Source organism: Mustela nivalis (assembly GCF_964662115.1).
Source record: "Mustela nivalis genome assembly, chromosome: 17".
Classification (NCBI taxonomy): Eukaryota; Metazoa; Chordata; class Mammalia; order Carnivora; family Mustelidae; genus Mustela; species Mustela nivalis.
In genome coordinates, this window is record NC_139036.1 from 26,582,609 (window position 1) to 26,870,966 (window position 288,358).

The window sequence follows — 288,358 nt, forward strand, 5'->3', positions numbered from 1 at the left end:
AAGATCAAAGTGCTGTCATCTTTTAATTTAATCCTTTTGTTGCATCAATGGTCTTAAGAGGGATGAGAGAGATCAAAATAAAAATGGAAACAAACTATATCTTTGTGGCTGTTGTGTTTTAGTCTTTTTTTCTCAATTTGGGCCACAAAATAGGTCAGCTCCATTACTGATCAGCCTTCCCACAAATATTTAAAACAAATTGAATTGCACACCCAATACCCATCACAATTACACCAGGCACAATAACTAAATTAGCAATTCAACAAAATAATTGGAAATGCGATTCTCTCTATTCCACCAGTCTCCCTCGAGGGTTTAGCCGATCTATGGGGGAAAACTCAGCTTTCCTAATTCTGCAGCTAATTAGAGACACACTTGTAAATGAAGTTGTTTGTCTTAAAGTTGAAATTCTCATCTGGGGGGTGGGGGAGAGGGAAGGAGAGAGGAGAAAGTCCTTCCACTCTGGAGCAAGTGTATAAACAGGTAGAGGGAGCAAACGCCTGGGTTCTAATTAGCAGCCGTATCCGCAATTAATAAAACACCGCTATTTACCATCACCTCTCTGCAAGGGAACAACTTCAGAAGAGCCAGTCTGGCTGGAGAGAGGCCAGCACTGGTGACGGGCCCTGGAGCCCTGTGTGCTGCGGGGAGTGGCGCGCCACCAGAACCACGGGGAGGGCCAGGACACAGGCTGCTCCTGCGCGGGCTCTTCTGTTTGGCCCAGGGAGCCCCGGGGCCTCTCCCAACAGGAAGCAGAGGGGAGGCTCCGGGGCCAAATAGACTGTCCCTCGCGGGCATCCGGCCATCCAGAGGTGGCAGTCTACCTTGGCCCACTTGTTCAGGCCACTCTTGGAGAAGCAATCTTGAGGTTTCAATTAGGCTGTCCTTGGCCTCTTTTTGCTCCTTCAGGAAGGGAAATCTCCATTTAATTATGTAACGGAGAACTAGGGCTTCCTTTTGTCTCCTCTTACCCTCCTTCAGGAAGATCAGGATGTGCCTCTAAAACGCACCCCCTCCACAGGGCTCCAAGGTCTTGAGGTCACGGTCATGGCGTTGGGGGGGCGCTCGGTCCCCAGGTGGCAGCTGGGAGCTCCTCTCCCATCACCAGCCCTGCCCCGTAAGTGCGCACACCTGGGCTGTGCACCCCGCTGGGAACAAAGGCCTGACCTTACCAGAAGGTCAGCCCACAAAACAGTGGGCCCAGGGCCTGGGGAAGCCTCGGTTCCCGAGATCCTCGGAGAACATCACAGCACCCAGGTGGGGGGGTGAGGCCAGGCAAGGAGCCTGCTAAAATGCTGATAAGTAAATTCAAAAGCACCTGCTCCTTACTGCTTATCTCTTCCAACAATGTGAACTCGGGAGTTATCACATTTAAAGTGTTCCGTATTAGCCTTACATTTAGCTCTTAAAACCAAGTGCAGTGCGCTACAACTTTAAAGGACACAAGAGTCAAACTGGAGAGTTGAAGGCAGCGGGGAGTCCATTCCTCGCCTGATCCCTCGGGAGGAGGGGTGAGGCCAGGCTAGCAGCCCAGGAAACCCCCTGCCACTCTGGGCACCCAGGCAGGAAGCCACTGCCCCTTTTTGTACCCCAGGTCACGGCCCAGCCACCCCAAAATCTCAAGCAGGCCCTTGTGCTCCTGTACCTGGTGGGCGAAGGGAGACACTGGGCAGCTCTGTCCCAGGGCTCGCTGGAGGGCTCGCTGCCCCATCTGTTGACGGCGGACTCCCATTTCAATGCTGGTGTTTGCTGTGACTTGCAAACGGTTGGGAGATAACTTGTCTAGACCTGAGCTCTTGGACGTAGTAAGCCATTAGCCACACTGCAAGGGCCCAAAGCTAATGACTAGTGTGTGCAGAATGATAGAGTTCCAGCCCCATCGTCCCAGAAAGTTCTACTGGGCAGCACTGGTTTAGATGTTCTGGACATAGCAAGGGCTAGAATAGGCTTCTCTTGGGCGCCGCAGAACCCCCACTGGAGAGTGGGACGCTGGGAGCTCCACGCTGCCCAGGCTGCGGAGGGGCAGAAATCACGGGGCAGCGGGTTTATTGCTTCGGGCTCCAGAATCAGCCACACGTGCCTACAAACACGCACCTGGTCGCTGGAGGCAGCCCTCTGGACCAGACTGCGGGGCCACGGGGAAGTGCCCTCCTGCCAGGCTGCGTTCTCACCCGGGGGAGCTAGAACCTTGGAAAGTGGTACCAAGCCTGGAAAGGAGCTGGGAGCCTGGCCTCCCGGGAGTGCCCGCCAGGATTAACAGAGCCGGTTCTGGAGGCGCTAAGGGCTTTGTCAGTCCCAAGCTGGAGCACGCAGAGCTCTCCAGCGCAGGGGAAGAGACGGGCACCCAGAGACTGGGTCACCCGCTCCCACAGCCCTTCGCTAAGCCTCCACCAGATCCTGGCACATGGTGCGAGGTCCAGGACGGCCACGTAAATGGACGTGAACATCTTTGCGCCTTTGCTGAACCCAAGTCTCCGCAGCTGCCTTTACTTGGATACAGCGGCAGGAGAGAAGCGCAGCTGAGCCTCATTTTGCTGAGTAGAGCTGGAGGTCCAAGGTTAACTGGCTTCCCCAAGGTCAAACCCTAGCAGGTTTCATTTCTAGGCCAGGATTCTTTCCACCTCACCTTCTGTTCCTATCTGGGCTTTACTGGGAATGCCACACACCCCACTCCTGGACTAAGCTGTGGCCCCAAGTTTATGCAGGAGCCGGTAAGCCGGGCCCCAGCTAAACCCAGCAGCCCCTATAGTGGGGAAGGACAGGCCAGGAGGAGGGGGAAGTAGGAGGAGGAGGAGGAGGAAGGGCCTCACCATTGACAGACGCCTGCCAGAGCGCCCCAGCTCATTTCCAATCCAGTCACAAACAGGAAGGTGGGGTGGGGGGCTGAGCAGGGACCCTTATGTGTTACTGTCACGGTGCCTGTTGGGGACCTTATATTCTTCCACCCTACCAGCGATGCGGGATTGTTGGTGGCTGGTTGGTTGCTGCTTTTAAGTTTTTAAATTTTCTCTCCCGAGAATTCAGTGTCTTTGACCTCGACAAATGAACGGAGAACCCTGAACCAACGGAAATAAAAGCAGCAAACTTCCCAGGAATATAAATTCTGGGGCAGCAGCACTCTGAGGCAGACACCCCCCCCCCTGCCCCCCAACACCCCCCCAACCGGGGGGGGGAGGGTGCAGGTGGAGCCCGAGGCTGGTGGGGGCACCCCCTCCGCGCTTCTGCCCCCCTCCTGTCCAGAGCAGGGGCGTGGCCGGGACAGCTGTGCGCAGGGGTGGGGGATACAAATCTGCAGGGCGACAGGGACATCCCCCCACACACACACCGCCTGGACTCAACAGAGAAGGAGCAATTATTTGAGGGATGTTAGGAAGAAAGGGAAAGTAAAGAAAGATGGAAAGAAAATGAGGTAGATGAGCTTTAAAACGACGACTAAGGCAAGCGCAATGTAATTAATTTCTCACACAAGGGCCCCCACTACCCAAGCACATACGTGCACTTAAAAGTAAAAACACAGACTGAGGTAGAAAACAAGGTTCATCGGCTTGAGATGAGGCTCGCTGCTTGGATTTGGGTGTAGTAAGCATGGGGACACAGGGCCGCAGAGGCAGGGCGTCGCAGAGGGGCGGCCCACAGCCCGGCCCTGACACGGCTGCGGGTCTACACCCGCGGCCCGCCAGCCTCCTGACCTTTGGCTTGTCTGCAAAGTTTGCTGAGACGGATGGCTGTGTCATTCTTGAGTCTGGCCCAGGAAGACTTGGATCTTGGCATCACCACTTTCCATGGACACAGTGACTGCTATGTCCCTGGGGAGCGGTTCCAAGGGTGATGATGAGTGTCACGTTTGGATTCATTCAGTGCCTCGAACTCAGCTCCCTCTGGGTGAAACGGTGAGAGGTGAAGAGGCAGTGATCGTGGGAGAGCTCTTAGCAAGTACAGGGGAACCAGGAAAACCAACCTCTGAGAGGAAACGATGCTTCTAAATTGGGTATGTGGAGTGTGGTGCCGGTTGGCTTCCAGAGGACTATCCCCAGTGTTCTGCTGGTTCTCAGGGTTTCCGAATGATACCCCTGGTGGCGACCCCTGGAGGCCCTGGCTACCCAGCAAGGACCATACAAGCAGCGAGGAGGAGTGCACAGCCACGGGAGGGGAGGGAAACCCACCTGAGGGATCCCCAGGATGAAGACCCCGAAAGCAGCAAGAGCCTAAAACTGTAGGGGAGAGTGGAGCAGATTATATTCCATCCAGTGGGCAAAAAAAGGCATGGGGGCCGAAGAGGGAGATGATGGTGTCACTTTCTGTTTCTCCATCTTTCATGGGAGCATCTTCAAACACATTACAGGCCGCAGCTCTTTAATCCCCAGAGGAGGATGCTGATTTGCAGTGTTCCCTGGGGGGCAAGAAAGAAACCCCGGGATCAGGCTCCTGGGCCAGTCTTCTCTCTGCCTCTCCACACCCTTTGCTGCAGAACCACAGGGCCTACGGCGAGGCAGCAGTGGGCAGGCTACTGAAATAAGCCTTCCGTAATAGGGATCAAGAGCCTTGCCAACCGTCGGACTCTTTCTTTCCCCTGATCCATTTTATTCCTAAAAATATATGCCAAAAAAAAAATTTTTTTTTTAAGATTTTATTTATTTGAGAGGGAGAGAGCAAGCATGCACACGAGTGGGGGAGATGCAGAGGGACAGGGAGCAGCAGACTCCCTGCTGAACAGGGGGCACCAAGGCCGGACTCAATTCCAGGACCCTGGCATCATTACCAGAGCTGAAGGCAGACGCTTAACTGACTGAGCCACCCAGGTGCCCTGAAAAATAATTATTTCAAAAGACCATAAAGGAGCTTTATGCACAAATGTTAGACAGTAACATTATTCATAATGGCAAATAGTTGTTAACAATTAAATGTTCAACTACAGGGGATCTGGCTAAGTGCTAAAGATACAGGCCCCAAATGGAATTCTTAATTAGCAATTAAATGACTTAAAAGGTATCTGTAAAACATGGAAATAATCTTTTACTGTATTATTTTTTAAAGATTTTTTGTAAGGTTATTTTTAAAAAGATTTTATTTATTTGAGATCACAAGTAGGCAGAGAGGCAGGCAGAGAAAGAGGGGGAAGTAGGCTCCCCACTGAGCAGCGAGCCCGATGCTTGATCCCAGATCATGACCTGAGCGAAAGGCAGAGGCTTAACCCACTGAGCCACCCAGGCGCCCCTAAAGATTTGTTTTAGAGAGAGAGAGTGCATGCAAGTAGGAGGAAAGCAGAGGGACAGGGAGAGAGAATTTCATGCAGACCCCCTGCTAAGCACGGAGACCAACATGGGACTCAGTCGCAGGATCCTGAGATCATGACCTGAGCTGAAATCTAGGATCAGGCGCTTAACCGACAGAACCAGCCAGGCGGCTCTGCACTAAGTAACCTCTACACTGAACGTGGGTCTCAAACTCGCAAACCTGAGCTCCACAGTCACATGCCCCTCTTTCACTAAACTATTAATATTAACATGCAGGATACCATGTACCTACCAGTGGTTTCCAACTGGGGGGGGGGGGTGTTAGGTGGAGGGGGAGGTGTGCCCACTTGAGTATTTTCTTTTTTCATTGTTTTTAAAAGACTGAGTAGAAAATTTCAAATAGTCTAAAGTAAAAACAAAGTCTCCCCCCCGCAGCTACCCCGGGGCGGGGTTGGGGGGAGAAGAGGCAGGGCCCCTCCACACCACAGCTGCACTGACAGGAAAGACGGCCCTGGAGTACTGAACTGTGAACACCGAGAGGTGGGTATTTCTGGGTGACAGGATATTGGCCAGGACTTCTTACCTGTCCCTTCTACTTTGCTGTAGTTAGTTGTTAGTATAAAATAATCTAAGGCAAGAAAGCAGCCTTCGTCTCTGTCATGAGGGGAGGGGCCCACTGCCTGTTTCCCAGCCCATGGTGGGTGGGGGGCGCTGCCAGGCCCCCGCTCCCCGCAGCGAGCGTTCTGGGAGCTCTCTGAGGTCGGTGGCTCCCAGGCTTCCTGTGTGCAGTAGTCAGCTGGGCAAAAAGAAAATAAGCAAACTCCACACAAAAGGGAGGAATGCTTCAGTCAACACTGAAAAAGGGCCCTGGATGGAAACTCGTGATAACAGTTCTCACCTCATTTGAGAATCAGCATTAGCTACCAAAATGTAAAGTATTAGTTTTATTAAAATGCAAATCAATCAACTAATCTGTCTTTCTAGTAACAGTTGAATTGCAGTATCCGTGTCAATTAAAATAGTTTCCAATTTATTCTTGGCTGGAAGGAGGCTGGTCTTCTGAATTTTAAAATGCAAGCCTCTCTTTACTGAAAATTCTGTTCTTTCTCATCTCTCCTGATTTTAATTCATTTTAATTAAACACGTTGGACTCCAAATATCTTGAAGTGCCTGTTTAAATCTTTTTCTTTATCAGGTCAAGAGTGACTGTGGCAAAGATTCGATCTCTTCAGGAAAGAGGTTAGCGGCAGGCTCACCGGAAGTCTCGTATTAGGTTACTTACTGCTGCTCTAATGTGCACGATTCAGGCTCCTCAGGCTAGGTGGACAGGATTGGATGTTCTCCATTTTAAAAAGTGATCATTTTGAAGGGAGTAAATGTGGGGCAACTCTATTCCTGTTGATTGATCTTTTGGGTAGCTGGAGATACACTGAAAATTAAACATTTCCCTGACAGTCAAGCCCAAGAGGTAAGTACCGAGACCAGAGAAACAAATCATCACATCCCAAGGTCCAATTAATGTGAAATGGAAAAACCTTCCTCCCCCATTCCGGCCCGTCCCGAGCTCAGCAGATGCTCTGACGCTCACACTACACCGTGAGGCCGATCACACGCAGGACTCGCTGCATCTGGAGCCCTGCCTCTAGGGCCGGCACATGGCCCCCACACACTGAGGCAGTCTGACAGGTGGGACTCCCGGGTACCCAAATCTGTCACTTGGTTCTGACATTTCAGAACAGTATCAGAACCTGACGTTAACAATAGTAACTAGTTCTGCACCACAACTGAACGCGGGTTTCTTCTCGAATTCCACAGCTCCATGTAAAGATGTGGGCAAAGGAGCCGGGGGCGGTCAACAGCGAGCGCCGGACTCACACATTGCTTATGCGAGATAATCTTCATTGCATACTGACCACAGCAGGCCAATAAATCCCCCTTATGGGGATTTAATTTCCAGCTTTTGACCTTTGCATGAAAAACAAGTGAATCATTTCCTCCTGCTGGATTTACACCAGAGCTCATCTCAATAAAGTGATTTAGGAATGGTGAGACTGGAAAAGGACTGTGGAAGAAATCTACAGGGGGAAGAGGAGGAAATGATAAAGAAGTCAGGGAGCTGTATTTGTGACACACAGGCGAATGCCTCCAAGTAACAGAGTCTCCTGGGCACAGTTCATCGGTTTCTGGGGATTCCCTGCTCCTCGGAGCAGTGAGCCATCGCCAAACATGACCTGCCCAGTAAGCGGCATCCTGGCTTCCACGAACTTTGTATCGTGAGAGGAGGCCATGTGACTGGAAAGAAAGTGAAAACCGTCCTCCACAAAGCTGTCCCTCCACCAGAGCTCTCAAGCCGACTGACTCCGTGCTAAGACATCATGTGCATGGCCATGGCCGTAACAACACGGTTTATTTGTGATGGTGAACGAGCGTGGGGCACGGGTCCCCCCAGCAAACTGAAGCACAGGGGACATGCACACTTGACTCCAGGCTTCCTGGGTCTTATTAGGCACGTGCTCTAAATCCCCCACATGCCCAGGACTTCCCAACTAGCCCAAAGTCATGGGCTGATGGCTTCCCGTGTTTGCGGCTGGCAAGCTGGTGCACGGTGTATCTGCCTGTCTGTGTGTCCGGTCCCTGCCTCGGGCCTGTAGCAAGAGTGGCGGGTGCGGTCAGTCCCTTTGGCCTTCGTCAGGAGGGTGGAGCTGCCCAAAAAGAGATCGATACAACTCAGTCCTAGAAGACAAACAAAACAAATTGGTAAATACACTGGTTCCCTTTTCAAGGTTCAGCAAGAACTGAGAAGCCAGGAAATGTCCCCTTGGTTTCTTCAATGGCCAACACGGCCTTGTAATTAAAAATGCATCCCACAACCCTTACTCACAAATACAAAGGAAGGTAAAACGCAGAAGCAGCCAATCAAATAGTAAAATATGTAAATAGTCCGGTGTGGCTGGATACCTGTCTCCAGGGAATGAGTTTTCTATAAGTTTGCCCTTTACAGACAGGCTCTTCAAGTAAGAAAACAAGATTGAATATTTTAATAGGATGTATGAGACTGCCGCACGACGAGGAGGATTCAATCAGACATGGGATGTAGGGGGATATGATTTAGTTTTCATACATTTTCTTGGACTTGGCAGTACTTGAAAAACAATGAAAATGACCTGGCAACAAGATTCCAATTACTATCACATGTGCAGCTGTTTGGTGGTGGAACTAAGGTTCTCCCCCACTCCCCTGGCCCCTTTTATCTATTTTCAATCTAATAAATAATTCGATTGGCTAGTTTATTTCTAGAGCTGGACTTCGAAATTCAGAAAATGATAGTATGCCAGCGTCTTGGGTCTTTGAAAATAAAGTCTCCTTTCCAACCTCTGTTTCTGCTGTCAAGTGACACATACACACACACACGCAACAACCCACCCAGCCCACGTTCTCTGTCAAGGCCTGGAAATATCAAAAGAGGTGGGCTGGGGTCTCTTCTGCCCTGGTCATGGGAGCACCCAAACACGGTCCCGCGCGCAGAGAGCGCAGATTCCCCCTGCGGAGATGTGAGGAGGGTGGCGAGCCACGGAGGAAACAGGGCCAGCCAAGGCAGGTGACCCACAGCTGCCCCTGCAGGAAGGTCGCACCACTAACCCCCACAGAGGGAGGCCAGGCACACACAGCTATGGTCGAGGGCCAGCCAGGGAATGACCCCACAAGAAAGCTGTTTTATACTTTCAAGAGCTCACCCTAAAAGACAGCCTGACATGCTGGCTAAGAGAATAGGCTTATAAAAGTGCCCTCATTACTCGAGAGCCATCTTCAGCAAATCTGACTTTCCAAACAGAACAAAACACCAAACCACCACCCTTCAAACAGCTATTTCGGGTTAACAAGGCTGCAACACAAAAACTTCTCAGTCTATGTATGAAGTCATCCTGCGAGGGTGGTATGTGGAAACAGAGGTACCATCTTGAGGAAGTCCAGCAATAAAAGAAGCATATTAAGACTTCTAGAAAAGGAAAAATCTTAAAGAAACCGCAGTTGCCCAGAATGCAGCCTGACCCTTTCCTGCTGGGGACCACAAAGCAGGCAAAGAAGTGCAGGTGCGCAAATAGCAGATTTCCAGGATGATCACAGAGATTTTACCCAAGAATTTGCCAGCAGCTGCCCCTGAGCTGTGGACCAGATCTGTGGCCCAGAGACAAGGGAGGCTTCCAAATCACCAGCTCCATCACCCGGAGGACAGCTGGGCCTAGCGCGAGCTTCCCGGGATCTCACGGTGGCCTATTTGCCCATAAGCACAAGTCTCTCTGGTCATTTCCACACACAATGAAACAGCACGGAGGGGAGAGCGGCCGGGACAAGAAGGACAGTCTGGCTTTAGGGCTGCGTGGGCTGGTGAGGGCCCCGCTCGCCAGCCCGGCCCCCGTCATTACTGCCACCAAGGGCCTCCACTCAGTGCCCGGCCCCGCGCCAGTTACCGGCCGCAGCAGGGTTCATGTGTCAGGAGCGCCGAGTGAAATGCTGAAACCCATGTTTTGATAGAACATCATTTCACACTCAGGTGGACAAAGCTGACAAACATATGCAGCTGTTCATGGCAAAGCAACCTGGAAGGCTGAGGGGTCTGGATCTTTTAAAACAGTTTGAGAGAGACACACACACACACACACACACACAAACACTAAGAGGAAGGGATGATTCCAATCTAAGACCTCCAATGTCACTGCAGCTCTGGGTCTTCCTCAGTGACCGGCTCTACCCCCACAGCATCTTCAACTCCCCTGCTCCCACCTAGCCCCCCCCATTCTAGCCTCACCATCGCTGGCCAAGAGTAAGGTGACAGCCTCCAGCTGATGTTCCCGTTCCCCCCTCGCCCTGCTGTTTCTTAGCCCCAACGGGACACCACACACCCCCCAAAATCACCTATAGGATGAAGACCCCCAGCACCAACTGGTCTGCTCTGTGCGGCTCCAGCACATGGTTCCCTGCAGAGGCTCTTTGCAGTGGCCTGTGGGGCGGGCAGGGGGACAACGCGGCCACAGCCCGGGCCCCGAATCTGTCTGCCCACCTCCTGCAAGAGTTCTACAACACCACTACAGCAGCCCCCTCACACACACGGTTTTTCTCAATAAATTTACTAGTCACAAAGGACATAATTATCAGAGTCTTGTGAATACTAACTTCTGGAATAAAACTCGCTCATTTCTTCTGTAAAGCACCCGATAGCGATGTTCGCGCCATCCTGACTTGATACCGATCATCGTTCATTTAAATAACATATAAACATACTCTTCTACTTGGCAATTTTACAGCTTTCTTTCCTTTCTTAAACTTGTATTTCCATTTGATTTCTCCCTACAGATTTTTGTCCTAATTGTTTTATGCTTGAAAGTCTTTTATTGATCACCCTATTACACTTCTTGGCCACAAAAAATAAGTATGCAAATTGAAACACTTTTTATGAAATTTCAGAAGTTAAAAATATTTTCATTTCTTGACACCGTAAGGCTTTAAGTAATTAAAAAAATACTTCTGGATTGTCATTATTACACAATTATTATCTGGATACAACAGACATATACAACAACAGTTAAATAAAATGTATTATAATTTTGGTGAAAATTTATTACGGTAACTGTATAAAACATTGCTGGAACTGCACGTCTTCATAATATGGACGGGGCCAGTCATGCACTCATGGTGAACAGTATTTATCTCCAGAATGAAAGAACGCTCAGCATCCAGGCTTTTCTGTTGGTTTTTGCAGACGCAAGTGCAGAGAAACTTCATCACATGGACAAGCAGACGGGGACAGGGAGTTTTGTGACAGCAACGTCCCCCAATTCTTTTGATTCCTTCTGAATTATCTGCCCCCCAACATCACATAGTGATCTACCACCAAAAACTGTTTTAATGATGTGCCAGCTGACAGCTCAATTAGGTTGTCTTGCAGCTTTGTCGGGAAATAAAGCCCTGGAACCCTTGGAGCCACAGGGCCTTGTCACCTGGTGCCGGTGCCCTCTGTTCTCAATTCCCGCCCGCCTCAGTGCTGTGAGGCACGCCCCCGCTCGGTGCCTGGGTGGGAACCCTTCAAGTCAGAGAGAGAGGGGCACGGCGGGTTGCTCAGTGGGTGGGGGGCGCTGTGAGAGGGGAGACTGGAGACCCCGGTCTAGGTGCCTTCTCCAGCCGCCCCACTCTTACCCTGAGTAGGGTAAGAGCACACAGCTGGGAACTGATTCCCAAAAAATGTGTATGTCCCTTCCCCTCGGGGAGTCTCTGCACACCCCAGCGTGAAGACTCAGGGCCCGAAGCACAGCGTCCCCTCCCCCAACACGCACACACGCATGTGACATGGTGTCAGTGCTGAGGGAAAGGGAAAGGCATTTTCACAGAAAAGGAGCCTGTCCACATCCTTTCCCCATCCCGAGGAAAACAAAACTAAAAAACAAACTGGGTGACAAAAAGGCACCAGGGGACAGAGGGCTGGACTGCCTTCTGCCACTCGGAACATCTCCCCCCGCACCATCCTTCCTAACCGGGATTTAGCCATGCAGAGAAGCTCAACTATCAATCCTTCAGGTTAACCTTGTCTCCATCTGATTTTCTAGGGTAAGTGTATAGTTTAATACTTGAGGTCCCCTTAAGGCTATGCATAATGAACTTAGTTTAAAAAAAAAAAAAAAGCGTAATTCCTGCTCCCTATCACTTCAAGAATCAAGATTTGAATCACTGAGCTGAAACACCTCCCCCCGGGTTACCCTTCCCCCACACTCCCGGCCTCACTGGCCAGTGGGAATGTCCACTGTGGAAAATGTATTAATGTCCGTATCATGCAGGAGAATAACCTACGGAGTAATTAACAAGACTTGGACCTAAGGTAGAAGGTCGATAGCAGGGGCCCTTCCTTGAATTAAAATTTAACTTACCCTTTATTGCAACCTACAAAAGCAAGTAATGAGCACTAACATTTTTATTTCTTTTAAACTGTCATTTAGGCTGTAGAGGGGATAATTACCTATCTCTAGTGTAGTAAGGTTTTATAACCCTTAGTGAGGCATTTTCTAATTTAATATTTTTACTATATTATCATAAAACCTGTTTCTGGAAAAAAAATGATCATGGATTAGCAGCCATTTTCCATAAAGACAGAATGTGTGTGTGTGTGTGTGTTAGAATTTGGCTTATTTATGACCTTATTTTTCTGAAGAGACTCAAAGTATGGCAGCAGAGGGGGTCACAGAGTGCAGTCACTGGGGCGGAGGGCGAGTTTGGAGCAGCCCAGTGAGGTGGGGACAGGCAGCGCCCAAGGGAGACTGCAGCCCCAAGTGTGTCCCCCCCCCCCCCCCCCCCCCCCCGCTCCTTTCAGTTCTTCCTGTGCTCCTCCCACTGACTGTGACAGAAGCAAGAGTCGTCCCTGCTGCTGTCGGGGCAGTCGGCGCAAAGCAGCCTATCACACCTGTACAGGATCTGTGCGGCCTTTCAACTCGCCAGGTCAGGGGCCTGCAGCACCCAGGGCCAGGAGGCGCACTATGTTGTCCCCAGACCCCAAAGCTGCGGAGCCAGCCCCGAGCTCTATCCACCTGTCCCCATGGCCAGAGGCAGGCAGAGAGCAAAGCACAGGGCACTCTCCGAGCTAGTGCTGCAGTCGGGGCTGTGAGCCGGGCCTCCGAACGGGCTGCTGGAGACCACAGTGCTGCTCTCCAGATTAGACTCACACACGTCATTTGACCTTGACTAATCTGAAATTGTTCGTTTGTTGCTTCATGGTGTGTGGGGGGGGGCTCTTCCTGCGTACCCAGACACATCCCAGAGTGCGTTGTGGCCCTTCCTCCTTGCACCGGCCCCGTCCTCACACAGCCCGTGCCCCCACCCCTCGCCTGGCACTGGCTCCCTGCGTGGCCATGGGAGAACCACAGGATGCAGGAGCACACAAGAGAGCTTCCTCCCACCTTGGAATCCGCACGAACCCAAATCCTTAGGGGTCAGTGCAGGAAGCACAGGAACAGCAACTCCCATGGACCGGCAGGGGCTCGGGTGACAGACACCTGCACTGGAGAGTCACTGGTGATGCTACCGCCGCCAGCCTTCCCTCACCTTTGTGTTCTGGGAAGAGCTGACCTCCTAGAGCCGCGGAGGCTGACAAACATGATGAAGGGGAGCCCCCACCTCACACCAGCCCCCTGAAGGCCCCACATGAGCCTCATCTGGTTCTGGGGCAGCCGGCAAGGCCCAAGTGAGAGGAGAAGCGCCTGCTGAACTGGCCTGACGCTGAGGCTCACCGGCCCTCCGGAGCCCAGACACAGACCCCATGGACCGCTCGTCCCGTAGCCACGCTTCAATGATTGGAGGCCCTCTGAGAACCAGATCTGTTCCGAACCAGATCTGTTCCTCACGAGGTGCAGAGAGCCCCTTCCTTCCCGCTGAGACAAAGCCGGGAGAGGCCCCAAAGCTCAGGTCCTTGCGCCCTCCCTGCCCAGCACAGCCCTGCTGGTCCAGAGTGGGCAGGATGGGGCTCCCTCCCCGCACTGCCCTCGGCGCACACTTCCCCTGCCCTCACAGGGCTTCGGCTCTCCCTGATGGGGACCCAACAAGACATCTTGCCAATTCTCGCTAGACACACACCACTGACCCCAAACAAAGGGACCCTCCGGAGCCTGACCCTCTGAACGCTTTGTGGTCAGCTCCTCAAAACATGAGACACAAGATGGTACCTTCCTTTAATCTTTCATTCCCTCTGCTTTCTCTGACCCAGAGCCATTCTACCCTGTATCAGTGACTTTACAGGTGAGACAAAGGTGCTTGAGAAATGCTTCTGTGACTTAGCAGGGGAAATATACCAATCCACATGGCAAGCAACTGCCCTGTGCTCTTTGGGGGCTGAGGCAGAGGGTAAACCCTAACCCGTCCCAGGAACAACATCAGAGGCAGGGACATGTGCTAGAACCTGTCTCCAAGACTGGACTGTTAGGGATGCAAGCCAAGGGAAGAGATACATGCAGCTCTTAGGACAACATAGAGGATATGACAGTGGAAAATTTAGGATTCCTGAAGGTAGCCAAGAGGTCAGCACTTAACTCTTACTTGCTCTCCTCCCAACATCCCCTGGCAACAATAAGTGGATCACAGGCTCCTTTCCTGAAATCTCATCACAATTCCATACCAACCCCGCCCCCACATACACGGCCCTCCCCTTGCACCCAAGAAATGAGGTAAAAAGGAAAGAAACCAGCCTTCTCTTACCTAGGACTTATTTCTTAACAGATCAAGTTAGAGCAAAGTAGACAGGACTCGAAGGATGCCCACATCCGTGGCTAATTACCTAATCTGGAGACAAGGCAAGTCTCTAAGCAGCTGCCCGAATCCGCCACGAGGTGGCAGTACACGACCCAGTTCTAAGGCCTCGGCCAGTGGCTTGGCTTCCAGCAAACTGCACCCGTAAATTACCTAGTGTGTCTGCTCTCATCACCATCTTCCCCGTGCTTGAAGGAGACTCTAGAAGGTCTGCTCCAATTCGCTCTTTTGGTCGGGTCAGAACTAGATCCTTCAAACCTCTGCAAATGCTTTTAGCTCTGCAGCTTTAAATTACAGATGGTGACATGTGGCCTCTGGCCTGTCTCCTAAAGATCAGACAGACTGGAGATTTATAAATGTTCAGAAAAGTGGGTTGAGGGCCCAAACAAAGGAACTGAAAGGCTCGGGAAAGTAAGGAAAGGGAAGAAGGCCAGGAGAGATGGCACGAGGGCCGAATCTACACAGGGTTCCTCGCTCAGACTCCTTCCTGGTTCCCAAGTCAGCTACACTCAACTTTGCTCAAACAAAGGAATACAAATACTTGAAACTTCTGTCATCCCTACCGCCAGCTTTAAGTCTTTCAAATTTTTCTAAAGAAAAATAATTTACCTTGGTGGACTAGCATTAAAAGGGTTGGTGGTGGCCAGGGATGGGAGACGACACTGGCACTGTAGACAAAAGGGATGTGGCCTCCCTTCCTGTGCATTAATATTCCATATTCCTGGGATGATTTCCACTTTCACAGTTTGACTGTTTTATAACAGATTTGATGCGAGAGAAGACAAATGGCCTCGCTCAGGAAAGACGACAAATCATCTCACCGCTTTTAGCAGGGTTTTCTCTTTATTTTTATTTATTTTTATTCTGTGGCTGGGCTGCAGAGCTCTCTGCCTTGCTGGAGATGTTTAATATTAACGTCAGGCCCCCGCGATCCCGGCAATAGAGTTGGCCGGTGTTGTGTTTACGGTTTTGTGACTGCTGGCTTCAGGAAGATGAAGCTCCTTGTTCAAACAGCAGCCCCTCTCACAGCTCCTGTTAAAAGCCCGGGGATGCTTCACTGCTTAGACGTGAATCACTTCCTCCAACCGCACTGAAGGGGAGACTGACACGCGAGTTACATTTGTGTCCCTATCAAGGCTGCTGCCCTGCGACCCAGTGCCTGGGGGGGCAGCATGTGCTTCATCTCTCAGCTCCAGTTGAAATCCTAATTTTGGGAGTCAGAACACATGGAAATTAGTGAAGATGTTTACTGGCAATCCACAGTTTCGGCAAGGGTTTCTATGACTCCTGGTGATCAGCAGGAGAACTTGTTTAACTAGAAAAGCCCCGTACAACTCCCAACAAAAAGAGTGTGACCAGGGAGCACACAAAGGCCAGGCGCCAACCCTGAAGGAGGGGTATAAGGTACCAGTGGGCCCTCAGGGCCAGGCTCCTAGCTGCTGACCCCCAAGTCCTGACACTCTCTGCCCTGGGGTGCAAGGATGTTGTGCTCTCCTTTGCTCCTCCTCCCTCTTTGTCTTTTTCATATTCCTCCTGGACGGGAGTGTAGACCATCTTCTAGCTTCTGTTCTCTGCCCTCCTCTCTGGCCTCTCCCACCGTCCCCTGGCAATCTCATCAATGCCCTCAGCTCTAACAAGCACCATGGCTGGGCTCTGACGCCCTCACCTAGGCACTGTGCCCTCTGGCCCTGTAAGGCTATGCTGGCTGTCACCTAAACCACCACCCATTAATAATGACAGCAAAGTCTTCATCATTCACTGTCCCACACTTAGGTGCTTAATGTCAGGTACCTCCGAGTTACAGGTATCCATACCCCATCTTCTGATTCAAAAATAAAATACACCCTGAGATGGAGCTCTGGCTTGAACAGTTTACTTGTATTAGTTGATAAAATGAAAGCAGATACCCTCCATCTGTCAATCTTTTTTAGGTTCTAGTAGGATCCTTCAAAGAATTACTTCTTCCTCTTCTTTGTAAATGGGAAATTTGGGTAAAAAAAAAAAAAAAAAAAAAAAAAAGGTTTGTCCCAGACATCTGCCACGTCAGCTTTCCCTAGGAGCAGTAACCAGGACCCTGCAGACGCCTCTGGGTGTCTGCAACAGGGCATCTCCCCCAAGCTGGGTCACCAGCCAGTCACCAAAGCCAGCAGTTTGATGACCTTGGCCAGCGAGAAGACTGGTTTTAGAAAGCCTAACTGCTAAGTGCAAAATGATAGTTTGTATCTCTGCCCCAGGCAGCTGGTGGGATCTGTTCTGTTGCATAGCTGTGCCTCCCCAGTAGGCCTGGGAGGTAGGCGAGGAGGCGGAGTGCTGCCAAGTGCGTGTAGGAGAAAATGTGTATCGATTTCTTCTTTCTTATAAAGGAGCACAAAGCGCTGAAGGCTGAAGAACAATCGTGCGTGAGTCTCTGCAGCATCTCACATTCCACGTGAGACAAAAGCCCAGCCCCCACCAGGGTGAGAAGCAGAAAGGGGAACCACAGGGAGCGGCAGTCTCCTGGGTGTCAGCGGCAGCCATGCTGTCCAGGTCCACTGCTGGGACTCCAAACACCTCAGGCTACTAAGCCTCCCCTGCCTCTGATCAAGTAATTTCCCTCACTGGGCTGATGCTGCCTCATCTATATTGGAGAAGAAAGAGCCTTCAGTCTTATTTACCTTTTAAGTGGAGGTGCCCAGAGGGTAAAAGAGTTAATGTTTATAAAGTGTTCTGCTCCCCAGAGGGAGACAATGGATAAAACACAAGGTGTGGTTATGGCTCATTCAAGACCTCATTTCCAGGGTAGTTAGTAATAGCTTCCCATTACAGATGCTGCTCATCCCAGCACCTTGAACTCAAACTACAATGAGGCAATGCCCTTTATCTAAATATCCTTTTCTGGTTTGACACTTACTATCCACACTAAAAATAACAAAGGTAACCAGGGACTGTTACACCTTGCTAATGCACGTCCAGAATTCATTCTACACTGTTTTCTTCTTAAACCACACGAATCCCGAATCCCGAGAGCAGTCCGAAAAACCAATCTAAGCTGTAACTGGTCATCGCAGAGCCCTGTCTACAGTCTCCTTGTTTCCGTAGTAACTAATAATTAGTAGGCAGGCCACCAGAAAACAGACCCAGTGTAGATCCCACAGCCAACATGGACAGGAGGAAACCTCCTATGGAATACAAAGTTCATGGTGTGTGTTCTTGGAAGTGATAGAAATTCAAGAGTGTTTGTGAAAGATCTTTTCCCAAGGTTCATCCTCCATAAAAATGACCTCAAAAACTCTCTACGTAAAGGGTTGGAAACAGGAAGTCCCAGAGCTAGACTCCTCATTTCTGGGGCTCTTCCAACATGCCCAAGGGCTAAGAACAAAATATGGAACTGGCGCTTGAGGGGTGCCGTGTTTCGGTTTGGAGAGGGAACCCATAGCTAACTAGGGGCACGACCAGGCAGCGAGCACAGTATGCGATCTGGACAGGTACACGGTGCTAGGGGAGCTGGGGAAAGGTTATTAGCGGAGTTGGAGGATTTGGAGATTTCGGTAAGAGAGGCAAAAACGTTTGTTCATTTGTCTTATAGGACTGTTTGCAAAAACAGTCTTACCAGCAAACTGTAAATAGACTTATAAGCTGAAAGCCTTTAAAGACATTTCAGACAGAAGACTTACAGCCAACTTTTTTCAGGTTTGCACAGAAATGGGTATGTTTGTGCTGAAGGCAAAGGGATGATACAGTATTTACCCATGTGTCAACATACATTTTCTTTATTTAGATTTTTGAACAGATTACATTTAAAATAGTCCTCAGAAACAAAAAAATTTTAAAGAACATTTTGTCCTCGAGACTCTCATGAACAAGGACTATTTTGGCTTCGTAAAGAAGGAGACAAAGTCACAGAGGAAACCCTCCTCTGCATCATGCCATCTGAGAGCCAGGGCAAAATTCTCTATCTTCGAGAGCCTGACATCAGCTGGACATTATACGGTTTTGCAAATAATACTCGTGCTACCAAATTGTTATACAATAAGGCAAGATAGAACTAGAATAAAAATAAATTATTCCAAATGTATGAGCATTAAACTCTGATACAAAGCCAAATATGGGATTACAGTAAACATATACACACTACTTTGACTTACAAGTTAAATGTTCTTTTTTTTCCCCCCTAAAGTTTACTTATTTAAGTGATCTCTACACCCAATGTGGGGCTCAAACTCATGACCTGGAGAATAAGAGTCACATGCTCTCTAACTGAGCCAGCCAGGGGCCCCATAAGTTTAGTGTTCTAGTGAGAAGAAAACCCCCATCAATGCTTCTGTGGGCTGTAATAAATAATAGCATTAATGGAGAACAAATAAAGTAGGGGTTCAGGGAAGTGTGAGCCCCCCAGCTCAGTATGAAATGGGGAATCTCCCAGGAAAGGCTGGTGTTGTCAAGGACTATGAACATCCCAACAGGCAGGGACCAAGGTGGGGAAGGGGTGAGGAGACAGCGGGTTAAGTAAGCAGAATGAAGAGAGGAGAGTACAAGGAGAGGCTGGGGGGTAGGTGTTGTGGGGCCAGCACAAGGGTGCATACTGAAACATGAGGAGGGGACAAAGGGAGCAAAGCCTTGAGGCGCAGGGTCGAGAGTACTGGTTCAATTCTATAGACAATGAGGACTAGCATGCTTGAAGCGGTGTTCTAGGAAGGTCTTACATGGCAAGACACACACACCTGATTAGATCAGACTGGGTGGTTAAGAGACTGTTGGTGCAACAGTCCAAGTGGGGAGTATAAAAAATAGTTTGACTCAAAAAGAGAGACAGTCAGTACAGACCATTGAACATATATTAACAGGCAAGCAAAATGGGAAAAAATCTTCAAAAAATATGAACCATAACACATAACCATAACAAAAAAATTCATACAAATTGCAAAGCAAAACTAAAACCCAAAAGAAAAATAATGAAATGATAAAGCAGAAATATGAATGATTAAAAAATACATGGACTCTTCAAGTTTACTATTGTATGAGAAAATAATCATTAGATACTTAGTTCAGTGCCTAACACAGCGTAGGTCAGTAAAGTGTCTGTCAGTTGTTATCAACTTACAAAAAAGTAAGTAACTTTTAGCACATCAAAACAGAAAATACTTTTGAAACATAACCCTCCATATTACTAAAGGTGTAATGACAAGCCTCAGCTGGCAAGGGAGCAGAGGCATGTAAATTAGTACAACTGATCGAGAATCATGAGAAAGTTACACCCCTGACCCGAGAACTGCCCTTCTAAGAATCTATTCTAAAGACACAGCAAGACTTAAAATATAGATTTCTGTACAAATATGTTCACTGCAGTATTACTTAAACAGAAACGACCTAAATGTCCAACAGTATTTCATAACTGGATATTATAAAGTTATTATAATAGCTTTAAAAAACTTAATGGTGTTAAAATGCTTATAACATAAAGTTAACCAGGAAAAGGGATTCAAACATATATATATATAAATAGATATAGACCTTTATAAAACACATACACACAAAAATTCTGCAAGAAAACAAAGTATTAACATTCAATCTCAACAGCACATAACAGATGAATTTTTCTTTGTCCTTTCGGTATTTTCTAAATTTCCTTCCATATGCATGTATTGTTTTTATTACAGGAAAAAAAAGAAGATACTGTCTCTAAGGGAAGGTGACAAGTACCCGAATATGGCAGAGGGAGAACTGTAAGGGCAAGCTACCTGAATACTCTAACTTGGGTTTCAAAGCTGCCTATAAAGTTTAGGGTCTTTGTAATCAGATGAACGGTGTAAGCATAAGAGCAGGTCCGGAAGTTCAGTGATTCATACTAAGATGTGAATGACTTGTTAGGCAACCCCCAGCCTTTTAAAAAGCTTCTCTATTTTAAAAGAAGAAAAGGAAAAGAAAAAATTGTTTTAATCCAAATGAGTCTTTCTTGCCCACCCCCAAAACAAATTTTTAATTAACAAAATGTTCTTATATGTATATTGAAGATGGGGAGAAGGAGTTTCCCTCTGGCACATCATTCTAGACATTTCTAAAAGCTTGCTGATGCTTTGGAAACAGCAGCAGGTTTGAATTCACATTCCCAAATGCACAGACCAGCTCCATTAGTTACTTGCTATTTAACTTGGGCCAGTTACTTAATTGCTCTATGCCTCAGTATGTTATTCTTTTTCTTTTTCTTTTTTTTTTTTTAAGATTTTATTTATTTATTTGACAGAGATCACAAGTAGGCAGAGAGGCAGGCAGAGAGAGGAGGAAGCAGGCTCCCTGCCAAGCAGAGAGTCCGATGCGGGGCTTGATCCCAGGACCCTGAGCTCATGACCTGAGCAGAAGGCAGAGGCTTAACCCACTGGAGCCCCCCGAGGCGCGCCTATGCCCTAGTATTCTTATCATAAAAGGAAGATAATATCAACCACTTCAGTGGTTTAAGGATTATGAAAAAGGTACATGAAGGGTACAGGATAGCAGACTTAGGGTGGATAACTCAGAGCAAAGGATGAAGGCACTTAGAAACAGAAATGGTCTACATATCATAGCAACCTTACGTTGGCTCAGTGATCATTGTGGGAAATGCAGGACCTAATCTAAATTAAGGTAAAAAACATTTAGCTATTGCCTACCCACTTGCAGGATATTTAGCTGTGATTAATACATTATTCTATGATACTGTATTTTAAAAGGCAGTAATAATAAAATGCCAGAACTTAAAAAAAGTAAAGTCCTTAAGAGAAATATTTACATCCACTTTAAAGAATGTGAAAGATCCTTTTGCGGGGGGGGGGGGGGGGAGATTCACAATCCGTTGAAGAAATGATAGGAATTTAACCGAAATGAGAACTTTAGTCAAGAAGCCCCATTTTGAGGAAAGATTTATCTGTTCAGCATCTACAGTCTCCTTCTAGAAGATGTGCTTTTATCACTCTACATCCTGCTTGGAACCAAGGCTTCAATTTAAGAATGCAAATTCACCAGAATTGTGTAAGACCGAACAGCAGCAAATCAGGAAAAACAGAAGAAACAATCACAGTTTCCAATCCAGTTTTAACACTCTGGCCCACGTCTCAGCTTTGAACTTGAGAATGTTTCCTTTGTCCTTTCTGACATTACTGGAGGAGGAGGAAGGCCCCATGCTTCCTATCTCTGTGCTGGACGCCATCTTTAATGATGATATATGGGGGTCCTTTCCCCTCAGCACTGCTGGGGGGTCAAACACGGGATGCCGCCCGCCTGAGTATCAACAAGCGAATTATAAACTGTGTCAATCCGAGTTAATGCAAAGCTGTAATCCTCTTTAACAAGAGATCAAATCACTGCTGTGAGTTATGTTCATTCTGTAATCTGATAAGGAAGAGAGGGAACCTCTAATAAAAGAGTAATGGGAGCCTTTAATGACGCCGGTAAAAGGCAGCACCAGTGAAAATATTGCTCTCCTTCCTGCTGATTAGATCAATGTTGCATATTTGCCCAGACTTGTTTCACCTGTCAGAATGACCTGTGTCTTTTTAGGAGATAAGAAGGCTCAGAGAAAGCATCTGTATCTTAACCATTCTAGCTTGCAAGTTTTTAAACCAACGACAAATGCTCTGTGGCGGGTACTTCTGGGATTATTAGCTGATGTGCTATTAGCTGATGTGCTCTCAAATGCCGAGCAACTACACCAGAATACTTCACCATGATGCGGTGCACACCTCTATTAAACAAAGGAGTAAAGGAGGCAAATGGAGTCGAAAACAGCCTAAGTTAACCTCTGGATTACCAACTGGGGGAAAATTTGATTATCATCAGGAGAGTGGCAGAATGTGCCCATATTTAGGGTGTAGACCCACACACAAAAATGGCAAGCCGAAGATAAATTGCCTGCACGAATTCTATTATACCAAGGCACCTCAAGAACAACATGGCAGTGATGTTGACAAAGCACTTTACAAGGCTGGATTACCTTTGTACATTTCCTTTCTAAAACTCCAGATGTAAAACAATAATGTATTTGGTGCTTAGTGGTTATCATTAAAGGATCCTCTCCTTGTTCTTTTTTAATGCTAGCAGCTTCAGAGAAGGAGTGGGAAAGTGTTTTTTTTGTTTTTGTTTTTTTTTAATAGTGGGGGTGAGGGGGAAATGGAGAGCCAATATGAAAATTCTTACTGTTTCTGTAGAGAAATTTCTTTAAGTTCTTTGCAAAGGAATGGGGTACCTATAAAGTGCTAATACTGCCAGCATTTTTGTAATAAGGAAAATGCAATAAGCTAGCCTCACAACGGATAGTCCAGGAACTGGGTTTCTAGAAGAGATGCAGTCTGAAGCAGTGGTGCATGGGTGGTGGACCACAGTTCTTGGGCTCGCGGCCGCAAGCTGTCGAGGACACCCTGACCCAGCCAAGAGCCAAAATGCTCTGGGGAGGAGCATGCCATGCCCACAGAGTGCACGGAGTCCCCACGTGGACTCCATTCCCAAATCTGAGGCTGCTGCCACCGGTTAGGAACTTATCTAGACCTGTCTCAGAGGTCTTAGAATTTGCTTCTCCTGTTTGTCACACCAGCATTTTCTCTCTGACCTACATCAACACAACAAATGAGGAAGAATTAACTTCTTTAAAGGTCTTGCCTCCAGGCACCTGCGTGCCTCCTCAGTGGGTTGGGCCTCTGCTTTCGGCTCAGGTACCGATCTCAGAGTCCTGACATAGAGCTCCGCATAGGGCTCTCTCCTCCATGGGGACCCTGCTTCCCCCTCTGCCTGTCTCTCTGCCTACTTGTGATCTCTCTCTCTCTCTGTGTCAAATAAATAAATAAAAAAAGAAAAAGAAAAAAAGAAAAAGAAAAAGTCTTGCCTCAGAGGGTCTTTCAAAAGTACAGGCAAAACCCCCCCAGATGATTATTTCTACAACCTCCAAATTTGGTTAAAACCATAATAAGAGATCACCTGAATTTTTACTTCAGACTCTCTCTGGTCTAAAAGTACCCCAGGGGAGTCACACCATGTAAAGTAAGCAATGTTTCTAAAATGTTGATGAGCTTAGATTAACTTCAACCATCAGACAAGTGAACAGCAATCCTGTTAACCACGCAAATATAACACTGACCTATTCTTGGAGGTAACGAGATGCTTAGAGGGATTCTCTCTCCAACAGACACCAAGCCTTTTCTTCCCTGATAACCCTGTCTCTGTAGTAGTATCACACGCTACTGTGCCCTCTTAGCAAAGATGACTCCAAAGGTCAAACAGTAGCCGCTCTGGAGCTGAGCTGCCCTGAGCCAAGAGTATCCAGGGCTTGGCCAAGTCAGTGATCATCTTTAGGCTCCTGGTAATCTCCTTCCTTGCATGCAAACATGTAACACATGGGCAAAGAAAGGGGGTTTCTTTAGTTTTCTCTCAATACTGGGAATGTTCAGCAGGTCTGCAGTAGAAACCACCCGCCCACCTCCTAATGGATGGAGTAAAGATCTACTGGCCCAGCACAAATCAAGTATCAGGGGTTCCATGAGACTGTCACTAACATAAGCAACCTGAAAGCACATAAAAGGCATTCAAATTAGTATCCAAAGTTTAGAAAGGCTCCCAAAAGGAAATGTGGTAAACATGGGAACACAAATTGGAAACTTTGCATTTAAAAGGTTTTTGGGTTTTTTTTAAAGAACAAAAACAAAAAAAGAGATGGCTTGAAGAAAATTCCTAGCATGAGAAAAGAGTATGTATCAGCAGAAATTAACTAAACAGATAATATACAGACCACATCACAGGAGAAACAAAATGAGGATGCCATCCCCCCTTTTTTTAAAAAAAAGATTTTATTTATTTATTTGACAGAGAGAAATCACAAGTAGATGGAGAGGCAGGCAGAGAGAGAGAGAGAGAGGGAAGCAGGCTCCCTGCTGAGCAGAGCCCGATGCAGGACTCGATCCCAGGACCCTGAGATCATGACCTGAGCCGAAGGCAGTGGCTTAACCCACTGAGCCACCCAGGCGCCCTGCCATCTCCCCCCCCTTTTTTAAAAGATTTTATTTATTTATTTGACAGACAGAGATCACAAGTAGGCAGAGAGGCAGGCAGAGAGAGAGAGAGAGAGAGAGGGAAGCAGGCTTCCTGCGGAGCAGAGAGCCCGATGCGGGGCTCGATCCCAGAACCCTGAGATCATGACCCGAGCCAAAGGCAGCAGCCCAAACCACTGAGCCACCCAGGCGCCCCCCTGCCATCCCCTTTTTAAAGATGATAGCACTTCTCTCTCCATTTAGGGTACTTTAATACCTCATGTTAAAGATCTCTTCTCTTCTCTCCCTTAATGAGAACTATGTTCCAGTTTAAATTCAATTTGACCAAGTACAAATTTTTTTTTTAGCTCCAATTGGATGATTTTAGCTCAAACTGGGGATTCAAGAACAAGTAAAGAGCACTCAGATTCTGTCCTGCTTCTCCTCCAAAAAACCTAAGCATTGGGGGAACTTAGGCATGTGTAGAACAATACACTGGAACCAAGGAACAAAGAGGAAGGGTTCTCTCTGCAGACCTGGCTAAGGTAGGAACCATAGGTGGAGCTACCTCTGGAAATAAGAAATCTAAAGTGCTAGAAAATGTATGTGTATTTTACCATGATTAAAAAAAAAAGGGGGGCAGAGGGATGCCTGGGTGGCTCAGTCGTTAAGCGGCTGCCTTTGGCTCAGGTCATGATTCTAGGGTCCTGGGATGGAGTCCCGTATCAGGCTCCCTGCTCAGTGGGAAGCCTGCTTCTCCCTCTCCCACTCCCCCTGCTTCTGTTCCCTCTCTCGCTGTGTCTCTCTCTGTCAAAAAAATAAATAAAATCTTTTAAAAAGGGCGGGGGGGGGGCAGAGGGTAATGGGAAGAGACACTAGCCGGGTACTAAAAAACCAGTTTTATCCATATGGCCCATAGGACGGAAACCATAAGGAAGAGAGATTTCATTCATTTACTTTAATACAGAAATAATCACCACCTTCCTATTTCCTCTGTGCATTATATATATAATTTTCAAACTGAAAACATCTTTTTTTTTCCTGTTGATAAAAAGCAGTTTAATTGTAGAAAAATTTGGAAGACTATGGAAATACAGAAGCTAGAAAGTAAATTGTATTTTCTACTCCCCTCCAGCCAGCAGTAAGTATGTGGAGTCTGATGTCCATTTTTTCAGAGCATCTTATTTTTTAATGTAACTACTACTACTTCTTTTTTTTTGACGTAACTTCTATGAATATATGGCGAAAGATTGGACCAAATTAGAAGCATAAAAAACAAAACACTGAGCCTCCCTCACCCCCTCCCTCATGTCATTCCTTCCCTACAAGTAAACATTGTAAATATTATGATGTGTGGTCTTCCCAGACATTTCCCTAACCACTGTAACATACACTTACATATGTGTATATATATGCCAGTTTAATCTCTACTGTCAAAACACAAGTTGATCATGTTACAAGCAACATTTCTTTTTCTAGTTAACAAAATAACCTGGAAATTTGACAGTATAATGCATTTTTTAAAAGATATCACTTTTTCCCCCCATCCTATACACCTATTTACTCAAAATGTGGATTATAATATGTATATGTTATATATAAAATACATATTATATGTATAATATATAATACTAAAAAATATTTCGTAGCTGAACATTATGTTAATACAGTGTCACTTCATCCTTTAACAGCTATTTATAATTTCAACGAATGATCTTACTGTGATTTATTTAACAGTTGCTTGTTGAAGTGTCATTAGGATTGTTTATTTCTCTCCATTATAAACCAGGTTGCAACAAAGATTCTTGTTTTGTTCTACATTTCCTATTTACTTATCTATTCATTTTGAAGTAGTTTTTTAAAATGTATTTTTGGGGGGGGGTACTGGGAGGGAGAGGCAGAGAGAGAGAATCCCTCAAGCAGACTCCCTGCTGAGAATGGACCCAGATGTGCCTATCAGTCTCATAACCCATGAGATCATATTTATTTCCTGAGGTCAATTCCTAGAAGTAGATTTTTCTGAGTCATCAGATAAGTATACATTTTTTAAAAAGATTTCATTATTTATTTGAGAGAGAGATCACAAGTAGGCAGAGAGAGAGGGGGAAGCAGGCTCCCTACTGAGCAGAGAGACTGATGTGGGGCTGGATCCCAGGACCCTGGGATCATGACCTGGGCCAAAGGCAGAGGCTTAACCCACTGAGGCACCCAGGCGCCCAAGTATACATTTAAAATCCTGATCACATTTCCAAATAGCCCTCCAAAATCATTTCACCAATTCCATTCCCAACAATGGTACATGGAAGTGTCTGTTTCCCCACACCATCAGCACAGGAGGTTACCAATCTTTTAATATTTTGTAATTTAATGAAATCTCATTTTAATTTGCATTTCTTTGATTAATGAGGTTGACAGACAGTCTTTGTTTTTTTAGCTATATGAGTTTTTTTTTATGATTTCTAAGTTTGATTGTTGACATATTTTGCCCATTATTTTTATTGGGATTCTTGAGACTTGTAAAAAGTCTTTACATAGTATTTTACATAGTAAAATGTCACATATTGAACTTTTTCTTGCCAGTCTGTCATTTACTTAACACTTTGTTTTCAATGTGATTTTCAGGTAGTCAGATCTATTAATATTTTTCCTTATGGCTGCAGGCCTTGGTGTCATGCTTACAAAGTTCTTGTCTATCTTAAAATCATAAAAACATTCTCTATTCATATATGCACACCAAGAATGACAAATCTGTAACCTAGCAAAACCAAAACTATTCATTTGAGGAAAAGTACTATGTACTAATAAGATATTTTAACTATGAAAGTTTCCAATTCCTCAGTGATATTTTGTGATATACAAAGTAGGAGACAAAATACACAGTAGCCGACTGTCACCAATTATGGAATTACCTAAAGAAAAACAAAAGAGGTCTATGACTGCCTCCTTCTGCCCTGAGAGTTTGGATACTAAAAGCAGAGAGAGCAAATGCCCAGTTCCTCCATCCACAGTTAATCTGGCTTACTCAGACTATGGAGCACAAGCAATAATGTGGATAAATGCCTCTTCTCCTTAAGAAACACAATGGGAATAGAGTGCACTGTGGAAAAACACATGCTTAGTTCTCCAGCTACAAGACTTTTATTAAATTCCTTTTTAAGTGGGCTAAACAAGCTGGAGAACAATGCTGATAATAAGCAATCAGTCTACAAGGGACAGCCTTCTCCCCCCGCAAACACTGAATGGCAGAAGGACTATTACCCAACAAACATTCCCAACCCCCTCTCCCTTGCCTGCTCCTCCACCTCAAGTAGCAAGGTAGCACAGTTCTAACAATTGAGACATAAAACATTTGGAGGGGATTCTGGGGAAGCTTTTACTTTTCTGATAAAAGAAAGCGGATATATCTGACACTACTTCTTTTCTCTACTTTCAGATATATCTGACACTACTTTCTTTTCCTACCATGAACATGTTTGAAGGCTAAAACTGCAGCCGCCATCTTGGGACCACAAGAGAAAGACTAAGAGAAGTTCGCCCTTTTATCATTGAGAAGGGGAAACCACTGCCAATAATTGCATGCTACCCCTAAAGTTTTTGTCAAAAAATAAACTCATTTGCTCATATCTCTGTAGATAGGTTTTAAGATTCTTGCAGACCAAGTCCAACATAATCCTAAATAATACAGTCAGTTTTAAATCATCTTTGGTTAGCATTTGGTAGCAACCCTCAGAGATTGTTAAGTGAATAAATAAGATTCAGGAAAACTAAGTGCCCCTGGGATATTAGGTGATTCAAGAATAATCCTAACAACAAAGGACAAAAAGTTGTAGATGCCACCAATAATATACTGGGTTTCACACTTTATGCCTGGGGTAATAATGTTTCCTTAATGGTTTGTCTTCATTTTTGAACATCTAGCTTTCCTTTCCTTTGATATAATCTTCCACGTTGTCCTGACAGGGACTGTAAGTTGCACTCAATTTACTCTGTAATTTCAAAAAAACACACTAGATCCAGAAATAAGTGGAAACAAACAAACAAAACCCCCCAGCTGGACAAAGGCAATCACTCACAAAGTGCAGGAGAGCATGTGAAGTCACAACGTTCTGAGTACAAATGTACTCAGAACCCTCCATCTGCTCTTTTGCACTCGAAGTACTAAACAAAAGCAAACAAAATAGAAGTAATCATATGTTCACCTCAACCTGCATATCTACTATTTTTTAGGCCAGGACAGAAAATCTGATGAAGTTTAGTAGCAGATGAAATACTCTCAAATAAAAAGAGTAAGTGAACTTTGAAATATAAAGCTGGCAAAACCCTTACATGCTTACCCTACGACCAGCAATTTCACCTGGTAAAAATTCATGTTTACAAATGTCTACCATAGCATTATTTACAATAATTAAAAATCATTTAAATGTCCAACAAGTAGTGAATGACTAAGCAATATAAAAATATTATAAAGTCATGTAAAATTTGAGTTGTTACTGACATTAAAATGCTTACACTATAAAAATATTTAAAGAAAAAATTCCCATAGAATGTAATTTTAATTATATTTTAAAGAAAAACGAGAACATTCTCAAAGGAAACTCATAAAGACTGAAAGGAGGCATGCCTGGCTGGCTCAGTCAGTGGAGCATGTGACCCCTACCCTCAGGGTCATGAGTTTGAACCCCACGTTGCGTGCAGAGCACATTAAAATAAATAAATAGGGGCGCCTGGGTGGCTCAGTGGGTTAAGCCGCTGCCTTTGGCTCAGGTCATGATCTCAGGGTCCCGGTATCGAGTCCCGCATCGGGCTCTCTGCTTGGCGGGGAGCCTGCTTCCCTTCCTCTCTCTCTGCCTGCCTCTCTGTCTACTTGTGATCTATCTCTGTCAAATAAATAAATAAATAAATCTTTAAAAATAAATAAATAAATAAATAAATAAATAAATAAATAAAATGTCTAGGAAAATTGGGGGGTAAAAGGACTGAAACTAAACAGTCAGAGATGCCTCAAGTGGCTCTCTCCTGCATGTGTGTATATTTAACACACATATACTTCCCAGCTCCCTACACTGACAGCGCCTAGGACAGTGAAACGCCATGACAATGAACACCCTTAGCACACAGATCTTGGCTTCTAAATACCACAATACACAAAAAGGAATCAGGGCTCCTTGGAGAAAGACTGACTCCAGGGCTGAAACAGGGAAATTATAAGACAAGCCTAGAATACCCTGTTGTGCCAGAAAGTAAGAACACACTCAAGGAATGGAGACATCCCAAAAGGACACAAGCCAGCTTGAAAGAGCTTCCATTTACACGGAACAATTTCAAATAAAAAATAATGACAGTAATAGGTTATAATTCACTGAATAAAGTAGGAAAGCAAAAGTTCACACTGATATAAAATGAATGGCAAATAAATGAAAGAGAAGGAAAGGGCTAAATAAGTAATAAAGAAATATTACAATGTAGTAGAATGCTAGAATGCTAGCTAATACAGAAGAAGTGAGTCTTTGAAAAATGGCTATTAATTGTAATATTACAAGGAGACATTTTCCCATACATTTCTGTCTTGTTTCAGTTTATAAAATGAGTATGTCCTCAACAGCAGCCTGAACAAACACAACATAACACACATCTCTAGAGTGACAATCTCTATAGAGACATTTTAAAAAAGAGAGCATATGCACAAAACCCCCCAGCCACATAAAGCATGCACATGCACTGTCCTGACCTACTTTTCCATATTAGAGAAAGGCCTAGATGCCTTGGCAGGTGGCTAAAGTTTAAAAACCAAACAGCAAAATGAACAAAAAACCACCAGAGGCAGCAATGATATTCACAGAAATTTTGGTTTGGTTCTACAGTAATTATGGGGTGAAGAAAAGTGACAAGGACCCTTACTATGATGTCAATGACAAATGGTTAACTGATAAGAAGAAATGGAGAGGGCGACAGGCTGTAGAACAGGTCAATATCAAGCTGTCATGGAGCCATTTGAGACACATAATTAATCTATTACTCACCTGGCATCATCATTCATTGTGGTATGGTCAATAGGTGCCATGAAGCTCAGTAGCTTGCTGAGGACATGAAACCTAAATAAAGCAGGAAACAAACAGGCAGTGACATTAGTAACTATTAACCCAGAAAACGAAACACATTCCATGAGTTAATAAAGTCCAGAACTGATCATAGGAACGCATGACTCCAGAGTGGAATGGAGAACAATTCATAAGCACACACTAATCACAAATGTATTTCCCTCTTTTCCCTTAATAATCTCCCTTAACAGAATAAAAGTCTTATAAAAGCACATTGTAAATGACAGTAGTTTGACACAGATCCATTTATACCATAGTCTCAAAAAAGAGTAGACACTCTTGTGCCCCTGAGCAATATACTAACCCTTAAACTTTATTCCAGATAGAAGAGAAGGAGGACTTGAGTACTCCATTTTCTTTCTAAGTACATCTTAATCATTTTTCTATGTCATTACTAGTAAGTAGTAAGCACAGTAGTGGTGCAACACCTGAATACAATGCCTCACATCACCATCACTCATTAGCACTGGTTCCCTGAGTCAGAAAAGGCTTCTAGAATTCCACATCATCTCTATTCACTAGATCCAGGCTCTCATTTCACCCATCTTTAAATGAAGGAGTACATCTGAGACATAACAAGTTTGATCCTTAGCTCTTCAAGTCATGGTGTTATGGAAATTTAAATTATCACTTCCATTTCCCACCAACAGAAAAAAAAGGGTATTTCTGCACAAAGTGCTTTGAGATCCCCTGATGAAAGGAGCTGAACAACCATATAACCTTATATGGACCAAATTCTACCCAAAGAGAATCCACAGGAGGTAGCCCTTCTGTTCATTATAACAGAAGAGGCTGTATGACAATACGCATATTATAAAATTCTAACTAAAAAAAATCTATTGGGGGTGGGAGTGCCTGGCTGGCTCAGTTAGTAGACTGTGTGACTCTTAATCTCCAGGTTGTAAGTTTCAGCCCCATGCTGAGGGTAGAGATTACTTAAAAAAATAAATAAAATATTTTTAAAAACCCACAAAATTCTACTTGGGCAGAACACTATCTGCAAACAAAAATATGATATTTTCACGTACATAATATTAGCTTTACAGTATTACAAACATTTTTACACATATCGAGTAATTTGATTCTCTATGGTACCACCCACAGCTAAGCCTCCCAAATTTCATCCTTTTTTTAACAAATGAATTTTAGAGTAATAGTGATGATATTTCCCCACATTACAAGAGTAATAGAAAAGGTATAAATTCATTATAGAAAATATGGAAAGAAACCAACAAAGCACACACACCAAATGTATAGTTCCTCTACTTAAAGAGAGCTGTTAACATTTTGCTTAGTTAGTCTGTCTTCATAGTAATCCTGTTATTTACAAATATCACACACACACACACAATTTTGTATTCTCTTTTTTTCACTTAGCAGCATTGTAAGTAATGTCCCATAACAATATCTGGATAGCTGTATACAATCCCAGGAGTGGAAATAGTATAATACATTTTTTTTTTAAAGATTTTATTTATTTATTTGTCAGAGAGAGAGAGAGCACAGGCAGAGTGGCAGGCAGAGTCAGAGGGAGATGCAGGCTCCCTGGGGCAAGGAGCCCGATGTGGGACTCGATCCCAGGACGCTGGGATCATGACCTGAGCCGAAGGCAGCTGCTTAACCAACTGAGCCACCCAGGCGTCCCAGTATAATACATTTTTGAACATTTATATTGCTTCCCATTCGTCACGTTTCGTAAGATGCAAAAACAAAAACTCTGTGCATACGTGTTTTTTTTAAATGTCTGCTACCTCCTAATTATAGAAAGTAATATACAATTCTTATAAAAAAATATTCAAACACAAAAATGTATAGAAAACTGACAAGGCTCCTCCAGTCCTATCCCCAGAAATAATCACTGTTAACTAAAACTGTTAAGTGTGGCTGTAGCATTTTCCATATATAAGACAAATATAAACTTAACACATTTTTCACATAAAAGGGAGGTTGTAATATACTTGATATTCTACATTATACACTTTTCCCCACTGAACCATATCACAGTTTATTCTTTTTCATAGTTGCAGAATATTCCACTGTTTCAATGTATTATAATTTATTTAATTTCCTATTAATGGGCATTTATATGGACTGCTCCCCCCCCTTTTTTTTAAAGATTTTTTTCTTTGCTTATTTGACAGAGAGAGAGAGATCACAAGTAGGCAGAGAGGCAGGCAGAGAGAGAGAGAGAGAGAGAGGAAGAAACAGGCTCCCTGCTGAGCAGAAAGCCTGATGTGGGGCTCAATCCCAGGACCCTGAGATCATGACCCGAGCTGAAGGCAGAGGCTTAACGCACTGAGCCACCCAGGTACCCAGAGCTTAGACTGCTCCCCTTTAAAATCAGTACCAAACAGTGTTAAGGTGAAGATTCTTATACATAAATTATTGCATATTTGTTTACATATATCTTCAGGATAAATTTTTTTAAATGTGAAATTGCTGGTGAATCCAAAGATAAACATATTAAAAATTGAAAGACTGAACCAAAATACCCTCTCAAAGGTTATGTTAATATATGAGAATATAAATAGTCACATAACCTTTTAATTTAAGTATAAAGCATAAGTATTATTAATAAATGCATTTTAATGTCTTGAGGCTTCACCAAACTTTGGTGCCCATCTGAAAAAAGGAACACTATTCTTGGCTGTATCCAAAGAGAGGTTTATAATCCACTCTCTGGACAAAGACTATGAGCTCTACTCCATAGATGTACTATCTGATTCAGTAGTCACTAGCCACATGCCGTTACGTACGTAGGCCCTTGAAACCATGGTTAGTCTGACTGCTGTGGATGGACCAAGTTAAGTGCACCAGATTTTGAAGATTGAAGATTCAAGATTTAAGAAAGAATGTAAAATATACCATTAATAATTTTAAAATAATAAATTATTGAAAAACTGGGTAATAATATTTGATATATTGGGTTAAATGAAGTATTTTTTAAAGACTATTTATTTATTTGAGTGAGCGAGCGAGAGAGAGATTATGAGCAGAGGGAAGGGCAGAGTTCTGGAAAAGCAGGCTTCTCACTGAGTAGGGAAGCCGATGAGAGCCGGATCCCATGACTCTGGGATCATGACCTGAGCCAAATGCACACGCTTAACTGACTGGGCCACCCAGGCGTCCCTAGGTGAAATATATTATTAAGTCCACCTGATTCCTTTTACTATGTGGCCACTAGAACATTTAACATTACATATGTAATGCATGTTTTTATTGGATGGTGCTATGTGGAATACCTTTACATTTTAATACAATATATTCAATAACTATTAACAGCATGACGAAAGACAGACTAAGAAGTAATCACATTAAAGACAATTTAGTAATGTGTACTTAATGCAATAGATTTCATCTAATCTCAGTGCTGCTGAGGATGGATGCATGTTTTAGTATTAAAACACCTTTTAACAACCATGCTAAGAAAAGATAAATGGCATTTTGCTGAAGAAGAACGGACAAACACAGTAAGACATCCTGTTACTAAAAGCCTAAATTTAATTCTTACATTATGAATTCTGACTAAATCATCATCAAATCTACTTAAATATAATGCTAAGTAAAAATAATCAATAGCGATAATAATTTCCCCAAACGCAAATATTCCTTTTCTAAAAATAAATTATTTTCTAGCATCCAACTAACAAGCTGCCATGCCCAGTCTGACCAGGCTGATGCCATTAACCTGTTATCATTTAAATGATCGTTCGTCTGTGCTATGACATTTCTGGAAATCTTCTCTTTCCAACTCTATGGCAAACAAAGAGCAGAACCTGCTCACTAGTGGAACCCAGTATCGGTGATGACAGCTGGCATATCTATCAGCTCTTCCTGAGGTCTCATTTAAGGATGTTATTTATAATAGTTTCATCTAGCTGGGCCACTTGTTTAATCCTTCAGGGCAGAACACTAATGTCTCCAATATGTCATTCTGGTGCCTGCAGAGGCCAGTAAGTCCTGCCCAGAGAGAAACGAACAGGCCACAGGTCAGAAGCATGGGCTCTGCAATCAGACCACTTAGCTCAAATCCAAATTTGTGACTTCCCAGCTCTGTGCAGGCTGTGTGAGCTGCTTCCCTTCTCAGAACACTTTACAGGAATCAGCTCACCTAATCTGATACCCCTCTGAGATGGGACTTTTAGGAATATACACGTTTCACAGGTTAGGAAACTGAAGCACAGAAGTAAACTAACTTGCCCAAGGTCCCCGGTGGGGTGGTGGGGGGCGGTAAGTAGCAGAGTCAGGTTTCAAACCTGGACAAGGAAGCTCCAGAGTGTGGTTTTTGTTCTCTCTGCACATAAACTGCTTAGCAGTGCCTAACAGTGAGTTTTATAAATGTGATCACTATTGCTATTAATAAAGACCACCTTCTCATTCTGACCACATTCCTCACATTCATCAAGGGGTGCCTTGGTGGCTCAGTTGTTAAGCATCTGCCTTTGGCTCAGGTCATGATCCCAGGGTCCCGGGATCAAGCCCTGCATCGGACTCCCTGTTCTGCAGGAAGCCTGCTTCTCCTTCTCCTACTTCCCCTGCTTGTGTTCCCTCTCTTGCTGTGTCTCTCTGTCAAATAAATTAATAAAATCTAAAAAATAAAATAAAACTTTTTTTAAAGTAGCCTCCAAGCCCAGTGTGGAGCCCCAAACTTGTTTTTGGTGGGGTGGCGCGGGGTGGGGTGGGGAGAGGGAGAATCCCAGGTCATCTCCACGCCCAGTGCAGAGCTGACATGGGGCTTGATCTCACGACCCTGAGATCAAGACTGGAGCCAAAATCAAGAGGTGAACACTCAACCGACTGAGCCACCCAGGAACCGCAGTCCCAAACTTTTTAACTCAACAACTAATTTGTAGTAATTTTAGACTTGTAGAACAACCACATAAATAATAGAGAGAGTTCATGAATACCCTTGCCCAGCTTCCTCTAGAATTAACAGTTTACATAAACACAGTGTGATTATCAAAATCAGGAAGTGAACCTAGGTATGATACTACCATCCAAATTACACAGCTCTCAAATTTCACCCATTTTTATCCTAGTGTCCTTTTTCTTTTCCAGGCTCCAATCTAGGACCCCAAACTGTACCTACTTGTGATGTCTCCTTCACTCTGTGACAGTTCTTCAGTCTTCCTTTGTTTTTCCATGACTCACTACAGTGTACAGAATAAAGCCCAAATTCTTAGCATGGCCATGACCTAGCACTCACCTACTCACACAGCCTTATCTACTGCCATTCCCCCCTATGCATTTTAAGTGTTTGCCAAAACAAATTAAATCACAGTTTCCAAAATGGCCACGTACACTCTCAAGTCTAGGTTTTTAAAACCATTATTCTCTGTGGCCTTTCACTGGGCTGACTCTTCTAGTCTGCTTAGTGTGGAATGTGGATGGTGTCTCAGACACAGGCTTCCTGAGCAGCCTGCGCTCCCCCAAGGGCACTCAGGTGACCGGGCCACCAGGAGAACCTCCACCACAGGGCCTCCCACACAGCATCTGCTTTGTGCCTGCTGCCCTCTCCTTTTTTTTTGTATTTTTAAGGAGAAAGAGAGCACGCATGGGTGAGCAGGAAGGGGGTTGCAGAGGGAGAGGTAGGGAGAATCTTAAGCACAATCCACACCCAGTGTGGAGACCAGTGTGGGGGTCTAATCTCACATCCCTGAGATCATGACCTAAGCCAAAATTAAGAGTCAGACACTTAACCAGCTGAGCCAGCCAAGCACCCCACTGCTACCCTCTCCTGAGGACACACTCCTGAAGGGCAAAATGGATCTTACATGGCACCCAATACAGTTCATTGAATTTCAGAAGGAATCTTATTTGGACTAAAAAAAATATATATATATATATTTATTTGAGAGAGAGAGAGAGAGAACAAGCAGGGAGGAGGGGCAGAGGGGGAGAATTCCAAGCAGAGTCCCCTCTGACCAGGGAGCCCAACTCGGGGCCCAAACCCGCAACCCAAGGGATCATGACCCCGGTGGAAATCAAGAGTGGGAAGCTCAATCGACTAAGCCACCCAGCTGCCCCTCTTTTTAAAATTTTAATTAACCATGCCTTACATTTTAATGTTTAGCTCCATTTAAACAGAATGTCTGTCTCTTGCTTGCCTGTTGTCAGAATAAGACTTTAAATGTCTTTGGATTTATAGGCATGTGTGACTCTAAATCACTTATCAAAATGCTATAATACCAGGTATATATACTCGCAGTGACCAAACCTCTAATGAACAGGTTAGTGAGGTTAGTTTAATAAATGCCTGGGTGGCTCAGTCAGTTGAACATCTGCCTTCAGCTCAGATCGTGATCCCAGGTTCCTAAAACCAAGTCCCATGTAAGGATTCCCTGCTCAGTGGGGAGTCTGTTTCTCTCTCCCTCTCCTGCTCCCCCTCTAGCTCTCTGTCAAATAAATAAATAAAATATTTTAGAAAATAATTTAATGTAAGAAAAAAACTTACTATTAAAACAAAATCCTGTTTTTTTTTTTTCCTTTCAACTTCATAAATAATAACCATGGTAAGTATGTTTTGATTTGGGAAAGAACAGACTCATGTTCTCCTAAGTAACTTGCCATGCTAGAGAAGTACTCCCTTTTCCAACATTCACCGAGCTTCTTACACTGCATTATGTTTAAGGGTATAGCCATTTCTCCATACCTGGTGAGCATGTTAAGTTTAATGACATAATCATCCAAAAACATCTTCTGGCTGACTAATAAAAGGCTGGAGTTATCTTAAAGAAGAAGGGAGCACAATTCTTGCCCTCAAGGGGCACACACATGTAGGTACCTGCCCCAATATAAAATTCCTAACAATAATGTAGAGAAGGGATTTTGTCCTCTCTCAATTCTTCTGAAGATAGTATATTTGCAACAGCAATACCAATAGGTAAACAAGAGAAACCAAGAAAATTAACACTTTCGAATGTTTACTATGTATCAGACATTTAATACATCATTTTAACCCTCAAACCAAATCTGTGAAGTAGGGATTATTATACTACTTAGTAAATGAGAAAAGTGAGTCACAGAGATAAAAGAACAACCAAAATGATACAGCCAGAGCCAGAATTTGAACCCAAGCCTCCCAGGATTCCAGGCTTCTCCCTCTAGAGAACATTTATCATCTCATAAAGCTACAATTTTGAAAGCACAGCACTAGGGAAAAATCTGTTCTCAACATTAAAGAGTAAGTTTGGCCCTAGAACCTATGCTCTTAACCATCCCACTAAAAACAAACCTGGATAAGTGTGAAGACATGGAAATTCCAAATATGAAAAAAGTTAAACAAATTATAACAACTTAGCCTGAGATTTAAGAAAGTGACTTTGAATAAAAAGATGGTGAAAAGTTGCTTTGCACTTCTGCAAAGTTAGAGAGAAATACCTATTTCCTGGTGAGTTTGTTAAAAACAAAAACAGATCAGTTAAAGTAGTTGTGAAATCTGATTCTCTGAAGTTACTTAAATATGAGACAGATCCACATCTGTCTAAAGGGAATTCAATGACAGGTAGTCTCTAATAAGGATGCAGAATTCGCTATCTGCCTAAACTGTCATAACACAATGAGTTGAAGATTTTTTTTTCCATGTGCACCTCAATTATAAGTAGTTTCTTTGACAGGAGGCTTTGTGCAAATGATACTACACAACAGACATAAAATAAAATATTACCTATCTGTATACCATACATATACAACATATACAGGACTGAAGGTTTTCTTATAGTCAGAATCTGTTTTCTCATAAAAATTCTATTTCTCTTGGACTGAGCCTGGCTGGCTCAGTCGGTAGAGTGTGTGACTATTGATCTGAGGGTTTAAGTTTAAGCCCCATGTTGGGTGAAGAGATTGCTTAAAAATAAAATCTTTAAAAAAATGTATTTCTCATTTCATTTAAGCACACTGTTAACATTCTCTGGAATCCTTCATTTATATATTCTTAGCATAGTGTATACATGTATGGCCTCATGAAAATGGACCAATATAATCCTATTCTAAACAAGCATCCAAAGTAAAACTGCTGTACTGTTCTGTAGAAATCACTTTTTAAAACTAAGACAATTTCAGGATGCCTGGGTGGCTCAGTCAGTTGGGCATGTGACTCTTGACTTCAGCTCAGGTGGTGGGCTCAGGGTCGTAAGCTCGAGCCCCACACCGAGCTCCAGGCTGGGCATAGAGTCTGCTTAGGGTTCTCTTTCTTTCCCTCTCCCCTCCCCACTCTTGCTTTCTCTCGCTCTAGAAAAAAAAAAAAAATCCAAAAAACAAAACAAAAAACTAAGACAATTTCAACTATCTTCTTTTCTTCTTATTTTTCTTTCAGGAAAATGCAGGTGTTATTTAACCCATCCCCTTACAACAGCAAAACAAAAAGGAACTGAACCAAAGCATTTCCATTTTAGAGTAAGAAAAATGGAGTCCCCAAAAAGCCACAGACACTGTTTTTGTTATTTTTCTGATCCTTAAAAACAGAATCATCAGAAGACATATAGAACTGACATAACAGCCAAAATGTAAGAGCTGTAACATGTTAAAATCTTTTCTAAAAAGTAACTCACCGGAGTTTCCTTCCTTTGCTGGCTTTCCTATCTACTTTCTTGTGGATTTTGCTTCGTAACTTCTGGATCGCAAGCCACTGCCTGGGAAATTCACAAACAATATTATGTATCATCACTAACAGAAATAGTAATACTTATTGACAAACTGGAATTTTTCTCACTGCAGAAAGAAATCATCAACCCACATCAAGTTCCTCAAGATAGTCTGGGGCCAAAGCGACTAATCAATTGAAGAGGATTTGTGCAATGAGAAAAAAAACAAATGGCAGCTGGGAAATTCTACAGCGAATTTGGTTAACAATGCTCCTTAGTATCTAGAGTTCCTGTGACAGGCACTAAATCTTGCAGTCCACAGGAAAAGCCAGCAAACTGAGTAGAGAGCTGTTTGCTTTCAATGTTTTATAGCTGTGCAGGATGTTCTATTACTAACACTACAACTGCTGTTCAGTTTGAATACAGGAATTCTTCAATTTTCCCTTTGTTAATACCAAGTGCTTTTTCTAGCACTTTCCAATGTTTGCTAATTTTTTTGTAATTACCCACCACTGACATTAGTTTTGCGGCCATTTTGTGTATTTAATTTTCATTTCATCTGTCGTATTTAAGAATGTGCTGCTGAGAGGTAAGGGTTCCTTCCCCCCAATACAGTCTCAATACGACTGTCGCACCTACAAAAAAAGTTGCCAGTAATTCTTTACTACCAAATACTGAGTCAGTCTTCAAATTTCCTGGATCATCTCACTTTTACAGTTAGTTTGTTTGAATCAGGATCCAAACAAGAGTCACATATTCTGCAGTCATTTCAGATGAAAAGGAATTAATTTTTCAAATAAAGGATATTGGCGAAGAAAAATCTTCATAAATTCCTCATATGAACAAATGTGGAAAAAAAAAAAAAAGAGAGAAACAGCAACAGTTAGTCATCTTACCTGATTTATACAACGAAAACTCAACATCAGAAAAAAATAATCTAGGGAAATCCAATTACTGTAATCTTAATATAATCTTAATTACCATAATCTATTTTATTGTAAAGTCAGATAAATGTACAATATAATCACCATGCAATTTGCTGTATCACATTAAATTTATAGTGAACAGCTCTCTATAGCATTCCAGAGATACACAAAATATCAACAATATCCTATCCTTAAACCCAAATAATGTTTTACTCAAAATTATTTCATCAACACAAATTTTTCATTGCGTTCTCAAAATGCTGCTTTGCCCAGAATCCCATTCTGGTACTTGCAGCTTTTGTTTCCTTTCACGCTTTTGCAAATTATGGCTCATGGCTATTTAAATGTACACTATTCATTAGGTAGCACTCTAAATGCCCTTTTTATTTTCCAACTACAGGATGAAGCATACACACGAGCCTTCCTTCACTACTTTACATTCTACCCTGACATCTGGGTAATGCTGCCACATTCCGTTTTTAATTGTGCTGAGGCTTTTACTGAAGGGGTGGAGGTCTAAATTAGGGCAGATTCGAACAAAGCAGATTCAACTATGAGCAAGGAACCTGTTGTGCACAGTGCCACATTCTGACAGCTGAGAGCACACATTTGGGTGGCTGCTTTTTATCCAGCGGTCAGAGACCGATATAGATACAATCACAGCCCAAATCAGGGAGCAAAGACCATAAGAAGGACTTTGAAAAACAAACCCTAAAACAAAGACATAGGTGTTTTATTATCTCTTATTCAACTGTTCTTAAGGCAAGGTATAGGATTTCCATCACCTTGTCTTGCTTAACTTTTTTTTTTAATGTTGCTTAACATTTACAATTACGGAGCCAATCGCTGCCTCTGAGGCAGAATTAAGGGGACTCAAAGGGAGAAACTATTATATAGGCTGCTTGTACAAACAGAAAGCCATATCTAAATTACCTTCCCATGGCCACTTGATCATTGGGATCCAAGGAGCTGGTTTTCCGTTCTATGAGTTCTCGAAGGAGCTAGGGGAAAAAGGAAAGCAACGGATTTATTTATCATCTCCCAGCACCAAGTGACTTTAAAAGGGCACTGTAGGAATTCTGAATGGCACCGTGACAGCTCTAAAACTACAATCAATAAGGGACAACCCAGTGGCAAGAGCATGACTGAATTCCCATTAACCCTTTCATATTTATATATCTTTAAAAAGGTGGCTACAGCAATAGCTGAGAACAGAAGTCCATTTGGAAGACTTATTGTACTGCAGTTCATTTCAAATGGATCAATGAGTGTGCAACAATCCCCTCATTGTTTTTATGATTAGTTTTGTCCATCTCATCGACACCAATGGAGAATCTTTAAAAAGTCAGGTGGGAAAGGCTGTATGGCAAAAAGGAAAATGCATCAGCTTCACCAGTAGGATAATGGTACATGGTTAACTTCTGACCTATAACCTCCAATAGTCAGGAAGGTCTTCCTCAGGCAAAAGCCTTTATTACATATAATTAAAAGTGCGAACTTCATTCTCTTGCTTTCCATGGCTGGTACTCCCCCAAGCTTACTATGAAGAGATTTAACCACATATGACACCAACACAGTCAAAGCCATGACAATTTTAAAAGGGATCCTGACAGAAGTCATATGTGTGGACTACAAATACAACACAGAGAACCAGTCTCTCATCCCATACAACGAACTCCATAGGCCCCCCTAAATGACTCTCCTACTCTCCTCTTAGTCCTGGGCAGTCCACTGCACACAACCAGAGTGTAAACCGGTACCTTTCACACAGACTTAAGAATTTGCATTGGGTCTTAAAGTCCTAGGTGAAGAGAAGTAATGTTGAGAAGTTAGGTATCAGGGGTGCCTGGTTGCCTCAGTTGGTAAAGCGTGTGACTCTTGATCTCAGGGTCGTGAGCTTGAGCTCCACAACAGGTGTGGAGCCTGCTTAAGAATAAAGAAAGGTTAAACATTAAAGGAGGAGAGTTTTAAATTGTGATAATAAAACTGGATACATCTCTCCCATACAAGTGCTGTGTGCAATAGCAACAGAGACTGAAATCCCAAAAGTCTGAGAGAAATATAAGGGGACACACTAAAATAATCCTGCTCATCATCTGTCAATTAAACAGGCTGGACTTTAAATTTTGTTTCTTAAAAAAAAAAAAAAAAAAAAAAAAAAAAAGTAATGATTCTGTAGGTGAGGCATAGTAGCAATACAGATATTTCACCACTTTAAACAGCTGACGTCTGTGGGAGGATAGATGAGGAGGAACAAATTTCTATGAAGGTAGTTCACTCTCTGATTTTCATTTGTTTATATAAGTAGGCACTGGAAGAAGTAAAACAAATTTATAGAAATGTTCATTTCCATAGAAGATGAATCTTTACTGCAAAAGGGAAAAGGATATTTCAATCACAATTAAAAACCCTCCTGTGAGGTTTCTTCATTTGCTTATTTTGGACATTATTACTACAGCAATTACGTTTAAAAATGCGGGGACCAGAGGCCACTGGTTTATTATCACTAGAAAACAGCAAGCTATTTCTCTACACTGTTTATCTGATTGATTCCCAACATCTTTCTGGCAGCCAATCTATCAGTTTATCTCTCCTACTTCATCACAGTCACTTCTGGCAGCTAAATACAAGATCCAAATCCAGTGTTACACAGACATACGACACAGTAAACCCGTGTAGCACTGCTACTCTGTAAACAGCTGCCCTGAAGGCTGAGCCAAAATGGGCTCCTGGTTCCTAGTCAATGTTCTGTCAGAAGCATGGCTGGGGGGGGGGGGGGTGACGGTGGTGGAAAGGAGGAGAGGTTGATAAGGAAAACAGAAGAAAGAGAAGAAAAAGAAGGGAAAGAAAATATGAAAAGGGACGGGAAATAATGAAGCAGCTACATCTCATTGCCCTTACCTGTTCCAGCCACAGAAGAGATTGGAACAACGGTTCCTGGCTTTCCTAATCGCCTCTGATCCCTTGAGACTGGGGCTGTCAGGACCATGGGGAGCAAGTGCTCACGGAAGTCTGCCCTAGCACAACAGGGGTGATCCTCGGCAAGAAAGCCCCATATGCCCTTCCCGAAGACTGGAGACTGAAGCCGCACAACTATGGTGGGTCTGTTACGTTTGCAGTGGTCCCTCCATTCAAACACTGAGTTGGTGCAGCATTTTCTCTCTGTACTTTCCATATTCTGGGCTTCATTTTCACTACCCAAGTGCCCTGCACAGCTACCCTTAGTCATTTGTAACAAGGAAGGTGGTTTTACTGGTCAATCTGGCCAAGTCTACTTTATTCAGTCCAGTGAGGCAGAAGATCCTGTTGCATGCAAGGTAGGAATAAGAAAGTGGCCAAAAGGGGCGGCACCTGGGTGGCTCAGTGGGTTAAAGCCTCTGCCTTCAGCTCAGGTCATGATCCCAGGGTCCTAGGATTGAGCCCTGCATTGGGATCTCCGCTCAGCAGGGAGCCTGCTTCCCTTCCTCTCTCTCTCTGCCTGCCTCTCTGCCTACTTGTGATCTCTGTCAAATACATAAATAAAATCTTTAAAAAAAAAAAAAAAAGGAAAGAAAGAAAGAAAGGAAAGTAGCCAAAAGGGATGCTTGGGTGGCTCAGTCAGTTCAGTATCTGCCTTCGGTTCAGTATCTGACCGAATGATCTCAGGATCCTGGAACTGAGTCCTACATTGGCCTCCCTGCTCAGCAGGGAGCCTGCTTCCCCCTCTGCCTCTGCCCCTCTACCCTGCTCCTGTGCTCTCTGACAAATAAGTAAAATCTTAAAAAAAAAAAAAAAAGTAGCCAGAAAATACAAGTAAACCAACTATTCCCATGGCTACTGCTATTTCCCACAGCTAACACAATCACTGGGTTTTAATTTAATTAGGAAAACTGCTTTCAAAAAAGTTACTAAAAAATTAAGCTCTAGGAATATTGCTGAAGAATTAATTTTGCTTCTCAGTTCAATTTTTATAGCTTAACTTTATGAATAAACTTTTCTATTAAATACAGGTTTCTGTTACAGTTAGTGGAGCTTTTTCAACAATAATGATGTAGTATTTCTAATTTTCTTTGTGACTCGGAAAATGGAGACATGCGTGAAATATTTTTGTTCTAGTCTGTTTTAATCCCAGGGTCAGCTCACAAAGGCTTGATTGTTTCTCTAGTTCCAGGGGAAAATCATAGATGTTAGGTTTCCAGGTCAGCCCACAAAAACCTACTTAACCCATAACAACATACATGAGGAATAGCGCTGATGGTACTGTTCAGCATCTAATCAGCATTTATAATACTTTGTCTAGAAATATGCACGCCAGAATCAGTTAAAAATGGCAGATTGAACACATTAGTTTATCTCTTCTCCCTTCTCAAGCCCTCTAAAAGACAGGAGAGAAATAAAACAAATGTATTAACCCATGAGAAAGAAGAGAAAGGGAGAGTTAATGAGAGCAGATTTTCATAAATTTTTCAAAGACAGTCAGGAGACGGAAGAGTAAAAAGCAGTTATCACCCAAGTGCCCAGAGGGAATAAAGGTGAGGGTGGAACTAATTAGGCCCACAGAATCCCTGTAGGAGGAGCTCTGGCAGTGGCAGTTACCACAAAGAGGGAGAAGTGGGAGGGGACAGCGCCACTGGGCCTTCTCCATTATCCCACAAGTGACTATACCCTTTCCCCCACCCCCTCACAGGGAGACAAGTTTTCTTCTCTGGAAAAACTGAGCCCCAGAAGCTCCAGAGAGATGGCTCTGAGGCACAGGAGGCTGGAATGAGGTAAAAGAAAAAGGTGCCATGCCAGTCCCTGGGAACTTCTGCCTGCTTCCCTTACCCTACAAACAGAATGCAAGCACCCTGACACAAAATCTCCCACGCAGGAGAGCAGAGAAGTATCTCTTGGAGAAACTGCATGGTTGATCCTTCCACTCCCCAGAAAATATCTCCAAGTTCTGACATTTGAAGACTATTCCAAACAAGATGTTAGTTCACAGAGCAATTATAGTTAAAGGAGCCAAAAAGCTCTGCTCAGGTTTCAGAGGTACTCTGAATTTCTTACTACTAAATATGAAGAGAGTTAAGGACCACTGGCATCTGCGGAAAGGCTCAAACAGACCAAAGCAGATAGGGAAGAGGGGACCCAAAAGAACAACAAAGGAAACAAAAGAAACCTAAGAAAAGAAAGAAAGAAGAATGGAAAAGAAGATATATTCCTGTAAGAACAGGAGGATGTAAGTAAAGAGTAAAACAAGAAATTAAATACAAAACAGAAAAAAATAAATTTCAATAAACTGGAAAAGAAATATACAAAACCCCTTCAGCTATAAAACAAAAAGGCAAAAGGATAACAGACCCTTGTTTATTTGTAAGAGAAGAAAAAAATCTACAGGACAATCCAGAATGTCAAACATCTGACTAAGAAAGGCTAGGAGGACATAATTAGAGAAACAGTAATGAAAATTTCCCAAATCGAAGGACAGGAATGAGCCTGAAAAAATCTAGTACAATGAATGAAAAAAAGTCCTTTCCCAAGACACATCAGCATGAAATGTGGAACACTGGAAGTACAGAGAAGATCCTAAATGCTTACAGAAAAAATAGGTCACATATAAAGAGGGTGACCGTATGTCCCAGTTTACCCCAGAGAGTCCTGGTTTACGCCTGCTGTCCTAGTATTCTTTTTCAGGCTAGTACCTCAAATGTCCCAGTTTTGGCAAGAGATTATATAGTCACCCTACATATTCAGAAATGAAAACTAAGTGGGACTAGACATTTCAGTAGCAATATCAAGTAGCAGAGGACCGCAGGGCAATGCCTTCAAAATTCTGAGGAAAAGGACTTTCGACTTCAAATTCCACACACAAAGGATTAACCAAGTATGCAAGTTACACGGAGACATTTCATGCGTGTAAAGAGACTCAATGGTTTACTCCTCACGTGCCCCTTCACAGGAAGATGTGCCTCAGTAACATGAGCGCGTGTGACAAGAAGGAGGAAGACATGAGACGTCAGAAAACAGGTCCAACTCAGGAAAGCAGCAAAAACAGGCCCTGAGACTACTGACAGCGGAGGCACAAAGAACAACTGTTCCAGAGAGGAAGAGTCTGGAGAGCCCTAGAAATGAGGTCTCTGGGTTGGAAAAGGTAGAGGGAGTGGGGAAATGATAGGTTAATTTATGCATTCAAGGCATTTGGTCTGTGTGGGGGAAAAACAGCAGGAGATATACAGAACACTAAGCGTATCTTGAAAAAGGCATTATTAGCTCTAGGAAAAAACAAGCATCTAAGGAAATATAATCATAGTACATTTACTTAGTCGTAATATCATAAAAACTGACTTTTCACAAAACTATGACAATAAGTACACCAGGGGTATGGAGAACGGGAAGCGTGGAGGCAGAAAGCCTAGGAAGGCCCACACCTCACCACTGAGAGGGAAGTCAAGAGATGATCTGATAAATGTTTGAACGTGATAAAACAGTAGTATAAACCTACTATTTAAAACCTAAATAAAGGGGCACCTGGTTAAAGCTTCTGTCTTCAGCTCAGGTCATGATCCCAGGGTCCTGGGATTGAGCCCCACACTGGGCTCTACTCAGCAGGGAGCCTGCTTCCCTTTCTCTCTCTCTGCCTGCCTCTCTGCCCACCTGTGATCCCTGTCTGTCAAATAAATTAAAAAAAAAATCTTAAAACCGAAATAAAGTATTGGAAGTTTTTGCCCTCCAAAGCTTCTCAGCAATGTAACGCTTTATCATACCTTGGATAATACGTGACCCAAGAAGAATATGTCAGGATTTATTTGGCAATGTCCAGACTATCCAGTAGTCCCCGCCTCAACCCTGGTTTTAGTTACCCACAGCCAATTGCGGTGCAGAAGCAGATGGTCCTCCTTCTGATGGGTCCTCAGAAGGTCCACAGGAGCCTGACGCTATGTCTTATGGCTACGTCATTGCCCTCACTACGTCTCATCACACAGGCATCTTATCATCTCACATCATCACAAGAAGGGCTAGTACAGTACAATAAGATAAAGACCACATTCACATTTTTATTATAGTATATTGTTACAAGTGTTCTATTTCATTATTAGCTATTGATTGTTGTTATTCTCTTATTCTGCATAATTTATAAATTAAGCTTTATTCACAGTATGTATGTGCAGGAAAAATGCGTATTTAGGGCATGGTACTATCCACCGTTTCAGTGATCCATTGAAAGTTTTGGATCATATAACCTGTGGATCGATGGAGAGGGACCACTATAGGTGTTCTGAAAAATTTTGCCAGTCTACAAATTCACACTGAGTAATTTTGTAATGTCCAAAGGTGAAAAAGACAGGAGGATCAAGGATATATTGATTAAAGCCCTTACATTGTCCTGCTCCTGAAAACAAACAAACAAAACATGGTAACACCCTAGAAATAACAACAACAACACTTATTTTGATTTGCTGCTGATAATGCCAAGCAATTGTTTACAACTTTATTGAGATATAATTCACTTACTATATTAATTCACCCATGCAAGAGGTATATAATTCAGTGTATTTTGGTCAATTCAGAGAGTTGTGCAATCACTACCACATTTAATCTTAGAACATTTTCATCCCACTAAAAGAAACCCCAAACCTATTAGCTATCATTCCCAGTAAGCCCGACCCACAAAATCCAATACAATTAGTGATTAAGCAATCACTAAACTTTCTATCTTTATGATATGCCCATTCCTGACATTTCATATAAAATGCAATCATACTATTTATGCTCTTTTATAACTAGCTTATTTCACTTAACATAAGTCCCAAGGTTTATTCATGTTATAGCATATATCAGTACTTCCTTCTTTTTTACAGCTGAATACTCCACTGCAGAGCTACACCATATTTTACCTATTCATTAATTGAGAGATATCAGAGTTGTTTCCACCTCATAGTTATTAAGAATAACGCTGCTATGGATATTCATGACAAGTTTTTGTACAGACAGGTGCTTTCATTTCTCTCAGGTAAATACGTGGGAGTGGAATTGCTAGGTTACATAGTAACTCTAGGTCTGACACCTTGAGGTACTGCCAGCCTGTTTTCCGAAGCAGGTACATCATTTTACATTCCCACCAGCAGTGCTGGACAGGTCTGATTTTTCTACATCCTCATCAGCACTTGTTATTGTCTGACTTTTTGATGACAGTCATCCCAGTGGGTATAAAGTATTATTTCACTGTGGTTCTGATTTTCATTTCTCTGATGGCTAATGAGGTTGAACATCCTCTTGTGCTTACTGGTCATTTGTATATCTTCTTTGGAGAAATGTCTACTCAGATAAGCCTTGGCCATTCTTTAATAAGGTTGCCTTTTTATTATTGAGCTGTAAGAGTTCTTTATGTATTCTAGATACGAGTCCCCACACTCTTTCTCTAATAAATAAAATCTTTTAAAAAAAAATTACCCTTCTTAAAAACCTATTCCAAGAGCTTGAATTTAAAAAAAAACAAAAACAGGGTGCCTCAGTTGGTTGAGTGTGTGACTTTTTTTTAATTTAAATCCAATTAATTATCATATAATGTATTATGGGTTTTAGAGGTAGAGGTCAGTGATTAATCAGTCTTATACAATACCCAATGTTCACTACATCACGTGCCCTCCTTAATGTCTATCACCCAGTTACCCCTCACTTCCAGCAACCCTCAGTTTGTTTCCTATGACTATGAGTCTCTTATAGTTTATTTCTGTTTTCATCTTGTCATCTTGTTTTATTTTTTCCTCTCTTCCCCTATGATCCTCAGTTTTGTTTCTTAAATTCCACATATCAGTGAGATCATGATAATAATCTTTCTCTGACTTATTTTGCTTAGCATAATACCCTCTAGTTCTATCTATGTTGTTGCAATGATAAGATTTCATTTTTAATGCCTGAATAGTATTCCACTCTATGTGTCTGTGTATGTATGGGTACACACACATATCACATCTTCTTTATGAGTATCTGACTCTTGATTTTGGCTCCAGGGGGTTATGGGATTGAGCCCTTTGTCAGGCTCTGCATTCAGTGGGGAGTCTGGTTGAGATTCTCTCTCTCTTCCTCTCTCCCCCCCACTCCATCCAATGCATGCTCCCTCTTTCTCTCTAAAATAAATAAATAAATCTTTAAAAGAAAAAACAAAAAAATCCAAATGAATTAAAAGATCTCATTCTTTTTTTTTTTTTAAGATTTTATTTATTTGACAGATGGCAATCACAAGTAGGTAGAAGCAGGCAGAGAGAGAGGAGGAAGCAGGCTCCCTGCTGAGCAGAGAGCCCAATGCAGAGCTTGATCCCAGGACCCTGAGATTATGACCTGAGCCAAAGGCAGAGGCTTTAACCCACTGAGCCACCCAGGGGCCCCTCAATCCGTCTTTGAAGGCCAGATCAAATGCCATCTCCTCCTCCCTGCAGCCTTCTCGAACTCCTCCAAACTGTTATTAATTTCTCTCTCTTCTTAATTCTTTCATACCTCTTCACCAACCATGTTGGTTTGTTTGTATTTCTGTCATCCCGTCTACCTGGCTGTAAGCATCCCGAAGGCAGGGTAGAGTCTGACTCAAATGCTCACCTCCCACAGAACTCTGCACTCTGCCTTGTACACAGCGCTTATTCAAAACCATTTCTAAAACGAGTTATGTAGCCAGCATTCTTCTAGATCTTGTGATCAGAGATGAACAGCATCTAGCTTCTGCAATGGCAAGTACAATAATTACAGGAAGAGAAATAGAAGAATGGAGAGAAATCAGGAGGTGTGAATAAAATTCAAGAAGCATCTTAACGCTGACGTTACAAATAACCCACATTTGGTTACTAAAATAAGAAAATGTATACCTGGAGGCTACCACTAAAAGTCAGCCTGACTCTGCCTCGCTGCCTTTGGTGTTTAAGGATTTGATTAGTTTTTCCACTTTCTGATTCAGTGCTACACCATGCCTCCACTCCAGAGTGAGAGCCAAGTAAGGCCTACAATTTCGAAGGGATGATAAATTCATTCACTGAATAAAGTAACATTGTTTTCTCAGCACAAGTTCTAAAATATTTCAAAGGCCGTAATATTTCACTAGGCTTGGCCATTTGGGTTAAAATTTATTAGTCAAAACAGAAAACTTTCTCATCAGATCCCATATATTCCATTAGGCATGATATATGTCTCCCAATGTCTAATTATTAACTGGGAGTGTAAGTAAATCACCATCAGTATTAGGTAGGCCCTGATGTGTGCAGACACGGTTAAGAATTAAGCATTCGAATACTAAAGAACTTCTTTTGACAATTTGCCTTTCCTTTTTCTTACAAATAAAAACAATTTTATAAGAATCAAGTGACAGCATTTAGCCATTCTTCCTAATCCATACTAAAGTAACAATGTACAGAGAGAGAGTTCTATTGTTCAGAATTTCCAACAGTCCCCATTTCCAGTATTCTGCCCCTCGATTGCCAGATGGATGTCCTGGTATGTGTCCTTTTTTTCCTTTATCCTTTGGGACCCCAGCTCAGTCACTGACCATTTCTGGGCATTCCTGGGCAATGTTTTTTTACATGGCATCAAACAATGTATCTTTTGTCTTGGAAGAATAAGGAGGAAGTCATTCAGAACTAGAGAAAATTTTACTGAAAGGATTCACAAGGAAGAAACCAGAAGGGTAGTACTAACTTGTGCTCTGTAATGATGTCCTGGAGGGATGAAAAGCCCAGTGAAACAAACCTTTCCCTGTCTTTCCGACATTCTCCTTCTAGCATTTAGACTCCAATAATTCTTCGGCCCCACCAGATCAATAACCCATTGATCCTGAGACCTTTGCAGCATCCTGCCTCTTCCCCTCATGTGCTTATTCCCTCCTTCCTCAGGTGGAAGTGACTCCACAGTCCATCAGGATAATCACTCCTGGTATACACTCTCAACTTCCTCGAAAGATGTAATATCCCTTTGTCAAACAGAGTCAGATCCCTTGGGGATTGATGGGTCTTGGAATTCAGAATTTTGAGCATTTTAGGAGGATAAGACAGTGTATAAAATACAAATGCCCCAGCAGAGTCTGGGATGGCACCCTAACGTCAAACACATGAATATTTCTGCAGCAAAATGTATGAACCATCCCCACTAGGTGAGATAAATAAAGCCTTACAGGTTTATAATAGCTTTGTGACCTTTTACATCAGATGCTGCCACCACAAAAGTTTGGCAAACTTAACCAAAACAAAGCAAAACACAAAACCATGAGTTTTCCTAACTTTTTAAACTTCAGAAACACGGTAAAGGGATTATGTGCCTGCACTCCCTTGGCAAAATCCCCAAGCATGTTAAATCTCAGTACCTGCATCCATGCGGCTGAACTGGCTGGAGAGAAAGACAAGACTGTGGGAACTGGTCTCCCCCATCGCAAGTCATCAGCATGAGCTCATATGGATCTTCGGTGCTACCTGACAATTCCCCGGCAGGTTTCCCCTGCACTCATTCTTCCCCTCTGTCAGGGGACTCTGCCATACCTCCTCCTTTCTCAAACCTCCAGCCCCTGCCACATCTTCTCACTCATGGCTTCCTAATTCATAAAGTATAAGAAAACAAAACAAAAAAAGCACCTAAATGATAATTTCCACATGCTTCCACGGTATCTACCTGTAAGAGTACCATATACTCTACCTTCTGTAAGAGTGCTTTATATATTCTAGATACCAGTCTCTTACCAGACATATGATTTGCAAATATGTTCTCCCACAAATATTTGTAGGTCTTTTCACTTTCCTGAAGGTACCTTTTGTAGGACCAAGATTTTTTATTTCAATGAAGTCCAATTTATCTATTTTTTTTCTTTTGTCACTTGCACTTTTGAAGTCCTAATCAAAGGTCATGGAAGATTCACTCCTATGTGTTCTTCTAAAAGTTTTATAGTTTTAGCTTTTACATTTAGGTATGTGATCCATTTTGAATTATTTTTTGTGTAGGTATGAGGGAGGGCATCAACTTCATTCTTCTACATGTGGATATCCATTTGTCCCAGCACTATTTGTTGAAAAGACAAAAGATGGTTCACTCCCTGTTGCATTGTTTTGGCACCCGTACCCAACTGACCATAATGTAAAGGTTTATTTCTGTATTCCACTGATCTATATACTTAACTTTATGCCAGTACTGTAACACCTTCATTACTGTAGATTTGTAGTAAGTTTTGAAATTAGGAAGTAGGAGTCTTCCAATTGTTCTTTTTCAAGATGGTTTTGGCTCTTCTGGGTCTCTTGCCTTTCCATATGAATTATCAGTTTATCAATTTCTATAAAGAGGCCATTGGGATTTTGATAGGGATTGTACTGAATGTGAAGATTAGTTTGGGGAGTACTGCCACCCTCAGAATATTAACTCCTCTACTCCATGAACATGGGATGACTTTCCATTTATTCAAGTCTTCTAAAATTTTTTTCAACAATGTTTAGTTTTTCATGTACAAATATTTCACCTCCTTGGTTAAATTTATTCCCAAGTATTTTATTCTTTTGGATACTATTATAAATAGAAGAGTTTTCCTTTTCAGATTGCTCACAGCTGGTGCACAGAAACACAATTGATTTTTTAGAGATATATTTTGCAATTTTGCTGAATTCATTTATTAGCTGATAGTTTTTTGGTGGCTTCTTTGGGATTTTCTATGTATAGGATATATATAGGATCCTGCCATCTGCACATAAGAGATAGCTTGGATGCCTTTATTTCTTTTTCTTGCCTAACTGTCTGTCTAGGACCTCTAGTACAATATTGAGTGTTAGTGGCAAGCATAGACTATTTGTTGTGTTCCTAATCTTAGAGGAAAGCATTCAGTCTTTCCTCTGAGTAGGTAAAAATGAATATTCATAGATGTTCTTTAGCAAGTAAAACAGTTCCCTTCTATTCACAATTTCCTGTTTGGTGGTGGTGTTTTTTGTTTTTTTAGCTGTGTGTTTTTATCACAAAAGGGTTAATTTTTTTTCCCCCTGCATCTATTAAGGTGATCATGTGGTTTTTGTCCTTATTCTATTGATATGGTGTATTAACATTAATTGATTTTTGATGTTAAACCCAACCTTGTGTTCCTGGGTTAAATCCAACTTGGTTATGGTACATAATCTTTTTTATATGTTGCTGGATTGAGTCAATAGTACTCTGTGGACTCTTGCATCTATATTTCTAAGAGACACTGGTCTGTAATTTTCTTTCCTTGGCTGCTTTTGTCTGGTTTGGGTATCAGGATGATACTATATTTCCTCCTTCTTGAAACACTTTTACATGGAACCTGGGAAATCACTCTTCCCTCACTCTCTTAACTTACTTTGCTTCTTCTCAGTCACCTTTGCTGGTTGCCCTTCATCTGCCCAACCTCTAAATGTCTGAATGTCCCAGGTCTCAGGGTTTGAATCAATTCTATTTTCTCTCGCTTCATTCTCTATGTAATCTCGTTCAGCCTCATGGTATTAAATATAATCTATATGCTGGTGGTTCTCAAATTTAGTCAAGCCCAGACCTTCCCATGAACCCCAAAATTACAGATAGAATTAACCTCTTCAAGAACTCCAACTGAATGTTTTTGAGGTAATCTAAAATTAATATAATAGATGATCAAAATAATTAAAGCCAAAACAGGTCCACAGAGGAAAAAAAAGCTTAATAAAACCAAAACTACATTCCAGATTTCGCCTCCAAATTAGCTTCTCTCATTGCTTTCCCCATCTCAGTAAATGGCAATTTCGTCCTTCCAATTGCTCAGGCCAAAAACCTTCAAGTCATCCTGGACTCCTCTCTTTCCACATCCCGTATTAAATCCAACAGCAAATCCTGTCGGTTCACCCTGAACAAAAATTCAGAATCCAACCACTTAGCACTCCCTGCAAACCACCCTAGTCCCAGCTACCTCCATCTCTTGACTGATTATCACTAGACTTTTAACTTGTTTTGTCTTTGGCACCTTACCCCCTACAGTTTATTCTCAACATGAGCCAGCAGAGAGATTCTTCTGAAATATTAGTCCAATCATGCAACTCCTCTATTCAAACCCCTTCAGTGGTTTCCCATTTCAGCCACAATAAAAGCCACAGTGCCGCAGTAGCTTACAAAGATCTAATATAGTACCTGGCCCTGCATTACCTCTCTTCTCTCTTCTCATATCACTCTTTCTTGCTACTCCACTCCAGAGACACTGGCCTCCTTGGATTTCCTACAGCGTCCCACTCTCCACTGTGCCTCAGAGGCTCTGCACTTGTCATTCCATTTGTCCCCAAGTCTCTTCCTCCAGGCACCTGCATGGCTGCAATATATTTCCTTCAGGTCTCTGCTCAAGAACAGCCTTATGCCCTGAATTTCCTACAAAAATAGCAACCATCCCATGCCTACCCTAGTATTTCCTTCACCCATACCCAGTTTTAGAATTTCTTATTATACAGTCACTATACATTTCCCTTTTCATCCCAGCTCTAAGCTAGAATGGAGGCTCACAACAACAAAACTTGCCTTTGTCGTAGCCCCTAACAGAGTTCCAAAAGAACTATGATGAGGAAAAGTTCTATACTTGCATTGTCCAGTAGTGTAGCCACTAGCACATGTGGCCACGTAGCACTTGAGATGTGGCCAGTATGACTGAGGAAGTGAATTTTTAACTGTAATCTATTTTAATTAACTTAAATTTAAATAGCTACACGTGGCTAGCAGCTACTGCATTAGATAGCACAGCACAGCCTAAAATAGCAGTTACTCAGACACAGCAGGCAGGCAAATATTTATTGAATGAATGATGCAAGGAAGATAGAAATCTGAAGGCTTTTTTTCTCCTTAACTTTCTGTTATAGAAAATTTCAGAAATACACAAAAGCAGGCCATAGCTAAATGAACCCTCCAATACCTATCACCAACATGAAGGCTCTGCTAGCCTGAAGTAAGTTTCAGTGGCTACTGGCATCTCAATCAAGCTTGTAACAATTACTACATTCTTAGAAAACAGGGATTTTATATTATCCAGAGTTTATATCAAACAACATCTCTTAGAGTCTTTTATTTAATTTTATTTTTTAAAGATTTCATTCTTTATTTGAGAGAGAGAGAGAGAGAGAGTATGTGCCCTCACACATAAGCTGGGGGAGGGATGGAGGGAGAAGGAGATAAGCAGACTCCCTCTGAGTGCAGAGCCCCAAGAGGGGCTCCATCCAAGGACGCTGAGATCATGATCTGGGCCAAAACCAAGAGTCGGACAGACGCTCAACTGGCCGAGCCACTCAGGCACCCCTCTTAAAGTCTTTCAGAAGTTATAGAAAATGACTTTGGGAATCAGATCAGGTATATGCTGGGAGAGAAACTGGTATGTTAATCAGTGCAGACACCAGACAACTACATGTATGTTTTTGTATCAAGGACCCAATTACTCTCTTTCACCATTTACTTTCTCCACACGAGTTTTTTTTTTTTTTTTTTAATTTTATTTATTTATTTGTCAGAGACAGAAGGAGAGAGAGCGAGGGAGCACAGGCAGACAGAGAGGCAGGCAGAAGCAGAGGGAGAAGCAGGCTCCCTGCCGAGCAAGGAACCCGGTGTGGGACTTGATCCCAGGACCCTGGGATCATGACCTGAGCCGAAGGCAGCCGCTTAACCAACTGAGCCACCCAGGCGTCCCTCTCCACACGAGTTTTAATGAAGTCACACTCTTAAGGAGAAGCTATGTGACCATACAAATTAAGAGAGAATCTCACTCCTTTTGGGATGACACAAATTCCTTGGGCAGGGATTCTGTCTTTATAAACCTAGCATCTGGTATAGTAAGTGTTAAATGAATGAAGTTCATAACTGCATAAAAGCGTCAGAGTGCAAACAGATATACTCACTGGACGTCCAATATCCTAAACAGATTTATTCTGAAAAGGAAATTTTCAAATGGATTTTCAAACATGTCAGATCAAAGGGCAGCTTAATATGCTGGAAAGAAAATCAAACCAGGAGCAAGAATTCTTGGATTTCCATGCCCCAACTCACTAAGTGGGGTGATCCTATACTAGTCATGTACTTGCTTTAGGCTCCAGTTCGCAAAAAGTCAGTCTGGCCTTGATGTTCTTCAAAGATGCTATCTAACCTCTCCTTTCTACGCCAAATCATTTTCCCTATCATTGACTTTAAAGGAGCATGATTTAATAAGAAGACATCATATTTACTTTAGGGAACAGGTAGCATTCCCCATTCCTGAGAAGTACCAAAATCTTCACACTGGGCCACTAAAATACTGCTGGAGTCCTGTGTTTGATTTATACTCAGCCGGCTGACATTGTGCTTATTAGTATAGAAAAGGCAATTTTGGCCACATATTTGCCTAGCATACTCCCAGGGTATCACCTGTGTTTGAAAAAGTTTCTTTAACATTTCTAAGCCAATTCTTATCTCTTTCCTAGCTGGCTCCATAAAATGTACTGCTTCAGGCTTTGTTCTGAGGTTTTACCTTTGTTAAATGAGGTAGTAGTACTGAAGTCATGCTCTGATGTTTTTTAAAGTGAGGAAACTGAAAGAAATGAGGGCCAGCCACGTGTACTTTCCCTTGACACGACTGTTGGATGAAATTTCTGGACCTTGCGTTTAAAATACGGCTTTGGGTCTCTTACCCCATGCAGTCTGCACAAGGGCAAGTCCATGCTAGCAGTCAAATGCCAATACTGATGCTGAAATTGGGTCTAAACATTGACACATTCTAGCACAGAAGCTAGAATATATCTCAAATAAAATTCTTACATGTGGTACACAAAATAATCTTGTAACTATTAAAACTGGAGTTTAATTGGTTATTGGTTTGTTTTTGTTGTTGTTTGTTTTTTAAGATTTATTTATCCGAAAGAGGGAGAGGGATAGAGAAAACACGGGGGAAGGGGCAGAGGAGAGGGAGAATCCCAAACAGACTCCCTGCCCAAGTGCGAAACCTAACACTTGGTCTCACGACACGGAGATCATGATTTGAGCCAAACTCAAGAGCGGGACACTCAACCAACTAAGATACCCAGATGCCCCAGATTGTTTTGTTGTTGTTGTTGTTTTTTAAAACCTCTACTATGCCTCAAGAAACCTAAACCTTATTTCTGCCATAATTTCAAACTTCAAGTTTATGTACTACATATCTATATCCTCTCTAAAATCATCATACAGGGCTACATGTAATAAGTTTTATCAAATTTTTAAGAAACAACCCACATCTCAAGTAACAGCAACAAAATAAAAATGAAATACTGCTTTGAACCAGAAGGTATCTGTTTTTTGACAACTAATTAAAAGGAACAGGTTCAAATCAAACTTTAAAATATATTATTAACCAACAACTGAACCACTGGAAAGATATATGCCAACAGTAAGGATACTTGCATTAACCACAGGAATGGCTCGAAACATCTTATTCACACTGAGATCTAAATGTATGCAATTAAAGCATCACATCAACTGTCCATATTAATCACTCACCAATTTAATTAGTAAACCACCTTGTCAGAAAGCTTGCCTCTTCCTTATTTCTTAACATTATCGACTTTTAATAGTTCACTGAATTAGTAATTACTTGTTTATGGCATTATCAAATGTCTAAGTCCAGCATGTGGCAAGGTCAGTTATAGCCATGCCCTGATGGCATGTGAAAGGAGAAATTTAACCCATCAAAGTGGTCATCGAAAGAGCAAAACCTATTATCCCTTTCTCTAGACTCTCCTGGTTAAATTCAAAGTGACAGGACAAACCAGATCAAAACTAAACAGAGCTAGATGCAACATACAAAATCCTAATGAACCCTTAGAAATCCAGGTATCGATTTGTCAATATCTAAGCTCAATTAGTCCTTTCAGAACAAAATACCTCATGAACTAACAAGAAACTAGTCCGAGGTCTGGGATATGAAAAGAATAAAAGCAGTCACTTTCTATTGCTCATTGCTAAGTGCAGTCGTATCTCAACCTGGAGATCTTGTAGGGATTAAATAAAGATGTATGTCAAGCACTGATCTACTAAGCCAAGGAGCTGGCACATAACTAGTGTTCAGTAAATGTTAGTCCTTCCTCAAATCTTTAAGAATGCAGGCTTTTCAAGTCAAAGATCAACTGATAGTTTAAAAAATCAAGTCGAAACAAAAGAAAAACCTTACACAGTCATACAGTTAACACAGCTCATAGAACTCAGCAAATAGGATAATGAAAATGAAAAACAGATACTGAAAACGTTTCTCAATGGCTCATCCTTTGTGGTCATTTACAACCTTCCTATTTTGTGAAATTGTTTTTAGGGATGAGCTTTGACAAGAAATAGGCCAAATGCAAACTAATTCCACTTGAGAGGGAAACTCAGAAATGCCTACAGCAGGTCAACAGTTTCTCTCATAAAATCTTCCCACTGGGTATACTTCAAGCTTTCAGCAATTCCAGTTTCCAAACAAACCAGTAGCACAACTATAAAGCTAATTTTTTTCATTAGAATTGTTAAGTAACAGGAGTTCAATAAATCATCTGCCTTCCAAGAAAAAAAAAATGACTAACACAAATAATATTTCTCCCGGTTCTAATAAAATGAAGCTTATTTACAAACTGAAAGATGTAATACCATAGTGAAGTCTTTTGAAGGCTCAAGAATGAAATATTGAAGAAATAAAGGTACAGAAAGAACAGGGCTTGGTCTAAAAAGTCTTGAGATCAAGTACTCGTGTTGCCATCTAGTATATGGCTTCCAGGAAGTTACTTAACTTCTCAGGGATGCAGTTTCTTGTAAAGTTCTTTTCAGCTCAAAAAATTATGATTACTTATGATATCTGATACCTCTCTCTATGTATATATATACACACATGTACATACCTATATATGTACCTTTATTAAATAATACATATATACTTTGAAAGTTACAGTAATTTAAGGCCCATTATGAAACAAAGGGAAAGAGAGAGGGGGAGGGAGAATGTGTGTGTATGTTGGGTATTGTGACCCTGAATATCATTCTCAGTAGTTAGGGCATTTACACAGCCTGAATTAACCAAGTAAGCCTTTAAACCCTTACAATGAAACATTAAAATTCAATGTGGCTATAATCTCTTCCTTACAAAACATGGACCCAAAGAGTCTGGCTTCAAGTATGGTTTAAAAAAAAAAATGGCGAAGTGTATTATATTCACCACCCAGCACTTCCATATGACCACATAAAAAAAACACAAATGAAAACTCACAGGCCCATTGTAATACATTGTACCACTTCTGAATGCAACACTTAGCTCAGGCTTACTACCCTGACAAATAAAGGAAAGCACTTTATGAAGCCAATTTAATTGGGAGGTGACAGAAAACATACAGCCATTTTCTTTAGCCTTATCATTGAATTGGCTTCAGCTCCAATCTCGGGCAAATCCCACTCAACAGAAGAAATTAACCAGGTCAGCAGAACAGGTGCTGCGCTGTGTCTGTCAAGGGCCTGGCATCACCACAATTACTTGCACACAATGAAGCAGTAATCTTTACAGATCATCTCTCCCAAGAAGTATATTGGGGAGGGAGAGGAAAACTGAAGGGAGGCGGAGGGGTGGGGGGATGCGGGGAGGGAGGGAGTGGGGAGAAGAAGAGGAATAGGAGGCAAAGAGAAAAGGCAAGAAAAGAAAATGAATGTGCAGCTGCCTCAAGGCTCAGCAGATGTCGGGATGTGATGTACGAGGCTAGGATAAGCTGTCGTAGCCCGCTGCCAAAGAGTGGTAAGTGATTAAAGCCTGCACAGTTCTAAGCACCATATTTAGAATCTGCGGGGTTTCAAGACTTGCACCCATTCCTTGCTGTGCTGCCAGATGTTGGCAACTGGTCCAGTTCCTACTGACTGTGCATGGATGGCAGCAGTTGGTACAGCAGCAAAGCAATCTGGAATGCTTCCGGAGCGGCTGTACATTAACAAGTGTCACCCATCATTCACCTTTACAGAAGGCTGAAACAACTCCAATTTGCTGCCACTTCCCTCTTGGGAAACAGCCAAGATAAAGTTGCGCCTGGCAGCCCCATTTGTTTCACTCAGGTGTTTCAGCTGCCTTGCTGACCTCTATTAGTTTAAGTTTTAATTTAGATTAACCCCAGCACCCCAATTAACCAGCAAGGGGAAAAGCTAAGATGTGACTAGTCATAACTCTGAAATCAAAATTTATCGAAGGTAAAATTATTAATTGGGATGAAGGGCCAATCAAGTAATGCTACTTCTTTTTAAACAGACCTCCAGGCAAAAAAAAAAAAAAGATAAAAAAAATAAAAAATCTTTCAGACTAAGGATTGCCAGTGGAAGCAACTTCTCCTCAGTAATTTCAGTTTAATTTTATAAAGCCTATTTAATTTATGATGCACTTTCCATCGAACAATGTACACTTCAATTAATGAAGACTGGAGCATTTCTGATTGTCTCCCATGATCTCACACAATTACACAGCATTAATATCCCATATCAGGTACTTCCTTAGACACCCTAGAACAAAATAGAGTTCCCTACTCTTCTGACAAATGGATATAATAAAGAAGAAATGGAAAAAAGAATCAGGACCTCTGACTAGGAATACCTGAGGACACACCAATCCTCTTTCCTATACCCTCTCATCATTACTTTTAAGGCTCACTTACGGCAATAATTTCATTGAACATTCCAGAATGAATAGAAAGATTATTTCTCTTCTTAGGGCAAAGACTCAAAGCTATCCCCTGTACACAATCACCTGTTCTATTGGCCTCACAGTGTAATTTTCCCATATTCTTTCCTCCATATACCAAATACATAATACAGTCATCATGGCTAAACCTTCAACAAGCAGTTGCAAATTCTTTGGCAAAAGTCAACACGCTAAAAATTCAGCTGAGAAAAAAAGAATATCTTGATAAATAATGGCTAAACAAAAGCTGGTGTGTCACTGCTGAATAGCATCCTTGATTCTCCAAAGCTAGAAAGGGTACATCCCAAAGCGCACTTCATTAAGTATGGCTTATCAGGAGACCCAGGATTACAGGAAATTATGTTAGTTCTCTAGAACAGCACAAATGTTTAGTCTACCTTTACAGTCACTAGCATCATTAAACAGAGCAGCATGGGGGCACCTGGGTGGCTCAGTGGGTTAAGCCTCTGCCTTGGGCTCAGGTCATGATCTCAGGGTCCTGGGATCTAGCCCCGCATCAGGCTCGCCGCTCAGCAGCGAGCCTGCTTCCCCCCCACCGCCCCCGCCTACTTGTGATCTTTGTCAAGTAAATAAATAAAATCTTAAAAAAAAAAAAAAAAAAGACAAAAGAGCAGCATGCCAGCAGAGAATAATGTCAGGGAAAGGGGGGGGGGACGACGACGACATTCGGAAAGAGATATCAAAACTGGGCCACATTTCAACCTCTACCAATTCTGTCTTCAAAACATTACATTATTGTTATAATCAATAGTAGCAGACAATCTCAATACATACTTAACTGATGTGAACAGACACGCATGCATGCATGCACGCGTGCACACGCACACACATCCCCCAAAGGCAAAACACTTAATAAGCAATAGAACCAGAAATGCAGTTCAAGGACTCTGGGAGTCCAACCCTTTAGCTCCACATCCCAATCTAATAGCAACAGGACAAGAAACCAAACAACTAACAAAAAATCCTCTATAAATATTAGCAAAAATGGTTGAGAAAAAATAAACCTCCCGACTCAAGGAAGTTGCAGCTTTTTTACAGATACTTCACACTCTGCAGTGACTAACAAAGTAGTTGCAGTAGTTTTTCATTTCAAAAGGAAAAATACAACATAGGAGCACAACAGGGGCAGCTGGCTGGCTCAGTTGGTAGAGCACAAGACTCTAGGTTGTGAATTCCAGTCCCACACAGGGTGTAGAGATTACTTAAAAAAAATAAACTCTTAAAAAAGAAAAACCAAAACAGACTCAGAATTACACAGTAAGTCGATCTTAAAGATAGCAGTTCTAACTCTCTGACTCTATCCTCCTTCCAAAGTAAGCCACCTTTTGGTCAGAGAGTTCTATGAGCTGTTTTGAAATGCTAAAACCTGATCTGTAACAAAAGAAAACAGTGTAAAAATCACACCTGGTGGTAAAAGTCATCGTCATCAAAGATTTCACCATCCAAGTCCTTCAGGTGGGCATTGGCAGGGGCTTGAGGAAGGACCTCCTAGAAGGAGTGAATCCAAAGAGTAATCAAAGTAATGTAGCCACCACAAATAATGTGTATAACAGTGTATAACAGGAAAGCAGCTTTCCTTAAGATATAAAGAGCTCTTACAACTAAAGAACAAAAATATTCCAATAAAAAAAGTGGACAAAGACATTAATTAGGCACTCAACATGAAAATAACAAAAAATCGTCAATAATCATATAAAAATGTTTAATCTCATTCTAACTAAATACATGAAAATTAAAATGAGAAGACTCCATTTTTCAGCTGGCAACACTCAGTACCAGAAAACAGAACTTGTGGAAACGGAAATTAATGCAACCTTTCTGGAGGCCCTCAGTAACATCTATCAGGATTTAATATGTGTATTCTCTTTGATTTGACATTTCCACTTTGAGAAATCTATCCATATGTTCACACAAATACATGTATTATAAATGCTCATGAATGTTTCCTATAGCACTGTTTCTAAGCTGGAGACAACATAAACAGCCACTGTTTCAATAAATTATAGTACACGCCTACAATGGAATACACCATAGCCTAGTACTGGGAAAAATGAGATAAAAAATCCCTATGTAATGATTTAGAAAAGTGTCCAGGAAAAATTAAATTTAAAAAATACTAAGATTTTATATAGTGTATTAATACTTTATATAAACACACAAATCATCCCATTTAGTTAGAAAAAAACAGAACCATGTTTCTATATATGCATATGTGTTATATCTATATATAGTTATATGAATAGAAAATGTCTTGTTACAGTTACAAATGAACACTGGTGTAATCGAAGAAGCAGAATTTTACTTTTCATTTTAAATTCTTCTGAACTTTGAAAAAAATTATTAAGTATATATTTCTATAAATAAATGTTTCTTTAAACAAAAGAATGTGCTCCAGATATGGATCCTTTTCTATAGTATCTAAAAGTCTGACATAAAATGCACACTTCCTTCCATACTGATACTGCTAGAGAAGCAGCTCTAAAATTGAATTTTTAAAAATTGGATTACGAATGGTTCCATTGCCAGGCTCACGTCAAACTCAAAAATAAGAGAAGACTACACATAAGTTAATAATAGCTCCATTTTAAAAGAATTTTCTCCTCCCACAAACTCTCAGTTTCTAGTCAATTTACAATCTAGTAAAGTAGTGCTTTTTCCCCTTTCTTATACCAAGGGTAATACCTACAAGCAGGTGATCAGACTTTTCAGCTAATGAACCTCACAGAAACTGCTCCCTGTAATCACCCAGCATCCCAGAGCTCTTACCGGTTGTCCCGGCAAACTCTCCGGGAGAGGCTGCGTTGCTGGTTCAGGTTTGCCAAGAACTCGGTAGATGGAGCGCTTGGTCTGTGTCCTTCGAAGTAATCTTTCTTTGTCCATCAGAATATGATCGATCTGAGTCAAGATTGAGCGTTCAAAGGCACCAAAACCCTGCAACAACATTAACCAGTGTAAGATAATGCAGAAAGTCTGTGCTGAAGGCAGCTACATTGGTTTCTCTATCTTTCTGTGTCAGCAAAGAAATAGACAACCCTCCTTTCAGAGGGACTTTGTGTTACAGACTGACTTTGTGAATGGCTGTAATGGAAAAAATAAAATTTAGTCTAAGGCGTTCCTATACCCAGAGATTAACTTTCACACCTTCCGTAACTGTTGAAAAATCCACTTCTTTCAGTATTTTGTATTCCCAAACATCTGAACACTTACAAGGTAATTTTCTAGAATAAAATATTCTTTAAAAAAAAAAAACAACTTTATTTATTTATTTATTTATTTATTTGAGAGAGAGCAGGCACGTGAGAGAGAGCACTCAAGCAGGGGGAGGGGGCAGAGGGAGAGAGAGAATCCCCAACAGACTCATGCTGAGTACAAAGTCTGACACGGGGCTAGATCTCACTACCCTGACTGATATCATGACCTGAGCTGAAATCAAGAGTTGGAGGCTTAACCAACAGAATCACCCAGGTGTCACCAAAATATTCCTTCTAATAAAATTAAAATCCCAGGACTGAATGGCAGGAGTTCAGTAAATTTTTCTGTAGAAATGACTGATTACTATTACATCATGACATTATCTGTATCAATGAGCTGTAGTTCCAATGTCTTTAAACTGCTTCAGGTTGGCACAAACTCTGTTACACCCATGTACACACACACACATACAAACACACACATACTTGCCTTCCCCAGTTTTCCAGAAGCCAGCTTGGTTTTATCATGCCACTTCTGAAGTGTGCGGTTCCTGTAGACTGTAAAGTCAGCAAAACGCTTTGCCATAAAGCTGGGATAGTCCTCCATTTCCAGCTTCCTCTTTGGTGGGGCCCTTCTCTGCTTCTTCTTCTCTTCTAATAGATCTTCATCTTCACTGGAAATCTCCTCCTCACTGTAAAATCAATAAGCACATTAAGTTCAATGTACACAAACACCACCCAAGTAAAAAGCTAGGCTCACATGAAGTTGAGAGTACTTAGGCCTTCTCTATTCTCCTTTTTTTTTTTTTTTTTAAAGATTTTTGAAATTTATTTAACAGAGAGACAGAGAGAGAGAGAGGAAACATAAGCCAGAGGAGTGAGACAGTGAGAAGCAGGCTCCTGCTGAGCAAGGAGCCCAAAGTGGGGGGCTCGATTTCAGCACCCTGGCATCATGACCTGAGCCGAAGGCAGATGCCTAACAACTGAGACAACCCAAACACCCCAGGCCTTCCTTATTCTGTCTACATTTTAAAAAACACCACAGATGGGAGGGAGGATGGCTTTTTTTGTTTGAAAAGAATGTTCGTGAGCTCAATCAAAAACTCATGTAACTTTTCAAATAAATATAAAAACTACTGGCTTAGAAATATTTTTTAAAAGGTAAGCAAACCGTAAAAATAAATGAGGTTGTAAAAACATTATTAGAAATGCATATGAACCAGGCCTATACTGTTACAAGATGGTCTTTAAAAATTAAACACATAATCATATTTTTATGACCTTAATCCCCAAATCAATAAAGGAAATGTGTCTCCCTGTAACCAATTGTTCAGGAAAGCAGAATAATATTAGTTGAATCAAAGGAAAAGAGCTGAATGTGAAGGAAACTCCAAGCAGTGGGCAAGAGGACGGGAACTACGCTGAAATAAAGGCAACTGTCCGGATCAAGTAATACAGCCTCTATCAAGCAAGCCACTTAGACTCACTGGACTACTGACCCCAACACACTGTAGATGCTCAATAAATGTGAGCTTACTATTGTCCCTCCAACTAAAAACAAATGGAGCAAAGGATAAGCCCAAAGGGAAAAAAGCAAGCAGGCACCATATACAGCAGGCTCAAAAAACAGGTGGGTGGGTAGGGGGGTTCTGTGGAAATCCTTCATCAAATGTGACAACTTCAGAAGAAGTAAACATGTTTATATATATTCCATGCCTTTCCGAAAATTTTCCATCCTTCAAAATAACTACTTCTTCCCTCACTGAAAAGGAGATGGCTGTGACCAGCAATTCCATGGTATTGGCACAAACTGCTGCATAAACATTAATTAAGAATTAAAATTAAAGGACACCTGGGTGGCTCAGTCAGTTAAGCCGTTGCCTTTGGCTCAGGTCATGACCCCAGGGTCTGAGGATCCAGTTCGGCATTGACCCACTTGCTCAGCAGGGTGCCTACTTCTCCCTCGTCCTGTGCTCTCTCTCTCTCCTCCCCCTACTGACAAATAAACACAATCTTTAAAAAAAAAAAAAAAAAAAAAAATTTAAATTAAGGGACGCCTGGGTGGCTTAGTAAGTTGAGTGCCTGCTTTCAGCTCAGGTCATGATCTCAGGGTCCTGGGATGGAGTCCCACATGTGGTTGCCTTCTCCCTCTCCTTCTGCACACCTCCCACTCGTACACTCACTTGCTCTCTTGCTCTCAAACAAAATCTTTTTAAAAAAGAATTAAAGGGCGCCTGGGTGGCTCAGGTGTTGGGCACCTGCCTTCTGCTCAGGTCATGACTCCAGAATCCTGGGATCAAGCCCTGCGTCAGGCTCCCAGCTGGATGGGAGGCCTGCATCTCCCTCTCCCATCCCCCTGCTTGTGTTCCTTCTCTCACTGTGTCTTTCTCTGTCAAATAAATAAATAAAATCATTATTTTTTTTAAAAGAATTAAAATTAAAAATGAGCTTTCATCTCCTAATTTCTTTTTTCTTTTAAAGACTTATTTATTTATTTGAGATGGGGAAGGGCAGAGGGAGGGGAAGATAGAGAGTCTGAAGCCAACTCCACGCTTAGTGCAAAGCCTGACACAGAACTTGATCTCACCACCCTGAGATCACAACCTGAGCCAAAGCCAGGAGTTGGACACTCAACCAACTGTACCACCCAGGCACTGCTCATCTCCTAATTTCAACAGTTCTAAAGAAAAGGCAAGCCTTTTGCAGAAGCCCACAAAGAAAAGCAGGCACAAGTAAATATAAAAAAGGAAAACCTAATTCTTAATTTGTATGCCATTCTGGCCACCAGGTAAATATAAGGTCTTTCTGTTACTACTAACAATAAGTATGATATCTGCCTGCAGAAGATTTGGCTTTCTTTTTCAAAAATGATGGGTAACTACCCAGATTAAAATAAGCAACACCACAGCTCCATTCCTTCCTTACCTTTCTGCTTTGGGCTTTGTCCCGTCTACTAAATATCTAGTGTCTGGGTACTGGAAAAGTAACTCTTCCTGAAGATCTGCCAATGACCTCAACAATGCTTTAAGGGCCTTGTGACCTGGGAAATGAAGCACAGAGAAGGAACAATAAATTATCTACAATTCTTCAAAGCAGGCAATGATTGTAACTCATGACTCCTGGGCAGTTCTGGCAGGGGTTGGGGGTAGGCAAAGGGCACCTGGGGCCTAAGAACTCTCTGAAACACAGAATTCCTGAAAGGAAATAATGCCAGTGCCCACTTCACAGGCTTGTTGTGAGGAACAAGTGAGGTAACATATGTAAAGTGTGTAGGAAAGGCTCTGCAATAAATTTTGAGTTCTTAAATTTAGCAAGATTGACCAACTTGTACCCTGCCTGTCATCATAACCAATAGTTTTTCCTTATGGTGTTAGCTTCTACAGGTAACCCACCGACCTCCTGGATTATCCCTCTATCAATCAACTCCTTAAGCAATCCCTCCTCTCCTGAAGAGCACAGCTCTGTCCTGGGATCCCTACTGTGATGTTGCTGCTGCCGTCATCGCCCTCCCTCAGGAGATCTCATTTGCCTCTGGTTTGAGCTGCCACCTCATACATACAATTTCTCCACACATTCTCCTATGAAAAGTTGTTGTTCACGTATGAAAACCCCCAAGTTAATGACTTCCTATTTGTGGTACTGAATTGTGTATTAAAACTCTGCGCATTGAGAGTATGTTCTTACCTGGTTCTCTAAAGAGCCAACAGCATGCATTTGTAATCAAGCGGATCAGGATTAAGTATAGTCTACTATGGCTAAGAACTTTCAGGATAAAAACTGGCCCTCTGAGAACTGAACTCTTACCTTCTTTATCAGCCTAATCCTGCTAAAGGGGCTAACTAGACACCGATAATCACTATTTATGCGTTGGTAGCACTCAGACGCCTCTCCTATTATCGAGCTTCCACATTTCCAGCAACTGCAAGAAAATCTTCACATGGATGCTCCATCACTCCTCCAAATACACCATGTCAGAAACAGAACTTTGTTCTTCCTACCTAATATTTCTCCCTTGTCTGATTTTCTCCGTTTAATGTGTTTTCATAGGTGATCACTGACATTTCGGTGCCCTTACTCTATATATTTAATCCATTGCTAAATCGGGTGATTTTCCATTCTTATTATCAGTAATGGCTGTCCATTCATCTCTGGCTATGCTTCTCTCACACCTTCCCCCTTTCCCTTAAATAACTGTAACCTTCTCACAAATGCCCCTACTTTCACTTAGCAAACCCTACATTCATTTTTACTTTATATTCCATAGGGACTTCAGCTCACACAAACTTCAGTCAGCGTTAACCATGGTTTTTAGTGCCTTTTCTAGAAAAGGTTGTATCTTAAGAAAGAGAGCCCATGTTTTCCAAAGTGAAACCACAAACCAATTTTGCATTTGCAAAGTAGTTTTCAAAATTCCCAAGACCTAACCTTGAAAATCTTACGCTAAGTAAGCAAGTCACAAAAGCACAAGTACCGTGTGATTCCACTTACATGAGGGACACAGAACAGGCACATTCACAGAAGCAGAAAGCTGAACAATGGCAGGGGGGGTGGATAGGAGAGGGGAATGGACACCTGTTCCTGTTCAATGGATACAGAGCTTCAGAATGAGATGATGAAAACGTTCTGGAGATGGACAGTGGGGATATTGGGACAGCCATGCAAATGTACTTAAAAATATTGAACTATATTTCTATAAGTGGCTAAGCTGGTCAACTTTATGTCATGCATATTTTAACACAATTGGAAAAAAAACAAAAACACAAACTTTAAGTGTTCCCAAAGCAGGGCATAATGAATAATTCTACCATCCCAGTTCATCTCTGTGCAGAAAAAAATCATCTGTAATGTTCAATCTTGAGCCTAGTCAAAAAGAACAGGAGAAAAAAAAAAAAAAAAAGGAATGTTATTCACCCTTTAAAAAGAAATTCTGACACAGGCTATAACACAGGGATGAACCTTGGAGACATTATGCTCAGTGCAATAAGCTAGTCATAAAAAGACAGGTACTATATCATTCCACTTATAGGAGGTACCTCGAGTAGTCAAATTCAGAGACAGAAAGTAGGATGGGGGTTAACAGGGCTTGGCAGAGAGGGTAATGGAGGCCTGTTTAACAGGTATAGAGTTCTACTCTTACAAGACAGAAAAGTTCTGGAGATTGGTAACACAACAGTGTGAATATACTTAACACTACTGAACTATACACTTAGAAATAGTTAGGGTAAATTTTTGAATCCCTATTATACACCTGAAACTAATGTAACACTGTATGTTAACTACATAGGATGAAAATTCAAAATAAATTTGAAAATGGAAAAAACGGTTAGGATAAATTTTATGTTAGGTCAATTTTAGGTTTCATGTTTCTTTTGCCGCAATAAAAAATTCAAAAGAAGAAAAGCAGATGCCCGTCCCTTACTTCCGGTAGATTCCATGTATCCTTGAGGTAAACCAGGAAATCAGGAACCATGTGGGGGGGGGGGGGTCACCAGTCTGCAAAGCAGTCTATAATGTTCACAGCTGCTTATCCCCAGCAAACAAGTCATAATGTGACTCACATGTGGCAGAACCAAGAACTGTGAAAACATACAACGAAAAGACTACTACTTTTAAGGGCCACTTTCAAGTAGCTATACAAGCCTTTTTTTTTGTTCAAGTCAGTTTAAAAAAATCCATTGCAGATATATTAGACAGCATATCAATCCAACAAGAAAGCAGAGAGCCAATATCAGTAAATCAAAGTGTGCCTTTCTGTTAATACTCTCTCATATGTTCTCATTTTATACACCCCTTCACCCAGTCAGAAAGTAGCCCTGAAGTATTTAAGCTCCATTCAGGGATAGCACCACCATGCATCAAAGTGTCAAGAGACCTACCAGAGATGAAATCTGCAATTCTGTGCTTCTAACCACACACACACACTCACACACACACAAAAAAAGGAAAGAAAAAGAAAAAGAAAAAAAAAATGTTTATCAAAGTAAAGTCACCAATGACCAACACTCAGACAGCTTCCTATAAAGAGATATAGAAGAAAGAACGCAATTCTCATTTCTTTGAGAAAAGGGACACATTTCCTTCCACTGAGATGTTATGTAAAATCTGAAGAGACCAGACAATGCTTTCCTGGATACAGCAAGCTTCCTCAGAGCCACATCTGACAAGAGTGAGGAAAGACTCCCCTGGAGACTCAGCTCCAACAGCGGATTCTTCTCAGCCAAAATACAAAACCAAACCAAACCCAACTTCTATTTATCATTCATATAGGACTGAGTTCTATTTGTTTAACCCTATGAAAAATGAAGAGAATGGAACCAACAGTTTCTAATTCACCGTTCATTTTTCTCCTAATTACTGTCAGTTACAAGTTGAAAAAACAGCAGAGAAGCATACACTCTCTTCTCTCTCCCTCTTGGCACGTGGCCACAAAACAAATGGAGACTGTCAAGGATATATATGTTTATTTTGTCCTACATGGTCCATTTCCAGAGGCCTTTCCCTTAAGAGGAGATTAAGAAGGACATATGCCTCACCATATTATCAAGATACAACCTCAGCATCCGGGCACTGGCTTTAGGAATAATTTTCCAAGTAGAGAATCAATGGAAAGATTGCTTTACTAGAGGTCAGGAGCCCTGTATTCTAACTGACACTATTACTAACTAGTCATTTTACTGAGCAGACCAATTTAATTTTTGAGTTGCAATATTCTCCTCTGTAAAATGTAGATAATCCTTTGCTTATTTCACAGAATTTAGGTGAAAAATAATAAACATGTTTTTTATATATTAAGGAATTTCATTAATTTTTAAATGCTGTGAGATATAGAAAGTACATCACAATCAAAAAAATCATCGTCTTTCACATGGTAAAAATCCCAGGCTCTGCTTGTACTGATCGACAGTGCTAGGACTGAACTAGTATTCATAGATTCCTGTATTAAGTATTCATTTACATGCTACCCATATGCAAGCATTCTATATATAAAATGTCACCAATCTAAAAACCATTTTCACCTAACAGCTTTATTTTTCTCCCTGATTCATCTTGGTTGTTCAACATAAACAAAATTGTAGGCAGAGAATAAGTTTGGACATAGGCACAGTTCATTAATTAGATTATAAACCAATAAGTATAACTTCTGGCAAGGGGATTGGAGGGGAACGCAGACAGTGAATTTATAACTAAAATAAAGCTTACCTTATCAGTTTTTAAATATCTATACAGTTTTTTTAAAAATAAACATGAAAACATACAATAGTTTATGTACAAGTATACATAAATTCCCACATTCCTATCATGCCAGATAAATACAATGAAGTAGAATGTATAGATTACAAGAGCATTTTTTTCTCCTTCAAAAGTAACTCTAGAACCAGAGCTAAACTATAGGTCAAAATGACACACGATATATTGGCCTGAGAACAATACTTTTCATTCAAATCCACACAAGCCTGCCACTTGCACTAGTCATCCCCGGCAATTAATCCCCCAAGAAAGACGTTTGATTAAATCTTTTCAAGCAAATCCTTTGCTTTGCTTTTGTTAGTTCACTTCTTGTCAACATCTATTAAAATATGCCTTTAATTCTCCCACAATCTTAAAAAACACCGATTCCACTGTCTTCAACTTTAATCAACTGTATGGCCGGCATTTTTCATTTCATAATAATGTGCTGCTTGGAATTCAAGAGGCAGGCTCAGCATCAATCATCTGGTAAGAATTTTTCCACTGCAATAAATATGCAAATGAGGAGAGCCAGTCAGTCGTATTTCAGGCCCGACTTGCTAGTGTTTTAAAAAAGACACAAATTTATTAATTGCCGGTGGCCAGAGGAATCCTATTACTTTGGGCATTGATTACAAAGCTGTGTGAGTGATTATTGTGCAACTCGCGGGCTACCCAGGCATGAGGAAAAATTATTAAAGCAAGGCAGAGATTATCAACTCAGAATAACAATAAGCCTTAACATTTAGGCCCTAACTTCTTCAACAAAGAATTACGTGAAGGCTCCACTGTATCATAATTCCGAATTCTGTCAGTATTACTGTTTGGGCTTGTTCTATATTCCCCAAGCAGAATGGTGTTACCAGTAAGAAAGAGTACTGCAGGTTACAAATTCCTGAACACCAACCATATGGATGAGTTGCTATCATCCCCAATGTGTGTCCAGCAAGCATCTGTATACATCTGTGTACGCATACACATATACGGGTGTGTGCTCCTGTGGACTCCCGGATTTGGATAAGTGAATGTGTTATTATGAGGACTGTGGTTTTACTGGAACAGGATAAAGAGTTCTGGCTCCGTGTGTTGGTTGGTTGGTTCCGCGGACTGAAAGCAGAATTTTTTTAATGGTACAATATAGCCACAAGGATAACTTTTCAAAGCAGAGCATGGGGACTGATATTCTAAAATCATGATGGCTAAGCCAAAAGCAGCCTTGGGTTTCCATACCTCAGGGGGCATCACAGTGAAAGGCATGCAGTCTACGGGGGAGTCCGTGGAGGAAACGGTTTGATAGGCTAATTCTGAATGCAAAGTGTTTTTGTGAGAAACATTCAACCCAAGACATATTAAATCAAGTAAGAAAGAGGACTCGGTGGACAAAACTTATTTTTTTCTCTTAAGAGAATGATGTGGGGAATTGGGGGAGTAAGTGGAAGTTGAAATAAGGGAGAGATGAAGAAGCATATGATAAAATATGTTGGGTGAGCCCTCTCACAGAAAGAAGCAAAAAGAAAAAAAAATCCTTACCATTTTACATTACTGCCACACTAAGTAACATGATAGATAGCGTGCATTTGAGTTCTGTGGAGGGACATCCCACTCAAGCTGTAATTTCTGACCAGGCATGAATTTATAAGAAAGGGAAAAGAACTGCAGAACTTCTTAGGTTTCCCTGAATACTCCCTCAAATACCTTGATGAAGTATGTCAATAAATCCTTAAAAAGCCCTATAGGACACAGCAATCTAACTGATCAATGTACTTCCCGAAATCCACTACAGTTCCCTTCCACTTCATAGGCCCCAGACAACCTCCATTGCTCCGAGGTACTTCCCTAAAAAAGGAAATGTATTTTTCCTCTTTGAACAGACAGAATAAGTGCTCAGAATATGAGGTGCTTAAAACCCAAGGTTATTTACAAGTAATTGTTTAAACTAATGAGAATTACCCAGGGAAAGAAGAGATACTTTCATTTTTATTTGATGTACTTTTGGCCAGTATGAATATTTTATAAGCATATTTTACTTTTATAATTTAAAATATTACTAAGGGGCGCCCAGGTGGCTCAGTCGTTAGGTGTCTGCTTTCAGCTCGGGTCATGATCCTAGGGTCCTGGGATGAAGCCCCACATTGGACTCCCTGCTCAGCGGGGAGCTTGCTTCTCCCTCTCCCACTCCCCCTGCTTGTGTTCCTGCTCTCACTGTCTCTCTCTCTCTCTCTCTCTGCCAAACAAATAAATAAAATCTTTAAAAAACAAACAAAAAAACCCCAGCTTTAAAAAGTAATAATAAAATATTACTAAAATTTAAAGTAAACTTTGAAGAAAACCTACTCAAAATAAAATTAGAACCACAATCCAAGTAACCCTTTCTGTTTCATATAAAACAGCCTGATCCTTTCTTATTAAAAAGCCTTTAGACAAACAGCCTCTTAGGCAATGAAACTACTCCTAACCTAAATATCCAAATTCTTTCTATAGAGTGGATCTGCAAAATGGGGATTCCCAGGCAGAATTGATCACTCCTTTTTCAGCATCATTCACATCACTGCTACAGCACTTGTCATACTGTACCACGTCTGATTTCGCTAGTTGTAAGCTACGTGAGAGCAGAGACCTCATCCTGTCACTCTGCCTTCCCATCACCTGTGCCCTAAAAGGCATTCTACAGATATATGTTTGTTCCAGAGAAATGATGCCTCTGCCACATGGCAGAACATCTAATTACACTATCATTTCCAAAGGTAAATGCTGACAACCAGACAAAATGTGAACTACATATTCACGAACTTCAACAAGTATGTATCCTCAACAGGCTAATTTTTGTTAACAAAAGCAAAGTAATCAAACTTAACTTTTTCCTGTAACTGTTAACATATATAGGCTACTCCTAAGAGTCTCAAAACCATGTTACCAGATTTAAGAACTTATAAACATTACAATGCACTCACATGAAGACACAATCATCATTACCACTTAGATGGATAAACTGAAGCTCAGAAAATAAGATCACTTTTGTGTTTCTTTTAGTATTAGTAAGACTAAGCATTATTGGAGTGCCTAAGTGGTTCAGTCGGTTGGGGAACTGCCTTCGGCTCGGGTCATCATCCCAGGGTCCTGGGATCAAGTCCCACATAGGGCTCCCTGCTCCTCCCTCTGTCTTCTCCTCCCTCTGTCTGCCCCTCCCCCTGCTTGTGCTCTCTCTCTCCCTGTCAAATAAATAAATAAAATAAAATAAAAAAATACAGCATTATGAAATGCTTACCCCAAATGAAAACACTTTGGGAGGTTGCTTTCATGTTAAAACACTTAAATATTTATGCCTTGGAAGTAGTTTACCTATCTCCACACCTTACTATGAGCTCCTTGAGATAACGGTTGTGAACAATTCACCTTGGTATGCCTGGTGTTGGCAAAAGGCAGGCTGCTGAATGAATAACTTAATAATTACGGCAACGTAATAATTTTCTTGGCATGCTCTTTTATGTGCATTTCAAATCTTTGAAGAAGTAACTGCAAGTATAGTATTGGTAATCATTTACATAACCCTTTTATGAAGGAGAAACACACACAGTAGCCATAGAGCTACAGCCTAAGAGAAGACCATACTATCACTATTAACAGCTAACATCATGAAGAACCCATGAAGTGGCAGGCCCGAGCCTAGGCACTTTATCTGTATTACATAAGTCATTTAAATCCTCTCAATTCCTCAGAAGTGGGTACTATTATACTGTACTTATACTAAGAAAAAAAACTGAACAGTACTACAAGCTTTAGAAAGAACTACATATTGTTCATTAATGTATTCTTAAACAGTCAGGTATCAAAACGATCTGGAAAGCAAAGTACAATGACATTTTCAATTATAAGAAATGACAAAACACAGGCGCCTGGGTGGCTCAGTCAGTTAAATGTCTGCCTTTGGCTCAGGTCACGATCCGAGGGTCCTAGGATCGAGTCCTACATCAGACTCCCAGCTCAACGGGGTGTCTGCTTCTCCCTTTCCCTCGGTTCCTCCCTCCTGCTCATGCTGGCTCACTCTCTCTCTCTCTCTCTCAAATGAATAAATAAAATCTTAAAAAAAAAAAAAAAAGGCAAAACTGCCCTCCCCCTCTAACACCACTACATGGTAAAAACAAAAACTAAAACAAAATACAGTAGTAGTCAGGCTCTGTTAGAGTGCTATGTGCAAATTTGGTTCCCACACCAGCAAAAATGAAGTGGGGAAAATAAAAGCCCAAATACATATGGACAGAAGGCAATCCTGGTAAGGCAAAATGAAGGTATATTTACTTAATGTGAAAAAAAGAATGGTAAGAAATGGATCAGCAGTCTCCAAAATTCAAACAGCCAAATACATCAGAACAGACGTTTGGCCTCACTTAAGGAAAAAAAGAAAAAGAAAAAGAAGCCTAAAACAATGTGATATTTTTCTGATATTACTTGATGCTGGCAAGAATGTGAGGAAAGGGGCACTTTCCATATACACTGATAAGAGTTTAATTAGCACAACATATCCAGAAAGCAATCTGGAAAATGTATCAAAGGTTTGCACATGCATACCACCTGACCCTACTATTCCATTTCTAGAAATTAATCTTAACAAAATAATCAGAGAAGAAAGCAAAGAGAAAGGTACAAAAAACATTACTTTTAGCATTGTTTATAACTGGTAAAAACTGCAAACGTCTTAAGTGCCCATTTACAGGGTACTGGTTAAATTAGTTTAGCCAGATAACTTTCTATGCAGCTATTGAAAAGGATTATTATAAATGGAACTTGTTCTGAATAAACTAAACTACAAAATAGTTTTGGGGACAACTGAAGTAATCAGAATATGGAGTAGATATATTATTAGGATCATTAGGAAGTATTAATTTGGCTAGGTGAGACAACAGTGTTATGTAAGAAATAATTCTCATTTTTTAAGAGCCACTTACATAAGTATTTAGAGGCAAACTGGCATGATGATTGTAATTTACTTTAAAATACTTTAAGAAAAAGAAAACTAAGTCAAGGGTTTTTTTTGTTTGTTTGTTTGTTTGTTTTAAAGAAAAGGTAGGGGTGCCTGGGTGGCTCATGTGTTAAGCCTCTGCCTTGGGCTCAGGTCATGATCCCGGGGTCCTGGGATCGAGCCCTGCATCGGGCTCTCTGTTCCGCAGGGAGCCTGCTTCCCCCCTCTCCTTTCTCTGCCTACCTCTCAGCCTCCTTGTGATCTCTGTCTGTCAAGTAAATAAATACATAAATCTTCAAATAATAATAATAATAATAATAATAATCCTGTAGAGTGGAGCCTGGGTGGCTCAGTTAAGCACCTGCCTTCAGCTCAGGTCATGATCCTGGGGTCCTGGGATTAAGCCCCACATTGGGCTCCCTGCTTGGCAGAAGGCCTGCTTCTCCCTCTCCCACTACCCCACTTGTGTTTCCTCTCTCCCCATGTCTCTATCAAGTGAATAAATGAAATGTTAAAAAAAAAAAAAAAAAAGAATTCTGTAGAATATTTAATGACATGGAAAAATATCCATAATCTTTGTTAAGTAGGAAAAAAAACAGACTGTAAAACAGAATATAGAATACGGTTCCATTTTAGTTCTAACTACACGCTCAATAGTGGGGAAAAAATCGGAAAAGATATATGCCATACAACAAAGTATTGAAAGTACTTAATTCGAGCTGCTGGGATTAGGGAAGATTACTTCTTTACATTTGTTTTGGCCATTTACCAGATTTTATTTAAGGAATATTATCATCATTATAATAAGAAAAAAGCCTATTGACAGGTTTCTCTATCATCTAAGAAAAAGCTGGGGCACCTGGGTGGCTCAGTCGTTAAGCATCTGCCTTCGGCTCAGGTCTTGATCCCAGGGTACTGGGATCAAGTCCCACATCGGATTCCCTGCTCGGCGGGGAGCCTGCTTCTCTCTCCCACTCCCCTGCTTGTGTTCCTTCTCTTGTTGTGTCTCCCTTTGTCAAATAATTAAAATCTTTTTTAAAAAAAAAAGGCTTATCTGCCTACAGGAGAAGGGAATAGATCAGCTGAGCTCCAGGGCCCTTCTAGCTCTCCTACTGAAAGGCAATATGGGGGAAAGATCTTAGAAAAACTGAAGGATACAATTACTACTCACTCTAAACCTGTTTTACATGAACTTCATCTCCATATTGCTCCTGCCTTTACTTCTTCAAGCTCTGGCAATTATTCCAACACCGTCAACTTTAAAAAGAAAAAAAGCAGGACACTTGGGTGACTCAGTAGAGTGCCTGACTCTTGATTTCAGCTCAGGTCATGATCTCAGAGTCCAAGATCTCAGAGATTGAGCCTGGGGTCGGTGGGCTCTGCACTAATGCGAGAGTCTGCTTGGGATCTTTTCTTGCCCTCTGCCCCTCCTCCCAGCTCAAAGGAGCACTCTCTCAAATAAATAAATAAATAAATAAATGTTAAAAAAAAAAAAAAAAACAAAAACCCAACAGACAAAAGAGTTAAAGTACATGCACAGTGGTTGCGTTGTATGGCCAAAAGCAGAGGTTATGTAGTGGGGCAGACCCCAGTAGCGACACTGACTTTGCCTCTAACGAACATGTGACCAACATGTGACCGTATGCAAGTTCCTTAAGCCTCTCCAAGGCTTCACGTCTCCATATGTACTGTGCCAGTATTAGCACCTATTTCACAGGCTGCTGTGGGGACTAAAAGAGACATTTGTGAACAACTTAACAGACAGTGCCTGGACAGAAGTGCATGAGGACCAAACAAGAGCTATTTTTATTAGTTCTAAGAATAAGGGCATCTGACATTGTACGTACCCATTGAAAATACTGAGATAGAAGTAAATTGATCATCCTGATTCTCAAATTATCACATTTGATTTCTTTTCAGTCATATTCTTTTACCATGTAAGTCTTACTGAGGACACCAGAAATGCTTTCTAATTAGAACTTAAGTTAGAATGTCTGTCTCTGCCCTTCCCCCTAACCCTCACTACATAACATTCATGTACCATCTTGAGAATGTAAGAATCTTTAAGACCGTCTACACAGCTTGTCTATACATAAAAATTTTCCTTGTATTTTGGGGGGCGGAACCTGGCTGGCTCAGTCAGTTGAGTGTGCAACTCTTGATTTTGGTCGTAAATTTAAACCCCACACCAGGCATAGAGATTCTTTACAAAATAATAATAAAAATTTTCCTTGTATGAATAGCTAGTTAGAAACTCTTCTCAAAATAGTAGCATTTTAGGTATTATCCAAAGGCTAATTTATCCAAATGCCTCAAGAAAAACAGCATGTGACAGATCTGAAACTAAACACCAAGCAAAACAAACAATATCATATGAAAGTTAATTAAAAATTACCAAAGAATTCAAACTAAAATCAAGTGCAATCCAAGTACAATAAACTTTCAAAGCAAATCATATGGAGAAACTTATTTGGGGTAAGACTATAAATACAACAATTATAATAATCAACAGAGAATTATGTCTTAAAGGTATCACGACATTCAGATTCTTTCTAAGATAATTCTTAAGCAAACGTATAGCTTATTTTTTTTCTCAGACTGGTCTTCCCATCCCCTCCCCTCATCAAACTTCCACCAAAACTTAGTGGAAAAAATATATTTAGTGGAAGAAAATATATACATATTAAAGTGTCTGGGAGAATACACCTCACATTGTTTTCTCTGAGAAGAAAGTACAGGGATTTGGGAAAGTGGGAAAATGTTTACTTCTTCCTTTACATACATCAATACTGTATTTATTTTTTTTACAGTGAATATTATATATACACATACTTATATAAAGATATATATGGATTTTATATACTTATATCTATCGTGGCAGAAGAACATAAGGGCAAATTAAGTCCCACAAAATCCCTAGGAAGTTTCGTAAATATCAGAGAAAAAAGTCTCCACTCTTGAAAATCCTTTGCAGCTTCTCATAGTATTTTTAAAGACAGACTAGCTACTATTAGGAAAAATGCATCAGGAATAGACAAGCATTAGCCATGGCTGAGACCAGAAAGGAGGAACCTGCTGAACCAGTGATCTGATTTCAGGTTTCCAAACATTTTACACCTTCTTACACACCTTGGCCTTAGACTCGGCTTCCAAAAGAAATGGTAACAGAACCCAAACACTCCGGGAAGGGATTCCATGAAAAAGCAACTAAAAATAGGAATATTGTGAAACAGCTTACTTGACATAAGCATAGGGGTATGTCTGTCTAAACCTCTGGGGTCATTTGGGTTCTGAAAGGCAATTTCATTTATCAATACAACTATTATTACAGAGAGGAAACAAATCTGCAAAATCAGAGTAAACAGAATTACAACTCAATGCCATTATGCCTCTCATATGCAGCCAAGTGCAATAACCCACAAAAACCAAACACATAAATTCTCTGTGTCTTCCAGGGGGATTTTCCCCTTTTAAACAAAGGATTTACTTTCTACTCTTCCACTGTGGCCCCCTCATTTGGATCACTTGTTCCTATTTTGGTCCAATGTATCCCTTAGGAGTTTCAATGAGTTGTGAATTAATTGTTATTCACGAGCAAAAAAGAAAAAAAGAAGAAAGAAAGAGAAAAAGCAGGATTAACTGCAATTGCCACTACAACTGCGAAGCGTGCATCTTGCACTTTCACCGTGTAAATAATGCACAGATCCTGCGGGAACATGCCAAACACCAGGATCCTTAATTAATGGAGCTCTTTAATGTGCAAATCAGGAACAAATTGCAAGTTCTGACTTGCATTGATTATGAAAACATTAATTGAATGAGCAAGACCCTATAAAAAAAAAGACAGAATCCTAAGTCTTCGAAGAGACCAAAAGAATACAAAGCTCTGGAAACCAGACGAGTCTGACCGATGTCTAAAATGCAAACCTACAACTGAGTACCGCTCACTAGCACACAATGAATTTAAAAACAAGAAACAGAAAACCAACAGTTTGATCAGAAAGCAATCACTATAAAAGCATCTAGTCCACCAATGTCTTGCACTAAGCAGAAAAATGAAGGCTTACTCAGGAAGCACACAGATGCTGCTTTAAGAGAAAAAAATCACTTTATATATATACACACTTATATGTATATAGGTATAACAAAACAATGCTGTCTCTTTAAAAAGAAATTCATCCTATATAAATTATAGCCATAAACTTTTCCTGCAGTGCAGCCTAATTAATTCTTGTTCTATACACAAAGGGAAATGCTGGGTGACAAATGGGTGTGAAGCCAGAAAGCTGCCAGGTCTGCAAAACATTTTCTACTTCAATTTATAAGCAATTTTGCAGTAAATCATCAACCAGAACCTGGAATCTCAGGAATCTCTGAGTGTCCAAACCACATTATATCACTTATCAAAGAGAGAAGGAAAAAGAGTTTAAAGACATCTCATTTTTCAGTTCTAACCCACATCAAAATCTAGAAGCTCTGTGCAATCTATTATTCTCTTCTGGGTAAGGTTTTAGTACCAAAGATATATTTTTCAAGCAAAAAATGACACTATAGGTTGATGTAGCCCATTCCTCCATCCCTAGAAGTACTGTATCATGTATCCATTACCATAAGAAATATTCCTAGACTTATCTGGGAATAAGCACACAACTATCCCCCCGTCACCCCCTCAATCCAAGCAAAATGTCCACAATCAAGCCAAGCTGTAGAGTTCAGTGGAACTATGGAAAAACAGGTGGGAAACACTCGAAGGAAAACAGAAACTTCCAGAACAAAGAGAACAGGGCTGTTGCCCCTCTGCAGTCAAACCTCTCATCCACCTCTAACCTCTGCCAGCCCCCGATGTGTTCTCTATCCCTGTTGTATCTTTTCCAAAATGGCAACATAAACTGCAAAGTATATAATCTTTGAAACTGGCATCTTTCACTTAGCATAAGACCACTGAAATTCATCCACGTTTTTGCATTTATCAAGTCTGCTCCTTTTTATTGCTGAATAAGGTACCACAATTTATTTATGTGCCTACTGGAGGGCATTTGGGCTGTTTCTATTTTTTGATGATGGTAAATAAAGCTGCTATAAACATGCATATACATCGCTTCTCGGCCTTTTGGCTAAGATCAAGTGAAACATGCATATACAAGTCTCTGTGTGCAGATATGCTTTCCTTTCTCTATGGTAAACATCTAAGTTGTTCTGCTGGACATCGGCAAATGTATGTTCAACTTCATAAAAAACTACTCAATTCTCATTCGAAGTGGCAGTACTCCTTTGCATTCCCACCAGTACTGTCTGCAAGTCTGATTGGCCTGCATCCTAGGTGTCACCTGGTGTTGTTAGGTGTTTGTTTTTAGTCATTCTAATAGGTATACAGTGGAATTTCATTGTGGTTTTAATCTTCATTTCCCTCAACACTAATGATTACATTAAATACCTTCTCATGTGCTTCTTTGCCAGTATTTACTTTTCTTGTGGAAGTTCCTGTTCAAATCTTTTGTCCCCCTTTTATTTTCAGTTTTGAGAGTTCTTCACATATTCTAGACATAAGTCCTTTGTTAGATGTGTCCGATTTGCAAATATTTTCTCTAGGTCTGTAACCTGTCTTTTCATTCCATGAACACATCTTTCACAGAGCAAAAGATTTGAATTCTGAGTTAGCCCAACCCTCAATTTGTTCTTTTATGGATCACACTTTTGATGTCATATCTAAAAACTCTTTGGCTAACCCAAGGTCATGAAGATTTTTCTCCCACGTTTTATTCGAAACACCTTATCGTTCTGCTTCACTTTTAATTCACTGATCTATTTTGTGTTAATTTTTGTACAGAGTATAAGCTACAGGTTGTAGTTCATTCTTTAACAAATAAATATGCTATTGTTGTAGCACCATTAGTTGAAACATCTAAGTTGTTCTGCTGGACATCAGCAAATATATGTTCCTTCCTTCCTTCCTTCACTGAACTGACTTTGTACCTTTATAAAAAGTCAGTTGTCTAGATTTGTGTCAGTCTATTTCTGATTCTATTCTATTTCACTGATTTAAGTAACTTTTAAAGGAATAAATCCACAAAGATGACAAAGTATAAGACAGATGACAGCAACTCAGTTTCTTAAGCTAAAAAGTCAATGATCTAGTTATTAGCATGCCTAGGGGCGTCTGGGTGGCTTAGGTGGTTGAGTGTCTTGACTCTTGGTTTTGTCTCAGGTCATTGGTCTTGGGGTCATGGGATGGAGGTCTGAGTCTAGCTCCATGCTCAGCACGGAGTCTGCTTGAGATTCTCTCTCTTCTTCTCCCTCCTCATCTGTCCCTCCTCTGGCTTGTATTCTCTCACACATGCTCACTCTCTCTCTCTCAGATAAACCTAAAAAAAAAAAAAAATCCCTAAAATTAAAAAAAATGACCACACCAGTGGTGCCTGAGTGGCTCAGTTGGTTAAGTGCCTGACTTCTGCTCAGATCCAGACCCCAGGGTCCTGGGATTGAGCCCCACTTCGGGCTCTCTGCTCAGTGGGAAGCCTGCTCCCCCCCCTCTCTCTGCCTGCCTCTCTGCCTACTTGTGATCTCTCTCTCTCTGTCAAATATATACATAAAATCTGGGAAAAAAAGAAAGAAAGAAAGAAAGAATGACCACACCAAATATTCATGTGGAGCAACTGGAACTCTTACACAAACCTGCTGGTAGGATTATAAAATGGTATAAACACTCTGGAAAACAGCTGAGCAGTTTCTTTAAAAGTTAAACATATACTGGGGTGTCTGGTTGGCTCAGTCAATATAGCATGCAATTCCTGATCTCAAGGTTGTGAGTTTGAGCCCCATACTGAGTGTAGAGATTACTTAAAAAACAGAAATAATTAAAAAAAAAAAAGTTAAACATACACTAACCATGTGACTCAGCCATTCCATTCTTAGGAGAAATGAAAGTATATGCATATAAAAACATGCAGGCAAATGTTCGCAACAACTTTGTGATAGCTGATGACTGGAACCAAAACAAACTGTGTATATCCATCTAATGAAACAGCACTCAGCAGTAACAGGCAATGAACTTCTGACATATGCAAAAACATGGATGAATCTCAAAATAATTATACTGAGTGAAAGACAGATTTTTAAAAAGTACAAACTGTAGGATTCCATTTATATAAAATTCTAGAAAACACAAACTAATCTAAAGTGACAAAAAACAGATTAATGGTTGCTTAGGGACAGGGAGGGATGGGAAGGAAAGATTATAAAGAAGCTGAAGAAACTTCTGGGGATGAGGAATATGTTCATTGTCTTCATTGTGATAACGGTTTCAAGGGTGTATACATGTCATATTGTACAAATGCTGACAGATTAAGCAAGCTGAGGATTAAGAACTGAACATTTCATTTAGCAAGGAGCCATGGGGGGGGGTACTTCTGTGACCTTAGTAAGCAGTTTGAGTTGAATGGTAGATACGGGCTTGACTGGAATGGATTCATGAGAAACCAGGAAAAAGGGATCTGAGATAATGAATACAGACAACTCTTTCTAGGGATGTGGCTTTAATGGGAAGCATGAGATGGTCCCATACACAGTTTCCTGTATGTCAATTATACCTCAATAAACCAGGTTTTAAAAAGCAGACAAATTAATAACTGACATAACAAACCTGAGCAGGTTGACTCTGGTGTTAGCAGTGAAGAAGAATGAGAAGCAGTCCCCCTATGGTCCATGAACAAAACCCCAGGAGATTCAGGAACTGGCAGTGCTGGGCACCTCTAGAAGAGGAGAGCAAGACAGGGCTAAAGCAGTCAGTATATCAGATCCTTTCCCACAGGCAGAAGCTGAGAGCTTTATTCGCTGAAGAGAGTTACACAGAGCGTCTCTAGATAAGGGGACACCAGAGAGTGGAGGGCAAAGGCCATAATATTAAAAACAGAGGAAATAAATTGAAGTCCAGAGATTGAATGCTCAGACCCCCAGCCTGCCCGCCTACTAGAATGCTGGCATTCCTCTAGCTACTATGATCCCATAAAGAGCAAAGAGCCAAACATACTGACATTGGGGTTCCCCAAATATGGCCCACACAGATCACTTCACAATGGGAAACACAGAAAAGAGCCCTATCTCAACATATAAAACTTCTAATCGACTTTTTGGTACCCTATTTTTTTTTAAAGTTTTATTTATTTAAGTAATCTCTACACCCAATGTGGGACTCAAACTTTTGACCCTGAGATTAAGAGTTGCAGGCTCTTCCAACAAGCAGCCAGGCACCCTAGTACCCTACTCTTAAAAGTCAAAAGAGATGGAAATGATTACCAAACATCTAAGAAAAACATCTTTCATGTTATACAGCGGTTAAAACTAGAGAAAAGAAAACAAAGAGGGAATGTGGTGCCTGGGTGGCTCAGTTGGAAAGCGTCTGCCTTCTGCATAGGTCATGATCTCAGGGTCCTGTGATCCAGCCCCACAGCTGGCTTCCTGCTCAGCGGGGAGTCTGCTTCTCCCCCTGCCTCTCCCACTGCTAATGTTCTCTCTCTCTCTCAAATAAATATAATCTTGGAAAAAAAATAAACTTAAAAAAAAAAAAAGCATGGGGGTCCCTTGGTGGCTCAGTGGGTTAAGCCTCTGCCTTCCACCCAGGTCTTGATCTCAGGGTCCTGGGATCCAGCCCTGCATCAGGTTCTCTGCTCAGCAGGGAGCCTGCTTCCTCCTGTCTCTCTGCCTGCTTCTCTGCTCACTTGTGATCTCTCTCTCTGTCAAATAAATAAATAAAATCTTAAAAAAAAAAAAAAAAGCATGGAGGGAACAAACTATGTAAGAAGAACACTTAAGAAAATATGTATAATGTATATCCTCAGAGAAATAATATTGAAATGATAGAAGAAATAAAAATGCCCGATGGAAGGATTGAAAATAAAGCTGAGGAAGTGTCTTAGAAAGTAGAACCAGGGCAGCTGTCTGGCTCAGTCAATGGAATGTGTGACTTGAGCCCCAAGTTGAGTATAGAAATTACTTAAAAATAAAATCTAAAAAAAAAAAAAGGTAGACTCATAAAAGAAAAGAAAGAGAGAATGGAAAATTGAAGAGGAAGAAAGAAGGGAATCAGAGGGACAGATTAACATCAAATGACATGTCTTCCAAAAAGAGAAAAAAAAAACAGAGGAAATCATGAACAAACTAATTTCAAGGAAATTTCCAGGACTAAAAGATGGGTGCCCAGGTAAAAAAGGTCTTGCAAGTATGCCACGCAGTGGCTAAAACAGATCTACACCAAGGTGCAGCATCATGAAATTTCAGAATTCCGCAAAGAGAAGTCCCTAGCTTCCAAAAGGGAAGGAAAAAACAGTAAGATCAGGAATCAGAATGGCTTCTGACTTATCAAGAGCAATTCTGGGAGCGCCTGGATGGTTCAGTTGGTTGGGTATCTGCCTTTGGCTACAGTCATGATCCCGGGGTTCTGGGATGGAGCCCTGTGTTGGGTTCCCTGCTCAGCGGGGAGTCTGCTTCTCCCTCCCCCCCCTGCTTGTTCTCTGTCAATTGAATAAATAAAAACTTAAAAAAAAAAAAAAGAGTAACTTCAGAGAGTGGAAGGCAAAGGAATATTTTATAGAATTCTATGCACAATTCTACATTATATAGAATTCTGTACAATCAATCATGATGACAGAATAAAGACATTTTCAGCAACCAAGGTCAAAACAGTTTACATCTCCTGCACCATTTTTCAGCAAACTACTAACGGATATACTGCTCCAAAATAAGGGAGTTAAGTCAAGAAAGATCCTGGAATAGGAGATGCACAGAAGTGAGAAGCTAAGGTAATCCCCAGGATGATGGAGGGAGATGCCAGCATCATAGCTGGGCACCAGAAAAGGTGAAGAGTCCAGATTAGAGCAGGTCAAAAGGCTCTGAAACAGACTTATTCAGGAAAATAAACCAGCAAAATATCTGACGCAACTGAAAATCTTGCAGGGAAATGTAGACAATTAGAGAAAAGTTTGGGCTTAAATAACTGCACAGAAAACAATACAAACAGAAATGTAACAATTATTAACTCTAGAAAACAAAATGATGTGTGGGAAAGGACAAATAATCATAGTATATATAGTACACGGTTCAGCTGGGAATGGTGTTTACATAGACATAATAATGTAAATACGGACTATTGATCTAACCAAATTATAATATACAACCAAGAAGGGATAGAAACTGTGTATGAGTGTAGGAGGAACAAGAGCTAAATCCTCCTTTTCATAATGAAGCACCAATAGATAATGCCCAAAACTGAAAAATGAAGTAGAAACAAAACTTGTTCATTAGCGATATGGAGAGAAATCCGTGGATTCCAAAAAAAACAACAAAACAATTAAAAATATAATTACTGCTTTAAGACACCTAGGTGGCACAGTCAGTTGAACGTCTGACTCCTGGATTCGGCTCAGAGATCCTGAGATCGAGCCCCAGGTCAGGCTCCACACTCAGTGCAGAGTCTGCTCAAGACTCCCTCTCCCTTTCCCTCTGCCCCCCTCCCCTCTGCACACTCTCCCTCTCTCCAACAAATCAATAAATCTTAAAGATATATATAAAATTGGGGTGCCTGGATGGCTCAGTGGGTTAAAGCCTCTGCCTTTGGCTCAGGTCATGATCCCAGGGTCCTGGGATCGAGCCACGAATCGGGCTCTCTGCTCAGCAGGGAGCCTGTTTCCTCCTCTCTCTGCCTGCCTCTCTGCCTACTTGTGATCTCTGTCTGTCAAATAAATAAATAAAATCTTAAAAAAAAAAAGATATATATAAAATTGTTGCTTTGGGACAGTAGGTTCTGGCAAGGGAGTAGTGGTACATAGGCAGTAGATATTGGTTTTCCTATAATGCTTTATAAAATGACTCTTTACATACATATAAAACTTGGGTAAAAATTTAAAAGAGGAAGGGGGCTGGCCCAGTTGGTAGAGTTGGTTGACTCTTGATCTTGGGGTCATGAGTTTGAGTCCCATGCTGGGTGCAGAGATTACTTAAAAAATAAGAATAAAAAAATACATAAAGTATTTAAAAAAAAAAAAAGTAAAAATTCCAAGGTAAACAGAAAAGCTAGTGGAGACAGAACAATTTTAGGAACTAGAATAAATATGAAACAAAACCAAAAATTTGTAAGTATATGTAATATACTTAAATACATTAATTATACAGAAAAGGAATATTCAGAAAACAAAGGGCCTCTCACAGATAAAATGATAACCCCCCCAAAAAAGAAAAACTGGAAATCAGAAAGACACAGAAAATCACAGAAAGATGGAAAATGCTAGACAAGAAACACCTAAGAGACACAACTTAATCCTAACCTAGGTTTAGTATCTAAAATAGAGCAGAGTAAACAGAGGGAAGGAAATTAATCAAAGAAATATTAGAAGAGATCTCCCCAAACTGAAGGAACCCAGTCTTAAGGCAAACAGGGCAGGTCCAGGAAGCACTCAGCACAATGAAGAAGGACCCATATCTAGACATCTTTTCAGGCAATTTGAGAAAACCAAAAGTAAAATTCCTAAACATTTCCAGAGAGCAACACAAGCCATCCACGAAGGAATGTAACTTAGAGGAGCAACTGCCTCCTCACTAAAAACACTGAGATAAAGAAAATAGAGCACGTGGTAGGTTGAATGGCCCTCCGAAGAAGTTCACGTCCTAACCCCCAGAACCTGTGCATATGCTACCTGGCATGGCGAAAGGGCTTTGTAGACGTGTGTTAAGGGTCTAGGTAAGATGAGTATCCTCAATTAGCCAGGTGGGCCCAATGTAGCCACGAGGTCCTTGTAAGGGGAAGGTAGTAGGGTCAGGGTCAGAAAGAGAGAGGGTGGAGGGATGACACTGATTTTGAAGATGGAGCAGAGCCATGAGCCAAGGAATGTGGGCAGTTCGTAGAAGTTGGGAATACCAAGAAAACATTCTCCCCTAGAGCCTCCAAAAGGAGCACAGCCCTGCTGATGCCCTGGTTTTAGGACTTACCAACTCCAGAACTGTAAAATAACAAATAAATAAATAATCATGTGCTGTCAGAAGCCATCAAGCTTATAGCAATTTGTTGCAACAGAAACAGCAAACTAGAATAGAGCAGTACGTTCGAATTCTGAGGGAAAGTCACCAGAAATCTAGAAATTTATACCCACTCAATTAAGAATATATCAACGAAAAATGAAGGCACAGTATTTTCAAATCTACAAGAACTCAAACAAGGGTGCCTGGGTGGCTCAGTCAATTAAGCATCTGCCTTCAGCTCAGGTCATGATCCCAGCATCCTGGGATCGAGCAGGCATCCAAGTTCCTTGCTCAGCTGGGAGTCTGCTTCTCCCTCTGCTTGTGCTCGCAAACTCTGAAACCCTAAAACTGCCTAAAACTCTGACAAACAAATAAAATATTTAAAGAAAAAAAAAGAACTCAAATAATTTACTCCCTACACATTTTTGGGCAACAAACTGACAAAGTAAACTGAGATTAAGGAAGACAAAAGAGCCCCAAAATAGCTCCAAGAGCAATGGAAAAAAAGAAAAGAAATTTCCAGGGGTACAACTGTGCACTAGTCCCAGGAAACAATCAATTCAAACTAGGAAAACACACTAGAAAAGATGGCATGATTTAAAGTTTGGGGGGGAAAAGATTGAGCTAAAACTGAGCTATGGAGTGGGGGAGGTAGGGGTAGGGATTAGAGACCTAAGGGGAAAATGACTGAATAGATTAGTAGTCTGAATGTGAAGCAAACAAAAATACAGCATGGTTTTAAGCAGCTGATGCAGGGGTCTTTTTTTTTTTTAATGATTTATTTATTTAGTTGAGAAAGACAGAGAGAGAGAGAGAGAGAGTGCATGCAAACATAAGCAGGGGGAGGGAGAGAGGGAAAAGCAGAGAATCTCAAGCAGACTCCCCGCTGAGCCCAGAGCCCAAGGTAGGGCTCATCCCAAGACCCTGAGATCTTCACCCAAGGCAAAACCAAGAGTCGGATGCTCAAGTGACTGCACCAACCAGTCGCCCCCGATGCAGGGTTATTAATAAAAGATCTACTGGAACCAGGAACTAGGAACTTGAACTACAGTAAGAACATTCTCCAGTGAGTGGCCCAGGAACCATGACTCTGAACACACAGGAAAGAAGTGTAACTCGCCAGTTCTTCCCTGCCTGGCTATTACACCTTATTTACATGGTAATAACACTATGCATGCAATTTATAGGTTTTCAACTTCAGGGGTGAAGGCAGGGGTAAAGCACTGGGCTCCTGGTCGGTAGTGGCAGGGCAGACTAAAACTGCAGCAGAAAGAAATGGGATGATTACCGTGTATGTTTTCCTCCAAATATCTGCTATCTCATCCCCTATTCCTCATTCATAATTTATGACCTTGGTTTCTATTTCGAAGAAAATAGAACTATCAAAAGAGTATTTTCAGGGGCACCTGGGTGGCTCAGTTGTTAAGTGTCTGCCTTCAACTCAGGTCATGATCCCAGGGTCCTGGGACTGAATCCCACATCAGGCTCCCTGCTCAGAGAGCCTGCTTTTCTTTCTCCCTCTGTGTGCTGCTCCCCCTGCTGTTCTCTCTCTCTCTGTCAAATAAATAAATATAATCTTAAAAAAAAAAAAAAAGTGTTTTCACAGACTCCTACCTATTGGTGTCTATTTGTAGACAACCTTCCCAACTGTCAATAACAGTTAAATTGTGCACACTGCTATCAAAGGCCACCCTTCTCGTGCACTGGTCCCATGTCCGTTTACCTACCCAAGGACATTGCTCCAGCAAATAAACCTTTCTTATCAACATATACAAAGCTTACTTCTCATGTCTCAAAATAATCAAAATGACCAAAACAATTCTGTCTCCACATCCTTCTCCATCTAATGCCACATCCCTCTGCTCCCCTTCAAAGCCACATCCCTACGAAGAACCATCTACACTCACTCTCTCAAATCCCTTTTTCCCATCCTCATGCAAACCCACTCCTGTCAGGCCTGTATCCCACTCCACAAAATTGCTCACCAAGGTCACAGCTGACCACCATGAAGCTAATAAATTCAATGGTCAATTCTCAGCTTACTTAGCCTGTCAGTAGCACTCTCATCTTTCAGACCAGAGACTAAATGAATCAAAAAACAGATATAAATAAACTACCTACAACTATAGAAATAAAACAGAAATAGAATGAGACTAACTGTAAGGCAAAGGGTTACTGCTGTCTTCTGGAATGCCTTGGTACTCTTACTATACTTCTGTACGATATTAATAAAGTGATTCACGCACAGGTTTTAAAGACATGAATAACAGTAATAAAGGAGAGTAGTATCTTATGCAGTGGTTAGGTTCTCAAGCTTGAGCATAAAGCAAAAATCAAGTTCTGACAAAACTTGAAAATCCCTAAAACTGCCTATCATCAGTTCAGTACTGTACTGTCTCTCCCCGAGTTGGACCCAGCAAGTTCCTCCCCTCAAACTCCAGAGCACACAGCTAGTTTCACCATTAAACACTGCTGCAAATGACTACAGGTAGGGACCATGCTGTAAGTTTAAACACCAGATCCACTCTGTCTATAGTTAAAAGTGGGTTAATTAAACGTCCACATAAAGAAGGAAGAACTGGAGAGTTAGATTTGTTTCCTCTGTGTTCAGAGTCATGGTTCCTGGGCCACTCAATGAAGAAGAATGTTCTTAGTGTAGTTCAAGTTCCTAGTTCCTAGTTCCTGGTTCCAGTAGATCTTTTATTAACATATAACACAGGATGACCCACACGGCTTTCCCATGAATACAGCAGTCGGGTAATCCCACTAGGGAACCACTACAAGACAAGCTCCTCCAAGTCAGGGTGGCTTCTTGCTTCTGTGGCCAAAGACAAGTCTAGTTCCTAAGAAACTCAAACCAATAACCCAAATTTTCTTTCTTTTTTTTCTTTTTCTTTTTTTTTTTTAATCAGATAGAGATCACAAGTAGGCAGAGAGGCAGAGAGAGGGGGCGGGGGGGGGGCAGGCTCCCTGCTGAGCAGAGAGCCTGATGCGGAGCTCGTTCCCAGGACCCTGGGATCATGACCTGAGCCGAAGGCAGAGGCTTTAACCCACTGAGCCACCAGGCACCCCCTAATAATCCAAATTTTCTGACTAGACTGGTTGCAGTTGTTTTCATGCTTCCACAGCTCTGTGACCAAGGACTTGTCTCTTCAAGGGTAACAAGCTGACATTCTCCTCCTGGTCCCACCACTCAGTTACTTTGGAAAAGCACTTGCTCTGTGATCCAGAGATGTAAGTGCCAATTAACAAGACTGGACAAATTAAGTAATAAGCAGCTCAACAGGGACCAAAAGTCCTCCTACACAAAACTCATTCTCTAATAAATATACAAAAACACAGCATATATTTTAATGCTAAATCAATAGGTATTATGTAAATTTCAAACAGAAAGTTATCATAAAATGACTGCCTTAGTTTCCCACCTACAGTTTAGGAAAAATAAGAGATCAATAATGCTCTGAGGTAGCAGAAGAGTAGGAAAACAACAGTCACAGATGAGAATTTCAATTGCTACAATTCTTTTAAGAACCAATTTGGCAATGTATTCCAAAAGTTTAAAGAAAAAGGGTGGGCACAATCCCTTTGTCCCAGCAATTGCATTTCCAGGAAATACAGATCTATGCTGTCCAATAGAGTATCCACTAGCCATATGTGGTTATTGAGCAGTCAAAATGTGGTTAGTCCAAACTGAGATGAGCTGTAAACATCAGCTATACTCTGGACTTCAAAGATTCAATATGAAAAAAAGATACGTAATATACCTCACTAATATTTGTACACTGACTAAATGTTAAAATATTTTTGATACATGGGGTTAAATAAAATATAAAATATACTAAAAGTTAATTTTATGTGTTTTCTTAGGCTTTTTCTTAATGTAGCTAATACAAAATTTTAAATTACATATGTGGTTTACATTATATTTCTATCGAAGGGCTACTTTTAGACAAACTGCACAAATATGTCTGTACAGAGATGTTAACAAGGTATGCTTTATGAAAGTGAAAAGCCAGAATAAACCTAAGCATCCATCAATACAGACTGGTTAAATAAACTGCAGTAAATCTATAAAATGAAATATTCTGTAGCCACTGAAAATGCTGACGTATATCTAAATAAACAGACATGAAATGAAATATTAAGTAGGAAAAATAAGCTTAAAAATAGTACATATTTATAATATTCCTCCCCACCCCTTTCTCTGTAACCACAGAGAAAGGTCTGAAAGATTATTCATCAAAATGACAACTGTGGTTACCTCTGGGCAGTAGCACTGCAGGTAATCCTTATCTTCTTCTTTATGCTTTTATGTATTTTCTGAATTTCTGAAGTAAGCATGACATAATTTTATAATTAAAATAGTAAAGATATTTTTAAAAATGAGACACTGGCTAAAACAAAAAGATTGATCTTATATCACTTTTGCTAGATGAAGTCTACAGTAATGAGGGTCTTTAATCCCACACAATGCTACACAAGGCGAAGCTTGCAAATACCTCTGTCCCAAGCTATACTTAAATTTATCCCAAGTAATTAAGAATGTTTCAGGGTTCGACATATCATTTGTGAAAACTCTGCCTTGAACCCATAAGGTATTAAATGAGAGAACACAGAAATAGATGTTCATGCATTTGTCACCTAAGGCAGCTAAATAATTTAAAAAGGAGAGAATTTCACTGATAATACTAGTTGTCTATGGGACTGGGAACTAACTGGTAGCAATTCCTGAGTAGCACAAGGGGAGGAAACAAAATTTTTTCCATATGAAAGTTTGGTATTTTTTGCATTTTGAGCCCAGTGAATCTACTGCCTACTCTAAAAATAAAGAGGGGTGCCTGGGTGGCTCAGTGGGTTAAGCCTCTGCCTTCAACTCAGGTCATGATCTCAGGGTACTGGGATCGAGCCCCACATCCGGCTCTCTGGTCGGCGTAGAGCCTGCCTCCCCGCTCTCTCTGCCTGCCTCTCTGCCTACTTGTGATCTCTCTGTCAAATAAATAAATAAAAGACTTTTTTAAATAAATTATTAATTAATTAGTTCAATTTTGGGACACCTGGGTAGCTCTCTAGGTTAGCGTCTGTCCTCAGCTCAGGTCATGATCCTAGGGTCCTGGGATTGAGCCCTGCATTGGGCTCCTTGCTCAGTGGGAGCCTGCTTCTCCCTCAGCCTTCCTTTCCCTCTGCCTGCTGCTCCCCCCTGCTTGTGCTCTCTGACAAATAAATAAATAAAATCTTTAATAAATAAATAAATAATAAATTGTTGTAAATAATACGAAACATTATCTATAAAAACTCCATGACTGCCCATGATTAACTCAAAATTTAAAAAGTTATTCTTTTTTTTTTTTTTTGAAGAATTTATTTATTTATCTGACAGACAGAGATCACAAGGAGGCAGAGGCAGGCAGAGAGAGAGGAAGGGAAGCAGGATCCCCGCTGAGCAGAGAGCCGAATTTGGGGCTCAATCCTAGGACTCTGGGATCGTGACCTGACTGGAAGGCAGAGGCTTCAACCCACTGAGCCACCCAGGTGCCCCAAAAGTTATTCTTAAGGAGCACCTGGGTGACTCAGTCAAGCGTCCAACTCTTGATTTCAGCTCAGGTCATGGATCTCAGGGTCATGAGATCAAGCCCCATATTGGGCTCCACGCTCAGCACAGAGTCAGCTTGAGATTCTCTCTCCCTGTGTCCCTCCCCCTGCTTGCACTCCCTCAAAATAAATAACCAAAAGAGAAAAGAAAAGAAAAACTTATTTTTAAGATGTCTACTGGTGCTAAGATCAAATTAGCATTAAAAACTGTAGTCTAGGGGTGCGTGGGTGGCTCAGTGGGTTGAGCCTCTGCCTTCGGCTCAGGTCATGATCCCAGGGTCCTGGGTATCAAGCCCCACATCTGGCTCTCTGCTCAGCAGGGAGTCTGCTCCCCACCCCCCCACTCTCTCTCTGCCTGCCTCTCTGCCTACTTGTGATCTCTGTCAAATAAATAAATAAAATCTTTTAAAAAAATAGTGTCTTTTTAGAAAAAAAAACCAAAAACTGTAGTCTATTCAAGTCAGAATTCTTGAAGGACTAGGAAAAGAGCCACAGAGGGAGGAGAGGGTGAATATGAACTAGAAATGGCAAGATGGAGGAGAGCAAATACAATGTAATTTATTAATAGTGGAATTTCTTTTTATACTCATAGGCAAGGAAAGACTCTCAACACTTCCTCTATATTTATATTACATTATATTATGTGCGTGGATTCTTTTGCTTATGGGAAATAGCAAAATGTCAACCATTGTTTCTATTAAAGGTCTTTAATGATACTGCATTTTAGACCTGTAATGAAACATGGTGCTCACTGCAGTTTGTAATGCATCTCATTAAATACATTAATAACATGCATTTCACTAAAAGGTCAACTTATTATGGCTGAAGTTTGGCTTTCCTTTAATCACTTCATTTAAAGCTATAGAGCAAACTCTGAAAAAGATAGTAGAGAGCACCTGCTACAGAAATGCTCTCTCAATTCTCCCATCCATTAAAATCAGTTATGCTTAAGAAATCACTGTTAATATTATTATGTGAAATAACAGCAATGTGATATTTTTCTTTTTCTTTTTTAAAGACTTACTTGAGAGCAAGTGAGCGAAAGAGATAGAGAACTTACATGCATGAGCGGGGGGAGGGGTAGCGGGAGACAGAGCTGATCCTAAGTATACTACCCTCTGAGCAGGGAGCCTGAGACCCTGCCATCGTGACCTGACCCGAAATCAAGAGCCAGACACTTAACCAAATAAGTCACCCAAGCGCCCCAGTATTGTGATTTTAAACACCCCCCCCTTTTAAAGATTTTATTCATTATTTGACAGAGAGAAACACAGCAAGAGAGGGAACACAAGCAGAGGGAGTAGGAGAGGGAGAAGCAGGCTTCCAGCTCAATCCAAGTACCCTGGGATCATGACCTGAGCCGAAGGCAGGCGCATAACAACTGAGCCACCCAGGTGGCCCTAAAAAACCCTTCTGGAGATACATGCTGATTTACTGATAAAATTACAGAATCTCTACTATGTGCTTCAAACTAATCCAGAAGTAGAGAGAGAGCTAGTATAAATACAGATGAAATAAGACTGGCCGGAGCTGACGACTGCTTCACTGGTAAAGGCACGTGGGTTCACTGCACAATTCTCCATGCTTTTATATATATGTTTGATATAGTCCATCATGACAATTTTTATATAACTCATGCTCCAGTTTTCTGAAGTAACTTCCCTTCTTCCTTATACACTACTGCCACCAACATAAAAGATCAGCTTCCTAGGCCCATAGAACTTAAAAAAAAAAAAGAAAGAAAAACAGAGAGGAAATGTAAGCCAAATGCCTTTGGCACAGAAAAATCCCCTAATTTTGCTAAGGTTACTTCATGACTTACCACTTAAACAACTACTAAAATATCAAAAAATGTCTTTGAAACTACTTAACACTTCAAGAGTTATAATTACCAACATGTAACACCAAGGTGAGGCGACTGAGGACTCAGTGCACATGCGCTGGGGAAGCCTACGTAGTTTCTCAAAAAGAGAGTTTAGGGTACTAATGTTAGAATGGCATGCTGCTCATCAGTGTACTGTGGTTAAACCCTGCCTCTTTAGAGGCTATTTTAGGACTATGAGAGTAAACAGCAGTGACAAGGAGAGAAGAGATCGAGAAAACACAAACCCAGAACAGGATCCCACAAGAAAGGAAACGGACATTGAGAGGATAAAAGGAGTCCAAAACCAGAAGAAATCAGAGAGGCATGAGAACCCAAACAGCATTTCTAGTGTCACCAAAGCCAAAGGCAAATATTTCAAGGAAAGACTGAATGCTTCAAGGAGGTAGAAGCTGGCTTTGGTGGCAAGTAAATTGTTGGGCTGGCAGAAAGAAAGGGCTACTTAAGATGGCTAAAGTCCCCGCCACAAAACCTGAGCTCGGACAGGAGAACAAAGACCCAAGCAGGAATCTGAAAACCCTCCCGCCCCGGGCTCCCGTGGACCAATGGGACCCTGACAAGCGGGAATCTAGACCCCCACCCCGGGTTCCAGTGGACCAATGGGACCCTGATGAGCAGGCAAAATATCCAAATAAGGAAAACTTGCCAGAAGACCCCTGAACTCCCTTGAGGCCCCTTAAAAGCCCCCTTCTCCCTGCCTTGGGCGAGACTTCCGCCACTCTGATTTCCAGAGTCACGGAACCTCGCCTGAGGGTGCCCACCTCCTCCCGGCGCAACTTTCCTGGCTCTCCCTCTCCTGAGGCCTGAAACTTCGCCGTAGAGTGTTTTTAATAAATCTTGCCTTGCACCCACTTTGCCTAGTGTTGTGTTTATCTCGCCGGAAAAACTTTACAGAAATCTCTGGTCATCTTTTCATAGTTATAAGACAAAAGCTGAATTATAAGCATTAAAGAATGTAATACTGCACTTCCCAGAACAAATGCTTAATTCAAGTTATACAAGAATCTGAATACTAATAAAAAGTCAAAAAACACTGAAGACAGTGGGGGTGATGGTCATTACACTGATGGCCATCACTCACATGGGTGATCATTACCAAATGCCTCTATCAACAGAAAAACACCCATGCCTAACATCTGTGGGGTGCCATGTGCCAGACACTGTGCTAATGCCTTACACTGACAGTTGTCCTTCAATCCTCACAACCATACTATCGCCCTCTTGCTCTGAAGTTAAGTAACCTGCCCAAAGTCACCTAAGTAAATCCACTACTGAGATAGAATCTAAAGCCAGGTGGTCTAACTTTAACTCCTTTAAGACCCAGCAGACTGGGGCGCCTGAGTGGCTCAGTTGGTTGGGCGTCTGCCTTCAGCTCAGGTCATGATCCCAGGGTCCTGGGATCAGCCCTATTGGGCTCTCTATCCAGCAGGGAGCCTGCTTCTCCCTGACCATCTCCCCTCTCATGTTCTCTCTCTCTCAAATAAATAAATAAAGTTTTTAAAACAAAACAAAACAAAGACCCAGCAAACTGACAAGAGACTTAATCAAAGACCGTAAGTTCCAGTGCGTGTTCTGGGGTCAGTACAAATTCTGGCTGGGTTCCATACCAGCCTTGTAACACAGTATAAATGGTGTATCCTGAGTAATGCAGCCCAGTTTTTCTTAAACTGTTTACCAACACAGGGAGATACACAACATATTATGTCATACTGTCATAAGAAGATTAAAAACAAACAAAAAATAGCCACTCTGGACAGCTGGCTGGTTCAACTGGTAGAGCATACAACTCCTGATCTTGGGATTATGAGTTCTGAGCCCCTGGCTGGGTGCAGAGATGACTTAAAACATTAGGGATGCCTGGATGGCGTAGTCAGTTGAGTGTTCAACTCTTGGGTTCCGCTCAGGTCATGATCTCAGAGTTGAGAGACTCGGCTTTGCATTCAGCGTAGAGTCTGCTTGGAACCCTCTCTCCCTCTCCCTCTGCCCTCCGCCCCATGCTTTCTCTCTCAAATACATAAATAAATCTTTAAAAGAAATATTAAAGAAAAAAAAAATTAACCACCCTTTAGGTGCGCAGAAATGCTACTTATTAGAATACTCTCCAATCTTAGAATATGTGACACTAAACAAACATGCTTTTCTTCTCTCTCCTCCACCCTGTCAGACAATAACAGACATCTGTCACAGTAACTGGAGTTTACCAGTGAGACAAAGAGAGAATTGGTTAAGTACCAACCCTCCCCACCCCCCCGCCCCACACACAGAATAAGAAGATCAGAACAATTGCAAAAAAAGTAAATAATACTAAAGTAGCTAAAGAAACTTGTACCCAAGAATATGTCTAACTGACATGGACTAACCCTTTAAAAAATAGTATTTTAAGGTGAATCAAAAAAAAAAAAAAAGGCAGTATTTTAAGATGAATCAAAAAAAGGAAAGAAAAGTATCAAGCAAGAAGAGAAGAAGAGTAATAACAAGATGGGAAAGGTCTCCTCATGAAATACTTCAGACATTTAACCTAGAGCAGTCTAGGTCTCACTCCAAAGCATACCAAGAATTAGGGTAGCAGGGCATTAAAAACAGCAGACAAATGGGATGCCTAGCTCAGTCAGTCAGTAGAGCATGCAACTCTTGATCTTGGCGTTGTGAGTTTGAGCCCCTAGTTGGGCAAAGAATTTACTTAAAAAAGAGTAAAAAAGAAAAAAAGGAAGGGAGGGAGGGAGGAAGGAAGGAAGGAAATAGCAGTTAAGTGCCCCAAAAATCTCAAAAATTTTGAAAACTCCCAACCATCATTTATTTAAGGTTAAGAAGGGAGAAAAACTAATGGAGGGGATATAAAAGATTTATGCTCACAATATCTGCAGAGTTCCTGACTTCAAGTACAGCAGGACATAAAATCTAAAGGCTGGACCCTAGGAAGCAATTCCTAATTAAAGCAGATATTCTGGGGCACCTGGCTGGCTGAGTCAGTAGGGCATGCGACTCCTGATCTCTGGACTGTGAGTCCAAGCCCCATGTGTGGCAGAGTCCATGTTTTTTTTTTTTTTTTAAAAAAAAAAAAAAAAAAAAAAAAAGCAGGTATTTTCCCACAAGAAAGGTTTGCAGAATCCCCTATCCAAGAAATCCTACATATTTACTTCGGAGTTTGAGGTGATTCTACCTGGAGGCAGATGTCCTCCTCAGATTCCTTTCAATTCTAACTCCACAATATAATAAAAACAAGTTTTGAGGCGCCTGAGTGGCTCATCTGGTTACACATCTGCCTTCGGCTCAGGTCATGATCCCAGAGTCCTGAGCTTGAGCCCTGCATCAGGCTCTCTGCTCAGCAAGGAGTTTGCTTCTGCCTCTACCTCTGCCACTCCCCTGCCCACCCACTAGGCTCCCCGCCACTTGTGCATGCTCTCTCTCTCTAATACATAAAATCTTTGAAAAAAAAAATTTTTTTTTAAAGAACAAATGAAAACACTTAGGTCTCCCCATGCAAATAAGGAATAGCAATTCTAACCACAGTGCACTAAGCCCAAATCTCCCTCTGCCCCCATCCTTTGGTGCCCTTGGACACACAGCACACAGCCCACAGAGGGCTAGGTGGTATGGAAGAAAGACTTCTCAACAGTAAGGCAGGAAAGCCAGAGCTTGGTCTGCTGTGCATGAGTGAGCTCTAGAACTTTGGGTAACTCATTCTCTCTGAGCCCTGGTTTTCTCATCTGTAAAATAAGGGGACTGCAAACCAAGCAATTTCTAAATCCCTCTTCTACAATTCTTGGGCTTTATAGCTCAGCAATTCTCTCCCTAAACTTTTTCCTCCCTCTGCAGTCATCACCTTCCCTCCCTCTCTGCAACCCAAAAAGAGATATAAATAAGAACATCTTAGCATGTTTTCTACAAACCCCCAAAAGCATCCTGTAAGCATGATACTACCAAAATGAACAGAATCAACCATTCTCCATTCTTTCTCTTTTGTTCTATACCAGCAGGTTTGCAAATAAGAATTCTCTGAGCATTAAAGAAGTAACTCAGAAAGCCAAAGGAAAGGGGAGGAGGAAAGTGAAGGCAGGTAAGAGAAAAGTGGAACAGGAGCACCTGGATGGCTCAATCAGTTGAACGTCTGACTCCTGACTTCTGCTCAGGTTATGATCTCAGCCTCCTGGGGTCAGGCTGGCATTGGGCTCCATGCACAGCAGGGAGTCTGCTTGCCTCTCCCCCTGCTCCTCCCCCCGCCCCATTCTCTCACTCTCAAATAAGTACATATATAAATTTTTTTAAAAAAAGAAAAGAAAGAAAACTGGAATAGACATGACTCAAGTACCCAACCAATTTCAATCAAAATTGTCCTCATTTGATAGGAGTTATATTGCTGAGTTTTTTTTTTTTAAAGGTAGAAACTATGCTGTACCACATTATCACTAAAATCAAATCTTCTCTTCTTCAACTCTGTGGTGCTACAAATACAATGTACATCAATGTATCCCAGTGGTTCTAAGTATCCCCAACTGGCATAAGTATTCTTACTATTTTTTAGTGCGCTGGCAAATTCTGGACCACCTTTGTCCTTGAAAATAGGGAAAACATCTGGTTGAGGAAGCTGATTGGTAGTCAACAGAGCTTTTTGTAGCTTGATCCTTCCTTCCAAGAGCTGGTCCCACAGTGCTGAGAATGGAAAAAGAATTTCATTCCTGTTACAAAATTTTCTTGGGCTGGGGACTTGGGGGGATAGGAAATCACACCAGTCTCTACAAAGCACAGCTTTATCACAGCTTCTTACTATGAAAATACTCGCCATTAGGAGAAATAAATTCACTATCTTGGAAGCCAATATTTGCTATACAAGACAGGGAATGCTTAAGTCCAAAGAGAAAAGAAAACTGTTTTCTCTTCAATATCCCACAGCTGCCAAAGTACTAGGACAGAACCAGCCAAGCAGCTCAGTGCAGAAATGACTGGCTAAGCACAAAAGAATGGAGCTTTAGGCCTCTAGGTAGGTGAGGCATTTCACAAATTAATTGGAAGGACACAGGATTGAGGGAACAGCCAAAACAAACAAGCAGGAGATCAAAAGCAGACACTCTGAAAAATAGGCCGACAGCAAAACCATGTACAAACCTATCTGGTTCTTCACAGCTCTTCCTTTCTCCACTTCCTCAGAAACTCTAACACCAGAGAACGTCATCACGACACCGTCGTCTTCACTATTCCTGTCTTCAGCTCTGTCTTCCTCACTCTCACCCACAGAGTCTTCCTCCCCATCCCCTTCTTCCATGCCACTTTCCTCCTCCTCTTCATCTTCCTCCTCCTCACTGCTACCAAGGTCATCCATTCCCTGGGTGAACTTTTCAAAGTCACTGATGCTCTGGACACTAAAACCCGGTGTTTTCCGAGCGCGGTTTTGGCTCTTCTTCCAGGCCAGACTACTATCCCTGTCATCATCACACTCTTCTTCCTCAGCAGCACTCATGGCATCCTCATTGGATCCCTCCAGACCCAGCCCCTCTGAATCTCCATCTCCAGATTCTTCCTCATCAGGTATCTCCTGGTCTAAACAAAAGAAGAAAGAAGGAAAAAAGATGGACATCACTTTGAGACAAACACTGGCCATATCTTTCACTTCAAATAAAGGACTACAGCATCCATCAAAAATAAAGTTTATTATTGTACTCAATTCAATTCAAATATTTATTATACATCTACTACCTCTAAAATGCTAAAGGGAAAACAAAGATGAACAAAACATGGGTTTCACCCTAATGAAAGGCTCTAGTGGGAAAAACAGTCCCTTCGAAACTGTAACACAGATAAGACTTGACAAAGTTTTGATAACCCAGAGAAGGGAGAAATTTTAAGTGTGGGGCAAGGGATTTAAAATTAAATTTAAAATTAAAATTAAGCACCTACTATGAGCCAGGTATAGATAAAAAGCTAAGAAATGACAAGTAGAATGTTAATACCTGGGGGGAGGGGTTCACAGCCTGGTGGGAGTGGTAGATATGCATGCCAACATTCATATCATTATTATCATTAGAGTGTCACTGGTACACAGTATATGGAAAAGGATACATCTAACTCTCCTGAAAAGGTGAGGAACTGGCTTCATGTGAAGGAGACATTATAATTTTATTGATTAAACATAAGCAAATGGGCGGCTAGGTGGCTCAGTCGTTAAGTGTCCGCCTTTGGCTTAGGTCATGATCCTAGCGTCCCGGGATCAAGCCCCACATCAGGCTCCCTGTTCACTGGGGAGTTTGCTTCTCCCTCTCCAGCTATCCCCTGCTTGTCTTCCCTCCTTCACTGTGTCTCTCTGTCAAATAAATAAATAAAATCTTTAAAAAAAATTTAAAAACATTTAAAAATAAATAAAAATAAGTAACAGCTTATGTGATAGGTCCTCAGTACTGCTTTAAAGAACTATATATAAACTCAAGACATACAGAGGGCTGTCAAAATATAAATAAAAAACCACAAGTGCAAAAACAGTAAGCAGAAATTAATCATTTAAGTTCTTTAAATGTGTGCCATTTCTCAGATTAAGGTATATTCATAGAATAGTAGTTAAGATTATAGATCTTGGAGTCAGAGTGCCTTATTTGAATCCTGGTTCTTCTGCTCACTAGCTGTATGATCTTGAGCAAGTTACATAACCAAACTGTCCCTTAATTTCCTTACCTGTAAAATGGGGATAAATACTACCAACTTTATAAACTACTGGAGTACCAAATGAAATGATACACATAATGATGACAGTAACAACATCCTTTGAAGCTTACTGTGTTCCAGTCTCTAAGCACTTAATGAGCTTACCACAATGCCTGACGTATGGTGAAAGGCCAATAAATATAACATTTGTCTCATGATTGGTCCCTTTATCACTCTCTAGACAAAGAATGTGAAATGAGCTTATCAGGAGCCCCCAGAACTATACCAAGGGCCAAATCAGGGGTATCAAGACCTGCATGATGGTTTCTTTTATACTTATCCATAGATTCTCAACATGGCACCTCTCTAAAGGGAAAAAAAAGATGGCATGCACTCAGTAATCACCACATCCAGTCCCTCCCTTATTCCCATTGAGAAACTTAACAATGTTTTAAAACTATAAGCTCATGTCCTCACATCCTCCTAAGGCTCTTGCAGGGAAGAGGGAAGGATTATGCTATTTTTACAATGGCAAAAAACGAGCTTCACCTATTATCATTATACAGTGACCCAATGCAAGACTAGAAAAACCAAAGGAAAGGGGTCAAAATCCATGAGTAGCATGTCCATCAGATGTAATTCTTTTTCAACACATAGCCCTCTCCAATATCTAATATGCATTGCCTTTCTCTCCATTTTAGGGTGAACCATTAGGCTAAACATAAGGATTACAGAAACTTAATAGCTCTGAACTTTAGATTGCTTATGACCTGAAATTAAGTACCTCTTAAGGTCCTTTGTGCTGCGAAAATCATGGTGTCTCCTAGGACAGTAAGTGGGGGTACACAGACTAGTCTTGCAGAGATCATCGAAAAAAAAAAAAAGCCAAACCCATAAAAAAACACAACTTTAACCTTAAAAAAGTAGGGAAGAAATAGGAAGTACCATGCAAATGTCTACTTACCAGATGAATCTGGCAGAGTCTGCTCCCAATGGTCCTTCTTCCAAGCTTTTCTAGAAGTGGCCCTGCCAGAATACCTTTTGTCTGTGTCCAAGAGGGAGGCTGATGCCAGTTTTCTAATGCTACCCACCGCCAGGAAATCACTTTCCCCATCTTCCCCTTCATCAAACCTGTCAATCACTCTGGCAGCAGTGGCTGTAGAGGAGGGGGAAAAGTAATCAGAATCTCCACGTTAGAAGGAACTTTAATGGTAACCCTATCCAACCCTTTTTTTTTTTTTTTTTTCCTATCCAACCCTTTTAACTCATACTCTACAAAATCCCAACCAACTTCCAGAAGGAGGAAACTCATTACCTCTCAAGATAAGACCACTACCTTACTGCTGTTCCTGAACAGAAAGCTGACCTCTGCACTAACTAGTAGGAAATATTTCTATGCCTTGGATCATAAAAACGAACCTAATTCCTCTTCCATTTGTGACAGTCGCTCAAATATGGTAAGTCCACCATCTCTCCTCACTCCATCCCATCCCTAAGGGAGTTTGCTTATCCTGGCTCAACAGCCCCAGCTCCTTCAACTGATATTCCTAAGACACGGTCCAGCACTCACATTTATCCTTCCTTATTCTTTCTTCCTCACACTTCTCTGATTCAGGTCTAAAGCGGGATTACTCCCAACTAGACCTTGAACACCAGCTTACAGAGCAGCAGTCTCATTTGTCAGCCCCTGAGCAAGTGTCTTGAGGCCTAAGGAGGCTTAAACAGCACCACGGAATCCCACTTCTTCCTTCAATCTCCAAGTAAGTTCTTAGGGGCAGGCCGACTTAAAAAACAGCTGAGACGCCCTTCTCATGTCTAACTCAATACCAGTAATGGCACTCTGAAAGATAACTTTACTTACAGCCAACTACTGGACCCTAAAGCCTCCAACAGCCCTTGAAGCCTGAGTCGCCGGGATGCTCCGCCCTCCCCAGCACCAAGTCTAGCCAGCGGGTCAGGAAGCAGCGGAAGCCCACCTCCCGGGCCCGGGGCAACCCTCCCGGGAGGCTGTTTTCCTCTGCGCCAGGGCCAGCCGAGTAGGCCAGGCGGCGAGGCCTAGCTGCCGGCCCCGCTCGCGCCGCCCGGGTCTGCCCTGGGCCGGACCCACAGCTCCGCACGTGGCCTTTTCCCAGTCAGGCCTCACCCTCCTCTGGGTCCGCCTCAGGATCCGCCTCGCGCGGGCGCGGGTTCAACAACTGTTCCAGCTGCAGCGCCAGCGGTCCCGCCATCGTCACCAGGTCTCGCTCCGCGCGGCGCTCGTCGGTGTGCGGCCCCGGCCTGGACGCTCTCTCCCCGCGGGGCCCTGTTGCCGGGAGACTAGCGCCCAGAACAGCCAGGGACCGCGCAAAACCCCGCTCTCGCTCGGGGCCGGCCACTTCCGGGAGGCGCGCGGGAGGGGGCGGAGCCTGCGTGTCACTACGGGCGTTGCTAGGAAGAAGGCGGAAGCGCGTGGAAGGCCGTAGGGACTGTCGCGGTCCCGGCGCGCGTGCGCGTGCGTGGAGGGGGTGTGTGGGGAGGTCCGGGAGCGCGCGAGGGCACGTGGCCTCTTTTGGCGCAGAACAGACGTTGCAGTGCGCGCGGCCCTTGTCCCCTTGCATAAAATATGCTTCAAGATTTGTCTGAGATTCGATTAGAAATAAAGTGTGGGGTGGCCGTGGCCTATGGTGGCTGATTTGAAAAAGAGAAGGGAGTAAACGATAAGATTCTTCAGCCTCAGGTGCGCTTTGGGGCACACAGAGACTGGGACCAAAACAGGTTGGGCATTTAAGGAGGAGTCTGGGGGCGAGGCACATGCCTGTGACCCCGTGGTGTTCAGGATTTAAGAAACCTACGTCAGGGATGTGCATGTGTAACTGTGCGGCAGACTGTTGGTGTCGTTATTAATAGGAATAATTAGAAGTCGCTCCAACTGTTGATAAATAAAGATCAATTCTGTGGTTTCTCCAAGTAGCCTTGTCTTAGGGAAAAGGGGGTGGTGGTGATTACTTCATACACTCATTACTGATATCTCTTCAAAGGTGAAGGCATACTTAGACACTTGAAACTGGTGCACAGATGCAGAAAACCTCAACGTCTACCGTTAGAGGGGCACAGGGAGACTCAGAATATAAAGACTTAATAGGATCAGTTTAATTACACCCAGCCACACGGAAAGATACAATCCCTTTATGAAGCATTCCTTAACTGCCCGCTGTGTGGCAGGCATTGCTAGATGAGATACAAAGATGAGTAAGTTAAATTCTCTCCTGAGAAAGTGATCAGCCCAGGGGGCCAGACAAACTTGTAAACACAAACAGCAATAAGGGGATGATAAGGGTGAGTTCAAAGTGGTCTATCCTTCCAATATCTGTTTGAGGTCACCTGTAGTAACCTAGAACCCCATAAACAGAAACTGCATCAAAAGAGTCCAGAAAATAGTGTTAAGGGTTCCGGGCCAGTTGGATCCCACAGCTGAACAGCCTAGGAACTCTCAGCTTACCAGCGCTTTCCTGCAGAATTTAAGAGAAGTGAGGGTCCCTGACTTTCACAGTTTTAATATGCCCTCAGGGTCAAGAGCAATGAGAGGCCATCACTTTAGTGAGGTTTGCTTCATGTCCCCTTCCTAGGTGGCTGCAAAGGGGAAGGAGAACCCATCATAGGGGAGACCCCCTCAAACATGAAAGGGAAAGAGGGGTGCTAGGACGGAAGCACCCTAAACAGGGGACTAAGGCAAAAGAAAACTGCTTTTTTTTGCCAGCAGTAAGAGAATTCAGGCTAGAAAACAGCTTTGTTTGTTTGTTTTTGTTAACACATCCCCTGTAATTGCAGTCTGGTGCCTGCAGTTTGGGGGGGGGGGTGGGCAGAGCAAAGCAGGCCCCTCAGGCTGCAACAGGAGCCTTAGCCTTGGGCTTCAAAGGACAAAATGTTTCTATCCGCATTTAGGAAACTACCTCCTCCAATCCTCTTCCCTTCCTATTTTGAACAATGGTACTTAGAATCCTTGCCTTGAGGGTAAAGAAAAGGAAGAAAATGGAAAGGGAGGCAAGATAGTTCAGAGACCACTTCTAAACCATCAAGTAAAGAGGACACTGGTGGATGATTCCGGGCAGAAAATGCCCAAGTTCTGCTTACCTACTCTCCCTTCTCTATCCTGGTCCCCACTGACTTGGGAAGCCTTTGGAGGAAGGAATCAAGGCTACTCTACTCCAGTCATACACATCCCAGGGCCCCCAAAATGCTCCTCCTGCTTTCTTACCCCATACTAAGGGTTGGGGGGAGGCAAGAGGAAAGAATTCTAAGACTTAATATGCAGCTGAGAGAAGTTGAGGCACAGGGCAGGGAAGCACCCTCCTAAATGCTCTCTCTATGAGGCCCTCCCTGCTTGCATTCTAGTGTGTTGAAGGAGGGGTTTCCTGTTGGGAAAGGGTCTGGAGATGGAGGGTGGACTACAAGAGAAGATATTTCAAAGACTGTGCCTCCTACAAGAAACTTAAGCAGATTTGATGACCAGAGGGATGGGAATAAATGGGAGCATTCTCCAAAAAAATAGTCCTCTCCAGAGCTGGTCAGAGGGTCTCCTGGTTCGCAGTTCTCTGCCTGCTACCTATGGGCTGCAAAGTGAGAGACAGATGTAGGAATAGCTGATGGGCAGGGGTGACATTAGATTACCCCTCACCCCCCACCACTGTCCCAATCAACTTGTCCTATGACCTGGTGTTTCAGGAGTTTAGGGAACTCAGGTTCTTGCCTGCCTCTCTTCTCAGACGCATCAATCCCCATGTCCCAGGTCACTGCCAATGTCTGTCTTGGCTCTCCATGCTTGTTCTCCCTGACCTTGACTGAAAGCAGCCCCCAGTCTCCTCCAGCCTGGGGAAATTGGGAGGGTGAGCTTCAACTCCCTAGCCCAGGGCAGGCTGGAACCCTGAGGGCAGATGGCAGAGGCACGGAGGTGGCAGCTTTAAGATGGCCGCAGGGAGAAAGCTAACTGCCAAGCCTAGCTGGAGAGGAGACTGCCCTTCTCGGAGGGAGGGGACAGTTTGTGCTCCCTGTGGCCCTTGAGCCTCTCTTGGGAGCTCTCAGACAGCCGGCTGCCCGCTGATGGTGCTGCACTTCTCTGCACCTTAGGGCTGGAGGTGGGCAGCGCTGCTCTGTTAGGAAGAATAGTCCCTGATATTTCTAGACCTCCTCCTCTCAGGCAGCTCCCAATCTGACTGCTAAACTTTGCCACCTGTTCAGGTATTTCTTTGGGTTCAACAGGGAAAGACTGTTACGCTGCCACGGAGTCAGCGAGAGGAAAGGAGTCCACACTGAGCGCCCAACTCAAAACGCTTCTTAACAAGTACCGGATTCCACAATAAAGCTGCTAAATAATTCAGCAGCCCTGATAGGAAAATGCAGCTTCCCGTGCGCATACGTTCAGTTAAATGAATGTCTTTAAAGGGGGTGGCTATAATGAATAAGTTGGCTGTGATTTAATGTATATACATGCTAAAAGGGCAAAAACACCTAATCCAGGGATTGCGTAAAAGCAGGTCAAGAATTGTGCTGCATGCAGAAGCTAGGAGTTTCAAAAGTCTCTCCGTATTTCATAAATTTGGATTTCTGAAAGAACACTGTCAGGTTCCTTCCTGATAGTCCTCCCCATTAGACAAACCATCATATGGATGTGGTGAAATATTGCTCATTTTAGAGCCTTCCCTGCAGGAAAGATACACTTGGTTGTGTCTTAACAAAATATGAAAACGACATTGGAAATCGCATACCATTTAATGTAAAACCTTCGATTTTTAAAACGAAATAAATAATCCAGACTGAAATCTAGAAATTCTGGTACTCTAATAGCATCTTATATTAAACACACACGTATTCCATAGTAGATAAATATTTAAATTCCTTCCATGTTTAATGAAGGCTTGGGAGAGATTGAAGTACTTTTCAGAACCTATTGGCAGCTCCCAGATGAAATTTGATTTCTATATTGGTTATTTTTTGCTCATCTTTCAGAGAAAGGTGGTATGTATCTTGTGCCAGGCAAAATAGTTTTCCCTTTGGGAAATTTCAAATGTAACAAACACTGTAAAACAACTCCTTCACCATCACCGTCAGTTCTCTGAAAGGATTAAAGTATTTAATTTCTAGCTGTACTGTACAACTATTTTACATTATCTTTTAAACCGTCAAATTAAAGAGCAGGATTATCTATGGGAAGTGAATTGAAACTGAAAAGGACCACCTCTAACTATATATTTACAGGTAACTGACTTTCACAAGTCCCACCTTCGGAATGTGCAGAATGGGGGATAGAGAGAGTGCATGAGATCTCATGCCTAATCATACTGGGAACACTCATTTTTAGCCCTGGATTTGATTTCTATTTCAAATTCTATATTAACTTATCAGCAAATCTCTCTTCAACTATATCAGTTAAAGCCACAGAATGCAAATTCGTAGTTAATAACAGCAGGAAGCCACGGAGAAAAGCGAGGCTGGCATTAGCAAGGGGATTCAGCCACAGCCAAGGTAAAAAGATATCCCAGGCCTGCCTCTCTTCCTCCTGGCTTCTGAGGGGCCATTCAGCTCCCCACCAGCCTCCCCTCTACTTGTTAAAACATCAAATAACACACCAATTATCTAAACATCAGATTTTCTATTTTTATTAAAAACTCACAAATTTATTCAACATGTTTTCTTTCATACAGTGAATGGTCTAATATGCACTGGAGGTCACACAAGCTTAGGTTTATCAGAACAATAAAAGACATATGAGAAATTTAATATATAAAGAAAAAAGTAGCAGCTGTTGACTGCATATTTGACCATAAAATTTAAATATTTTGGACTTTTATTTTAAAGACACAAAAATAAAACCTGTGTGGGTCTATATAAGTCATATTAACAATTCCATGAATGTTCAACAGGACTAAAAATTAGCAAAGATGTTTTTTTAAACCTTGTAACACTTTTTTTTTTTTTTAACACTTTCTCAGGTTGTGGTGCTAGGCACCTTTACAGTATTTGTGCTATAATTATTCTATTTGGCAAGTGTCTGAATATCATGTTTTCTCTTTGCCTGTGTAAACAACACCTTTTTACATACTAGCACAGTGAGCTGCGAGCCCTGCAAATCTGTCAGAACATCTACAGGAAAAGAAAATGAACAATTTTGGTTGATTGCTCAAAACATTTTGTTTTTGAACAAGAGGTTTCAAAACAGGATATATTAATAAAACACTGAACTCCTGAATTTAACATTATACGTAAACAGTTGACTGTTTTTAGTTCAATAGTCTTTTTTTTTTTTAACTTTTTTTTTTTTTTTTGTATGTGTGAAGGTAGAATACTTTCTTGTACAGTTGATGTTCAAGTCATTTTACTGAGAGGTCTGGCTGGAGACCATACTATCCAGGGTGTTTGTGTGTATCTGTGTGTGTGTAGAGCTTTGTGAAGGTAGAAGAGTTGATACTGAGGGCTTTACATTTAGAATTTTGCTATTTTGGCAAAAACAAAAAACCAAAAACCCAGATAGACAAAAAATATATATATATAGTCCCACCTGATGCACAGCAGGTCGGCGTTTCTGAAGCTATAAGAGTTTGTTGTCGCTGCTCCTGAACACTGAGACAACACTAGTGAGACATTTCCCGGAGCCAGAACCCTCCGGGCTAGCCCGGGAGTGCCCCGGGCTGCTCCACCTCCCTCAACCGGCTGTGCCTCTCCGCCTCCCTCCCTGCGGCTCCCGGCGTCACCACTGGCTGAGCGTCCCCGAGGTCGCCTAGGGTGTTCCTGTGCCGTCCTCCAGCCGGGCGTGCACACTTGGGGCGTCTGTCCCCACATCCGGGTCCAGGTGGAAGATGGGGAGAGGTCTGCATTTCCCTTCGGGAGCCCCAAATCTGTACCTCGCCATCCAGCGCATAGATCTCAGTTCTGCCTCCACGCGGTTTTGGATCCTGTTTCTTGTCCCCCTTTCCCATCCGGACTCCCCAGACGGAAAATGGTCCCCGAGGCTGAGGGAAGTGTGTGTGTGTGTGTGGGGGGGGGGGTGACTTGCTTTTTATGTTTTTTTTTCTTCTTTTTTCTATTTTTCTTAAATAAAGGTTCATTTCTGTACAACCACGAACTCCGCGGACTGTGCGAGATCCCGCTACCACACGGCCGCCTCGTTCATTTCGGGGGGGTGAGACAGGTGGTTCCCATAGCTCGCCCCGCCGTTGACCGACAGCGATGAGAAGGGCGGGCTGGGCCCGAAGACCTCCGCCGACATTGAGTGTAGAGGCCCGGGCAGGCTGGGCTCTGGGCTGGGCGAGTCCCCTGGGGGATGCGCCAGGATGTCAGTGAACCGTTGCGCTTCGCTCGACGGGTGGTGTCCGGGCAGCGGGTGCTCCAGGCCGCCCAGGGGTGTCCCGGAGGGCCCGGACGACGGCACGAAGGGCAGGTCCACTGGCGTCTGAGCTTGCGAGGACGGGGGACCTTGCGGGAAGAAGTCGTAGTTGCCCCCGGGCCCATAGTACTCGCTCTGGTAATCTGCGGAGCAGCAGGGAAGAGGATGTCAGGGCGGAGGAGGAACGAGGAGAAAGGCAATAGGGGGAACTCGCTGTTGGGGGGCTCCCCTGCGGGGCTGGCAGTAGGGAGGCTGCCTGGTGCAAACTTTGGAGCTGCTCCCTACCAGCCCACCCGCCTCCTTCACGGTCAGGAATTCAGCACTCGGTGCCGACTATCGACCCTTGATTTACTCCCCAGCCTTCTCCACCTCTCTCCCGCTCGGCACTTCTCTAAAGAAAACCGGGAGCGCCTCCCGCGCTGCCACCCGCTTCCAACGAAGCCAACCCCGGCTGGCCGCTCCCTGCCACTCGGCAGCACACTCACCTCCGTAGAAGGAGAAGGGCCCGTTGGGGATGAGCTCGCCTGGCTCCAGGCGGTCCACCAGCGGCCGCATCCGGCGCGGACTGCGGAAGAAGGCGTGGCGCCGGGCGCCCAGCGCGCTCAGCTGCTTCATCCTCCGTTCCTTGGAACGTCTGTTCTGGAACCAGACCTGAAGCACACACGCGGCCGGCGAGGTGAGGCCCCCGGAGACCCTCCCCTCCCCCCAACTTCGGGTGCGCGGCTGATCGTCCCGAACCCCTCCAACCGCTAGCAAGACTCTTGTCTCCCAAGTGTGTGCGTGTTGTGTGTTGTGTTGCGTTGTGTTGTGTGTGGGAGGGTGGGGGTGGGGGTTATGTCTCTGAGTGGGCCGCGCAAGACGGCCCCAGAGCCAATAATATACGGGATTCCCGACTGGGGACCTGGGCAAGCCTCCCTGCCCGACGTGAAGCAGTTGGAGTTGTTTCCAACAGTCACACTGTCACAGTTTCAGCTCCTGGGGGCTCTACACACATAGACAACCTCCCCAAATAGTGTTGGACACACACAGCTTCCCATTCACGGTCCCTGGCAGCTCCCTCCCCCGCATGATCGTGACAGAGAACTAAACAGTCTCCTGTTGACACTCGGTCTACCAATGACAGTGACACCAAAACCCACAATCTCCTTTTCACAGCCATGCAAATCTCCCAGTGCAAAATATACTTGTCCACAGCCTCTCACTGACAAGGACACAGACATGCAACCCTCCATTCACTGCAGGTTGGCACAGCCTCCCAGGGGCTACAAGGCCTCCCCTGGAAGGCAGCCTGCATATGTGTTCCCTGGCACACTCAGCCTCCAGGCACACCCAGCACATCCTTGCAGAGCCTCCGCAAGTGAACCACTCACCTCACTGTGGGCCGGATACTGAGGCCCAAATCACATGCAGCCCCAAGTCCTCACAACACAGTGGCACAGATGCCCAGATACCTACCTCGCCTCCGTATTCCACTCTAGACTGCCAGAGCCTGAGCTGACTCCAGCCCGGGGCCTCTCCCCTTTCAAACCAGGATGCCCCATCTCTCTCTGGAGAAGATGTCCATCTCTCTGCTCTGGGGCTTTTCTAACTTAAGTAAGAGACCCACAAAGTAGGTGGGGGACACAGAGGGAGATCTATGTTGTGGGGAAGTCAGTGGAACTGATTAATTCTGGCATGCTCAGAGACCTCTGGGCTCCTTCCAAAGGTGAGTGTTGCAGAAGAAAGGGTCCCAACTCCCTAGTGGCATCCAACGATGTCCCCTCCTCTGGCTTCAGGCTGAGCTCCCCATCCCTCCCCCTCTGCCAAGACCATCACCAGCTACAAACTGGGAAATGGAGGGAGCCTAGGGATTTCCAGATGCCCTCCGCAACGGGGCAGCACAGCACAGGACACCAGGGTAGGGATGTGTCTGGGCCTCTCCAGTCCTCCCCGCTCCAGCCTCCCAGGACTCACTCCCCTCCTTGAGGCTGGGTTTCCCCAGCTTGGCCTGGGTGCTGGCCTAGAGGAGCCATGTCGGTCTGGATGCTGGGTGGGACTGAGTGGGATGCCCACGCCCTGACCTGGATGACACGCATATTGAGGCCAGTCTCCTGAGCCAGCTGCTCCCGGATGTGGCGTGTGGGCTTGGGAGTAGCAGCAAAGGCCGCCTTCAGAGTTTCCAGTTGCTTTGCCTTGATGGTTGTGCGCGGCCCCCGTCGTTTGGCGCCCAGGTTCTGGTCGTCATTCTCATTACTGCCCCCTTCCTTGTCCGATACGTTGGCACTCTCCGAGTCCTTGGCATCATCCTGTGATGGGTCTTGGGAGTCTGGAGACAAACTGGGGTCACTGCCCGTGGTGGCTGAGGAGAGGGAAGGGACAGGTGAGCAGCGGCTTCACAGGGCCTTCTTCCCCCAGGACCCGCCCGCCCCTAACGAGCTGGGAATTGGGGCCTCACCCGAGTGGAGGCTGTTCTCTTTGGCGACACTGCTGTTGCTTAGGTAATCCTCTTTGCAGACAAATTTGTTCTCGTCGATGATGTAGAGCTCCTCGCCAGTGGAGAGTTGCTTGTTACACATCATGCAGGTGAAGCAGTTTAGGTGAAACACTTTGCTCCGTGCTCTCCGCACCAGGTCGCTAGGGGAGATGCCCTGCGCGCAGCCAGCGCATTTGGTACCGAAACATCTGCGGGATGGGAGAGGACCAGTTGGTGAGGGGCAAGGGGAGAACGGAGGCCAGGAAAAAGACGACAGAAAAGGAGAGAAAAAGAAAGTGGAGGAAGAAGAGGTGGAAGGGGAAAAATGAGGAGAGACAGCGGATGGAACCGTCAAGAAGGCAGGAGAGGGCGCGGGGCACCAGTGAAAAGTCAGACACATGGTTCGAATGAGAGAGCGAAGGGCCTGAGCTGCCCCCACCCCCGCCTCATGCCCAGGGTTGTCCCAGAGGAAAAGAGCGCCTTGGGAAGACGGTAAGGCGGCGATTGGAAGGGGAAGGGAGGCACTTATTTTCCTGTTAGATTCGGAGAACATTCAAAATCTAATCAGAGCTCCATGTAAACGCGTCCCGAGCGCCGCTTTTCTCTCCTAGCGTCACCTTTCACCGCAAAAGGACCCGCGCATACGCTGAGGGTTGGCAAGGTCCAGTCCCGCCGCGGGTAGAGAAACAGCCGCGGAGCGCGCCTCCCGCTGCCGCTGGGCCGCCACCACGTTCAAGCCGAAAGCCGGGCAGGTTGGCCACCGCGGGGCTCTAGATGCCGGGCTGCGCTTTACGGGAGCCAGGCCTCTGGGGCCCGCTGGCAGCTGGCACCGTTCGCTGTTCTCGGGTTCGGCTCCAGCCAGTATTGGGAACAACAGGCGCGGCCGGCCGAGGTTCAGAGGCTCAGCCCGCGCTTCCTCCCGGCGATATCAGCCTCACAGCGCTTTTCTCCATGGTTCCCCGCAATCAGAGACACGCTTCCTGGGGCAGCGCGTTCTGGGCCACTGAGCAAAGCGACCCGGATGGTTTCGCACCCTCACTCCCACTCCCAGTTTGATCGGTCACCAAAAACTCAGAGGAGAGCAGAGAGCAAGTCAACCGAGTAAACTGGGAGGTTTCAAACCAGTACAGAGGAATTAAAATTCGCATTTGCTCCTATTTCTTCTCGGTTGACTTTCGTGTTTGTGTGGATTTCGTGGCAAGACAGTGCGTTCGAGAGAACACATTAAAATGCTAAACGAAGGAAGGGCGTCTGGAGAAGTCTGCCGGCTCACAAGAGCCTGGCCTGGGTTTTCCCCGTTTTCGGCAGGGAGGTGGGGCAAGGGGATGGCGGGCAGTGCCTGGGAGAGCTCCTAGCGGAGCCTGCGCCACAAAGCCGAGGTTCGCGTAGGGCGGAGGCAGATACTCCCGCCAACCCAGCAGCCGGGAAGCGGAGGGAAAAGGTCTTCCCGGAGGCTGGAGTCCTGGGGCATTTCACAGGCGTGGTTCACTGTGCCCAGGCCGGCGCTTGGAGGCCAGTCGGGGTTTCAAGAACACCCTGGAATGTGCACCATAGGCGTTAGGGCAGAGTTTTTCCCTTTCGCCACCAAAGCGAGGGACTCAAAACACTCCAACGCAAAAGCCTCCGCGGTTCCCGCCAAGACCTTTTGGAGAGGAAAAGGCAATGGCATGGATCTAGCCCGGTAAAGACAGAGCTGGGGTTACAACGTCCTAGAGCTATGCTGCTTCCTTCTAAGCTTGGAGGGGCTTCTGGGCTTCTGGGATCAAGCGGACTCACACCCTTTCTCCCCAGGCACGTGCAGCTAAGCCGGGACCCACAATTTCCAAGACGCAAGCTGGGCCGCGTCCCCTGCGCACTGCGCGCCAGCTGGCGAACAGGCGGGTGCCCATGGGACTTGGCTGCCCTCTCCAAGGCTGCTCCTACCACGGTTGCTTCGGCCACGCTGACCTCTGATCCCAAGCTGGCCGGGAAGAGCCCACGGGGAGGGAGCAGCAGAGGCGCACCAGGGAAGTACTCACCGGAAAAAGTCGTTCTTGCAGTAGAGCTTGCCTTCCCGGGAGAAGCACTTCTCGGTCAGGTTGCATTTACATTCACAGCACTGGACGCACTTGACGTGCCAGGCCCTGTCCAGCACGTTCAAGAGGAAACGGTCCAGGATGGGCCTTTTGCAGCCGGCACAGTGCACCATGGTCTTTGGTTTGGTCGGGTGAAGCCGGGAGAGAGAAGAGCAGGTAGAGCCTAGGGGATGACTCCCGAAGACCTCAGCAAGAGCTCCTCAGCCCCTCCAAAAAGAGGAGACACACTGGGGGTGCAAGCCAAAACCCGCACCAGGAAATCAAAAGGGGGTGAAAATGAGGCTGATGGGGAGCAGAGGGCACCTCGGTGGACTGTGCAGCCTGGGAGTCCCAGGGCCCCGGGACACAGCAGCGCCGCCGCAGCTCCTGGGGCGAAGAAGAGTCTCGGCAGGCGAGAACGCAACTCTTCTGCCCAGAGCCCACGGAGGAGTGAAGGTCACCGAGATCGGCAACGGGAACCGAAATAAATAAAACGGAGTCGGAGAAAGAAGAGGAGGACGCAGCGAGCTCGGGTTGCAGGGAAAGCGCCGTGGAGTTCTCTTGGGCTTGAGGTAGAGCTGTCAGAAGTCAAAGTGCATCTGCTTTTGTCGGGGTGTGAGGGCGGGTGTGTGTGTGCCAGGCTGCCTACCACCGACCGGGATTTCCCCTCCTCTTTTTTTTTTTCTTCCTTCCTTCCTTTCTTTTCTTTCTTTCTTTCTTTTTTTTTTTTTTTTTTTTTAAAGAAAAGAACAAAACCAGTGGAGAAGCTCTGGATCCTACACTGCCGGCATCGGGCAGCGGGTCCGGGCGCGCAGGGCGCCCGCCACGGGCCTGGGGAAGAGGGAGGGGGTAGGCCAAGGGAGGAGGGAGGGAGGGAGGGAGGGGAAGGCAGGAGGAAGATCTCGTTGTTGATTGTTGTTGCTGCTTAAATTTCCCCCGTTTGGAGAAGTGTTTGTGTCAATCGTGAACGCAGAGGGACAACTCCAGGCGGACGCAGCCAGGTGCGCTTGCTTGCTCCCCACCTCCCCAGCCCCGTCACCTCGGCCCGTGGCCTGCCTGGCGGCCTCCGTGTTTTCAGGACGGCCCTCCCTGTTCCCGGACTCCTTCGGGGAGGTGAAACGGTCTGGCTCCTCACCGCGCCTGGCCGTGCATCGTGGCTCCAGTCACAACTCTCGGCCGCCTGTGCGCGCAGCCCCGCATCGCTCGGCCCGCGCTCCGGGGGCCTGCGTCCAACCCCACAGTCGCTGGACTTTCTTTTCCTTTTCCCCCTTTTGTCGCTGTGGTGGCAAATCTGGGTTTCCTTTCTAGCCTCTTTCCTTCCTTCCTTCCTTCCTTCCTTTTTTTTTTTTTTTTTTCCTTTTGCAGCGGGAGGAGTCGGGGGGAGGGGGAGTAGCTTGGAGAGCTTGGAAAAAACGTCCTGGTGCAGCAGCTACAGTTGTGTGCGGCTGGAACAGCTCAGCAAGGGCCGCTGCTGTCGCCGCCCAGGCCGCAGTTCGTTGCTGGCTGTCCCCGGACAAGCGTCCCTCTGTCCCTGGTCTCCTGGCCCAGTCCGCCGCCCTGGCGCGTCTCTCCCCAGCTCCAGCGGCTCGGTCACTGCTCCTGGCTGTTGGCTGAGCTCTGGAAGCCCCCTCGCCTTAATGCAGCGCCCGCCGACGTCACCGCAGCCTGCGACCAATCAGCGGCTCGCGGTCCCTCTGTAAACCATTCTGCATCCCCCGGCCGGGGAGAGTGCCGGGAGACCGCGTTTAGAGGATCAGTGGCGGCCGCATCCGCCGCCCCGCGCGGTGCGGGCGGCGGGCAGCGAGGTGCCCGAGCCCCTCCTGCTCCGGTAAGGCCTCGGTTTCGATGGGAAGGACTGAGAGCGCGCGGCAGTAAGGCGCAGGCGGAGGGCAGAGTACTGTTGGAAGGTGGGATTAATCCAAGGTGGAGCCTTGTTGAAGGTTCGGGTGCAGCTGGGTCCGGGAGCCCTTGTGAACTGTTTGACTTTGCAATTCAGCGGGTGTTGGTTTTTGTTTTTGTTTTTGTTTTCCCTTCTTCGTGCTTTCTTGGCCTAGAAGTTTGTCCCGAGCACAGCGCGCGTTTTAGCGGGAGTGGGGGAGGGAGAGCCACAGGATCTTCCTCCTCTGGTTCCTCGGTTCCTCCGTTCCTCCTCCCCCAGTCCATCCAAAGTCCACAGGGTCTCGGTCTCCCAGAGACCTGGGTGTCTGTTCCCGCAGCGCGGTCTTGGAAAGTTGATTCCGGCGCTTTCCTGATGGGGGCGGGGGAGACCGGAGGCGCGGCACCGGGGAGGGGGAAAGGAGTGGGTGGGGAAGCGCCACGGGTGAGGAGTTGCAACCCCGGCGAGAAGTTGTGAGAAAACTGTGATCCGGAGACACCTTTTACATACAAAAACAAACGACTAGGCGGGAAACCGCAGGGCATCAGTGGCGGCTGGCGGGTGGTGGTAGTGGCTGTTGGGAGCAGGGACGTCTGGGGCCCCACAGAAAGGCTGCAGTGGATTCGGCTGTGCAACGTACGGGCTGAGTGGGCTCGGCTTCTCCTCCTCCCCTGTTCCAGGTTCCGGGCTATCAACACCTTCCGGACACAAACCGCAGACCATACCCCCTTGTAGTTCTCTCCTCAGGGAGCTCTTACCTCCCTAATCCCAAATATAACGTCGGGACCACTGCCTGGAGGCAGATTATTCCAAAGGCGGAGTTCAGGTCCGGGTCCTGAGAATCCTCGTCTCCAAGAGTTACTCTGGTTTCCTGGATTAAAGCCAGTCAAATACCGAATTCCGTTTTGATAGCACCATTTCTGTGCTAAACCGGGATTTCTCTTGAGGTCTGAAGGTGGCAAGGCGGGCAGTCTTGTTTTGCTTTTTTTTTTTTTTTTGCTTGGGGGCGGGGAGTGTGTGCTAAGAAGGCGAATTCAACCTTAGTGTGGAAGAAAATAAGGTTGGGTGGCTAGCCAGGTCTAGCTGGTATTTTGGAATTGGCCTTCTGATCCCACTCATGGTGCGACACTCAGACATCCCACACAAGCGCCCGCGACTAAGTTGGGAAAAACGCACGCTGAAACGTAATTGCGATGAACTTGAGCCGGCGGGGGATCCAGCTCTCGGCAAACGGAATACCCTCTTCGGACGAACCGGGAAGCCGATACAGAAAATTTGGTTTACGCTCAACGGAAGTGGAGTTTTAGGGCTCTGCCAACGCCCCTTTACTGCCTTCAAGCTTCTGCCCGAACCACCCTGCAACCCCGAGGCCGCCAGCATCTTCCACCTTGCCTTCTACATCACCTTTTCATTGGAAGCCAAAGCCGAGGTCCCGCGTGCGCTTCTTTGGTGCTCCGCCCATCCTGACCTCTGGGTGCGGGGCCTCTAACATCTTCTTTGCACCCTCTCCAAAAACACCTGGGCTGGGGGTCCCCGCTGCGGGGCGGGCGGAGTGTTGAGACTAGCTATCTCTCTCTCTCTCATCAGCCCCCTCCGTGGGCCTCTCTGAGGGCTCCGCTCAGGTCAGGAGTAAGATGGGGAGGATGGTTCTCCAACCCAGCAGCCGACTTCGCGAGATCCGACTAGGTTTTTGTGCGCCTGCTGCTGACCGGAAGCTCTGAGGAGCGAGTCGATCCCTAGCCAGTACTCCAGCTCCCGCGGAGGCGCTAGGAGCTGCTTGGCTCGGGGGACCCCTTCCCCTCCTCGCGGAGCCCGAGGTGCTTCCCGAGCCCCCTGCGCTGAGTGAGACCCGCGCGGAGGGGCTGGTCCAGTCAAGTGGTCCCCATGCTCCCCCCCTCCGCCCCCAGCTGTCTTGGTTCTCGCCGCTAGCGCCCTCGACCCAACCGCCCCTTTCTGGAATCTAAAGCCGTCGGAGTCCCGAGTGGCTCAACCCCCGCCCCCGTCCCAGCTGGGCTCCTTCTCATGCAAAGCAGAGGGGCCGCGGGGGTGGAGGGCAGTTGTCGGGGACCTACCGGGCGACAGCTGGACCCGGCTGCGGGCCCTTCCTGAACCCAAGGCCCGCTGCCTTCTTTCCGGTGGACAGGAGGGGGCTGCTTCACCCGTTTGGGGGTGCTGTGATCTTGGGACCTCAACATGGTGGAAAGAGGACCCCTCCCTGCGAGCAGACCCACGCGGTAGGGGAATTGAGGACGAGAACGGGACGCCGGCTCTGGGGCATCAGGCTCTGCTTGCCCTGTGTCCAGATGGTTCAGTAAACCCGTCTGCGGGGACCAACCCCAGCGTCTACCAGGGAGTCCTGGAGCGCAGCTCTAGGCACGCCTCTTGGCTCGATTATAGGTTTCAAGTCCAGATTTAACGCCTCCACTGCGACAGCACACTCTATTAATGTTTTTTCCCCCCGTTTCCATTGAGTTTTTTATTTTAAAATGTATTTGGTTGCACAGTCATGGAGAGAAAACTGACGCCGCTTTCCAAATTAGCCACCTCTTCAGCTCCTTCAGCTCTCAGCTCTGCCTTTAAACCAATGGCTGCTGGGCAAAGAGCTCCAACCTTCCCTTCTCATCCTCAGTGCCACACTTAACTGCCAGAAGTACACCGAGCTTTCCTATGGAAGGACCTCCAAGCGGCACAGACCCACAGCCACACACACTTCCCCTAGGGCGAGTAAGCTCTAGGCGGAATGTTGTGAAGATCAATTTCCCAGCAGAGTCTGCTCTCTGTGGCCATGGAATCCTCTCCGCCTCACACCCAGGCTCTCTTGGAAAAGGCCCCAGAGGGGCCAGGAAATGTCTTTCACAATAGGAAATTTCCTTTCTAAGAATCGCCCTAAGGGTCCTGAGAGGCAGCACCCTGCTGGTGAACTGGGGGCAGAAGGGTTCTGCTAGCCCTCCCCAGATGCCCTGCTGTTGGGGGGAGGAGGGGATTGATGGCGCCCTCTCCTGCATCCGATTTCCTCCCGCGACCTCCGTAGTTCTCGGCCCCAGATCGCCTTGCTTCCTCATGTTGCCCAGTGGCTCGCGTGGCCCAAGGACCAGAGCTGGCCTGGCACCTTCAGCTGCTGTAGATGCGAGAGCGGCAACCGCCCGTGGCGGCTCCTCTGCTCACCCTGTGGGTTCCTATGCAGCCCGCCACCCCGAGAAAAGCACGGAGAGGCCGTGGAAGAAGGCGCTTGCGACAGAGCAGACTCTAGGCGGTTAACAACGCGGGGCTTCAGGCACCAGGGGGCTGCCAGCCTCGTGGGTGCAGGGAGAGGGAGGAGGGAGCGAGCGGGTCTTCTCGAGGGGTCCGATAGGCCACACAAACTCCCCACAGACTCCGTAGACTGATGCAGCAGAGGCGACGCAGTAAACTTTGGTCCTGGGCCCTAGGATCTGATCCTGCATCTTTCTCTCTCCTTTCCCTCTTGCTTTTGCTCCTGATTCAGGTTGCCATATTCTCACTCCATCACTCACTCCTGGAAATGACCTACTTGTGTGCACCACTTTACAGTTAATATCACTGCCTCCCCTGAATCACACTGCGGGGAGGGGGGTCAGTCTTACCCCCTTTTTTCCCCTGGAAAAGAAACCCAAGTTAGGGGGGTTGACCCGAGATCCCTGGGCCAGTGCAATGTGGAAGGTGAGAAATTTGGGGTGGGGGCTTGTCACCTTGCACCGCTGTGTACTTTGCCCCAGCAGTAGTTTCCAAGTTGGGGATGGGAGGGGGTGGGAGACTTCGAGGCCGCGAAAGGGCAGCATCCGGCTGGGGCTTCACGGTGTGCACAGCGTCTGGGTAAACAAGGCTGGCTTCCCACGGGACTGGGGGCGGGGGTGGACCCTGAGCTTGGAAAGGGGGGAAGGTCAAGCGTGGCGGTCTCAGATGCAAGGCAGTGCCGCAGCCCCGCAGAGCAGGGAGCGGTATGGGTAGACGCAGAAAGGAGAGGGTGAGTGGAAGAGGCAGGAGAGATAGAGAGAGAGGGAAGTAAGGGGAGAGGCACAGGGAAAGGGAATAAGGACAGAAAACCAGTGGGGAAAAAAGGAATGCCGAAAAGTAAGCAGGGCTGAAAGGAGGGAAGACGCATTGGGGAAAATGCGTGGAGGAGTAGAGGAGGAGAGCCCCAGAAAGACACCCAGCAATGTAAGAGCCGGCGGGGAGACACGCACAACCGGACACCCTGCAGGCACTGGGGGGACATCTGGCGGGACTGGAAGGTGCGCGCGCGTGTGTGACAGTTGCGTTTGTAGGCGGGAGAAAAGGAGACGGCGTGTTTGGTGGGCGACTCAGCGCCCGTGGAAAAGCGTGTGAGCGGCTCTGGGCAGGAATCCAACAAATAAATAAAACGTCTAAGACGGCGTGACAACAATGTGTATTTGGGTGCGTGCCCGTGTTCCTCCGTCTGAACACACACTCACACCCGGTAAGGAAGACAAACGGGGCTCGTGCCTCAGAGTAATTAATCCTCTCACTAATTGACTCTCGCCCCTTACCTAATGGTAGTGGTCACTGCAGATATCTGGAGAGATAGCAAAGATGTGGGGGAAAGACCCCCAAAACTAACCATGTTTGGGACTGAGATTTAAATTTTTTCTGGACTTGGCAGCTCTAAGCCCCCCTCCCCTTTGGGGGGGGGGCAGGATTCAATAGATATTGCTGCCTCACCAGCCTCTCCATGTTTGTATTCATTAAGATCTCCTGATCTTGCAGATGACCAGGAACTGTCCACGTACACACGGAAGTCTTTCATCAATCTCAGAGACTAGAAGCCACCCACTGCCCCTCTGTTGGATGTGCCCCACCTTCGGGCAACAGCAAAGTTCCCCCTTCCCCGCTGTTTCCCCAGGAGCCCAGCCCCTGCACCCCTTCCTCTCAGTCATGACTTAGCCTTCCTGGGGCCCGGATGTGTTCTGCAGCCCCTAATAGAGCAGGTGAAGTTGCAAATGGGCTGGGAAGCAGCCTTGGGTAGGTAGGAGGGAAAGCTTCAGAAGGGATGAGGCCACGGCAAGGATGGGAAGAAGCTTCTAGAAACAAACCCACTCATGCACAGGTGGAGAGATACAGAAGCACAGAAAAGAGCAGTGCACCTGGCAAGAGTGAGGCCTCCCGGGGACAGAGGAGGGAAAAAAAAAGTAGAGAGCATGCAATGTCAAGTGTGTGAGAGGGCAGACAGATGACCCGTCTCAGTGACCCTGAGGGGGCCAGTTCTGTGTGTTGTCATGGGGATGGAACCCTCCTATTTTCTCCCACAGCACCCTCAGTTCTCAGGACTGGAGAAAGAGGCAGGGAAGAGGGTGTTGGTCTTGGATCAACTCCCTGGTAGCTGAGCTGGCCAGAAAGGGCCCAAGGCCCACAGTTGGTTTGCTGATGCAGCTTCGAGGCTTGGGTTTGGGAGGTGAATGTCAACTGTCACCCCTTTGAGGTGGCAGCTCTGCTCTGTTGCCCTCCACTGAGGCTAAATAAATAATTGCTAAGATCCATAAACCACTTAGCCTAGGGAGAAGAAGGAGAAGGGAAGGGAAGCTCCCCAGGAAAAAAAAAAAAAAAAAAAGAAAGAAAATCCACTTCCCTCCCCCACTAAACACATTCTTAATTGTCCCTTGGGAACATTTGTACATTTGACCAAAGCAAATCCCCAAGCAGTAACAGCAAAATTCGTCATAGGGGCTGGCAGTCCTGAGAGAGCTAGGGGTTTGGGAAGGGGGAAGGCGGGGAGACATGGCAGGCATGTCTGAGAAGGTGAGAAACTTGGCTCTTCTCTCCCTGTCTCTGTCAGGCTGTAGAGAGAAAGTGAACAAGAGGAATAAAGTTCCAGAGTAAAGAAAGAGGACACATAAAAGGCAAATCCAAACTCGAAAGGAAAGAAAGTGAAGAAGAAAGAAAAAGGTGGGGAGAGATGGGGCCGCGGGAGACGTGCTAATAAAAAAGGGTGAAGGCGGCCCCAGGAGGCTGGGCCTCGTCCCAAACCATCGGTCTTCATTGTCTCCGTGTGTGCAAAGGCAACTCCGGCATAAGGAAAAGCCACTATTGAAGCCGCGGCTTTATTTTATATCCTATACATCAGGAGGGAGGCAAAGCTTTATTTTCGCCAAGAGACAGATATTTTATTTCTCTCTTACGGTTTTATGTGTGAGAGATGTCAGGTTACCACAATGGATGGCTAATGCATAGGCAAGAGGAGGCCGTGTTGGCATGCTGTGTGTCATGGGGTCTTGGGGGGGTGAGCGGGCCTGGGATTTAGGGCTGATGGGACACTCTGGGGGATTTCTGCTAAAACATCTCTCTTCATAAATCCAAAAGCATGGTCAGCTCAACAGGGAGAAGAAGGAGTTTTAGAGGGAAAAGAGTTGGGCTTAGAAATAAATGAACACACAAAGGAGCCGCTTCCCTTCCGACAGGCTGGGGCACCGGGGGGCAAGGTGGCCTGGTGGAAAAGCAAAGACCCACATCCAAACACACGCGCACCTTGGCGAGGAAGTGTTTTCCTACAGAACCCACTGTCATTGTGCTTTCTTTCCCCGATTTATATTTTTCTACCCTTTTCTTCCCTCTCTTCACCAGAAATCTTTTTTTTTTTCCCCATCTCCTTAGAGCCTTGGGGGGAAAGAGCTATTAATTTGCAAATCATCTGATCTGTGAAAGGATCAAGATGCCTGTTTTTCACTGCTAAATCCAATGTCTTGGGTGGACACACATATGCACACGCGAGCCCGTCATGCTGAGAATCCTGGGAGTGGAGGTGCCAGATTGGAGTCCGAGAAACATGCCCCACTCCCCGCTTTCTCCTGGGACCTATGGCTGAATTAAGCCTTAGATCCCAAACTGCACAGTGTTCATATTTTTGAACCCAGAGAGAAGGGGGAGATGAGGGGACAAAGAGAGAAAGGGAAGTGTGTTAATGGATGTGTGCCATTCAGGACTTGGACTAGTCTCCCTACTCCCAGCCCCCCAAACCCTTTCTTCCAAGAGTTCCAAGAGCTCTATTCATTCTCAGGTCCTCCTCTTCTAAGGTTGTGATTTCTTGGTCTGTAACCACTGTGGACCAAAGAGGTGATTATGCTCTTTTCCTCTTTTCAGAGGAGGAGAGGCAGCACTGGACCTCTAGACAATGAACACGGTGGCGGGGGGGGGGGGGGGGGTGACCACACATTGTCCATAGCTGGGGCCTCTGGGGAAGTCATTTAACCTTCCAGGGCCTCAGTTTCCTCATCCGCCTTGGGCTAAGCGATTGTTAAGGTCCCTTCCAGCTCCAACTGAATGAGATAATGTGTGAAAACATTTTGTAAACGCTAAAGCCGGACGAATGCCAGGGATTATTATTACGATTCTAATCAATCCTCCTTTCTCCACATGGATCTTGGCTGTTTAGCACCAGCTAGCAGGCTAAAGAGGGCTGAAAGCGAGAGAGCTTAGCGGAGATGGAAAAGCTCTGTGGCGTGGACAGAAAAAACAAAACAAAACAAAACAAAACACCCTGCATCTCCAGAAACATTCTGTGTCTGGGTGCCTCCCGGGGTGCCTGGTGGGAGGGGTGGGGAAGAAGAGGAGGCCTGACTCAGTATGACCCACTACAGTCTACGTGGAGGCTGAGAGTGTATTTTTTTCTCAGGCATCATTTGTCTCCAAGTGACTGACACAAGAACCTGATGTGAAGGCGATCTGTGATTGTTTTTTTTTTTTCCAGCAAGAAAGGAAAGAGCAAGGTGTAGCTGATTAGCAAGTTAATTATTTCAGTATCCCAAGGGTTCCGGTGTAGTGGTAAGTTGCCCAGCCCTGGTGTAATTTCACAGTCCGTGCATTTCCTGGTGAGCACCTGGGGCGCCCGGGTCTGTCTCTCTCTCTAACCACCAGCCTCCTGTCTTCTTGACACACCTGGGGAGATGGGCAGGGCTGAAGAGGAAGATGGCACAGTGCACACGTTTCGCCTGGGCCGCACGTGGGGGGCCAGCAAGAGAACACAGCGGAGGAATCCTCCACCGCCACTGGGTGACTGGGTGTTTAATTATCTGGCCTTTCCTTTTTTTTTTTTTTTTTTAAATCTTTTGTTTAATAAATATTAATGAAGCAGATTATCAGAAAGTGGAGGAGCTATGAGGTTATTTTCTCCACACTCAGTGCGCAGAGCCACCAGGCACGAGGGGGGCCCTTTTGCCTCTCCCTCCTCCGAGCCCTTGCCAATCTCTCCAGCAGTCAGGTTTGCTTTCTTAACTCTGCCCAATACTTGGTCTGCGAAGGCCTCCTCTAGTCTGACTTCAAGGTCTGATTTCCCCTTGCGGGAGAGGATTGTGTGGTCAAATGGACGATTCCCTCTGAGAGATAAGTTGGGGATATGAGCATGAGCCCCAGAACCAGCAGCTTTGGCCACTCTGCTCTCCAGGGCTGGAAGGGCCAGCCCCCTGCCGCTCCTCCTGAGGTGGACGGAGGGAGGGCTCTGCCGTTTACTTAAGACTGGTCCCATCTGCTCAGACTGGCCTTTCATAAGGGGAGGGATTTATGCAGTGTCCTTGTGCACAGACCTGGGATTTGCCCGAAAACCTCGGGCCTCCGAGAATATTGTTGAACGCTAAAATGTTCAGCCACGGAGATGATTTATGATTTGTCTGCATGGACAGGGTGTGTGTGTGTGTGTGTGTGTGTGTGTGTGTGTGTCTTTGTTGGGGAGAGGCACAAACATTGATGGGTGCTTTTCACCATTCCTACTTCTAAATCCAAACATTAGGAAACTTCTTTTTCTGTATTTAACTCAGGAAGCAGCCCACGACATCAGGCTCTGGAGAGCCAACTTCTTGACTTCAGTGATGTGAAGATGGTCTAATACGTTTTTGGTGCCGGCAAGCAGCTGTCCCCCAAGCAGGTTGGCTGATATCCCTGCTGGTGGAAAGGGGCCGGGGGCTTATGGAAACACAGCTCTGATGGTTGCTTCATTGTGGGTGGCAGAGGATTTGGGGAACAGGGCTGGGTGAATTGCTGTTTCAACTCCTTTGGGCTGTCTTTACCTTACAGGCCTTGGGGATCTCAGTAGGGGAGAAATGGGAGAAACTTAGAACACAGGAAGCAGGTATAGGGAGTTCCTTGGCTCAGTCTTGGTGCCACGCCAAAATGAAGCCTGGGGATGGTAAACAGAGATCCTACAGAGCCGTTTTGGATGTTCCACGTGGGATCTTGGCCCTGGTTCCTGGGAGATTGAGAAGACTTTAGCAAGCTGTGGGGACACCTACAAATTCCATTTATTCATCAGCTTTGGGAAGTAAATGCAACCTCTTTTCACTGCCTAATGGCTGGGAAGGCGCATTTTCGGCCTCCGTGAGCTTCATTTGGGGTTCTGCCATTTTCTTGCTCATGTTCCAAGTTTGGACTTCCCAGGTCTTGAGTTTTCTTTTCCCTCAGGCCATTCATAATTTAGCCAACAGCCTAGGCCAGGGGGCGGCACACATTTTGAAAGGAGAGCTTGGCAGGCCCCTAACTACATTGGAGTTGGTTCTCATTTGGGCTCAAGGGATGATAACAGCTTCCCCTTTAAAAAGAAGCATTTCTGTGACTCTTTTAATGAAGGGTTTACTACTAATTTGATAAGTTCAGTGCCCCTTTTCTCCCTCATTCTGAATGAATAACTTTGTCAGTCAACCCCGAGGGTCTGCAGAACCTATAAAAATGCTTCCTTTGGTCTCCCAATTTTAACACATTCTGGGGCTGGGGCTGCCTCAGACAGACCCAGACCGGGGAGGGGCAGAGACATTCCAGAGACCTGGGCTTAGAGTGTTATCTCTTCCCCTACCCCAAATCCTCACCCTCCATGTTATCTGTCTTTAAGTCACAGGCAGGGACCTCCTAGGGAAGTGCGAAGGGCGGGGTCTTAATCAGGTTTGGGGAAGCAGAGGGAATAAGTCGAGCTCAAAGAAAGATGGGGATGGTCAGAATGTTGGGGGACCCTCCTCTCTTATACTTCTTATGTGTTGTCTATGAAGGTCTGCAAATTATGTACTGGTTGCAGTCATCTGAAGTGTATAGGTCGGAATTTGCCAAATGCCACTTGGCGGAAACAGTGTTAAATAAAATTGTAAGAAATGCTACTGGGCCTTGCATGGGTTATTTAATCCTATCAATGATAAACAATATTAATGGGTAGCATCTCAGCTGGCACAATATCGTGTTTCATTTATATACACCGAGATATATTTAAGCATGAAAGATAGAGTTTTTGGATGCATGTATTTCTCAGCGATTACTTGAAGGAAGCAGTAGAAACACCTCTTCTCTCGCCATGTAAACCTGCCCTCTGCACCCACAGGCTGCCAGTCCTACATATTTCCAGGGCTGGCCGGCCACATACACACTGTCACAGGTGGGCCTCCACTGGTAGGTGTAAACATTGACGCTATAAGTGTAGGTCCAGGTTTATGCACATGTACACGACAACACACACACACACACCCGCATATTAGAGTGACACATTGGGTCTCCCACCCTTCTGTAAACGGATGCTGCTGTGAACATGCAGACCATCCCATGGGTGGATATTTACATTACACAGATATGATATTTACATGCACAGATACAAGTGTTCTCACACGCGAGCACCTCTGTACGGAGGCTCCTACCTGAGTGTGCATCTGTGTACGTGAGCACCTTTGTACACACGCCCTCCTACACCTGCGGTGTCCATCGACAAGCTCCATATGGCCACAGTGTCCCAGCTGCCTTGTTATTCTCAGAGGCTCCAGACCTGGGGGACAGTATTTGAATTGGGTGTTTGCCCTGTATGAGCCCTGAGGCCTCCAGAATGGAAGGCCAGAAGGAACAGGGTTAACATTGCCAGCCTGCCTGGCCTCTGATGAAAATAACATGAAACCCCAGGGGATGGGACAAGGGGTTGCGTAGCTGGTCTCTGCAGCTAGGGATGCCTCCAGAAGAAGATCAATCTTATATTTGCTCATTTAAATGTCAGGATACCTGAGTGGCTTCTGTGGTCCTGTTTCTGTTACCACTTGTCTGTGAGCTTAGGTAACCAGCTCTCTGGGCTTTACTTTCTGCCTCTGTAAAGTGAAGTATTGGCCCTGACCTGTGGTTCTCAGCCATGGTGGGTACACAGTAGAATCATCTGGGGAGCTTTTTAAAAAATACAGACACCTGGGATCCATCCCAGACCAATTAGATCAGACTCTCTTGGGGGGAGGGCGGTGCCCAGCATATTTTTTTTAAAAGCACCCCTGGTGATTCTATATTCAGCCAATGCTGAGACCCACTGGCCTAGATACTCTCCAAGGCCCTTCTAGCCCTAAAACTCTGTGCTCTGGAGGACCTTTTAATATATAAAGCACCATGCAGGACACCAGGGCACTCTGCTGAAAGTTCTGATTCACTGGCTTAAGATCCTACAAAGCCATTAAAATCACTCTTCTTTCCATTTAGGAAGAAGGAAATTAAAAAAAAAATTGTTTATTTATTTGAAAGACAGAGATCACAAATAGGCAGAGAGGCAGGCAGAGAGAGAGGAGGAAGCGTGCTCCCCGTTGAGCAGAGAGCCTGATGCGATGCGGGACTCGATCCCAGGAACCTGAGATCATGACCTGAGCCACAGGTAGACTTTAACCCACTGAGCCACCCAGGTACCCCAAGAAGGAAAATTTTTTTTTTTTTTTTAGATTTTATTTTATTATTATTATTTTTTTTTTGACAGAGATCACAAGGAGGCAGAGGCAGGCAGAGAGAGGGAGAGGAGGAAGCAGGTTACCCACTGAGCAGAGAGCCTGATGTGGAGCTTTATCCCAGGACCCTGGGATCATGACCTGAGCCAAAGGCATAGATTTAACCCACTGAGCCACCCAGGCGCCCCAAGAAGGAAAATTTTTGAGCAAACTACCTATCCTGGAAAAACTCACGTCCGCCTTTCCAGTTGTCTCTTTGTTTCCTTCTATCTTTGTTCTAATTCCCCATCTCTCACACCCTCACTCATCAAACATTAATTATATGCCATATATGCAAATACTATAAGCAGGCGCCTGATCACTGTGATAGAAACCTTGCTACCTGCCCATATTTTATGTCTAGTTTCCCACCCAACTTGGCAGGTGGCAGAGTATTTTTAGTAGGGTAGATGTTAAGGCACAGGCCCCCAGAGGGTTGGGGTGGGGGAATGTTTTCTCCCTCCCCCAGCTCTGAGTCTGGGAACAGCCGCCCCTCGGCCCATGCCCCAGTTCTAGAGGCTGGCGAGGTAGCTGAAGAAAGCCTTGAGCTTCGTGTCCTAGAAAGCTGCTGTCAGACTTGGGCCTTTGGGAATCCTACCTTAATATTCTCCAACAGCCGTTCACCAGACAGAGCCAGCCCCCCTTGAAAACACATCGGCTTGCAGCCCCACACCTGCCGAAGGAGGCTGAGCCCAGCTGGGGTGCCTTATCCACGTGGCAGGTGGAAGGCAGAGCTGGGCAGAATGGGCTGCCAGCCTGGGGGGCCCTTTTTCTGGTTGGGGGGTGATGACGAGAGTAGAGGCAGGGGTTCAGCCTTCCACCTGGGGTGGGGGTGGAGCAGGAGGGTTCATTCTAGACAGAGAGCCTCCATTTCTGCCTCCATGCTATCACTCCCCAGAGTTGATGTTTGGGGTGCCTGCCCCCAGAGAAAATCAGCCGTGGCTGGTTCGCTTTCCCACTCTTTCTCTCTCTTCAGCTCCACCAGCTGGCTGACAAGACAGGCTCGGCTGGGTTGATTTTCTCCTGAAGGTGTTTGGACGAGTTTTATTTATTTGTTTGTTTGTTTAAAGCTTTTATTTATTTGAGAGAGAGAGAGAGAGAGAGAGCAGGAGAAAGGGAGAGGGAGAAGCAGACTCCCCAAACAAGGAGCCTGCATGGGGCTCCATTCCGGGACCCTGGGATCATGACCTGAGCCGGAGGCAGATGCTTAACTGACAGGCCCTCAGGTGCCCCCGACTAGTCTTCTTTAGGGAAATTGCTCCAGTGTGCCAGGTGGGCACTGCGATGGGGCCTGAGACCCCTGTGGTTTCAGCTTAATGTCTCCTGTCCACGTGTGCTATTTCTCCATTTGCCCCTTGACTCCCCCCCCTTCTTTTGTTTTGTCCCCTTCCCCCCTGTTGACATGCCAAGTCAGGTCTTGGCCCCCAGAGAGGCCTGCACATACGGTGCTAAAGGTGGTTGATCCCAGCAGCTACCCTTCCTCCTTCCCCCTCACCTCCCCTGCACTGACAGCAGGCCTGTTGCTAGGGAGGGAGCCCCACTCACCGCACAGGATCTTCAGATTGTCTATGCAGAGCTAGAGCCCAGCTTCCCACGCTTGCGCCCCTTCCCAGGGCCTACCTCCCCTTGGGCCTGGGGAGCATCACACCCCAGGATGTGATGGATTCCCCAGGCACCTTCAAAGGGCTCCGCATTTGTTTGCAATGCAGACCTTGAATCCTGCTCTGGTCATAAATGTTGTTTATTTTGACTAGGACCTACTGAAAGGGGATTGGGGGTTAGGGAGGGCACAGAGAGGATGCCTAGGGAAGATCATAAAACCATTAGCAGGACAGGGCTTTTAGAGGTCAAAGGATCATAGAATTTTCTGGCTGGCAGGAACGTCGGCCATTAGGAAGGTCAGAGATGACCCTCTTGTCAGCAAGAGGCGTCTAAGGTGCCACATGGAGCTAGGGTGGGGATCTTTGGGCCTCTTTCTAGAAAGTGGACACAGGGTGTGGGGGCATGACCCCCCAATAACCTTACACGGGGTGGGGCACTAGTTTGCTGAACATGATGGATTTGCCCTCCCAGTGGGAAGAACCAGTTGCTCGAATGTGCAGTGGAGCTCCTTGTTCTGGGGAGTAGGCACAGCTCAGGATAAAGGAAATACAGTCTTGCTCCTATCATTACTTGGAGCAGCTAGTAGATACCAGGTGCTAAGCCTGATCTCTTCCAGTACCTGCAAAACAATTTTGAAAGAGAAGTTACTGCCATTTTGCAGAGAAGATAAACTGAAGCTCAGAGAGGGGAGGTGGTTTGCCAAAGGCCACACAGCAAGTTAGTGGTAAGGATAGAGCCAAATCTTAAGGCTTTGCGTTCTTTAAACCCAATCTCCTTCCCACCTCCTCTCCCCTCCACCACCTGCTTTGGTCTGGTCCTAAAGTAACCAAATGGGAGCTGGGCTCCCATCCCTCTAAAGCTCATGATAGGGGCTCAGGAAAGCTCAGGAGTAAACCTCCTTCTAGTAAGAACATCAGAGTCCAGGGCTCCTTCCAGTCCCTGGCATAGACCTGTCTCACTTTGCAGAGAACATGCTCCCATAAATCCTGCCATAGTCTGGAAACCTTGCCCTTTGTTTGCTGTGTGACTCAGAGCAAGTCACTTTACCTCTCTGAGCCACACTCTCCGGATCCATCTTTAGACCTGAGATCTTCATGGAAGGTGAGGGTTGGTGGTGGAGGTAGTGACAAGCTGGTCCCGTTTGAGCTCCTCTGTGGTGTCATAGCTCTGAAGGGTAGGAGGAGATGAGATTTGGTTTTGCCCTTAAGGCTGACTCAGACCATGAAAAAGACAACTCAAAAGCAGACAAGGCTAGGCTGGTTAAGATCCCTGCTGAGAATGGGAGGGTGAGAGCCAGGGCAGAGGCTGGGCTGTGAAGAGGCAGCTTAAGCAGCAAGTTATTCCCTGATCTCCTGACTGTGTAATCCAGTTGCTTGGAGAATGGAAAATCCCTTCTCCTCCCCCCGCCCCCACAAAGGCCTCCTAACAGGCCTGCCAGCCTTGGGGCGCTCATCAGCCCAGACATCACTCTGAGAACAGGCTGCCAGGGGTCCCTATCATCCCTGTCCCTCAGTGGAAGATGGGGAAGTTGGGAGAGGGGCAACGGTCTGGGGACTTGTGTGTATGTGTGTGTGCGTGGGGAGGGTGTCTCCAGCTCTCTGGCCTACCCAAAGGACTGGGGACACTGATGGGCCTGTGTGCTGAGGGAAACTTCAGGGCCAGGGACAGGGGCAGGACGGTCGGGTCTTAGGGCAGAGGTGCCTTGGGCAGGGCTTACTATAAAACAGCCCATCATTTCATCCCGCATGTTCCTTTCACATTTTTATTTGAAGATGGCTCCCTCCCGAGCACCTTTGCCTCCCCACCCCCTACACGTTCACTCATCCTCACTCATCCGTCTCTGGAGCCGCTGACAGCTGCCCTGCGGGTGAACTCCAGATCCTCCTGCCGCTGGAGAGACCCTGGGTGGTGGTGGGGGGTCGGTCAGGCCAGAGCACGCCCTGTTCCAGCTCCCCAGCCCCCCAGGGAGTCACTCCCTCAGGATAGTGGCACCTTTGGTTCCAGGAACGAGAGTCAGAGGGAAGAAAATGAAGGAAGGAAGGAGCAGGTAGGAGAACCAGGAGGAGGATGAGAACGGAACAAAGGAGGGGAGGCGGAAGAAGAGGGAGGAAAAATAAAGCTACGCAGCAGCAGTGGAGAGGAGAAGAGGGGACCTGGGATAGGAGAAGGGAGAGGAAGGAAAGGAGGAGGGAGTGCTGGGGCCAGAGGATTGGGAAGAACTCCTAGGGAGATGCTTAAGAGGTTGGGGGAGCCAGACCGGGGCTGGGGGCTGGGGTTTGGAGGAGGGGGGGCTACCCTGATACAGGAAAGCCCAGGTCTCCCCAGGTGTGTGGGATGAAGCTGGAGGGGGCCTCCTGCCCACTTAGGTCTACCTCTGGGAATTCAGCCCTCCCTCAGGCTGAAGGCTAAGCACTAGGAGGCCATGGACACAGACCGGTGCTCTGGGCTGTAATCAGGGGGTCTCCTGCTCGTGATGGTCAGGGCTGCGATGACCAACCTGCTGAAATCCTTTAGTTCCTTCCCACACAGTGGTGACTGTTTCTTCCCAGCCGACATGCCCATGCCCACCTCATCTGGCCTCACGGCTAGCCTCCGTCCTGCCTGCTCCTCTTTGGCTGCAGTGCCCACTGGGAATCGGTCCTAATTGTTGGTGATGTGATGTCGGACCGGACCTTAAAGACCAAGTGTTTTCTTTTTTTTTTCTTTAAAGATTTTATTTATTTATTTGACAGAGAGAGAGAGATCACAAGTAGGCAGAGAGGCAGGCTGAGAGAGAGAGGGGGGAGAAGCAGGTTCCCTGATGAGTGGAGAGCCCGATGCGGGACTCGATCCCAGGACCCTGAGATCATGACCTGAGCCGAAGGCATCGAATTAACCCACTGAGCCACCCAGGTGCCCCAAGACCGAGTGTTTTTTACCCCTTCACTTTACAAGTGGGGAACTGAGGCCTAGAGACGGGAAGAAACTTGCTCACAGTCACGTTGTGAGTTAACGGGGAGCCCTGCCTTTCCAATATCGCAGGCAAACATGGAAACAACACCCAAAGGTTGGGGGCAGCCTGGTGTCTCTCTGGAGAGGGCTAACATTCGATCCCCTCTGCTGGGAACACCGCCACGGGGTTTTGCATCTTAGCGGAGGGAAAACACTTGTGATTCCAATAGTTAACTATATTCTGAGTGTATGCCAGCAACTTTGATGTATATTATTCTTGATAACTCCTCATACATATCCTGTCTGGGGGATAGTCTATGGCCTGCATTTACAGAGACATAAATCAAGGCCCAGAGATATTAAGTAATTAACTCAAAGTCACACAGCTAGGGTTTTGAGATGGGATTTGCTCATGCCACATTCTCTCTTGGATGATGACAGCCAATGCTCTCTACCCACACCCTATTCTCTAGCCCCTCCCCTCAATGCTCCAGGGATTAGACCTGAGTCATCCCCCCACACCCCTGTCCCATGCTGTACAGGGCTGATATTGCCAAGGAGAACCCAGCTGGGTACGACCCTCTGACCATGACCCACTGACTCCCTCCAAAGACCCCACAAGGACAAGGGTAAGGTCTCCCGAGACTCTGTGTGATTTATCTGGTGATATTGTTATTTTATGGGATGGGCCAAAGAGGTGTCAGGAAGCAAGTTTGCTGTAAATCTCTTTTCTCTGCTCCCTTTCCCTTTGCATGTCCCTTCCTGGGATTTATGGTAGAAAATGTTCAGAGCTAGGGACTTGGGGCTTGGGTTCAGGCTTGGGGTGGGAAGGCAAGGGGCAATACATCTTCCTCCTCTGAGACCCGCTACACATGCAAGTGTGTGTGTGCGTGCGTGCGTACTAGCCATGCTCCATCGCAAGCCTGCAGCGTATAGACCGCAAAATCTTTATTAAGACCTCCATGGCACTTGACTGGCTCTGTGGACAGAGTGTATTACCTGCACTTGAGGTGTGTGATGGGGACAAACCCACAGGCTGGTGCCCCCTGTGTGCTTCCCTCACCGGTGCTGTGTGAATTTCTGAATCAATCCAGGAACCTGGGAGCAAGAGCCTTCCTGGGAGCAGATGTGTGACCCTCCAAGGATGGGAAGAAGCAGGGGGCTCCCCATGGGGCAGCTGGAAAGGAACCTGCTTGTGGGTACTTTTTGCAATTGGGGACGCAGGTAGGAGGACAGCTTAATGTCTGCCTTTAAGAGACACCAAAGCTCCTGTCCCTGGGTGAAGTAGGCCCCAGTTGGGGAAGTTGCCTTGGCTTGTACTGTGGGTGCTATGTTCCGACCCAGCTCCCTGAGGACAGGGAGCAAGCAGCTGCAAAGCTGATTCGCTCAGCACATGGCCATCGCCTTGCTGGAGGGTCTGTCCCAGGAGGTGAGCACTGGTGCACCCTCTCCCCTTTCACCTCCAACCCCCATCCTGAGCTTTCAGGGCTGTGAATGCTGCATTGTTTCTCTGCTACAGTCAGAGGTCTAGAGAGAGCTCCACCCAAAGAAGGACAACACAGGACACGGGGATGGGGAAGGAGAGGGAAGAATCTGAGAAGGGAATGGGAAGAAGGGGAGAAGCTGGGAAGCCTTTCCTGACCCCCTTCCCATCCCCAAGCTTCTCACACAGCTTCTGATGTTCTCCACTTCTGGTCCCCTCCATTGCAGGGGAATTTCTCCAGAGTCTGTGGTGCCCGGAGGACATGGCCGGGGCACCCCACAACTCGCCACAGTCCTTCATCCAGTGTACAGGACCTCAGGGAGCACTCAGTGAATCCTGCCAACTGAATCCAGGAGAAAAGCGGAGACGTCACCCTTCGCATTAATACCAGGTCAGTCTCCCACCCCGTTTTCTCCCCTGCTCCTCTCCCCGCTGCCCAGACCAGGGCTGTGCTGTGTCTCTAGTTAAATATATGGAATTATCTATTACAATACTTCAATATTTATTACATTGATTTCACTTTAAATGCTTTGTAAATCATAGCAAAAAATAATGGCCTTCCAACAGAGAGTCATATACCGTAATCAACTGGAAGAAAGTCGGCATTGTAATTTAAAATAAAAAAAATCCTTATGTGAGGCTCTCGTTTAAATTAAGAGACAGGACGTGATTCAAATAATAAGACACCAGTGAGGCTGGCTTTTCTTGGCAAATTAGTAGAGGTTTTAACTGGAACTGAAAAGGTGTTAAGGTGGAACGCTGACCTTATTAGACCTTAATTATTTTCTGTTGTTACACTCCTGGAGCAGAGGTCTCCCCCCTACCCCCACCCAAAGTGGCCATGTTAAGCCTCATCGCAGAAACTTTGGCTTTAGAGAGATATCCCTTCTCAAGAGGTATTAGTGGGATAAAGAGGAGACACTGGGCAGATGTCCCTTTGCTTCATCCCAGAGTTTCTGGGGCCCCCACAACTCCCGTTTGTAGGCAACTCTCCTTGTCCTTGAGAGCAGAGAATTCACCTCACCTCACTGTACCTCTGGCTTCTTGCAGTCAAACTTCCAGTGTCAGCCTCCTCCCCGGGGTCTATGTCCCCTGTGGGTTCCCAAAGCCTGTGTCCCTCTGGCGGAGAGAGAGGAGGGGTCTGTGCGCGCCAAGGGATGCAGCCGCCTGCGCTTTCCTTGTTTTTCACCCCAACCTATCTGCTCTGCCTTTCGTTGTGGCCAAGTTTGTCTGATTATTGGTCCCCAAACTAGCCAGACCCTGCCCAAGATGCCCAGGGCCCCTGGAGATGATCTCAGCAAATTCCCTCCTCTCTCAGGATAGATAAGTCGAGTAAATGACCTAGCGCTGTGCCTGGCGCAGGGTGGGCACACAAGAGTGGGGCTTTTATTTTTTGGCTTTTTAATTTTTTTGTCCTGTGTTGTCCAAAAATAAAAGGAAGGAAGAAGGAAGGGCAGTCAGGAAAGTCTTTTCCACTTGCTCCCAGAACCCCCACCCCCACTCCCACAATATATCCCGCTGGCCCCCAGGGTGGGGTGCAGTGATAGGAAAGACATACAGAGCCCCCCAGGAAGCCCCAGTGCAGATTTCCATTTCCACACACTCCTCCCGGAAGATCGCCCAGCTGAGCTCTTTTTATTAAACTCAATCAGCTCCATTCCTCCCACTGGCCTCAGATTTGATCAGAGTGAAGGAGAACTTTCTCCAAGGCCTGGTGACTTGGGGACCATGTCTGGTGGTTCATCACTATGCAGGAGAAGGTTGGGGTGGAGGTGGAGGATGATGGAGAGTGATGGCACAGGCCTGGAGGTGGCGTTGGGGGGACCCATGAGGCCATTACAGGTGAGAGGGATCCCCAAAGGAAGAGGGAAATGATGGCTTGATTCTGTTGCCCATCAGCTGTGAATGTCGGGGCATATACTATAGCTGTGGGACCTGTACTCTTCGGAGGATATCCAGAATCCTAGAACTGCAGCTCTGAAAGGGTTTTAGGAACTACCTAGGCAGACTCTCTGGCTTTATAAAGGGGACCCTGAGGCAGTGTAAAATGATCAAACACCCTGCCTGAGAGTCCATGGAGGTGCAGAGTCGAGATGGTGAGGGAGGAGACACAAGCTATATGTGCTGTGGTCTCTGGCCGGGGGGATTGGCCGAGCTGGCATGCGGGAGCCTGGATGTGCAGACGTTGACCTTGGGCCAGGCATGTACTGGCAGGGGTGGACCAGTCCCTGCTCCTGGCCAGCTGGAGTGACCCTTTCTGGACCCCATTTGTGTCTCTCATCACTCAGAAAGGCCATGGATAAAGGACATTGTGCCAAAGGAGCCAAGGGTTTGGGCTCCTGCCAAGGCAGCTGTATATGACCCTAGAAGCACTTCCCTTCCCTGAACCCGTTGCTTCCCTGCCCCGGGGTGATGAGTGGGCTGGCCACAAGCTATGGCGTGCTACATACAGGTTGAAGGGACTTTTGTGGCCAGCCTGGGTGTAGAGATCAGATATAGAGATAATGTAATCAAACTCTGATTTTGTAGGCTCTGAGGGAGTTTTGCTTCCCTTTCTCCTATCTTCCTTGTGGCTTACCTCCAAATTCTGCCTCACGCCTACCAAGATGGGACAAGGGAAGAAGCTTAATTTCCTAACAACATGACTGCAAGATAGCTGACAGGTCTCTTCTACCCATGTTACAGGGAAATAAACTGAGGCACAGATAGATTCTCTACCCAGCCTTCCCCTCTCCCCAGCTGCTGAGAGGCAGAACCAGGATAGGAACCCAAGTGTGTCTGGCCCTGGATCCGTGATAATTCACGGATTATGGGCTCCCTCAGGGGCAGGGATTTGCGGACGACTTGTTCACTGCCCTATCCTCAGTCGCTGGAATAGTGCCCAGTACACAGTGATGAATAAATATTATTAAATGATGAATGTCAACTTGGAGGGAAGGTTTGGTGTAGCAAAAGCGGGTTAGCAATTAACTTATTGGGGGCTTTATCTTACATCACAGTTTCACAGAAGGCTCTGCACAGTGAAGAATTTGGAGTAGCATTTCCTTGTTCCGGGGAGCCCTTTCTGGCTGTTTTTCTATCCAGTTACCATCATGCCAGAGGTTGGGGCCTCAGTGGTTAAGGGAAAAGGAACTAAACTGCAGAAATGGCAACACTGGTGGTAGAGTCATATCTCTGTAGACATTCAGATGATGTCACAGAGGGAAATACTATCGTGCTCCTTGGGAGAGCCCCTGGGAAGAACTTGTGGAGAAGAGAACTTCACACGTTTTCCTAATCAATTCATCCTTTAGTTTTATGACTTCAGAGATCGGCCCTCGATGCAAGGGCACCAACCTTTTACTCAGCCAATTTTTACTGAGCACCTACTACAGGCCATGCACTGGGTTAGGTCCTGGCAGGTGCAGGAAGGCGCAAGGCATGGCCCCTGGCACTTGGGAGCATGGTCAGTGCCTCAGCAGCCAAGCTGGTCCAGCAGCTTGGTACACAGAGAGAGTCACTATCTCGCTCCAGGTCAGCCTAAGGGTCTCTCTGCCCACTCCCACCCTCACTTCTCACCCTCCACCCCCAGCTCCTTGGCTGACTGAAAAGGTGCAAAAGGGAATCTGAGAGATTCTGTGCTGTTTGTTTTGGGTTCAATGGAATCTCATTTACACGTGTTAATTGCAACTAATTGGCACTAATTGGATGAACAGGAAACCCTCTGGGAACACTCATACCTTTAATTTGTAGTAAATATCATTAATTAACATATGCTAATTAGAACCAATTAACATTGATTAAGGGTTTCCAGCTACTTGGAAAGTACAACTCTGTGTCCTCCTCCCTTGGTTGCCTGAAGTCAGCGTAAAATACACCATGTAAAGTCTGGGCAGGGAGAGGACTCCCCTTCTGGAGACCTCTCCAGGTGCACCCAAGCTGGGTGTTTGAAGGATGGCACCCTGTCCTCTCCCATCCCCAGGGGCAGAGGGGTATGCAGGGGTCTGGGCTGTGAGGTTAGTGAGAGAGTCTGATTGTTGGGAGGTTCTCCCCTGGCCCTGGCTCCCAGCATGGGTTGAAATGGCACCCTAGAGGTTAGCCACTTAGCGGAGAGGGTGCAGCTGCTGAGACCAAGCAGTGTTAAGCCTCTCCTTCAAAGATACTGGAGGCTAAGACACCCATCAGCTCGAGTCCTGTTTGGTGTTTGTGCAGGCGCGCGCGCGTGCACGTGCGCACGCACACACACACACACACACACACACACACACACACACACACACACTCTCCTCCTCCATCTGACAAAGTTGTGTTTATGTTGACCTCCTCCATCTAACAAAGTTATGTCAAGGTTGACCTCCTCTATCTGACATTGATGTATGAATGGGGATACCTCCGTGGTCTGACGGATGCATGGATGGTGGGACCATCTCAGTCAGAGATTTCCGATTTCTTTTGCCCATGTTAGGATGTCTCTCACTCAAGACCGGGATGCTGTTCAAATTATCCAGAGGATTGGTGTCAGATTAAAAAAAAAAAAATCATTTGCCTGGGAACCATAAGGCTTTTCAGTCTACTTTCAGTTCTTTTACTAACTAGCTATGAGACTCTTGGATTCATTAAAGTATGCATATAAATTCTTTTTAATCCAATTACAAAAAATTAAGTGTTTACGGCAGACTTCCCCCTTCGCCCCCGCATCCAAGATAGCCTTTTCTCTAATAAGCTTCCAAGGCCCTACCTTTCCTTTTCTGCAATCTTCACCTCACTGCATTGTGTCCCATGTCCATCTTCATCATCAGGACACAGGTTCCCTGAAACCAGGGTTCAAGCCTGACTTGTTCATTGTGGCACTTCATGGGCATTAAACAAGCGGCTGTTGAGTTAAATAATACATGGGATGAAAAAAAATTGTTGAACAAATGAATGAACACATACAACAAGGCCATCTTTAATTTCAGCCACCACAGAGGAAACAACATTTGTGGGGTGTGTGTGTGTGTGTGTGTGTATAAATAAAATATGTTATTTATATCAAGTGCACTCATGTAACACGAATATCTATCCCCAAATCTTAATGCTATTTTTGCTCTAACAACTTCAAAAGTATGTGTTCCAAACTTTAAAAACCAAAGAAATCACTTAAAACTTTCATTATTTACATCTATTGTGGATTTATTTTTGTGAATTTTGAATAATACTTTTTTTGTTTTTTTTAAGATTTTATTTGACGGAGAGCGAAATCACAAGTAGGCAGAGAGACAGAGGGGAAGCAGGCTCCCTGCTGAGTAGAGAGCCCAATGCGGGGCTTGATCTCAGGACTCTGAGATCATGACTAGAGCTGACGGCAGAGGCTCAACCCACTGAGCCACCGAGGTGCCCCGTTGAATGATACTGTTTATTTATTTATTTATTTATTTATTTGTTAGAGAGAGAGAGAGACGGAGCATGAGTATAGGCAGGCAGAGTGGCAGGCAGAGGCAGAGGGAGAAGCAGGCTCCCTGCCGAGCAAGGAACCTGATGTGGGACTTGATCCCAGGACCTTGAGATCATGACCCAAGCCGAAGGCAGCCACTTAACCAACTGAGCCACCCAGGCGTCCCGAATAATACTGTTTTAATTTAAATGTCTGTTTCAGTTCTTCTGAATGGAGGTAGCAAACAGTGACTCAAAATTTAAAACTACAAGTTTATTATTAAAAATTCATGAGACTAAATATGTATACTTCTGCCAGCACTGAGAACTGTTACTGGGTACATCCTGAAGCCAGTTTTCTCGTCTGTGCCATGTGGCTATGGGTACTTGTACTAACTCTCTAGGCTGCTCATGTAGGAAGTGTGGGTGATTTGGTAACCCCAGGAAAGGAGTATTCTCCAGGCCACCTGAGAAGAAATGTCTCCCTAACTCTCTAACTCCCAGATCCTAGCTATTGGCTCTGATGTAAAAAGATAAGGGCCTGAATGGGACAGAACCTGGCAGAATCCTCACCTCACCTCCCAGGGGACCTTGGTGGTAGATCCTTCCTTACCTAAACAGAGAAAAACAGGACTGGACAGGGCAAGGAGGCGGGGGAGGGAGTGTTTTGGGATTCAGGACAATGCAAATGCAAGGTTGGAAAGTTTGCCCTGTGAGAGGCTTTCCCCCCACAAAGGAAAAAGTGGATTAAAAGCCTCTGGGGTACATGCATTCATTCACTAAATTCTCCTATAACCTAATGATGCAGGCATCATTATACCCATTTCACAGATGAGGGAACTGAGGCTCAGAGAGGTCAATTACATGTCCCTGCTCACATAGCCAAGTGGCTGGGCTACAATTTGAACTGAAGTTTGGCTGCTCTGTGCTGCCTCTGTCTCCCACCCACATTTTTGGTGCCCATAGAATGGCTCCAGGAAGCTGTGGCTCCTGGGGTGTTGTCCACAAGGCAGGGAGCTCCTGGCCCTGTTTCAGTCTCAGCAGCACTGTGGAGTGGATCCCCCATTCCCAGCTCCCTCCCCATGGAAAGCTGAGGTCTGAGGGAGAGCTGCTGGCAAGGTTCACAGCAGCTTAATTACCAAAGTGATTTTAATTTGTTTTTGTTAATTGAAATCTCATTAAGCAAGTAATTTACTCCAACACAGCTCTGGAGTCCACAATTCTATGGGTGAGGAGGCAAAAGGGGTTTTTAAAACTTGCCTTAATCTGGAGAGTGTGCTTCTCGCTTTGTCTTGTGGCCTGTGTGTGTGTGTGAGTGGGTGTGCACATGAGTGGGTGGGCACGTGTTCCTCCTATGGAAGGGCCATTCTGGCTGGCCAGGGATACCCTTTCTCCTTCTCAGCCTGTACTCCCTTGTCCCACCACCCCAGGGCCCTGGAGCCCACCTGCCTTGCCCCATACCCTGGGGTGATGAGAAAAAAGGGAACCCAGGTCATCCCTCTGTAGAATGTGTGTGCACCCAGGCATAGGGCCTGTGGTATAGACACCACTGGTATGCCAAGGACTGCTCTAGGCACGAGCTGGAGACACTGGGGGCATGCATGGCCCCTTTTGAAGGAGGTCTTTTCTGAGCTCCGGACTTTGTGGGTTCACCTGCTAAATGCTCTGAGTCATCTTTCCTGACTCCAATTATCCCACGCACAGCAACCCCTTTGCCAAGGTTGTGCTCCCCAGATTGTAAACTCCCAAGAGGGCGGAGTCCCCTCTGCTTCCTCAGGGCTGTGGCCCCGGCTTAGCTGTGGGGCTTCTTACCTAGGTTTGGGTGGGCCAATTCTTTATCGGATGACCCTCTACCGGGAACTGCAAGTCTTTTGAGCATTCCTGTCTTGCTTATTTAATACCAGGAGCATATCTCCAAATAACAGTGACAACTCAAACACGCCCTTCCCCTGTTTCCAACTTCTTCCAAGTGGAGTGGGGATTCGAAACCAGCCCAACTGTCCACACACTTCCTGGCACATGGTAGGTCTTCCGTGAGCCTTTGTTGAGTGGGTGACTGAGCGTGAATGTGTGGTGCCTCCAATCTGGTCGGTGCTTGTTCATGATGTGCGTGCATGCGTGTGTGCGTGTGTGTGTGTGTGTGTGACTGAGCATTGCATAAGATGCTCCTTTGGTCTGTGCCCCTGGATGTCCCGGGCCAGCAGTGGGTTCTGAGCCCTACTGCAGGCTGGGGTCCCGGTTCTCCAGAGCTCAGACTACACCTGGCATCTTCCCTCTCTCTCTTCGTGGCCTTGTTCCCTGGCTGCCTCTCCGAGGCCCCCGCCACCCAGCTGCCTCCTCCTTTTGCCCCCGACTACGGCCACTTGGTAGTTTCCCAGGCCTGACATTTCCAACATGCAATGCCATATGTATTGCCACTCTCAGGTAATTATCACGTAAAATTAAGCTAGTCTTGTACATGAAACCAGCAATTAGCCAGGGATTGAAGGTCAGGGAGAGCTCGTTTATAGAGTCGCTAACAAAATGTTAAGTGGAAGTGTGTGTCAGATGGGCCAGGAGGCTGGATTAGCTGGGGTCGCAGCAGTGGGACTGGAGAGCCGTGGAGACTCCCGGCTCTGCAGCACTGGGCACAGCAGGAGGAGCTGGGGATTTATAGCTCACACTTTTCTCTTCCAGCTCTCAATCTGGGGCGCGGCTTTGAAAGAAGGTTGCTAAGCCTGCTAAATCCTAGTGCACACCAACACCCCATTCATCTGGAAACCTGGTATGTTCTGCCTAAAAGTCTGGCTGTCAGTTTCACCTCCTGTCTGGCTGCCCACCACCCTGGCATTTTACACTCAAGACTTTTACATCTGCTTTGGGCGTCTGAAGACAGGAAGGTCTTTCAAGACTCAAAAACTTGATACATACTATTCCCTTTGTTTGGAACACCTTTCCCTCTCTCCCAACTCTGCCTTATCATCAGCCTGGAAATTTTCTTTCTTTCTTTCTTTTTTTACAGGCAGAGTGGCAAGCATGCATGTGCACATGCTCAAGTTGTGGGGAGGAGCAGAGAGAGAGAGAGAGAATCTTTAACCGCCTCCAGTAAGCCTGATGCGGGGCTCTATCTCACAACCCTGAGATCATGACCTGAGCTGAAATCAAGAGTTGGATGCTTAACTAACTGAGCCACCCAGGTTCTGTATCATGTGGCCAGGCCCATTGCCCAAGACGATGTTCATAGAGAATCTGCTTCAGGCACAAAGACACAGTCCTGTCACCATCCCTCATGGGACTTAATTTCAACTCTCTTCACCCTCTTTCTTGCCCTCCCTGCGCTTGTTCCCTTTTGTCCAAAAACCTCTTGAGATGCGGCATTGGAACAGGATAAGACTATCAACTTCCTTTGCCTAGAACCTAGAATCTGGGTTGGAATCCAAGACCACGTTATTGGGGCCCATATCTCAACCCTAGGAAACATTTTACCGTGGGAGACAAAGCGGGGAATGGGCAAAATTCTTCTTAAATTCTGTTTTACATTTAAATAAAGTCTGCCAAGGGGCACCTGGGTAGCTTCCAGCTCAGGTTATGATCTTGGGGTCATGAGATTGAGTCCTGAGTTGGGGTCTGTGCTGAGCGTGGGGCCTGCTTGGGATTCTCTCTTTCCTTTTCCTTCTGCCCCTCCCCCTGCTTGCACTCTCCCTCTAAAACAAGGAAAAAAAAGTCTGTTCAAAAAACCATACCATAAACAAAGTCCAAACACAAATGATAAGCTGGGGAAAAGTTATTTGTAACTCATATCGTGGGCTAATTTCCTTAATAGATAAAGAGAATCCACAAATCAATATGAGAAAGATCTACAACCTGAAAGAAATAGGAGCAAAGGATAGCAGGAAATTGACAGAGAAGGACCTGAAAATTGTTCTTAAATATATGAAAAGATGTTTAACTTCATTCATCATAAGAGTAATGCAGAATTTTTCACCTGTCACATTACATTGGCAAAGATCAAAAAGTGTGATAACGTTCTGTCAATCAAGGGAAAGGCAACAGACACTCTCCTATATTGTGGGGGCAAACTGGAGAAATCTCTCTGGGGGGAAATGTGGCTTTATCTGCTAAAATTTAAACATGCAGAAACATTTTGATTTGGGATTCCACCTCTAGGAATATATCCTGCAGACTGACTGACGCACGCAGGTCAGAAGATGTGCTCAACAAGGGCGGAAACTTTCTCCTATTTTGTCACTTCTCTCTCTCTGGCACCTGGATTGCTGCCCAGGACATAGTAGATACTCAAAAAATGTCTACTGAATGAATGAATGAATGAATGAATATGGAAAAGGACACATATTCAAAGTTATTTGTTGCAAAATTTTTGGTAAGAGCCAAAACCCAGAAATAATGTAGATGTCTAACTACCATGGAATAGTATATTGGTGTTAAGAAGATCAGGGCAGCTCTCCATGTACCGATCCGTAAGAACCTCCAAGATATTAATCTTATTAAGTGAAAAAAGCAGGGTGTAGAAAAATGTGCATAATAAGAGCACATCTAGATATTTGCTTCTCTCTCTAAGAACATCTCTGGAAGGAAGCTCCCAAGGCAGCCATCATGCTTGCTTCTCGGTAGAGGAACTGGGATCGTGGAGGATGGTGTTAGGAGTAGCTTTACTTTTCGGTGTATTCTCTTAGATTCCTTTAATTGTAGGTCAGATGAAAGTACTACCTATTCAAATAAACAAATACAATTCACAATTTAAAAGGAGCTGGGGGGCACCTGGGTGGCTCAGTGGGTTAAGTGCCTGCCTTCAGCTCAGGTCACCATCCCAGGGTCCTGGGATCGAGCCCCACATCAGGCTCCCCGCTCAGTGGGGATCCTGCTTCTCTTGCTATCTCTGTTGTTATCTCTGTCTCTCTCTCAAATAAATAAAATCTTAAAAAAAAAATAGAAATCTTTTGGGTCTGTCCACTTGCGTACACTCGTATCAGTACATGTCCTGGGATGCCCACATATGCGTATGCCGACATACATGCACGATTCCGATTTACTTTGCTCACAATTGTGGTTTTGTTTTCCCAGATGAACCTAGTTCCTGAGGCCTTCCCCCGCGTCCCCCGCCCCCACTCAATAATCTTCGATGGCTCCCTATTGTCTCTAAAGTCCAAACTCCCTGTTCTGGTCTCAGGATCTCCTGTTATCTGACCCCGATCTACCTCCCACCCCTCCCTGCTCCTCGCTCCTCGTCTTCCCCACAGGAAAATGGAACTACTTGCTCTCCCACCTGCTGCTGTCCCCGCTGTGCCCGGGACTGTGCTTCCTGGGAAATCAAGAACCGCTCTCCTCCACGGCCACAAGTCATCAGCACTCTTTAAGCCTCATCACACACCTCTTCCTCCAGGAGGGCGTCCTTGATACCTCAAGCTGGAAGTGGTCTCTCACTTTTTATCTGCAGTTCTCTTACAGCGCATAGGTTCTTTGAACCTGATAGTAAAGCCATTTCCATACCTGAAAACTCTTCTCCTAAGCTATTGGAAGGAAGACAGGGTTCACGCTTGATTCCTGTTTGTATTGTCCTCAGAGCCCTGGGGAAGTGTCAGACACATACTAGGTATTCAAGAAATGCTAAAGGAATGCATAGGCCTAAGTCTAGGTGGTGGGTAAGTGTGTCCAGCGTTTGTATCATCTGCGCCATCATTGTCACCCTCATCGTCAGCAGTGGGGAAAGACTTCCGCAGCTCTACTTGCGCACAGCCTGTGTGGGGCCTTCTGGAGAGTGGCTCAGCACGAGCACATAGCCGCCCATCCACGCCCACCAGCCTGGCCGCAGAAGAGGGGCCCAGACGTGACCAGACGGTGAGGCAGTCGCATTCCAGACGGATGAAGCACGCCTGGGAAGTCACATGTCTGGCTCACCAACCCACCTGCAGGCGCTCAAGCTTTACAGACCCTCAGGCTGACCTGGGGTTCGAGTCCCCCCTTTTGCTGTGTGACTGAGCAAATGACAAGTCACTGAGCCTCGGGCCCTCACCTATGACATGGGAACAGCCAGACCTGCCTCGAATATTGCTCTGAGGATGGGCGAGAGGGTCTGGTAGGTGCCTTGCTGTGGACCTGGCATCTGGCAAGTTCTCTGGGGCTGATTACCCAGAACCCGGGCCTGCCAAGCCGCAGACATTCGGGAAGTCACATCAGCCCAAGCTAAACCTAGAAAGGTAAATGTATTGCCAAAAACCCCATATGCCAAGCAGCTCTTTACTGCAAAGCCAAACAGATTTTTTCTGGCTCAACTATTGTTTGGGTTTATTTTGCCACACTTAATGCTCTGTTGGTGAGAACACTCGAGACCTACCCAGGGTGTGGGGCATACTATGGAAACACATGCGAAAGGACTGTGAGTGTGTACACAGACCCATGGAGGTGTGTGCTTACTGTGGAGAGGTGTGCACATCCGCTCACATGCCAGCGCACTCCCCAGTGGTCACACAGGTGAGCGTCCCCATGACTGTCCATGTACTCACATACGGACGTGTCTGCCTAAGGCCATTCATATGGTAGCATCGGCATGGTGAACTTGGTTGACGAGAACGTGCTGTCACAGGGAAGAACGACTCGGTGGAGAGACGACCAGAAAAGATAGGGCAAAAAGGAAAAAGACATGTAAAGACTAAAAATGTGAGGGAGGGGTAAAAGGCGACAGAATGAGGGGGCTAAGCACGAACTTGAACCCCTCGTGGGTTGAACCCTCCCGCTGCTGATTCCCAGCTCACTAACTCAGGGTGGTCACTCCCCCTATCTCTGCCTCAGTTGCTCATCTGTAAGACGGGGCTGAGAAGAACAGCACCACTCATTGGGACCGTGGTGAGGACTGAGTAAGTGAATACAGGTAAAGTGCTCCATGGAGCCTGGTACGACCACGTGGTGGTGAGGGGCCTGGCACCCCCCCCCCAAGCCCCGAGCCTCTTTCCTCGGCTCCAGGCTTCTGTCCTTCCTCCTCCCTCTCCGCCCCATTGTGCTCCCTCCGCACCCCACAGCATCCTGGTCTTTGCCAGAGCCAGGCTGGGAGCAGGCAGTGCGTGCCATGGGCAGGGAAAGAAAGCCAAAGGGAGCAGGAGGAGGTAGAGACGCTGGCTCTGATATGTGGCTTCTTTCTTTCCCGTTTCCCTAGCCACGCTCCCAGAGGCTTGGGAGGTTTGGGGGTGGGGGGTAGAGGGAGGGCTCCAAAGAACAGACAATCCCAGCTATTCCCTGGTGGGCTTGGGGTCAGGCCCCCTCCTCGCTCCATCTGCCTCAGCCACAGCCTGTGCCATCCTGCTTGCCAGCCCAGCCCAGCCCAGCCCTGCCCAGCAGGCTGGGATCCCAGGCCGTGCCAGCCCTGGCCCGCCTAGGGGTAGGAGCGGGCTGCAGCCCGGGGTCTGCAAAGGGCTCTGTCACTTCGTTTGATTTTTCCGTATCCCCTCTTTGCTTTCAGAGCCCCGGTCTTTCCCAGCCCTGCGGCTCTGACTCTGGTCTGTGCCAGCCTCTGGCTGTCTCGTTCATCCCTGCATCTCTGTCACCACCTGCCTGGGAGCTCCTGCCAGCTCTGGGCTCAGGAAGCGTCAGGCCCTGTCAGCCTCGGCTCCTGCACACCCCCTCCCCCCAGCTGAAGTCTGGAGACCCCAGCATCTGGAGGGGCTGGCTCTTTGCTCTGGCTGCCCTGGGCCCAGGGTCCCCAACCCTGCTCCCTACCCCTCCTTCCCCTCTTGTCCTCTCCCCAGCAACTGGAGCCTTCTTCCCACCCCTCTGCCTCCTCCCTGCCCAGGACAGCTTGCTTCCCTCCAGGCCTTGGCTGGAGGCTCACAATGAAACTGCCTCCCCCCACAGACTGGGAGGAGGAGAATCACCATGGCAACCAAGAAAGCCTCTCCTCCCTCCCCTTCCTCCCCTCCCCTTCCTTTCCTGGCTTCACTGAAGGGGCTAGGGGTCTGGTGGGGAGTCTGAGGTCTCAGTGATACAGGATGGAGAATGACAGGCAAACGGGAGCGGCTGATGGGAATGATTGTGAGAGAGCCGGACGAGGGTGGGACTGCAACTCCTGAGGAAAAGGGTCCAAGTGTGTGACTAGTGTGTCCTCAGCCACCAGTGGAGTCCTCCAACGTGGCTGGGCTTCATCTGGGCAGCTGGGTAAATACAGAGCCTCTGGCACCATGCGAGATCTACTCAAGCCCAATCTCCAGAGTTGGGTCCTAGGAACCTGTATTTTAGAAATCCTCCCCAGGTGACTCCTACACATCCCACCATTGAAGACCCACCAGGATCTGTCCACAAGGCTGGAAAACAACAGGCCTGTGTTTTATTATTATTATTATTATTTAAGATTTTATTTATTTATTTGACAAACAGAGATCACAAGTAGGCAGAGAGGTGGGCAGAGAGGAGGAAGCAGGTTCTCCACGGAGCAGAGAGCCCCATGCGGGGCTCGATCCCAGGACCCTGGGACCATGATCCGAGCCAAAGGCAGAGGCTTTAAATCCACTGAGCCACCCAGGCGACCCTGTTTTATTATTATTTTTTTAAAAAAAGGATTTTATTTTTAAGTAATCTCTGCACTCAGCATGGAGCTCAAGCTGACAAAGCCCAGATCAAGAGTTGCCCGCTGCATGGACTGAGCCCACCAGAAGCCTCCCAACCCCGTGTATAAATCCTAGCTTGCTTGTACAAAGTCAGGTGGCAACCCTTGCAATCTCTCTAGAGCTCAGTTTTCACTTCTGTAAAATGGGATTACAAGATCAGCTCCACAGGGGGTTTGAGAATTGGCCCTCCAGGACAAAGCACCTTCCATAGACCTTGACCGTGGCTGTCTCCTGCAGGAGGCTCTGCCATCTCCAGGGGGAGAGGGAGGAGCTGAGCAGGAGGGGATGACACCCTCCCACCAGGGCCTGCCTGGGCCAGGCCTTCTCTGCCATTATGTGTTACAAGACACTGCAAATTCTCCACACCAGAGCAACACGAAATCATTAAGGCAAAACAATAAATAAAGGCCCAGAAGTTATTACAGCGCTGACAAGCACACAACGCCGTCCTGCAAAGCAAATATGAATTATTTCAGAACATTTTAAGATGAAAAATCCTCTCTTCTTCCTGCCTGGCCCTGTAATCCATTAACTCCTCTTTTCACCCTCTTTTCCAGAGGGGGCGGGGAGAGTGGCCATGCCAGGGAGGGGGGTGGTCCCAGAACAGGGCTTCCTGTGCCCCAGGCGGGCCTTTTCCTGCTGCCAAGTCAGACTGGAAGCCAGCCTGCTGCTTCCTTGGCCTTGAACACCTTCTGGTTCGCTCCAAGCATCTCCCTGTTCCTTGTCTCTACTTGGAATCAGTGTGTAAAGAGGACCGAGAACTTCTACCTCTCTGTCTTTCCAGGTTGACAGAGAAGGCCCCAACAGCTCCTGGAAGAGGGGCTATGTTCTTTCCCATTTAGAGATGGGAAACAGAGTCAGAGGGTTCAGAGGGTTACTCTGGGCTGGTAAATCGCCAAGTTGGGCCTCAAACCTGAGTCTTCGATTCTGGGCGTAAATGGGACAATATATGCTGAGTACTTGCGTGGCATACTCGAAACTATTATTACTCTTGTCACTGTTATTATTATTTCTAAGTACTCTTTCTAATAGGCCCCAGCTGTCCAGTCCTGTGGTAGTACTGCTGTGGCCATCTGTCACTTCTGACTGCTCAGCATCCCTTCCCTGTTTGCTGGTAACAGCACCCCTCGCCTTTGGAGTATGGCCCCCTCCTTTCCATGTCACCTGATGAGCTGTCAGTCCCTGTGCTATGCCCTCTTCTGCTCCCCGGCAGGGATGTGAGGTCCAGACTTACTCAGCCCTACTGTGCCCACCTCCTGACCCCAGGGTTCGGACCTTCACAATGCTGAGCTGGGATTTTCCACCCAGATACACAGACAGGCCAGGATCCCCCCCTCCCTCTCTTACCAGCTGGACAAGGGGGCCACACTTCACACTGCCCCCCACAACATGGAGGAAGCCTGTCAGGAGGAGGGAGCATGTGGTCAGCACCTAGAGAGAAGTGGAGGGTAAAGGCTCAGTGAGACTTTCACCTACCCTTTGGGATTGAGTGAGAGGGACGTGGGTTTCAGTCGCTCACTCGGATGGGCCCAGGTGCTGTGTGTGCTTGCATTCAGTACATGTCCTTCAGCAGTGGCCCCAGTGACGTGGCCTCATCACCTCCTGACCCCTCCAGGGGTATAAGAGACTGAGTGCCCCCTAAACCAGGCATGTGTGTAACCACAGCCGAACCACAGATTTATCCTCTGGGTGGTTTGGAGCAAGCCCCACTTCTCTGGACCTCAGCTTCCTCATTTGTCAAACGACGGTTAGGACTATATTATCTCAAAGGGGTCTTGTACTGAAAATGCTCTAGAATTCACTCTGTATGCTCACGTGCACTAGGCATGGGCCAAAGGTCTTCCACGTGTGCACTCCTGCCAGCCTCTCCCCTTCTATCTCCCATGATTCCTCCCCCGCCCACTTCACCCCTTGTACTCCATACACCTCTGCAGTCCTACATTCTCATTTACTTTTAGCTCCTGGAACAAATCATCCAACCATCCATCCATCCATCCATCCATCCACCTATCCGTCCATCTTCCTATCCATCCATCCATCTGTCCATCCATTCATTTCTCTGTCAGTCCATCCATCCATCCATCCAGCCAGCCAGCCAGCCAGCCAGCTATATTATCAATCCACCCACCCATCCAACGAGCTCCTGAAATATGTCAGGCACCGTCTCTGATGCTAGAGGGACCGCAAGTCATTGCCCTCATGAAGCGAACAAGTGAACACCGTGTGTTGAAAACTAGGAAAGGGGAGATATAGGACAGTATGGCAAACTGAGAAAACTGAGGGTCTAAGAAGTATGGGAAAACTGAGGGTCTAAGAAGTTCAGAAGCATGGCCAAAGCCCTAGAAGGGGGCTGTAGCTCTCACAGAGGAAGGGATAGTTCTTTAAGGCAAGTCTTAAGGGTTGAATAAAGAACAGTCATGGGGAGAGGGGAAGCACATTTCAGGCCATTGGAACAGCACAGAGAGTGCTGGGGTAACAGAAACTCCTAACAGAAAGTGCGTAATCAGCAAAATGATGAGAAATGCAATGCGTGGCCAGAGATGGCAGGAGGCAGGCAATCATGACAATCTCTTTGCCCTTCTGTCCATTTGGCAAACTCCTATTCATCCTTAAAAACCCTGCTGAGAAAGTGCCCTTCATTGACCCTGGAGTTAATTGCTGTTTCCTCTGTACCTGGCTTGTACTCCTTAAGTGCACCTGTTCCCCTGCCCTATAGTGAGTGACCTTTTTCCACATTTGTCCCCCATCTTAATGTTCCTTTAGGGCTTGAAGCTATTTGTCATTGCAGTGCCTGGCACATACAGGTACTCAATAAATGCTTTTGGATGGAATTGAATCCCACGGCGTGTGTGTGTAGCCATGAGATAACTATGTTTGTGTTTGAGGAAGGGGCAGGAGAAGTGACAGGCATGTATGTGGCTATCTGTGTGTTTGGATTTAAATTCAACAATGTTTCCAGAGAGCTGTTTGGAGCCAGTGGACTGTGACAAGCTGCTGACCATTTTCTCAACACTAAGAAAACTCGCTGGGCTGGAGGGGGGGTGGTGAAGCCAGTTGGGCTTGAGGCTGAGCTGCTCGCCCCTCCACTCCCCCACCCCTCCTTGCCTTCCCTACACACCTGTGCCCACTCGGTGCCCTCAACTCTTCAGGGCTCTGAGGCAGGGTAAGGCAGAAGATTGAGGCTACAGACCCCACCTGGGTGCCTACTGGCTGCTGGCTGAGCTGGCTTCTTTAGCAAAGAAGCTGATGGGGGGGGGGGGCAAGTCCCAGGCCCTAGAGGCCATTGTACAGCTATGGGATGGGCAGAGGAACAGCCTGACATGGGGGGATAGGCATTTGACCAGATGAACTCCTCCAGGAGAGTTCTGCCCCAATGTTCTTGATCTATTAATCTGCTTCAGCTCTAAGGGACCTGGTACTTTCCTAGAGCAAGAGAGGCTGGCCAGTGGGGAAGGAAGAGGGAAAATGAGCTACTGTCCCCTCACTCCACCATGTCACCTGCAAGCCAGGCCCAGACCAGAGACCCTTTGCAGTCCCAGCAACGCTGAGATGTGGTGCTCCCCCTCCAGCCACGTCCATCCGTCAGTCAGCATGCAGCCCACCCTGTGATTTTGGGGGTAGGAGGAATCTGTCGGTCTTTGAGGAAGATCTACCATGCGCAGGCTCCTGGCAGAGTCACATTTAATTCTTGCAACAATCTTGGGCAGACACTATCATCCCCATTTAGGAGATGGGAAAACTGAGGGTCTAAGAAGTTCAGAAGCATGGCCAAAGCCCAGAGATTCGGCTCTTTTCTCATCTATTCTGCGGCCCTAAAGCACTGATGCCTGACCTCAGGAGGCTACCCCATCAAGAAAGGAGACAAGACACACCTGAAGATGTAACCAGGCATAGCCTCCAGTTATAAGCGTGGGACCCTCAAGCACCCTCTGCCCACAACTGTCCTCGGCCAGGACTGCCTATCCTTCTCTCTGCTTCTAAGGATGCCTGGATTCTCTTCTTCCTCTTCCTCTCCTTCTGGCCACTTTATCCCCCAGAAAGCCATTTTTTTTTTTTTTTTTCTGCTGTGGTCTTGGTGTAAGACTGAGGACAGAAGGCCCCGTGTTCTGTTGTCATTGTAGGATGGGAAGGAAGAGAGGGGCAGGGATCCTGTGCCTGGAGGCTAAGGTTGGACCTAGAATGACCTTTCCCTTGTCTTTCTCAAGGTGACAATGACCTTGAGCAGATCACCGAAGCTCTCTGTTTCCTTACTTGTAAAATGAGGCTCCACCTTGCAGAATTTTATAAAGGAGATGAAACGAGGTCATGTGTCTATGGCTATGTTGCCCGCACTCAAGGAAGGTTTGAAAATAAAAATGGTGAGTTGCAGGGTGGCTGGACAGGAGAGAGAACAGAGCTGGTATTCAGGGAGGAGTCAGTTAAGGAAAGAGTATAGTGGTGTAGCGGGCTGGTGGGCTGGGGGAGCAGGAGGCTGCATCTGGGGAGTGGGGCTGGGCAAGGAGAGGTTGAGGAGGATTCTGAATCCCAAGCTAACTTTGGACTTTGTCTTAGGGATTAACTGTCTTCACACTTGGAGTCCTTTGTTCAAATGAGATCCTGTCTGGAAGTCTATCTAATAGGATAAGCAGATAATTGGTTAGATTGAGAATGGGAGGTTCCAGGATCCTGCTTTTCACCCTCTGTCTGTATCACCCCCCAGGTCCTAGGAAAGGCTCCATGGAACCTACGGAGCAACACTGAGAAGTTCTGAGCCTCCACAGTGGAGAATGAATCTGAGTAGAACCAGAAGGCCTGAGCAAGGAGAGTGGGAGGGAGGGCTCAGTGTCCTCGATCTCAGTCCTCCTTGTGAGCCCCCGTGCCCTCATCCCATATACACGTTGACTGTGGTACCTGCTGGGAAGGCTGGGTCCAGCTTCTAGTTCTCTCCTGGTGACAGAATGCAGTAGGTCTCACTGCTGGCAGGAAGGCTCCGGAGAAATTGCCCACCACATGGTCAAGGGTCCATTCCGTCCCCTCCAGCATTTACGCACTGCCACTGCCCTTCTCTGGCGGGGGTTGGGCACATCCTTTCCTCTGCTCTGCTTCTCTACTTGGCCAGCTCCTCCTTGTCATCAGGCCTCAGCTGGGATGCGACCTCCTCCAGAAAGCTTTCCTTCTCCCCCTTCGCACTGGATTGGATACCCCCACTCCACACCCCCGCTGCCCGGGGCTAGCCTCTCTTGTAGCCAAGGAACCCTGAGTGCTGTCGTCGTCTGTCCATGTACCTCGCTTCTCTGCTGGGTTTTAGGTTGGACGGTGGGGATGATCCTATTGCCAGAACCTAGCATGGTCCGCTCTGCCGAACACAGTTGGTGCTTAAAAATCCTGGTAAAGGATGGGTGCAGGGAGAGCCCCAACGAGGGTGTGCGCTCTTGACAGATGAGGGCTGAACTTCCGAAGGCTGGGAGGAGAGTGAATCCAGGCACGGGGTGCAGGGCTGGGGGTGGCACGGCTCCACTAGGCAGGTCTCCCTCTCTCCTCTCACGTGTCTTTCCTGCAGGGGGCTTGCCCTCCAAGATGTACTCGCTCTCTGTGCTGTCCGGCTGCCCAGCGCTGGGCATGCCCAGTCATGTGTGTGTATGCATACGCTGAGGCATCTTAGCTAGATCTTTGCATCCCTGGTCCTGAACGAGTATGAGTGGGCGCAGAGCTACCTGGCTGTGTGTGCATGTGCACACGCGCACTTATGTATTCGCATGCGGCAGCGGTAAGTTTGGTGTGTGCATGCGTGTTTGTGATTCCAGGTATAGGTGTGACCCCTTTGCGCACCCAGCTCTGCATGCGGGACATGACCAGGTGTGTTTTTGTATCTGTGAGCATGTGTGTGTGCTTGCCCAGACAGAAGCGTGATGGCCACTGGGGCTGGGTAGGGCCAGGTGTGTTCCGTCACAGCGCCCTGATTAGCCTTTGCTTGCAAGCATTTAGGTGACAATTTACAGCTGCACCTGACCCTGGCCTCTCTGCCCTGTCCCGTGTGTGTTGCTGCGGCTGCCCCCTGGCCTCTGCCCACCCCCTGCTCCCTGGCCACATAACTGTGATTTATGGCCAGCCTGTGGGGAGAGGCCCCCACTCCACCGCCCACCTCTCTGCAGCTCCTGCACCAGATGGGAGGCCTGCTGCCCCCGGAGAAGCTCTGCCGGGGAGGGAGAGGCAAGAGGCCTGCCGCCGGGCACCACTCGGACCCGTCCCTCGCCCACTGCCCACCCGCTTGCTGGCAAACGCCCGTCATCCTATCTTGGGCTTGTTCTTGGCTATTGGAATTGTGAACCGAGGTGGGAGGTCAGAGTCTGTGACACAGAACAGAAACTGCCCGCGGTCTTCCCGGCCTCTCTGCCCCAGACACAGAGAGCCAGATGGACAGACACGCACAGATGAAGGCATCGGTAGGTCCTCCTACGGGGACGCTCAGAGGGTCAAGTCTGACACATGCACGTGTACACACACACACACACACACACACACACACACACGGAGTGTTCGTGGGGGATCTGCATATGTGTGGGGGCTGGGAAGGGAGCCAGGCCCCCCGCAGCCAGGCCAAGCCTCCCCCACTCCCCACTGGGTCCCCGCCTCTCTGCTCCTGCATCTACACTCCCTGATGCCAAAGGCTATCTTCTCCAGCTCGTGCCAATCCATTATGAAGGTCCACTCAACCAGCAAGGGCATTTCTGGGGGGCGTCTCGAGGTGGGCCCTTGGGGCCCAGGGCCCAACCCCGGACTCCCAGGCTAGCCTTGCTGGGTACAGGGGGTGCTAGAGAGACCCCGGGCTGTGTCAGGCTGAAGGTGAGTGCTGGAAACAAAAAGATTGGAGTAAATTATTATTCCCCCCATGGCTTTCCCAAGGAAAGTGGAAGCAGCAGCCTGAGGCCCGTTTTCCTATTTGATGGGGAATCAGATAAATGGCAGGCAGCTTGCTCTGATAAGGCCTTGCTCTGGGCACAACCTCTCTCTCTGAAACCCTCTTACTATGCATAGAGGAAGGCTATCTGTGCAGCTGCACCTTGACACAAATATATCTGCACCCGAGATGAAGCAATTCCCCCAGAAATTACAGCAGGGGGATTGCATCTGAGGAGGGGGCCCTGGGGAAAGGTGGGGGCCGCATGGCGGGGGGGTGGGTGGGGAGGAAGGCAAAGCCTGGGCAGGCAGGGAGGAGAAGAGGGAGGCGGCCGGGAGATTGGGAGTGGGGAGGAAGAGGTCAAGAGGACTGCATGAGGGAGGGGTCCAGAAGCATCTCCATATAAAATTTACACATTTTTTCCCCCTCTGAGTGGCTTTCACAGAAATATTCTTCTCCTCCTGTATCATCTTCTTAATAGGGCAACCCCTCACCACCCCCATTCCCCACTGCCCTTACCACACTCTCCTCTGCCCGCAGAATTAAAAAAATATATATATGTGGACAATAAAATAGATTTTACAATTAGCTGCCTCAATGGAGGGGTCTCAGCTGCCTTCACATTTTTTCTTTCCAGAGGGGGCGTGGGTGGTAACACAATTTGCATACATAAGTACACAAATAAATAAATGTTTTAGAAAACAGGGAGAGCACAGAGTTCTGAGCGTTCGGGCATTTGAAACACTTTCCAACTTGTCACATGGCTGTGTGTGTATGCACGCGCACACGTATGTATGGGTTCAAAGAAGTGTTGAACACGTCTACATGTTTGTCTGGGTGCGCTCTCACAGGGGTAACTGCTGCACACGCAGATACATACAACTCTTTTTGCTTTGTCTGTCAATACACCACACCCTCCCTTTCTCCCCGCTGCCATCAGTGTCTGCCCATCTCAGTGAGCCCCTGTATCAGGCCTCCACCCTCCCCGCTCTGAAGACCTGGAGCCTCCAGCCTCCTTGGAGGTCTCTGGGAAGCCCTCTGGCCCCAGGAAGAGTAGCTTAAGTGAGAGACATCCCACCAGGCACAAGGGTCCTGTCTTCTGCCAGACACCCCCTCCTCTGAGCTCCTCCTTGGCTGGGCAAAGGCGCCCAAGGGCGCTGGCAGCAGGCTTGGCAGGACACATACATGGGGGAAGGGCAGTGGGGCCATGAAGGATGGGAGATTTTCTAAGACCCATAAGCCCTGGGTCTTAGAGGTGCCTGGTGAGTTTCCTAGGGTGGGATGGGCAACAGGAGGGACTGCACGTGCAGGGGAGTGTGGGAGAGGAGGAAGTGGGGTGTGAGTGCCTGTGTCTGTGTCCCCTCCCTCCCGAAACTGGCACCTGCCTTGGGTCTGACTGTTGAGCAGCTGCGAGACACAAGAGTCAGCCGACAGATGCCACGGCCAGGCTTTTGTCTGAGCGAGAGAAAAATCACACCCTCCCCTTAAGCCCCTGCGGCGGCTGAGGCTGGGGGGCTTACCCATCTCACCCTGTGGCTCCATCTCCAACTCTGGAAAGCAACAGGGGCCTTCATCCTGCCCCCCCCCCACCCCCCGCCAGCTTTTGGGAATTGAAGGGTAACGGGGAAGATGTAGGAAAGTGAAGGGTTGGGCTGGGGATGTTTTCAAACCCTTTGCCCAAATTGTGTGATACACTCCCAGAGCCCACCTATGGCAGGGGGTGGTGGTATTGGCAGGGGATGTAGCTGGAAAAGGGCTGGGCTGGCAGGCAGGAAATCAGGCTTCTAGTTCTGTCTCTGCCACTTCTCTGTGGCCTTACTTTTCTCATCTGTTAAATGGGGAAGCAATCATTCAAATGACAGATATAATGTTAAATAACATGGATACAGGTTTTTCCACACATGTCCGACTGATGAGGCCAGAACTGACTGGTTGTGACTGCATCTCACTGCTATGAGTTTGGGCTCAGCCCTGGGGAGCCCAAGGCCTGGTCTTCCTATGGGAAATAATCCTCTTCTGGGTTGGAAAGCTCTGGACGTACTTGCAAGCTGGCTCTGGAGACAGATTGGGGAACAGGAGTCCTCCAAGGAGAACTGCTGTGGATAACCAGACTGGGCCAAGTTGCAGACAGAACACTGACCCCATCCCCAATTTTTCTGCAGTGGAGGACTTAGACAGGATGGTGAAGGGCCCAGGGAGTTCTGGGAACTGTAAGTGCCAATCAAATAAGAGAAGGAAAAGCCGCCTAGAAAGGCGTAGAGGGCTTGAACAGGTACTGTTTTCCATACTGGCAAGCTGGTGTGCCCACTGGGACACGAACCCCCATCCATTCCTACAGTAGGACTTGGGCTATCATTGATCTCAATTGGGACATTGACTGTCACACCAATTGTCGTATATCACTGCCTGCCATTGATCCTCAAACTGGGACATTGATTCCGTTTAACCAACTCTGAATTGGGACATTGATCTAGACACTGGGATGTCGATTCCCTTACCCATTCCTATGGTTGAACATTGATTCCTCTCAACCAACTCTATTGGGACACTGATTCCCGAAGTGGACCCTGATTACCGGATTACACTGATCAACCAAATCTTCCCTGGGGTATTGATCCCTACTTTGGAATGTGCACTCCTTTCCCATCCAACTCTGCACTGAGGCATTGATCCCGTATTGGGACATTGATTGATTCTCCACTCTCAGTATCTGGATATTTTCTACGACCCAAACCTGAATAAAGACACTGATTTTTATTTTAGGGCTTTGGTCCATTTATGCCATCAATCATTCATTTGCTACCTCTACTGTGTGTCAAGTTTTTGCGTTAATGGTTAGGGTCTCTGTTTTTTTTTTTTTTTTTTTTTCTCTTCCTGCCATCAGCCTCCATGTGAAGACCCCAATTCCCCTTCGGGATTCATAGTCAAAGACTGACCCACCTTTCTGCATCTCTCACCCCACTCTTCTGCTCCCAATGACTTAAGTCTAGCTCTATGGCCATCAGTCAGGTGAAGAGAGCCTAATGAAGTTGGGAGCATGCTGGAAAGAGGAGAGACTCTGGAGCCGTTTGTTGGAATCCAGGACTTCACCAAATACCTCAGTTTCCTCATCTTTTTTTTTTTTTTTAGATTTTATTTATTTATTTATTTATTTGACACAGAGAAAGAGAGATCACAAGTAGGCAGAGAGGCAGGTAGACAGGGGCGGGGGAAGCAGGCTCCCTGCTGAGCAGAGACCCCCCAATGCGGGGCTCGATCCCAGGACCCTGAGATCATGACCTGAGCCGAAGGCAGAGGCTTAACCCACTGAGCCACCCAGGTGCCCCAGTTTCCTCATCTTTCAAGTGGGGGTGAGAACACCTACTTTTCTGGTTTCCTGTGCAGATTAAAGGCAAGAATATAGACGGGAGCAGCCAATGCGACCTGGCACATAGAGCCCGCAGTACTTCATAGCAAGTCTTTCCTTCCCCTCTCTCTCCCCACCCCAGCCCAGGGAGATGGCTCTTAAGTTCATACACCCATGAGCACCCCCACACACAGCAAATGCGGCTGAGACGCTCCCTTTCCCCAAATCCACCACAGGCAGCGTCCCTCATGAAGTAGGGCCCTCACAAAATTCCAGAGCTCTCTCTCATTTAAAAAAAAAAATCCATATTCTACAGATAGCAAAGAGGAGAGCAACTTTTCCACCTCGAGCCTGTGTGTAATTACATATTTTGGCCGCGTGCTGGGCCTGGGATAAATCTGTATGGTAATGCAAGCCAGGGGCTTACGATGCAGGCACACATGCTAATTTTTAAACCACAAAATCATGGCTGTTTTTCATTTTCATTTCCAACAACACTGGCAGAGATTAGGTCCTATTAAGCACCATGGGGCCTGTCCTCCCCCTGGCCCCCTGCAGGGCTCCTCATGGCTTTCATGGGCTTTTTGGGCCTGGCGCGGAGGCAAACACAGCCTTCCTAATTGTAGGGCAAAGCTCTGCCCAGGAGGAGGTGTCCAGGTTGGCAGATCGAAGCCGTCTACTCCCCTCACTCCCACCAGGGCTGCGGCTTGGTTTCACTCCACCCGAGGAGGGAGGACTTGGAGCCCCCAGGGCCCACGAGGATTGAGATTTCCAGGCTGATGTCTCTCCTCATGGGAAAGGCAAGTCAGTTTCCCAGCCCCTAAAGCCCCAGGGACTGTCCTCAGGACCCTGAAGATCGAGGGTTTGGGTCACTCACCCCGACAATCTTAGCCCCGCCTCCTCTTGATATGTGACCTTGTGCAAGTCCCTTCCCTTCCCTGGGCCTCCAATTTCCACATGTCCAACCCATGCGAGTGTGAATGAGGTGATCTGAACCATTCCTTCCAGCCCTGATGTTCTGCATCCGAGCCCCTTGTTTCCCGCTAAAGGACAAATGCAGCAGGGATGACGGGGACCAACATGGGTCACCTGTGGACCAGGTGCCGCACCGTCAATGTTCACTATCTCATTTAGTGAACTTGCCTCCTTGAGGGAGCAGCAGGGTAAACAGTAAATCTTGCATTCATCCCTCACTGGTCGGGGGATCTGTTTTCTCACCTGTACAAGAGTGTAACTGACCACAGTACACCAATAAGGTATTTCTGAGATCAAACGAACAAGACACTTAGAACAGGACCAACCACATGGTCAGCCTCATCTATATGCTGGGTGTTATTATTATTTTACAGACAAGGAGATGGAGCTCAGAAAACGGTAAGTGGCTCACTCCAGACCATACTATTGGAACTCCAGCTGGACCCCTGGCCCTCGTTAGCTCCTGGACTGATGCCTTTGTCCCACACGGAAATAAGGCAAGAAGCAGCAAGGGTAGATTCTCTGCCTCCTCTTAGTCCCCATTTCCGGGCACTGGGCAAAAATGGCAGCAGAGATGCTGAGATAAGCAGAACGGTCCGAGAAGCCCCCTGAACGGGGCTCTGGCCTGGTTGCCACCCCCATCCCCAACTCTCTGGGGTCCGTGGGCACAAGGGAGCCAGCCCAGGCTTCAGCCTGACACTGGGGTCTGGCAGACCCTCTGCTTGTGTGAGGAGAGAGGAGGGCAGGGAGGAGCTAGGGAGGAGGAGCTGGCTCAGCCCCCTTCCATTCTCCCTCCATCTGCACCCAGAAGCAGCGGAGCGTGGCATGGGCCACCCCTCCCACTCCCGCCCCCTCGGCATTCTCCCCTCCAGGGCGAGGGCTGCCCTGTCTCTGGGGGGACCCTGGTCTGTGCTCAATTTCATGCCACTTAATTCCCAAGCCTGCCCGTGAAAATGAGCGACAAATCGGCCCCAACTGCCCAAATGTCCCGTCCCATCTCCGACGTCTCTCTGCACGCCCCCCCCCCTCTGCCAGGACCTCACTCATCAGGCGCTGAGAGGGCCTCACTGTTGCCCCAACCTCGCAGGGGGCTTTCTTCCCTGACCCTCCGCACGCATCCCTTCTCCACCAGGGCCGAAGCCAGAGGCAACCCACTGCAGACTCATGAGGTACACGGTCAATGTCTGGGCAAATGTTTCATTTTTGAAACTTGCCGCATAATGCTTTATTCTCTTACTTATTTGTGTATTCTCCTTTAAGAACAATTTATGTTTTGAGTAACTGACACATTCACACAATTCAAGTTTCATAAAGCATAGAAAGGACATGGGAGGAAGTGGTTCCCTCCCACGCTTGCACCCGTCCCCCGGGGGCTCTTACAGCCCCCAGTTTCCATCCCAAGGGTGATTAACACTCCCAGATGCTTGGGTATTCTTGGGTGTCTATGGTGCAGAAATCAGCAAACACAGTCTTTCCTGCCTTGCCCACAATCAGTGGTACCTGCAGATCCGCACAGGTTTACCACGCCTCAGTGGCCGGAGCCTCCTTTCCCACCCTCCCTACACAGGGTGTATTTCGTCTTCTCCTCTCCCTTCACCTGCTCGCCGTTTGAAGCCATGCAGACCAGAGTCCAATCCTACCTCTGCTGATTACTCTCTGGGTGACCTTGACAAGATCAATCTCTTCATGTGAGACCTCCATCTCCAAATCAGTAAAGTGGGAATATTCATGTACACCCGCCTCACAAGACTGCCGGGGGTGGGCAGGTGAGAAAGTGTCAGAGGATGCGTAACTGCCTGTTCCTTTCTCCTTTCTCTCCGTCCTCCCACCGAATGAATGCCCGCTCATCCCTGAGCTGATACGGAGGTGGATAAGCATCCCACCTGAAGAGCAAGAAATCTTCAGCAGCAAAAGCTGGATCAGAATAGAATTGATCCCGGGACACCTGAGTGACCATCAGTTAAGCATTTGTCTTTGGCTCAGGTCGTGATTCTGGGGTCCAGGGATCAAGCCCTGCATCAAGCCCCACATTGAGCCCCATATTGGGCTCCCTGCTCAGGGGGAGTTTCCTTCTCCTTCCCCCTCTACTCCTCCCCTGACTCATGCTCTCTCACTCACTCTCTCTCTCTCTCTGCAATAAATAAATAAAATCTTTTTGAAAAAGGATAGAATTGATCCAGTTGGCAAGTGGAGGTGGCAAGGGGAAGTAGAGGTAGAGTTTCAGGAGAGACAAAGGAGAAAGGGAAGAGGGGTGTGAGTGTATGGTGACCTATTAGACTTTGGGGGAAAGATAGGACTAAAGATGATTTTAAGAAAGTTCCTTTTTTTGTGTGTTTTGTTTTTTTTTAAGATTTTTAAGTAATGTCTACACCCATTGTGGGGCTTGAACTCACAACCCCAAGATCAAGAGCCGCATGGTCTTCTGACTGAGGCAGCCAGGTGCCCTAATTTTGAGAGAGTTGTGCTGTCTGTTGAGTCATGTAATTTCCTTCCTCATTTTGCTGCTTGTCCAAGAGAGTTCAGTAAAGGCTTTGTTGCAAATCAGTGCTTTCTGGAGCTCGTAGGATTCCTTTTGGATGTGACCTGGGCTGACTGATTGATTGAAAGATTTGATTTATTTATTTGACAGAGAGAAAGAGAGAGAGCAAGAGAGAGAGAACACAAGCAGGGGGAGTGGGAGAGGGAGAAGCAGGCTCCCCACTGAGCAGGGAACCCAACAAGGAGCTCGATCCCAGGACACGGGGATCATGACCTGAGCCGAAGGCAGACGCTTAACCACTGAGCCCTCCCCGCGCCCCTGGGCTGATTTATTTAGATTGCATTGTACATTCTGGGGCAGGCTTAGCACAAGTGTGGAATGATAGAAAATTGAGAAGGACAGGTGGAGGGAAGAAGGGAGGGAAGGAAGCACACTGGCTGTGGCTCTTAGTCCTTTCTCTGGGCAGCCCATGTGATGGACAATGATCACATGTTCATGACAACATGTCTCCTAGGGAGCCTCCAGATTCTGGCGAACCACCTTCCCAGCTCCCCAAATTTGTACATAAATAAAGCCCTCAGGTTTGTAACCAGCACAACTAAGGATATCTTGGAAATACTCCCGGTGGTTGTGGCACAGACAAGAGGGGATGTGGGTATTGGGTGTGATTCTCTACCAGCCTCTTTCTTTTCCCCCCTCTCAAGAAAGTGATGAGGAAACAGGTGAGCTAGATACTCCTGGATAACCATTGCCTCATTTTATTCCTTTCAGCGATCTTGTGATGTGGGACTGATGTTCCCATTTTTTAAAAAGATTTTATTTATTTATTTGAGAGAGAGAATGAGTGAGAAAGAGAGAGAGAGATCATGGGGGGGAGATGGGGAAGGGGAAGCAGGCTCTCCGTTGAGCAGAGAGCCTGATGCTGCAGGGCTTGATCCCAGGACTCTGGAGTCATGACCTGAGACAAAGGCAGATGCGTAACTGACTGAGCCACCCAGGCACCCCTGACGTCCCCATTTTAATTTCAATTTTTTATTGTTCGTATGTAGAAATACAATTTATTTTTGTATCCATCAGCTTTACTAAACCTATTAGTTCTAGGTGGGGGAAGACTTTTTTTTGTGGGAGAGGATTGATTCTTTGGGTTTTCTGTGAAGATGATCATGTCTGGGAATAAAGATGGTTTGTCTTTCTCCTTTCCAATCTATATGTCTTTTATTTGTTCTTTTTCGGACTGGCCAGGAACTCCAGTACAGTGTGGAAGAGAAGTGGTAAGAGCAGAAATCCTTGCCTCGTTCCCAATCTTAGGGGGAAATTTCTTCAGTTCTTTAGTTGAAAAAATCGAGTTACAGGTGTTCAGAAACAAGTCCAAAGACCCCTCACTAGACAGTGACAGTGCTAAAATCAGGACTCAGACCGGTCTGGCTCCAAAGCCTGTGTTCTTTCTACTGCTCTAAGCTTTGCAAACACCAGTAAAGTACTGTACACATATACAGAGTTATCATAATTTCCTCTTTGTAGCCCCCAGTTACCTTCCCAGTGAACATGGCTGCTACTTGGAGGAAATCTGTTGTCTAATTGGAAGCAAAGTGCAAACAGAGAGCAACATGGAGTGATCTCCCACCTTGACCGGGGGGGCACAGGGCCATCGGGGTTGGGGGAATTTCCGTTCCTCTCTAGAGACTCACTTCAAGATGAATGGTCCCTTGGGCAGGCAGAGAAGATGTTTCTTGGAGACAAATGAGGGATTCAGTATAGAAGACTTCAAGGGGCAAAAGAGGGTGCAGGGGTATAGCTGGCTCTTTGAAGAACTGGTGGTGGGCAAAAAAATGAAGACTGTGGAGACAGGCTTCCTAGGCTTGAAGCCCACTTTCACCACCTGCCAGCCCCACGACCTTGGGTAAGTCCCTCAGCCTCTCTGTGCCGTTGTCGCATCTGTGAAACAGGTAATTGCATTTGTACCTCATAAACTCGGTGTGAGGGTTACACGAGTTCGTACACCGTAAATGCCCTTGGTGAGTGCTACACGAGGGTGAGCAACTCTTATTATTTTTATTGAGTCACAGGACTGTTGTGGGGAGGACCTCCAGAAGCTACCAGAAACTGTTCCTCTTTCCTCTTTGGAAACACACACACACATCCTGCTTCAAATCACCACACACAACTGTGTTTATTTGTTTATTTATTTATTTAAACATTTTATTTATTTGACAGACAGAGATCACAAGTAGGCAGAGAGGCAGGCAGACAGAGAGGAGGAAGCAGGCTCCCTGCTGAACAGAGACCCCGATGTGGGGCTCCATGCCAGGATCCTGGGATCATGACTTGAGCCGAAGGCAGCGGCTTTAACCCACTGAGCCACTCAGGTGCCCCACACAACTGTATTTAGAGACAGCTGTGTCACGGGTGGCCAAGTGGCTTCACCCCTGAGCCTGTTTCTTCAGGTACGGAATGGGTAAGGAGCCCTAGCTCCCGCTGTGACGAGACAGCCAGCCAGGGCACAGGAAAGCCCTGTAAACATTTGGTAACGGCAACTTCCAAGGACCTCCTCTCTCTGAGGCCACCGCAAGCGCTTAATCCATGTGTTTGCACTTCTTGGAATGCCCTTGTGAGGTAGACGGGGTTGTCCCATTTGCTACAGGAGGAAACCAAGCCCTAGAGGTCAAATGACATAAGGGCCATCCGCTGGGATTGGACCCAGGTAGGCCCACTTCTAGAGTCTGGATCTTTTATTATTTTGGCACAGTTCTCCTCCTGGGACCCAGGGGCCTGGGCCCCAGCATCTGGGCACAGGTGTCCCCTCCCCTTGGTCTCCCCCTCCCGGGTCCTCCCCTGTGTGAGGGGCTGCCCTGCGCTCGCTCGCTTGTCCAGCCAAATGCGGGCGGGCGGCGGGCGGCTTTGGTGCATGAGGCAGATGGGACCTTCACAAAAGCCCCGCACCTCTCCAAGCTGGTCCCCCCCGCACGCCTGATTACCCCCCAATACCCAAGTTACCATTGATACAGTGTGCCGGGTGATTCAATTAGCGCAGCCGGCGTGAAGGCAACAGCACAAAGAACGGGGGTAGTTAGAAACTCATTTTCTTTTGATTATTATAGCATCTCACACGTGGAAGCAGAAAATTATAGGCTCATGTGTCTTTGCTTAATATCCTCTGGGGCCAGATTTGTCGTCATGTTGAAGTTAGCTGTCAGAATTGACAAAATCACGCGGAGTTGATGGATTTACAGGGCCTGGGCCCAGCCATGCTGGGAGAAGTGCAGACCCACACAGATGCGCAGACAGACAGACGTGTGCACGGATGCTCAGAGACACACGCACGGACACTTGTGTTCACACACATGGACACAGCCCACACCAACACAGAAGTACACGCCCTGAATTCCAGATGCCGATAAGCAGACACTCAGACACAGATGTACACACTCCCCACATGCTGAAACACACAAAGATACTTCTACACCACATGTATTCACACACACACACACATACACACAAGTGCAGGTAGACACAAGTACCCAGTCTCGCCAGGATATACACTGCTACAACACACCCAAACACACACACATACCCCCATATACCATGTACTCCTGTTCAGACACACGTGTACACAGGGCACACCCCGACTCCCACACACGCATCCAGACATGCATCAGAGACAGGTAGACACCCACAGAGCGAGAGACACACAGATGTCTCCAACACACACAGGTCATGGTGACCCCCAGACACCCACACACAGGGACCCAGACAAGTACCTGACGTGCGTGGCCCAGAGACAGAATGAAAGACCATACAGACTGACAGACATGTCAGTGGAGAAGCACATTCACAGAGACACGTGAGCATGAATGCGGCCAGCAGCTCTGGCTTTGACTACTGCAGACCCCTTCCGTTTCCCGTCTCTCTGCCTCTCTCCACACCCATCCTTGCTCAGCTTGGCTGGCTGCGGGAGATCCTGGGGAGCAAGATGGAGATAGAAACATAGGGTAGGGGCGCCTGGGTGGCTCAGAGGGTTAAAGCCTCTGCCTTCGGCTCAGGTCATGATTTTGGATCCCGGGGTCCTGGGATTGAGTCCCACATTGGGCTCTCTGCTCAGTGAGGATCCTGCTTCCTCCTCTAGCTTTCTGCCTGCCTCTCCACCTACTTTTGATATCTCTCTCTGTCAAATAAATAAATAAAATCTAAAAAAAAAAAAAAGAAACATAGGGTAAGGATGGGGGCACCCCCCACTTCTGGTTAGTAAGTAGCTCAGGGGCTGGATTTCAGCCCCACTTGGAAATGCACCCCCCCCCCCCATGTAGGGTGAAATCTGAGGCAAATTTCTGGGGGAGAAAGGAAGGCTGCCTGATGCTTGAAGTTTCCCTGGACATGGCTCAGGCCCCACTGCCTCCCTTTCCAGAGGGAAAGTCAAGGGCCTCACCTGTGCTCACCAACAGGCAATGGGACACGTGCTATGGGAGGGGTCCCAGTCCTGCCAGTCTCCTTGGGGAGGGAAGAGGAGATCCACCCTAGTGGAGTCCTGGGGCAGAGGTCCCTGCCGTCTACACTGTGGTTACAAGCCTGGACTCAGTCCAGACAGGCCCGGGTCAGGCCGGGATGCATTACTTGGGAAGCACCGGGTCGGTCACACCTATAAAGTGGAGGAGGAGCCTGTGGTCCCTTGGCCAAGGTTCTGGGCTCCTGAAGGTGGAAGTAAAGAGTCACAAGTTCTAGAATCTTGGAGCCGTGGCTCAGCCTGCCTCTGTCCTCTCGCAAGGGGAAAACGGACTCCATCTGAACTCTAGGCCAGATGCGTGCTACCTGACCTCCCCTCCTTCTTTTGGCAACCCTGGGAGCGGTCTTCTCTTCCCTATTTGGCCAGAGGGGTGTCTTTCTCACAATCAGAGAAGGAACAGGATGTGCCCAAGGTCACAGAGTTCATGAAGTAGGATCTGAACCCAAGCCCTCACACACTCCCCTCTACCATGTGAGGTCAGGCTTATTCAGGCGCAGCAGGCAAGGGGAGACTCCCTGCCTTGAGCTCCCAAGCCGAGCTCCCAAGCCCTCACACACTCCCCTCTACCATGTGAGGTCAGGCTTATTCAGGCGCAGCAGGCAAGGGGAGACTCCCTGCCTTGATCAGGCATTAGGGTCTAGGGTCCAGCCACTAAGGGTCTAGGGTCCAGCCACTAATTTTCTTGGATGAGCTCACTCAGGAGCTAGGGGACAATGGCTAGGTGGAGAGCCTGGGCTCTAGGGGCTCAGCCCAAGCCGGGTTTCAATCTGAACTCAAATTTGGGAAAATCACTTTGCCTCTCTGATCCTCATCTCCTGTGTGGCAGATGGAAATGATACTATCTCTCCACCTAAGGGCTGGGGAGAGTCTATATACAGCACCTCGATGTAGGAAGAGCTGTTTTCAGCAGTTGCCATCCAGGGCCCCCAGCAGCCCCAGAACAGGGTTGTCGGCCCATTCTCACTTTGGGATACTCACACTACCTTCTGTTCCTCTGCCCCTCTTCTACGGACCCTATCCTGGCCCCTGGCCCAGGTCTGTGGCATCTGGGTGACTGGAGACTTGGACCGGCTCCATGGACTTCTCAAGACCTCAGGCATCATTTGGGCCAGAGGTTCTCAGCCCCGTCTACACGTTAACATCAACGCTAGAACCACCGCCCTGGGCCCTCTAAAGTGTGGCCAGGGGACCAGCACGATCAGCATCACCTGGGAACTTGTCAGGAAGGCAGACACACTGAATCAGAATCAGCATCTTAGGAGGCTCTCTGGGCTATCTGTATTCAGCTCGAAGTTTGAGAGGCCCTGCTCTGGGGCACTGTTGCGTGACAGAAGAGGCAGCCAAGGTCTAGGTAGTTGCAAGGGACACAGCAGGATCAAGGCTCTCATTAAGGTCTTCACTGACCAAAGCTTCACTGACCAAAATCTCTCTCTTTCTCTTTTTTAAGGTCTTATTTATTTATTTGACAGAGAGAGGGATCACAAGTAGGCAGAGTGGCAAGCAGAGAGAGAAGGGGCACAAGTAGGCAGAGTGGCAAGCAGAGAGAGAAGGGGAAGCAGGCTCCCCGCTGAGCAGAGAGCCCGATGCAGGGGCCCCATCCCAGGACCTGGGATCATGACCTGAGCTGAAGGCAGAGGCTTAACCCACTGAGCCACCCAGATGCCCCCAAAAATCTCATTTCTAAAAAGGTCTTCAGGGAGCAGACACCTTGGTGCAACTCCTCCCTGTGGGACTCCTGGTCAGCCCACCCCCAGGGGCCCGTTGCTGGGTCCTTGCCTCCTGCATCTCATTCTGGTCCTGAAGATACGCTAATCAGCGTGGGAGTCTCCCTTGCACAGAATTACCATATATGAGCCGCTCTTCATCTCAGGATAATTTTCTCATCTGCATAATCGTATTTGACTTCCTTACGGATGTAAAAACCCCCTTACCTTGGGCAAGTTAATCTTCATTGATTGAATATCAAATTCATTCGAATGTGGGAGAAGAGGCTTTTCGTTCTCAGCAGCAGAGCTGGGCTGAAAGCCTTGCTCAGTTGGGGGCCAGGGTTGGGGGGGCTGAGCTTTGTCTCTGTCCTTGCCCGGTGGCTTGAGGGACCCTTTCCTTCCGACTCACTTTCTCTGTGGCAGCATCTTTCCAGCTTCTGATAAATCTCCCTCTTTCTCATTCTTTCTGGGTTTTGTCTCCATTTTTGTATCTGTTGTGTCCCTTAGTGTCTCAATCTTTTGGTTCTGGGTTGATTTGTTGGTTGTCTCCCCCCCCCCCCATCTGACCTCATTTTCCTATCCTTCCTGGTTTCTTTCTCTTCTCTTCACTCGACTCCCCCTTTCCTGCTTCTCTGTCTCAGAATCCCTTGACCTGAAACCCCAAGTGCATCTGCTATGTCCTTGTCTACAATTTGGTGGGAGAAAAAAAAAGTCCCACCCAATAAGGTATGTTCCAGATGTTCAAAACAATCCTGTGGTTTGGGTAGAATTTTCCCCTTCTACAGACAAGGACATGGCAACATGCCCAGCTCCCACAGTAGAGGTGGGATCGGGATTTGAACCCAGGCCCGCCTAACGCTGCAGGCAGCCTCTGGTCCAGGGAGAGGCTTAAAGCCAGGCCTTCTGCTCCCAGTGAGTTTGGAAGCAGGTGAATGAATCATCTTAATGAGGCTACAGCTTGTCACTTCTCCTCAAGCTGATGTTATTTGGAGTGCTTAGCAAACCATTCCGTACCTAGAAAACACCCATCACACACCAGGATAGCTATCACCATTGTTGTTATGGTTTTTTCCAAGTCAGGCCAGGGTTCAGATTCTCACTCAGGTGCATAAAATCAGTGTGATCTCTACTACTATAAGGACTAGAGCTCTGCATACAAAATACCCAGCTCCGTGCCAAAGTACATAGTAGGAGCTCAGGAAACGTCAGCAATGACTTTCACATCATTACTGTCATTAACATTGCTGTTATAACACTTGTGTTACAGTCATCATCATTCTTATCTCTGAGTGCCTAGCACCTAGGAGGTGCTTGGTAAATATCAGTGAATGAACAGCCTTCTGTAGACGCTCCTTTTATACTTTCGTTATAGTTCCTGACTCACTGGCTTCATTTCTCCTATATATTTTATGCAGGGTAAGAGCTGGGCTCTGGCATGAGCAAGGCGTGGTTGTGCCTCCCAGCTCTGCCACCTGCTGCAAGCCTCTCTGAGTCTCTACACTCCTGTCCGCAGAAAGAGGCGATCAACACACTACTTTACATAAGCTAACTGATTATCATAGGAGGGGTGCACCACTATTATAGATTATGGATACTACATTTTGTAGATAAGGGAAACGAAGCCCAGAGAGGCAAAGCAACTTAACCAACGTCACACAGCAGTCAGCAGCAGACTGACTTAACCAAACCTCTTGAACACAGAGCGCACATTCTTACTCAGGTATCACACCGCCTAAAACTCCCTCCCAATTGCAACTGTTCCAGTTTTTGGAGTCCTGGCAGGCAGCCTGGTTTGCTCCATTTTCCAAAAGAGAAAATTGCTGTTCTAACAAGGCTCTTAATCGGTCTTTGCTCCTTGGTACAAAAAAAGGTCTACCCTCATTCCCTTTCCCTCTCTTTCCTCTCCTTGAGCCCTGGGAGCGGGGTCAGGGGATGAGTCGGGGTGGGGGTGGAAGTTCCCTCACCTGGAGGCCCCTTTCCCCTCCAAAGGGCTTCCATGCTGATGATGTCATTCATCCAGGTGGGAGGCAAGGCGATGAGTGACCGGAGCTTGTCGGTTCTGGACGGACCCTCCCTGCTGAAGCCCCCTGTGGCCCTCCCAGCTGTGTGACCTCCTGCAAGCCACATTCTCTCCGCTACCACCTGCCTCACTGGTGCAATGGGTAAAGCAGATTCCCTCCTCCACGGGATTAGTTTGTGAATCCCATCAGCTAGCCCAAGCTTAATGAATCCATGCTCCAACCACTGGCCCCCACAAGCTCTTGGTTCCCTCAGCGAAGCCTGTCCTCCTCCCTCGTGACCCCTGACCCCTCCTCCTCCTCTCTTCAAATCCTTCTCAGCGGGGGCTGAGAGTCCATTCCCCTCCCCAAGGAGGCCCAGGGGGCCTGGAGAAATTAGACCGAATCAAAGCAGAAAATGAGTTTTCATTCATCTTGGAATGATGCGAGAGGTTCCGGGCAAGACAAATAGCAGCCTCTCTCCTTCCTTTATCACTGTCACCGCAATTAATAGGCTGTGGCCTTCGTTACCCAAGCCTCTGCTAAGGAGGGTGCAGGCCCCTGGGCGACACTAACGAGGGAGAGGAAGCAGCCCCGTGTCCTGCCATGTTCTGTCACGAGCCTTAGGCTCACCTGGGCCTTCTGGCACTGTCAGGGCTCTGGTGCGCCAGGAGGGTGTGTGGCAGCACACAGGGCCAAACCTCAGCCTCCTCCGTCCACGACACCCCCAGGAGGGCTGGCCGGGCTGTGGTGTGACCATGGGCTGTGCCTCTTGAGTGTGTCCAGTGTGGCAGTGACAAGGCACACCTGATTTCCACTTCTGCAACAACCTACGAGCAAGTCACCTCATCTCTGAGTTTTCTGATGGGGACACTGGGATTCAGAGAAGTACAGCTTCTCATGTGAGGTTACACAGGATTTTGGAAGGGCCGCCAGGATTCGAATGAGCACAGCAGGCCTGCTTGACCCCCAAGCTTGGGTTCCTGGGAGATGGGTTCCTAAACCCAAACCTGGCCCAGTCCCATGGTCCTCAGACCAGAGAGGGATCTAGAAATCATGGCAGTCCTTAGCCTAAACCAAGTCTTTGTCACGTACCACAACAAAGGTCCTTTTCTCAAGTGGGAATAGATGCCATTGAAATGATTTTTAAAAGGATTCCTGTAAAGGGTTACTGAAAGCCTGGGAGATTTGGTTCATTGGATATTTGCTTCACAAAGACTGCATTCCTTGTCTATTGCTGTGAACCAATTACCCCCACCACCACCACCACCACATGAGTAGCTTAAAATAATAACAAACTTTAGTATCTTTCACAGTTTCTATGGGTCAGGAATTCAGGAGTGGCTTGGCCAGCAATTCTGGCTTAGTTCTCTCCTGAGGCTACCATCATATGTTGGCCTGGCCTGCAGCCATCTGAAGGCTTAACTGGAGTTGGAAGATCTGTTTCCAAGATGGCGCACTCCAATGGCTGGTGCCTTGGTGCTGGCGGTGCGTGGGAGGCTTCAGTCCCTTTTCACGTGGAGCTCTCCACAAGATGGCTCACAACATGGCAACTAGCTTCCTCTGAGTAGTGATCCGACGGAGCAAGGCGGAAGCCACAAAGCCCTTTATGACCTAGCCTCAGAAGCCATACACTGTCACCTCTGCTATATTGGTCACAAAGAACACCCTGATTCAGTGTGGGAGGGGACCACACAAGAGTGTGAATACCAGCAAACAAGCACCACTGGGGGTAATCTTGGAGACCAGCTACCGCAGATACTTTTGAAATCAAAAGCGATTTTGTAAAGGATGAAATGAGATCCTTGTGGTTCAAAAAAAAAGAGATGGGACGCCTGGGTGGCTCAGCTGGTTAAGCAGCTGCCTTTGGCTCAGGTCATGGTCCCAGCGTCCTGGGATCGAGTCCCACATCGGCCTCCCTGCTTGGCAGGGAGCCTGCTTCTCCCTCTGCCTCTGCCTGCCATTCTGTCTGCCTGTGCTCGCTCGCTTGCTCTCCCCCTCTCTCTCTGAAAAATAAATAAAATCTTAAAAAAAAAAAAAAAGAGAGAAAAAAAAAAAAAGAAAACAAAAACCCAGGTAAAACTTAACCTATAGCATTAAAAATCAGGAGAATCTTAACCTTTGCGGGACACGAGAACTGAGAAGAGCCCCAGGGGGGTCTATCTGGGGAGCTGATAATGTTTTATTTCTTTTTTTTTTTTTTAAGATTTTATTAATTTTTTTGACAGAGAGAGACACAGCAAGAGAGAGAACACAAGCAGGGGAGTGGGAGAGGGAGAAGCAGACTTCCTGCTGAGCAGGGAGTCCGATGTGGGGCTCAATCCCAGGACCCTGGGATCATGACCCGAGCCACAGGCAGATGCTTAATGACTGAGCTACCCAGGTGCCCCTAATGTTTTATTTCTTGATCGGGGTGCTGGTCATATGAATGTGTTTACTTTGAGAAAAACCCTTGAATATGTGTGTCCTTTTTCGTATGTACATGATTCAGTAAAAACATTTTGGGAGGATGCTCATACTTGAAGAGTCTTGGAGTGATTTGTGTATTCAAATCGTCTCCTTTTATAGGACAGGAAGCACTGGGGCTCAGAGAGGGAAGGCTACTTGCTCAAGGGGCCTTGGGGGGTGGGTCAGGGGTGAGGTCTTGGGCTGGCCATGAGCCTTCTGGCTTCTGGGGAATGGCCCTCTGCAGGCTCTGTTTGCAAGAGCTGCTGCCACCAGCGAGCGGGGGGTGGGGGGGGGGGGTGGGGGGTGGGGGGGGTGGGGGGGGTGGGGGTGGGGGTGGGGGTGGGGGGGGTGGGGGTGGGGGGGGGTGGCGGCAGTCCCGGGAAGGGATGGCGCCCTATCCTGTGCTTTCACTGCCCTGCCTCTCCCCAGATTCCCCAGAGATGCTCCAGAACAGGTGGGAGACTATGCCAGGGTCCAGCTCACACAGCCCCCTCCCAACCTGCCCCCCCCGGGCCGATTTTGACACCCCCTGCCCACAGACCAGAGGCCAAGGATGTTCAGGGAAAGGGTGAGTTTCACAAGAGGGCTGTGTCCTGAGGTGAGGAGGGGATGGGTGTTGGGGGTGCTGCTTCCTCCGCATACACCTCTGTTAGAATATGCCCCCCACCCAGATGACGAAGTCCCTCTCCTGTGGCTGGACTCTGCCGCTTTTCAGGGCAGAGACTCAGCCTTATTTCAGCTCCATGTGTCTTGTACCCATCAGTTCATCAGTTCATCCGTCCATCCATCCATCCATCCATCCATCCATCCATCCAGCTGATAGTTACTGAGCACCTAGGAGAGGTACTAGAGCTGGGACAATGAACAGAACTGGCAAAACCCCTGGCCTCGGGGAACTAACACTCTAGGAAGTATAGACACTGAAGTGATATACAGAGTATGCAGCATAGGAGTGTGTGTGTGTGTGTGTGTGTGCAGTTGCATCAGGGAAGAATCTCATGCGAAAATGACATCTGAGCAGAGGCTTGGAGGAGGTGAGGGTGTGAGCCTAAGGTTATCAGCAGGAAGAGGATTCCAGGCAGAGGGAACAGCATGTACAAAGGCTCAGAGGCGAGGGCATGCCTGGCGTGCTAAGAATGAGCCAGGAGGCTGGTGAGGCCTCACCAAGGTGAGCGAGGAGGAGGCATTAGTGGGGATGCCACAGCCCAGGTGCCCATGAGACCTGGGTTTAAGCCGTGGCCCTGCGTTCCCTCACTGGGGACCCGAGGGCTCTTGGTTGTAGTCGGGAGAACACCACCTACCTTTGGAGGCTTAAACTCAACCCCGCCTTTAGTGAATGTCCACGAAGTTTGAACGTGATAGACAGTCCTGCTGTACTCCCTTGACTGGAACATGACCTTCAAGAAGGCCAGGGATTTTGTCTGCTTTGTTCACCACTAAATCCCCAGACCCAGAATAGTGTCCTCCACAGGAGCCCTCACAGACCTTACAATTAAACAAACAATGACCGTACACCATGAGGATACATATTTTGAAGAGAAAATGCAGGGAGTCAAGGGAGTTCTTAGCAAGAAGGCTCAATGCAGACCTGGAGAATGGCAGGGAGGGCTTCCTGGAGGAAGTTACAGCTAAGCAGCACTGATGAGTGGGAGTTAGCCCGGGGTGTTCCAGGCAGAGGGAACAGCATGTGTGAAAGCCCAGAGGCTGGAGACAGCCACTTATTTTGAAGGATATCAGTACTAGAAGAGAGCACCAGGAGTGATAAAAGGGCAGTGTGCTACAGGACTGTGGGGGCAGATGGAGGGGTGGCTGGATGGCTGGAAATGACTTCAGCAGAGTGCCAGGTCCTACGGGCGATGAGAGAACCTGGGAGCCATTCTGTATGTGACACAGTTCTGGCGCATCTAAGTGATGTGGAGGAGGGGTGAAGGGTGGAAGAAGAAAGGGAGGAAAGAAAACCGGAGCCAGCCATCATCTAGCCTCCTGGAGCACTCCCGCAGAGCCCTGCGGGTCCAGCTCCGAGGGACTCGCTGGCCAGGCCGACAGACCCTGGGGCCTCCCAGGATGGGGTGTGCCCCACGGCTTCCCTCTCTCTGTGCTCCTGGCCAGGCAGGGCGGGGAGGGACGGGTGGGCCCCGGGGTCTCGCCAGTGGACACGATGTTCTGGTTCAGCGCAAGGACCTTAAACTCCGAGACAAGGACACAGCAGTAAAGGATGATGTGGCCGAACCCCCCGGTTCTGCGGTGAGCAGACCCCAGGTGTGTGATCGGGAGCAGTTAAATTTCATCATTACCCTTTCTCCGATGGTGTTTTTTATAGTCTTTTTTACTACTGGCACTAAAGGTTCTGGACTCATCCTGGCGGAGTGGAGGACATCACTCGTAGGGCTGACTGCTCCATGATATAAAAAAATGACAAGTCCTGGCTTAATCTTTCTGATAACTGTGTTTCGCGCCCCCATCCATCTCCACCAAGGGGTTTGGGCGAAGCGGGAAGACAAGAGCATCCCAGCATTTAAGGATGAAAAATTCAGGGCCTTGTGAAGCCCAGCGTGGAGCTCCCTGGCTTGGTGTGATTCTGGAGGTGGGGTGTGGGCAGGGATCGGGGGCAAAGAGTGAGAAGCCCTGGGGTCTGGGGTGGGGGAGGTGGCCAGTGGGTCCCACGGAGTGTCAGGAAGTGTCGGTGTGAGCATGTGTCCCAGGAAGTGTGTGCAAATCCTGCGCCCATTGGGGCAGCCCTGGGCTTATCTTTCAGCGTCTCCAGGTTCCTGAGGGCCTGTGGCTATGTTGTATATGAGTTTCTGGACTTGGCGGAGACTGTCTAACACGGGAGAATGGAAAGGCCCTCACTACAGATCGATTCTATTTGCAGCTCTACTTGAATGACCTATGTAGCCCTTTTTAAGTCATTCTGGGGCAGAATTCTGGGCCTCCCATGAGTTAGGACTGCATGACCCTAAAGTCATCAGACTGAGCTGGGCGATCCTGGGCACGTACCACCTCTCCCTTTTGTTTCCGTCTCCCACCCGTTCTCTGAGACCCTTGCACTGGATGACCTCCAGGGCCGTTTCAGCCCCAAGACGGGAAGACCCTAGGGTTGTGGGGGTGGGGGCAGAAGGACTCCTTCACGCTCAGGTAACCTCGGCCCAAAGCCAGATTCCAGTTATGGCTCAGACTTTTCTGCTTGTGCCTGGGAGAGCAGCCACCTGCTTCCTCCCCCAGCTTCAGAAATGGCCAGCTGCAGGCATGGACTTCAGGAAGAATCTAGAGAGGGCAAGAGCCCAGGGTTTGGAGCCTTCAGACCTGGTCTTCGATTCCAGCTTTATGTACTGGTTGTGTCTGTGACCTTCGGAGCCTCAGTTACCCTACTTGTGAAATGCAAACAAAGGAGACTATAGGCCTTACTGGGTCCAGTAAGCCAGACTAGTACCTGGTGAGCATTCGGTAAATGCTGGCTGGTATCGGGGTCTGACAAGGGCACGCACGCCATGCCTTCAGAACCACACAGACTCCCAAACAGAGCTTGCCTGTCTGCCACTGCCTCATCCCGTGTCGGCCCCCCTCCTCGCTTCCTGTGGAAGTCCAACAAAGGGGACAAATGGCCCTCTTGCAGAGGGATGCTAGAGCGACAGGGTGGGGAAGCTGAGTGGGGAGACTGGCTGAGACCGGCCACTGGAGGACTGATTTGTCCCAGAAGGGGCCAAACATTTGTTGTTAATGGGGGGGCGGGGGGGGTGGGGAAAAACTTGCGAGAAGCTCCCACCTGGGCCGGGCAGATGCAGCCCCACACAATCCTTTTATCACCAGCAACGTGGTTTTAGAGAACAAGATGACAGGCTGATAGGCCTCGGTTATCTGGGGCAGGCGGCGTTTATCTGGGAAGCTTCCGCGGGCCAGTGTCCCCACCAGTGTGTGTGTGTGTGTGTGTTATCTGGGCCTGAGCGGCTGGGGACTTGGGGCCCCCTCCCCTACAGGGCAGCTGCAGGATGAAAGGGATGGGGGTGGGGGGGCAATGAAGATCTCTTGAGAGGCTGGGAAGATGGATGGTCGTTCAGAATGGCCAGGGCCTTTGGGCATCTGGGGCGGGGACGAACTTGACCAAATGATTCAGGGCCACTCCCACAGCCACGGGTGTCAGTGCCGGAGCCCCTGTCAGGCCCAGACAGTGATCTCCTTCACCCTGTGGGCAGGAGCATGCATCCTGTTTACCAGACACTGAGGCCTGGATGGGTTTTGCCCTCGCCTAAAGGTGCCTGGCCAGGAAATGGCAGAATGAGAACTTGAACTCTGGTCTGCCTGATCCCAAAAGCACGAGCCCCTAGAACACATCCTCTGACCAGGGCCCAGTGGACCTCAACCCCTGGCAGAGGAATGACACTTCTTCTCAGTGATGGTTTGGGTCTATTCCATCCGTTGATCCCACCCTGGCCTGGAGGATGGAGAGCTGGAGCCTTATTCTTGTTCCCACTTTATGGACAAGGAAACAGAGGTGCAGAGATACAGACCTTTGGGTGACAGCACCCATGTTAGGGCACAGCTGGACTTCAAACCCAGTGCCCTGGCTCTGAGAGCTAACATTCTCAAGGCCCCAAGAAGGAGGGTGCTCCCTCTCCTCTGACCTGTTTAGCATGGGCACGGCCCCTGTGGCCCTTAACTCTTCACTGCCCTTGAAAACAGCCTTGGTCAAAATCAAGTTCTGACAGGGACAGATTGTGTTGTCCTTGTAACAGGGACGCCTTGTGTTGTTGCCATTGTCACCCACGGGACCACCTCTCCAGCTCTCCCGTGGCAGTCAGAGTGATCTTGAACTTGTCCCTCCTCTGCTTAAATCTTCCAGGCCCTCCAAGGTCTTCAAAATGAAGTTCCAATGTCTTAATTCCCCAGTGACCTAGCTCCGTCCACCACTCCAACCTTATCTTTAGACACTCCTGGACACCCTGAACTCTGGACTCCTTGGGATGCCCCTCCTTGATGTGCCCCGGGCCTTTGCCAGTGCCGACCTCTGTCGGGAACATTCCTCCTTGCCCTAGGTCCTTTCGTGGCCAGGTCCTCCTCATCCTCCTGGTCTCAGTTTGGTGCTGCTTTCTCCAGGGAGCCTCCCCTGACCTCTACCCCTACCAAGTTAGGTGCCCCGCTTGTCTGTGCGAGCTTCTGCACACAACTGTGATAGTCCTTACCACACGGGCTCGGAACTGCCTGGAAACTTGCCTCTGTCTGTCTCTTCCATTATACGTACGCTCCATGAAGGCAAGACCTGTGTTCCACTTTTTTTTTTTTTTTTTTTTTTAAGGATTTTATTTATTTACTTGACAGACAGGGATCACAAGTAGGCAGAGAGGCAGGCAGAGAGAGAGATGGGGAAGCAGGCTCCCCGCTGAGCAGAGAGCCCGATGTGGGGCTCCATCCCAGGACCCTGGGATCATGACTTGAGCTGAAGGCAGAGGCTTTAACCCACTGAACCACCCAGGCACCCCCATGTTTTTTTTATTTTTTTGTTTTTTGTTTTGTTTTGTTTTTAGATTCATTTATTTACTTGATGCATGAGTGAGAGAAGCAAAGGGAAAGGGAGAATCTCAAACAGACTCAATGCTCAGTGGGGCTCGGTCTTACGAACCTGAGATCATGACCTGAGCCGAAACCAAGAGTTGGGACGCCTAACCGATGGTGCCCCCAGGTGCCCCTGTGTTCTGATTTTCTGAGGCTAGTTCTCAGTGAATGTGAGGAGACCTGTGCTTGACAACATCCTTTCTCTTCCTGGATTCCTTTAACTCCTCATAGGGACTTGGGCCGAGAGCCGCCGGGGACAGGGAACAGAGGTCACAGAGCCCATCCTGGTTGTTCTTTTTTTTTTAACTTGGACTTTTGTCTTTTAATGTTTGTAATATTCTTGATACACATTTTAAACCTTTAACTTTTGCATTATAAAAGAAATATATCAGTACAAAAATGTGAAGAATATACATATACTGTGTGAATATTAATAATCATCATAATAATACAGTAACCCTGTACTCACATCTGCTTTAAGAATACTCTATTTCCAGAACTCCAAAGTTTGTGTAAGCTCCTAGACATACCACATTTACCCTTCTCATTGGAAGTAACCAAGTTCCTTAATTTTGTTCTTATTTTCGTTATTATTTTGTCACATATGGATAAGTCCTAAACAACATATCATTTGATTTCACATATTTTTGAGCTAATTATAATGGCAGTCACACTTTGTGAATTCTTTTGTGACTTCCTTAAAAACTGGACATTATCTACTGAGAGTCACTCACATTGATCTCTCCCTTTTAAAGCATGCATGGTACTCTACTGTTTCTATGTTCATTTCTATGTTCATTCTTCGCTTGTTTCTGGTTTTTTGTTATTTCGATAGGGCTTGTTCTTAAGGATTATCTTTCCTACCCATTTCCCCGGGGCCTGTCCTAGCCTGGGCACACCCACTCCCCACCTCCTGCTGCCACACAGGCAGCACACCCCGGGAGATGGAGAGTGGCAGATGAGGCTGCCTCTATAGAAATCCTAAAGCAGATGAGGCTGCCTCTATAGAAATCCTAAAGTCACCAGACAGGGCGTCCTTGCTTAAGTCCAGGTGGCCTCCCAGAGGAGGAGGCCTGGGGCTGTGGGTCTAGCCGAGTGCTCATCAGGCCTCTAGTTTCCAGCAATCCCTGCCCCCAGCTCATGAGCCCCTGCACTGCCCCCCTGGCAGTTGCTGGGCCCTGGCAGAGGGCGTGGGACCATGCATCCTGGGGTGTGTACCCAGCTGTTGCTCGCCACAGCTGGCTGCGTCAGACTCTGCCCTCCCCCATCCCCACTCCATTTCATGCCCGAGATTTGAAGAGGGTGATGTTCCCAGCTGCGGACAGGACATGTTTGCTCGGTTCTGGGCCCAGAGGGAGGGCGTCTCTGCCTCCCTTCTTTCTTGAATTCCTGAGCCCCAGCTCTCCCCACCCCTGCCCCGCTGATTTCACTCGGGACCCTGAGAGGTGACCCCCTTCCCCCTTCTGGGGTCTCTTATTCTCTTCCAGACAGTGAGATGGAGGCTGCCTCAGGAAGGCTCTCACCTCGTGGGGAAAGGCCTTGGCCAAAAAGGGTGTCTGCACTCCACTGAGCATCCCCAGGGAGGCGTGGGAAAGGCTGGTGGGGGCCAGGAACTGGGGGAGACACTGGGGGCGTGCTTGAGGAGATTAGGCCTGAACTGGGGAGGGAGCAGTCGGAGGAGGCCGGGAGGCTGCAGGGAGGAAGCCGTGGGAAGAGTCTGGAGAGGCGGGAAGCACAGAGCACCTGACCAGGCTGCAGTGTGAGCCCCTCTCTGAGGCAGGGCGAGGACAGGGCTGCCTCTGACCCGGCCAAGGGCAATGTCCTCCATGGAACCCTACGTGGGTGGGCTAGGCCCAGCTCAGGCTGCTTGTCTGCTCCACAAAGCAGCAAGCATCCAGTGCGTGGCTCCTGGGCACTGGAAAGAGTCAAGCCTCCGCCCTGGCTGGCTGAGAGTCCAGCAGAGTCACAGAACCCACCCCTAGGAGGGAGAAATAGGGTGGCCCAAAGACAGGAAAGGCCTGGGTGCTGTGTCCCGTTCTGCACTTGGCAGGGATGAACTCAGTTTTAACCTTCACAGCACCCTGGCGAGGCAGACCCTGTGGTCATCAGCCCCATCTTACAGATAAGGAAAGTGAGGTCCAGAGAGCAGGTTACGTGTCCAAGAGCACACAGCTGGATTCCCGGAAGGAGAGCCCGCATTCAAACAAGGCTGCCTGGCCCTGGGGCTCTCCTTCAACCCCTGGGGCCCTCTGGAGAAAGATGCCTCAGGGCTGCTGTCTCTTCAAACCCCATCTCCACATCCTGCCAGTGAGGGAAGCAGTTTAAGCAACTTGTCCATCAGACTCCGACCCCAGGGGGTCCGACTTTCAGGCCTCCTGTAACTGTTATCCTTCCAGGGACCAGGGTCACACCCCAGCATTTATGACCTCAAGGTTGGGGGTGGGGTGGGGGTTCGTTTCTGGCCAAAGGTTCCTGAGACAGCTGGGCCAAGGCTACCAGAGATACACGGAACACACATGTGTGTGGGTGTGCGTGTGTACATGACCATCTATGCATGCATCTTTTGGGCAGCAGAGAGCCAGCCCCCAGGAGCCCCGGGTAAGGGGGAGACAGGGTTAGACGGAGAACACTGGACCACAGTGGCTGAGAATGCCACCAGAGTGCCACTTCCATGGCCATGAGACCTTGGGCAAGAGGGTTCACCTCAACTGAACAATGAAAAAAAAAATAGTACCTACTTGACAGGGCACAAAGTAAGGATCCAGTATTGTTTTGTTTACTCCTCACAACACCCTCTGGGGTACCTTGCATCATTAGCACATTTACAGATGGAAAACAAGGCACAGAGAGGTTAAGTTACTTGCCCAAGGTCACACAGCCGAAAAGTGGTAGAGTCAGGATGTGAGCTCAGGCTATCTGACCCCTGAGGCCACAGTTTCAACCTTTTGTCTGTCGTGAAATAATAACCACAAGAACCCACCCACTGAGGCATCACTGTGCTCCAGGAGTCAGGCTAACAGTTGGACTGGGGTTATCAGATAAATCCTCTAGCACAAGCCCTTCTTTTCCAGATAAGGAACGGACTCAGAGAAGGGAAGGGACCCACCTGGGGACTCCAGACTCATTACTCTTCTGGCCCCCACATGGGGAAGTCATGAAGCCCAGCTCTGTCGTGCGCAGGGTTTGCCCCGGACCTGTCCCCAGGAATCCCCTGCTAGGAAGAGACACGAGCCCATCTGTCCTAAGACCTGGGTGCCCAGCTCCCATAGCCTGGCCTAACCCTCCCCACCCCACCCCCATGTCCCAGCCTCTGGTGGTGCCATCTGGTGGGTGGCAAGGTGCCCACCCTTGGGGGGTGGGTACCAGGGGCCAGAGGGGGAGCAGCTGGGAGGCTGGGCGGACCCCACGAGTGGCAGCCCAGCCCCAGGGGGCTCTGTCTGGGGAGCTGCAGCAGGGTCAGTGCACCCCCCAACTCCTGAGACTCTCTGCGAGGGTCTTGCACTACCCTGCCCACCACGTCATGTGGCCTCAAAACACCAGGAAAGAGGTCGAATTGGGAATTCCCACCGCTGAGACTCACTCTTGAGTCAGTACTCACATCAGTGAAGGAACATGAGATCCAAAGGCTTCCTAAGCACCCTAACCCAGAGGACCAGCTCACTCTACTGCCAAGTCCATCGAACAGCAACACCCCACACTTCTGTAGCTTTACCACATGCCAGGCTCTGTTCTAACCCCTTTACGTCAATTAATTCATTTACTCTTTACATGACAGTGGAGGCAGGTGTAATTATTGTCCCCATTTCACAGATGAGGAAACTGAGCTCCCTAGCGCTTCAGTAACTTGCATAAGGTCACATGGCTGGCAAATGGCAGAGCTGGGATTAGAACCCAAGCAGTCTAAATGCTTCACATTGCTTTTGTGCTTCCTACAGACCAGGCATTGCTCTGAGTGTTTCATATGGATAAGCTCACTTTATCCTCACAGTGCTGTTATTCTCACCCCCATTTTACAGATGAGGGGGCACAGAGAAGTTCTGCAGCTTGCCGAAGGTCACACAGCTAAGAGGAAGTGGTGGGATTTGAACCCAGGCAGTCTGGCTGATCACAAGGATCCCGAGGTTTGTGGGTGGAGAGCCCAGGAAAGGGTTGTAAAAATAAGCAGAGGTAGGCTCATCCCTGCCCTCCCCAGCCCAGCAGCCTCCTGCATCTCCTCCTGTTTCCCTGCTTCCTGCTGTCCCACGCTCAGTGGTCACAGCCAGGGGGACAAGACCCAGGGATGAGAGCGCATCTGCGAGCCGGGCGGGCAGGCGGGTGTGGGCAGAGCCTGCACATGTTCCAGACATCTCTTCTGTGGCCAATTAAACAAATTGCAGCAAAACAGCATTTTATTAGTATTTGCCCATAGCAGTCTGGGGCTGCAATAAATTTCTCGTGGCTGCAGCGCCAGAGAGGCAGGCGGAGGGGTGTGTGCATGGGGTCGGGGTGGGGGGGGTTGGTGCCATGTGGGGTGTGTGGAGTAGGGTGTGGGGGAAGGAGCTGGCATGTTGAGCATGGATGGTGGAGGAGGAACATCAGCAATGGCCCTGGGGGCTGCTGGGTGTCAGAGTGGCTGTCTTCCCAAACAAGCACTCTGCTTCATCATAACCACAGTGAGTTATGAGGCGCCACTGTGCGCTCCGCACACCAGCCACAGAGCCCACGAAGCTGCCGGCCCCGGCTGGGCTGGGGGTGGGCAAGTGGGGGTGGGCACGGAGGCCCAGTGCCCGGCTGTGGGTCCCACCCAGCTGCCGGCACCTGCCTGGGTTGGGTCCTCACCAGGGCATACCTGGGTTGCTGAAATGGCCTCCTCCCTGGTTCCTCTTCCTCCAAGCTTGCTTGCTTGCTTGCTTCATTCATTCATTCAAGATATATTTATTAAATGCCTACTGTTTTCCAGGTCCTGGCATGAACAGTCTATAAAGCATGTCATTCTTCTACTTTGAAAAAATCTCTAGGGCACCTGGGTGGTTCAGTCAGTTAAGTGTCTGACTCTTGATTTCAGCTTAGGTCTTGATCTCAGCATTGTGAGTTCAAGTCCCGCCTAGCGTGGGGTCTATGTAGAAAAAAAAAAAAAAATCTCTAATGCTCCCTCACTCCTTCCAGGAATAATCCCAAGCTTCTGGACCGTGTAGTTAAGACTCTCATGAGTAGCCTTCTGTTTCCCTTTGTGGCATCTTCTGCGGCCACTCCGCTCCACCTCTCCAGCAACACTAATGATATTAGCAGCTACCCTGTATTGCGTGTAAAGTCCCAGAGCTCCGTGTAGGGTGCTTTCCCTCTATTAACTCACGTGTCTGTCACAAACCCCAGTCAGCACGGGCTAGGCTGTGCTGTGGTAACAAACAGCTCCCCAGCCTCAGCAACTTCAACAACCAAGGCTCATGTCTTGCTAAAGCTATGTATCCAGTGTGCATTGTCAAGGACTTGGTTCACTGGGGAGACCTGGGGATAACCACATCACAATCTTCGTGGGCACCACACTGTGCCAGAAGAAAAGAGAGTGAGCGCTCCTCAGATTCTCCCACTAACATTGAGGCTCAGCATTGACACTTGCGCTTATAGCTCATTGGCTTGGACTAGTCACGTGACCCTACCTAACCACAGGAGCCACAGAACACGCAGTCCTACCTGTGCCTGAAAGGGGAGATAACCAAAATTGTCTGGCAAGCCGCATTAATGATTACTACAACTACTATAAGCACCTGTTACTGGATGAGAACATGGTGGCCCAGAGAGGTTAAGCAAACTGCCCAGAGGCACACAGCCCAAAGTGAAGCTGGATTCAAACATAGGCATTCCGGCTTCACTTCTGTACACTGGCCTCATGGTTTCTCAAACCCAGCTCCCTTCACCCCTGCATGCTTTGCTCATGCTTGTCTCTGCCAAGAATGCCCTCCCACCGCTTCTCTGCCTGGCAAGCTCCTACTCAACCATCAAGACCCCGCTTGATACCCCCTTCTTCTCTCTAGTTCCAGAGAGAGGGAACCGTTCCTGTCTCTGAGCCTACAGCCTATCTGCAGACACGATCTCCACGGCACTGCTCATACTGCCTTGAACAGTCTTGGTGTCCTGCTGAGGTCCACAGGGGTAGGACCTACTTAATCGTCTGTTCATTCTCAGTGCCTCGTGCTGGCATTGAACTGGCATGGGGCTGCCTGGCAGAGGTTGGGGGCAGTAGACATTAAGGCCTGGGGGGGGGCTATGTAGTGAGAATTCACCCCCTCCCATTCTGGAAGTTCCTGGGCCTAGGTCCTCTCTCTGAGACCCCAGACTTAGTAGCCTCAGGAGGCTGGCCTGTGGAGGGAACAGCAGCTTCCCCCACCACCATAAGCCTTCTTCAGGGCACAGAAGGTTCTGGGACCTGCCTGTCACTCTGCTTGCTGGTTTCGGGCCCAGCCATCAAGCTGTTCTAGTCATGAACGCTCAGCCACAAAGGTATTTGTTTTTTAACCTAAACTACATTCCCTCTTTGTCTCACCTACCTTCCAGGGCCAGAGGGGCTAACTCAGATCAAACCAGTGACCTCCCTGGTCTCTCCCACCAGCATCACTGGGGGTCGGGAGCCAACCAGCAGACTTCCAGCAGCTAGGCCAGCTGCCACGTGGAGAAGATCAGCAAAGGGAACAGTAAACGGGTTAAGGAGGGTTAGGGAGGTTGAGTATGGGCCTTGCCCACACTCTCTGTCCACCAGGACCCTTTAGAGTGCAGGGGTAGGAGAGGGGAGGGGGGAGGTGGGGGTGCAGAGCACGGTTGGGGGGAATGCAGGATGGGGCAGCTTGAGGGTCCTGCCTATACTGTTCGCCCACCCTTGGAAAGAGCCAGCCACTCAGCCTCTAGTCAGCAGTCCTGACTTTTTCATAGTTTCTTTCCTTTCACCATCCTTCCCATTCCACTTCCCGCTCCTGGAGGCTGGCCACGGTGGGAATTTAGTGCGTATTTGCCAAGTGCATGGACGAATGAAAACTGCATTCAGAACAGTGTACCACTTTCTACCCCCAGAAAAGAACTGGGGCCTGCGAGTCCCTGTCTTCATCTCATCATTTTAAAGGACTGTTATTTGGCTGACATGGAGTCATTCCACTCCCCATCTTGATTTCTGAACCCCTAATGGTATCTCAATCCTGTTGGCCCTCCAAGAACAAGGCAACTATACCCCTCCTGTTCTCAACAAAATTATACCTAAGTCCAAGGAAATATACCCTCGACTGTTGGCATGTAAGTACTGAGCACCTACTGTGTGCAGGGCACAGCACCCTGCACCTTGCTGCTTGTGAGCTGGGAGTGGAGCTGAGCCAGGTGGGCTCCCGCACGGCCAGGTCTGGGCACATCACAGAGATGGGGGCGGAGGGGAAGGGGAAGGCCATGGGCATTTCTTCCTTTCTTTTTCTGTACATTCTTGTGTTTAAAGTTTCCTAAGGAGTATGTTTTGTTCTCGTGAGTTTTTAAACAATATTTAATTTTTTTTTTTTTTTTTTTTTAACCAAGAAGGCATGGTACCCATTAATAAGAGGCTCGGGAGAAGGTGGGGTGAAGGCCTGTTCTCTCTCCCTGATCCAACTTCAATAGCTTTGGGGGCATGGGGCTGTCAGACAGCAAGGTAGGGGAGCCAGGTTCAAGGTCTTGGATGACAGCATGGGGGTGGAGGTGATGGGCCGGGTCGTTGGGCAGTGAGAACAGGGCTGGAAGCTGCATCCTGGCCTCGCTTGGTGAGGACCCCCTAGGATGGTCTGAATCAGTGGGGAAAGAGCCCTCATTTCCAGTGAATCAAGACTAGTAAGTCTTGGGTAGACTCTGACATTGACAAAGGGTCTGGGGCTGAGGTGGGCTGGGGGATGATGGCCTTAGGACTGGGTGAGAGCCCCGTGGCGGGCTGGAGGAGGCAGGGATATAGAAATCTGGGTGATGACGTGTGGCCCATGATGTTTGCAAAGTACTTTCACATTCCTCAAGACTTGTCACCGACAGCCCAAGTGAGATGTTATCTCCATTTTACAGAGGAGAATCTCGAGGCTCAGAGAGGGGAATTTGCCAGAGCTCACACGAGTGAGAGTTCTGGGTCGTCAGGGGGACAAAGCAACAGCCCTTAGGAAGCTTCCAAGCCTCGTCCCGCTGAGAGCTGTTGGGACAGAACAGAGAGAAAGTCAGGCCCCTGTGAACTTGTCCTGCTGTGGCACCCACTATTCCCTGGGTCTTCCGCAGTACACACTGATTCACAGCCCCGAAAAGGAACGGCACTCTGGGGCATCCACGATGCTCTCTGGGGCCTCCTGTTAACCCTAAAATGTACAAAATCCCGAGAGGGGCATGGCTGCTAAGACTGTCCAAGTTGAAGATCCGACACTCAGAGAGGTGATACGATTGACAAAATGTAACACAGCAAGTTGAGGTCTGAGCTGGGACTAGAACCAAGAGGGTAATTCGGAGTCCCCTGCTCTTAGGGTCCTCTCTGTGCCACTGTCTAACTTTCTGCCTCCCTTCCATCCCTCTTCCAGGGGCTGGAGCAGGCAGCTTTTGGGCATCGCACTGTGGCCTTCCCTACCCCAGAGAGCTGGGCCTTGATGGAGAATCCCCCCCACCTTTTCTCCAGAGAGAACCTCCAGGGGGTGGCAGGGAGTTTGGGCCAGAAGCCGGAGCTTCCTTGAAAGACCCACTGGGGCTCCCAATCTCACCTCCCTCCCCACGTGAATAGCACTGGGATCCTGGGCCCAGCAGTGGACACAGGCCCCTGCTGGGTGTGCCATTCGGAGGAGGTAACAATGCGGGCCCCTGGCGGGGTGACTGACAGTAGCAGGCCCCTGGGGAGGACCGTGAAGATAACTGCTCTTGACAGATGAAGACACAGCCCCAGCAAAAGCTACATCCTATTTGGCTTTTAATTTGGAGGCCCCGAGAGTGAATTCTGAAGCCCCCACTCTTGTCCTTACGTGCAAAGTGGATCTGACTTTCAGGAAATGACCTGAAGTGAAGCCACATTACTTATCAGCGTGTCCCTGGGATTCACAGCCTTCACGCTCCCGCCCCCTTCCCCGCAGGGATCAGGGCTTCCTGGCTGCATCCCCTCACACACACCTTTATCTTATCGCGGGGGGAGTGGAGGGGTGGGGGGGCTGGCAGCTAGCATGGCCCTGGGGGCCCCGGGGAGCTCAGGACCGCGTGGGTGTGGAGCCGTGTTCAACATCAAGCTAGCAATTGGGAAACCACCAGCGCCAATCTCCTCTGAATCAGGAATCTGCAAACGTCAGCCTCTAAGCACCAAATCCAGCCTGCCCATCCCATTTTTCTATGGTCTCTAGCAAGGAATGACTTTTTGAATCCTGCAGAAGTCACCAGAAGAAAGTCTGTGACGTGTGAACATCATAGGAAGTGGGAACCCTGTAAGTCTGTAAGTATAGGTCATTGGGACACAGCCCTGCCCGCTCACTTAGCTATGTGTCCCTGAGGTTTTTGCGCTATGATGCCCAAGACTGTGTGGCCTGCCCAGCTTGAAATACTTATGCTCCGGTCCTTTACAAAAAAAGTTTGCAAACTCCTGATTTGAACTCTCATTTCACCCATTTAAAAGTCAACAGGTAGTGGTGGGGGAACAGAGGAGGCGTTGTTCTGAAGCCCCCCCAGCAAGAGGCAAGAGGAGAGACTGTCTGTGACCTCTGTCCACATCCACACATCTTGGAGGGCAATGTGCTCAAAGCGCAGTTACCAGAGTTGCGCACTAGCTCATCAGCCCCTTCATAGGGAGTAGAGATAGAAAGAGACTGGGTCCTGCTTTCTACAGCCTGACCACCCACCTCGCGCAGGATTAAGCTCCAGACGACAATGGCGCATGCCCCTTGCCCCTACACTCAGGATGTTCACAGTCTGCGGTGGGAGGTCTAGATAGACAGGTAAACAGAAAACCACCATGGGGTAAGGGTGCCTCGCAGACATACGCCCCAGGATGCAGAGGGGACAGAGAGGGTAGGTATCTTCCCCAGCAGGGGACCTGAGGGAGAGCTTCTGGGGCCAAGGAAGCTTAACCCAGGCCACACTTGAGAATCACCACAAGGGCTTTGGAAATCAAGCCAATATCTAAGCCGCCCCACCCTGAGAATCCGGTTCCATCCCGCCCCAGTAGGTGCTGGGTATGGGTAAGTGTTTGAAGTCTCCCAGGTGACCTGAATGTGCAACCCAGCCATCAGTCCTCTAGAGAAGGAAGAGGAACCACCTGGGTTAAGTGGGCAGGGGGATGGTCCAGGCAGGGATTCCCTGCTTGGGTGTGTGAGCTGCCTAGGCCCGCAGGCCACTGGGACCCTCCCCACAACACGTCCCTTCCCCCACTCCAACCTCAAGTCCTTAGGGGGCCCTTCTACCCCCTCTCCCGAAGTACTTCCCCCATACTGATAACCCCCTTATCTCTTTAGGAAAAGTGCTGATCTGATCAGACTCATTCACAAACTGAGCCAATTCCCTGGGCTCAGGAAAAAGAATGTCCCTCGGTGCTAAGATAAGGAGGAAATGATAATCCGCACACCATTAAGTCAGAAGACCCCCCCAGCCCCCATCCCAGGTGGGAAGACTGTTGAGCCTCCATTTCTCCTTCTCCCTGACCCCTTGGAATGCCCTCCCAAATGAAGCCTGAAAGAGAGGGGTGGGGGAGTGCGGGGGGGCTCCCCCCTCTGGCCCATCCACCCCAGCCTGGGTCATTGGGCGCTGACTCACGCTGTCCTATCTTTGATCACTCAGGTAATGGCCTGGCCTGTTCTCAGCGGAGGCAGGGAATAGAGTTAGCACCCACGCTCTGGGAGCCCTGACAGCCCCTTTAACAAGGTGTCCAACATCCCATTTCCTCTGCACTTCCTCTCGCCTTAATCCTTTTATGCGAAACTCACTCAGGAGCAAGCCCTGTGAAATTGAGGCCTCTCCTTGGGCGCAGCAGCCGCAGCCTGGCCTGTTCCCTGCCCTCCCAGTGCAGTTCCCTCCCAGCCCAGGCAGCAGGGAAAGGAGGGTTGGACAAGGGGAGGGGACACGGGTGCCTCAGAGGGTCACCCCCAAACATTGCGGGGTGGGGTACAGACCGGCACTTCAGAGCTGGCTTGGAGTTGCCGGCCCCGGGGAGGGGCCCAGCTCAGGCCTGATACTCCGGCCACCATGGGATCCCTCCTCCTCCGGGGCAGGGGGCCCTTGGGCCCTGTGTCAAAATTGTAAGGAGGCAGAGGAAGCTTCTAGTGGCACCAAGGAGCCGCCGACCCCAGGCTCAAGCCCTCTTAAGAAAAGCAAATCATTAAGGTTCTAGCATTAACACCCCCTGGCAGAAGCTGAGAATCCTCCAGGCCCTGAGCCAAGGCACCAGTAAGAGCCAGGTTATCTTGGATAAAGGTGGTGGGAATAGAAAATGTTAATACTCCAGGAGAGGCAACTAGAAAAGCCAGGCTGCCCAGTCCTCCACCTTCTCTGGGTCGGCTTCCTTCTTGTCCCGCAAGCCAGCCACTGTTCCTGCTGAGGCTCTGTCTGGATGCCACTCACCTGCCGTGTGACCCAGGGCAAGCACCTCAGTCTCCCCTCGGCCAAATGGGCACAAGTCTCCTTCACTAACGCGGGGAGAGCACTCCATCCCTGCTGATGCTCCCCGCTGTTTCCGAGTCCTCCCTCCTTTTGGCAAAGATTCTTTGCTTGACCAAACTGCAGTCAGGCTCCTGAAACTTCTCTGAGGCCCATCTGTGCCCTTCCTTGTAAAATCTGGTTTTAGCAAGAACCCTGCCAAGTCGGTTTGGCAAGAGCCGCCCTTGATATCTGATCGGGTGCCCCCCACTTCAGATGATGTCTGATCCCCCCTGGCCTGTCTTCAAGCAAGAATCCTAAGAGGTTAGTTTAGCCAGAACCCCACCCCCTACACCGCTGAGGCTTCTCCTTGGTCATTTTCCATCCACTATCCCTCTTGGTTATAAAGTCCCACTTGCTAACGATGTATTTGGAGCTGAGCCCCAAATTCCTACAAAATCCCATAGCAGGGGTCCCTATATTCATTGTGATGGTTCTGATTCAAGTCTGCCTTACCACCTTTAACAAGGATCATGGAAAAAAACAAGGGTCACGGGAAAAAAATTATATATATATTATATACATAGATATTATATATATATATATATATACATATATATATAGATATATGTATATATATATGGCCCCCTTTCTAAGCCAGCTCCTGCCATCCACCCACTTCTAGGTCTGCTGGTGTGATATGACTGGGGGCCGGGATGTGTGAGGACCAATTTCTTTCTCTGGCTTGGTCGGGGGGCAGGGGAGCGGGTTACTCAGGGACCTGTGGCCTGTAGGCTGTCTCCGTTCCTTTTCCTCTCTGGGGCTCAGGGCCTGGCAGGTTAGCCCAGAGTGCATCTTCCTCAGGAGGGGCCTATCCACCTTTGCCCCAACCCCGCTGCCTCAGGTATAGCTTGGAAAGGGGTTCTGTAGCTATGCCCTTGGCCCCCCGACAGTCTCCAGGTTTGATATGTTCCGATGGATCGTGGGTGATGCATTAGGCAGGCCAAGTGCGGGCCAAGCGCATAGTGAGCACCCCAGCAAAGTGGGGCCATATGAAACACAGTTTGGGAAAGAATTTAATATTTCCCAAGAAAGCATATAACTAACATGGGGGACTCAGGTATCTGCTGGCCTTCCTTACATCTATCGATCACTGAGTGGTTGGTTTTAAAATTACATTTGGTGGGGTGCCTGGGTGCCTCAGTGGGTTAAGCCTCTCCTTTGGCTCAGGTCATGATCCCAGGGTCCTGGGATCCAGCCCCGGCATTGGGCTCTCTGCTCAGCAGAGAGCCTGCTTCCCCCCTCTCTCTCTGCCTGCTTCTCTGCCTACTTGTGATCTCCCTCTCTGTGTCAAATAAATAAACAAAATCTTAAAAAAAAAATAAAATTACATTTGGGGAGGAGCGGCTAAAAGACTTACTGGGCCCCTGATGCCCTCCCACTCCCGCCCCATCACAGGCAGTGCTGGGCAGGGTTTGGATGTCAGCCAGCACAGCAGGCCACCCCCTTTCCTAGGCCCTCCTTTGCTAAGGGCCTCCCCTTTCCCCAACAGCCTCAGGGTTCTCACCATTCTCACCACCTTGAGGACTATACCTGCCCTTCCCACCTCTTCAGTCTTCAAAATGGCATTGACAGAGGAGGAGACAGAGGTTCAGAGAGTTTCCATGATTTGGTCCAAGAAGACACACAGCATGGATAGAGGCTCTGCCAGCGTAGCCTTGACCATGGTTCTCTCTGCCCCCGGGGCTTCATGAGATTCTGAGGGGAGGCTGTCTGTGGTCAGCAAGCTGGTGAGCAGGGCAGAGAAAGATGGTGAGGCATTCCCAGGAACCGAAAAAAGCATGGACAGAGAGACAGCATCCGGGGAAAAGGGGAGTGAGCTGCGAAGGGAGATGGAGGGAACAGGGAGAGGAGGGCAAGACAGAGAGAAACTCAGGGAGAGGAAGATGGAGCTGCCTGCGAGGAATCCTGATCTTTAAAGCTGACTGATAAAACGCCTGTTCCAAAGACAAATTCTTTCAAACCAACAGCTCCAATGAGACTTTCCGTCATTCTCCCTATCACAGCCTGGCCCCTTCTCTCCAAGAAGAAGATGAAAGAACATCTTCATCTCCTCCGCCTCCCGTCATCCCTCCTCCCTCCCCTCTCCCTCCCTGCTCTTTCTCCTCTTCCAGCCCTTGCCAGAATCAAACCTCCTTCCAGCCCCCTGTCCCGCAGCACCCCCCCCCCCGCCCGTCCAGTCCCCGATGTCCCACCAGCCACTCCCTCCCCATACTTTTCTATTCTCTGGATGGGTAGCATCTCCAGCAACCAACTCTCTTTCCCCTCTTTGTTGTCATTGCTTCTGACACGGTCCCTATTGCCCCATGATGGCTCATGAGCTCAGGCCCCACGCTTCCTCCTGTAGGTTTCTGAAACAATCACAGCAACCAAAACTTCTTGGCTGGGGAAACTGGGGCCAGGAGGGCCCCACCTCTCATCGCCTCCTCCCTCTTTGCTATCCTGGCCCCTCTGAGAATCTGGGAACTGGGTGTGTACCCTGGCCCTGGAGACCTAAGCCAGGTCTCCTTTTGGGACTCAGGAGTGGGCATTCTCTTTCTCTTCTGCCTGTCCTTCCCAGCTATGGCACCTCCTCTGCCCGCTGGCCTCCCCCTCCCCTGGACCCCTACAATGAGCTCTGCCTAGTGCCACATTGGGGAAACCCACCCCCAGAGGGATCCATCCTATCCCGTGTCTAAGAACACCCTGATCCAAGAGCCAGAAAAGAATTCCACCTCTTTTTCTTACCATGCTGTGTCTCTCTTCCATCAAAATCTCTGCTCCCTTCAAATTCTCTCCCTCTCCCTTGTGAACAACCCCCACATATTCTTCAAGGCCCCCCACAACTGCCCCCTCCTCTGGGAGGGCTTCCTGACTCACCCACCTGGCTCTTCTAAGAGCATTTTGCACTGTAACGTGTACATGGGCCCATGCCTGCTGAGACCATGACTTGCTTGACAGCATCGACCTCAACATTTCATTTAGTGAACATCTGTTGAGCCCCTACAGGGCGCCGGGCTGGGGATACGATGGTGGCCCAAAGAGACACAGTTCCTCTCCCCTTGGGGTTTACACTCTGGTAGGGGATGCAGACCCAGAAGAGAGTTATCACGGGCAATGGTAAGCAATGCAGCAGAGGGAAGGGAGGGGTACCTTGGACCCCTAAGAAAGGCACCTTACCCAGCATGGAGCGTTGGAAAGGCTTCCGAAGGAGATGTATTTGGGTGAAGAAGAGGGGAGAGGAGGTCCTGGGCTGAACGCATTGAAAACTTGAGCAAGCACAGTTCAGATGGGGACCCGAAGAAGTAGGTGGGACAGGAGACTTTAGCAGGAGTGTTGGGTAGGTAGAGACGAGGAACCGTAGCCCAGTCATCGTCTTTCCCCAGGGTCCTGTGCTATGTGCACAGCCCAGAACGGAAACCAGTAAATTTCTCGACGATGAGTGGACGCAGGCTAATTAAGAGTCTGCCTTGTGCAGGGCCTGGGGGGCGGGGACAGAATGCAAGACTGTCGAGGACTGTGACAACCAACAACTCATGTGTATTAAGGTGCTCGCCTACTGGGTGCGGGGCACTGAGCCATGTGTTTTACCAGTGTCATCTCCTCTAGTCCTCCCGGCTGCCCTCGATGAGGGTGCTTGTGATGATCCCTGCCGCCCGCCAAGCGTGCTAAGGCTCAGAGAAGCAAAGTGAATTTTCCAAAGTCACACTGGAGCCACTATTTGACCCCTGGCTTGACTGTGACACAGAAGCCTCTCCCCAGATGGAGAAGGGGTTGGCCTTGCCGAGCTCGCTGAACACATCAAGCAGAAAGCCGGGCACCCGAACTGCTGCCTCTCCTCCCTCAGAGCCACCCTTCCCGAGAAACCCATTACATCCTTCCTTCCTTCCTCCTGCTTTCCTCTGCCCCCGCAGCCTGGGTACTTCCATCCCTCCCTGGCCTGCCCCCTCCCCGCAAAGAGAGAAAAAATGGCGAGAAAATGGATCTTTAAAGATACATGTATCCATCACTATTATTTACATTCTAATGTGCGTTTGTGGCTCAGCTCCAGTGGGGGAAATGTAAATCAGGTGGACACCGCTCCCGAAAGCCCTAAAGAGCTTGGCTCCCCCAAATTAGAATAGAAAATGCTCTTTTAAAATGCACCTTTAATATGTAAAAGCCCGCCAACCTGAGCCCTAAATAAACCAAACTTGAACCAGATGCCAAACAGAGTAGATGAAGGACAGGTGCACCGAGGGTCTTGGGCTGGGGAATGAGGCCTAAACAGCTATTTATATTAATGCAAAGAAAGTTCAACATTCTTCCCCTTGATATATGCTGCAGTGGGAGGTGGTTTTTGTCCCACCAGCAAGAATAAAACCTGCGGCTCATGATGGGCAGCTCACATGTGCAAGATGAAAAGCTCCGGGTATAATATATGTCCTCACCGCGTATTCTCGGCAGGGTTTGCGTTGGATCTGCAGATGACTACGAGAAAACACTCAAGGTTAGGCTCTGCTCACCAGGCTCCCAGTCACAGCTCCCCACCCTGAGGGAATGCAGCTGCCTCAAAATGGGTCCAGCAGAGCCCCAAGCTGGGTGCCGGGGGACACCCTGTCTGCCTTGGTGTGGAGCCCCCAGGGGAAGTCTGGAAGTCTCCAGAAACCAGGAATGCCCGTGTTTGTTGGCTGGGGTGGAGGAACCCGGGTGATTCTGCCTGGGGACACTCCCAGCCCCCACAGTCCACACGGACTACCTGCAGACAGGCTCACAGCCCCTGGGCAGTTTATGAAGCAGGGCAGATGACGGGGGTGGGGGGTGAGCTGGCACAGGTGTGTCCCGTGAAGTCCTGGCCTCTTCTTGGTGTGTCCGTCAGAATTCATTTATTCATTCACTAACTTCACAGGAGCAGCCGAGTATTGAGGAGGGGCGGGACCGTGAGGGGAGGCTCAGAATATAAAACAAAGATAACCAAAGGCTTGTTCCGAGAGCTCAGCTAAGGTGTGGTGTGTAGCCCAGGGCAGGGCAGTGGTAAGCAATCAAAAATACTGGCTTCAGCGGTGCCTGGGTGGCTCCAAAGGTTAAGCATCAGCCTTTGACTCAGGTCATGGTCCTGGGGTCCTGGGATTGCGTCCTGAAACGAGAGGCTCCCTCCTTGGTGGAGAGCCTGCTTCTCCCTCTGCCTCTGCCCTTCTCCCTGCTTGTGTTCTCTCTCTCTCATAAATATTTTTTTTTTTTCTTTTTTTAAATGCTGGCCTCATTGTAGTTGTCAGGCAATGTGTTGTTGGCCACATGTTGGCATGAGGAGGGGAGACCAAATGATGAATGAGGCGCTGGCGGGGTCATGAGAACCTTGCAGTCTAGGGAGGCTGACGGCACAGACAGAGAAGCAAGGGAGTACAAGTTCACCGGATAAGTCTGTGATAGATGTTCTGCAGAGTGCTAGTGGGGGGCATAGATCAGGACCGACCAGGGAAGACTTAAAAGAACAGGTAATATTTGACCCAGGACGTTCAAAGTCAGCAGAATCTCCTCAGGAGGATGTGAGTGGAAGAGCCTTTTCAGCAAAGGGAACAGCATGTAAGCGATGGCTTGTGCCCAGCTTGATGTGTTGAGGGAGCAAGAAGCCTAGCGTCTCTGGGTCGGGGATGAGAAACAGGGTTGGGAGCTGCAGGAAATGTTATCAGAGAGGCAGGCAGAGGCCGGCCCACGGACGGCGTTGCAGGCCACAATAGATTAAACACTTGTTTTACTAAGTACAGAAAACTTATAATTGAAGAACACTTGTCCCTGGTTTGGGCAGGGGATGCAGTAGACCCAAAGGTAACTAATCCCACCCTGGCTCAATTCACGGCCTGGCCTGGGCAGAAAGACTGGCTGGACCAGGCAGAGGCTCTTCTCAGTGGATTAGTCAGGACAGGCTAGGCTATGGTGTAGTAACAAACATCCTCAGATCCCACCCCAATCCCAGCAGCTTAACACAACCTAGGTCTACCTGTTGCTCATGCAAATTCCTCCCTGGGTCTGGGGAACCCATGGAAGTGAATGTTCCAGGCCATTTCTCCCATAGCACCTCCATACCAGCAAGTGTTTCTGTGGGGATCAGGGAGGGAGGCATGCAGGACTGTACATCAGCCCTTAGACACTTCAACCCGGAAGTGACCCACACCGCTTCTGCTCACATTTCATTGGCCCAGATAAGTCACATGGCCTTGCCCACCTCAGTGGGGCAGGAATTTCCTGAGTGCCCACAAAGGCCAAATACTGTTGAGTGCTGGTAATGTCTATTTGCGTTTTGGAGCTACAGAGAGCAAGAGCTAGTTCTCCGTGAAAGGGAAGCTGAGAAAAAGATGGAGAAGGGCAAGAGCCTCAGAGCCCACAGTGGCCATGAACCAGAGATGGTCATCATGGCTGGCTGCTGGGCAAGCATGTCTTTCTGCTCCTGGCTTCTGCCTTGGTGTGGCGCCCAGTGGCTCTTTTGTAATGCTCCTCCTGGTTCAACACCTTGGGGATTCTGAGATTTCTCAAAGTGATCTTGGGGAGTGGGGAGGAGATGCTGTTAGTATGGAGGAAGGGGAAGGGGGCCCCAGCCAACAGTTAGTCCTTCTCAACTCAGAACTGCAGGCAACCTTGGAAGAGGGCTGGATTGTGCCAATCAACCTGTGGAGTGCCACTCCAGACTCCAAGATCTTCTAGTAGATCTGGATTGGTAAGTTAATCAGCTCTGATTGCAGATAAAGGAAGACTTGGGTGGAAGATACAAGGGAAGAGGTATGTTAGAAAGCCTGGAATTAAAGATCTAATTCCCACTAAGTACCGAAGCCAGTAACTACAGCCTTGGAAGGGCCACAGTGTGGGGGCAGGGTGTGTCTGGGAGGTGCAAGGATGGGGAGGAGGGTTCTCCAACTGCCTTGGGTCCCCGGGCAGACCCTGGCAGGTGAGTGAAATGCGCAGACCCTCTCAGGGGCACTTTGTAGCGGGGCAAACCCCCCAGCCCTTTGCTTTGCCTCCCATCCCACCGTCTCTTAGAGGAATGGAGGGAGTGGGGTCATAACCCCTGCCCCTTGTTCCCTCAAACACCTCTGGATGGCTCCGGGATTTGGCTCCCAAGGCGTGTAGCTGATGCCACAAATCATGGAGGTGGCAGGTCAGGCGAGGTGACCTCTGAGGTCCTTCACAGCTGGATGGGAATGGAGGGGCCAAGAGCTGGGTCCTGTGGGAGGGCAAGGGAAGGGCAGCGGCCCTGGGGGCCCAGCTGTAGCTGCTCCCAAGGGATCATGGGAAAGGCCGGGAGGAGCCTGGTGCCGGGCCCAGGGGAGTGGCAAGGGGGGGGAGGGGAAGGGGAAATCAGGGAAAGGGGGAGATGGAGAGGGAAGAGAGAGAGGAAAGCAGTGGAAGGTTAAAGAGGAGGAAGGAGAGAAGGCAAAAGAAGGGGACCTAAAGGGGAAGAGAAGAATGCAGCAAAGAGAAGGAAAAACCAGCAGGGAGGGGAGAAAGGAGAACTAAGGGAGAAGTAACACCAAAGAAGAGGAGAAAGGAAAGAGCTGGGCCCTGGAGCCAAACTCCAGGCACCCTGTCTCTCTGAAGGGGCGCCCAGGCAGGCAGGCCCTCCCACCATAAAGGAGAGCACAGTAGGCCGCTAGGAAGATCTATCGGGCCCCACAGTGCCATTGTCTTCAGAAGGAATTAAAAACAAATTGCTGAGGGCCAGCACATAATTTAAAGACTCACGGCAATTTTATGACTTGCTAATGTTCCTAATTACATGCCCGTGAAAGGCTTAATTAATTGGGGGATGTAGCAAAAAGTGGAGCCTGTGTTTGTTATCATGGTTCCACTGCATTGATTTTAGTGCCTATGGAGAATTTAGGGCCTCTTTATTTGCACAAAGAAAATGCAAGTCTCTCGAAAAAATGCACATTAAGATCAACCCCTCGCTGCTATCTAATATACTTTCCTCTACTTAACCAAAGCGCTTGTAATCATATTTTGTAAATGTTGGTGCCGTTAATTGCATTGTGAGGGAAAATGGGTTCCGCTTGGCTGGTTGTGGAGAATTTTATAAAGTTCGCTCTCTGCACCCCATTCGGGGGGACTCTTCCCAGGGAACTTATAGAGAAGTTGGGATGCCCGGCATGGGGAGTTGGAGAGGCTGCCCTGGCTCTCCCTGCTCCTGGCCAGAGCTTGGCTGTCACTCCTCACTGCCTAGCCATGTAGGTGAGCAGAGGGGAGGTATGCTCAGGCAGTGGGCCCGGAGGAAAGCCACACAGAGACAGTCCTCTTGGAAGCACTGGAACAGAGCATCTAGTACCAGGGTGGTCTCAGCTACACTTTATCTGTGAGGCCGTCGGGCACTTAGCTTCCTTGAGCCTCAGTTTCCTCATCTGTGAAATGGGAGTAATGATCCTGCCCTGCTGACATCAACAAGGGAATGGACATGTTGGACGCCCAGATCTAAGGCTCAGGGTCAGTGTCATTAGTCTTTGTCTCCTCTCCTCCTTCCTCAGGGCCCACAGGGGAGTTCTCCCTCTAACTGGGAGCTCCCGGGGAGAGACGTACAACCACCCTCCACTCTGCCTTTCAGAGACAGAGGTACACGAAGTCTCAACTGGAGATGCAGAGGTCCTGGGAGAGAGGGCAAAGGAACTGCTCATGTCACCTTCTCTAAGAAATTACTCCTGACACTGTCCTTCCTTGAGAACAGGCTCTCACCCTTCCTCCCAGCGAGGCTCCTGCTGGCCTAAACCTTCCCCCATGGGCGATCATTGTCTACTTACTACAAACTCCTTCAGGTCAGAGGCTGGGCCCCTCAGCTCCCCATCCACAGGGGTAACCTACTACCTGGCCCACTTGACAGCATTTTTACTGAATCAATGAATCAATGGATTAAGTCATTAATTTGGGCAATGGGGCTTGGTCAGAGCGGGCTATCCAGGTTCAGCAAGCTCTTTCTGCTTCTTGGACTGAGTTTACCCCGCAACAGTCCCCATCAAAGCCCACCCCGTCATCTCATACACGCACTCCCCATATACTCCTCAAGGACCCTTCCTTGGCTGATGATTAGAGTTGGAATCTTAGGCTTTAACATGGACCCTGTCACCATCCTTTCTTACACGGTGACCAAAGTGATCTTTTAAAAGTGCAAATCAGAGCTGGGAGAGCTCCTGCTTAAAATCTGAAGGCTCCTACCTGCCCCTGAATAAGAAGCCAGACTCCTCCCCAGGGCCTGCAGAGCCTGCCCAGCACCACGATCCTGTGTCATACTCCCCTCAAGCGCACCCCAGCAGTACCCTGGTCCTTTGTAGCTTAACAGGCCAAGTTCAGTCCTGCCCTGGGGCCTTTGCACCTGCTGTTTCCTCTGCCTGGGTCACTCTTCTCTGTCATCTCTGCATGGCTGTCTTCTTCCCCACATTCAAGTCTTATCCAAAAGCCTTTTCCTCAAACACTCTTCCCTGGCCAATCCAGTGTCACCTTCTTTAGTCATATTTAATTCCCTTTCATATCTCTTTAAACATGTTAAATGTACATGTAATTTTGGTTCTCTGTTTGATAATTCCATGAGATGAGATTTACAGAGACCCAAATCTGGTGCTCATGGTTTTGGCAGACTCTCACTCATGGTGGCTTATTTCCTTGTGAGATGCATAGTTTTGGAATGTGGCCTCATGTTTGAAAAGCTTTATTTAGAAAAAAAATATATTATTTATTTGAGAGAAAGCATGAGTGGAGGGAGAAACAGAGGGGAAGGGAGGGGAAGAGGGAGAAGCAGGCTCTCTGCTGAGCAGGGAGCCCAACTTGGAGCTCAATCCCAGGACTCTGGGATCAGGACCTGAACCAAAGGCAGATGCTTAACGACTGAGCCACCCAGGCACCCTTCAGCTGCCTCACTTATAAAATGGGAGTAGTAATTATTAACTTATGGGAGATTGTGAAGTTAAAATATGACTCATTCATGTCAAACACTCCCATGAATCACAGTTGGACATGCAGTAAATGGTAGTTACACTATGACTGATGACTTCTGGGTATGATGTTGCACTGTCCCACCCCCCACACCCCCCCATGAAGCCACAGCTCCTCCCATCCTCTGAGGTCTGCCCATAGCAAATCAGAGGCTTGCCTTCACATCTCTGTGCAGGAGCTGAGCAGCCCTCTCTCACCTCAAACCCAACAGACAAAGCTTCTTGCCTCCCAACACATGGCAGGCCTGCTTGGTCCCTGTGCTGCTCACAGCTCTCCTCTCTGCCCCAAGAAAGCACCTGAGGCCTGTTGGGAGATGGAGAGTAGGGAATGACAGAACGGTGCTCTTCTGTATAGAGAGGTGTGGGAAGAAAACCTGGGAAGAGAAACCTGAGTGGGAGGCCAGAAGAGCTCATGAGGGTGATGCTGCCAAATGCTTAACCGCATGGGACCTCGGACTTCCCGTCTTGTCTCTGTTGGTCTTGGGTAAGACACTTAATCACTCTGTGCCTTGGTTTTTCCCACCTGTAATATGGTACAATAATAGTGCCTCCTTCATAGAACTGTTATAAGGATTAAAAGGCAAATGAATGTAAAGGGCTAAGAAGTTGGCTTGAGACTTGTGGTTTCATTTTTGTTACATGTATTTTGTTCACTGCTGAGTTTTCCAGGACCTTGCATGTGGCTGGAACATAGTAAGTACTCAAAAGGTATTTCTTTGAATTAATTTTTTTCTTTTCATCAATAAATGTTTCTTGAATGGATAGATGGATGGACAGACTAGCCCAAGAGGAAGCATGTACAGTGAATACTTCAGATGTTCCCTATACATTTTGCTGACAATCTTAAGAGAATTTGGACAGAGCCTGCCACACCGAAGTCCCCTACAATGCTGGGACTGGAGGGTTTTGAGAACCAGCTGTGGAAACCACAACCCCCCGGGAGTTTCCTCAGATGCCTGCTCTCCCATCCCTAATGCCGAGAAACCGCCATCTCCTTGGCTGGGTGTGAGGGGGCAAGTGTTGATTCAGAAGGCTCTGTCTGGTTGGCTGATCTCATGCACGAATCTCAAGCTGTAGAGGAAGGAATAGGCAGAGAGAGACCTCATGCGAGGTCACACAGGCAGTCATGAAAGAGCTGGGACCCATGCTCAGGCCTCCTAAGTCCTGGTCAGGGGCACTCTTAATAGTTGGCTCCCCTGTGCCCAACCCCACAGGCAGAGCAGCTCCACTATCTGAAGTTTTAGTAGAAAGGGGGTTCTCTGTGATAAGGGTCTGGAGAAGACCTGGGGAACCCAGAGATAGACCGACAGCTGGCCAGGGGAGGGGGTGGTGGGACCAGGCCAAGGAGGTATCAGAATCTTCTTTCCCTCTCTATGTCCTCCTAAATTATCCTTCACCATTCAGGGCCTCCCACCCTCGTTCATATTTTGTAAATTATCTTATCTTTTCTTTTTTTTTTTAAGATTGTATTTATTTATTTATTTACTTGACAGAGAGAGATATCACAAGCAGGCAGAGAGGCAGGCAGAGAGAGAGGGAAGCGGACTCCCTCCTGAGCAGAGAGCCCGATGTGGGGCTCCATCCCAGGACCCTGGGATCATGACCTGAGTCGAAGGCAGAGGCTTTAACCCACTGAGCCACCCAGATGCCCCTAAATTATCTTTTTTATTATTAAATATTTCTGACACAGAAAACAACAAGTAATACAATGAACGCCCATGTATCTTCTGCTCAGCCTTGTTGAATCTAAGCATTTCAGATGTATATGTTTTGTTTATTTATTTTTAAAAGATTTTATTTATTCTTTGACAGAATGAGAGAGCACAAGCTAGGGGAGGGGCAGAGGGAGGAAGAGAAGCAGACTCCCTGCTGAGCATGACACCACAGGGGGCTCGATCCCAGGACACTGGGATCACAACCTGAGCTGAAGGCAAATGCTTAACCTACTGAGCCACCCAGTCGCCCCTCCATGCAACTTCTAAGGAAACATTATAAATACATAAGCACTGCATCATATGGGTCCGAGCCACCCAGAGGTCCCCAGATTTGTACTTTTTAAAGAAATGAAACTCTATAGATTCAATGGGAACCCCCTGGTCTATTCTCCCAAGGCTCATTCTCCTCTCATCCTTCCCAGAGGAACCTACCTGACTGAATTTAGGGTTTATTCTTTCCATGCAACTTATTATTTTTTTTTAAGATTTTTATCTATGTATTTATTTATTTGATGGAGAGAGACACGGCGAGAGAAGCAACACAAGCAGGGGGAGTGGGAGAGGGAGAAGCAGACTTCTCGCTGAGCAGGGAGCCTGACATGGGGCTCGATCCCAGGACCCTGGAATCATGACCTGAGCCAAAGGCAGACGCTTAACCGATCCCTCCATGAAACTTCTAAGAACACATTATAAATACATAAGCACTGTATCGTATGGGTTTGCGTGCTTCTAAACTTCATACAATTTGCAACCTGTGTGTAAACTTCCGCACCAACCACCGCACCATGGGAGCTTTGTTCAGCGTGTTCTGATTTTATCCTTGTTGTTACACGTAGCTCCCTGCCACACTCACTGAAGGACAGATCTATACCTCAATTTATGCTTCGCTTACTGATAGCGGCTGCAATCAGCATCATTGTACCTATCTTCGTGCACACGTATGCAAGGGTTTCTCAGGAGCACATGACCAGGAACGGAATTGCTGGTGATGGTCTATTTTCTGTTGCTGCATCATAAACCACCCCAAAACTTAGTGGCTTAAGACAACATCGTTTCTATTTGCTTACAGTTCCATGGGTTAGGCATTCACGCATGGCACTGTGGCGACAGCTTACCTGTTTCTACAAGCTCTGGGTCTCAGCCTGGGCAGCCTGGACATCTGGGACAGTTCAATGGGGTCTATACATGTGGCGCGGTCAGGTACATTCCTCAGTTTTCTCCCACTTAGCTTCTCCCTGTTGCTACCCTGGGCTTCCCCACAGCAAGGAGGTCTTAGGATTGCCAAGGACACGCCATATTGTGCTTATTAAGCTGCTGCTTGCCTTGCTCCTGCTAATAACCCATTGGCCAAAGCAAGTCTCATGGCCAGGCGCTGAGAGCTCAATGTGGTGGTGGGTGGGGTTCGGGAGGTAGGATTCCCTGGGGACTGCTGATGGTCTACCACAACAGGGCATGGAATCATCAATTTTATTAGATATCACCAAATGGCTGCCCAAAGGGAGTATCAATTTATAACCTCCCAACCCTTACATAGGCCCCTCCTGAAGGCATCTGGATTGTTCAGCACGCCACATCAGTACATGAATACTGCCAGATTTTTAACTTTTGCCAATCTAATGGATGTGAAATGATATTGCTGTATTGTTGAATTACATGGCCCTGATCACTAATGGGGTTGACTATACTTTTTTCCCCGGGCTTTGTGATGTATCTGATGTATAACTTTGTGTAAGCAAAGTGTACCACATGTCAAGAGTTGATCATTTTTCCTATTCATCAATTATTTATCTGGGTCGTCTGTGAATTACCTGTTCCTATCTTTTGCCCATCTCTCTGTCAAGTTCTTTTTCTTTGTCATACTAACTTGTGGTTATTTGTATTTTCTGTTCCCTGTCCTTGCATGTTTAATCTTCTCGCTCTCATTCTTCTGGAATAGAAGCCTGTTACTGAGGACCCCGGGGAAAGAAGTCAGGTGGGGAGTTCAGGATGCTAAGAGTCTTTCAGCTGGGATTCAAAATGGCCTCAGTATCTGTATGATGTCTTTGCCAGAGTTAGGGTGCAGGTGGGGAGACCCAGGGCTGAGCTCACAGCTATATGGCTTCCCCCCTTGCTTCTCCCTTCCCTTCCCTTCCCATCACTTCAGATGGGGCCCTCCTTCAGCACACAAGGCCACCATAGCCCCCTGGGAAAACTGGATAATGACAGCACATAACAAGGTGAGAGAGACTGTAGCTCAGACTAGGAAATCTTTGTCCTGCTAAGTTTATATACAGACTGTGCACTAGACATTGACTGAATATGGACGTGGACCCTGAATACTGATCCTGATACATTGACTCACAGCCTGTGTTTCCTACTTCTGTGCCTTTGCTTACACCGCTCCCACAGTCTTCAAGGTCTACTTCAATGCCCCCTTCATGAAGCTCTCCCTCAAGGGGTCCCCCTACCACACTGGATGCAATCTGTCCCTCTTCTGACAGCCCACAGAATTTTCTTTGTACTATTTGTCGCTTTTACAGGCCCCAGTTTTTTTTTTCTAGGTAGGACAAGATTACTCAACAGACAGAGTGAGTGGTTTAGGGTGCTACCAAAACAAAACCCAAATAGGAAAGTTCAGCTTTGATGAGTTTTCCAAGGAAAAATCTAGAAAGCCATGGAAACTCTGAGCTGTCCAATTCAACAGCTAGTAGCCACACACCGCTATTTCGATGTGAATGTAAGTCCATTTCAATTCAATTCAATTCAACTCAAAGTTCACCTCCTCAGTAACACCAGCCACAATTCGAATGCTGAAGAGTCACATGTGGCCACTGGCTGCCATATTGGACAGCACAGACATAGAACATTTCCATCACTGCAAGAAGTTTTACTGGGCGGTACTAATTTTCACTAGTTCTATGTTTTACAGTTTCATGTTGCTTCTATTTTGAAACACCTGTGCCAGGGGAGAAACAAAATCTCTCCATTATTTAGTTTTCCAGAGGTCTAAACATTGCCCTGGTCCCAACTTGGCCACTAATTCTCTGTGTGACCTTAACAAAGTCCCCCTCTCTCCAAGCCTCAGCCCGCTGGACTGTAAAATGAGAGAGCTGATGGGGAAGGCCCTTCCCTCTCTGACCCAGTCTCGTTCCACCTCAGGAAATAGTTATTTGTGTCCTGGCAGGAAGAGCAGAGGTAGGGGTGAGGAGGGGAAACAGAGGAAGGAGGAGGAAGCGGAGATCATTAATAGCTCCCAGATTCTTGCCTTTGATCAGGTAGTCTGTAGTGAGATGAGGGACCGGGAGGGAGGGTGATGGGAGGAAGGAGGAAGCAGAGGGCCAGGTGAGTGGCGAGAGAGGCAGTCGTTGAAGCTGGAGTAGGGTGCATGTGCGTGCGTGTGTGTGTGTGTGTGTGTGTGACACAGAGAGAGAGAGAGAGAGCTAGAATGGAATGGGGTGGAGGGTTCTTCCACCTGCTTCTCTCCATCAGAGAGAGAGCTGAGTCCCTGCCTAGGGACCTGCCCCTCCCAGCCCACCATTATTCTAAGGGGACATTCAGTGATGAGACTGGGTACCCCTGGTCAGCCCTACGACCAGCTCTCCAGTCCCTGCTGCCATACGGCAAATACAAAGTCAAAGTGAGGGCTGATGTGCCTGGAGGAGAAGGGAGACTGGGCTCACTGACAGAGCCCTGGCTGCCTGTCCATCCTGCCCGTGCAGGTGGCGGAAGAAGGTAACAGGCCCGCTGCAGTGAGTGCACTTGGAACCAGGCCAAGTGCAGCCCTTGTGAGCTGTTGGCTTTGGGGGCCAAAGTATACAACAGGGCTGGTGACGGGACGCTGAATGTGATCTTCATCTCTGGGATGGTGGGGGTAGGAGTTTCCAGCGGGGAGACAGTCCTGGATTTGGGCTCCATGAATAGGTTTACATAACTTCTCGAAGTCTCTATGAAATGGGCCCCGGGACACAGTAACTGTAAGGAAGAGAGGATGTTCATTGCAGGTGTAGACACCCCGCGAGGTGTCGAGAAGCATCTGGGTTTTGGAGTTCAAAATCTGAGCTTCAACTCCTGTAGGGCACCCCGTGCATTCCACCCTGACAGGCACCCCCAACTCAGAACTTGAACCACACAGTGGGGAGAAAGCCAGGCCCCTTTGATCTCCCAAGGTTGAAAGCAGCATCTCTAGGGGGCTGGGCAGGGCGGTGGGGGCAAGGGCACCGGAGGTGTCTGGGCCTGCTTGGCTCAGACCCAAGAGTCCAGGTTTCAAAGGCGTGCTTCAAAGGCAGGGCTGTGTCCCTGTGGCTTCTTTTGTACCTGCTCAAGGAAGGCAAACAAGCCAGTGCCCCCTCCTGCCCCAGGATGGCAGCTCAGATCCCAGGAGATACTCCCTGCCCCCTTCATGCCCCAATACAGTCCGTTTACCCTCTACAGCCACAGGATTCTGTCTCATCAAAGCAGTGATGGATTAACTGATTAGGGTGGGCCCTGCCCTGGCTCACCGGGGGCCTGGCCACCCTGGGGGTTATGGTGACAAGCCGCAGGAATGGGGACCTGGGGAATGAGGAGGAAAGGAGGCCAGGAACTGCTGCTTCAACGGGAGGGGGAGCGGTGCAGTGAAGCAGAGCATGAGGACAGGGTTGAGAACCAGGAAATTGGATGGGAGTGCCACAAGAAAGGTGCCTGCTGGGGCCTGCAGGTGGGGGAGGCTGAGAGGGACCTCCCTTCCTCCCCTTCCCTCCTCCAGCCCCCGTAGGAGGCCCCTTCCCTGTCACCAGACCTGAGAGGTCCCTCCCCTCCTCTTTCTTCCCTGGCTAGATCTCACCCTGGTCTGCACAGGAGGGGGGGGGGCCCTGCTCAGCTCCCTCACCCCAGGAGCCAGTAGCCAGCATCTGGATGATCCCACAGGTGCCCTGGCTGGACTGGGGGAGGGGCGAGGGGGTGAAGGGAAGGTGAGCATCCCAGCCCCTCCCACAAGGGAGCCAGAGCCGCTCCAGTGGGCCAGAGCTGGGGCAGGAGGCGGCTGGCAGAGGGCTGAGAAGCCTATTCTGTCAACTTGCCCATACCCTGGCCTGAAATCCTAGGGCCTCACATGGGCTTCAACTCTGCCCCTCTAGGGAAAGCCACCTACAGCCTGGTTCCCTGCCTCCACCCCTCCCAGGAGAACTTTCAAAAGTTCTAGAACCTTGGACAACCAGGATTCTCTTGGGATTGGTTTGCAGATCTTAGAAGACTAAGCGGACCGCCCCATGCCTGACCCAGGGAACAACCCAAGCGTCCATTCATTCATTTAGCAGGCAACAGTGGTTTGAACACCTACGTGGGCCAGGCGTCCTCCGCACAATCTGTAATGTAGACACGAGGATCCCCCTCTTACAGGTGAGGAAACACACAGAGAGTTCCGGTGGCTTGCCCGAGGTCACACAGTTGCAAGGTTAGCAGGCCTGTTAGTGAGCGGAGCCCACTCTGTGTGGCCCAATATGTTCGGCCGTGGCTCCCTCTGCGGACCCGGAGTGAGCCATTCTCTTGGGAGGCAGATGCGCTGCTATTACTATTTGGGCTCCGCTTCCTCATTGTCACTGGCTCAGAGGTTTTTTTGACCCTGGCTGGCACACCAGTCAGTATTTTAAAAATAGTGATGCCTCCTCCCCCCTCCCTCACCTAGCCCAAGAAATTCTGATTTAACTGGCTCAGGCTGGGCAGCTCCCTATGTGATTTAAGGGTGTGTCCGTGCTGGGAACCCCTGGGCACAACAACAGCCAGTCCTCAGGGGCTGAGGTTAGAACTCATACTCTTCCCCAGGCTCAGAGACCAGTGGGGCGGTTACTGTGCTAAGAGATGCAGAGCAGCTGTCTCTTTAAGGAGCTGGTGCCTGGGGAACCAGCAGAGGGCCCAGCCCTGTGGGCCAGGTGGCCTGGAGAGTGCTTCAGGAGGGACAGGTGCCTCAGCGGGAGCCTGGGAGGCAGACGTCCAAAGGCAGGAAGAGAGGAAGGGAAACTGCTTCAGGCCAGCAGCAGCAGCAGCAGGGAGCCGAGGACCCAGATCTCCCCCTCTTCTGGAGAGAAGCAGCTCCTCGGTCTGATCCTCTGGTGCCAGCTCTGGGAATACAGGACCAGCCCATAGAAACAGTGGTGTCTTTGGGGAAGGTGAACCCAGTGGCCTTGGCCACCTGCCACGGAGTCCCTGCACACTGTGTTCTTACACTCTGTCTCCAAGTGGGAGGGGAGGGAGCTAGGGGCACCTTGACTCTCCTTCCAGAAAGATCTGCTGACTGAGACAAACTCCCCCACCCCAACCCTGTCTGGCTCTGGTACCTCCAGCAGTTGAGGTAGGGGAGGGCCTCCTCCCTCCCTTCTTCCCCACCCCCACCATGCCCAGGGCCCCCCATGGTCAGGCTTCAGCAATCCTAGAGTCTGTGGGAGCCCAGGGCAGAGGAAGATCAGGGGCCCTTGAGACCTGGGCTGTTCTTCCTCCCTTCCGATTTCAGCTAGAGCAGGGTTTCCCAAGTGGCAGTGGGCAGACACATCGCCACGGGATCTGGTTAAAATATCAAATTCTGATTGGGTAGGTAGGGTCAGACACTGCCTTCCTGACAGACTCTCAGGCGATGCTGCTGGTCTGTGGACCACACTTGGAGCGGCAAAGAGCTAGAACACCCCTGTGGCTGTTCCCTGAGCCCAGCCCTTGGCTGTGCCCGCAAGCAGCTGGCACTCACCAGGGTAGAACCAGGCTGGGCCAGGCTGGGCGGACGGCCACCAGCCCCTGGTGCCCCTAAGGAACAAGTGGTCCTCACCAGCCAGGCGCGTGGCGCCACAGATGGCTCAGTGCCCAGAACGGGGAAAACATGAAATCTCATTTCAAGCCCCGGTGATGGTTTGGTTCAGCTTTCCTAGCTTTTTAAGGAACTTAATGCCATGCATTTTTCTTAAATGCAAGGCTGCAAGGAACCTGCTTAAAATGATTTTTCCCCCTTTTCATTTGAGCAGAGACAGGCAAAGGCAGGCAAATGCTCTTCCTCCCCCTTTTCAGGTCTCTGCTTCACAGACCTGAGCTGGAGTCCTTCTTTTGCCAGAGTGGATTCGGGCTGTGACTCTGGGCAAGCCTTCTGACTTCTCGGTGCCTCAGTTTCTTCATCTCTAAAATGGGCTCATTAATAGGTGCTTCAGAGAGTAGTTGTGGATCTTTTTATAAAAATCCTCAACATCTGGCGCCTGGGTGGCTCAGTGTGTTAAGCCACTGCCTTCGGCTCAGGTCATGATCTCAGGGTCCTGGGATCGAGTCCCGCATCGGGCTCTCTGCTCAGCAGGGAGCCTGCTTCTCTCACTCTCTCTCTGCCTGCCTCTCTGCCTACTTGTGATCTCTCTCTGTCAAATACTCTTGGCTGAGCCACCTCACCACACTGAGCCTCAGTTTCCAAATGTGTACAAAAAAAAATATGATCACCCCCACAGGTTTATGAGGAGGAGAAGGGTGTGAATCTGCCCCAGGACCAAGGCCTGACACAGTCTCACGCACAGACTTCTTCTCAACTGGATGTGTACTATTTGCATCCTGACTTCCCCTGCCCCCGATGTCCTGGGATGTCCCAGCCTGATGTCCCCATGTTCCTACATGTTATTGGTGGCCTCATAATATCCCAGCACACAAATGTCTGCAAATTGGTGTCCTAAAGAAGGAGGGTCTAATAACCATTTCCTTTCCTTTTTCAGCCCCCTGGATGAACGGCCACTCCTCACATAAAGCTTTCACCAGCCGGTCTCTTCACTCAGTATCTCCTGCTAGTCAGGGAGCCCTGAATCTTCTTCTTCCTCAGCGTTCCTTTGCTAACCATTCCTTTGCCGTGCTCGGGGACAGAGGCCATTGTTTTGCCCACTGCTGTCAGAACCGGACAAGTGCCCCAACAGAAACCCTCATGATACACAGGCAGACAGGCCAGCAAGAGCCGGAGGCCTTGTAGCACTGAGAAAAACAGTGTGGGCAGGGGTGAGAGATGGGGGTGCTCAGGGGCTGTGGGCCCTCTTTTTGTTTCTGTTTGTGCTGGAGGAGGGTTTTCTGGAGGTGGAGGTGGTCTCTGAGGCAATAGGGTGAGCCCAGCTGAGTGAGGAAGATGGAATTTTTTCCCCCATTCTCTCTGCAAGTTCCACCACTTCCACATGGTGGGACCTTGGGTTAGCCTCAGTTTCGTCATCTGCTAAAAAGGGGGGGATAAAAGTGCACTTGCTTCCTGGGACAGTCGGGACGATTTTATGAAAACGTGCTTGTAAAACCGCATACGCCCCTCAGGTTCAGAGAATGTAGCCGCAGCCTCTGTTATAAACTCTCCTTCTACCCCTTTCCCAGCGTCTCATTGTCACCAACGATTTTTCTAAACTTGGGCTCTGCCGCGGGACACATTACGAAGAGGTAGGACTTAAGCTGGAATTACGTGAAGAGCCACCACAAACTGGGAGCCCTGATGTTAGGCACCCTCCCCTCCACTGCCCACCACCGGGTCTCCACCCCGCACCAGGTCCCTGCCCTGCAGTGTGTCTAGAAGCCATGGGGAAGTGCGGTGGGGGCGGCAGGAAGTACACAGTTCCCTGGAGGACAGGGTCCCAGCACCAGGAGATTCTCCAGCTTTAAGAACACCACCTTTGTCACGAGTAGAGCTGTTTCGCAAAGGGGCAGACCCAGCAACCCTCCATATCCCCTGAAGACCTAACAAGAGTCTGCGGATTAAAATAAAGCAGCTGAGATTTGAGCAGGATACAGGGAAGGCTCTCTTGACAGCCTTGCATAACACACAGGGGAGGCAGAGGGAAAAAGCCAGAGCTCCCTGTCTCCGGAAGAAAGTCTGCCCTGGGTGAGCACTGAGAGTGGACACGGGTTCCCCAGGAATGCTGGTCCCCTGGGTCAGCAAGAGGCAGGAGAAGAGGGTGGGGTATGTGTGCCATCTTCCCCGGTCTAGAATTCACGAATTTACTTTTGGTATGATACCTAAATTTCCTTTAAGCTTAAAGAAAAAAAAAAAAAATCACCTCTTTGAGCTTGAATGTGGCAGTCAACAAAGGCCTTCATGGACAGGGGTCCCCTCCCCCGACCCCTCCAAGCTTCCTGAAGGCACGTTTGGGCTAAGAGACGAAGTTCGAGGTGTGAAACCCAACTGTCGATACAGTCACTCTCAGCAATCAGGCAGAATTAATTGTGTGAACACCATTGATCAACCCACTTAATACTTACAGGGCCCGAGAAAGAGCTGGAATGTAATTTCATTACCAACCTGCTCACCTCTAATGAAACTCCTAATAACTCCCTAATTTTTCTTTCAGATAAGGGCTGATAGGTGGAAGTGGGGGGAGCAGGGTTGCAGCGGGAGGGACAGGGAAACATATTTTCTCTTCTGTGTCTGACTATCTAGAGAGATCCAAGCGAAATACCGAGTTGCTGGGGCATCTTGTCAAAAGTCACTTTAAAAAGGCTGCAGTCAACCCTGAGGTTCAGGCCGGGGACGGGTTGGAAGAGGCATACAGAGAACCCCAAACTGCAAGTGAGGTTCACAAAAATCAATTCTAAGTTGCCTAAGGGTGATTACTCAGTGATTTAAGGGCAGCTGATACCTTTTGAGGCTGAAACAAAATGCATGTGGGTGGGTTGTCCCAGCATGGGGTAGGGGGTTAAGGGTGGGGGGGTGAGGGGTGCAAGTAGAAGCCATCACAGGTGCCAAATGTCACAGGATAATAATTGTGAGAGCTGGTTGGGAACGGTCACCAGGCAGTAGGATGGCAAGGTCATAGGAATCCTGGTTCAAGTCCTGAGTGCGTGAAAGCCAACTCCCTTTCAGGGCCCCAACCACATGCACCTCAGTAGTCTGAGCACGTACCGCATGCCCCCATGCTCACACACAAAGACACGGCTCTAAGCCCCATGAAGACAGAAACATGGTCCTGCCTGCTGTTTTCTCCTGTGCCTAATACTTGCGTTGGAAATGCGGCAAGCATCCGGTAGATACTCTGAGGGGCTCCTGAGTGACTCCATCGGTTGAATATCCGACTCTTGGTTTTGGCTCAGGTCGTGATCTCACGGTTGTGAGATCGAGCCTCAAGCTGGGCTCTACGCTAAGCTAGCTGAGTGTGGAGCCTGCTTGGTGTTCTCTCTCTCCTCTCCCTCTGCCCTTCCATCCCTGCTCACTCTCTCACACACACACACAAATTAAAATACGGATATCTAGAAAATATGCACAAACGGCACACACATATGCACACATACGACCTGTGTACACACTGTCTCCCATCCCTTTGTTCTCTGGGAGGGCAAAGAACGTGCTGCCTTTATTTGCATCTTAGCCCTGGCACATAGTGGGCTCTTGAAGACGTCCAGATAAAGAGGCCTTCTTGGTGCTGAGAAATCCACCTCTTCTGGCAAAGCTCATCTATGCCTGTGGTCTGATCATCCCTTAAATCAAAGCCCTGCTCAAGACCGTCTCCTTCCAGGTCTACCCTGCTCTTTCCCACTCCCCGGTAGGAGAGCTATTTACACTGGCTGCTATGAACACCTCCCTCATCAGACCTCCATCTTCCCAGACCACCCCGTGCTCCCCACTCTATATCAGACCAGGAACTTCTAGAGAGGAGGGACCCTCTCTCATCAGAGTGGGGGCTGCCGGACTGCACTTCCCTCCCCTGTCAGACTGGATGTTCTCCCGCTGCTCTGAGCCCCACAGGGGACAAGTCTTCCTCCCTAGATTTTGGAAGAAGTCCTCCATTTGTTTGCACTAGTGATGTGACCCCTCCTTTTTGTCTGGCTCTCTTCTGTCCCCCCAAGGCCCCCAAACACCCAACAGATTCCAGAAGGCATGCCCCATGCTCAGGTTCCAGGGTTGAGCTCCCAGGGTGGGTAGGTAGGCAGATGAAGGACGGACAGCATAAACGACTGGCCTGGAGGGGTGTTTGGCCATGGGTGCCAGGTGGGTTCTGCCTTCCTGGTCTGAGCCAGTCCAGGTGGTAAAATCCAGCTTGCTATGACCCAGCCCCTAGGCTCACCATGCTCTGCCCAGAACTCCTCGCAGCCCAGCTGAGGCCCTAGACTTTCTCGGCCTTTGTGGGGCAGGGATGGGGGAGAGGCATTCCCCCCACCGCCATCCCGGGCTTCACCCCTAATCTCCAGCCCCGGCTCCCTTTACCTGGTTCCTGAGGTCTGGGAAGGAGGAAAGGAGGGAGGGAGGGGCAGGGCGAGAGGTAAGGGCAGTAAGGGTAGTTATTTACAAAGCCTGTGCCCTGGGGACCCTTGTCCTGGACGACAATTACAGCCCCTTAATTAACTGAAGTGCAGTCCGCCTGTCGATGGAGGCATGTCCCCCACTGAAGTTTGCTACGCCCGCCGCTGTCTAGTACTGGTTAATGAATATAAATCAGATAGTTTATAGTTAGCAAGCAGGGAACAGGCTGGCAAGGGCCTGAATTCCAATGTGGAATGCCCGGGGATAGGAACATGCCCTCCACAACAGAGGCCAGGGCACCCACAGGGGCAGCTCTGGCTGGGGGGTGGGCGGTAAGCCTGAGCCCCCGCACTCAGGCGGGCTCTGAGTGTGCAAATGCGAGTGCAAATGCAGCCTGTGAACGTGGGCGACACCCAACATGGGCACTGTTTGCACACGCAATGCTGTGTACCCGCAGCGGGAAATCCCAGCAACACAGCCCACGCTCTCCACAAGACCCTTGGGAACCATGAAGCACCCCAGCCCCCAGGAAGCCCCGGGCCCTGCCCGCCCCTGAGATCCACAGGGCCTGGGCTCTGGGCAGCTTCTCCCTTGGATGCCAGAGCCTGTGCCCACTGTCCCCTGTCAAAGCCAGATCCCATCTGGCTCCCAGGCTAGCTTCCCCGGCTTCCGGGGTGGGGGGGGGCGGTCAGCACAGACCCAGGATTTTGCTGACCCAGTTTCCCATCCCAGGGCTGGAGTTGCTAGGCGGACTGCACCTAGCTAGGGTTGTGGTAGGTTCACTGTGGCTACAGAACCCTGACTCTAGGCAGAGAGGTTTCTAGAATGTGTGTTGGGGCTTTCCCCAAGGCCTTCACAGCTGCCGAGGGAGCAGATTGACAAGGTCCTAGTCCAGGGCAAGTGGGCCTGGTTCATGGGCAGGGATATGCGTGCCGGGCTCTGCACTTAGAAGCATTAATGGCTTGATGCTCTTCTGCCGCCATCTTGGAAGGCTTCACAATTTGGAAGAAGGGCTCTGCATTTTCCTTTTGCACTAGTCACCCCAAACGGTATAGCAGGTCCTTCTTTTCTGGCCATTGATCTAGGGCCAGTGGGACAAGGCTGTATACAACAGGGGAAGTATGGGGTTCTGCGCAGAGCCCTAGCGATAGGGCTTACCTATGTAAAGTCCACTTTACCCGGACCTGGGGCTCTGTCCTGCTGTCTTTGTCACCAGAGCAAGTCACCATACCCTCTGGTCCCAAGTCAGGCTTCTAAAAAGATGACTTCTTAGCTCCTTTCTAGCTCAGCCACTCTCCCTGGGGAAGAGTCCAAACGTCCTTGGAATCTTGGCGCACACATGCACACACACACACGCACACACGCACAGCCCAGCTGGAGCCTCAACACAGATCTACAGTATTGGCTCTGGAGAGAGGGAGTGGGGGGCAGCTCCAGGCCTAGGCAAGTCTCCACAGCTGCTTCTAAAATCCAGAGACCAGCCAACACCCTTCCCGGTCTTTACTTTTCTCCTAGGGGTGGGGGATTCTGGCTGCAGTGGGTGGTGGTGGTGGTTATGGGTTGGGGAGGGGGACAGATAAAGTAATTGGCATCTAGGGCTTGATGCCCCTCCCCATCCTGGGTTCTGCCTGGCTGGTCAAGCCTGGGAGGGGTGACAATTATTTACTCCTCCTGGGCTCCCCTGCCGGGAGAGCTATGGGGAGGAGTGAGTTCATCTGCAGGTTCTAGAGACAAAGGAAATGATCCTATGACCACAGCATGATGGCGGGTGAGGTGGGGGTGATGCCCGGGGACTTGAGAGCTCAGGGTGATGTGGGCCTGGGATGGCCAGGGCTGCGGGCAGTGGGGGTGCAGGGGGTAGACCAGCAGACGGTCCTGGGCCAGAGCGCCCACGGAGCCAAGGCTGCAGGCCTGCCTTCCCTGGGTCCCACTCCCTTTGCCCTGCTTGAATGGGGTACTAGTGCCCCCCCAACCCTGGGGATGGGCCGACTCTCCTGGGGGCTGCAGGTCTGGGGGTGAGAGGCTCTCACATCCTCTGTTGGTCCTAGGAGCTGTGCAACCTGCTAGTCCGGGGTAGCGCCGGAAGGGTGTCCCCGACTCTGCCCTGCCCAACAGCACAGTGGAGAGGTGGCTACTTGTCCAGATTGCTTTTTTTTTCCCCAGTGGAGCCAGATGGGGAGGTAGGGGGTGGTACTCAGCTGCACCACAGCCTCAAGCTTTCACAGAAGCATCCCCAATCCTGGTTAAGCTACTGTTAATGTACCCATTCAACAGATGGAAAAGTAAGCAGAAAGTTCACTTTTCCCTGGAGTTCTGCAGTAGTATGGGTGGTAGAGCTCAAGTGAATTCACCCCGGTTCCCCACTGGGGTCCTCGAAAGAAGTCAGGATGCCATCAGCCCTAATCTTTCCCCAACACGCACATCACATATACCCAAACATGGATAGGAACTCTGGGTCCCCCTCAGACTTGGGAGAGGAGAGCCTCCTCTTGGGGGGTCCAGTGCTCTGACAAGGGTCTCCCAACGATGTGGCCCTTTCATGGACAGGGCACATCTGCAGATCTTCACATCCCCTGACGTGAGAAAGACAGCGAGGGTGTCAGAAAGAGAATTCACAAAGACTGAAACCAGAGAAGGTGCCGAAAGAGGTCTGCACCATGACTCATCTGGAGTTGAAATCCATCTTGTCTCCCCGCCTGGAGAACCCATACACATACTTGACACTCAAATGATGCCTCATCCTAGGAAATGGGGCTCCCAGAGCAGGGATGGGGAGGGCAGAGGGAGGAGGAGGTGTTTTGTTTTGTTTGGAATCTGACCAGGCTCTCCCCCCTCTTCCGTTCTCTGAGAGAGAGAGAGAGAGAGACTTGGTCCTCAGTTGGGGACATCACATAAAATGGATCTCTAAGATATTCTCGGATGTCAGTGACTCTGTGATCTTAGAGAAAGCTTCCCAGGGGAGGCAAAATCAAGGGATGCTTTGAACAGGGCAAGAAGGACCAGATGCCAAGATAGGCGACTTGTGCCTGAGAGGACCAGCCTCCCCGGTGTCTGGACTCAGCAGGCACCAGGGATGGAATAGCTCTTCACTCTGAGAAGTGAAGAATCAGGAGCTCAGGAAACTCTGCTAGAGGATTGCTAAGGTCACCCCATTGGGCCTAGAGACGGATGGCAGAGGGAGGTCCTTCCAGCTCATGCCTGGTTAAGAACTGCCTCTCAGGGTGTCTTGTACCCTGAATCGGGGTGCACGGCACTGCCCCTTCCACCCCTGGCTAGGGAAAAGGAGGAGATGACAGCTTTAGTCTGGGGCTTTCCGTTCCACTCAGGAGCCTTGGAGGCGGCCTCAGACTACCCCAACAGGGCCCCCACTCACAAATATGTCCCCACTCCCCTCTTCCTCCCAGGATTTGGGAGGCAGGAGGGGCCCTTCAAGACTCACCGACCAGCCCTTGGATTTGTCATTCTGTATTCCTCTAACCACAGCGTCAGGAGAGAGAGGAGCAACTTTGCCCATTCCTGGGTTGCCAGTTTGAGCTCCAGAAGCCACATTCTCAGCTGGACATGGGGGATGGGATTCCCAGCAGTGCCCCAGGAAGCCTGGTGCAAGTGGGGAGGGGGCACTTGGCTGGCTCAGTCAGTAGAGCACATGACTCTTGATCTCAGGTCATGAGTTCTAGCCCCATGTTGGGCCCCGAGCTTACTTTAAAAATACTAATAAGGGAAGCCTGTGTCTTGAGTCCTGTCTCTGAATTCATGGATGACCTCCCAGATCCCCTCACCCCCAGGGAAAACCATTGACCTCAGGGCTCTGTGGGTTGTGGGTGCTACTGGGCTGGGTGGTGTGGCTAGGGCTGGGTCTTTTTTTTTTTTTTTAAAGATTTTATTTATTTATTTGACAGAGAGAGATCACAAGTAGGCAGAGAGGCAGGCAGAAAGAGAGAGAGAGGGAAGCAGGCTCCCTGCTGAGCAGAGAGCCCGATGTGGGACTCGATCCCAAGACCCTGAGATCATGACCTGAGCTGAAGGCAATGGCTTAACCCACTGAGCCACCCAGGCGCCCCTAGGGCTGGGTCTTGTTCCAGGATTTTCCCGAGTTTCCTCAGACTAGTCCCTTTCCTCTGGATTCCCCAGCTCAGCCACTCTCCAACCTGGAGAAAGCTCCATGACCTTTAGTGGCCCTCAGTTTGCCCCCACTCCTTGTGCTCCTCCTGCAAAGGATTGGGAGAGAGAGATAATCCGGGTGTGAAGCTTGCCCACGTGCCCTGGTTTATGATTATTATTATTAATTATTATTTTTCAAGACCAAGCTAAGCATGTGCTTGTATATGACTGCAGACAGGGAGGTCCTTTCTGTAGCCCCCTGTAGGCCCACCCCACAATCTCTTGTCTCCCCACTGGCCAGATATGATAAAAACCTCCGGCAGCCCAGCCCACGCTGGGGAATGTGTGTTTGGAGAGAGGCAAGGAAAGCGAGGGAAAGGTTGACTGCTTTTTCCACCCCCCCCCCCCTTTAGCGTGGGTGACACGGGCGAGAAGCGAGCAGCTGACCCGGGTTTGAATTTAGAGTGTTCATTAATACGATATTATGCCATATGCTCCCGCACACTGTCTCCCTCTAATGCAGCCGCCAATTTGCTGAGCAGCCCTAATTAGTAATGGTATAATGAGAGTATTCAGAGGGTAATGTGGTGGGTGGGGATGAGAGTGATGGGGTTGCTCCTGGCCGGTGGGGGAGGGACCAGAGCTGGCTGCAGAGGGTTGTGGCTGGGGGCTCGGGGTCCACAGCCAGGGTCATCTGGACCTAGGGCTGGCTGAGGCCCAGGAGGCAAGGTGCCTTTCTCCCCATCACCAACCCTCCCCAACTCCAGTTCCTTAGGGAGCAGAGGTTCAAGGTTGTGGAGTGGCATGGCAGCAGGGAGAAGAGAGAGTTTCCCGGTGAAGGAGGAGGGAATGAATAGTCCTTTGTTTTCTGGCTGGAGGTAGATGCTAGAGGAAGGGTAATGGTGGTACTGTGTGTGGGTGGGTGAGTGTGGGCGTGCGTGTGTAGGGGTGCGCACACAGGCACTCTGCTCACCCCTCAAAATCACCCTGTCAGGTCACGTGGCCGACACCCTTTTTCAGATGGGGAAACTGAGGCTCAGAGCAGTTCAGAGATCACTCCACTGGTGAAAGGGCAGAGGACTGGCAGCCGGGACCATCAGACTCCGGCACGGGAGCAGCTCGGCTGACCCTCCCTGCGGGGACAGGGATGCCGTGGTCAAGGCTGAGGGAAGAGCACCATGGAGGGGTCAAGGGAAGAGGGGCACAGGAGGGCGTGGCTGCTCATGTTCCTTGTTCTTCCCTACTGCTCTCCGTTTTACCTGTGTGCTCCTTCCTTGCCCAGCCTCAGTCCCTGGGATGAGGTCATTTGCAGGATCTTAGCTGAGAAGCTACTATATAGCATAACCGGGACAGACCACACCTTCGCCCACTGCCATGCCAGTGGAACCTACAGGCTGAGCAACTTGAGTCTCTGAGCTTCTGGCAAAGTCTGCCCTGGCCACAGGTGAACGCCAAGAAAGGGCTGAGAGCTCCAGGAGGCGGGAGGTGTCTGCACCCGATTCACAGCTGCCCCACCCGCTCTGAGCCTCCCAATGCCAAGGCTATCTCCAGGAGCAGGGGGGTGGGCCTGGGAATCTGCATCTTTGAGACACCCTTCCCATTGCCAGCGCCCCCCCTCCCCACCCCTCCCGGGGCCTCTCCTTCCCAGGCACGGCTGGGCAGCGCTCCCTCCCTAGGTGATCACAGCTCTCCCGCAAACCCACGCTCAGGAGATGAAATATTCATCACGTACATATTGGCTCCTCCAGCAGCTTTTAGGGAAAGCAAATGAGACTGACTCCAGGAAGGAAATGAGTGTGAGGCACAGGCGGGGGAGGGGTCTGGGGGGAGGCAAAATGGTGAGGACAAGGATGGGGGGACACTTCCTTGCTTTAGCCGCTCTTGGATCCAGCTTCTGGTAGCAGGCTACACCTTCTATTCCTGGTGTCCCCTCCCTACCACACCCCTGCTCCCAACCACCCTCACCTCTTCACCGGCCCCAGAACCCTCACCCCCCTATCTTAGAAGATGAGAGTTCATTGCATCTGGGCAGGGCAACAAAGCGTAGCTCTATCTCACCACCAGCCGCTCCAAGCCGGGCGCTGGGCCTGCAGGCTGCTAAGGTTCCCACCACCACGGAGCACGCAGATGTGGAAGCCTATTTCATGTGGTGTCAGAATAAGATAAAAAGCCTATCTGAGTTTGGGTGGGCCAGGAAGCCCTCGGTGAGAGGGTGACATTAGTGCTGAGACCAGGATGAGGATGAACTTTCCAGGCCAAGAGAACGGCAAGTTCAAAGGCCCAGAGGTAGGAATGAGCTTAGAGTGTCCAAGAAGCAGTCAGAAGGTCACTGTGGCTCCGACTCAGCAGGGAGTGAGCCTGGAGAGGGTCATAGAGGACTTCTGGGCCAAGAGACCTTGGGGGTCTAAGAAAGCAGGAAGAGCACTGGATTTGGAGCTAAGAGCAGAGGCGTGAGGACTGAGCAGGTATCTTAGCCTTTTGCCTCATCTTCCTTATCTGTGAAGTAGGCACAGGAAAGTCCACTCACAGGTTCCCTGTGAGATGAGAGCCCAGGTCCCCTGACTGCGGGTCCCGTGTCCTCCCCTGGATTCAGACAATGGGCAGCCCTTCCTCCTCCAGCTGATAGGACCAGTTTGGGAGGGAAAGTGGGGCCCCCTGTGCAGTGGCCCTGCTTGGAATGAGGAGTTCTGCTTCTGAAGGGGGATCAGGAAGCTTTCTCGGGTGGTTGGGATGAGCCTTGCCAGATAGATTGGATTTGGCCATGAGGAATACAGGGACATGGGCAGAGGGGGCCATAAAGGACTGGAGACTGGAAAGTGTGGGATGCCTACATTCAAAACCGAGCTGGGTCTTTGAGAGAGCTAAGAGGAGGAGCAGGGCAGGATGGACTGGGGGGGCGGGGCGCTGGATGCCATTTCCCCCACCCCAGCAGCAGGGAGCCCTGGGAGCTCTCTGAGGTGGGGAGTGGCACTCTCTGGACTGCTCCATCGAAAGCTCTAGCAGCTCTGTGCTGACAGCATCAGAAGGGGAAACGGAGGCAGGGAGCTCTGTGAGCAGCCTACTGCAGTGGTCCAGGTAAGCGTTAATGAGGGGCTCCGCTGGAGCACTGGCAAAGTAAAAGGATCAGTCTGAGAGACTTTACAGAGAAGGACGCAGGAGTTGGTCCGTGATGGGAGTGTGGGGGAGCAGGAGGGAGGGAGGAGACAAAGAGCTCTCAGAAGATGGGAGATTTAGCTGTTCTTTATTGATTCCACGAACATTTCCTGAGCACCTGCAGAGGGTCAGGCCCTGTGCCATTCAGGCAGGAAATTGAGCAAAATTGTGCAAAACTTGAAGTCTCCTGATTTGTGCTCTTGTTGGGATGGGGGATGGCAACATGGGGACAAGGGGTCGTCAGGCTCTGGTGGTCCTCTCACAGCCTCCATTTTGCTCCCTGTAAAATGGAGGCATTTCAAAGGACAGCTCTTCCTCCCCCCTCCCACCACCAAAGAGCTCCCGGGGGCAGGGCAGGGAAACACCATCTGGGGGCTTCAGGAAGCTGCTTCTGGACAGATACTCCAGAATTCTAGTCATTCAAGCATGCAGAAGCAAAGAGGGCATGGGGAGAGGGGATGGGCTCTCCTGTGAGGCTGGGGAGGCAGACCCATGGGGGGAAGCTAGGAGTCCAGTGAGGACTGTGTTTCTCTCAGGGCTGTGGGCCTGGGGTCTCAGGGCCTCCTACTTCCCATATGGGGAAAGGGGCTCTTCGGGAGCAGGGACTGTGGCAGTGATTCCTTCAACAATGGCAGCTGCTGATGCTTCCCAGGTCCTCAGCTAGTAGCTTTCTAAGCATACTGGTAGCATCCCCATTTTCCAGATGAGGACACTGAGACCCAGATTTCTGAGACCATTCACAGAGCCAGAATTGGAATGCAGGTTGTCCAACTCCCACATCCAGCACTTAACCTCTTCTCTGATCCCTTCTGCTGATAATTCATCCAGGACCTAGAGCCCACCTGCCCTGCCATACCCTCTACCAAGGGCCAGCCCCACCCCACTGCAGTGTGGGGGCAGCGGAATCCAGAAACATCCCAGAAGAGAACCAGAAGGAGAGGTCAAATTTGGACTTGCCAAGATGTGGGGAGGGAACGGCATTACAACAGTGTTTGCACCATCAGAGCAAAGGTGAGGCAGTCCCTCCCAAGTGCGTTGGAGCTGGGGGACACTGAGCCCTGGGGTCCCCCTTGGTCCCCATCCTATCACCAGTTTTCCAGGAAGTTTGGAGTCTCCCCCTGCCCTCCCCCACCCACCCAGGGTGAAGGTTTGTGGGGAATGTTCTCCCGCAGAACTCGGCACGAAATAAATTCCATTCTTACTCTGCAAATGACACTGCACATAAATATTCAGTAAATTAGCAGCACGCTTTTATAGATTTATCAGTCATTGCAGGCACAAAATGACAGGCAATGTTGTAGCTGAAATATTAATGCTGACAAATTAATGATTTCTGAGTAAATGATGTCATTTTTGCACCGTTTCATTAAAATTTACTCACTTCTGCTTCATTTCTGGACCTAAAAAAAATTAAAATCATTTCTTTCTCTCTTTCTTCTTTCTTTTTAGTGTGGGATCAGTTCCCAAACCTGAGAGGGGCATAAATTTTCCCCAGTAGCACCCCGGAAATGGAGGTGGGGAGCAGGGCAGGGCTCGCCTCACCTCCCCCTGGGCCCTGGGAAGGGGCTGGGAGGGATCTCTTGGGTCCCAGAGCCAGGAGCTGGGCCTCTGTCATTAGTCTAGCTGAATGGAACACAGGAAAGTGTTTTTCCAGGTCAACCCCGGAGTGAGGGTGGGGGCCCTAAGGGAAAGTGGGGAGGGATCTTGGGGGAGGGTGTGAGGGCAGAAGGAGTAAGAAGAAGTCATTACCCTACCCCCTTTGGAAATTGAGGGCCTCCACGCCCCCCCCCCCCAATCTCACATGGCTTCCTTTCTTTGAATTTCCCCAGAATTTTGTAGTAGAAAAAAAGGGGGAAATAGCCACTGTGTAAATATGCTTGATCCACCCCTCACCAAGGCTCCTGGGATGAACAGATCTGAGTCTAAACCCTGGCAGACCACTCAGGTGCAGCGTGACCTTGAGCGAGTCTCCTTGCCTCTCAGAGCCTCAGTTTCCTTTTCTCTGCTCCTCGCGGCTGCTCCTGGTTCTTGGGAAGATTAAATGGGATGGCTTGTAGGAGGCCCCACACAGGGCCAGGTTCCCCGGGAGGGGAAGAGGGGTTCTGGGGACAACGCGCGGACAGCAGCGGGGCTTCCGCAGCACCTAGCAGCCCCAGGGTGACCTTGTCTGGTCCTGCGCGGGTGGGAGTCCCTGTCGAGCCCTCCTAGGTCTGGAAGATGAGGCCAAATGCAAACAAACCCAGGCGGGCGGAGCAGCGAGAGCAGAGGGCGGCAAGACCGGCAGAGGCCAGCCGGACACAAAGGACAGCCAGGGAGGCAAGCGCGCGGGCAACGCAGCCGGGCCGAGCCTATCAGGCAATCTCAGGGCTAATTCGTGCCGGGCGGGTCTCCTATCTCCTGCCCCGCTCCCGGGCCGCTGATAGAATGGAAGTGGAAATGAAGTTGGATGCTCGGGAGGACCAGCGCCCCACAGGGTGGGGGTGGCGCTCTACGCCCGGCGAACCTGCTCCCTGCGCTGCCGCCCTTGGCGCTGCCCTTGGCCAGGCAGGAGGGATGGGGACGCGGGGCGAGTGGGGGGGGAGGGCCGCACCCCGGAGGTCCCCAACCAGCGGTTACCGACCCTGTCCTGTCCTGGTTTCCATTTACTCAGCAATGGTAGCGGGGTAGAAAGGACACGCACGGTTATGCGGCGCTTATTATGGGCCCGGCTCACTGCCAGGTGCTTAAAATGAGTTATTCTCATACTTAGCACCGCCCGTTCTCTCCCCCCCCCCCATGGCTCCAGGGGTCCTCCCCATTTTCACCAGTGCACACACGGAGACCCCCAGAATCACAGCTGGCCCAGGGACCTCTAACAGTGCAGCGGGACCCCCACCCAGGCATAGACACACCTCAGCGGGGATGGGTCCTCACCACCTCACTGGACCATCACTTCCCAGCGCCCCAAGTCGCTGAAGACCCCCCAGAAGCAAGGCCAGAGGCTGGGCGCTGGCAGTTGTTCACACCTGTTAGGAGGCTGGCCTCCTGGCCATGAGCCTTGACACTATTGGCCCCTGGGTGAGGTCACGGTTGGGGGGGGGGTGGCCAGACCACAAGCAAGGAATCCAGTATGGCCACTGGGAATCAGGGAATGTGGTGTGTTGGCCTCCCGAGTGGTCCACCCCAGAGCATCTTGGGATGAAGTCTATGCTGCCCCAGACTTTTGGGGAAGGGGGTGGGGGTTAGCAGCCTGGAGGTAATTATTGGCTTTTGTAATGCAACTCAGTTTTTCTTCATTTATGTTCATCCCTATTTTATTTACTTATGACTTGGCCCTGCCCACCCCCCACCATCACCACCACAGGGCCCCTGCTTCCACCTCTCTTTGGCTCCCACCACCCGGCCAGCTTTGGCCTCTCAATGTCTTCAGAGTCCCAGCTCCTTTCTCTCCCAAGGCCTCACACATTCCCCTTTCTCAGCTTGGAATGCTCTTCTCCTGGGCACCTTCTCCACCTTTCCAGTCTTACTGATCTTTAAATAATCTTTTTAAATTTATATATTGCATTGACATACACTAATGGACCAAAATGTATACACTGTATTTTTTTTTTTTTTTTTAAGATTCATTTACTTAATTTGAGACGGGGAGGGTCGGAGGAGAGGAAGACACAGTCACAAGCAGACTCGGCACTTGGTGCTCGATCTCACAATCCTGAGATCACAGCCTGAGCCAAAACCAAGAATCCGATGCCTAACTGACTGTACCACCAGGTGCCCCCACACATTATATTTTTTAATTGGATATGGAACTGTCACCCGCCTTGAACCACTAGCATGAGTGGCAGTGGCTCTGAGCTCCCAGCCCCATGGTTTTGCACCCCTGGGGCAGTTGGATGGATCTTTCCTGTGATGAACAACGGACAAGAATCTAACTGCACAAAACATCCAACTAGGCTTTGTATCAGCCTAGCCGCCTGCCTACTTTAGGCTTCTGGTCCTCAATTTCTGCTTTCACAGTAGCTCCCCCTCCAGAGGATGTTTGATAATATTTTTCCTCATCCTTATGACACTAAGTGCATTGCAAAGGAGCTATTTTCTACAAGGGGTTTACATGAAAGAGCCCCCACCTGGAGCTGGACAGTTCATACCTGAGTCCTGGCTCTGTCACTAGTGTGACCTTAGACAAGTTGCTTTCCTGAATCTCTCTGAATCTCAATTTCCAACTCTGTAAAAATGGGTATAAAAACAGTAACATCGGCCTCACAGGGTAAGTAGTACAGAGATAGGTAGATAGCAGTGAGATTGTGTGTGTGTGTGTGTGTGTGAGAGAGAGATTTTGACCTCTCATTCCTGGATCCCTGGGATCCAACACAGTGCTGAACATAGCAGGGTCTCAAACACTGTTGAATTAAACACTTTTCAACTTTTCTTGACTTATCAAACCAATATTTTCTGGGATAAATGTTTTTTAGAGTTTTATAAATTATAGAAATAAAACAATATTAAACCAACTTTGAGAAGAGAAAAAATTTTATCTAGACTCTCCCCATAATAGTGGATACTTTCCATTTTTGCTTATTCTTTTCCAGTCTTCATTTTTATGCCTCAATAGTTTACATTGTTGCAAACATAGCATGTGTTTAGTGGTTTTTTTTTTCATTTCACATTATCTCAAACATTTGTATACTTTCTGCATTTTCATAATGATGTTTTTAATGGCATAGAGTAGATGTACAAAATTTATACATTTTTTCCAATCACATATGGAACTGTTACCAAAATTGAACGTATTTTAGATCACAGAGGAAGTCTCAAAACATTCCAGAGAATCAACATTATCTAGGACATGCTTTCCAACCACAGAGCAAGAAAATTAGAAAACCACCATAGAAAGAGAGCTAACAAGACCTTCTCTGCCTTGAAACGAAAAGCCCAACTTCTAAATAATTCATGATTTAAGAGTAAATCAATGAATATTAATTAAATATTTAGAATTAAATGATGGTGAAAGGGTTAATGGTTCTAAACCACTATACATGTATGCCGGAACTGAACATTTAGGTAAATGGACTTCTGACTGCTGTAGTAGGTGGTTATAGATAAGCAAGGGGTTAAGGTTAAAATGATCCACCTGGTAATGGTTTAGAGTTTGAGCTGTCTGAATGAACTTATACTTAGTTTACTATAAATACAGATGGTTACATATAGAATTTTATATAGATGAGTGTGCACACGTGGGTTAGTATACACACTTCTACTTCCTTGCTTGGCTAGCTGAGAGGACCTAGAAAGAAGGATCCCAGGAGCAACGATCATGCCTGGCACCTAGATCTTGGTTTCTAATACCATTCTTCAAGAAAAGGAACAAGGGTTGGAGAAATGGTTGCTTCTAGGACAAAACACAGGCAGGAAATATACAAGATGATCCAGGAGCATTTTGCAGTGCCAGAGAGTAAGAAAGTAACCAAATAGGAAACAATTCATATGGATGGAGGAATGTCTGGGAGACACCGGAGCCAACTGAGAGCTCCTAGTGGCCAAAGGTGGAACAATTTGAGCAACAAAACAAATAACACAGTATTGGGTTATAATCCAAAGTAAACAAATATCCATGAGCCCTTACCGATACAAATAAATTACTGAATAAATAAATTAACAGGGAGAATAAGCAGATCTCCTGTGCAGAAAAATTCCAAATAATTTGTGTAGATGCTCTGCCCTCCAGGAAGTGGAGCTTAATTTCTTGAGTGTGGTGACTTTCCTCCAAAGAATAGGGAAAGAGAGAAGGAAAGGGTAACTACCTTAGCCAGGTGGTCAAGGTCAACATCAGCAGTGATAAGTCATGTTGATAATGTGTATCCTTGGTGTGTTCTGATGGGAATGGCCTTTTACCTCAGTGGATACCCTCTCAGAAACCCATACCCCAGTCTAATCATGAGAAAAACATCAGACAAATCCCAGTTGAGTGACATTTTACAAAATACCTGATCAAACCTCCTTAAAATTGCCAGGGTCATGAAAAACAAGGAGAACCTGAGAAACACAGCCAAATGGAGCCTAAGGAGACATGACGATTAATGTAATGTGGTGTCCTGGATGGGATCCCAGAACAGAAAAAGGACATTAGGTCAAAAGTAAGGAAATCTGAATAAAGCATGGGCTTCAGTTAATAATCATGTCTCAATATTGGTCCATGGACTGTGACAAATATACAATTCTAATGCAGGATAATGATATAGGGGAACAGGGGTGTGGGATACATGGGAATCTTCTAGGTACCATTGTCACCATTTTTCCATACATCTGAAACTACCCTAAAATAAAGTTTACTTAAGAATGATGATGAAAGTCCTAAGTAAAATTCGTAAGGAGCAGGTAAAGCAGTATTTAGAGGGAAATTTATAAACCTCGATGCATGTGTCATAGTCATTAGTGCTGTTCACCAGATACTTCTAGTGCTTTGGCACAGGATAGACTGTGCTTCCTGGTCTCTTTTGGGTTACATGGGGCCAATGAATTATGAGCTAAAGGGATTTGTGTCACTTCTAGGAGGGAACATTTCATTATTGGAATAACACCATCCAGGGATATTTCTCTACTATTTATTGCAACTGTCAACACTACAGATGTCAGCTGCTCCACTAGCTGGTGGCCTAGAGCAAGCATGGCAATGGCCAGAGACCCTAGAACCAACCTGGGCTGGACCAGCAGTAAGAGAGAGAAATAAGCCTTTATTAGTTTCAACTGTGGGGACTTTGCTGGTTACTATAGAAGCATAATTTAGTCCATCTTGAGGTAGGTTGCTTTCAGCTATTAAGTAAGAGAAAACCTAGCTCAGATTATCCTAAACTATGAAGGGCACTTATTATTGCTACAACAAGATGTTCTGAGGCAGGATTAGTTAATTAAAAGGCTCAGTGGCGTCATCTTTCTGCTCTGCCGTCTTCACTTGTAAGTTTATTACTTGAGTCGCCGAGTTTTGGGGTCATTCATAATGCAGTAATAGATAACCAGTGAACAGTGAATAAGGACAAGATGCTTGGAGCCAAGGTAGCCATTTGCCAACACAAAGGGATCTAGCTAACAAGTGATGATAGTAACTAAAATAGTGTGACACTGGCCAGAGTTTGTGATGGAGGGGTTAGCTGCCCAGCAAAATTCAATTTCCTATTTTTGCATGGTAGTAGAGCGGTAGTTAGTCACATGGCAGCCCAGCTGGGTGCTGAATATTTTCTGGTCCTCCTTGCAGTTAGGAGAGACTATAAGAATATGTTGTCATCAATGGAACATGAGCAGAAGTGACACATTCCCCCTTCTGGACTAGGATTCTTAAAGCTGCAGGACTGGTTTCTCTGTGTTTTCTTTGCCCTTCCTCCAGACTGGAACCCAAATGTGGCCATGACCCAGATTTCAACAGGGAATGACCAAGCCCCAAGATGGACAAGCATAAGCTCCTGAATGGCTCTGTGGAGCAGAGCTCACACCTTCTATTATGTGCATAAAATAGAAACTTTGTTCTTGAAATTTTGTTGGAACTCCTGTTACAGCAGCTCGTTTTATTTTTTTAAATCCTAATTAACATAGGCATAGATAAATCAACCAATAAAACAGAAATGAGAGCCCAGGAACATATTCATATCTATATATGGGAACACGGTCTATGTTAGAGATATCACCACTAATCACTAGGGAAAAGAAAGACTATTTAATAATAGAGCAGTGATACATCATTCACAACATGAAAATGTAGATGTTTGAGTGACCCAAATGGAAAAAAATTAGAGAATAATATTGTCATATGTCAGGATAGGGAAAGATTTCCCAAACCAGAAAGACCCAATAAGAATACTCTATAAAATAACACACAGATTTACTTAAATGTATTAAAATTACATTTTACCTAGGGCAAAACATACCATAAGCAAGAAAGCAGGCAATTTACTAGGAGATATTTGTAATATACAAGGTATCCATCAGAATATATAAAGAACGCCCATAATCTGTGAGAGAGAGACAAATAACTTAACGGAACAGCAAGAAACAGTACCAACAGTTCACAGAAGAGGATCTTTAAATGGCCTTTAAAGCCATGAAAAGAAAAGTGAGATACCATTTTTCACCTATCACACTGGGAAAAATTAAGAAGCCTAATAATACAAAATGTTGGGAAACATGTGAGGAAAACAATGCTGTTTATATGGCTGGCAGAAATGTAAATATTGTCAAGGAGAGAGCAAACAAGTAGCATCTAATAACACTGAAAACTGTATCTAGTCTATGACCTATTCAGAAAATTCAATTTCCGGGTATGTTCCCTGGAGAAATTCTGGGCTATGTATACGCAGGTGTATACCACATTACTATTTACAAGGGGCCAAGTACTGGACACAGTATCTGTAAGGGAAAAATATCTATGGGGGAATGAACTAATGACGTATGTTTTCCAATGGGATATTACAAAGTTTAAGAAGAATGAATTCGATCTATATATATGCACATAAATAGTTTTAGACAATGTACTATTGGGTGAATAGAAACAAGATTCAGGGGGGCCTGGGTGGCTCAGTGGGTTAAGCCTCTGCCTTCATCTTGGGTCATGATCTCAGGGTCCTGGGATTGGGCCCTGCATTGGGCTCTCTGCTCAGCAGGGAGCCTGCGTCCCCCTCTCTCTCTGCCTGCCTCTCTGCATACTTGTGTTCTCTCTCTCTGTCAAATAAATAAATAATATCTTAAAAACAAAAAGAAACAAGATTCAGAATGGTATGGAAAGTATACCACTTATATGTATATATGAGTACATACGAATGCATATAAACATTCTTCTTAATGGGAGGAGACACCCAGACTCAGAATAATGGTTCCCTCTTGGAGAAAGGGTAGGGATAGAATTGGAAATGGCCATAAAAAGGGGCTTTACACCTGCAGTGTGTCATTTACTTAAAATAAAAGCAAGCAAATATGACAAAAATATTAAATATATCAGTCAGGGTCCAATCAGGAGGTAGGAACTACATGGGGAAATTTTAATATAAAAAAAATTGACCAGTGAAAGGCGGTTAAGTTCTAAGAGGAGTAAATGAGATCTCTAAAGGAACAAACTTGGGGAGAAGCTACTATGTCTAGGGTTAAGAGAGCACTTGGATGGGGCACCTGGGTAGCTGGGTGGGCTGAGCCTCTGCCTTCGACTCAGGTCATGATCTCAGGGTCTTGGGATCTAGCCCCGCACCTTCCTCTCTGTCTGGTACTCTGCCTACTTGTGATCTCTCTCTCTTCTTCTCTGTCAAATAAATAAATAAAATCCTTTAAAAAGAGAGAGAGAGAGAGCGCTTGGAAACATACTTGGAAAAGGGACCCCCAAAAGGCCTGAGAGGAGGTGTGGCTGTGGACCTCTGAGAAGTTCACTGCCATATTTCAACCAGAGCTGGACAACAGAGGGCAGGCTATGGCTGGCAGGCACCTGATCACAGAGGTGCCGCGTAACTCATGGGAGGGTGCATCACGGGGTCTCCCATTTGCTGTTGGCAGTTGGGTGTGAGACTTGCACACAGGAACCAGGAAGAGAAGTCCCCTGCCCCATCTCCCACCATGCCGTGCAGTGCCCTTCAAGCTCTCTCCTCACAGAGCGGAACACCATGCCAGCCCATAAGAGACTTCTCTACGTACAGGGTCCAGCTCCAGAACCACAAAGCAGGGCAAACAATGGTAGACTTGGAGCTAAGAGGCAAGATACGGATTACTGGCATGCTAATGATGGATAATGGCAACATACGTGTTGGTTATAGTAATCTGCATATATATTCTTTTTAAAAAATATTTTGTTTATTTATTTGACAGAGAGTACAAGTAGGGGGAGCAGTAGGCAGAGGGAGAAGGAGAAGCAGGCTCCCTACTGAGCAGGGAGCCCGATATGGGGCTCAATCCCAGGGCCCTGGGATCATGAGCTGAGCCGAAGGCACACACCTAACCAACTGAGCCACCCAGGCGTGCCTTCACATATATTCTTTATCATTTAAGGAATCATGACCCGAGCTGAAGGCAGAGGCTTTAACCCACTGAGCCACCCAGGTGCCCCTATTACTTATTTTTTTTTAAAAAGCAAAAAACAAAACAAAACAAAACAAAAACCAAAAAAACCCTAAAACCCAAAACCTTATGATCTTTAAGACATAGGTGCCCCATTTTCTCAAAAAATTAAAAATAGAATCACCATAGGATCCAGCAATTTCACTTCTGGATATATCATCCAAAAGTTGAAAGTAGGGTCTCTAAGAGATACTTGCACACCCGTGCTCACTCATTTCAGTGTTATTCACAATCACTAAAAACGGGGAAGCAACCCCAGTGTCCATCAACAGATGAAGAGAGGAGCAAAACGTGGTACGCCCATACAAGCGATGATCCTCCAGCCTTTAAAAGGAAGGAAATAGGGACACGCCCTATAGTGTGGAGCAACCTGGAGGCCCTTACTGAATGCAGTAAGCCAGTCATGCAAACACAAGCACTGTATGATGCCCGTCGTCAAGGTCCTAGAGACAGAAAGTAGAGGGAGATTGTGGGGGGCCAGTAGGAGGGCAGAGGAGGAGCTTTTGTTCAATAGGCACGGGGGTTGCATTTTGCAAGATGCAAAGAGTTCCAGAGATGGCTACACATTGACACGAATGTCCTTAATACCACTGAGCTGTACCCTGAAACATTAGTAAGAAATTTTGCGTTATGTGTATTTTACCACAATAAAGAAGAAACCGGGGATAAAGAGACCTAGCTGCCCCTTTCCAAGAGCCCCTCCATCTCCACCTGCTCCCCGCAGGGCTCCCCTTCTCTGCCCCTTGTGTCCCTCTTACCTAAGCCCAGCTCATCCCTATGTGTGTTGGTCTCTGCCAAGTCAGATTCTTGAGGACAGGGTCCCTGTTTTTGTTTTTTGACTGCATAATCTTGGTGGCCAGGGGCTTAATGGATACTTGGTGGTACTGGCACTGTTTGCTTTCTGGGCTAAGTCTACCTATGGAGAGCACACTTTATGGGGCTCTGGAAATAGAACACCACCGACTCAGGGGTATGGAGGGAAAAAGCAGACTTTTTTTTTTTAAGATTTTATTTATTTGAGAGAGAGAGAACATGTGCAAGTGAGCACAAGCAGAGAGAAAGGTGGACTGAGAGGAGAAGCAGGCTCCCCGCTGAGCACAGAGCCTGTCACGGGACTCGATCCCAGGACCCTGGGATCATGATCTGAGCCAAAGGCAGACGCCTAACTGAATGAGCTACCCAGGCGCCCCAAAAGGCACACTTCAGAGTTAGCCAGCCAATTGGAAGTGGGATGCCATTTTAGCCACTGTGGCCGCAGGCCAAGGAACACACTGTCCCGAGCCTCAGTTTCCCCCTCAAAAATGGGATAATAATGGGTGATTAAATATAAGGTAGACCATTCATATCTGTCTTCTACACAGAGAGAGCTTCTGGATGGATGGAGGCTTCTTTTCTGCCCACGCTTTTCCCTGCTGCTGTCGAACAGCAGAGAACAGAAATCTGAGAAGGGAACAGAATGTTCCATACTATTTTTTTCCTCTTTTTATACTTTTTTTTTGGGGGGGGGGAGGGATAATTATAGACTGGTATGCAACTGTAGGAAATAACACTGAGAGGTCTTATGTACATTTCATCCAGTTTCCCCCAATGGTAATATCTTACCAGTACAAACAGCACCATATCCCAACTGGGAAACTGTCATTTTTACGATCCATTGGCCCTATTCAGAGTTCACTGGTTTTGCATGCATGTGTATATTTTATAGCCAGAACCGTTAGTCTTTTTTTTTTTTTTAAAGATTTTATTTATTTGAGAGAGAGAGAGAGAGAGTGAGAGTGTGTGTGGTGGGAAGGGCAAGGAGCAGCAGAACAAGCAGAGCCCATGCTGAGTCGGGAGACTGACACAGGGCTCGAGCCTACGATCCTGAGATCATAACCTGAGCCGAAATCAAAACTCAGATGCTCAGCCGACTGAGCCACCCAGGCGCCCGGAGCCCTTAGTTCTTTTTAAGCGCTCCTGTTTCAGAAGGACATTTCCCCCACGAATCACTGAGGTTTCCTTCAAACTTTCCTATCTACCCAACCCTATTACCCCTTTACCTTTCTTTCTCATTAAAGATCCCCAGAGAGCTGGAACAAGTTACAGGTGCGTCAGAGAATTCCCTCCTTGGCTCCATCAGAGCACGTCCCCAGGTCTCTTGGAGGCCCCTGGCTTCCAGCAGCATCCCTATTCCAGCAGAGACCTCAGGGCCGCAAGTCACCCTTCTTCAGGGTGCACGAATCCTGCCCTCTCTGTGACTCTGTGCTACTGAAGAGAAGCTGCCATGCTCGCTCCATGACTGGAAGGGATGGTTGGCCCCCAAGAGCTGGATTTAGCACCAGTGAGTAGGGGCAATCCCTGTCCTTCAGTCTGGACCAGCTCCCCTGCTCCTGAGTCACCTTTCTCTCCGAGTGGGGGTCCTCAGCAGCTCCAAGTTCCAGTTCTGGGTGCTTTTGTCTCCAGAAGACAATACAGGCCCCGGGTGTTTGGGACATGCCAAGGGAGCAGTGGGTAGGATCAGGAACCCACAGCTTCCACCATGTTCCCATCAGGAGCACTTGTATTCCCTGAAGAATGTTCCCCCCACTTCAAGGGCCCCCTTCCTTTGTTCCACGGAGGTCCACTTCTCAGATACATGCTGGGATCCCTTATGGCATCAATGATACAGGTGATCTCATCTCACTGAGCCTCAGTCTCCCCCTCTGTACAATGGGACCAATAAGCCCTCACAGGGCTCTCTTGGTGCTTAAGTAAGATCACCCCTGCAGTGGGCCCAGACCCTTGGTGCTAAGTGTTCAATGAAATGGGTGATTAGCTGTCACCCTTCTAGTCATGCTTGCATTCCTGGGTCACCTCCTATGGGTGTCACTTCCCTGGGGCTAGATCTGTCGCCCTCCTCTTACCATATGTATCTTTTTCTAGATTCATTCCCCTAAGAGTTGGAGCTCTTCCTTCCAAGGGTGGGAGCAGAAACCAAAACAGGTGGTGTGTAATCAGGGACTTAAAATGACTCAACTGTCCCCTGGCTGCATCCCGTGTTTCCCAGACCATCTAAGCCACTTCTAATTTTATAGGATTAACTTGCTTGCCCAGACTCCCAATGAAACCCAAGGTCTGTCTCTCTCTCTCTCATTCTCTTCCAGGGCCCAGGACAGAATAACTCAGGGCTTCCCCTGGGAAAGGGAAGGATGAATAGTGGCAGGCAGAGCTCAGATCTTGCTTTTTTTCTTCCTGGCCCCTCGCCACCCCCAGGCCCCCACCATCCCATGAAACCCAGCACCCCAGGGTGTCCCTGGGGTGGGTGTGGACCCGGCTGGCCCATCTCTCTTTACAGGCAGGCAGGATTTGGCTAATAAGAACCAGCTGTGTTGGTGGTGGGTTTTACTTGCCCCCTCCCCTGCCCTTGCTCTGATAGCTGTGAGAAACTGATGACAACCTGTTTGACCTCTGACCTCCGAACTTGACCCACTGCTAATACCTCCAGCTGCTGATTGCTGGCCGAGCCCTTTGTCTCGGGCTGTTTGGGAGCCAAGACAGACAAATGATTTCTATTTGTCCTCTGGTGCCGCGGATGGAGCTGATCGATAGGAACCGCGAATGATGTCAAGGATTTGTCACCACAGCTTATGAATGACAAAAACGCTCCTCACCACCCCCCCCCAACCCCTTCCCCAAAGAAACACCTTTTGGGGGGGAAAGACTGAAAGGCAGAGAAGGCATATCGATTTCTTTTTTCTTTCTTAAATAGCAGCTCGAGCCACAAAAGAGAGAAAGGCAGCCCTTTTCTGTGCTAAAATGCTGCAAAAAGCTTCCCAGGGTACGTACGAGAGTAGTGATTAGATCAGTTATTGCGCGAAAGGACCACGGGCCACCACCCGCCACAACTGCTCCCTTCTGTCTGCTGAGGCTGCTTGGACTCCCCCATCTCCAAGTGTCCTGACTCCAGCGAGGGCAGCCGACTGGCTGGCTTTGTCGTCCTCCTCCAGCCCAATGACTGTGTCAGCCCTCCCCATCTTCCTCTCCTCGTTCTTGCCAGGGTGGGCACCCAGGTCTAGGAGTCAGCGCCAATACCCCCCTCTCCTCTTTTAGAGATGATCTGCTTTTGAAACGGGATCTTTACTGGGAAAAGCGAAGACAGTGGGTGGGGAAGTGGTGGCGGATGACAGGAGACATGCAGCTTGGGGCAGACCCTCCTCCGACCTCCGCGGGGTTTCGGAGCAGGTATCTGGGGAGTCCGGGGAGAGGAAGCCCATTCCTCTGGAGAGTCAGGAGGTCCTGCAGCCGCCCGGGCGGGGAAGCAGGGAGGCTCTCACGGCTCTGCACAACGTCTGACCTTTTATTGCAAGTCTGCTCTGTGCTCCCACCCCGACCCCAGGGTGAGGGAGAGCTGCCTGCCTGACCCCAGGGGAGCTGGCTTCTAGTACAGTGGGGCGACCACGACAGGGCGGTGAAATGAATGCTGGGCAGGGAGAGGAGGAAGCAGGAAAGCTGCCCAACCCCCCCGCCACCCCTATCCCCTGGCCAGGGGTGCAGATGCGGGCGAAGTGGAACTTGGAGACCTCCTAGACTAGGGAACCTCCTTGCTGAGCTCGGACACATGAGCAGCCGTAGAAGGCATTCCAGCTGTGAAGACCAAGGCTCTCCTCGCAGCTGGGGGTGCAACCCTCAGGCAGTGCCCAACGGAAGGCCAACTTCGGGCAGGGGGCCTCCAGCGCCAGCGTCTATGCAGTCACGACGCAGAGACTCGGGTTTCTCATTGGTCACGTGGACATGGCCGTGGAATCCAACTCACAGGGTTGCTGAGAGTATTACATGGGCTAATCCAGGTCAAGTGTTTTAAGGTCTTGTAGTCCGTGATGGCTGGTCTTGATTTACTATATTTTAAAGTTATTATTTGAAGATTTGCTTCTAATCTGGGTATTCCACAGCTAGGTGGATTGAATGAGGGAAGATATGGGACACCCCTTGCCTCCCACCTACCCTAATTAGAGCCAGGATCTGGGTATATTGGGGAAACCAAGGAAAGGGGCTCTGGCAGCACAAGGTCTCTGACCAAGGGTGCGACATGGCACTGGAGTGACCTCTCCCCTGCATGAACAGGTCCTGGATATAAACAGCAAGGCAAGCCTGCTGTTGGGTAGGGCTCCGACAGAGTAGCTGTATAAATGCAAGGCAACTCAGGCCCTCGCTACTGATGGCTTGGATGACTGCAGTCTGCATATGTGGTCCATTATCCACACCATCATCAGAGATACCTTCCAATCTCAAAATCTCAGGATGACACTTCTGTTTGCATCCTTCCAGTGCCTCCCTGTCATCTTCAGGTTGAAGTCCAAACTCCTTACCCTGGCATCCAAGGCCCTCCCTCCCCAGCTTAGGCTCCAACCTGTCTTCTCCCTATTTTGCAATCACTTGCTTTGTATTAGGCTAATCATACAGCCCCTGTGGCCTCACCATCAGGCCTTTGCTCAAGCTGGTCCCTCTGCCGGGAATGCGCCCTTCATCTTCATTTTAGTGAGACTTGTCCTCTCTTTCTCTGTTATCTCCCACAGCACATGATAACGTCCATTCTAACACCTACGGCCCTTGGTCAGAATGATCTGTGTATTGAATGGAATAAATAGAAGGTGCCTGAAGCTTAAAGAAAACGAAGGAATTAAAAAAAAGAAAGAAAGAAAGAAAACTTAGGAATTAGTGATGGATGCTGGGATGGGAGTGTGGATACCACATTCTGACAAACAAAGGATAATGGTAGGCAAAGGACTTTTGTCTTCCTGTTGATCAAAATGTGGGGTTACTAAAGTCATGGTCATTGCCATTGATGACTCACAGATGGCTGTTTAGTTTAAAATTTTTAAAACACTGAAAATGTGACAGACTCACCATAGAAAATTCAAGCAATGTGGAAAAGCATAAAAAAGAGAGGAAGATTCTAGTAAAATCCCCTTGTATTGATTAGGACTGTCTCTTCTACAAGAGATAGAAAACCCAGCTCAAACTGGCTTAAGCATAAGGTGATTATTGGCTCCCAGGACTAGGGAGCCGGGAGTGGGGCTTCAAATGACACCCTCTGGACCTTCCCCCCCCCTCTCTCTCTCTTTCTGCCCCCCCCCTGCCCATTTTTGCTCTTTTGCATCCCTTGGCTCTCCTCCAAGTTGGCTTTATGCACAGGCTTCTTCTTTATGGGTCCAAGGTGGCTGCAGCTATTCCAGATCTCATATCTCTGAGCTTTGAATCTAGTGGAGAAGAAAGACTGTTGATGGCAGGTTGTCTTTTCCATAGGAGGCCACAGGACCTCCCATCACACATGCTCTTCTGCAACATAACCTTACACTTTCCCATCAAGGCATGGAGTCTAATGTCCCTCCTCTATGGTTCCGAGCTGGCTTTAATGACTCACTTGTAACCAACAAAATGTGACGGAAATGATGCCAGTATGGTTCCTGAGGCTAATTTGGAAGCACTGTTGTAACTTTCACCTTTGTCTCTTGAAATACACTCTAGGGTCTCTCCTTTTGAAGAAGCAACCACTTGTAGCCCATGAGCAGGTGTTCCGGCCAACAGCTCTAAGCCCAGCCTTCCAGTCATTGCAGGTGTCAGACCTGTATGTGAAGAACTCTCCAGAGGATGCCAGTCATGCAAGCCACCTACAACTTCCTGGCTGAGGGCCCATGTTTTGCGGGAGCACAGATAAACCATTCTGCTTGTGCAGTCTCCAAATTCCTAACAACGAATCTGTTACAAAATGATTGTTTTACACCCGTAGCTTTGTTATGTAATGGTGTTTTTCAGGAGCTCCAGAATAATCCACGTTGGCTTGGGTCTCCATGGTCAATCCCCTTGAGCCTACACTGGGAGCATAGCTAGTCTTTCGACCTTAGGGTGAGTCAACTCCACCGGAAAGAGAAGAGGGGTGAGTAGCAAACCCAGAGGGTCATGTGGCACACATTACCCAAAGGCACAAACCACAGAACCTACTATTCTTACCACCCAGTAATGGGTGAACACTCTTCCAGACACTTCCTGGGCCTATGGACATGTGTGGGTATAAAATTCAGCATAAAGCATATTCTACATGATATTTTGTAACTTTTTTTTAATGTAATGGATAATGGGGCTCTTTTGAGATGTCAATGGATGCAGATGTCCACCATCATTTTTAACGGCTGCATAAGATTCCATTATATGAATGAATTATCATTGATTGGAATTAGTTCTCTACTGATGGGTCATTAAGTCATTCCCTTCCCCCCCCCTTTTTTTACTATTATGAATAGCATAAGGTAAACATCACTGTACATACATCCTTGGGCATATCCTCCACTGTTTCCCTAGGATAAATTCCAAAAAGTCTAATTGTAAGTTCTAAGGTTATGAACCTTTTTAAGGCTTGCCAAGGGCATCTAAATTGCCTTCCAGAAATCGGTTGCCTTCCAGCCAACAGGACCTCCTCCCATTGTCTCATCAACAGGGCAAGAGGGTAGCCATTTCTCTATACCTTTATTGGGATATTTGCCAATTGGAAAAGTGAAAAAATGATCCCGCGTCCCTGCTTTAATTTGAGTTTCTTTGATTTCCAGTGAGGTCAAGCACCTTCTCATATGCATATTGACTATTTCTACTTTGTCTTCTGTAATATTGCCTGTTCAAGCCCTTTGACCAATTTTTTAATTGCAGCATTCATATATTTTGTTATTGATTTATAAAACCTTTTTGTATATTCCAGTGTTAACCCTTTGTCATATATCTGCAAACATTTGTCATCTGTCCTTTAAATTTATGTAGGGTGGCCATCTTTAAAATCCTGATAAGCAAAGTCCCCAAACAAGGCAGAGTATAAGGCCTTCAGAAACAGCTGGCACCTGGCAAGAGAGTTGACTTTAACTTCTCTTGTCAGAGGGGATCAGCTACCTAAGGAAGAATCCAGGGCTGGGGAACTCGAAGGGCTGAGAGATTTGACCACCTTGGATGCAGGCTCAACTGCAACTACTAGAAGTGGGTAGGAGATATTCCAGGAAGCCCAATGCTGAAGAAGCAGATGAAGGTCAGATGAGAAAGGAGAGAAGCAGAAGAAATGAGGAGGCTAGGGACTGTGCCCTTGTCCATGGCAGCCCCTTATGAACATTGCTCCTGCTGCAGGGGTGACCCCAGTACAGGGCAGTTCTCTCTGGTTGGTTCCCATTCCGGGGACCAGGAAGGAGGATGAGCCACCTTAGGGGAAGTGTCAATGGTAGGAAGCCCCTAATATCTGCCAAGCTTGGAGAAGCATTTATAAGCAACCAGAGGAGTATGGAGGGGATTTAGACTAGGGGGTCACTGAGGGAATTAGGTCATTGCCAAGAAAACAGGATTAACTGTCCTGTCTAAAGAGTAAGACAAGGAGCCTGACTGGATGGTCTTCCCAAGTCCTCTTTGCTGCTAGGAGATTTAGCTGCCCCCGGCTCTGGCACCCCTGGCGAATGAGAGCTGCCTACACTAAGATATCATCTTGCCTAGGGGCACCTGGGTGGCTCAGTGGGTTAAGCCTCTGCCTTTCAGCCCAGGTCATGATCTCAGGGTCCTGGGATCAAGCCCCACATCGGGCTCTCTGCTCAGCGGGGAGCCTGCTTCCACCTCTTTCTCTCTGCCTGCCTCTCTGCCTACTTGTGATTTCTGTCTGTCAAATAAATAAATAAAATCTTTTTTTAAAAAAGATATTATCTTGCCTAGGAAAGATAGGCAAGGTAATGCCTAGTGCTGCCTATAACCAATGAGTGACTGAGGAGGGCAGTTAGTCTCTGCTGTGGAAGATGGTATGAGGGATATTGCTGCCCAGCTCACTGCCCCTTCTCCAACCAAAGCCCAAATTCCCTTTGGGACACTACTCCTTCCCTTTCCCCTGGGTGGTCTGATGAGACTGTACCACCCACAGCTTCAGGAATGGGCTTTGGATTAATTTACTCTTTGCCTCCCTAGCTTTACCTCCAGCCATAGTGACTGATTCAAGGGTAAGCATATAAACCAATCAGAACCAATCAAATGCTGGGGCTTCTAGGAGAGGGAAGTGCCCTTCTTTCCACTCTAGTGGGCTGGTATCTGTCTTAGGGTAGAACAGCTATTTCTGCCACCTTATGGAGCTGAAGAATGGAGATAACCATGGATAACTGGACTGAGAGATGGACTCTGGTGATATCACTTGGGCCCTGGATCAAACTGTACCTGAAGTCACACCTATGCCTGAACACTATTCCATTAGGAGAGCCAATAATTCCCCTCATTTTCTGAAGCCAGCTTTAGGAGGGTTTCTTGTCATTGCAACCAAGAGTCCTAACATACATTTATGGTGTGTGATGAAGGGTTAACACAGGCAACTAAAGGAGTCCAGCAAGCCGACACAAGTTAAAGCCAGAAAAACATCCCCTAACCTGTCTTCTTCTACTTCTACAACAGGCATCCAGCTTTCTTCCAGGATCTTTCATGTTCACCAGGGGGTTTTGGCCATTGAAGCCAGTCCAGGGCAAAGCCAGCACTGTTAATCATTCAGTGTTCCTGGCCGTTTCCTTTCACTGTGGTTTTCAGAGTCTCTTGACCCCCCTCCAGGGAACTCATCACCTCTTCTTTCCCCCTCTCTGGGATGGACCAAAGGGAGTCTGTTCTAGGCAAGGAGAGGCAAAGCCCTTCAAAGGCCACATTAAGTAGGTAGTGAAGTTGCAGTGTTTCCTCTCAGGGCCAGCATCCATAGAGGCAATGGGATGTGGGGAAAGACCAGGGACTTGGGCTCTAGTCCTGGCACTTCCCAGTAGGGCAGCCAATTGTTTAACTTCTCCAAGCTTCAAGTTCTCCATCTGTGAATAAGTATGTTATCTCTACAGGGGCCCTAGAGCATGGAGCTGGGAAAACAACTGGCTGATGGGGGTCCAAATGGTACACAACTGGGGGGAAGGGTGCAGATGCTGAGGTTTCACAGAAGCAAGGATAAGGTCGGTTCCTAGGATCCACAGTGAGAATGCCAGGAATCTGGTCAACAGACAAGCTATATTTGGGCCCAGGGCAGCCCCTCCCCCAGTCAGCCAGGGTGCCTGTGGGAGAAGTTAACTGGCACCCTGTGGGGACAGAAAAGTGGTCAAGGCAGGGCCAGGCTGAATCCTCTCCCCACCCCCCACCTGGAGGGAACCGTTAAAGCGACCAGGTTCTCAGACAGAAGGTGCCCAGTACAGGCTTCCTGGATGCAATGGGGGAGGGGCCCTTACAGACAGACCTCCTTCTGAAACATATTAGACAAGGGCCTCAGAGGAGGGTCCTGGTGGAGTTCTAGAGGGAGGAAACCAGTGTTTCCTAAGTGCCTAGCCTTTGCCAGGTACTAGTGCTTTCAGCCTACCATCTGAACTAATCTCACAGCAACCTGGGGAGTATGAATTATTCTCCCCATTTTGAATGTAGGGAAACTGAGTCCCTCTGTCCCTAAGTAGACTGCCCAACACCAGCTGTGGGGTGCCAGAGGCAGAATTCCAGCCCAGGTAGGTCAGGTTCCAAAGAGCTCCTGTCCTCCATCTGGGACCTGGCTAAGTGGTCCAACGGCACCTCTGTGAAGGCTCCTGGAAGAGGCACCTTGCCCATACCCTGCAGCCTCCTGGGAGCCCAGGCCTGATGTGTGGCATCTGCAATTGGATGGAGCCCACCAGGCTGAGCCCAGAAGGCAGTCCCAGCTCAGCTACTGGAGGAGACCAGAAGAGAGGGAGGGAGGGTCCACAGGGACTCAGGAAAGTTCCCCATACCCTGGTACCCCACCTTGACCTCAGCACCAACTCACCGCTCTCTGGAGGGCTGGGCCTTGGAAAGGGGATGGGAAGGATGTCTATATTGGGGGGTGAACAGGGGGTTATGCCTCTTTTCAGGGATCATGTCACAGGGGTCTTCCTCTGGAATCCCAAATCAATAGGGTTAGACAGAAAGAAAAGTCAGGGGCACCTAGATGGCTTAGTCGGGTGTTAATCGTCTGCCTTCATTTCAGGTCATGACCCTAGGGTCCTGGGATTGAGCTCCACATCAGGTCCAACTCTGTGCTCAGCAGGGAGCCTGCTTCTCCCTCTCCTCCCAGCTCCTGCTCTCTCTCACTATCTCTGTCTCTCTCTCTCAAATAAAATCTTTTAAACAATTAAAAAGAAAGTCAGAGCATGGAGTTCTGGGTTCAACTTTGGCTCTACTGTTTCCTATCTGGGTGCCGACTCGCCCATCACTTAGTCTCTGAACTGCAGGTTCTTCAAACAAAAAAATGGGAATACTACTGTCCTCCCAGGATCCCTGTAAGGACTGAATGGGGAAAAGCATGTGGAAATGCCCAACACTCTGCCTGGCACACAGCGGATGCTTAATAAATGTTGGTTCTCACTCACCATTTTAAATTCTCATTTAACAGTAAAATATCATCTAGCTCATGGATGTAACTAAATTATAATTTCTAAATTTATCGACTACTATGTGCCAGACATTGCTCTGAATGTTTTCTACCTATGACCCCATTTAATCTTCAAAGAATCCCACGAGGAAGATACTATTATCCCCATTTGACAGATGAAGAAACTGAGGCACAGATGTTAAACAACTGGCCCAAAGTCATACAGGTAATGATTAGCATAGTCAGGATTTGAATTCAGGCAAAGTTGGCTCTGAATCCTGCACTGTGAGCACCCTCCACCCCCCAGCCCATGCCTGTTGTAGTCTACCATGATTAAGTGACATGCCAGGGGACAGAGGGACTAAATGAGGTATCTCTTGAGGAGTTCATGGTCCAGGGCAGGAAACAATATGCACAGAAACAGAAGTAAGAAGGTCATAAGTGTCACAAAAGAAAAACTAAGTTGTGAGTTGAAAAGAGAGCAAGATCAATGCCAGAGACTGACCAGGAGGGCATTCCAGGTAAAGGGAACAACAAAGACAAAGGCATGGGGGGTAGGAAGCCTCTGTGAAGGCACAAGGTGCAAAAAGGGGAGTTTTGTGATCAAATTTAGAAGAGTTAGGGCTAAATGATGAGAGCCTGCTTGGGGCTCTGCACCGGGAGAAGGAATTGAAGGATTCTCTGGCAAGAAGTAACATGAACAGATCTGTGCTGTAAAAACAGTACTCTGCCAGTAGCAAGGAGGAAGCCTGAGATTGGATGGGGCTGGAGACAGGGGACCAGTTGGGAAGGCAGTTGTAATGGTCCAGACACATGCCAATGAGGGGCTAAGCTAAGATGGGACGGTGGGATGAGATACCCCATATATGACCTCCTGGGGTTAGGGGAAATGGACAACCAGTGCCTTCGAACTCAGCCAACCCATTACCTAAATGGTCAGCCCGGCTTTGGCCACCTGTTCCCACCACCTAGTGATGTGGGCTGCAGGGATCATTAACCTAAGCCATGAACTCGTTCTCCCTTCCAACACATCTGGCCGGATGGAGGCCCTTCCTCCACCTCTACTCCCCCTCCGGGGGAGGGAGAAACTGGGCTGCCAGCCCAACTGAGCATTTCATTCTCTGCAAGAATGCCCTAGACGCACACCAGCCACCATCCTTACACTACACAGCCCATTAGGACCATACGCAGGTACCTAAGTCACATGGCATCACAGAAACAGCCCTGGACTAGGAATCAAGACGCCTGGGTGCAGGTCCATCCCTGTGGTTCATGAGCTCTGTGGCTCTCAGCCAACCACTTAGACCCTCTGGGCCCCACCTTTTTGTCTATGAAATGGAGATAAAATGCCCATCTTCCAGGATTGCTTTGTGGACCAAAAGAGAGAATGAATATTTATACACACACACACACACACACACACACACACACACATATTCATATATATATACATGAACATTCTCTGTAAACTTTTCAAGATCTGCTTAAATGTGGAATTCTGTGCACATTTTCATCCATCCCACCCACCTCGTCGACTGACTCCACCAGGGGCTGAGGAGGTGCACATGCCTCTGCAGTTCCCCACTCATGATCACATTCCAGCCTTCACTCATCCTGCATTGGGAAAGAACTCTACCTGAAACACAAGCTGTGTTCACATCCTGTGTATGACAAATGGGAACATGGCTTAAATTAAAGAAGGGAAGATTTTATCAGGACTAACTTCCCAATGCAGGAGGCTGGTTGGTTCCTGGAAATCTTCCCAGAAGAAGAGAATCAATTAAGCACTTTGCCCAGAGTAGACACCAAATAAATTGTTGAGTGGAATGGACTCTGTCATATTAGCCAGGAAAAAAGGAAAATGAATCAGAGAGGTTCTTAAGGCCCCTCCTCCCCCTGACTTCCTCTGCACCACCTATGCACATTTGTTGTGTCTGGGGCATGGGTGAGAATCTTGAGCTGGTTCTCAGCAGACCTGTCCCCAACCAGCTGTGTGACCTTGGAAAGATCTCATGTCCTCTCTGAGCCTCTGTTTCCTCCCCTGGATGTCATCTGAATGAGAACTCTAATAAACCTCTTAGGATAGTGTCCACATTTAACATTCCACAGGTGTTTGTTGAATAAATGAAGGAGGGAATGAATGGCACTCCATAGGGTGTAGGACTCGTGTTTGTTCTTCTTTACTCTCTGAGCCTCAGTCTGCCTACCTGTCAAATGTGGGACTGGGGCCGCCTGTCTCTAGGCTCCCTGTCAGTTCTGGCTTCTGTGATCTGCCTCTGTGCCCAAGGCTCAGGCTGGGAGGAGGGAAGCTGGGTGTTTGGGGTCTGCGCCTTCACGCCAAGCAGCTTGAGCTGCCCTCCCGTTTCAGGGCATGGGCAGCAGGTATGCACTGCTGTTCCCACGGGGCTGCCTGGCTTAGCCTAAGGCTCCCTTTGCTGGGAGAGTAGCCTGGGCTGCCGCCCTGTGCTGACCTGCTCTTAACCCCCAGTTTAGTTACACAAACTCCTCCACGCTCCACTGGGAGCTAGGTCACACAAAGTGGGGGCAGGAACAATACTTCCCCTTGTGCTCTCAGCCTATTCCACATCAGCACACATAGGGGAGGGACACAGGAGGCCAGCATGAGGGGGCAACCCAGCTCCGGTTTCAACCATGTCTGGAAATTGGATCTTCCTCCCTGGCCAGAGTTCCCTCGGGGCATGGGCGGGGGGGTTGATGCTGGAGCCCAAGTCTCAGCAGAACCCTACTTTCTCCTCTCCAGGTCTCCCACTAAGAACAGCCCTGTGCCTCGATCACAGAGCAGATCCACAAAACTCCTTGCCATTGCATCTCCCTTTCACAAATAAGCCCTGGTTCTATGATGGACCTACATGGAGATGGTGGGGAGGAAAGTTCAACTCTGGAAATCAGTAAGTCTCGTATGATTCTGCCACTGCCAAGTAAGATATCAGTGGTTGGACTAGCTGAAGGCTGAAAATACAGGGTATGGAGCCAGATCACCTGGTTCAAATTCCAGCCTGCCGTGTACCAGCTAGTGACCTCAGACCAGGTACCTACCACTCTGTCCCTCTGCATCCTCACCTGCTGTAATGGTACCTACTTTCCTGAGTCATTATGAGGAATAAATGAGTTCATATGCACAACACACTTAGCGCATTGCTCAACAAATGCCAACTGGATGGCTTGCTCTCCACACAGGTTTAGTAGGAAGTGGAGGCACGTGCAGTACTCCCTTAACTTTCCAGAGAAGAGCAAATTGTTCAAATTGTCTAAAACACAATAGAACTACTTAAAGTACATGAAACTAGCTGTCAAAATTGTGAAACATAATCACAGTTTTGATTGCTCTGTGACAGTGTAAAAATAGCTAATTTTTCATCAGGCAAGAAAAGAAAAACAAAGAATAACTACATTCAACCTCATCTCCCCTCCCCTTTGTGTTCCGCATACCCGCATGAATTAGCTTGCTCATGCTGACACATGCACAGCTTTGCGTCACCTGAGACATAGTGCTTATTCTTCTTTAGTCATTTTATATTTAGGCTACAGTTGGTAGTGGCTGATTTCTTTCCAGGTAACTGTAGTTGTTTGAAGACAATGTCAAAATAAAACTCTTTCTTCTTCGACCTGAGAGTCTGTCACAGCTATGCCTCTCTGTAGCCTCTGTCACTATGCTCCTCCCTTTCATGGACCTCCTTCCTGGCCCATGAACCACTCTCCCAACATACGGCCTTTTCCCTTCCTTGATTCAGAATTCCTAGAAGAAAATTAACAGGAATCAGTGTTCCAGAGTGGGAGAGAGTCAGGACTTTGAGTAGGAGAGGTTTCAGCACCAGGGACAGCACCACACACGCCCTCCTCTGCTCTCAAATGTTTCAGTTATGCTGGAACTGTATCTTCTGGAGACTTGATGTCCACCTCTGTAAAAGGGTCAGGAGGAGGCAGCTGGGAGAGCTGCAGGTGAACAAGACTGTCTCTAACGTCTCTGTGACCCTAGAGTTCTTTGGTTTCCTGTTTGACTTGCTTTGTATTTTCCTGACTCCCTCCCTTCCTTCTATCTTTTTTTTTTTTTTAATAGAGACGTTCCATTCATTTTAATGGGCTTATAGCCATCCTCCAAGGCCAAACAACAGAGCTCTTCATGAGAGCAGCAAGCTGGCCATCAGAAACTCTCAAACACAACACTCAGAAGTCACCTGGTCTCCCCTCTGTCCTTGATCACCAAGAAACATTGAGTTAGTTCTGATAAAAGGCTGAGCTGCTATAAAAGACAGAAAGGTTGGTGTACCTGGATGGCTCAGTCAGTTAAGCATCTGCCTTCAGCTCAGGTGATGATCCCAGGGTCCTGGGATCGAGTCCCACATCAGGCTCCTTGCTCATCAGAGAGCCTACTTCTCCCTCTCCCTCTGCTTGCCTCTCCCCCTGCTTGTGTGCATTCTCTCTCTCTCTCTGTCAAATAAAATCTTTGAGGGGAAAAAAAAGACAGAAATGATTACCACATTCTTATATAATGGAATAAATAGGAGGGATGCACAGAGCTAGAGGAGAAACTGCTCCCTCCATAAGGTTTTCTTCACTAGGCCTTGGTGATCTCCTTCTTAATTTCAGGAAGGAGAAAAAGTGGGAGGAGCACAAGAAGTGTTTTAAGGGCCAGGTCCAGAAGTAGCAACATATCCCTTGAATTCCCATCCCATTAGTGGGGACTTTGTCATGTCACCACACCAAGCTACAAGGGGGGCTAGGGAATTTGGTCCCTACCTGGGTAACCATGTGCCAACCTACAACATTATGGCTTTGGAAGAAGAGGAGAATGGCCTTTGGTTTAAAAATATTATCCTCTACTTAAGGAAGTAGAGCTGTAGAAATAGGTAGGTAGAGCTGTAAAAATGGGAAGTTTTGCTAAGAGAAAGGAGAAGGGATTTATGGAGTCAGATACCATGCTAAGTGCTTTCCTGTATACTTAAAATGCTTTGGGGTCTCATCTCCTCAAATGTCCCATCCAGTTAATTCCCTAATCTTTGCTTGTACTGTTTTCCCCATCTGGATGCCCTTGTCTCTCAGATAAATTGATCCTACCCTTCCTTCAAGTTCAAAAACCAATTCCTTGATCACAGAATTTTAGAGCCAGAAGGAACCTCAAAAATCACTTAGGTCAATGCCTTATTCTAAAAGTGGGAAAACTGAGACCATAGAAAGAAAAACATTTATCCCACATCACATAGTAAAATATCCACAAAGCTTACCAGCCCAGAGCTAGGACTCAGGACTCCAAGTTCAGTGGTCCTTCCTACAGAGGATTCTGCTCTGCCTCTCATCATGTAACTTTGGACAAACATCTCAGTCTCTCTAATCTCCAGATTCTTCAACTGTAGGGAATGAAGAGATTGGGTCCGATTACCCCTACAATTCTATTAGGACAAAGACCCAGTCTCCCATTGGCAGAGCCTCCCAAGACTTTCAGATCCTGGCCCCTTTCAATTATGCTAAGACATTCCTAGACCAAACCATACCAACCCCTCCCCACCTTCCTGTGAAACAATTCACAGTAGAATCAACAGAAGGGCTTCTTTCTTCCCACCTCCCTGGTGACCTGGCATAGGGCTGAGCATAGAACTGAGGCTCTGATAGGTTAATGGCTCTCTAGGGCAAATGGATTAGTTTTGATCCTGGGATCCCAAAGACGGAGAGGTCAGACCAGTGGGGGAAGTTATAGGGAGATTTTGGCTTGGTGCAATAAAGGGCTTCCTACTAGAGCTGGCTCTAGAAAGACAGGCTGCCTGGGAAGGGAGGGGTTTCCCATTCACTGGAGGTGTGCACATACGGGTGAAAGATCAAAGGATTTTAGCACCGGATGCATAGTTGCAGGGGTATAGGGGTAGACTGTATCAGGGATTCCCAAAGATTATTTTAGGAAACACACTGATCAGCATTAAGTAACATTTCTTACCCAGAGGAAAAAAGTTTTTCCTTTGATTAGTTTTCAAACTGTCTGATTTTGACCAGGAGAGAGTCTCAGTTTGGTGCTAGAACAGCGTGCACCTCTCTACCACTGTTAGCTCCCTTTTTTAACAGGAATATTAGGTCCCAGGCTCAGAGCTCTGGAGTCGGTAGCAGGACTCGCTAGAATGGAATAACGTGGGGCTTTCTATTTTATTTATTTTATGGTTCCCTTCTTTCATGGAAAATGATTCTGGTTTCCCCCATTACTGCTGGGATATAAAGTTTTATTTTAAAATGAATATATTTTAAGAGAATGCAAATACAAGCACAGAATGGGAGAAAATATTTGTAAAACACATATGCAACAAAGGAATAGTATCCAAAATATACAAAGAAGTCTAAAACTAAACAACAAGAAAACAATGCAAAAAGTGGCAAAAGATTTGAATGGCTACCTCATCAGAGAAGACATAGAGATGGCACATAAGCATATGAAAAGATGGTCCACGTATGTGGACCACCATCAGGGGACTGCAAGTTAAAAACAAGGAGATGCCATTAATGACCTAGTAGAATGGCAAAAATCCAAAATATTAATAATATCCAGTGTGGAGCAACAGGAACTCTCATACACAGCTGGTGGGAATGCAAAACGGTACAGCCACTTTGGAAGACGAGTTGGGCAGGTTCTTACAAAGCTAAACATATATATCCTTACCATATAATCCAGCAAGCATACTCCTTGGAATTAACCCAAGTGAGTTGGAAACATGTTCACACAAGAACCCCCACGTGAATGTATACAGCAGCTTTACTCATAATTGACAAAACTTGGAAGCAACCAGATGCCTTTCAAAGGATGACTGGATAAACAAACTGTGGCTCATCCAGACAATGGAATATTATTCGGTGCTAAAAAGAAATGAGCTCTCGAGCCATGAAAAGACAGACCCAATGTATGCACGTTGCTACGTGAAAGAAGCCAGTCTAAACACTGCATGATACAAATGATACAACAGTTTGGAAAAGATGCAACTATAAAGATGGCAAAAAGATCAATGGTTGCCAGGGGTTTGGGGGAGGGAGGGATAAATAGGAGAAGGACAGAGAATTTTTAGGGCAGCAAAACAATCCATGTCATATTGTGAAAGGTGAAGAGATGAGATTACGCATTTGGCAAAACCCACAGAACTATACAGCACAAATAGAGAATCCTAATATGAACTATAGGCATCAGTTAATAATAGCACATCAGTACTGGCTGACCAACTACCATAGATGGGCCACAGCAGCGCAAGGTGTTACTATCAGGGAAAACCATGGGCAAAGGGAAAGGTTACATGTGGGAGCCCTTTGCACTTTCTGCTCAGCTCTTCTGTAATCTTAAATTTTCTCTTAAAACGTGAAGTCTATGAATTTGAAACTAAATAAATTTCATGTTTTTAAGCCTAAGAAATTTGTCCACTAGCAATTCCACTTCTAGAAACAGGGTCATGTGTATCCTCAAGACCTATCCAAGACCCTTCGGAGCACTGCTGCCAGTAATAGCTGAATGTCCACCCAGGGAAGAGCAGATAAAGTCAATGTGACGTAGCCGCGCAATGGGGTCGCATCCAGCAATGAGAAACAGAAAAGTAATGTCACCTACAACCTCAACGATTCTCACAAACATCACGTTGAGTGCAGGAAGTCAATACCAAAGAGTCAATCCTGTGTGACTCCATTTTTTAAAAGTTTACGGAACTGATCTATGGTGTTAGGAGTCAGGAGAGCTGTTTCCAGTGGAGGGGGTTTGAGACCAACTATAAAGGAGTCCAGGGGGGCTCTTCCAGGGTTCTGATGATGTTTTGTTTCTCATTCTGGGTACTGGTCACACAGGTGTGTTCACTTTGGGAAAAGTTTATCTGAGTGAGACAGATACTCACTTGTAAGTTGTAAGTTTTTGGCAGGTGAAATTTTACATAAAAGTGGGCTCAGGGGCACGTGGGTGGCTCAGTCTGTTAAGTGACTGACTCCTGATTTCAGTTTAGGTTATGATTCCAGGGTCCTGGGATTAAGCCCTGTGTCAGGCTCACCGCTCAGCAGGGAGTCTGCTTCTCCCTCTCCCTCTGCTGCTCCCCCACTCACTCACACACTCTCTCAAATACATAAATAAATCTTAAATAAATAAATAAATAAAACCAGCAGGTCCATTAAGAATACTGCATATACTCAGTAATAGAGGGCGAAACCCCACGATCCAGCATCTTCTCCCCAGGGCTATGCCCAACAGAAACAGGTTCACGTGTCCACCAAAAGACCCGTACAGGACTGTTCACAGCAGCACACTATTTAATAGTCCCAAATCAGAAAAAAACTCAAATGTCAATCACCACAAGACTAGATGATTACATTGTGGTATATTAATACAACTGAATATACACAGCATGTGAAAAAGGCCGACTATCGGTTCACCCAATGACACATATGGGGCGCACAGGAAGATACTCGCTGAGTGAAGTGAGCAAGACAAAGAAGAGGACCTAGGGGACGAGTCCACTCACATGAAGTTCAAAACAGACAATACTGGTCTACGGTTACTTCTGGAAGGTACTGACTGGGATGGGGGTAAAAAGGAGCCTCCTAGGTGCTGGAAATGTTCCATGTGGGGCCAGGGCAAAGTTATATGTGAAAACCAATCAAGGTGTGTACTTTAGATGTATGCATTTTAAGATTACAGATACAGAGGAAACTCAGAAATGGCCAACATTATAAAAGGGGAATGCAAACAACCAAAGTTTGGGAAAGAATGGGCAAGACGTGCTTTTGAGGTCTTCCTGTTCTGGGGACAGGATTCCCTAGCTGTGGCACTATCATCCCCTCCCCACCGAGACTCCCAAGGCCTAAGGTCAGCGGGTGACCTGCCCCCTATCTGCCTGGGCGATCAATGGAGACACTGGTTTTAGGGGGTCAGACGCCAGTTGCCCCCACTCTGTCCCCAGGGGAGCTCTGAGCCCTGCAACCCGAAGCCTCAGGATCACAAGGGCAGATTCCTGCCTGAGCCTTTACAAACAAACATGAGGGCTGCGGGTTTGGGGGGTGCGAGGGGGGACACATATGCTGCCCCCCTCCCTCATCGTCTCCAAGGTATGCTGGACCTCCCCAGCCTGCCTCGATTTTAGACCCAAGCACCACTGGGCATCACCCCCAGGACTTGGCTCCAGCATCATTTTCAACCACCTGGTCTTCATCAGTTTTTCCACAGACAGATCAGGTCCCTTCACCTCCCCGCACCTCATGTCCACTGCTGCAGAATGTAGGGACACGGAAGATTCAGGACAAAAGCACAGACCAGTCCCCTCTGATGCTGGGCTGCCATCTGCAACATTCCAGGCAGTCACTCAGCATCTGCCCAAACACCCCTCGTATGAGGGCACTCAGCTCTGACCGTTAGGAAGCTCTTCCTAGAAATAAGGTGCCCCTAGCATATGTCTCTTTTTGCAAAAAATTTAACGTGTAAATATATATAAATCTTCACATAAACACATACGTGCCTAAAATACACAGATAAGCGTTTTCTGGAAGGGTATGCGATAAAACAAGCAGTAATGATCGTCTCCAAGGAGGGCAACTGTGGGGTTGGGTGCACAGGTAGGCAAAAGATTTCCTCCCTATTCTCGCCCACTTGTGCTTGTGAATTCTGTACTTGGCACATGCATTAGCTAGTAGAAGTAGGTAGAATACTTCGGAAAAAGACAGTTCTAGCTCTTACCCTCCTTGGCAAACATGGCTCAGGTGAGATCAGGGCACCCCATGTGCCCACCCATTGCCTGACAGAGGTTTGAGGCATTGGAAGCCAATGTGTGAGGCCCCACCCTCCCTCTGCAAGTTGCTGGACTTCTCTGAACCGAGGCTTCCTTGCCTACAAAATGCTAAAATAAGGACGTCTGCCCCACTGGGTTCCAGTGAGAATTGAGCAATGCGATGTCTGGCTCAGCATAGGTACACGCTCAAGTCTGTTTTTATTAATCTTGTCTCCTATGCCGCCTGACTATGTACCCCCTTCAGTTTACAAATTCAACCTTCCTACTTAATTCTCATGACTATGTTGGGTGTGTTTAACCCCATTTTACAAATGAGAAACTGAGGCTGAGTGACCTCCTCCACGTTAGGTAGTGGAAAGGTCACCGAAGCCAAGGATCGGGGTGCTCATTTCCTCCCCAGGCTGTCTCTAGGTCTAGCATACTTCCTGATTTCCCTTTCCCTTCGGCTCTCACCTCCCCTGCTCAAGAAGTGTCTTTTTCCTGAGTCCTGCAACTCTGGGCATTTTAAAAAGTAGGGGTGGGAGGGAGAGGGGCAGGGCTAGCCCCACAGCCCAGCCTGGCTAGGGCCAGCCTTGACCCCCATGGAAGGTTGGGATCCCTGAGCCTTGTTTGGAAGAGACTGGGAGGAACAATGAGCCAACTCGATAGTCCGGGTCCATATGAAGATGTCACCACTAGAGGCCAGAGCAGGGAGGGCAGCCATAATTAAGACCTTGATTGGAGGTCAGCATGGACAGAGAAGGAGGCTCCCAGGGCCTCAGGCCTGGCCCAGACACAAGAGGGTAGGGATTCCCTCGGATCCCCTCCGTCCATAAGGAATCAGCAGGCAGGCCTGCCACCCCCAGGAGGATGTGCTTGTGGGGTTATTCAACGACAGGTCATTTCACCCCTGGGCTCTAGCTCAGGTCTGTCATGCTCCGCTGCACCTGGCAGACAGAGCCAGGCACATACTAGGCACCCACTAAATATTTGTCAGATGGACGAGTGCTACCCCTTGGGCCATCGCATCCATCCCCCAGCCTCCGCACACCGCAGCTTCCAGCAGTCACCCGTTTCTGCATACTCTGACCCTCCCAGGGTCTGGGAAGTTCCCGTTGAAGTCTCCCTTCCATCCTCCCATCACCAGCCTCACCCCTTCCATCCTCCCGGCACGAGCCTCATCCCTGCCCATGTGTGGCAAGTGGAGCACAGGCTAGGGGACACTGGGGATATTTATAAGGAGCGAAAGCAGCAACTCGGCAGCCCCCTCAGCTCCAAACGTGGAGGAGAAAATCACCGCTGTAAATTTCCCCAGCAGCGCCCCGCCCGGCTCCTCCTCCCAGATTCCAGCCCCTTAGCTCTTGATTTACAGAGGGAGAGAAGCTTGAGCCTCAGGAGCTGCCTTGCAGGATGGAAGCAAACACCTACAGCCCAGGCAGAGGGCTGCCCTCACCCGAGGGCTGGGGCAGGGACCCTAGCCCTCCACCAACACCCTCCCCAGGCCTGGCTCTCTGGCTGCCCAGCCGGGGTCCCCATCACCTTGCCCACCCCACCAGGCTCCCTGGGAAGACAGGGAGCATCACATCCCACAGAAGCTCATTCCACAGTCACTGCTCCTGACTTCTAGTTTTCCATCTGTCCAAAGGGACTATTGGGGAATCACTCCGAAATGGGGAAGGCTCACAGCCTCTCATCCCAGATCTACCTCGTGCCCTGGGAGAGCATTCACTGATCTGGGTCCCCAAGCAACAGCCCCGCCCCCAAGTCATATTACCCTGCCCCTTCCTCTTCCCCAGTTCTAGCGGGAAGCTGAGGGTGGGGTTGCTGTCCTGGACCTGTGTATAAGATAGAGAGGGTGGGCAGCAGCTGTTTATGTGTCCCCTTCACACCCAGGGCTATCACCACGGCAAAGGGGCCCCTCTTCCCTCAGCATAAGGGCACAGGCTCTTGGAAGCCCGCACCAGTAGGACTTCCCCTTCTGGGTCCCTCTCAAAGTCACCCAGAGGCTGAAGTCATCATCTGGGGCTTCTTGTGCCCACCCCCACCCCTCCCAGGTAGGGCTGCCCCAACCAGGCTGCATTTCCTCCAGCTCTAGCAGGAACCTGGGAGCCTGGAGCTTCCAAAATGTCTAGGTTGGTGAAACTCCTCTGCCCATGCCAAGCGGCAGGTGGATATTGGGGGCGTCCCCTCTGTCAGAGTCCCAGGGATCAGAAGGAGGAGGGGCAACCACTGCAGTCTACACACAGGCTCAGGGGGCTGAAAGCAGTGCTTGATCCCATTCCTCGTGTCTCCTGGGCAGGTAAGGATTTCAGCTACCTTACTGAGCCAAGCACGGTCTTAACAGCTGCTTTAGCTGTCTCAGCCATCCTAAGAATTGTGAGCCATCCTCCAATCAACAGATAAGGAAATAAGCTCAAAGGGGTTGACTGCTTGGCCAAAGTAAGACCAGGGCCAGAAGTCCGAGTACCATGGACCACCCTCCGCATCAGAGGGCGTAACACCTTTGCATGCTTCCTCTTACAGGAAGCAGGGCCCCAAAACAGGAGAAGATTCCCCAAGGCCACACAGAAAGACAGAAGCACTCTTGGGGCTCAAACTGGGTCTTCCAAGGGCCACGTCTGAGCTCCGGTCCAGAGTCCGTCAGTCCTGGTGAGCCCCAGGGTAGAGCAGCTCCCCATGACAACCCTTGTCCTCGGCCTCTCCTTATAAGAGAAGCTAGTTCTCCTCAATGTGTGTGCAGCTCCGTGGCTGTGGGTCAGTAGTCGATAAGCTCTTCCTTAAACACAAATCTCAGGGCTCTTATCATCAAAAACCAAATGTGCAACTTTTATTTTGATATAAGCCTATATTCCTGGGAATCATTTTTGCCCACTTGGAATTCAGTTCAGCAGTTGGTGAAACTGTTTGCTTGCCCTGAGACGTCACAAGGAAGGCAGGGGGCCTGCCTGCGTGGAGTGGTTTGCCTCAGGATACGGAAAACAGGATCCAAACCCAGAGGAGCCAAGCTCTGAGTAGCTCTTTGTCTGCAAATATTTTTTTTTCAAGCCTTAAACTCCCCCAGGGCAGGGTCTGTCTTTCTTCCATCAGACTCGGGATTCCCAAGGTAGTGCTATGGGAGACTAGGAGAGGAACTGTGTCTCCTTCCCATCAGACCGAGGGTCTTCTGAAGCCAGAGCGCCCTCATCAGACTGGTTATTCCCCAAAGACAACAATATGTCTCCCCCATCAGACTAGCTACGCCCGGAGGATAACGCTGTCTCCCCCATCAGACTGAGTAGGTTCTGTATCCCCCTCCAGCCAATCCGCATCCGGAGCCAATCCCCAGCCAAATTTACACCATTTGGCATAGGATAACTTCTCCTGGAAACAAGTTTTAGACAACGGAAAAACACCCCTATTCCTCCCACCCCAACCCCAGTGAGCCAAACCAGAGAGGCCACTGTGAAGGGCCACTGCGGGGCTTGTCTGAGGCCAGCAGAGTCCTGCCAAGCCCATAGGCTCCTCTCCTGGCCTGCCACCCCCACTGGGCAGCCCGGCGCCCCCTGACCCCATGGCCTTCCATCATGGGAGATCTATAACATTTACAATCCCAAAACAAAAGGCCCCGAGAGCTGAGGACAGAATTCATCTTCCCAGCTGACAAGCCCCGTTAATTAACGACTTGGAAATCGATGACGAGAAGGGACAGGCGGCAAATGACACCTCATCGTGGCCAGGAGGAGGGAGGAAATGTCCGGGGACTGGCGGACACGCACCGCAGGGCTGGCCGGGCGCCTGGGAGAGCCACCGCACCCATCTGTCACTGTCACTTCAAACACAGTTGACTACCCCCCAACTCAGAAATTCTCATTTCCCACCACAGCATACCCACCCCCCCCCAAGAAAAGGGTGCTATGTGCCCGAAGAGTGAAGGGAAAGTCATCATGGAGCACCTACTACAGGCCAGGCATCATGCGAGATGCTGTTCGTTCATTATAACCTCTCCCAACAGCTGTGAGAGGTAGGTTTCATCATGCCCATTTTAGGGATGGGATCATTGAGGGCTGGAGGAAAGCTAACCTAAGGCTGGGGCTGTGTTTTAAAATGTCAGTTACAGGTTGATGAAACCAGTTCTTGGATTTAAAGAAGCAACTTGGTTAGAGAAAGAGAGCTCTGGATTTGAGAACAAAAGATCTGAAAATGGAGGCCAGGCTCCATCCCCACTATCTCGGCAATACCGGACCAGTTACTTCATTTCTCCATGCCTCAATTTCCTCATCTGTAACAACCAGAGAATAACACGCACCTTACTTGTCGAAAAGAGCTAATCCCTACAGACAAGCTTGAGAAGCCCTAAGGCTGACATGTGGATAAAGGCACAGACAGTTTTTTCTCATCACCAAGCTCGATGATCACCTCCATCCAAATCCAGGGCATGGGATGAAATGGGAGGAGGATCCAGAAGGCCTGGGCCAGAGTAGGGAAGGTTGGCGGCAGGGGCAGAGGCTGGCCATCAAAGATGTCAGGACAATAAGAAACAGACACCCTTGAGCCCTCCTGCAAGGACGTGACTCTTTCTGTAGGAAGGACAGAATAAAAGTACCCACCTCATGGGGTTGTTGTAAAGTCGAGACAAATTATATAAGGGTTTAGTGTGGTCTGGCTTAGAGTTTGGCATATTGACAGACATGCTCAATAAATGTCATGAAGTATGGGTGTTCTCCTGTTCCCTCTTCCTACCCCAAACAAATGCTAATTGAGATGTGGTATAGTCGGAGAGAAGCACATGGAACTCTTACCTGACCCAGGGTTCCATGAGGAGGGCCCCACGGAGGGGGCATGGGATCTTGTCCTTGGGGCAGGTCCCCGAAAATGGATCTAACCCCATGCTTACCTTCTGCCATGAGGAGCTCACTGTTGGGACACGGACAGGGTTCTCTGGGAACCCAGAGGAGGAGGATGGTTCTGCCCAGAGGAGGTGCTGTCTGACCTGGATTGGAAGAATGAGTAGGAAGTCATCATGGTGGGGCGTGGAGGAAAGGGGACCTCTCCAGAGGGAAAGGTCCCTCCCAGTGCTGGCACACGGCAGACATCTCCCCTTTCTCCTTCTGTCTGGCCCAGAGCTCATCAGAGTTCCAGAGGAGTCTGGGGATCTTGAGGGTCCCTTGTGGATTCAGGGGAGGGGTATGAGGGAAGAGAGCCTGAAGGGGCCGGGGCCTAGAATGCCACACCACACCAGGAGTTTAGAGCCTCAGCTTCCTTATCTGTAAAATGGGACCAGATTCCAAAGAAGACATACAAGTGGCAAACAAGCACAAGAAAAGATTTTCCACATCTTTAATCATCAGGGAAAGGAGATACCATTTCACCCTAGGTAAGATGGCTATAATTAAAAAAAAAAAAAAAAATGAAACCCCAAAATAAATGTTGGCAAGGATGACTGGAGCCCTTGTGCTTTGCTAGTGGGAACCAAAATGGTACCGCCTCTATGGAAAACAGTTCGGAGCGCCTTCAAAAAGTTAAACATAAAATCATAAATGACCCAGCAATGCCACCCCTACGTATGTACCCCAAAGGGTTACAAATGGACTCAACCAGAGAGTTACATCCCGGTGTTTACTGCAGCGTCATTCACGCTAGCCAAGAAGAGGGAAACCATCGAGAGTCCACCAAGGGATGACCAGATAAACACGGCGTGGTGTGGTGTGGACATACAAGGGAATATTATTCAGTCACGGAAAGAAACAGTTAGGACTCAGGCAACAACACAGATGAATCCTGAAGACATGGTGGTAAGTGAAAGAGACCAGACACCGACAGGGTAACTGTTGTCCAACTCCACTTATCTGAAATATCTAGGACAGGCAAAGGCATAGAGACAGGGGGTAGAGCCGAGGTACCCAGGGGCTGTGGAAAGTGGGAAAGGGGAAGTTACTGCTTAGAGGGTATAGCCTTTCTGCTTGGGGTGAGGTACCAGTAGAGAGAGTGGTGATGGTCATATGATTTTGTGACCTTCATGCCAATGATGTGGGCACTTCAAAAATGGTTACAACGGCAAATTTTATGTTGTGTATTTTACCACAATTTTTTTAAAAAACTTTAAAAAAATCCAACAGAACAACAAATCAGGTCAAGTACCTCTGTGACAAGGATTGTTTTAGCTGTCTTCTTGGGACTGCTCTAAGACCAAGGGAGCCCTGCACTGGGCGGACCCTCTGAATGAGGGCAGGAGAATGAATTGTACTCTCCCCTACTTCTTTGCCAGCTGCCCCCAAATCCCCCCGACCTTCCCCGGGCCCAAGGCATGGGGCAAACTTGGCCGGGACTGAGCCAGGCTGGGCTTCCTCTGAGAGCAGATGGCTTCACTCTCCTCCACTCGCTTCCTCCTCTCTCCCCACCCCAGCCCCCTTAAAGAAGAAGAGACCTTTCCAGAATACGTCACCTCACCGGAGCTGTAAATGTCAAATTTAAATTCATACTTTGTACCACCTTTGATTTCAAAGCGGATTACACCTCAGTGGTGAAAGGCGGCCACAGCGCAGGGCCTGAGCAGGCCTCCTGGGCTCTGCTGGGCCCCGAAGCATTGTTAACTCCTTCCAATTCATTAGGTCTAATCCTAGTGGCGCTGAGTAAGGGGCCCTGGGCTGCACCCGGCACTCGGGACCATATGTGCCCATTGTCTCACTCATCCACTAATCCAGCACCCGTTGTAGGCACCAGCCTACTGGAAAGGGCCGGGAGGGGGGTCCTGGCCTGCAATGAGGGGGCAGCCAGGGTCTGGTTCAGCTCTGACACCCCAACAAATCCTTTGTGTAGTGGCTGACCACAGGCACTAGAATGTGGGAAGGAAGAGTTAGGAGTTCTAGGAGAGACGGACAGACAGATAGACATCCACCTGCTATGCCACACTCAGTCACATATACACACTCACTCATTCACGCTCTCTGTAACACACCTGCACACTCACTCCCATGCCACATGTTCCTGGGCTCACAGCATCCAACACCCAGCGGCACGCCCATGCAGCTCACACACCCAGACCCGTCCACACCCGCGTACCCTCAGAACACACATGCACTCACCTCTCCCCACCCACACATTCACCTGCACCTGGGTCACTCTGCAGAGTTTCCAGGTTTGTCTACAAAAAATAAATAATTAAAGAGTCCCTGGCATTTCTCCCCTCGTGACCTCCAATGTCTGGGCTACTGGAGCTGGAAGAGACTTCAGAGAGAATGGAGTCCCCGACCCACTTCCAGGTGGGCAGGGGGCAGCCTAGGAGAGAAGAGGAGCCTACAGGAAGGGGGGGTTCCCAAAGCCCTATAGTGAATCGCTCTGTCCTTGCCAGCTGGTTGACCTCGGGTAATTCCCCTAGTGCCCCGAAACTCCTGCACCCTCGGCTACGCAGCACTAGTCCACAGGACTGTCAGGAGATGAGACAATGTTTGTCCAAGAGCCCTGTGAACAAAAAAAGCATCCTACCTAAGAGTGGAAATGGCACAGGAACTGTTCCTAGGGTCACTGTGGAGCAGCAGCAATGATAAAACTGGAACCCAGAGCTTGGGACGCTCTGCCCAGGCAGCTTTTCAGGAGAGGGGGTGGTGGCCCAGACCAGGGGGTCCAGGAGGCATGGGACAGACAGGCTCCTGTGGGTATGGGGCTGCTTGCTCAGGCTGCTCCCACGCAGAAACCTGGGTCCCAGCAGAAATCAAAAGGAAACCAGGCAGATCTGGCTACTGATCGCTGCCCTGGCTCTACATGCCCAGGGAGAGAACTTGCTGGAAGGCACGCAGGCGGGGGGTGACATTCAGCTAGGATTGGGTCAGAGGCCACATCATGGATGCTGTCCCAAAGAAGGGGACACATGTACATATAGCATCTATGGCCAACAACATGCAGAAGGATAGCATCATCTGTCTGTCAGTCTTTCTGGCCACCTCTCCACACTTAAAGGTAGGAGGAAGTGGTTAAAGGTAGGAGGTTATGGTTGGGGGCAGATGGGTTGGTCCTGCTTCCTCTGATGGTCTTCTCAGGCTAAGAAAAGAAACGTGCACACGCTGGGGTCAGCTCCTCCCCCACAAGGGCCGATTACACTCATTTCTTCCCAAGTCCATGTTTTGATAGCCGAAACCCCACAAGGCACGGGAGTAGTTACACCATGGAAATTGGCGAAAAGTCAGAACTTTTCTTCCTGGGAGCCGACTGTTAAAACACTCACCAGCACACAACTACACATTCCTTGCTCCCGCTGGAAACCTGAGGCCTCATGAGTGCCTTAAGTCCAGGTCCGTTCAGCACCTGACCTCCCCATGCCAGCCTGCCTCACCACCAGGGAGCCTGTTTCCTCAACCTAGAATGAGGGAAATAGTCATGGCACCTGGAACAGAGCTGCTGGAATGCCAGTGTGCACACGGATCACTGGACAGCCCTGTTTAGATGCTAATCCTGAGTGATAGTCCCGGGTGAGGTCAGGGAGCCTGCGGTTCTGACCAGCTGTGGGATCTGCTGCCACCGGTCCATGGCCCACACTTTGAGGACGGGGGCTTACTTATTAACACTGAACCTGCCCAGGCACAGGTGCTGAGGCTGCCTTGACTCCTGACTTCTGTCTGACCGCCCCCCCCCCGCCCGCTCCTTGGCCAACCCTCCAAATAACTCATCATCCCTATTTGAATGCTCCTCCCAGACCTCAGACTCAGTGGTTCTAGAAGTCAGAGCAAACGGTCAGCTGAACAGATGCATCACTTTATCCCACATGCCTCCCTCCAAGCTTATTCTCCCTGGTCATCCTCTTTCTCCTGCACAGCGCCAGCTGGTCATAATGACATTCTCCAGAAACAGCCTCTGTTCCTTCCGGTTCCACCATTCGAGCCAGCCCAACACCCCTCTGGCGCCCGTTCCTGTGGATCCCCACCATCTCTAGCCTGAAGCCCCAAGGCTGCTGCGTGCCAGGACCTGACCCAGCCGCGGCCATGCCCTCCTCCACGGGAGTGCTCTGTCATTTGCCAGCCTGCCCATGTCCCACCTCAGTATTGCAGGTCACTGTCCTCAAGAGGTGCCAAGGGCATCCTGGCTGAGAATGTGCCTGAGTGTCCTCAGCCCCTCTCTACTCCTTCTAGGGCAGCTACATCCCCCAGGACCTGGCCTGCCTTCCCATCTCTGAACACCCTCCTTGGGCGCTTACCCCTGCTCCACTCAAAGAGCTCTATTTCACTCCCCCACTAGACCAGGGGCTGCGTCTCCCCCATCAGGCTAGGAGCTCTGCCCAGGGAAGCAGCTGTGACTCCACCATCAGACTGGAGACATCTCTCAGGAAAGGGTCCTTCTCCCACATGAGATGAAGGAGACTTCCTGGCAGAGGCTGCATCTCCCTAGCAGCCATAGGTCTCGTCCACAAACCCAACAGGTAATACCACACTTCCTGTTCCTGATACAGCTCCGTCCGTGGGACTTGGGCCTCCCCCAGTGGAGCTTGGCTGAACCCCCTTCCATTTCGGCATCCTGGATCCCACCTTTTCCCAACTGTAGCTTTCCTGGGCCCAGCAGAGAGGGAGGGAGGGAGACAGAGAGAGAGAGAGAGACATCACTCAGGGAGGGGGTGCTCTCTGCCCAAGGCAGGGTCAGCCTGGAGTCCTATCTCCTTTGCCACCCCTCATAGGCCCCCACCACCTGTTTACAGGGCTGCCCCCTCATCCAGCACGCCAAAGGAGTCCAGGACTCCCATCAGACAAAGCCATTTGTTAATTAATTGCGCTAATTAGCAGAGATGAGGCTGGACATCTGGACCCTCTCACGGGTGCATTCAGACCCTCAGCACACGCAGAACGAGGATTGCTGCCCGGCAGGGACACCATCACCAGCGGGCCGGAACTGGTCCCCCCTCCACAGGCAGAGAGCACCCCACGGCACCCCATAGGAAGAAGAAAAGCCAGATCAGCTTGGCATCAGGGAGCTCTAAATGGCATCTCCACCAAAGACCATCTCTCCCTCCCCTCACTTAGTCTCCTCCGGGAAAAGGAAGCAAAGGTAGAGCTGCTTTGCCTAGAGGTAGAAGGAACCCCTTTGCACCCCGACTCATCTCCCCAGTGGCCCATTTACTGCTTGGCCCCCTTCATCCTCAACACCCAGGGGCACACACTGTCATCTCTATTTGAATGTTCCTCTAAGATCGCAAACACAATGATTCTAAAACAAAAGCAAAACCATAAAGACTCACCACTCCTCCATTTAATCTCTCACTCATTCAACAAATATTTACCGAGCATGGACTAGGAGTCAGGCACCACGCCAGTCCCGAGCATTCGCTATCACCAACGTGTGGCGTATACACACGACGGAATATTATTCGGCCATAAGAAGGAATAAGACTCAGACACACGCGATGACATACATGGACCTTAAAAGCATTATGTTCGGTGAAATCAGCCAGCCACAGAAGGAAAAATATTGCATGGCTCTGCTTACAGGAGGTACCCAGGTGAGGCAAATTCAGAGACAGAACATAGAATAGGGGATACCAGGAGCTGGGAGAGGAGAAGAGGGAGCGTTACTGTTTGACGGGTATGGAGTTTATGTCGGAGAAGGGGATGAAGAGTACGCTTATTGTGACGGGCACTGAGTAGTGCAGAGAATTGCTGAGGCGCCAGAGTGTCCACCTGGCCCTAATATAACACTGGGATTTCATTAATCATACTGGGATTTCAGAAAAGAAACAGTATAGGATACAGACAGTGGTAATGGTTACAGAACACAGCAGATGTAGCTCATGCTACTGAATCATATAGCCTTACCAATGGTTAAAATGACAAGTATTATGTATATTTTATTACAGTAAAAAAATAATTTAAAAAGAAGTCCAAGGGCACCTGGGTGGCTCAGTGAGTTAAACCTCTGTCTTCGGTTCTGGTCACGGTCTCAGGGTCCTGGGATCGTGCCCTGCATCTAGCTCTCTGCTCAGCAGGGAGCCTGTTTCCTCCTCTCTCTGCCTGCTTCTCTGCCTACTATTTCTCTCTCTGCCAAATAAATAAATAAAATCTTAAAAAAAAAAAAAAAAAGTCCCAGCCCTCACGGAGCTGAGACTCTAATGGAAGAAGACAGACACGCCACAAAATAAGTAAAATATATAAAAAATGGTGACAAAGTGCCAAGTAAAGACATTAAGTCAGAGAAGAGAGCTACAGTTTTAAATAATGCCTGTTGTGCTCCACCCCTGCTGTGGCTCCCGACTACTCTCAAAGTCAAAGTCCTTGCAGTGACCCACCAAGACTACCTTATGGGCTCCCCTGCCCTCTCCTCTCAGACCTCACCTCCCACCATGCCCTCCCTCTCTCATTTCACTGGCTTCACTGGCCTCCCTGCCTCACCTTGAATGCTCCCCAAATGGCATAAAGGCTTTTGCACAGCCATTCCCTCTGCCCAGAAGTCTCTTCCCCCAGAATTTTGTATGGCTCACATAATCAGGTGTTTGCTTTGATGTTACCTCCTCCGTGAAGCCCTCCTTGACTACCCTGTTTTAAATTGAACGCACCCACTGTCACCCCTCCCCCTTTCCTCTTTTTCTCCACCGCACTTATCACCACCTGATGCTGCTTCCTGTCTTTCTCCCTCCACCAGAATGTTAAGCTCCGTGAGGGCAGTTATTTTCCTCTGTTCACTTCTCACCCCTAGTGCTTAGAACAGTTCCTTGTACCTAGTCAGCCCTCTGTCAAACGAATAAATGAATCTACCAGGAACCAGGAATGAGGATGAAGTTCCCAGGGAAGAGGTAAGTAGAGGGAGAAAAAGGAAAACAAACAAATAAACAAACCCTGACATTTTTCTTAGCCTTTCTGTGAGCTGTGCACTGCCCACTTTGGAAACTGATGCTCAGAAAGGTGAAGTAACTTTCCAGGGTCACACAGCTTGGCATAAGGGAAAAAGAAACTTATGTCTACTCTGAAGCCTGCTGGATTCGCCCTGTGCTGGGTAAGTCTGGCGTCCTGACTTCCTGAATACCGTTGTCCCACTAGTTCCTGCCCCCTCTCTACTCTCTCAGTACACACTTAATTTCTCATTGCTAATACACGGGCTGCATTAGAAGCTCTCGGAGATCCATCTGGGCCTGCTTTGAGCCCTGGGCACCTGTCCTCTCCAGGGAGGAGGAACACGGGCCACTCCAAGGGTCCCACCACAGTCCCACCACAGAAGGCCACTTCTGCAGGCCATAGGGGTGGAGCCGTTAGAAGAGGTGGGCCCTGGACTAGCCAGACTCCATCCTGCTACAGAGACCAAGGCCAGTACAGCTCCGTTAAATGAGTGAATGAAGTGAATACACCTGAAAGCCACCGGCCTGGAGACTGTGGGCTGGTCACTTGCCACGTTCTGATAGGTTCTGATAGGACCACCTTCCGTGGCCACGCCCACTTTTCCAATTTGTGGTTTCAGGGGCTCCAGACTAAACCCACATGGGCTTATCCCCCAATCTTTCCCTTTTAAGGTTCTGGTTCAGCCTCCACGGCTGACACTGACGAATGGGGCTGTTGGAAACACCTGCCCAGAGCCTGGCAACAGGAAACACTCAATAAATGTTAGCTAACGTTGGTGATGGGGGCCGGGGGGGGGTGGGGCGAAGCTGAGCGGGGGAGGGGTTTCCCGAGTGGATCCACCTTCTGCCCAGACCTTCCAGGCTCAGCAGAAAAGACAGAATTTGGGACATAGGGTGAAAAGCAGCAGAGTCTAAAAAATAAGGCCATGAGAGGAAAGGGAAGGCTGGAGAAGAGAACAGGTTTTGCGGGATGGCTTTTATACGCCCAGTTGTCTCCTTTTGCACGCTGGGCCCTCGATGCCATTGCCTGCCACCTGCTGAATGGCCATGCTCCTCTGCCACAGCTCGCACCGTATTTGCAGTGATGTCTTTTCCCGTCTGTCTTTCCTCATGTGGAACTTCTTGGAGGAAGGGTGAGACCTTATCCCTGTTTGTGTCACAGTGCCTTGCACACAGGAGGATAGGGTCGCTTTATCCCCATTTTCATCAGGAAGTGAAGACCTAGGGAACTAAGAACCTTGTCAGAGTCATGGAGCAAGTGAGGGCTGTTGCTGGGATTAGGACAAGCGACTCCACACAAGGTGGAGTGGGTGGGGCACAGGGAGGCCCCAGGGATGCTTCTAAGAAAAGAGTCAGGGGAGGGAAGGTCCTCACTGGGCATTGGGGATGGCCCGTATGGCCTTATAGCCCCTTCATAATGACGACTGCTACCACCCTTACTGAGCACTTGCTGTATACCCTGTATCACACTAAGAGCTTCGCCTGCGTTCGTCTTGTTTCACCCTCCCAGCTAGCCTGGGAGGTAGGTCCTATTCCCAGCCCCCATTTTGTAGGTGAGATCACTGAGGCTCAGGCTTTAACTCTTCCCATGATCACGTGGCTGGAAGAGGCAGAGTCAGGATTATAACGCAGTTCTTCCCAACCGCAAAGCCCACGCCCCGAATTGCTACCCTGTTTTGCAGCCTTTAGGATAGGTACCACCACCCTGCCTCTCCCGGGATGCCCCAGTTCCCACAGTCTCGTATTTGAGACTCATTGATTGCTTATTGACAGATGCATTTGTGGTCTGACTCTGGGGCCTCTCAGTCAGGCCCTGGGCAAGGACAGGAATGGCGGGGGGTGGAGGTAGGGGTCCTCCAACCCCAGGAAAAGCCCTCAGGCCATCTTCACCCCAGCACAGCGGCTTCTGGCATCCACCCCTGCCAACTCTACCCACCTTCCCTCCGCCTCTGGATTTAAAGGCACAGTGACAATTAATCACCCAATGACATGGAGGGCAGGCTGCAGAGGAGTTAATTAATTAGGGAAATTTCTCCCCAGCCCTTTGAAGGTGAAATGTGTGGGGAGGGGACAGGGCCAGGGACAGTTATTATTCAAGCTGAGCAAGCTGACTCTGAGAACAACTCCAGGGAACTTTGGAAGGATGGAGACCTGACCAGGGTAGATCTGACCATGGCCAAGACTGCCCTCCTTAGCCCAGCTCTAGGCCTCCAGCCCCAAAAGGTAGGGTCCCCTCCTTGGCTGATAGGCTGGGACATCCCTGGTGCCAGGAGGGCCTTTAGGAACCAAGGAGAATAAGAAGGGCAAAGCTGTTCTCTGCACCATCCCACCAAACAAAAGTGGCCAATGATATCACTTATGCTAAAGCCCACAAGAGTGATTTTGGGGGCGCCTGGGTGGCTTAGGGGGTGAAAGCCTCTGCCTTCAGCTCAGGTCATGGTTCTAGGGTCCTGGGATCGAGCCCCACATTGGGCTCTCTGCTCTGCAGGGAGCCTGCTTCTTCCCCTCTTTCTGCCTGCCTCTCTGCCTACTTGTGATCTCTGTCTGTCAAATAAATAAATAAAATCTAAAAAAAAAAAAAAAAGAGTGATCTGGGTGTTGATTGTACAGCTTGGGCTCTCCAAACACACAGGTGAGCGGGAGGGCATGCCACCAGACCAGCTCAAGCTCAGGGAGGGAAAAGGGAGGGTGTCTGGTCACTGGAGTGGGGAGAGGGGAGTATCTTCAGTCTCCTTCCTCCTCCGCCACCTTGGTCTTGAGGGGTTGAAACTCTTGTGTTGGTAGGGTCCCCATGCTATCTTCACCAGCCAGCAGGCTAGCTGGCTGCTCCTAGAGGCAGGGAGGGGCTGGCCTTGGGGACCCCATTCTTACATGGAACGGGCTGTTGACTTGGTCAAGACATTTAGGGCAATGGGAAACTCCTTTCCTGCAGCCACACATCAAGTGACACCCCCTGAACCATCAAGGCTCGGGAATAAGAGAGACACTGAGGGGACAGAGGATGCTTAAAACCTGGTGCCTTCCTCGAAGGAACCCACAGACCCTCCTACACCACTGACAGACAAGGTGAAGATCTGGGCCAAAACATGGTAGGTGCGAAGCCCTATGAGACTATAAAGGAGGCCATGATTTATACTGATTGGGAGATGAGGAAAAGACTCAAGGAGGGGCTGTCATCAGGGGTGAACAGCTGGAAAGAAATCTGAAATTTCAACAGGCTAAGGGAGTGGCCTGAACAAAGGAATGGTAGTGGCAACCGGCTCCGCACTTGCAGGGAATGGTGAGCAGTGAAGCCTCAATCTAGCGCAGAAGCACGGGGGCATGGGGAGGGCTGGGAATGAGGCCACAGAATGTAGGTGGGCCCAGCAGCAGAGCGCCTTACCTGCCAGGCTTGGATGTGATCCAAACAGGGTCGGAAGTCATGGGGGTTTAAGGCAGGGCCTGCAAGGCAAGAGCTCATGTTTTGCAAAGAACACTCCAGCAGCTGGGGGACAACAGCTTCATTGGTTGGGGAGGGCTGAGGCCAGATGGGAAACCTGTGGGAAGGCAGGTTTCATGGTCCAGGAGAGAGGTGATGATGGCTTCAGCCAAGAGATAGAGCAAAGGGGGAGGGAATGATGGTTTATTGATCACCTACTATGTGCTGGCCACTGCACTGGGCACTTTTCATCCATCCTCTCCCTTCTTCGTGGGATTTTTATTATGCCCAGGCTTTGGGGGCAACCAGGGAGCTAATAAAGCGAGGGCGAACAGGTTCTCCTCTCCCAAGCATGGGTCTACCCTCCATCTCTCCACTGCCCTCTCCCTCGAAATCTCCTTTGCACCCTGCAGGGGGTCAGAAGCCTGGGAACACTGCCCCGTGCCCAACTCAGGGACCCCCATGGAGAAATCCCCAAAAGCAATGCCACACAGCCCACACCACCCCCCACCTACTCCCCCATCCCTGCCCCCTCCAATCATTTGTACGACAGGAAGAGAACCTAATCCTGAATCTGAAAAACTATGTGATGGAGGATTTACAGTATTAGAAGGCAAACAGTGGCAGGTGTAATTAGGAGAAAAATTTGTCATGCTCTCGACTTGGGGAAGAGAAGGGAAGGTCTGGCATCACAATCTCCCCGGTGTTTACCCAGCGTGCGCACACACGCAGGGGAACGGGCGCTGGCCACGGGCAGATTAATATTTGATGCAAGGAAGAGAAACGCATGCTGTTCATGTTTATTTAGGATATTGTGAAATACAGTGAAATTTGCAATTTTATTGGATTTGGGGGGACGGTGTTTTGGAGAAGTCTTAAGCTGCATGGTAGGACACGCACATCTCTCTGGAGCATAGAGGCACCAGCTTTGGTGGTGAGCCCCCTCTGCCCCCCTTCCCAAATCTAAACTTGTAGTTCCATTCCCCTCCTGAAATGAGAGAGGATTGGCCCCAGGGGTATGGGTGGAATAAGAGAAAAATCTCAGCTGGGCCTCTTAATTTGGAGTTTAGTGGCATGTGGCTGGCACAGAAAGAGGCTATCTCTGGGGGGTTCTTGTCAGTTACAGGAAGGCTGGAAGCCATGGTCGGGCAGCTTTAGGCACTGGTGACCATGGCCAGCTTGCAGGGTCAGGATGAGTGAGGGGGTGCTGCGAGAGGTGGTGGAAAAAGGGTAGAGTGAGATCAGGGGCTGATCTCTTTGTATGCAAGAAACTCGTTGAGGGATAGAGCCCTAAAGGGCAGGAGTCTGACCTGGCTCCCCCTGTCAAGGACTCAGCTCTCTCACTTCCTTTCTCCTTGTGGTCACCTGGCCTGGGCTCCTGCATCTTTGCTGTCTGGGGACTCACGATGCATTCCATTGCCAGATGCTGCCTGATGGAAAACTTTGTCTTGCACATCATTTCCAAGCTACATGGTTAGGTTGAGGGACGGGTTGGGGAGGGAAACATTATATCATAGAGTATGCCCTCATTTGTGTTAAAATAAAGGGGATGAGAGAGAAAATGATAGATAGATAGAAATGATACATGCTTGACTATACATTATATTTCCGGAAGAAAACATGAAAATTGGTAACAGTGATTGTTTTTGGAGAGCAAAGCTGATAGCTTTCTATGAACCTGGGGAGCTGGGCCGGGAGAGAGACCTCCTTTTCACTACACACCTTTGACCAATTTGAATTTTTCATCATGGGCACGTAGTACTTTTTCCCACAATAAAAATACTATTTACTTTTTAAAAAGAAAGTATTTTCTACTCAAAGAGCAGGCTGTGATAAAGAGGAAATAGTACAGTATGAAAAAGAAATAGGATGAGATATAGGGGAGCAGATAAGATAAAGGACTACAGGAAAACTACGAATGCAGTAAGAGAATTCACACTCTCACACACATGAGCACACTCACAGACACGCACACACACACAATCACACAATCACACTGATCATTATTTGAACCGAAGTGTGTCTGTCTCTTTGGAGCTTCTTCTCACATTCCCACTGTGATGGTTCTACCAGTTGGGTCACCTTGAAGTTCCTTCCTCTACCCCCGGCAGCCATCAGGTATTTGAGGGCAGAACAAAAGACCACTAGAACCTTGTCTGGCACTTAAAAATATCTGAGCTGGGTTACATCAGGTCCCGGCCCCACCAAGACTTCTCCACCACGTACTGCCCTCTTTTTCTCAAGGATGTGCTTTCGTGAGGCTGCCACCTCTGGTCTTGCCCCCAGGGCTAGTACCCCTCCTGTGCAAGAAGCTCAGAGCTGGGCTGAGCCTTCTCCAGGGTGGGGCTGTGTCTGTAGTTGTCTCAGACTCTCTGACCTGGCCAGAGGCCCAAGCGTCACCAACAAAACGAGGATCTCGGCAGGTTGATGGCCTCAGAAACTATCTAATTGCTACGTTTTAAAAATGGGTAAACTGAAGCTCAGGACAAGTCGGGGACTGGCGTGAGATCATGGAAGCAAGATCTGCTTTGTGTCTTCTTTTCCCTCTGCAAGCCCTCCGGGATTCCTCCAGGATAGAATCTTGGGAGAGGTCCCTAGGGGAAGTGGGAGCAATGCCAGCTGCGTGTCGGAAGGGGCTGTTTCCAGTACAGACTGCAACCAAACCCAAAGAACTGGGTAAGCCAGAGAGACAAGATTAATTCAGGCTCCAGGAGAAGACAGAAGCCAGGTAGGCATTGGCACTCATCACTGAGTGAGAAGGTGGTGGGGGCCTAAGTGGCTCAGTCGGTTAAGCATCCAATGCTTGATTTTGGCTCAGGTCATGATCTTAGAGTGGTGAGGATCGAGCCCCATGTCAGGCCCTCTGCTCTTGGAGTCCCTTGTCCCTTTCCCTCTGTTCCTCCCCTTGCTCCTGCTCTCTCTCTCTCAAATAAATAATAAAATCCTTAAAAAAAAAAAAAAAAAAGAATGGGAAGGTGACTATGCTGATGGCTCGCACCTGCCCATCTGTGTGTGTGGTGTGCGGGCAGGTGTGAGCCTGTGTGGGTGGTGGCTGTGTGAGGCCCCACGCAGGCATATATGTCTGTGTGAGTGCAGAGATGTGTCTATATGTACATGTGAACAGTGTGAGTGTCAGCACGTGCCCATGAGTCTTCCCACATCCCCCAGCATGCTGACTTGCTGCATTTGCGTAAAAGGCTGCCTACGACCCCCAAACTGTAACCTGAGAGTTTGTCTTTTTTTCATTTCAATATTTAATTTCAATGTTTAATTTCAATACTCCCCGTGCCAAGCGCAGTCTGCGGCATGTAGTAGGTGCTCAATCAACATTTGCTGGACTCAACCGGATTGAACTGAATTCAGCCAAAGTGGACTGAGTTCTTCCTAGCGCGTCTCTAGGCGCACACGTCTGCACCAGGGAGAGGAAACGCCCGTGTGCCACGTGGATGAAGGCTCACGAGTGTCGGCAGCAGGCATGTCTGGGGCCAGTCTCCATGTCTGCATGTGAGTCTGTCTGCACGTTGTGACCGTGCCCCGGTCCGAGTGAATTCACATCGAGAGAAGGGAACGTGCCCGTGTATGCGCGTGCATGTGTGTGCACATGTGTGCGCGCACGTGTGCCAGCTCCAACAGCCCTCTCAGGCGCACAGAAAGCCTCGCGACTCCCCAGCTTGGGTTCAGCCAGTAAACCTGGCTTCCCCGTAAACCTGCAGCCGCTAAAATTAGTATGAAAATGGCGGTGTTCGGTTAAAAGGAAAGGGGGGTGGTGGGAAGAGATGAGGGTGCCCGTGAGTGCTATTTTATTTCTCAGTGAGAGGATAAAGTGATTTTTCCTACATAATTTTTGATGTAGAGGCTAAATTAGGCCGGAGGAGAGGGACAAAGCAACTTTTGCCCTCATTAGTATTCTGGCCGCGTTGGCCCAGCCACGGCAGTTATGTATTTTTGCAAGTATGCATATAATTTATTGTGGAGAACACAATTTACATGGTAGTCGATGCCTGTTTTATAGCCTCACAAATAGATGTATGAACTCAAGCATATAATGGCCCAACCAGCAGGCGCAAATACGTTCTAAATCTTCTAAATGTGCTTCACAAAAATGTAACTGAGGAATATAAAACAGATCAATTCTTGCATGTTATATATTGGTTTTTGATTTACAAATCTAATCTGGGACATTTCTTCAGAAATGAGGGGATTTTTCCCCCTCCTCCTCCTCCTCCTCTTCTTCCACCAACGACTCCGCGCATAGACCTCGCCCGCTGGTCAGGTGCCTGCCGGCGCTGCCCCCTCCGGAACGTGCGTGCGCGCCCACGCGTGTGTCTGCCCCTTGCCCAGCTTCTGCAGGCGTGCCCCCGCTCCACTGGGAAACTGCAGGTCTCAGGTGGAAGGGACGGAGTTGTCTTGGCTTCATCTGTGTGACTTACCCCCTTTGAAACTGAAAATCGGAGAGGAGGACTCCTGAGAGGACCCCACGGGCACGTGATAACTCTTGGATCTTGTCCCCCTGGGCTCCTCTTTAAGTGGCCTCTTTTCTCTGGTTCCCACACTGGCTTCATGGCTGATTCGAGCATAAAAAGAAACCGAGAATCTCATAAATGACAATTAAACTCACGTTTGTGGAGTTCCATTTTTAATTTGTATTTTATTGAAAATATATTTGTCGATTTATCTTCATGTATGTGGGTTTTTTTGTTTTAAATCCCATTCCATTAGTAGTTGAATGGACACATTAATTGTGGTACACTCCTGAAATGGAATACAACACGGCAAAGAAAAGGAACACACTACTGCATGTGATGACTGGGGGAAATCTCAGACACATCATGTTAAATGCAAGAAGCCAGATCCAAAAGAGGTCCTGCTGTGTAGTATGATTTACACAAATCCCAAAGCATGAACTGACCCAAACTATACTGTTTAGAGATGTCAAAACTATCAGGGAAAGCAAGGAAGAACTTTCCATAAAAGTCAAGATGGTGGCGATCTTTAAGGGATGTGGGGTGGATGAGGATAGGAGGAAGGCATCTGGGCAGAAGGCAATGTTTTAATTCTTGCCTGGGTGGTGGTTCCATGGGTGCTGCACTGGTGATAAATTTCTGAGCTGAGCACGTCTCTTCTTATTCATTTTTCTGTACATATGTTATATTCTACCATAAAATCATTTAACAGAAACAGCCCAAGAGGGCTTATAATGAAAAGTAAATGCCATTCCTCTCCCTCCTGCCCCCCTAAAAGCAACTACTGATGACCATTCTTGGTCATTTTCTCTATATCTCTAGAAAGGGCGTACAGCTTCTTTTGAAGCTCTTTGTTCGTAACATTTGGTCATCTTTTTGAGTTCTGTATGGTCAGTAGTAATGTCTCTACATCCATTCCTGATTTTAATAATTTGGGTCTTCTCACTTTCCTTGTTGGCCAGTGTGTCAATTTTGTCGATCTTTTTAGAGAACCAACATTTGGTTTGGTTGATTTTCACTATTTTTTCTTATTCCCTATTTCATTTATCGCCACTCCAGTCTTTATGATTTTCATCCTTCTGCTTGCTTTGGATTTGGTTTGCTCTTCTTCTTCTAGTAGAGTGGAAAGTTGGACCATTGATGGGAAATTTTCCCTTTTAATGTAGGTGTTTACAGCTATAAATTTCCCTCTTAGGACTGCTTTCCTAGCATCTCATAAACTTTGGAATGCTATATTTTTGTTTCTGTTCATCTCAAAGTATTTTCTCTTCTCCCTTGTGATTTCTTCTTTGATCCGTTGGTTATTTAGGACTGTGTTGTTTCCTTTCCACACATTCATGAATTTTCCAAATTTCCTTCAGTTCCTGATTTCTGATTCTATTCCACTGTTGTCCGAAAATGTACTTTGTATGATTTCAATCATCTTAAACTTATCGAGACTTGATGTGTGACCTAAGATATGCTCTTTCCTGGAAAACATTCCATGGGCACTTGGGAATATGTATTCTGCAGTTGTTGGGTGGAATATTTTAGCAGATCACTATTTAAAAATAGTGTCTGTTAGGCCTGGGTGGTTTCAAGTATTTTCCAAACCTTCTGTTTCCTTGCTGATCTTTTATCTAGTTCTATCCATTATACCAGTATATCTCACCTATATGGTACTTAAAATGGGCAAGTCACAGAGTTAGTTTCAGGGGCCCACAACCCAGAAAGTGGGGAGAATTTCAATTTCAACTTCAAGCTGAGCCATCCCATTTCTGCTCCCCAATATAGAATGTTCTCCCTTGCCACCGCCCCACAGTCCTGCAGCCTGGGTCTTGAACTGCTGTGAATGCCTCCATCAATCTCAAATATCCCCCACATTCCCAGGGTTACTAACGCTGGTGGGAGTGAAGTAGAACTGAAAGACCTCTTGGAGACCATGCAGAGGTCAGTGCCCTCCTGGTACAGATGGGGAAACTGAGGCCCGGGAAGGGGAAGTGTCTTGTTCTAGGTGTCTTAGAGCTAGGTCAGCTGGCATCCCATGACTAGCTTGGCTTATACCATGACTAACCCACTAGTTCAAGAAAAAAAAAGGCACCTGTTGAAGTCACCCACTGTGTTATTTCCATATGTAGTGTGGGCTGGTAATGAGCAGGGGTGGGGTCAGGGTGGGGTTAGAGGAGCCTGTGTTGAATGGACATCCTAGCATACTTAGATCTATGCTTCCATGCCAGACTCACTACTCTGAGCTGTGTGACCTTGGGCAAGTCACTCTGAACTTCAGTTTTCTCTAGAAGCACCATGATCACTGCCATCATTTAGTGAGTTCCCACTGTCTGCCCCATACCATATACATATAATACATATAATCTCATTTGATCCCCCCAACAGCCTTGGGAGAGGCAAGTTCCTCTGACATAGGAGAAACTGAGGCACCATAAAGCAAAATAACCCGCCTGCCAAAGCCATAGGCATTCACCCATCACTCTCTTGGGACTCCACAGCTATAGCCCAGAACCGCCCCTGCTGCATGGTCTCCATTCTCCTGCGGAGCATGGGCCCACATATTTAATGATGGACCTGCGGTTAGATCAAGATTCGGATAGTCATCACTGTTCATTTTGTGGTTACTGTTCATTTTGTTAGATGTGATCGTGGCATGGTCAGTTATCAGTGAGAAGTACATTCTGAAGTATTTCCACATGAAACAGCCAGCTCTCCGGCATTTGCTTTCAACTATCCCAGAAAAAAAAAAAAAGAAAGAAAGAAAGAAAAAAGAAAAAGAAGGGACAGCTGAAACAAGATGGGCAAATGGGCAAAGCTGATAACTGTTGTAAATGAATGATGGGCACTTAGGATTCGTGAAACTTCTCTCTGGTATTTACTGTTAGAAATTTTTCAAAATTAAAAACATTAACAATCTCCCCCCACCCCCCAGTGTTTCTTATTCCACACCCCATGATGGGAGAGTTGGCGGTTGTCAGAGAAACTGGGCCAAGTCCCACGCCCCTCAGTGTCTCTGGGGCGAGCAGGGGTCTGGGCTCCAGGTGGAGTTGGCAGTGTTGTCTGGAAGGCACGTGTAGTTGTGTGACCACAGGTGTTTCTCTTCCTACCTGCCAGACCTGAGGAAACAGGAAGCTAACCCCAAATCTTGAGGCTCCCTGCTCCCCAGGAAGTCAGAGAGTCTTTTTCTTCCTTGACCCAGGAGAGCTCTTATGGAGAGGAGATGGGGGAAGGAATGGAGGCCTTTGCTTGAAATAACAGAGGGGGTAGATGGGATGGCCCTCTGGGCCCTTCCCAGACAAACACACCCCAGCAGGGGGTCTCCACCTGCTCAAGAGGAGAGGGGAGGAGTTGGAAGGCTCAAGCTGGACTTCCAGGCCTGTATTCATAGCCAGTGTCCCCATGGCAACAAGCTAGTTAGAGGGTCCTCAGCACAGCCCCCTGGGGCCACTTATCTGCTCCCCCCACCAGGAGGGCAGCATTAATGGGCTACCCTGCCTTCCTCTCCACTCCCAGCGCTCGTGCCTTCCCAGGTGGCCCCACGCCCCCACCACCACCAGTCTCCCAGGGGTACAGGGCCTAGGAGACAAAGACCCCCATCCCTGGCCAAACACGTGTGCGCACGCGCGCGCGCACACACACACACACACACACACACACACACACAGCCTGGCTACTCCCCTCAGACTGCTCAGAGCTGAGCAGAGCTGCTCTGGGGTCAGTAGGAAGAAGGAGGCAAACATTTGCTCCCACATACTCACACACCCACGGAGTCACACAACAGGGCAGGTGTGAGCAGCCAGATCCTACCCCCCACATACACTTAACAGGGAAAATAGCTCCAGTCTGGGAAAGTTCTGGCTCTGCTGGTGTAATCTCTCCAGTGTAGCAGGCCTGCCCTACCAGGTGCAGTAAGTACGCTGACGATCCTCTCTGAAATCCCCCTTCCTTCATCAGGAATAATCAGACCAGCCAGTTTGGCCAGCTCTAAAGGTTAAATCTGATCACAGGATCGCAGCAGGTGCTCACTTCCTGCTTCCTTCTTCCTCCCACTGCACCTGGATGCTCTGCCTTTGCAAAGCTGTGCAGGGTTCAGGTTAGGTTGGGGAGTCAGGCAGCCTGGAATGTGGCTCTGGACTCGGCCATGGACGGACCACCTGACCTAAAAATGGTCACGTGACCTCTCGGAGCCTCCGTCTTCCCATCCTCTGGCTGCTGTGTGGATTGAATGAGATAATAAAGCGTTTAGTGCATTGCTCGGTTTATCGTCAATATTGTAACAGTAGAAGTAATAATAACAATGACAGCAAAACCATGATGCTGATGAAGGCCAACGCTGCCTGCTGAGAGAACTTCCTGCGTCCCCAGCTCTTCCGATGCATGAGCTCAGCTAGTCCTCACAGAGTCTGTGAGTGAGACAGAGCTCTCATCCCCATTTCACAGATGGGAAAATGGAGGAAGCTTTGCAAAACTCATTCAAGCCACAGAGCTAGAAGGTGGGGAATCAAACCCCAGCAGCTGGGCTCTGCTTTAACTGCTAGGTCATGATGCAGTCCCTCACCCGCCCACAGGCAGGGAAAGGGGAAACAAGCAGCAATGACAGGAGCCTGTAAAGAGTAGGTAAGGTGTGGTGAGGGAGGGGAGATGAGAAAGCATGGGGGCTCAGCAGAGGCAAAGGCTTCGAGTTAAAGTCATTGCCAAGCATCACCCATCCCTCCAGCCCACAGACACTGAGGCAGCTCTCTGCAGTGTCCCTGCCTCCTGCTCACCTAATGAAGCAACCGCAGAAATGGCATCAGGATGGGGTTTCCCGTGGGCTTGGAATGGACTGCAGGGTTTCAGAGGCTCCCTGGTCACAGTCTGGGTTACAGAGAGGAGGCAGAGCACAGAACCACCATTAAGAAAAGGTCTGGTGCCCACCCCACACTACCGCCCGCCCTCCAACTCCTGGAAACAGAAAAGGTTGAACATTAAAAAAAAAAAAAAAAAAAAAGACTGACTTCCATATTCATGGCTCTAAAAGCTAGAAAGTGTCTTAGAAATCAGCTTGTCCAATTCCCCATCAGATGGAGAAACTGAGGCCCAGAGACACGCACGCTGGGAGTCGCCAGCATCTGGGTGGGCAGTGCTGCTTGTGAGATTTCCCTGCAGCCCCTGTGTTGAAGGTCAAGTGTAGGTGATGACCTCTCTTTGTCCTAAGAGGGTGCCAAAAAAATCATGCTGGAGGCGGATGGAACGAGATTGGGGAAGGGGCCATATTAGCATCCTTGTGCTGTTACAAATCCCCACTGGTTTGGTGGCTCGAACAGTGGGCATGCATGTCTTCTCTCACAGTTCGAGACCTAGGAGTCTGAAACGCAGGTGTCAGCAGGGTTGGTTTCTTATGGAAGCTCTGAAGGAGCGTCTACACCATGCCTCTCTCCTTACTTTCTGGTGGCAGTCAGCAACTCTTGGTTTCCAGAAGCTTCGCTCCAACCTCTGCCTCCTTCTTTCTCTGTGTCTCACATCTCTTTCTTTTTCTTGTAAGGACACGAGTCACTGGCTCAGGGGCCAACCCTATGGGTGACCGCATCTCAAGATCCTTAAATTCGTTACATTACAAAGATTCTATTTCCAAAGAAAGCCATGGTCTCGGGTGCTGGGGGTTAGGTTTTGGACACATCCTTTTGGGGTAACACAATCCAGCCCACTGTTGGGCTCTCTGGGTCACCAGAGAAGAGGTGAGACCAGTAGTGTCCCCAGATCTGACTCTCCCAGCTCTAGCCCATCCTCCTGGGCCCAGCCACTTGGAATTCACACCCTGTAACCAGTAACCTGAGACCCATGCCAGCTGCTGGCCAGCGGAGGCTGAGCCCAGCTGTGCACCCAAGCGCTATGTGCTGGAGAGAGCAGGGCATCATCTGTGTGCTTCCCACATGCTGGGGATTATGCTGGGCACTGGCAAGAAGCCCAAAATGGAGCCCTGTTCCTGTTCACGGACTCTCTTGTCTTGTTGGGGGAGGAGCCGGACTCACCCATGGAGAGGCCTGAGGAGGCCTGACTTAGGCTGACAGGACACTGGGGTGGGGGGGTGGGGAGGGGAGAGAGCCTGGGGCTGCCCAGGGACAACAAGGAGATGAGGGACAGTCAGAAGGAGACCAGGGTTCGCCTTAAAGGACAAGATGGACTTCAAAGGAGAGAAGTGGGTAGGATGTTCCAAACTGAGACCCAAATGCTTGATTGTGGGGGAGTGTCCTCCTCTGGAGCTCCCCAGGTCAGGTCCCAAGAGACTCTTACCACGCCTGATGTCACTGGCTGTGGCCTCTGCTGACCACTCCACCAGGCGCTGAGCTGCCGAGAGTAGAGTGTCTCCAGGATGGGGCTTTCACATGGTGGTGCCTAACACGTGTGTAGACCAAGTAACCACACAGACCAAAAAGGACCTTCAGGGGGAGGGGCCCTGAGAATCTTGAGGTGGGGGACCTCCCACCAACTTTGCCTACAATTCATGCGACCATCATTACCATCCGTGATTGACTCATGGGGTCCTTTATGTACCACAGCCAACACACACACACACACACACACACACACACACTCACTCCCCATAAGGATCTGAGGCACCTTGCAAGAAACCCACAATAAGGTAAAACAAAATTGACATAAGTGGAGATGAAATTGAGACTGAGGGAAAATGTGCATAGAGCTATCAGCATGGGTATCCTCCACTGAGCACCTACTGTATGCAAGACACAGACAGGTAACTGGCATTTCTCAAGGGAAAAGGGAGCCTGGCCAGAGAGGAGACCCATCATTTTAGAATTCTCAAGTTTGCGATTTGGAAAAGCTCCTAGAAGTGCCTAAATTCAATCTTCTACACAAAGCCGAATGCCCTGTACTTCAGTCACTCATATATGGTTTATTTAACAAAATTCTTATTGAGTACCTACTGTGTGCCTGCTGGTAAGCGCTGACAAGTCATCTAGGCCAAACAGAACCGTCACCACCCAGGATTGCTCCCTCAGTCTCCGCTCTGTACAAAGCACTCTCCAAAAGTTGCCTCCCCACTAGCTCCTGGCTGTGACCCTGACCAGAGGAGGATGTGGATGCTGAGGCTGGGAACCAGCCTCTACTGGCACCATTTTGTGAGAGAGCCTGCAGCCCAGGACCAATCCAGTGTTTCTGGAATGGGGGCAGGTTGGCAGGAACTCTCTGTACTATCTTTGCAATGTTCCTGTAAATATATAATTACTCCAAAATAAAAACTGGGTTTTAAAAAATTAGAAGATCATCGTATGAGTTTGTTGCAAGAAAGACATAGTAAGTACATTACAAGTGTTGGCGATTACGACTTAATTGTCCCAGAATGTCGGGATGGAGATGTAGTACTCTCATTTTTCACGCCAGCCTCAGAGAAGCTCAGTGACTTGTCTGAGACCATTCAGATAGCGTTAGGTGATGTTGGATTCGAATCCAGGTCTGAAACACTCCAAAAGTCACCCTCCTTCTACCACACTCTGCTTTCTCCAGTATTTTCAGACTTTTTGGGAGAAGGAAATGACCACCTGGCCAGGGGCAGTTCTGCTTGTTAAGGTCTGAGTGTTATGATGACAAATGATCAAACCAGGCTGCTCTGGGCTTTCATGGGTTGATCTTCTTGTACCATTGGGATTGCCTCCCACAGCATAGCCAGCAACTCACGGCTCAGGCTTCAATTCCAAAGACCAAACAGACGTCTACCTTCCCCTCCCCCATTTTGGTCTCCTGAGCTAGCCCATCTCATCTGGCCACTGTCCCTCTTTACCATATTTTAGGGGCTCAGAATGGGTGGGGGGCTCTGAGTGGTACCTCAGTGCTCAGCCATTCTATTCCTCTGGGATCTGGACCCCGAGGTGTTGCTCATGCATTAGGGGTCAGCTTTGGAACAGATTCATCTGGCTGCTTGAAGGGGACAGGGAGGGCATGGCCCAGGCTGCTGGGATGTCCCCAAATCAGAAGACACAGCATTCAGTCCTGGTGGCTCTGCAGAAGTGAGGTCGTGGGCAATCCTTTGGCCTTCGTAAGCCTCAGTTTCTTTGCTTGTCACACAGGGAGACTGATGACAATACTTCCTGCCCCAATCTACCTCGCAAGCAGAGCCAAAGATGAGACAAGATGTCACAGCTCTGACCCACCACAGTCCCTTATATGTCCCTATGATACAGCACATCCCACACAGGACTGTAACACCAATTTTCTGGTATCTCCTATCCCCATGAAAGCCTGATTTTCTTCTGGGGCAGCAACTATGTTTTGTTTACCTTTAGATCTCCAGTGCATAATGAGATTAATAGTAGAAAACACTTACATAGCACTTACTCTGGGCCAGGATCAACCCTGTGAGGTAGATGCTATTATTATCCCTATTTTATTGGGGAGGAACCTGAGGCACAGAGAAATGTCTGGAGCTTTACCTGGCACATAAAAAGTGTCCAATATCTGTTTTTGTTAGAGACACGGAAGGAAGGATAGGTGAGTTAATGAATGGATTAGTGGATGGATGCATGGATAGATGGGCAGATAGATGGGTAGAGGGATGGGTATATGATGGTGGCTGAATGGGTGGGGATGGCTGGGCGTGCGGAAGGATGAATGAATAAGTGGAAGGGTGGATAGATGGACAGACAGAAGGATGGATGGATGGACGGATGGATAGATGGATGGATGGATAGGTAGGTAGATGGATGGGTGGATGAGTAAACTGATGAGTGGATAGATGGATGGATGAATGGGTGGGTGGGTGGATGGATGGATGGATGGATGGATGGATGGATGGATAGGTAGGTGGGTGGATGAGTGAATTGATGAGTGGATGGATGGATGAATGGATGGATGGATGGGTGGATGGATGGATGGATGGATGGATAGATAGGTAGGTAGAAGGGTGGGTGGATGAGTGAACTGATGAGTGGATGGATGGATGAATGGATTGATGGAAGGATGAATGGGCAGATAAACAAAATGATGAGTGGATAAATACATAGGAGTAGGCAGACAGGTTGGTAGATGGGTAAGTGTAGGGTGAGTGGGTAGGGGTAGGTGGGCATGTGGAAGGATGGATGGATGAGTGGTAAGGGTGGGTGCATGAATGGCTGGGTGGGTGGGTAGACGGATGGGTAGATGATGGATGTGTGGATGAGTGAGGGAATGGATGTAGGAGGGAGTGAATGAGTGGATGATGGCATGGATAATGGTTAAGAAAATGTTTAGGTTATCAAGTCCTGAGAGTTGATAACCCAGGAACTAACCCAGAAACCAATGAAAGGGTGTAGGCATTTAGAAATAGCAAAGAAACCTCCTCACCCTAATGGTGGGAGGACACTGGAAGCAGGAGTACCCCCCACCCCGTCCTTGGGCAGGTGCCATCTCCTCCCCTCCCCCACCCCCGCCCCAGACACCGCCCAGGGGCAGCCCCTCACTCTGCCAGCGGATGAAAGGTTGGCAGAAGCAGCGGGTGGGCGGGCGCCTTGTTCCCTCTTTGTAGGCAGCGGTAACCTTCCTCCCGGCTGCTTGTTCTGCGTAATGTTACACTTGTCTTCTCGCAACACTTGGATACCCGAGCCAATTTTGTCATGCAAATGAATTCAGCCCATTGTAAATCCCGCGGAGGGAGCGGTCTCCAGAGCCAGCAGGGGCGGGCTGAGCTGGGGGCAGCGCCGGTGGCTTCCCCCGCTGCCCCCTGCACTGCCCCAGAGGAAGGGGCTTGCGACCTTTGCTGTGGGCTCTGGCCTTTCCCCCATAGAATCCCAGATCCTTAGAGCCAGACCAGGCTTTAGAGATGGATCATCTCCAATTACAGGTTAATAATCTGAGGCCCAGAGAGAGCAGGTGATTTAACACAGACACACAGCCAGTTAGTGGGGGCTCCATCAAGTCTCCTGATTCTTCGCTAGAATTCTCTCCTCTGGGTTGAACTGCCCTACCCATTTGCCTCATTCAGAGCCCACTGGCCACCAGCATGGCCTAAATCTACCCCTCCACCCTACCTAAGGTGCAGGATTCCTCTAAGGTGTTCCAGGTGCCAGGACTGCCCAGAAGCTAGCTCTGTCACAAGGAGCAAAACTGAAATGTGGACAAGGGATGGTCTGGTCCGGGAACAGCCCATAGGTCCAGGCAGGTGAAGCTATGTCCAGGGATGTTGGCCACAGCAGAGTTGAGCTGACAGGTATTTGTGCTGGGGAGCAGGGACGGAGTGCAAACGCCAGGTGTCCTGGGGGATGGTGTAAGCAGGTGACGGGCACGAAGGAGGGCACGTGATACAATCAGCACTGGGTGTTACATCTAACTGATGAATCACTGACCTCTACCTCTGAAACTAATGATATACTATATGTTAATTAATTGAATTTAAATAAAATAAAATTATTTTTAAAATGCAAGTTCTCCTGCCAAGGAGGGCAGGCTGGGATGGATGCCAGGATGTCATCGCCAGCAAAAGCAAGAAAGGGCAGTAGGAGTGCTTGGACGCAGGGAAACAATGAGTGATCAACACCATAGAACTTCCTGGGGACTCAAGGAGGGGGAGCCCTGCAGTGTGAGTGCCCCTGAGAAGGGCAAGAACAGAGGCACCACAGTACCGAGCCCCGGCCAGAATGCTAGCAGCATGTGCGGTTGGGGGAGAGGGAGGGAGAAATGGCTACCCTCCAAGGCTGCCACATGCCAGGCCCATTATGCCATGCTCAGGTAATTCTCGCAGTACTTCTGTGATGTAGACGTTGTCCCCACTTTATAGATTAGAAAACTGAGTCCAGGGAGATTACACTCCTGGCTCCCAGGGCCATGAAGCTTGAGGTGGAGGTCTGAATCTGTATCCGTGAGATCCAGGCATTCCAGAGTCTATGTTCTTTCTACTCGGCATTCTGTCCCTCCTGCCAAATTCTGCTGTCGCAGTCTTTCACTGAACCAGTGACAGTTGAGGAGGGCATGGTTGATGAGGGATGGGGTCAATGGCCGAGCCTGACTTTCCAGGTGGTGAGAGTTTCAAGCTATTTGGAACCTATGGGGACTCCCAGCAGCATACTGGATAAGGCCCCATCCCCTTCCCCTGACATTTAAGACCCAGGCCAACCTGCCCACCGCCCACACCCAGCTCCCAGCTCAACGTCCATTCAACGCTCCTCGTTGCCTCCAGGTCTTTGTACAGGCTGTTTCCTCTGCTCAAAGTGCTCTTACCACCTTGCCTGCCTTCTGATCTTGAAGTCTTGATTCAATTGTCCCCTGGATACCCCTTTCCCTACCCTGACAATGTTGGCTCCCTCTCCTAACTGACACTGGCAGTCTTCCCCGCTAGTCCTAGAGTGCCAGGCAGTGTATTATCTCCCCAACAGCGTGCCTCAGGAGTGATGGGAGCTTGGCTAGTGTTGCCTAACAGCAGGAAGAAGGAGGGAAGAGAGGACGGAAGGGTGTGTGAACCTGCTGGCCCTAGAAGGAAGATATGGGGCAGATAGAGAGTAATAAAACCTGACTCTGGAGTCAGGGAGTGCTGGGTTCAAGTTCTGGTTCTGATTTAAGAACCAGATTTAAGCCTGCTCTATGCCTCTCTGGGTCTTGGTTTTCTCACTATAAACTGGAGGTGATGACGCCCTCCTCTTAGGGCATTAAGGAGGCTCAAAGCTAGTAAGGATGACAGAGGACAGGTAGGACATGTGGCACGTATGGAGTGCTTGATGGAAGCTGAGGCCCTTAACCTACCCTCTGCCCCATTCCTGACTCTGGCCAAGTGCCCAGGAGGGGTGAGTGGGATGATGCTGGGGCTCCATTATACCAGGAGAAGCCATGTCTGGTGGATCCCCATTGTCCACACTGCAGACTCTGTGACCAGCGCCCCTGAGGTGACCATATTCCCCTGTGAGTATACCCCACCTGGGATCCCTCCTCCTAACCTGACAGCAACCTCCGCCTGTCCCCCATCACCAAATCCCTGTGCTGTTGACTCTTCTCCGTTGGCCTGAGCCAACCAAACTCAGGAGATCAATCAACTGCTAAAAGTGTTCACATCCCTGGGCCAGGCCCACATCATTGCACACGAGCTGCAGACCCAAATGGCCTCAGCTATGGGTTCAGGGCCCCTGGGGCCAGGGCCAGGGCCTTGTATCCTCTCTACCCTCCATGGCTACAAGCACCAGGATTCTCTCCTCCCTGGCCAGCCTCCCAGGCAGAAACAGAAGCCACTCCCCAGGAGCTATGAGCTGCTGTCCTTTGTTCAGCTTTGCCTGGGACCTGCTGTGTGCCCTGGGCCAATCCCTTCCTTCTCTGGGCCTGTTTCTCATCCGCCAACTGAGAAGAGTGGGCTCAGGAAACACCAGGGCTTCACCTTTTTGGGAGCAGGAGACAAGGATAAAGCATTCACTTACAGCCTAGACACCTCTCCCCAGAGCTCCCTAAGTCTTGGCCAGATGCTGGAGGAAGCCCCAGGTCTGAGAGACACAGAGGGACAGCAAGTGTGAAGGAAATACCAGGGTTGCCGAGCACTGAGCATATCCAGGCATTGTGCTAACAAACTTTCTTAAATAAGTATTCTCATCAGTCCTTAAAACCACCTCATGAGGTGGGCGATGTTATTATCCACAATTTCACAGATGGGAGAAGGGCCAGAGAGAGAGAGCTCCCCGCTCCATCCCCGGCTACACAGAGCCCTCTTCCACGAACCCCAGCTTCCACTCTCCGTATATGGCTTGATCCCAGCCTGGCTTTAAGACTTGGCTTAAGGACATATGGGAGCCTCTTGGCCTAGATGTGTCGGCTCCCCTTCACTGGCTTTTTTGGGAAAGAGGGAGGTAGAAGGAGTTCCGTGGTAGATGAGGGAAGAAGATGGCCGATGGGTTTACACACAAAACACGCCAGCATCATTCTACAGCCCCTGACTCCTCATGGGCACTCCAAAAGAATGTGCTAGAGGCAGGGAAGAGAGGAGAGAGAGAGAGAGAAAGGCCCACAGGTCCCAGGTGCTAAGAGAGTATAAGCACCCCCCACCCCCCTGCATGGACAGTGGTCTGGGTTATGGGAAGCTTGCCTCTCACAGACTCCCTGTGTGAGGCATGGACCAGGGTAGAAGCTGCCAGAATCAGAAATGCTCTGCCCTCCCTCCCTGGGAGGCCTCAAGCACACAGGTTTCCTTCTCTGGACCTCATCTGAACCATAGCACTGCCTCCACCCTCCCCCCCCAACCCCACACCCACACATAGACACACACACTGCGGTACCACAAACCCCTACAGCTCAGGAAGCCCTGGGCCAGCCCCTCGCGCTGAGGGTGCCCTCCGAGTGCCCAGGGAGGCTGGGGCCCTGGGGACAGAGCCCCTCTAGGCTGCGTACACTGGGCTACCCGTGGTCCTGCCGCCGCCTTTCGCTTTGGCTGGCATAATGTATGCCCTGAGCTACCGCCCCAGTCACTCAATCCCAGCCGGTCTGTGGAGGCAGAGATAGTCCTTAATGAGAAGGGCCCAGGCTTTATCTGCTTTCTACTTCAGCCATTATCTCCCCCAGTCTATAGACACGCAGTTACCTCTGACAATAATGCTCAGAGGCAACAAATGCTGATGAGTTTTCTATGCAGTCCGCACAATAAGTCTATCAAAACAACCTCGGAAAATTATGAACCCCCGTGACAGACAAATACAACCAGCTTCGGCGTGAATTTAGAGCCCCCAATGCTACGTTTCTTCTAATTCTTCAGGCCTCCCTTATCTCTGCTGTTCCTCTTCTGGTGGGAAGATAACAGTAATTCTTCTCCGTGCTGGGTTTTTTTTTTTTTTTCCCTCTCTCCCTCCACCCCCCCCCCTTTCTTGCTTTTTTTTTTTTTCCACCCACTGAGTGAGATGTTTTCCGTGTCTTTCTGCTTGCTAAAGATAAAGGGTTAAAGACCAACTTATGTTGGGTGCTGGGGAAGGGGGGAGGGGGCACGGGAGAGGGGGGGGAAAGTAATCAGCATTCAAGAGATTGCTATCGGAGAATCCGCGCAGAGAACAGTAATTTTGCTGGCTTCGGCGAGGGCTCTCTCCACTCCCCCCCCCCTTTTTTATGAATGCACATAATGCCTGGAGTGTTGGGGGCAGATAAAAGAATTAGCAGCAGCCAGGGGGACGGAGGCCCGGAGAACAGGGGAGAATTAGAATGTCTATCTTTGTCTCTTCCGGCTCATCCAGCCAGCCGAGGCTCCCGGCTCGTAAACAATTTAATCTTTTTGCTACAGTTAAAATACAAAGACAGCAAGCCTCCTTCTTCCAAATGGAAAAGGGAGGAGGAGCAGGACAGGAGGAGGATTGGGGTGGGGGCTGGTGGGGGGGCTGTGCAGGACAGGGGAGAGGCTGATAGGAAAGGGCTGACACCACAAACTTTTCTGCTGCCGGCTTCACCCCTTGGCCTTGAGACCTCAGAACTCCCCCCACACCCATGCAGGCCGATGGGAGACACAGCCTAGACCTGGTTTGGTTCAGCTAACCTCCAGCACTGGAGATGCAGCCATTGAGGGGAGGGAGGTGGAGTCTTTCTCTTGCCAAAGGTCCCTGGTCCTTGTCTTCCAAGAAGTGACAGCCATCGATTGGCCTTTTATCCCGTGCTTCCTCCATAGGTCTTCCCATAGTTAAGGCCTTTCTTTATCCCTCCACCACTCCTTGCCTCACCTCCCCCTGGCTCCTTCTAGTCTCTGAGGGGAGCTCTCAAGTCAAGCAAAATGAGTATGTCCTCCCTTGCCCACGGGACTGCAAGTTTCCCGATGGAGGAAGGATCTACTGTTGCGACTGGGCCATTGTGCGCCTGCACAGGGCAGGGATGGGCTGTCTGCCTAGAAAGGGGGCTCCAGCTCTCTCCATTGACTGCCTAAGACCAGCGATGGAGAGAAGCAGAGATGGGATACAGAAGGTGCACCCTCTCTCTCCCTCCTGCTCTCCCTCCTTGACTCTGTCTCTCACACACACACATCGGCATATACACCGGAAGAACAGAATTCTAGGGAAGGACACAGCCTACAAGGAGAAGAAGCCCTTCTCAAAGGACAGATCATTTCGAGGGGCCCAAAAGTAATCCTTCTGAAAGGCACAAGGGATAGATTGGGGGGGTGGGGTCCCTGTAACCCAGGGTGGCCAGTGGTCCGGGCCACTGACCAGATGGCATCCTCAAGGAAATCCAGACGGCCCGTGTCCCCCAAGTGCCACACTGTGGCCACTTCTAGCCATTCCAGCTAGACCGTGGTCCAGTGCAACATGAAAAGACCAATTTTCATAGGGCCTCGCTGGAAGCTGCTTCCTCCTCCTCCGCCCTTGTGTCTCCTGCAGGGTGCCAACCCCAGTGTGTTGGCATTGAATACACTACCCATTTTTGCTTCAGAGTGCCTAAAGGGCCAGGGCCAGGTCTTCCCCAGTCCTGGATGCCCCTGCCAGAGCCTTGTCAAGCTGGGTGAATGTTTACTGAGTGATTTTGTGGGTGGAGAGATGAATGAATGAATGATTTAAGTCAAATGGAATAGGGTGGGGGAAGAGAGTAGGGGAGAGATCTTTTGTGGGCACCAGGCACACACTTGAAGAGAGGCCACTCAGGAGAAGGATGGGGGTATGAGGTCCCAGAAGAGGAATGGGGTTGGCCCAAGAGTGGGTCCTCTCTCCCCAGCTTCCACCAGCCAGAGCCATTGGTCAGTGAAGGGAACCAAGGCAGTGATCTAGACTCAGCCAGCTGTATCTCTGCTGGAGCTTAGCCCACCTTGAGAGAATTCCCCGATCCCTTGGCTTGGGTCCTTTCCAGGAAGGCATGAAGCAAAAGCACAGGCCTTGAGGTCAGAAGATCTGGGGTCACCTCTCGGCTCTACTTCTTGTTAGCTATGTAAACTCAAGTAGGTCAATGTCTCTGAGCCTCGGTCCCTATCTGTTTAATGGAAACAATAATGATCTGTACCTTACAGGGTGGAGTTAGCACACGGTAGGGACCCATTATGTACTGATCACTCTGAGTGGAAGAAGCAAAGCTTTGTAATGACAAGTGTAACAGACACAGTAAACCAGCAATGCTCAAAACAAAAACATCTCAAATCTCCACAAAGAAGCTTTCACTCACTTTTTTTTTTTTAAGTTACTCATCCTACCTTTGCCCTTTACCTTAGCCCAGCCAAGTTGTAGGGAATAAAGCTGCTTTTTCCAGCTTCTGTGTCCCCTGCCAAGGCTGGTGAGGGGGTGCTCTGGAGAAGCTCTTTGGGGGCTCTAGGAGGTAGGGGCTAGTAACTTGCTCCAAGGCCTACAGCTCTGCCGAGAACCCCCAGCCTGCTCGCTTTCTCCATCACCTTTTTCATGTCTGTGACCCAGACTAAATTCTCCCTCTAGTTCCAATACCGAGTCTCACCTCAATACTCTTCCTTACCCTGACCGCAGTGTTACCCTGAAAATGACCCCCGGTGTAGCTGAGGAGACATGGAAGTGAACTCAGGGTGTGCACGTACATTTTTGTAAACAATATTCAGATGATAAGGTTTAGTGTTTATATCTTAAAAGCAGATAACAGTTATTTTCTAATGTACATTAAATATGTATAACCTTGGTTATGTCCTAGGCCAGGGTATCCCAAACTGTCCATGTCAGAATCATTTTGGGCAACTTTTTTTTTTTAAGACTTTATTTATTTATTTGTCAGAGAGAGAGAGAGAGAGAGAGCATGTGCACAAGCAGCAGACTGGCAGGCAGAGGCGGAGAGAGAAGCAGGCTCCCCGCCAAGCAAGGAGCCCGATGTGCAACTCGAGCCCAGGACCCTGGGATCATGACCTGAGCAGAAAGCAGTGGCTTAACCGACTGAGCCACCCAGGCATCCTTTGGGCAGCTTTAAAAAATACTGAATTCTGAACCCAAGCCTGGAGATTCTAAATCAATTTGTTGGCGGGGTGGGGGGGGGATGGTGGGGGGGGTGGCATCTTCCCACCCCCACCGCCGCCCAGCCTCCATCCAAAAACCCACCCAGCACTGATTTCTCTCCTACTGATATCTGTGGGGTTAGTGTCCCTTCTCCACTTAGGAAAAGAGCAAGAATGTGCATGTACTAAGTGCCAACCACTGCATCACGGAGTTAACTATACACACGAGCTCATCTAGCCCTCATAAAACCTTTGTGTGGTAGCCATTATTACTTGTCTATTATTAATGAAGAAATAGAGGCACAAAAAAGCTGCGGAATTCAGTTCAGTTCACAAAGCTAGCATGGGTGGGGTGTGTCCTCCCCCCCACCACCATCACCCAGCTGTGAGTTGCTTAAGTGCAGGGTCTTGGAATTCTATTTCTTTGTCATTAATCACAGCGCTTCTTATGCAATCATTTGGTCACCCACTCAGAACACTGATAAACCACCCACTGGGTGCAAGGCACTTAACTGTGCAAGATAA

The 288,358-nt window shown here is 47.9% G+C and overlaps 2 protein-coding genes and 1 long non-coding RNA gene across 12 annotated transcripts; 1 reads left to right on the plus strand and 2 right to left on the minus strand.

Moving 5' to 3' along the window:
* Nucleotides 1–7,622: 7,622 nt before the first annotated feature.
* On the minus strand, nt 7,623–104,601 carry AATF (apoptosis antagonizing transcription factor). Of its 3 annotated transcripts, XM_082708408.1 has the most exons (13): nt 104,342–104,599; nt 103,163–103,354; nt 100,672–101,103; nt 100,081–100,218; nt 66,833–66,947; nt 64,398–64,599; nt 63,483–63,647; nt 62,121–62,204; nt 41,021–41,088; nt 39,129–39,209; nt 30,502–30,573; nt 14,670–14,800; nt 7,623–7,967 (listed from the first exon to the last, which is right to left on the minus strand). In XM_082708408.1, exons 1-13 carry the CDS (start codon nt 104,424–104,426, stop codon nt 7,792–7,794), a joined length of 1,941 nt encoding a protein of 646 aa, XP_082564534.1. In that variant the 5' UTR covers nt 104,427–104,599; the 3' UTR covers nt 7,623–7,791. The 3 variants fall into 3 exon arrangements, with proteins under 3 accessions (XP_082564534.1, XP_082564533.1, XP_082564532.1); XM_082708407.1 differs by lacking the exon at nt 14,670–14,800 and having other exon boundaries at nt 104,342–104,601; XM_082708406.1 differs by lacking the exons at nt 14,670–14,800; nt 62,121–62,204.
* Nucleotides 104,602–108,814: 4,213 nt separating this feature from the next.
* LHX1 (LIM homeobox 1) lies at nt 108,815–115,754 on the minus strand. Of its 2 annotated transcripts, none has more exons than XM_082707459.1 (5): nt 115,025–115,754; nt 112,989–113,215; nt 112,615–112,892; nt 111,040–111,205; nt 108,815–110,697 (listed from the first exon to the last, which is right to left on the minus strand). In XM_082707459.1, the coding sequence occupies exons 1-5, from the start codon at nt 115,192–115,194 to the stop codon at nt 110,318–110,320; spliced, it is 1,221 nt and encodes a 406-aa protein (XP_082563585.1). In that variant the 5' UTR covers nt 115,195–115,754; the 3' UTR covers nt 108,815–110,317. The 2 variants fall into 2 exon arrangements, with proteins under 2 accessions (XP_082563585.1, XP_082563586.1); XM_082707460.1 differs by lacking the exon at nt 115,025–115,754 and adding an exon at nt 113,624–114,990.
* A 1,044-nt stretch (nt 115,755–116,798) lies between these two features.
* Nucleotides 116,799–144,995, plus strand: LOC309851791. 7 transcript variants are annotated; one of them, XR_014304939.1, is made up of 10 exons: nt 116,809–116,888; nt 122,746–122,855; nt 124,654–124,727; nt 125,717–125,823; nt 133,729–133,815; nt 134,281–134,410; nt 134,897–135,060; nt 141,965–142,082; nt 142,737–142,824; nt 144,207–144,995. It is a non-coding gene; the product is annotated as an uncharacterized lncRNA (long non-coding RNA). The 7 variants fall into 7 exon arrangements; XR_014304933.1 differs by lacking the exon at nt 122,746–122,855 and having other exon boundaries at nt 116,799–116,888; nt 144,207–144,993; XR_014304934.1 differs by lacking the exon at nt 122,746–122,855 and having other exon boundaries at nt 116,799–116,888; nt 134,281–134,381; nt 144,207–144,993.
* The last annotated feature ends 143,363 nt before the right edge of the window (nt 144,996–288,358 follow it).

Coding starts and splice junctions, on each gene's coding strand:
- LHX1 (XM_082707459.1), bottom strand. CDS start 115,194: ATGGTGCACTGTGCCGGCTGCAAAAGGCCCATCCTGGACCGTTTCCTC. Junction 113,216..115,024: donor TGCAAGAACGACTTTTTCCG/GTGAGTACTTCC, acceptor CCCATCCCGCAG/ATGTTTCGGTACCAAATGCG. Junction 110,698..111,039: donor GCCCTTCTCCTTCTACGGAG/GTGAGTGTGCTG, acceptor GCTGCTCCGCAG/ATTACCAGAGCGAGTACTAT.
- AATF (XM_082708408.1), bottom strand. CDS start 104,426: ATGGCGGGACCGCTGGCGCTGCAGCTGGAACAGTTGTTGAACCCGCGC. Junction 66,948..100,080: donor TGCCAGCGCACTAAAAAATA/GTAAGAATACTT, acceptor TTCATTTCCCAG/GTCACAAGGCCCTTAAAGCA. Junction 7,968..14,669: donor GATGAGAGCAGACACACTAG/GTAATTTACGGG, acceptor TTTGTCTTCTAG/GACTGAGTTGTATCGATCTC.